General features: G+C 42.2%; 1 protein-coding gene and 1 long non-coding RNA gene across 5 annotated transcripts; one reads left to right on the plus strand and one right to left on the minus strand.

The window, feature by feature from the left end:
* Positions 1-66,022: 66,022 nt before the first annotated feature.
* NRP1 (neuropilin 1) lies at positions 66,023-202,739 on the plus strand. Of its 4 annotated transcripts, XM_004774286.3 has the most exons (18): positions 66,023-66,150; positions 66,513-67,042; positions 70,509-70,683; positions 122,345-122,526; positions 128,396-128,623; positions 134,636-134,791; positions 136,562-136,728; positions 161,766-161,921; positions 165,341-165,485; positions 172,459-172,790; positions 177,249-177,393; positions 180,618-180,722; positions 185,145-185,204; positions 190,396-190,533; positions 194,635-194,909; positions 195,404-195,500; positions 197,716-197,766; positions 199,840-202,739. In XM_004774286.3, the coding sequence occupies exons 2-18, from the start codon at positions 66,970-66,972 to the stop codon at positions 200,127-200,129; spliced, it is 2,775 nt and encodes a 924-aa protein (XP_004774343.2). In that variant the 5' UTR covers positions 66,023-66,150; positions 66,513-66,969; the 3' UTR covers positions 200,130-202,739. The 4 variants fall into 4 exon arrangements, with proteins under 4 accessions (XP_004774343.2, XP_004774340.1, XP_004774341.1 ...); XM_004774283.3 differs by lacking the exon at positions 66,023-66,150 and having other exon boundaries at positions 66,612-67,042; positions 194,638-194,909; XM_004774284.3 differs by lacking the exon at positions 66,023-66,150 and having other exon boundaries at positions 66,612-67,042; positions 180,618-180,701.
* On the minus strand, positions 182,456-184,264 carry LOC106003905. The gene is made up of 2 exons (XR_001176652.2): positions 184,163-184,264; positions 182,456-183,116 (listed from the first exon to the last, which is right to left on the minus strand). It is a non-coding gene; the product is annotated as an uncharacterized LOC106003905 (long non-coding RNA).
* Positions 202,740-288,358: the final 85,619 nt, after the last annotated feature.

Raw genomic sequence — 288,358 nt, forward strand, 5'->3', positions numbered from 1 at the left:
AGTTTTTCCCAAGAGAACCTTAATGCAATGGACAGAGAGAGTCAGAGATAGGTTTAAGGCTCAAATGCACCTGAGACTCCTCATCTGCCCAATGAGGATAAAATCATACCTTATATGGTTGTTATAAGGATTAGAGATCCTATCAGAATCTCTGGAATGTATGAGTCACTTGCCAAATGATAGGCATCATCATTTTTATTGTGCACCAAATCAATTTCTCCTATAGCTTCACCCAGTTGGGCAATCCATACTTTACCACTGTACGGGAAAAGTCTAATCCTTCCTCTTACATGGAAAACCTTTCCAATACTAAATATAGCAATGTCTCTTGTGAGACTTTATGTACCCCAGTGAAACCTTTTCAGATTCTTCAGCTTCAGCTCCATGTCCTGGTTTAAGTCTCCTTCATCATTTTCCAATCTCAAACTCCATTATACAATTAGTATAAAATAAGGCATGTGGTTAAGGATCCATATGAGAGGTTCACAGCCCCTTTGCTCGAGGAAGACAAGATACAAACCATTAGGTCTACCACCCAGCTGCTATAGGTCAGTGCAGAGGATGGACCTATAGGTGATAATGATAACCAGACGATAACCTCTGTCATTAAACTGACATTGGAGGGAATGTCTCTATGTTGCCCAGTGTCCAGAGCATAAGCTAGACTTGAGAAGAAAACCTGATGGTTTTATATATATATATCTTATATATATAAATATTTGTATATATTTATATATATTTTACATATATGTGTATATGTGTGCATATATGTATGTATGTATACATATATGTATATATATGTATACACACATTCACACACACACATAAAATAAATGTATAATAAATGTTGCATGTATATGTATGTATATATGAATACATATATAATAAATGTTGCATATATATGTATGTATATATATAAATAATCTCTAAAACACAGTGCAGTGGCCTCTATGATTTGACTTTCTTGGAATAGCAAGCAAATGGTCTCAACATGCAACAAATTGTTCCCCTAGTTCTGTCTTTCTCATCATGTCATTGGCTTGCATCAGTTGATTAAGACATAGATAGCTGTCTATCTTAGCTGTCTAAGAAAAGACATCAAGAACTGTCTTACTTGGCTCTTGCCTCCTGCTATAGCCTTCACCTCCCGCTGCCTAGAACACATCCCCTATATCCCCACCATAGGAAACTTCTGGCAGCTTGCAAAGTGTCACTTGCCCTCTCCTATGAGTCACCCTGCCTGGCACAATCCTCTCCCCCACCTCTATCTCACCTGCTATTCCACCTTTAAAATCCATCTCAGTCTTCACCTCATTCAGGACTTCCTTCTTTACCTATCCTACCCATCACCATCATGGGGATGAATCAGAGCTCCTCAGTACATGGGCAGTACTGTGTACTTGCTGCCACTATAACACCTATTTATATCTTATTATATTTGATGATCATGTGTCTCTCTCCCATGTGAGTTTTTGAACTTTTTGAAGGCCAGGATTTTCCATTTTTATATAGCATGTACTTAGCACAGAGCTAGACTATGGAAAGGGTTCAATGAATACATGCTGAATGCATAAGTTCTCCTGGGTTCTCTGGTACACCTTGGCTCTCTTTGATTTTCTGTCATTATGTCACCAACGGGGGTTGTCGTGCATCCATTCCACATGGTAGTCTAGATGCCAGATCTATCCTGGTGCAAATTCTCCAGGGAGCAAATGCTCAGAAAGACCCAGCAAGCCCATAACTTTAACAACTGGAAATGATTTATCCAGGAAAAACAACATGGAGCAATTCTTTGAGCTCTCTAAACCAGTTGGTATCTTGCAAGCTGGAATGTGGTTTCTGATTGATGTTGGGTGCTTGAATTACTTAACCCTGCCTCTCCTTTATTCAATTCATCATTTATAAAAAAGGCAAAATAATATAAATGATTATTTATTTATTGCTTTTATTCCCTTCTTTAAGCACTCTCTAGACTAGTCCATATTTCAGTGCATGTCAGCTCTCTTCAATCATTGTTTCTTGACACACGCTGATTTCAGAATTTGGTATTTATTGCAACCCATTTAATGTATTGCAATGTGGGGTATTTTTTTCTGATAGCACTTAGAATATGTGTTTATACTTCCATAGGAATTGTTACTAATTTTTCAGTGCATATTTATGTGTTAATTTTTGTCAAAAAGAAATGGAAAGGTCTTATACAATTCCTTTGGTCATATCCTATGCTGTGCAGAAAATCTGTACAAAAGGCTATCAGTGTCAGTTTGGATGGAGAAAATGGAGAAATCTTTTCTTGCCCTTTCTAGCACGTCTTTAGTAATTTGTATTCCCCTAAATTCGCCCATCACTGAGTCTTGATCTTCTTTGTGTTTAGCAAGTTGTATCAATGCTGATTCAGCAGTTATGACTTATTTAAGAAAGACAAAATTTATGTCTGTCTCTTGAACCCATTGGATAAAAAACCACAAATAGTAAATCTAGGACACATTTCACACAAGACCCCGGAGGAGGTGAAGAGTATCAGATGCTGAACGTCAGTCTCTTTTGAGTGAGAAAATTCTGTCAGTTTCTAATCAAACACAGGCAACTATAATGGTTCTTCTCTGCTCCCTACCTGCCAGGCACCTAAGTGCTTAGTCAACAGTTTCCTTTAGAGATGCACAAATAATAAGCTTTCGTTGGCCTAAAATCAGACTTTTTTTTTCCTGCCTAAGCATGAGCCCCTAAGTAATTAGTTGCTACTAGGCACTTGTGTATAACACAAGAGACTGGGAAAAGGCCAGTGGCTTTGAGAGAAAACTAGCAGGCAGGACAAGTCCTATTTGTTTGTACAATAAAATGGTTCATGCATAGTAAAAGTGAGCCATCTAAATGGAATGTGTGGAAGTTTACTGAGATTTTTGATTCTCTTCCATAGAAAAATCTCCTTAGTGAAACACAAGATAAATTTTGGACCACTTTCTGATTAGATGAATGCACAAGAGGCTGGGAGTAAAAACATGCTAGAATATAACAATCAAATTAGATAATGGGCAAAAGACATAAACAGACACTTCACTGAAGAGGATATACAGATGGCAAATAAGCACATGAAAAGATATTCTACATCAGTAGCCATTAGGGAAATGCAAATTAAAAAAACAATAAGATATCACTGCACACCTATTGGAATGGCTAAAATAAAAAATAACAAATGCTTGCAAGGATGTTGAGAAATTGGATCTTTCAGGCATTGCTAATGGGAATATAAAATGGTACAGGCACTCTAGAAAAGAGTATGGTTGCTTCTTATGAAACTAAATGCCTGCTTACTATAAGACCCAGAAATTATATTACTAGATGTCTAGAACAGAGAAATCAAAACTCACGTTTGCACGAAAACCTATACCTGAATGTTTGTGGCAGCTTTATTCCTAATAGCTAAAGCCTGGAAACAACCCAGAAGCCCTTCTATAGGTAACTAGTTAAATGAACTGTGGTCCACTGGTACTGTGGAATACTATCTCACAAGAAAAAGGAACTTCGAACTACTGATACATAGAACAATTTGGATGGATCTCAAGGGAATTATTCAAATTTAAAAGGTTATATATCAACAGATAAATGGATAAGGAAGATGTGGTCCATATATACAATGGAGTATTATGCCTCCATCAGAAAGGATGAACACCCAACTTTTGTTTCAGCATGGACGGGACTGGAGGAGATTATGCTGAGTGAAATAAGTCAAGCAGAGAGTCAATTATCATATGGTTTCACTTGTGGAGCATAAGGAATAACATGGAGGACATCGGGAGATGGAGAGGAGAAGTGAGTTGGGGGAAATTGAAGGGAGAGAAAAACCATGAGACACTGTGGACTCTGAGAAACAAACTGAGGGTTTTGGAAGGGAGGGTGGTGGGCGGTTGGGTGAGCCTGGTGGTGAATATTATTATGGAGGGAATGTATTGCGTAGAACACTGGGTATGGTGCATAAACAATGAATTTTGGAACTGAAAAAAATTAAATTAAATTTAAAAATAAAAAAATAAAAGTAAATTTTTAAAAAGGTTATATACTGTGTGCTTCTATTTATGTAACACTCTTGAAATAACCAAATTATAGAAATGAAGAACATATTGGTAGTTGCCAGGGGTCAGAAAGCCTTTATTACTCACCTCCTTCTTCCTTCCTCCCAGTACTTGATACTTCAAGGATTTTAAACTACTTGGGTTTTCTATTCCCCACCACAAGTACTTACACTTCCATACTTTTGTCCAACTCTTCCTTCTTCTTTGAGTAATCTATTCCAACCTCTTGTCTTCCAGGCAATTTTTGGGTCTCCTGCAAAGACCCAACTTAGATACCATCTTCTCTATCCTACCTCCCTTGAAACTCTCAGTAGAATTTATCACTTCTTTTTCTATCTTAAACATACTGTTCAATTTGTAATATCGGCTCATGGTTGTTGTTTTACATGTCTATTTCCCTTCATAGACTATGAACTCCTTGAAGACAAGTTTTATGTCCTTTCATCTTTATCTTCTTAGGATCACATACAGCATTTATTGAACAATAGGCACTTGATAAATGTTTGCTGAACTGAATTAGGGAAAAACTAGGGAACTCCAGCAGTCTGACTGAATTAACGGTGGCCATTTGGAGTCAGTAATGGGAATTATAGCCTTGATTAATTGCAGTGATGGCCGCAATTAATAGCTCCCAATTACAACGTGCCTTTGCAGTTTCTCCTTTCAGGAAGGGTAGTCTATTTCCTCACACCTTGATTCTGAGCTGGTCTTGTGATTTACTTTTGCAAACTGAACAGGACAGAAGCATCAGTATGCCAGTTCTGAGCCTGGGTCTTGAGAGACCGTAAGTGATGTTGCTCTCTCTTGGAACCCTGCCCAGCCACTATGTGAAAGAACAAAGCTGGCCTTCTGGAGAACAGAAGATCACATGAAGGAGACCCCAGTTGTCCTAACCAGGCCACACCAGACAAGTCTAAATTGAGCCAGCCTCTAAGACAGGCCAACAAACCCTATCCACGTGACCTGAAGCTGATGGATATATATAAGTGAGCCAGTTGAGATTAAGAGGACCATCCAAATAACCTGTAGATTCGTGAACAAAACTATGTAATTATTATTGCATGCCACTGATGTTTGCTTGTTTCTGATATAACATTAGTTTGGCAATAAATAACAATACGGAAATTAGTACCAGAACTGAAATGTTGATGTCACCAATATCTAGAGTGTGTAATGTTGATTCTGGAACCAATGAGTGAATGGAGGATGGGAAAGCAGTAAGCACACTGTTAGCAGAGCCTGGAGAGATGGTGTAAAAATTGTTTGCAAAGTTAGAAAAATGGTGATCTGTGTTATGAAGCAGCAAAACGACTTGTAAAAAGATCACCCCTGCAGGTTACATGAGGTGAAAGAAGCCAGTCACCAAAAAAGCCACATATTATATAACTCCACTTGCATAAATGCCCAGAATAAGCCAATAAATAGAAATAGAAATTAGATTAATTAATGTTTTCCAGGGGCTGAGGGAAGGGAGTAATAGGGAGTGAGTGCTGTTGAATGAAAGTTTCTTTTTGGTATGACAACAGTGTTCAACAATCGGATAGCAATGATGGTGGTATAACCACTGAACTGTAAAATTTAAAAGGATGAATTTTAGAGTATGGTAATTATTTCTTAGTAATGCTGTTATTGAAAAAGCTATCACCTGCAGCAGAATCAAATATACTTTATCAATTGATAGACTGATTAATCAGTAGATGAAGTAGCATATATAATACTTCATTTATATTTATATATCTCCATATAGACATATATATGATAACATCCCAATAAATGCTTGGCTTTGGCTAAGTGGATCCCCCAGGCAGAATGTTGATAGTGTTAACTGTTTGCCTCTAGGTGCATATGCTAAAGTACACAAGAAAGAGATGAGGTGAAGAAAGAACTGGACAATTTATAAGCAGGATGACTTGATGGATTGAAAAATAAAATAGTTATTTGTTTCTAATCTCTTCAGATAGCAAAATATTCTTAATGTAAAGTACTGCCTGAGGACACAGATCAAATCAAGGATATCACTGTGTGACCACTCATTAAAACCTCTAAAATAATTAAGGGACATATTATGAAAAATAACTCAATTGCCACTGAATCAAAGCACTTCTAAAATATTAATGGTATAATCTCAAAAACCAAATCCCAAAATAGCAGTCAGTAAATCTAGAGAGACTTATCAACAGAACAATCTTGGGTATTAGCTTTGTCCTCTGAAGTGAATAAAATAATCAGATTATGCCCAGTACATTTTTAAGAAAGCTATAGAGGCAAAAGTGATGCTCTTCTACACTAAATTGAGTCTAAATCTAGATGGAGATTGTCCAAAATGTTCAAAAGACTCTCAGCATCCTACCTTCTATAGGCAGAAGCAGGCTAAGGAAGCCATTCATCTGCCAACACAGGTATTTCTTCAGATGTAGCCAAGAATGGTGATGGTGAGAAAAACAACTCAGAGTCTAGGAGCAGGAGCTCAGAGGATGGAGTAAGAAACTAAAACAAATAAACAAACAAATAAAAAATCAATCAAAGAACCAGTCACAAGAATAAGAACCAAGGTCTAATCAGGAAACACTCCCTACCCCATAGTTGGGGGACCGGGCAGCACTTACCCACTGAGATTTCAGAATTGCTATGGGTCACTTACTGCTAGTGTCTTCCATCCTTTCTCTTTTTCAAAAGGAGTAATTACTGCAATTGCCTTGGCCCTCTGCCATCATTGTATGTTGGGTCTCTGGGCAAGTAACTTGTCTCTGCATTTCACAGACCTTCAGATCAAGAGGTGCCACATTCAAAGAGCCACCTGCAGAACTGATACAGAGTTTAACACCATGTTTGGATGACATTTTGTCAGTCTTAGAAGAGTGTGACTACATTTTGCCTATAGGAGGAATGTGAATTATTGAAACAAGAGGCAGACTGCTGTGAATTGATTACACAGATAGCCCCAACTAACAGCATCCCTGTATCCACACTCTGCAATATAACTTCTCTGCTGTTCCCATCCAGAAACAGAGGCTAGCTCCCTAACCCTGGGATCTGTTAAACTTTCTATTTGTTTTGACTAGAGAATATGGTGAGACCAATGTAATGCCAGTTCTGTGCCTAGGTCTTGTGACCTTTCACACTTAAACTTTTAGAATCTTGCTTCTACCATGAGAAAAAGCGCAACTGCCTCAGTTACTTCCTACCCAGCAACTATAGAAATTAACCAGCTTCCAGATGCATAAAGAAACATACCAACAACAACAACAATTAAAAAAAAAAAAAAGGCATGCCAAGATAAACCACACACTGAACCCAGTCTAAATCTCTAGCCCATAGAATTGCAAACTAGGGGTGCCTGGGTGGTTCAGTGGATTAAGCATCTGCCTTCAGCTCAGGTCATGATCTGAGGGTCCTAGGATCAAGCCCCACATCAGGCACTCTGCTCAGCGGGGAGCCTACCTCCCCCACTTCCCCCTGCCTCTCTGCCTACTTGTGATCTCTCTCTGTCAAATAAATAAAATCTTAAAAAAAAAAAAAAAAGAATTGCAAACTAAATTAGTGTTCGTGGTTTTAAGCTACCAAGCTTGGGGTGATTTGTTATATAGCAGTAACTTACTTACACAATAGCTAACATAAACTGTTAGCAGTTACTCAATGTTGGGCATTATTTTATGTACTTTGTAGGTATTAGTTCATTTATTCCTTATGAGAACTCTGAAGTAGGTGCTTTTATTATCTCTGTTTTATAGAGAATGAAACTGAATTAAAGAGAGGTAAAATAATTTGCCAAGGTTACCAGCCTAGAAGATAGTAGAACCTGGATTCACACTCAGAAAGTCTGGAGCTATAGTCCGAGCTTTTAAGCATTATACTGTATGATGACTCATTGAGCAAGCAACTTAGGATAAAGACCTTGATTTATTTACTTTTGCTTTCCCAATGCCTGACATCAAGTAAGGGCTCTATAAATAATGAATTTTTCATTTATATCAAAATGTATGAGTCCATTCTTAATTTCTACATGTTACTAAACATAAGGAGATTCTACCTGAAGAATAAAGTTCCCCTTTGTCTATATGCTATTCCTTGGAAGTTCTCCATGAGTATTATTTAGGCATCCACAGTGTTCAGTAAACATTAACTGAGTATATATGTTATGATAGGGAGTGGTGCTCTGGCTTTTATGCATTAGAGAGGACTCAATTCTCACAACTCTATGAAGTATTTTATTCTAATTTATAAATGTGTGCAGGTGTATTATTTTTAGGATACAAGTAAAGTTATAATAACAACGCCAAAATATCACTGATTTAAGCAATAAAGAAATTTATTTCTCTCTTGTTTAATAGTCCAAAACTAAACTGTCCAGGAAAGGTTGGAAACCCCACAAAGTCACAGATTCAGACATTTCTCTTGCTACATTATTCTCAACCCACAATTTTTTTAAAATTTTTTTATTTTTTATAAACATATAATATATTTGTATCCCCAGGGGTACAGGTCTGTGAATCACCAGGTTTTACACATTTCACAGCACTCACCATAGCACATACCCTCCCCAATGTCCATAACCCCACCCCTCTTCTCCCAACCCCCCTCCCCCCAGCAACCTTCAGTTTGTTTTGTGAGATTAAGAGTCATTTATGGTTTGTCTCCCTCCCAACAACCCACAATTTTTGCTATATGACCCAAGATAGGTGCATCAGTTCCAGCCATCACATCTGGATTCCCATTATCAAAGAGAAAAAGAAAGACAAATAAGAATGCATGCTCCTTCCTTTCAAGAAAATGACCCAGAACATAACCACATTTTTTTCCATGTTCTATAGGATAGAACTTTATTATTAATCTTCACATCTAATAATAGGGGAGGCTGAAAACTATAATGTTTAGCAGAGTAGCCATGTACCTAGTTTAAAATAAATGTGTGTCATGTGAGAATGAGAAAATAGGTATTATGGACAACTCACCACTGGTGTCACATCCACTGTGTCCCATCCAGGGCGCAGAGCTAGAGAGAGATGGAACTGGGATTCAAAAAATGCTGGCCAACCTCTGACGCCTGCGCTGGGTGTGCTGGGCTGCGACTCTGCCCTCCTCTCTCTTGCTTCCTTAGCGAGTCGTTTGTGCTTTTATTGGAGCGTTCGTACCGCCTGTGTTATGGTTGTTTCTGTGCCTGTTTGTCTCAACCATGAGACTTCAGGACTCCCTGAGGTTACAGAGCTATTTTAGTCCTCATTCTTGCTCCTAAGCCTTCGATATAATCCCAAGGATAATCGTGTGCCAGGCAGTGTGCCAGACCCTTTGCATTCATTCATTCCTCACACGAAGAATATGGGATTGAAATACTCATTTCAGAGGCCAAGGAACTGACACTTCAAGAGATTAGGTAACTAGAAAGTGTCCAAACGAGGCTTGGAATCTGCACGGCCTGCTTCCACAGCTCCTTTTACGCTATCCCTCCCAGGCCAAGCTCAGCCACAGAACATCATGATTTGCATACAGCCCTCCCATTCACGCAGTAAGCCAATTAAGGATACCTCTGAAACTATTCCCTGGGGAATTTTAAAGAATTATTTTTGTCCCTATTCTCCAAGATTTGCTGGGTTGACTCCTTTGGTTTTCTTCTGAGAATTTACTCCTTACCTAGCCTTATACTGGGGTTTCCTGTCTGCTGATCTTACTCCTTCCCAGGAGCTTCTTTCTCTCCTTCCTTTAAAGGCAGGTATCGCACAAGTACCTTCTCTGAGGTCTGCTTGCCCTTCCTCATCCTTTCCCTGGAAGATATCATCGGGAGCACTCTCTGGGAAGCTCTGCTTGGAAAGTTCCTGCTGAGTCTCCATCTCAGCGCCTCACTGTCTCCCCACTTCTCCCAGCTCACGCCCAACTGCCTATGGACACCTCCTCTTACTGTGGATGCTAGCCCCCCAAACTTGCCAGGTCCAAAATGAAACAGCCAACCTGTGTTCCTCCTCCCACCCTAACCCCAACCTAAGATCAAAGCATAAATAAACTGGCGCTTGCTTCTTTTTCTTCCTGTTATCAGGGTGTCATTCTTTTCCGCATTACCCAAGCTTTCAATGCCATAGTTGCCTCCGACTTATTTTTCTCCTTGTCCTGCCCCTCCCCCAACCGTATAAAAGTATGTTCTTTTCTTTCCCCTCACTTTTCTTGCTCTATCATTACCCCACCCCCGCCACTTGTGACCAGGTATTGACCTCTCACAGGCCTCCTTGCTGCCCCCATGTCAGGCCTCAAAGTGTGCAACCAGTGTGCGTTGGGACTTGGGGCCTCTCTCCCAATGGCCTTCTGTCTCCTCCCTGGGTCCAGCTGGCCTCCTCTCCCTGGCTTTTGCCCAGCGAACACAGCTACCCTATGCTCCCAGAAGGGGGCCGGCAAAGGCTCAGTGAAGGTCACAGCTAGACACATGTGCCTTGCAGGATCCCAGGACGGAGTGAGGCTGTGGCCCTCCCTGACTCAGGCTGGCAGAACCACCCACCATTGAATGGAAACTTGACAGAGGGGAGTTTCTCATCCATCCTGATCCAGGAGCCTCGCACATCTAGGTCCAATGCCCCAAGGTGTCCCATCTGCCGGGGATTGGGCCAGCAGGCTGTGGAAGGGAAGATGTGTGGTGTGACTTCCTCCCCACGAGCCAGGGCAAAGGTCACTGTTACAGAGACTGCTGGGACAACCCAGAGCTGCAAGATGGGCTCTTGCCAAGTTGCAGAATGGGGCCCCCAGGCACCATGGAGCACAAATGTCCCCTGAGAGTATCCTGTGCCCAAGGATATGCTGGGCCCCCGTTTATTGTCCCTAAAACAGCCCTTTCCTCTAGTACCTCCTTGCTTGCTGGACAACCTAGCAGACGGTCAATCTGCAAGTGCTTCAGCCCAGCGTGTAAATTGTTCCTTGCTCTGGGCACGTGAGCTTCGCCAGCATCATCTCTGCCTGTTCCTTTCCTCTTGCTTCCCTTTGCTGGGGCTGAGCTCCTGTGGGAAATGCCAGTCCACGCTTCAGTCCCACTGGAGTCTACCTAACCTAAATCCTGCTTGTTGTTCAGGGCTAGACAAATACCCTTTCCGTGAAGCTTCCACGATTCCCAAGGGATGAGCTCTGGCCTCTGAATTCCTGGGTCACTTCTGTACATCTGGCTATTTTATTGCCTTATGTTTTTATTTGTTACATATGTATTTCTTTTCATTCTAAGGGCATTTTTTTAAAGATTTTTATTTATTTATTTGACAGAGAGAGAAAACACAAGTAGGCAGAGAGGCAGGCAGAGAGAGGGGGGAAGCAGGCTCCCTGCTGAGCAGAGAGCCCAATGCGGGGCTGGATCCCAGGACACTGAGATCACGACCTGAGCCAAAGGCATAGGCTTAACCCACTGAGCCACCCAGGCGCCCCTCTAAGGGCATTTTAAACCCTTTGAGGGAAAGGCCTGGGTCTTAAAGATCTTTGACTACCATCAATCTCTAGCATTGTTCTTGCAGACAGGTGAGTAGCTATTGGTTGTTTGAACCCGGAGAAGGCGTGTGGCTCAGGCAGTCGCAGAGGGGCGAACGGTATCCGGGAAGTATTTACGCATAAGGGAGAGAAGGAGGGTGCAGGGAAGGGGGTGGAAGCCCCGGGAGGAGGCTTCTTGACGAGGGCTGGGGCTCTGGCAGGCAAGTGGAGCGTTTTAAGGAGTCCCATGTCCCCGTACCTAATGACCATGTCGGAGACGTTCTCGAATCCTCAGCACAATTTTTCGTTCCCACTCCAGTAGCCCTCAGGTGCTGTTTTCATACACTGATCTCCCTAATTGCATCTCACTGTTGGTCTGAAATGTGACTTGCAAATCGAGCCCACTGCCTCAGAGCCCGGGCCTGGCAAGCGCCTGTGACGGATTCACACGGAGCTGTGTGAGGACACCCTCCTCCCCCCACCTTGCACGTGCTTGCCCAAGTCCTGTCTCTCAGAAAGGGCCTGAGTGCCACCATTTTACAATAATATTTTGGGTAAAATATTCAGTTTCTTCTTTGTGATTCCAGTCAGATGGAGAAGATCTGAGCTCAGTGTGCAGGAAAGGGCACAGGCTCTGTAACTTTCCTTAAAACGGTTCTTGGCCAGAGCCCTTGTCTAATTTGTATGATGCATTGCTTGACAATGTTACGCAACACCATGCTGGCCTACGAGGCTAATTTATGGAAATTGCAAACATGCACGGATTGAGTTCTTTTTTATATCATAAAATGGTTTGACGTTTTGAATTTTTGTTGGCTTTTTAGTCGCCCAGGGATGAGTGAGCCCAGAAACTTCCTGACGCTCCCGTACATCAGAATCTTGCTAATCTTTTGGTGGTCTGTGAGTCCAAAGGCAGCAAAGCCTTTGAAAATGCCTCCTGCACTCTGTTCCACATTGCATTTCAAAGTTTCTTTTTGATGATTTTATTTTTGGAGGACCTTCAGAGACCTGTTTGTGAGTTGCCTGTTTTGTTCACCTTGCTTGATATTTCACTAACATCTCAATAGACAGTACTTTCAGCCAAAAGAACCCTGGACTCATACATCAAAGAAATCCTTAATGAAAGGACATTAAAATCAGCCTTCAGGGTCTGACTTAAATCACTGGAAACACATTTACACTGTAAAAAACTTAATTGAAAGGATTTTCTTTTTTTTTTTTTTTTTTTTTCAAAAATATATGTAGCCATCGGATCCTAAGTATAGTCCAAATCCAAGGTCATCTTTATAATAAAGCTAATAGCTACTGATTTGCCAAGCTTTGATGATAAATTCCATTTTTTTCTAGGTACAGTATAAACCACCGAGGATTTGTCTATTAGAAAATAAGGATGAAACACTGGTTTTGTCTCGATTTAATATGTAAGTAATTGCTACCTGAGATAGTGTTTAAATAGGTCCTAGCTATTTCTTTCATGCCAAGAAAGGTAACCTATTACCTGTTTTTATGTAAGTGAACAGGGTTTCTAAATAATAAAAATACATTTTTTGCCTCTTTAATCAATCCCTTCTTCCATCTTAGAGACCATAAAAAGAAAAGCAAAAATGTTTCTTAAAGTCTTATATTACTTTCTCATCTTCTCCTTAAAAACTTTAATCAATTTATTCCTGAAATCTTCCTTATAATTTAAGCATGGAATATCTTATTTTTTATTCATTCATTCATACCATAGACATTTTCCCTAAGAATTCTCATTTCTCCATTCCAATTTTGGCTTTGCAAGCAAGCCTGCTATTTATTTCTGGTACTGCTCAATGTCTCTCAATTTAATCCTCAAATAATTATATTCAAACACCCAAAGAGCACAAATGTAGCAGCCTAACTATTTAACTCAAATTCTAAATCACTAGTTATTCATGTTAATGGTTATAATGAGTTTTTAAAGCATATATTATCATTATTTAACATGCCAGGAAAGGAGTTCAGTGTTTCTTTTCCTCATGAAATTTCAAAAATCACTAGGATTAAAATCGCACCAGACACTTTTGGCTGACCTGTGGGTGTCACAGGGCTGTGGTCTTTGCATCCCATGACTTATTAACCTCTTTCTCATTCAGTGTTCTCTTAGGTAGAGAAGAAACAGCAGCAGAAGATCAAATAATCATGTCTTTTTCATTTTTTCCGTATTTTGTCCAAACATTCACACAGGTTTAATTGGGAAGGTATTAAACATGATGATCATTTTCTGAAAAGAGAATTTGTGACATCCTGGACATTCTCCATGCCTTTATGGACACACACACACACACACACACACACACATCCAGGCACTGTTACTGCTCCCTGGCCTCACACCCTTGTGAACTTGCCCCAACTGTCTATGCTGGGAAAACTGGGGACACTTCTGTCCTCGCTCCACAGCATGTCAGCTCAATCAGACAATGAAAGCCTGGAAGTTAGGACTTGGTATTTGGCTTTGTTCTTCTCCCTAGAAGAATGCAAATACCAGTGCAGTGACCAGGCTCTGTACCCTCCTCACCACTTCCTCCCACTTACCCTGCCTCATCGAGGTCACTGCCTAACCCAAGCCTGAACAGAGGAGAAGAGCCAGAAACTCTGGGGGGCCAGACTATAGTGGAGCAACAGTTGCAGAGGACTCAGTCATGATCCCACAAGAGTTTCACGTGCTAACACTGCTTTTGTTATTGGACTGGATTAGCGTCCTTGGACCCAGCTACAGTAGAAATGAGACTGGACCCAGAATTTAAAGGTACAGGCCAAGCTTTGCTGGGAACAACAGCTGCCACCAAAGAGAGACACAGTCACAACAAAGGTGTCAGGTTGGTTCCCTGAATATAGCCAGGGAAAGGTGTAAATTAGGGGCTGAGATGGGAAAGGGATAATGCGTAAGCCTGTAGGAGAGGGGAGTCCCAGGAAAGTGGGTGCGCAGGTGCAGTTGACAGAGCATGCTATGGGTGTGTTTTTAGCACTCAAATGAGAAGGAAGATCAGTGAAAGGTCAAGTTTGGTGACCACTCTGTTTTGGATCTGTTTGAACCAGTCTGGGCTGGCTCCTTGGTCCTGCTCCACTCTGGAAGGAAAGTGGTAAGAGCCAGCATGGGGTGCCCTGGTTGCATAGGGGCTGGTTGTCAAAGTCATTTCCTTTTTCTCTCCTGTTTCAGCCAGTGTTCCCATGCACTGTCCTCTAGGGCCAAACTTCTGATTTTCTTTAACCTCTCTTAAGCCTTCTTCTCCCTTCCATCTATCCCCATGCACTGTTTCTAGAATGTCTCTCATTTCTTTCCCAGAAGGGGGTCCAGGATGGACTACTGGAGTCCATTCTGTGGATTCACCCCAACTCATCATCCTCTCCTAGATTACTGGTCTGCTGGGTGATAACTATCCTATGATTCTGGAAAGAATCTCCTTGTTGGATACACCATCACTTCTCAGCTGTAAGCAACAGTTAGCAGGAGGCTGTTTGGTAAATGGCCTTTGTGAGGATCATCTAACTATGGTGCCTTGTGATGCTATCTGGCCACTTCTGAAACATATTATCTAAGCCAAACACGATAACTAAAATTTCTACTCATTAAGAATTAGCTGCCCCACCTGCCTCTCTCAACACCAGTGACTCAGTGGGAACTTCTTTCTATCAAGGTCAGAAGGTCTTAGAGATATTCTTTTGGCTGTTTCCAATGTCATTTCAAAAAACGTTCCTTCAGTGCTGTAATAGAGGGCAGATTTGGTATTCAACAGCACAAAGACTTCTCTTTCCTTCCTGCCAACTTGAGACATCCTTATAGCTGTAAAGGACAAGAATATTCAGTTACTGCCAAGACTGAATGAATCAGGCCCAAGAGCCATAGTGAAAATTATGTAGGCAATAGCTGGCCAAGAAAACCCAGTACAAAACAATGGTCATTTTAAGTGTAAATTTCATGGCCTTTATGTTACAAAAGAAACAAACAAATTAGTAGAGACCTTAGCCTCAAGGAAATTAGCCCAGAATTTAGAAAGTGTGACAAATAAATTTAAAGATTTTAACAAAAATTGGCATTTTTTTTTCTTAGCCAAAGCACAAGTCTTATATTTCATCAAGCTTCTCCTTAGATTATAAAGTACTCCATTATGAATGTCGTGGAAACATGATGAACTATTGTTTTTGGCCTGTTTGCAAGAAAGCAATAAAGTTGCCTTTTTCTTGGCTGTCATCTAGATTGTTGTCATTATCCATGACATTGCGTGAACCTGTATTATCTTTAATTTTGTTTTTGCAAACTAATAGTCATAAGAAAAATCTTCTTTTTTTCCCACTTAGTGAGTTAGTTTATTTTCAGTCCCTTTTCTGGTATGATCTGAGCTCCTAGGGAAAAGGAGTTGAGGAACTGTAGGAAACTGACAAGGGCAAGCAGGTAGAGATAGGACAAAGCCTTGGTAAATCTATAAAATTTTGGCTTAAATATCTTAAATACCATTGTTGTTCAAAACCTGCCCCAGTGTGATGGTGGTAAGGACAGACTTCCAAAATGGTGGCCAGCTGAGTGGGCTTTCCCCTTGCTGTGATGACGCAGCCCTGTAGGACGACGATGCTCAGGAAGCCTAACAATGGTGTCTGAAGGGTGTGTGAATGGAAGGTCCGGCATATGAAGAGAAGGGTTTGGGCCAAAGGGGCTAGATAGGTTCTCATTAAGACAGCCACATAAGTTCTGAAACCAACACCTTAGTGTCTTCATATTCACCGTCGAGTCCCAAGACTGGCCACTCTGGAGTCTCGTCTTGTCTTGTCTCATTGCCTGTGGTTTGGGGGATATTATCCACAGAACAAGTTGGGGGCTCATGATGGCAGCAGAAAGAGAAAATGATTATTAAAGACATTTCAAGGACCCCTTAATCCCTTGCAGGTTTAGAATATGCAAAAGGAAAGCAAAAGGAAAAAGCTTCATGTTTGTCAAACAAAAAAGCATCCTAATGGAGATGAAACATGGAAAGCTTCCCACTAAGATAAGGCAAAAAACAACCAGGGCTGGTAATGTTGCCCATCAAGGAAGGAGATGGGGGAGATGTGGGCAGATGCAGGTAGCATGTAGGGAGAGAGCTGGCCGATCCCGGACGTTCCAGGTGGAGGCGAGGAGGGCCTTTCCAGGCCCTGACTTCCCTCTGTCTGCTGGGATCCACTTTATTTTAAAAGCTCAGTTAGTTAAAACTTTAACTATAGTAAAACTGAGCACCTTCCAGGGGGAAAAGGTACATCTATAAACAAGACCCCTGGTTTTTCAAGGTCCTGGAGGATAACAGGGGAGTAGCATAAGAGCCTAGAAATTGAGACTAGTATGAATACTGTGAGGTGGGTCACTGAAACAGACCTTGGGGTGAAGGTGGAAAGATCCCAGAAATCATGAAACTGGCTCTAATCTTACCAATGAAGAAGGAAAAAGATTTGTTCGGGATCACACAGTTACCAGGAGAACCCGAGTCTTCTACTTCCTCTATTATGTAGCACTACCTATCCAGCACACACATTTCCGAGGAATAATGAGGCTAATGGAATTAGATAACTCATAACCCAATTTCTCGTTTCTCAGTGAGGTCAGGAAGGGAAATATGAAGTCAGGATGTGTGTGACAACAAGATAGGGCAGTTCAAAGAAGACCAAGAGTAGATGGGGGTTGTGCTGATATCTATCAGGGAGGTGACTCCTGTCCAGGCTCTGGGAAATTTGCAGAGGTGTGCAGAAAGGGCTGAGAATTACAGCAGGTGTGCAGGGAACAGCCACAAAAGTCAGCAAAGCAGGCCAGACCAACCTGTTCAGATATGGTGCTGAGAAATGAAATATTTACTCAACCCAGGTCAAAGGCTCTTTGTCTCCCAGCTTTATGCTGTTAGAAACACAAAAGACTGTCCCGGAGAGAGGCATGCTTTACAGGTCCTGATAAATGCTACTCACAGAAAATACTGGGTATAGGCTTCTAAGAATGAGGATTTAAAGAAGTGAGCAGTCTTCCCCAAATAACCAATTAAATGAGAATTAATTATTGAGAAGAGTGTATGTATATGTTTATCTGGGTCTCTGGAAATAAATAACAAAACTAATTAGAGCTACTTTTCATCCAAAAAAGAGGGGGGAAAAACGATATTTACTGGCAGTATACAAGCCACTTATGGAACCCAAGGTCAAGAAAGCTTCAGGCTTCCATGAGGGACTGGGAGTTGCCAGAATTCTCCATTTGCCCTGCCTGCTTTGCTCTGTGGATTGCTTCGTTCTTCCCTCTCTGCATTCTGACTGCCACTGCTGGTTATCCACACTGGGCAGGAGGCGGTCACTCCCAAAGCTTCCAAATCCACAGGTCACAGCCCAGTCACAAGCAGATTCTAATTGGCAGGACTGCAGGTCTAATGCCAGGTCCCTGGGAAAGAGAATATGTTCATTCCAGCTTGATTCTAGAGTCCATCCCTGGCCTAAATGACTAAATCCTGGAAAAGTGCTCCTGCAGAGTGAGATGGAGTTGGGGGCTGAACAGATGGTTTCCAGAAAAAGAAGTGGTGGTCGGGCTCTGAGACATCTACCATGTGCACATTTCTGGAATTTAAATCTGGGGACCTCCAAGAGCTTCCGGGCCAAACTAGCCATTTTGTAAATGAAGAATGTAAGGCTCCAAGAAGGGAAATGCTTGCCCAAATTTACAAGATGCATCTATTGCAAAGCCAGAATTAATCTGAAGTCCTCCTAGTCTCTCATTCATTCATTCAACTCATGTTGATCTACGGCTAGGCAGCCCACTACATGTCAGGCCCTCAGCCGACTGAAAATAAGGCTGTGTTGCACACCAGACAAGATCTTCTTATCCTCCCTGGAGTGTATAGACATGTGCAGACAATCACACAAATAAATAAAAATGTAACTCTAATCAGTGTTAAAAAACAAAACAAACAAACAAAAACCAGACAGTGCCAATTCTCATCTTGCTGTTAGATGTCACCAGCCAGGTCAAAAGAGCAGGTCCCCACATCAACACTCAGAAGAGGAGTTCCATCTAAAGTAAACTGTGACAGGTGTGACATCACCAAGATGGCAGCATAGAAGATCTCTGACTGGTCTTCCTCCTATGGATACACTGAGTATGTAGCTGCCCACAGATAAGTTGCCTCTGAGAGATGTCTAGAAGTTGAGTGACTCCTGCACATTGGATGACACAGAAAATACCATCAAAACAGGTTGTAAAGTCTGAGACCCACTCTTACAAAAAGTGTACCCAGGGCACAGTGACAAGCCGATGAGAGGGAAGCCCCAACTCTCACTTATCCTTGGGAACCAAGGAGTCTGGACCATACATATAGTATCTTAACTTTTAAGGCTGCCACTCAAGCTTCCCACCTGAGGAAGAGACTCCCAAATCACCTAGCATTCAGAGTCAGTGAGGCTGGCATTTACGAATCCCACAGCACTAGAACAAACAAAGAAGCAGTTGTTAAATGGACATGTGTGCTCTCCCCTTTGGCTATATCCCCAGCTCAGTGCAAAGGGAGCAGGCAAAAACACCCATCCATCAGTTTCTACCTGCAAGGGATGTGACCGCGTACTTTCCAAGCTGCTGCCTATGGGTCCAGCTTCTAATCAGCGTGTTTCTAGGTGCTGTCTGGGATCTTCCCCAGAGCCCAAAAGAGCTAGTAGGCACTTTCCTGCTTTCTCCCTCTGGCTCACTCCAACAATAAAACCGAGTCTCAACTTCCCAACATTTGTGGTGGCTGCCCAAAGGGACGGGCCATCAAATTACCTAGCTATGAGAGCCAACAGGGCTCAGCATTTACAGTACTGGATCTAAAAAGAACTAAATTTCAATGGATGTGCAAGTACTTCCTGCAGCTATCGCCCACCCTGGGCTTAGCCCAAATACCAAATGGAAATAAAGAAAACAATCCCATTCACAATAGCATCAGAAGTATTCCTAAAATACTTAGGAATAAATTTAACCAAGGAAATGAAAGATCGGTACACTGAAAACTATAAGACATTGTTGATAGAAATTGAGGAAGGCACAAAATAAAAAGATACTTTGTGCTCATAGGCTGGAAGAATTCACATTGTTAAAATATCCATACTACCCAAAGTGACCTACAGATTTCAATGTAATTCCTATCAAAATTCCAAGGGCACTTTTCACAGAAATAGAAAAAGTAACATTAAGATGCTTCTGGAACTACAAAAGACCCTGAATAGCCAAAGCAATCTTGAGAAAGAACAAAGCTGGAGGCATCACGCTTCCCGACTTCAAACTACACAAGGCTATTATAATCAAAACAAACTGTAGTATTGGCATAAAAACAGACACATAGGTCAGTGGAACAGAATAGAGAGCTCAGAAATCAACCCATTCATGTTAATCTCTTATTAATTTTTGACAGGGATGCCAAGAACACACAGTGGGGAAAGGACAGTCTCTTCCATAAATGGTGCTGGGAAAACTGGATGGTCACACGCAAAACCATGAAACTGGTCCCCTAGTTTTTTCTTATACCATAAATAAAAATTAACTCAAAGACTTGAATATAAGACCTGAAACTGTAAAACTTCTAGAAGAAAACATGGGTGGTAAGCTCCATGACATTGGTATTGGCAATGATTTTCTTTGGCTTTGCACTGAAAGCAAAGGCAATGAAAACAAAAATACTTCAACCTTACATCAAGATTTCTTTGGCTTTGCACTGAAAGCAAAGGCAATGAAAACAAAAATACTTCAACCTTACATCAAGATTAAAAGCTTCTACACAGGCATCTGCCTTCAGCTCAGGTCAGGATCCCAGGGTCCTGGGATAGAGACCCACATCAGGTTCCCTGCCCAGTGGGGAATCTGATTATCCTTCTCCCACTCCCCTGTTTGTGCTCTCTCTTTCTGCCAAATAAATAAATAAAGTCTTTAAAAAAATGTTTCTACACAACAAAAGAAACCATTGGCAAAATGAAAAGACAACCTATGGAATGTGAGAAAATATTTTCAAACCACATATCCAATAAGGGATTAATATCCAAAATATATTTGAAAAACAGATACAACTCAACAGCAAAATAAATAAATAAATAAAAATTTAAAAGTAGAAAAAAAAATTAAAAATGGACAAAGGACCGGAATAGATATTTTTCTGTTTTTCGAAAGAAGACACGTATGACCAACAGGTACATGAAAAGATGCTCAGTATCACTAATCATCAGGAAAATTTAAATCAAAACCACAATTTGATATCATCTCTCACCTGTTAGGATGCCTATTATCAATAAGACGAGAGATAATGGTGAGGATGTGGAGAAGAGGGAACCCTTGTCCACTGTTGGTGGGAACAGAGACTGGTACAGCCAATATGGAAAACGGTATGAAGCTTCCTCAATAAATTAAAAACTACCATATGATCCAGCGATCTCCCTTCTGGGTAAATAGCCAAAGGAAACAAAATCATTATCTTGAAAAGATATTTGGATTCCCATGTTCATTACAGCATTATTCACAATACCCAAGGTACAGAACCCACCTAAGTTCCTGTCAATGGGTGAATAAATCAATAAAATGTGATAGATGCAAATATATACATGATGAAATACTATTCAGCCTTAAAAAAGAAGGAAATCCTGCCTTCTGTGAGAATATGAATGGACCTAGAGATCATTATGCTAAGTGAAATAAGTCAGACAGAGAAAGACGAAAAATGCATGCTTCCCTTATAGATGGAATTTTTCTTTTTAAAAAAATAGCTTTACTCACACAAAAAGAGAGGGAGAGACACAGAGGGAGAGAGTAGAAAAGTGGTTGCCAGGAGTTGCGGAGTAGGAGAGATGGAGGGAGGTTGGTAAAGGAGTACAAGCTTTCAGTCATAAGATCAATAAAGTCTGAGGATCTAATACATAATGCGGTGACTATAGTTGATGTTACTGTACTGTGTGCCTGAAACTGGCTGGAGAAGTAGAACTACGGAGTTCTCTCACACGCACACATGGAAGGTAAATACGTGGGGTGACGGATGTGTTAATTAACTCAATGGTTGGCATCCTTTAACAATGGATACATGTATCAAATCACCACATTGTATACTTCATACCACAATTGTATTTATAATAAAATGAACTTGGCCACTTTATATCTTTGTCAGTCAATATATCACATGTAGATACATTATGCTATTATAAAATCTTGAGAAGGGCTTAAAAGCCCATCACTATGGTGCAGTCCTCCAACTGCGACCGTTTACCAGCAAACAGCATTGTATCAATAGACAATTATTTTGCTTCATTGGCATTGGCTGAACATTCGGAAGCAATGAAAATATTCTGTCAAGTCAAAATATAGTCCATTTCAAAGATTCTTATAGTACAAGTATCCTAGCTATTTCTTTTTAGATGCTGGTGACTCTTTAACTGAGACGTTGTCATCAAAAATGTAAAAAGCCTACAAAAAATTAAAATGACTTTGGTTTGGCTGAGGCCCTGAGCTGGAAGGGTGTATCACCACATGTCTTCACTTCTCTTGTATGTATGGGATTATACTTGGGCAATTTTTCTCTTCTTCTCTTCTTTTTGACTGGAACCAAGTCAGTTACAATGTAGCCAGCTGCCGTCCTTCTTAGGAAAGTACTGTTGATTTTTGTGTGTATTGTTCTCTCCTATTACAATGCAGCAGGTTCCTTCTCTAAACAAGTGGCGTTCCCCATCTTTCCTTCCATTCCGTGTGACACAAACCGAGTTGGAAAAAAATAACTCCAAAATAGCATCCTTCTATTTTTGCAGTTTTATATGATTATAACATGCTAGAAATGTCACTATAATTATAGCAACAAATTATTTCAACAATCCTCACAAGTGATGCTATTTATAGACAATTGGAGAAGTGTATGGAGGATGAATCCGTCCTGGAAGAAAACCTGCCGAGTGTGGTGGAGCGGGAGCCTCGGGCTGGGACCACCTGGCCCTGGGTGATCAGATGTGTCCTGTGGAAACAAGAGGTTCGTGCATCTTCATTCCAATGCAGAGCATAAGACATGGAATAAATAAAAGAGAATGTTCGACTGTTTCTAGCTTGGCATTCACTCAGCATTCCTTGTGTGTTAGGTACTGTTTAAAAAATCACAATCACTGCTTCACTCTTTCAAGACTTCGACCCGATCGTCCTATCAGAGAGACCTCGGGTTCCAAAGAGGTAAATGGCAAGAGAGAAACGTTTAGGTCAGGAGAAGGAATGAGATAGCCATGCGTCTCTGATCTCTGATCACTTACAGATTATGAAAGCTGGAAAGAAGACAAACGGTTTTTATGGGCCTTGCTTACTTCCTCCATGTCAGCTCAACCAGGGGAAAAGAGCTGGCTGGAAGTGCTTGTTTGTTACTGGGTTTTCCCTTTTTAGCCTTTAGCGTTTTTCCTTTTATGGCTTTTATATAGTTGTACTTAACAAAGCTGTAAATTCAGGGATGAGGTAAATTGTGAAAGCCATGGTGAAAATGGCTCTTGAACCTCTACTAGTACGATGCTTTTGCAGAAACTTCATTTTAGCTCAGGGATCCCGCTTCAGACGAGGTTTAGAGAGGAGGGGAAATCATTTCACCGAAAGCCATCCCTCCTTAAATCACAACTGGCTCCAAATTACCTGCGTTTTTCCATCTTGGTTTATGACGTTCTCTCCCCAGGTCACTGAGTAGAGTTGACAGCGCTGTCATTTGGACGGTGATAGGTGAGTAACTTCCCTTCCCTTCCCAAAAACCCAATCGTGCCTCTGCGGGACACCTCCCAGGGACGCCTCCCAGAGAAGCATGGGCACCAGCTGAAGTAGCTCATAATGGGAACCCTATGTTTGATTTTCTTTTTCTAGCAGACAAAAAAGATGTCCCTAATTTTCCTAATCTCATTATGAATGTCCACCTCTGTGCCATTAAATGTTCATCTGGACTATTTTAGACTCCATCAATGATCGCCTCTTTCCTGTCTGTGTTTCCCTAGTGTGCATTATTGCCTGAGTACGCAAAGGTAAATTTGCCATTAGTTGACTGTCATTGTGTGGTGGGAGCAGACATACAGAGTGACGCTTAATGCAGGGCACAAAGCTGAACTTCAATGACTATAGCATGGTGCCAAGAAAGTGATCTGGGGATACACCTTATGGGTAAATGACAAGTGCAGAAAGGTGCCTCCAAGGTGGAAGACAAAGATTTTGTGAATGAATTGCTAGTATAGCTTCTTTTGATCCATGTCAAGGGCCAACCTGGGTAGGAAAAGTAATAACAATAACAACAACAACAAAACCCGAAAGCAATAACATGTGTACGGCAGGGACCGCAGCCGCAGCTCCATTTGGGATGAATAAACATGTGTTAATCATTAGAGCTTGAAACCGATCCCAGAGTACGTTGCATTATAGCTACAGACGTGAAAAATGGATCTTTGCACAGACAATAACTACGCATGTTTAGATGGCGACAAAGCCATGCCTAATGACGCGGACCTCAGGAGGAGCTGGAGAGGACAAAGTGATGTCACAGGTCACGTTTAAGGAACAAGGAGATGAATTTTCTTCAGAAGCAGCAGGATGTTCCATGGCACGAAACCCACCGGCTTTGTAAGAGAGCTCCAGATGGATGCTGAGAATAAGATACTAAACACAGCAACACCATGCTCGTTGGACAGCTACCTGACAGCAATTGGAAGGAGCCTGCCGAAAAGGGTCCCTTCATTAAGCTAATAATACACCGACTTATGTGGTTAACTGAAGCCAAGGGCTGGGGATAATTTTACAAAAAGGAAAAAATTTAGCTGCCATGGTAACCTAGACAGCGACAGATCTTCTGGATGTGACAAGATTCCAGTCTGAATTACACAAAGTCACCATAAGCCCAGAAAGCAAAATGGATTTAATTAGTTGGTTAAGTCTGCAGCACAGGAAAAATGGCAACATTTGTCCTTTATTCTCTTTCCAAACTAACAGTGTTTCACTAGCATGAGAGTGTTCCTAGAAAAGGAGCATTTTTAGCTAAGCACGTGATGGCAAAATGATGCTTCGCATGGGAAATCCCCAAATTTAAATTCTCTCAAAACTCCAGATCCAAATTAGCCATGACTACTTGAAGGATGCCCAGAGAACAGGCTTCATTACATGTCATTTCTAAACACTGAACCTTTAAATGTCTCTCCCCATAGCCACAGATGCCAAGATTACCACTTCCTAATTTTAAGTTTATTAAGCTAACGATAGCACAAGAACCTTCTTCATCTTATTAATCAAAATATATTTGGTAAGTACATATGGCATTGTATTGAATATTAAATAAAGCAACTCTCAAGAGAGCAGATTCCCATAAACTAAGATTTACTATCAAAATATCAGCCATGTTCTCGTAACCAGATCTGGGGTGGGGAGGAGTATTAAAGGACACTGAAAACTTTTCTAAAACAGAAGAGCTTATGGGGCTGTTGCACATGTATTTTGCCTTCCTATAATCCTCATTTCCTTGCTGTCTTAGCTGTGTTTTATAGATATTAGCATTACATTATTATTATTATTATTATTATCAATAGTAATTACTATTATTACTATTACTATTACATCTGCTTTTTAAACTCTTCTTTGGTTGTCATAACCCCCATCCTTGAGTACACTCGGTCCCATTCACAGCTCTTCATAGAATCCCGTTCTCACCTGCTCTAATGTCAGCGTAGGGCCCTCACCTCCCCTTTCTCCAACTGACAATTCAATAGTTACATGTCTCCCAAAGCATCCTCACATATCTCAAGTGAATTCTTCTCCCCTTTTCCTTTATTTCCCTAGCCTTCTCAATGCTGCCATCACTCTTCCGAGGCTTCCAGTCGGAACTTCAGAATTGGTCGTCTTCATGTCTCATATCCCATTGGTCAACTAGTCCTATAGGTTCTTCCTTCAGAGTCCCCCTCAAACCTGCCCGCATATTTTACACTTGGCTATGTCAAAGGAACTACAGTTCTGTAGGCAGACCATGGTCACTCTGGTCTGCGTTCCTCGGAGTATGTGCTTTCCTCAAGTATCATTAGGTAATTAGCAACAGAAACTCAACATAGTTCTCAATAAAGGGATCTGATTGCAAAGCTTCAGAGAAATCTCATGGAACTTGATTGAGGTGGGAAGCCAAGACCAGCTGGCATGCCTGGAGCTGAGAATGGGAAAAGTGCCAGGAACCAAGGGGATGTTTCTCTTTCCTCAAGAGGTGCTTCATTCCCTCAGTTTGCTGGAAGGCCAACTCTGTTTATTCATCAACATGCAAATGACCCCCAGGCATCAAGACCTACCAGCTCTACTTTCTGTCACCGCTTGGCAACGTGCCTGGGTCTCTTAGTTCAAAGTTCAAGGAAAAGAATAGATTGGACCAACTTACCTGTTTAACCAAGACCACACATGTGCTTGGTTGCTGGACCATCAGTAGGCTTCCTTTGTGTCAGGTAGCATGCACCCCTTAAGCAATCAGCCCAACTCAAGAAATGGGAGCTGTAAATACCACTGCTGTTTTGAGAGACTGTGGGTGGAGGATGATCTTTAGAAAGGGCCATGGGACAGGCAATGAAACAATTCTTGTCAAAAATGCTGTTTCCTAGAATACTCTTTCCCCACCCATCCACTCAGAACACTCCTCCTACTCATTCTTTGAAACCTAGAAAGGGTCATTCTTTTGTCCCTCCATTTCACTCATTTTGTTTGGAACCCTAGCAGAAACAATCACACCAGCTCTGTGCTGTTGCTCTTTCTCGAGCTCATATCTGTTACTGCAGATAAATCACTAAACTGTAATTATTTTTTGCATGATTGGGTTCCCCACTGGACCAGACATCTCTTAAGGACAGTTTTGAATTTTATTCATCGCAATATTCCCAACATTGGGCACAGTGTCTGGTAGTAAGTACTCAACAAATGTTTTGTTGACTGAGTTTCTTTTAATATGCTAATTAATTAATTAATATTTATGAATGTGGTCTCCCAAGTCTGCCCCTCACTTTAGGGAATTAATTGTATGTAATTGAAAGGGCAGGAGTTGCAGTTAAGAGCAATGAATTAGAAGCATCTATAGAAATATGGACAAATCTTAAAAATCCTTAGTGAAAAACAGAAAGGAAAAGAAGACGTATAATACCATTTGCATAATTTAAAAATAAATGCACACAAAATGTAATAATATTTAAGAACACATACAAAAAAATATACAACAAACCCGCTGAAATTTTTGATTATGGAAAGAGAGTAATGGAAACAAGGCATAAGAATTTTTAAGAGGGAGAAAAAAAATTTTTTTTAAAGGGAGAAAAATAAATAAATAAAGTAAGAAAGGGGTCTTGCACAGATCGAAGATGGTAATGTGCCTTGATCTGAGGAGAATGATTGACTCAACCATCTGTTTTGACTTCAAAATAAAGAATAATAAGTGGAGTGAATTTAACATTATAGAAGTTTAGGTTCCTATCCTAGCTCACGTCTGTGGGTGCATTGATACTGAGAAAGTTAACTTACATCTCCTTTCACCTTAGTTTCCCTATTTATATAATTGGGATATTATTATCAACTTCATAGGGCTGCTTTAAAATTAAGTTAGAAAATGTATATAGAACACATGCCACAGAGTGACTCAAGAAATGTTCATATAAATGGATTCCTACACAGTCTACCTGCTTGCATTTGCCTTTGGGTTCCTCCAGTTCAAATTTAGCCACTACCATATCGATCTTTAGAAGACAAAGACATCAAAATATTTCTATTATTTCCTGCTTCCAAATTACTTATTTCCCAATTTATTGGAAACTGGGTGGTTAGTGGTAGCAAGGAAGTGTTGTTAGATATGATATCTTAAATCTTAACTGTGAGTGTGAGACAGCGGGGGAGGAAGTGACTGAGGGAGATAAGAGAGAGGACAAGGAAGGATTACCCCTGTACCACAGAGTCAGACCATGAAGTTGGCTACTAGAACACAAATCCCGCACCTGTAATAGGAGTGGAGTGTCACCCGGTGATCCACTAAGCAATGCTTAGTAACTCGAGGCCATTCTTACCAACTTCCTTTAATAAGCCTTGAGGTCCAGGTAAACTGATTTTGTTGTCATTATCTCTGTAGGAGCATTGACATTTCCTGGTCTGTGACTTTACTGAAGATATTCCACACTGGGAATGTCTTGTCTTTTGTCCCCCTGTTTCAATATTATCCATTCTTCAGGGACCAGCTAAAACCCAAGGTTCTGTACAAAACTTCCACAGAACACTTCAATTTTTGAATAAGCTCCTTTTCAAGATGGTCACACTTATTTGGCATTATATGCTACCTCCTCATAAATGTAAGTCCTCTGTTCAATCTGAATTATATTTATATTGGTTGTATAGACCTTTATTCATATGGTATCTTTGTACCTAAACAGATATGTCTATAATAAACTCTCAAAAATAGTGTTTTACAAATAAATCACTTCAATAGCTTAAAATTTCATTATTTTGCAGGTGGGTTACTTGAAGACTAAAATATCAACTTATTCAGAAAGTGTGTGAATAAAACTTTCTCCAAGAAAAATCTTCCAGGGAAACCCAATCAACAGCACACAAATACACACATTCCCACACAAAAGCATAGTTGCTGTGATTGACGTTGGGGAGCAGCTGAGATGCCCATATTTTTGTCCTTGCTCCATTCACCAGCTTCTTGGAAGTAGAGTTTGAAAGCCCCAGAATGGATCTAACACAGTCTCTCAGACACTTATTAGTTGCTGACTCCATAACTGCAGGAAAATGAACACCCTCTTCCTTCTTTCATAACACCTTTCCATTTGGCTGGCTTTCAGGATGGCACAAATTACTTAATAGGCCATTCAAAGCAGTAGGAGCTTCACTGCCTTCCCAAGGTTCTATGAAGATCAAGTGAAATAACATAGGTTGAAGTGTTTGCCAATAATAAATCTTAACTTAAAGGCGTAGTGGTATTAAACATATTTAGGTGGTGACTGTTCTTGTTTTTACTATTTTTATTACGAATTTGCAGCACTATTTTGAGATACTAGTTTCACTTAAAGATGAGAAAGTGGGGGCTTAAAGAGGTTAAGTAACCTCAAATAAGGCAAATTGCAAATAATAGAACCTTGATTCTAATCACAGGCTTTTCTTATCCAAAATCCATATTTTCACAACAGCATGCTGCTTCAAGCTGAATTTAAAAGGGCTGCCTGAAAGGAAAGATAGTTTTTGAAAAATATGTTTAAAAGGACACAACTTATAATGTCTTTCATGACAAAACTATAACTAATATCTCTGAAGAGTTAGAGTCAGTCTTGTTTGATCCTTAGAGCCACCTTGAGACATGGGACATGTTGGGGGTGATGGTGTAACAGCTTTCCATGGGCTTGGGCTGCAAAAAAAGATGTCAGAGGGAAAACAAACGCTGGGTGATAGAATTTACCAGGAGTCAGATAGGAGTATTTCTGTCAAGAGTGAAACTCTAGTCTCGGCTAGTTCCCTGGTTCCTTTTGGTCATCTCCTACTCTTGGTAATGGCTGGACACATTTCCATGCTCAGTTTCTAGGCACTCCCAAGCACATCCTCATAAACGTAATCTTGGCTTCCTGTAGATGCAACTAATACCTCACATAGATAAGACCTGCCCACATACCCATACATACCTAACTGCCTTGTAATGTCAAATGTATGTACTTGTTTTTCACTCTTGCCAACTCAAGATCTATCAAGCATGACAGGTGACACATTGATATTACTCAGATGAAGTGACTTGGTCAGGACCATGGGAATAAAGAGACAGATTCAGTGTCCAGACCCCAAATCCAGCTGTCTCTCTGTCACATAGGTTTTGGACAAAGCACTAAAAACTGGCATGCATATTACTACATTGCCGTCGGATGCCATTAGGGACCCATGGGCTATGGGAAATACAGTGTTTTCTTCCTTGGGAAACCACGTGATTCTCATACAATCAAACACCGAAAATGTTTTATTTCATGTCCTTGAAATCGACATGGATGGTGGTGGAAATGTGGCTTGTTTGGTTTTAAGAAATCTCTACATGAGGGATAAAAAGGAGCAAGTATTGGTGTATATCCATTTGTGTGACTTCAGTTTATTTTCTTTTGTAAATCCTTTTTAAAAAATAATTAGCTGGGCCCAATGAATGGGCCTTTCTTTTCTCCTTCCAACTCTGTTCTCCTTCCATAGCCCCCTCTGGGATCCCAAAGACATCCAATCAGAGAAGAGGGCCTGAGAGACATAGAGAGGGCCATGGTCTGGAGAAAGCCTGCAAAACTGCCCTTTCATAGGGCTCTAGGTATTTCAACAACTTTACTTCCAGAAAGTGCTGACGTGAACAATCAGACTCAGGACAGAGAGTCCAAAACCTCTACTTACAACCTGCACCCTACTATTTCCAGAGAATCTAACTCTTCCCTCTAAGATTTCATTTTTGGCCACAATAACTCAAAAAATGACATATTTTCAATACAATTCACAAAAGCTGGTTACATTTCATAAATTATTAGTAAAAACTAAATAACTGACCTTCAGTTCAACAAAATATAAACCTAATGCCATTAGATGACTTCTGTATAGAATTTTTAGACTCAACTATGTTGAGTCTAAAACCAATACAAAGGTCTTTCAATTCATCAAATTTTAAATTTTGCATTTCAATTTAGGATTAGAAACAGGAAATGAAGAAAGAAAGAAAATTATTACTGTTCGAAATCTCTAAAAATGTTTAACTTTTTTTTTTTTAAACTTGGATTTCATTTTATTCAGATAAGTGTGGGCACTGCACATAAAATTTTAGAATGCAGACAGAAGGCCTGTGAAGCATAAATTATAGGTGTTTTCCCAACTGGTTTGTATAAAAGATTTGCTAGATCATAAAAGTTTAATTCACTAAAACTCAATTCTTCTGAAAAAATAAACTAACTTGGTTTAAAGAATCACATTCATTCACTTTAAGGAATTTATATGGGGTGACTAGAATGTGCCAAGCATTGTGCTTAGTACCATGGGAGACACAGATACTTATTTCTGAGATTAAGAGGTGCACAATCTAGAAGTTCGGCTGGAGTTATTTGAAAAAGAGAAGGAGAGGAGCAGAAAGATTTATCTATAATACTGGAATGTTGGAAAATCTAGTTTTTGAAAACATGATATATTTTGAATTTCCTCTGCTGCAATTTGGTGGCATATGTCTTATTTATAAAACAAATGTTTGTCTATTTTTAAGCACTTGTGAAGACACAATAATCCATCCTCAAGAAGTTTACAATCTTGTAATCAATTTGATAATGAGGTGATTTTCAAGAAAAAGAGGAGAGCTCTCTGTTTCTCTCAAAGTAAGGGCGGAGAGCTCTGAATAGAGGAATTAGGGAAACAAAAGAACCGGGCAATATCTGGGTTGGATTTTGTCAAAGGGGGATGGTGTTCAAAAGACTAACAATTAACTTATGAGAGACGAGCTCAACATAGAAGAAAACTAGACTGGAGGGAGCTAATTTCAATTCCTGGGCCAAGAACTGACTATGGTTTGGACGGATGATCCAATCTGAAAGGAAGCTGTGAAAATGGCCTCTTTTTCTTCACAAAGCTAGTTATTTGATCCTCAGTGCCTACATGTTCTTATCAATAACGAACTGGTACCCATTTCTGGTTACAGTGTGTGATGACTCCTGTCCCCTGAAGAGAGGTTCAAAGATCCAAGACTGAAGCTCGGAAGTGAGAATTGCAGAATACACACTCATCTTGCTTCTCTACCTCAAGCAGAGTGCACAGGGCCAGTCCCCCTTCTCAGCATAAGACACAACTCTAAGCCACCGAAGGGACTACATCATGTCCACGGTAATAGCAACAACCAATTTAGGTCCTTAATGACTGTCAGCCGGCGCTTTCTTCCTGTGCAGAATATAGATGAAATAACAACCACATTGGAGATGAAGAGAGTAGGAAATTATAATCATAAACTTGGGAGCGCCTGGGTGGCTCAGTGGGTTAAGCTTCTGCCTTCAGCTCAGGTCATGATCTCAGGGTCCTGGGATCGAGCCCTGCATCTGGCTCTCTGCTCAGCAGGAAGCCTGCTTCCCTCTCTCTCTCTCTCTCTGCCTGCCTCTCTGCCTACTTGTGATCTCTGTCTGTCAAATAAATAAATAAAATCTTTTAAAAAATCATAAACTTGGACTTATAAGACTATACCCTAGTGTAACATTTAAATTTTAGTGTTAGAGATTGTCTGTCTACTCATGATATAAAAATAAGATCCAGTAAGACTTTCAAAAATCTGGGTCAAAAATTTGTTCCTGAATTGACAGATCTGAAATAGAATCTACGGCAATGTGCTTTCCTGAAAACTTACGGATCAATTAGAAAAGAATTCCAGAGAACCACAGAAACTTAAGGCACAGATATTACCTTAGGAAAAAATATTAGTAATTGATTATGAGATTCCCTTGGAAATTCTCTACTGAGAGTACCCATTCCATTCTGGAGGCTAAGCGTTACCAATCTTTCAATATTCCCCCAGCATCGTCCTTGACAACAATTGCCTGGGTCAGAACCTGTGTTACTCAACATTCCTTAAAGCGATTTGCAAATGGAATTCTCTGTTTGCCTCCAAGAGTTGGAACAGGGCAATTTTAACAACCACAAAATTTAATTTGATCTAGGAAACACATGAGGGAATTTAGCCGTTCCAAGCAGGGAAAAAAAAAAGATGATAAGAAAGGAAGCTTTTCTTTTCCTCAAAACTTGAACTTCTGGCATGATGTTGCTCATTCTTTCACTTCTCAAACCCCCCATTCTCTGTTATGAGTTTGTATCTTTTTCTTTAATACCACATCCTCCTTATTGAAGCTGAATGTGGAATTATTTAAAAGTCATGCTTTTTAAAAGAAATAAAATTTGTAGAATACATACCAAAAAAACCTACATTTTATAAATTATAAATCTGAGGCATAAGGAATTTAGTGATTTGTTTGAAGTCATACGGGGAACACATCAAAAAACCAGGAACCCAACTTCGAGTAAGATCATAGTCAGATAGACCTTGGCTCTGGAGACAGAATAATAATGAGATAATACTTGGAGATTAGCTCCAAACCTGGCGTAGAGTAAATACCTAATAAAAATCACTGTCATACGTTTCTGTCCTCAGAGATGTCGGGATGATAAATCCTACAGAGAAAATAAAACAAGGTGAGGGGTGGAGAGTGGGGAGTAAGGAGTTGCTAACTGCACGGAGGGGGATCCTGTATCGGTTCATGATAACCCTGCCTCCCGCCCCGGACATAGCCCTCTTTTATCCTGATTCTTGGCTTTAGCCCCATTTTCGCTTTATATCTCTTGCATCATCTACTTCTTTGAATACTAAATGTTGAATACCCACTAAGATCAAAAATACCAGCTCTGCACTCAATAAAGAGAGGTAAGTGACATGGATACAAAAACTACTCCAACAGACTGTGTAGAACTTAGCTTAACGCTTGTCAAATATAAAGGAATGATTTCAAGCCTTAAAAAGAAAATCCAAAATATTAAAAAAAAAACAAACCACTAAGTTTTGTTGAAGGCCCATTAGGCTCTGCTCATTTGTCTCAGGATAGTTGCAGAAAGCTGAGATCCATTCAAATAAGCAGTGGTCCTTAACACAACATTTTCAAAGAATCATCTCCTCCCCCAAACTCCTCTGCCAGTGTCTCATTGACCTACTCTCATTTTTTTAAGTATCCTTCAAATATAATCCCCCACACACTGAATTGAAAAAAGAGAGTCAGAGCATTAGAATTTCTATAGCAGCTGACATCTATTATTAAGCTAATTTTTACCTGTGGAATAAAACTGAACTGTTTTATGGGTATCTACCATCTTAAAACCTTTATTTTCTTTTTAAAATAACTGAATACATGCTTTGATAATCTCTCTCAGACCACTCTTCTATGAGGAGGGTAGATTCACAACAACTTTGGACTCTCAAGCAGGAGAGTACACTGAGGGACACAAATTTTAAGAGCAATTTTAATGCCATTCAGAAGTGATCTCATCAAACCTAAGATGGCAGCATGAAGTTGTGAGAAAATCTTTGCCCTGAGATTCTGGTAGGGTTGGGAAGGGACACAAACCAAGGTGCCAAGTGTGCTGAAATTTCCTATATTGTGTTTGAAAAGACACTCCTTCATTTTTCTAGGTCCCAATTTCCTCACCGATAAAATGATGGGGTTATGCCAGCTGCTTCTAAGTTCATTCAGCCTTGGGATTTTTGAGACTTTGGGATTTGGTTTCACTACCAAAATATCTTCCTTGTCTTGCTTTCTACCCCAGTCTGACCAATGCCATCTACCTCATAAATGGAAACACCACTCATTCACACCTGTTACCTAAAAGATGTCTTCCATGCCTTTCTCTCACAATCCAAATTCAACCCATGAGAAATGATTTCTGAACATATACTGAATGTGATCTTCCTCTCTGCTCTAATTGCATTCCAAGCCACCTCCCTTTCACTTCTCTCCAAAAGTATTTTCCTGTTCCTGCCATTTCCTGATGGTACACGGGAGAAGAAGGAGACACAAACAAGTCAGCCGCAAGAGAAAGGGAGCAGGGGACAGCAGTAGAAAAGACTGTTGCCCCGAACAACTCCTCAGTCCCGCCTTTATTAGATAGAAACAGTAACCAACAGAAGAGCCAAAGAAGGCCAAACATTAGCCATATGCCTTGTAGATAAACAAGAAGGCAGGCAAAATATGTCTGGTCAAGCACTATAAAGTTTATAGTTGAGGGCACCTGGATGGCTCAGTGGGTTAAAGCCTCTGCCTTTGGCTCAGGTCATGATCTCAGGGTCCTGGGATCGAGCCCCATATCGGGCTCTCTGCTCAGTGGGGAGCTTGCTTCTTCCTCTCTCTCTCTCTGCCTGCCTCTCTGCCTACTTGTGATCTCTGTCTGTCAAATAAATAAATAAAAATTTTTAAATAAGTTTATAGTTGAACTAGCACATTCAAAGGACTTATCTAACTAGCCACAGATGTTCTCAGGGTGGGGGGAAGTGGGGACAGAGATAACGGAAAAATGAAGCAGGAGGCGTTCTGCCCTGAGCAGGCCGGGCATCCCCCGCCGCTCACCTTCAAGGAGGTATATCATCGTCTCCCCCAGAGGCCTGTTGCCAGTATGTGTTTTTCTTAAGGTCATATCAAAACATGCTTGGTAACTAGTGAAATTTCCCATGGGTTATATTTTAAGTAATACATTGTTCTGAGGGACAGTTGCACGTTCCCACTTTTCCTCTGGTCAGGTTTGTTCTCTGCAGAGACGCCAGAGTGATCCTTTTAAAACGTAAGTGAAACCCCGTCCCTTCCCAGAAAAAAACCTCATCTACAGGCTTCCCTTCAATCTCAGAATAGCTTGGGAAATCCTTACCACGCTCTGCAAAGGCCTACATGGGTCAGTCCTGGCTATCCCACCAACTATGTCTATACTCTCCCTCTGCCTACTGGCCTCCAACCTCTCTGACCCCCTTGTTCTTCCCACTCATGGCCTTTGCACATGCATCTCCTCTGGCTAGAACCATCTCCCCCAAACCCTCAGGGCCCCCTTTCTATGGCACAGGTCTCTGTCTTATTGTCACCTCCTCAGAGAGATTTGTGCTGACCTCCACATCTGAAATAACTGCCCTATCGCTCTTTATGAATCCATTCCCCATTGCTTTGTTTTCCTTAGTACCCCTTATCACCCATGTGTAAAAATTTTTCCATAGTGGTCCATAGTAAATCATGGTTCCTGTGTCTCTGCCCATATGTAGCTCCCTCTGAGCCTGTGAGACATGAGCAATTATGCGGCACTTGATAAATGCTTGTCCTTTGGTGCCTGTTCCCATGGAACCCTAGAACCACCCAGGGACAAAAGACCACATGGACATAGGAGTCCGGCCAGCCCAGCTCTGCCAGCTGACCAGCTGACCTTCCAGTTCAAAGCAGGCATATGAGTGAGCCCAGGTGAGGCCAGAAGGAGAACCGAAACTCACCCACAGAATTGTGGGAAGTAATAAACTATTGTTTAAACCACCTAGTTTGGGGTGGCTTTTTATATACTGAAATATAATCGATAGAGTTCCAATGGCATATTATTTTTCCTTATAATCTTCCCATTGGACTGTGTAGTCCACATACATGTAGAGACTTGGTGACAGAGAAAGTGATGGCAAAGTGCCAGTGAGGTTAAGAAAGGTATTTGAGAAGGTAATGCCAGTCAGAATGAGTGCAGGGCAATCAGAAATGTCGTAACAACATTTCAGTTCATTCACACAGTCAGTGCCCGGGACCATTCTGTCTTCCTGCTGAATTAGAGTTCCCTTGAGCTGAAACCTTAGCTCACTGTATTATTGATTTCTAGAGATTTCCATCACTGAGCTTCTAGATCCATGAACAAAGAACAATGTACCTTTTAAGTAACAGTTATTTCCTTCAGGGTGTAACTATAGTTATAAACCTGCCATTCCTTCCACCACATACTTGCAGCCTCTGGCCCTGATGAGTAAAGAAAACCATGTTCATGGAAGGGCTGTCATGATGGTGGGGAATCTGGATTCAGAGGCCAGACACAACACCCTGTCCCCTGCACAGTGGCCTGGTAGAGCAAGACAGGGGGAACAACCAGAGAAAGAGGCACCGACGCTTTAAACAGAGCCTCAAGTTGAGCCTATAAGTGAGCTGAATCAGAGAGGATAGTAGACAGCAGATAGCACTTGCTTTCCATGGCCACTGCCTTTGGGTACAGCCTGGTGTCAGAAAAGCATATCTGTGAACTAGGGACTTGCTTGCTTGGGAGATGCTCTCAAGTCCTCCCACAGGCTGTGTGGCCTGGGGCAAGTTCTTTCAGCTCTCTGGCTTCCAGTTTTCTTATCTGCAAGATGAGGAAATTGTCCTAGATGAGAACTAAGGTCCTTTTATGCTTAGAATGCTTGAGCCCCAAATCAGCAATATTAGAAAGAAACCATTTACCTCCCACAAGAGATGAACAGTGAAGTCACTATTTTTAACAATCTTTAAGCACAAATAGTCCTATGAAGCAAGCAGTTCATATGAATCGGCTTCCTAGGTATTGCATTTGCATCCAAAGCAAACATCGTGAATTGACTCATCTGGCATGCAAACACTGACCCCCATTGCATGTCTCCATCTGTGCTAGCACCGGGGCCAGGCGAGAGGTGCAGAACACAGCCCCCCACTGTGGAAGGCTGCAGTCAGTTAATAAAGGATCTTGAGTCCCTAAGAGCTTTAAAGGAAGGGTTTACTGGTTTAGAGGATGCTCATTCTGGCGTCAGAGCTGCTGGAGGGGGAAAGAAGGAGATGGTGAGGAAGACAGTAAGAAGGCTGCTGCAGTAGTGTGAGTGAAAGGTGAAACATAAGGTCTTCATCTGTCTTGTAGGCAAACTGTTGTAATGAAGAGAGCCTAGCATCCCACAGCTCAACACAAGAGGCATTTTCCTGGGCAGTAGGTCAGCACCAGGGGCAGTTCCTCCACATGGGTTCTGCCATCTGCAGCTACCCCAGCTGAGCAATGCTCAGTGGGCAGAAGATGAAAGAGCATGGAAGCCCTCTTCCAGCAGGTTCTTAATGACCACACCTGGAAGGAACACATGCCATTTCTGTTCTGCGTCCATTGACATGGGCTCATGACACAGAAGACCCTGGGAAGAGCATGTAGTCTCTGACATGCCCAAGAAGAAAAAAGAGAATGGATTCTGGAGAACTGTGGGAAGCTTCTGCTTAAAGACACGAGCTGAAAAAGTAGCAAAGAGGGTAAGATGGAAGAAGGATGGAATTAGGAGACATTTCTGAGGTTTAATCGTAGAATGTAATAACACTGTGGTAGGAGACTAGGGAATGAAAAGGAGACATTTGGTGATGACCCTGAAATTTCTAGCTTGGAAAACTGAAATTAAAAATACTGCCAGCAAGACAGGATTTTTGGAGGACAACTTAGTGTTATCCATCAAAACTTCAAATGGAGCATACTTTTCACACACACGTTCTACTCTAGGAATTTATCCTACAGAAAAATTGACTCTCTATCTCCCTCACACACGCACATGCAAAGACATTTAATGCAGCATCGCTTGCATTAATCAAAAAAAAGAAAACTATTGAAATGTCCATCAAGAGAATACAATATAATGAATTATAGCCACATAACTGACAACCAGTAAAAATTGCAAGGGTAATCTATATGTATCGACAAGAAAAGATGTCTAAATTTTACTGTCATATTTAAGAAGTAAACTATATATATATATATATATATATATATATATATATATCAGGATAATATATACAACTTCATTTTAGAATAAAAATATATGTATGCATATTCATTGAAAAAAAAAAACTCTAAAAGAATATACCGAAAACCATTAAGTCACTACTTTGAGAGTTACATATTATTTAAGTGTACTTTTATAAAGTTTCTGCCTTCACTTGGATAATCAGGAAAATATATGATTAAGGGTTTATCTATCTATCTATCTATCTATCTATCTATTTTATTTCTTAGTCTGTAAGGCTGTGCCTGTTCAGATTTAGGGGAAAGGTCAGAATGTGAGCATATTCTGTGTGCATGTGTGGATATATGTGTTATTTTTGCTCTTCTTCCAAAACACTTTGTGACATCAGGAACTTTCCCATTTTAGAAAAGAGAAAAGAGCCTCAAAGAAGCTAATGTGCTGCCCCAAAATCACAGGCATCTCTCTGAAAGATCTTTCCTCAGGCTCCATGGGAAATATGAAAGCCTTCCTTTGCCACCCTTCTCTGCCCAAGCCCTCCACAGGCAGACATTAGTGGCCTGGTGGGACAGGAGGGTGGGTGGCGTGGGCAGGGAGAGAAAGGCAATGATCAAAATAGAGACAGCTGTGTCTTCTTTCTGAAGAACATGTGGAATGTCAGCTAAAACAACCCTCTATTTTCACTTTGCCTAGTTCTTATTTCCCTTTTCTTGCTCCTTCTCTCGGACTCTCCCATATTTTTTTCCCTGCTCTGCCTCTCAACAAAAGAAATAAGAAGATGATAAAGAAAGAGATGTAAAAGCCAACAAACCTTTCAGTGGTTTTCTCTATTTTGTAAATGTTGCCTTAGGATTTTTGTTTGGTTGGTTGGTTTTTGTTTTTGTTTCTAATCACAAGCCCTTGAGAGACACAGGTCATGCAATTTTGAAATTCTGTAGGGTGTCTCCTATAGGGACATAGTCATGCCCATAAAATTCTATTATTAATCTCTTGATCACCAGCACCATCTGAGAAATAAATGGCAGTTGTTGATTTTTTTAGTTATATATTGATTTAATTTTTTGATTTTCTCTCCTTTCTTCTCAATCCAGTCATCTTTCTCAAAGGCATTGAGTGAAATAAATAACAAGGGTGTACATTTTGTCTTATTGTCTTAATTTTGATGAATCATAAAAGGAACCATATGAAATATATAAAAGGCATTTTATATAAAATATAAAATATAAATATGCAAAAGATTTCACAAGGAATGAACCTAACACATGAAATACCATATATATTTGTAACAGCTCACAGAAGCCTATTATCTCCATGTAGTAAGACATTCTATAAGCTACATGAGAAATATGTTTCTTAGCTTTATAGTAACACCACACACCACACACACACACACACACACACACTGAGGGATAGGGAGACTGATTTGGCTTTAGCAAATATCACTAACAGCCATCCTTATTGCTTTACTTACAAAAATGAATTTAAGTATATATTTAAGCAAGAGGATGCTTTTACATGTAATGTAATAATAAGTTTGTTACAAAAATAATTATTAGAATGCAGATGGTGAGACATTGTTTCTAAATAAAGTTAGCAACTGTTACTGAAGATGCTTAATTAGGTTATTTTTTAAGTAAATGAAAATGATAGACTCAATGTGTGTAGAGTGAGTCTGTATCATGCAGGTTCTGGAACATGAGAATGTATGCTTGTTTCGGAGTTATTGCTGTGTATTCAAATGAGAAGAAAGAAGGTACAATATTTAAATTTGTAATGAAATTCCATGTAATACGCTTTTCAAAAAATATTATTGTGTGAATATCTTAAATGGCTATAATTTCTAGGAATCTTCTTTAGCTTTCTCTGCCCTCAAGAAAATCAAATAAATTACACTAGACCAAGCATTAATTGGTTGCCAAGATTCATTTTTGTAAAAATCATTTTGGAGTTATAGATGTTCATAAAAAGACTAATTGCAAAGTGGTTTAAATTATTGTTATTATGATTTAATTGTTCAAAACAATTTTCCCTTAGGAGTATTTTTTCCAAGTCATTTATTTCACTTTGCCAAATGACCTTTTAAGAAGTTCTATAATCAGCACACTTTGTCAAGCCAAAATAGGAAATATGCAGAAATACTCTCTAACTATTTGCTCTCTTTTCTTCTCTGTTTCTCTCTCTTTTTTTCTCTGGGAAAGCCATACTTCTTATTATTAAAGTAATTCGAAAAGGTAGCCACCTATAAAATTAAAAATAAAAGTTCCACCTTAATTCTGTTAGGCTCGTTTGGCTTTATATGAAAAATAAAAACAGTATTTTACAGCAGATTACAGAGCATTTAATATGGAAACCATTTCATATAGTTTAAACATGTTATATATAATGTTAATATATAATCTAAAATATAAAATGCAATACACTATATTGAATGTGAATAGATTTATCTAAATGTTTCTTTCATCAAATCTTAATAGTCAGTGGAATGTAGCATTTTGTATTTAAAGTCTTCCTTATTGGGGAATCTTTGAAAGGCCGAAAAGATTTTCCTTTCCACAGAGTACAATTTAGTAACATTCTCTCTCCGTGCACTGATTTGTACCCAAGCGTTTCAATATTCAAAATATGTACAGAAAAAGAAATTCGACTCAGTATATTTGCATCTGCCCACTGTGAAAAATTTATTTGTCATCTGAGTTCCCAAAGCAGAGGTGAGGATTGGAACCTGACAGTCTAGCTCGTGGCTCTTTCTCTCCATACATTGAACACAGGGTGCACAGGGTAAGTATGAAAATGCGGGCCACCTGAGAACTTCCAATCTTATGAAGAACCTGAGGAAAGTAATAAAGGTGGGAAACAGAATGGGGTTTACCTACAGATGATCAAACTCAACAATGTTTCACAGCTAAAAGCTGGGTGCATTTAAAATAGAATTTATTCTTGATAATAGTTTGAGAGTTCCATCTGTACAATATTAAAGAAGAAAAACAGATTTATCAGATTCTCTTTTAAATTGAGTCTTGATCTCTGGTCTTCATGTGGTATAAGAGAGTGGTGACCAGTGTCGTATAGGCACAAAAGGCATCTTCTACCAAAGAAATAGAAATAAATGAAGTAACTGCTCTTTAAAATTATGTGGCCATGGCAGGAATATGGAGAAGAAACAGAAGGTACAAATGTATGCGGATAAAAAGATTTTGTTATGGACTGAATTGTGCTTTTCCCCCGAGTTCATATGTTGATGTCTTACTTCCAATGTGACTACATTCGAATATAAGACATTTAGGGAATAATGATCAAAAAGTGTGATATGGGGGGGGTCCTATTCCAACGGTGATGATGTCCTCATAAGAACAGAAAGAGGGGTGCCTGGGTGGCTCAGTGGGTTAAAGCCTCTGCCCTTTGGCTCAGATCATGATCCAGGGTCCTGGGATGGAGCCCCACATTGGGCTCTCTGCTCCCCAGGGAGCCTGCTTTCTCCTCTCTCTCTCTGCCTCTCTGCCTAGTTGTGCTTTTTCTCTGTCAAATAAATAAAATATTAAAAAAAAAAAAAAAGAAAAAGAACAGAAAGAGACAGGGGACATTGCTCCCTCCACTCATGCAAAGAGGAATCCCACTCAAAGACATCATAAGAAAGTGGCCACGTGCAAGCCGGGAAAGGAAGTCTCATTGGAAACCAACCCTAACAGCTCCTTCGTCTTGGGCGTCCAGCCTTTTCTTGTTTAAGCTGCCCAGCCTGTGATGTTCTGTTATGGCAGCCCAGAAAGACTAATACATGTTTAAAATATGTTTCCATTCATTAGCTAATGGAAGGTGAATGAAAAGTAAGACAGAAGCAACAACAGATTGTGCAAGCCCCAGAGGAGACCAGAGAAGATGGAGCCCTGAACACACACAGATCACAGGGTGCAGAACACAGGTGGCTCTCATTGAATAAAGGTTCCAGAACCTTTTAAACAGAAGTTAGAGAATTTAATGAGCATTCTGACTTCGGGTAGGTACAGTATTTTCTAAAATGCTTCAAAGTTACACCCTTTCCCCTTTATCTCTGAAGAAGGGGCTCCTGTTCCCAACTAAACTTTCTGCTTATGCTTAGGATTTCAAAACTTCCCACACCCTGAAGACCTCTTAGACTTTCTTTTCATTACATTCCTCCCCAGACTTCTCTTTGAGTCTCTCCAACCAGCACCCAGACCCACATACCATGTGCCTGGTCTTGAATTTTCCAGCCTCTTGTGACTTTTTATAATGATCTATCAAATCATCTCCTTTAAAATTTCTTCATGGTATAAAATGAAGACATTTTAAGTAAAAATAAATTTTACTTTTTACATCAGTGTGTTATTAAAAATCATATTACAAAATACATTTAATATACTCTCCTATGATATTAATTCTATGTTTAAAAATTTTAGCTTTTTCCATTTGCTATATGACATATATTGTTTGATTTACTTTTTTACATAGTAAAAATAAAGGAATGGTTTAGTAACAAATCTAAAAATGACAGTGCATACAATTTGGAGACTGATATATATTAAAATGTAGATTAAAATTTAATTACATGTTATATCATCAGGATTTGACTACTTTAGTAGCTGATATTTAGAACCCTACATTTTGCAGTTTAAAAATCAACTGGTTCATTTATATAATTGTTAAGTTTTAATGATGATATGAAAGGAGTTTTCAGGCTGTTACTTACAAACACTTTCCAAATAACATATTTTTATTAGATGAAAAGCCAGTCTCATGATATCTTAATATATCGTATCTTATGATAACTACTATATTTTTATCTCCTTTTCTGGTTTTTTTAATGCATCTGAGACATCTTGATGAGCTTTAAAGAATTTTAATGTATGAATTGTGGATCTGGTGAAGATCACGTTGAGGCAAATTTGCAAAATATTATCATGTGTGTCAATAACTTCTAACTTCAACGTTCAACATTTACTTTATGCCTTAAACCAGAGGTCCCTTTGTCAGCCCCAGTATGAAATTGAAAAAATCAATTAAAACTGGTTGAATAATAAAATAAAACTGTGCTTATTCCAATCTCCACTGACCACCACACTTGGGGACCAGGTGTGTATAGGGACTCTGGCATCACGCGGCCATTGCTACCACGCTGATCCCATGGAACACCTTTGTGAATCTCTGGGTGTCTGCAGATTACAAGTCAGAACACATTGCTGTAGCCCTCTTTCTCTCAAACTTTGAAGTCCTCAAACTTGAATGAGCATCAGAATCAAATGAACAAATTGTTAAAGCACAGACTGCCAGGCCTTGGAAAATGCGACTTTCTGATTCAGTAAATCTGGGGGCATCCCAAAATTTGCCTTTCTTAACAAGGTCTCCGATGATGCTGATGCTGCCAGTTCCAGAGACCTGCTGGAAGAAGCACTGGCCCACCATTCCAGACTCTTCGTGTTTTCCATCTGCATTTCCAGCTCCAAGCCTGGCAATTTCCCCCCTGGAATGCCTCCTCCCACTCTTGTCACTCCCCAGTCCATCCTCTGAACTCTCCCCTGATGACAACTCAACTGTCCTTCAAGGCAAAATTCCTGCTGCTCCCTCAAGCCAGCTTTCTATTCTTCCCAGAGTTCCCCATGTTCTCCTCTGTGAGACAGCTAGTTGGATGCTTGCCCAGATGCACACATTGAGGACAAACTATGGGTCGGACTTCAAGGAAAATATCCAGAACACAAAGAGGTGTGAGCTGCAGATCTTCCTTTTGAGGAGACCCCATTTATGGATCTCACTCTCATTGGCTGTGTTGAAAACTCCTGGATCGTGAAAACTATGTCTTATTAATCTTGATGTCCCCTAAAGAGCTTCACGAACATTTAGGCATTTAATAAGGTCACTTCTAATTTTAATTGGCTTGTGAAAAATATTATTTATTTATTCAACAAATACATGTTGGATGTGCCATGATGAATGGGGCAGACCTAATCCCAGCCCTTATAATAATAAAGACAGTCATGATGATTTATTGAGTGCTTATTATCTGCAAGACACTATACTAAGTGCTTTATATTTATTAACTCATTTAAACCTCAAAACAAGTCTATATGATGGGTACTGTAATTACTTTAATTTTACATTGAGAAAGTCTAGGTAATATGTTCAAGGTCACACAGCTGGGAAGAAAAGGAACCAGGCTTTAGAGCCCAGGAAGTCTGACCCGAGAACTCATGCCATTTACCATGATATTACAGCTGAGGAAACCTATTTTAACAAGGGAGGTAGACAGTAATGATGAATGAATTAAATACAATCCTAATATAAACTATGAATAAGAAGTACAAGATGCTATAATAGCATATGATGGGGGGGAGGGGCAAACCCAGAGTGTGGGGTTGGTCAGGAAAGGCTTTCTTGAGAAAATAATTTCTAAGCTAAAACATAAAGCACAAACAGGAATGAAGAAAGCAAAAGGAGAGAGAGTCAAGTGGTGTTACACATCAAAGAAAGGCCATGTGCTTAGTTCGAAAGGAACTGAATGTTTATATATGAAAAGATGCTGCTGAAGAGAACACAGGGGGCAGATCATTCAGACACTTACATCCTGTTGAGGATTCTGAAATTCACCCTAGGAACAATGGGAAGCCACTGAAGTTGTCTATATAAGGCAGTTATATGATGAGACCGAAAGCAACAAATACAAATATGGATAATGGCTGGTAGGTTACTGCTATAGACCAGCCAAGAGAGGAAAATGGCTTATATTATGGTGTTGGCAGTGAAAAGAGTGAGAAAAGAATGGACTTTAGGAAGATAGAAGAGAGAAGGTAAAATTCATTGCATAAGTGAATTTGAGGGCTGAGGCAGAAGTGCTAACAAGGGCACTGATTTCTATCACACAGAGGGAGGTACAGGGAGTGACTGAAAGGTGACTTTTTAAAAAGAATTTGTTTATTCATTTGACAGATAGATATCACAAGTAGGCAGAGAGGCAGGCGGTGGGGGGGCGGGGGAGCAGGCTCCCTGCTGAACAGAGAGCCTGATGCGGGGCTCGATTCCAGGACCCTGAAATCATAACTGGAAGCGAAGGCAGAGGCTTTAACCCACTGAGCCACCCAGGTGCCCCTGAAAGGTGACTTTTAAACTGAAACCTGAATGATAAAGAATAATCAGAAATGTAGAGATCTAGGCAGGAGAATTGCAGGCAGAGTTGAAAGCAAGTTCTAAAGCCTGATGTGGGAATGAGTTTGATGTGTGTGAGGAAGAGAAAGATGGCAATATGGAAGGGGGGCCGTGGGACAGATACTGTGTGGAGGACAGTAAAAAAGGACCCTGGTCCTGGATCACCTCAGCCTTGAGAGCCAAGGCAGAAAGTTCAGAATTATTTGAAATGAAATGGGAGCCACGGAGGAGTTTTAGACAAGACAGAGACATAGACACACATGTTTAAAAATTGTTTTAACTTCTTTGAAGAGAATTGTTTATAGAGAAGCCAAAGTATACACAGGAGGACTTGCAAGAATCTCTGATAATAGATCTGGTGAGAGGTACTAGTGGCTTAAGCTAGGAAAATGGAGAGAGGACAAGGGGATCCAGATATATGTTAGATGTGATCGTGGCAGAAGTGGCTGATGGATTGTACTTAGCAGGTAAAAGAACATGGGTTTTAGATTTTGGCCTGAACAACCTAAAGATGGTGGTATTTGCTATTTACTAAAATGGGGTTTGCTGGGAAAGACCCACTCTGGTGGGGAAATATCAAGGGTTCTGTATCCGATATGTTGTTTAAGGTACCCAGAAGACTTTCCAGTGGAGTTACACTGACAAGTAGATATGTGGGGCCAGGACTCCAGACCAGAGCTACTAAGAGTACATTTGGAGTTTATCTAAAGCCATGGGATTGAATGGGATCACTGAGAGGGAAGGAATACAACACTTAGCTCTAAGTCACCTCAATTTGTCGATGTTGGGCAGACATCCAGGAGTAAGACATAACCCGGAAGGTCAAGAGAAAATCGGCAGACTGTGCTGTCACAGAAGCCAAGAAAAGGAGAGAAAGGTCCAACATGGGACCACTGAATGGTTAGGATGAGACTGGAGAAGTGCCATGCATATGACCACCTGTATGTCATTGTGACCTTGACCAGACTGATGCCAGTAGTATGGTGGCAGTGACAGCACCATGGAATCACAGTGTGGAGAAAAAGCATTGGGAACGATACCGGTTATTTCTGTCCTAAATTGTGTCATGACAAAACCCAAGGGTGCAGCATGGTAGCTGGAGGGGTTATGGAAAACAGTAGAGGATATTTGGGTGCCAGTGAGCAAGGGTCAGTGAATAAACTGATGATGTGACAGGGATTGGATAGAAAGACAGAGAGTGGGAGAAAGAATAACTGTAGGCCTAAGTTTTTGAGAAGGCCAACGGAGGTGACAGATGTAGAGGGGATGGTTTTAGACAGAAACATGGAGAGCTCATCAATTGAAACGAGAGAAGGGTACGGACAGTTAGGTTGGTACAGAGACAGAGAGCGGTTGGGTGGGTAGAAAAGATGGAGGGAAGATGAATTAATTTGTTTTCACTCTTTGCTTATATTTTTTCAGTGAAGCATGAGTTGAGGTCATCAGCGGAGAAGGAAGGGTAATTGAATATGGATACTTAAAGCAGATTAAAAGGTGTGACATCCTCATAGAAATGAGTGGGAAAAGAAACTATGAGAGGAAATGAAGCAAGGTGTACAACGATGTCCTGTACAGACTTTCTTATGAATTTAAGTGAGACCAGTAGGCACAGTCATGTGATTTTTTTACCCGCAAGATTCCTTATCTGCTTTGAACATGGACAGATGGCGGATTGGTTGAAACAAGGGTAGAGCTAGGCAGGGCAGGTGAAATGAAGGAGGAGAGAGGCAATGACATGAAGGGGTGGTTGTCATGACGGCTTGTGGAAATTAGGGTGGGTGAGGAGGGAAGGAAGACAGGCCACTGGATTTCAGATCGTGATAACATTTAAGAACCTCTGGTGGGAGGTACTAGAGCATGTGAGTTAGAAGGACAGGTTGTAGTGTCTCAAGTGCGTGAGGTTTAAAACCAAGATAGCTTTTCTGGCATTATAGCTCGTAATCACTTATTCAAAGCTCCTCTGGCCAGATGTATTCACTATTCATAATCTTCAAATTTCTCAAAATGTATGTGTATGTGTGTCATATCCCAATGGGATACAGGGACACCCTCCAATCAAACACATTAATATTTCTGTAGCAAAACCATAAATTTTCACACAAAGTAGGATAAAGACAGACTATTAATAGCCTGGGAACAAATCAGATCAGGACATCTTGCCAAGTGAGTTGTCAGATCTGGTCAGATTTGGCCGCCAAATGAGTAGCAAATAAATAAATGAATAATAAACAAACGAACGTGTCAGAGCTATTTGATTTGAGGATTTCAGATAAGGGATTATGAATATAACAGCTCTCTCTCTGTCCCCAAGGCACTTGATTTTTAAATTCTCTTGTTTTCTTTTTCTCCAAGGAACTTCATGTACTCTGTAAGACAGCCATAACACTCAAACAATAGGCATAATTTTAAATGTGCAACTTCTCTGAATGTCACACCTGTGTACCATGGCTCATCCAGAGAAATAAAGCCTTACACACAACCCATGAAAAACTTAACCTGCTATAAAAATATGTGAACAAAAGTAGACTTGCTTCCATTGGGGAGGGTGGGGTGGTAATTATCCCAGAGTGTTCCAGCTCTGGAGATGTTCTGGGGTCACCTCAACCCTCTGGTTTATATTCGTGAGGAGGATCCACCCAACAGCTGTGCTTCCATCATCTGTAGAGACACTGTCTTCCATCCCCTACCCCAAGTTAGTGAATTGTAATAAAAAACAGTTGAATGTGCTGGTAAATATACATTATGTTCCATTGTGTAACTGTGTAATTACTGTACTATATACATGCTGTACCAGAAAATGACTGAAAACTGAAGAATTAAACAAAGCTATGGCTAAGCTTGGGCCAAATCCAGCAGACAGATGAACAGGACAGTCCTGATATTTTGCCAAGGCCACGGCTATAGATAACTAGGATGATAGTGCTGGGCATGCAGTAAGTGAAAGAATTAGTTGAGTGCAAGTTCAGATTGAGAGGTTGATGAATGTGACAAGTCTGTCCAGAATGATCTCTTAGGATGGGTTGTTCATACAAACAAACAAAGAAAACCACATGAGATATGAACACTATTTTACCAATCAATAAAAAGTTATATAACCTTAAGTTTTAATAATCTATATATCAAGCAATGTTTCTATTCCAACATTTAACAATGTTTCTTTGTGTTGTTGAAAGTACCAACCTCCTTTTTTTCTTTTGTTGTTTACTGAGATAAATCTATTTTCTTTTAGGATAATCTTCCTAGCTCAAGGTTACTGACCTGCTAGAGTTTACAAGAGTGGTCCATTAAAAATTTCATTTTTCCAAAAGCTTAAGAAAACCATATATTTAATTATGATAAGGCTAAGAAGCTAATTAACCTTGCAAGTATATTCCAGAGAAAGAGGGAGTGAAAGCAGAAAGGTAGAAAGATGTACATGTCCAGGGAGTTCATTCCAGAAGGACAGAGTGCGTAGGATGAACTAACGAAAGCGGAGAGCAGAAATGAATGTCACCAGCCAGTTCTGATGCTCTTCAATGTTAGCCTCACAAATTGGAATTTAGTTAGTTTGTTTGCAAAAGTAATACAAAGGTTTTTGAATAAGACAATGGCATTATCATATTTATACAGCTTTTTCCATAGAATTCAGACCACTTCACATTCTTCTGAGTCATTAAATATGTCTGTGGCTTTAGGGTAACATCAAGTTAATTTGAGTCCTTGTCCTAGTTTTTAACTGACTTCCAAGACCTGGAATCTCTAAATTAAGTCTGCCAGTGACTCAAACTCTCTGAACTTCATTTTACTTCTCTGTAAGTGGGGATAATAATACTAATTTTATAAAGGCCCTGTGAGGATCAAATGAGAGAATATGTAAACCACATTGCGTTATATATGGTACAAAGCCAACGTTCATTATAAGTCAGTTCTCCTCCCAGGCCTTCCATGTCTTCTCATAATTAGAATGATAACATCAGAAAGAAAATATCCCCCATGTAAGCCTTTCCATTATTTCTTTATTCAATTTGAGAGACTTTTATATGACAACTTCCTGGACCCTAGGACACAAAGATGAATAAAATAAGACTCTTTCTCTCAAGAATTCCATAGCCTACTGAAAGAGGCAGAAACCACATCAATAAGCAGAACACCATGTAAGAAGAATTAACAAAATACAGGGGGCTTTGAGGGGAGGAGCTAATCCTAGCCAATGGATCTGAGATTTCACAGCAAAGCTAGGCTTTGTAGAATGAGGAGGTAGATGTGTGAGCAAATCACAGAGGCATAAAAGGGGAGTTCCTCAAGCAAGAAGGCCAAGAGGATGCACTAATTCTATATGACTCCAAAAAGAATATGAGACCAGGTAATTAAGGAATATATTTATCCTACTATACGTGTGAGTTTTATCCTGTACACAAGGAGAAACCACAAAAGGTGTTCAAATAGATTTGATATTTTAGACAGTAGTGCAATAGGATGGACTAGAACTCCAGAGCTGGAATGCCTCCAAAATCCAGAGAGACCTTCACATTTCCAGCATTGATGTCATGACAGAAATTATAACCAAGATGAAGGGTTTCAAGAAGAAAAGTAGGGGGAAGTGGGTTGAGGAGTGAGATGAAATTATTTCAGATCCCTTAGACGTGAACTGGCTATGGCCCAACAAGACAAAAATCTGAGTTTGAAGTTTAAGAAAAACTCACTATGTGTTCAAGGAATCACAGATTATAGGTGAGGGCTGAAGCCAAGCATGTGACCAGGTCCAACCATGAAAACTTAGAGTGTGAAGGAAAGAGGGCTAAGAGTAGAATGATGGGACTTACAGTGTAAACATCGTGTGGAAAAAAAAAAAAAAGATTGATATCATTAATAAAGAGGCACCTGGCTGGCTCAGTCTGTAGAGCATACAACTCTTAATCTTAGGGTCGGGAGTTCAAGCCCATGTTGGGTGTAGAGATCACTTAAAAAAATAACAAATAAAATGAAAATAAAATAAATAATACAAATGGAAAGGAACCAGGAAAAAGAATGTCTAGGAAGTGAACAGAGAAAACCAGTAAAGACCAACTACATTTTATGCAGAAAGAAGGTCAAACATATTTAGAGGCAGAATACATATATATGTCTTTTTCTTTTATTTATTTACATATATATATAATAAAATATAAAAATATATAAGTATATATAAATATAAATATATATATTATATATAAATATATATAAATATAAAAATAAATAAGTACATAAAATAAATGTATATCATATGCATGTATTACATTAAAAAATATTTTTATTAGCCATTTAAAAAACAAGGTGAGGGGCACCTGGGTGGCTCAGTGGGTTAAGCCTCTGCCTTCAGCTCAGGTCATGATCTCAGGGTCCTGGGATTGAGCCCTGCATTGGGTTCTCTGCTCAGCAGGGAACCTGCTTCCCCAGCTCTCACTGCCTGCCTCTCTGCCTACTTGTGATCTCTCTCTGTCAAATAAATAAATAAATAAAGTCTTTAAAAAATAAATAAAAAACAAAGTGAAATGCTTATCTGATTTTTTCCATTTCTTATGTAATGGCTCCAAATAGAAACATTTCCTGAGGAGAATATTAATTTTTCTCATTCTTAGATGATCTCGATGGCACCATTCAGTCTTCCGGTGTCCACTCTCTTTATCATACAATCAATCCCACATAGTGACACAAGATACATTTTCTGGAGACTACCAAACTGCTACTTTCTTATTCAAAGAACTTTGAGCTCCTCCTAATTGCTTACAGGATAAAGAATAAATCCCGAAGCCCCCTCTGCTTTCTAGACCTTCGATCATTTTTATTCGTTGTTTATCAAGCCAGAGACCTGAGGATCTGAGCTGGGCCCCGAAATGACTCTGTAACCTTTGGAAATATCTTGAACTCTCAGTTTACTCATCTGTAAAATGAAATAATTTTCAAGATTCTCAAGTTCCAAAATAATTCTTTGAAAGTAGGCATTAGCTTCTAACAGGGTACCTGGAGACCAGTAAAGAGGCAGTTGTGACCACTATCAGTCAGAGGCCCTTCCTGGAAGCAGTCCACAAGATGGCAAGTGCGGTAACAGGAAACTTCTGACCAAATTAGGAAGAAAAAGCATGAAACCCTGCTTCCCACCCCAAGTAATGAATATTCCATCTCCTAGTTAACAACTATCAATACGAGATAGAAACCCAACCCCCAGGCCATGCAGCTGTCTCTCTCCCTCCCTCTCCCTGTCACCCACTCTCATATCTCTAGAGTGTACTTTTTGCTTTCATAAACTTTCCTGCTTGTGTTGCTCATCTGCTGTGAGAGTCGCCTCTCCTTAAATTCTTTCTTGAGACAGCACCAAGAACCTTTGGTTCTGCCTTCAGGATAGGCTGGATCTAGGCCCCAGGTCCCGCGGACTCTGCAATTCACCCAGCAACAATTTGACCCTATGTGCTGCAGTATATGTTTAGCTAAAGAGATAGGAACAAAACAAAACAAAACCGTGTTACTGGGTGTGTGCACACATCCAATATTCCAGCAAGGAATGAAATTGAGTATCTTCTAAAGAAATGAATGTGCTGATACTAGGATTTTGCCAATGAACTTGGGTTTGGGAAAGAACACATATACAAAAGAGAATGACAGTAACAGGCATGAATCGATGCAAGCATATCACAAAACTGGAAACTAAAGGCCTTGGACAAACTTAAGCTTTCAAAGCCATTATCAGTAAAATGAATTTAGGGGTCCCTATTGCCTGACTTTGATCTTTGAAGACCTCTTGAGACTCATCTCATATTCCCCTCTCATGTACACTGTCCCATATATATATATATATATACATATATATATACATATATACATATATATATACATATATATATATATTCTTTTTTTTCTCCCTGAATTCTCTCTCTTTCCTTTGTGTCTGTTTTTCTTTTCCAGTGTTTTGCTTTCATCTTGCAGGATTTTCTCAAATGATTGGTGATCTGCAGTTGGCCCTTCAGACTTAAGATGAGGGAACAAAAACGCTGTTTCTGTATCTGCTTTTCTTACTGAGCAGTAAGGTCTTTGAAGGAAAGGATTATGCTTTGTTATTACCTTTTTTCCCCTAAAATGCTTTTGCAAAATTGGTATGCAGTATTTGAATGGCAATATTTAGAACACAAGAACTTACCATGCTTTTCTATTCACACCATATTTGGAGTAAGGGTAACATGAAAAACCAATAAAGAAGACTGAATCAGTTATGAAATTTCTTCTGTCATCAAAGTTGAATAAATCGAGAGGTTTCACTTGAAAAAGAGAAGGCAGAAGTAAATAAGGGAAATGGAATATGAAAGGAAAATATCTGAATGAGTGACTGTTGTACCAATACCATGTAGGCACTTGCCCTGTATCAGGCAATATCCTGAAAATTAAATGTATAACTCTTTCAATCCTATGATGTAGGTATTATTTTTTGCCCCATTTTACAGATGTGAGATCAAAAGGCAAAAATATTAAGTACTTTGCCCAAAGCCACACGGTTCATAATTGGCAAAGCTAAAATTTGTACCCTGGCTATTCCTAGAATAGTCATTTAATCTCTGGAGACCTAATTATCATACATTAAGGGCTTTAGAATTTAGAAGTGAGTGAAATTTATTAGAATTTAGAATTTCAATTAGAAATTCAATTCAATTAGAATTTCCCAGTGATGAACTAATAGAATCAAATGGCAGGGATGTCAAAAGGGCACATTTGCAGTGGTTGAGAAGTTAAGACTTCAAGATCCACTAACAATCCGAGAGTCTGATGGCAGTTATATGCACATATATGTAATTATCGTCTCCAAATACAATGTAAGATTTGGGGGGTATGGATAATTTCTTACCCTTTTCCATGTTCCATGTTCTTCTCTCCATATGTTCTCTATGCATAGTAAGCACAAATATTTGTTGTTTAATTTTGAAATACTTTCCACTGACTAGCCTTTTAGAACAGGGTCGATTATCTCTTCTCTGTGATGTTTAGCATGAAGGCAACAGAACAGATTGATGACTTCTAAAGCTCCCTTCCAGTGCTGTGATTTGGTAGGGGACAAAAATAGACAGGAAAAGGCACCAACATCCTTATGTCCTTCTGTGGCACAGTGGGAGAGTGCTATGCCAGGGTTTCTGATTTTAAAGTTGTTTTAAAAGAGAGAAAGGGAGAGATAAAATGGAGTTCTGAGCAAGTCTCAAAATGGCTTATTGATCATGTCATGCAGGTCTTCTAAACTCCATCCTGGATATATACAAGATAACAAATACACGTTGGGAAAAGGAGCTAACCTTTCTGATGGCCTCAAGGATGTGTCAAAGAGGAGAGCAAGCTATCTAAATATTTCTAGACTACAACATTCAAGACAAGACAAGAGAAGCAATCACAAAGATTTTACAAAACAATTGTCAGCAATAAGAATGTATCTGATAACCTTAGCAGGCTTGGGGGTAATATTTCTTAAATGTCTCTCTGGGTTGTTTAAATCCATTTGAAATCATCATTTTGCCTCCAAACAATGACAATTTGATATTACAAGAGCACGTTAGAGTGGTTTTAAAGCAAAAGTTCCTGGGGTCACCTTGAAACTCACACTGTACTTGAATACATTTTGTTATGTTTTTAAAGGCTAAATGAAAGTGCAAGAGATATTATTGAGACAAGAAAGGGAAAGTATAGGATAATAATAACCCTTTAAACCTGGTCTTGAAAATTTTAAAATAGTACATTATATATAACTATTTTCATCCAATAGCAAAAGCATAAAGATGTGATTTGAGCAAAGAGAACCAGATGTTCTTGTGTTGAGAGGAAAGTGGAAAAGCATACGTCAAACGTGTTTGAAAGCATCAAACGATCCTCTAATAGTGAGATATGGTTGCTTGTAAAGTTATAATTATACCCACCTCGATGAGAACAGCTCCTAACCTCCAAATAAGTTGTTTACAACTAAGAAACAATTTCTACTTACCTGTGCCATCCGCCCCACTCCCACTGCCCACCATTCCCCAAACCACAAAGCTGTCCCTGGCTTCACAGATGATAGCTGTTCCCTCGGACCCTCTTCTTCAAGGGGATGTCTCCATCTTTTAGGGCTCTTCCTTCCAGGAATATAATTATTATTAGGACCCCATCTAAGCCACTACTTTGGAACCCCACTATCTAGAAAATTCCCCCTCTCGATCCCAGGAGAGGAACCCAGCTGCCAAAACCTGGCTTTTGTGAGATTTCCCCTATTATTACACTATTGACTTAGTGTCCTTATCCTTCTTAAAAATAACCAGGTCTCTCTTAAAAATAACCAGGTTTAGGATCATAAGGGGCCTCACAGCTCAAGGCTACCAATAATAAAAGTTCAGCTGTGGGTGAGTTTAAAATGTCTTAGTGAACGGTCCTGTGGCCTATCTTTTATAACCTTGTCTCTGTAGGGAACTATGTACAACTCTAATCAACTAATTTTGAAACAGATATCTAGAGCATAACCCATTCCCAGGCTAGGGATCACCCATAATAATAATCACCCAAAATAAGCAGCAGGAGCTGAAATTACAGAATTGAAAATATTCCACCAGGGAAAAAAGAGGAACTAAGATATGGGGATGTATATTTAATAGTTGTAGCCTAAGAAAGAGAAAATAAATTGGAAAAAAAAAAAGAAAGGAAAAAAAAACGAATTAGAAGCCTTTTTAGGTGAAACTACTAGCTAATAATACTGTCATGGGAACCTTGATAAAATGCTTACATTGCAGTCTAACAGATCTCAGAATCCTCTGATGGTCTAGGAAATCAAGTTATTGAAAACAGTGTCTTTTGTATTTAGAATGTCTTCTTTGCTGTAGGCTAAAAAAAAATGTGTCAACACTAGATGTTAACAATAACTAAAAGGAAAAGAAAGCAAACAAACAAACACAAAAATCAGTCTCTTTCTTCTTCTTTTTAAATGGAAGCACCAGAGAAAACAAAAGCCTAACAAGGCCCTGGTACTAATCTAGTCGGAATTGAAAGGGACTTAATAAAGGTCACCATTGTGGGGAGTGCATGAACTCAACACCAAGAGGATTTGGAAGTCATTTGGCTTTGACTTAATACTGTAAAAGTGTTTGTGCTTAATTATGGAAGCCCTTGGGGGCTCTTCCTTTTCCCCTTCAAATGTGGGGAGTCATCAGTAATGGAAATTACCTGGTTGTGAGATTAAGGAAGACAATGTACTGTTCACCAACGAGGGGCCAACATGGTTCTGACAAATTACAGCCAAGACTCTCTTTTAGGGCAGCAGGATATCACTCTGGGGGATTTTTCCATCAGCCAAAGTACACCTACCTGGATCTTTGTAGATGTGACCTTCAATTAAGGCAACGATTTCCTCATTACCCATTTTCCACAGGCTTATTTTACAGAGAAGCTCCCAGGGAGCATGAAATAGGAAAACTCAGAGGGAACAAGAAAGGGGATTTTAAAATCAGGATAGTCATTTCAGCCTCAGGGGAAAAGAAGGAATGTTTTGGGAGCCTTTATAAAACTTTATTTTATTTATATTGTTTTCCAAGGACAACTTTTACTAAGGGATACATTTGTTAAAATCACAGCAAAGGTGTGCTCTGTCAGACGAATACAGCAGATGTACTAGGATCCCCTCATGGTTTGGACCAGGATGACACTGAGGAACATTTTTATGTGAGCAACAAAAGCTACCTCCTGGATTTAATAATATGGGAATATCTGTGAGAGCCAACCACAGTTTAGTCAGTATGAGCCCTTCTAATATCACTATGAAGAACCAAAAATTGCCCCAGAAAATGCTCCTCTGTCAAACGCATGGTACTGCAGAGGTAGACCTTTCAACCTCATGAGCAAGATGGTAATTAAGTTCAAGATGGTCTGAAAAATAATATACCCTTGATACAGAAGCTACAGGTAACATAAAAGGAAACCCACAAACCAAATGTGTTCTCATTTGTCTTCAGCTTGACTTAGAACGGGCAAGGCTCCATTATTGCTCTCCTGAAGGGAAGTGGGAACAAAGAGCAGAAACCCAGTGTGGCGCACATTCTGCTTCCACTGATAAGGGTATCCAGAAAGGCGGAGCATTTCTAGGAGCCCATGATCACAGAAATGGAAAGGCAAACAGCCATGCTTTAACCTGTACTTTCTCAATAAACTTTTGCTCAAATTTTTCATCTAGTTGACTCACAAGGATCCCTCATGAAGGAAGCACTCCTTTCCCTAGCTGAATAGGAATCCTGACTTGCTCTATACTTACAAGAAGTCAGGGAGAGAAGAGTTTTGGTGAGGGGTGTGTTGTGGTTTTGAAATGCCAATTGAATATTACCCCCACCTTAAAAGACCACCAGAGACGTGAGTCAAAGCTTTTGCTTTGTCCTCAGCCAGCCTCCTGCTCCTTCAGTTTCTTTATCTTGCTTTCTGTTATGGTTTTGGTCATTCCCTGCCATTCCTCCAATAGCACTATTTTATTTTATTTTAAATTTTATTTTATTCTTCCTGAGAGCTGACAGTATATACAGATAGACATAGGACGTGGTCTCCAAGTCCATTTCAGAGCTTCGTGGTCCATGTTAGAAACACAATTCAGAAAGAAAATACACTGAGAAAGTTTTAAGTATCAGATAAGCAAAGGAGCCATTTCATGCGAGCTACTCCATGAGATGTCCTGGGGCAGCACCCCTACATTCAAGGTCTCACAGAATGTTGGATGGTGACACGCCCACTCTAATTTTTAAAAACTAAAAATAAACAAAAAAACCCTGCTTCAAAAGAGCAGAATTATCCAATGTTGCAACAGATAGGCCCTGAAAGATTACTGAATCCAATGACTCTCTTTTACAGATGAAAACACTGGTCATCCAGCAGGACGAGGCGATGGGTTCAGAACGGTACATAGTTGTCGTAAAATGGTAGCCTGGACCATCTGGGTCTGGACTCTCAGCACAGTGCTCTGAAATTAAGTTGAGCTTTCTGTTAACCTGCTTTCCTAGGTGAGAGTCTCCACTGTTCCCATCTCTATTTAAGCACGTATTTCTTAAAAATTTGAAAGGGTCACATTTTATAAAAACAAAAAACAAACAAACAAACAAACAAAAAACAATCTGGCACTATAAATGTGTGTGGGCCTGCTCCAAATATATCTCAATATGGTCAAGTAATTCTTCTGTTCCATGAGGCTTAACACACCTCAAGCAAACATACCACACAAGATTGGCAGAAGAACATTCTGTTCCAAGTTCCTTTTATGATGTGATTGTTGCTTATTGCAAACTTCATACCGGAGTCTACCAATCATGTCACTCTAAAAACCTTTCATTTGTTGAAGAAAACAAGTTGTTTTATAAGTGATTCTTGGGCTCTATCTTCACAGTCATCTCTCCAAAGTAAATATGTCCCAATTTCCCCCTCCAAGGCAGCTTAACACTTTGGAACCCCGGTGGTGTATTCTGACACTAGTGTGCACAGATTCTTTGTTCATATCCTTATAAGGGTATCCTGGAATGTTCCTTGCCTCTTAAGCCCTCCCCACTTGGATGACATGGCCCCTGAAATCCCACCATTCTATGGGCTAAGTCTTGTGTTCTTGCAGTGATCTATTTCTCTAAAGGTCTTTGTGAAGGAGCAGGAAGAAGAGTCATAAAATTCAGGGAATTCACTGAAAAGAAGGTGGAGTTAAAAATGAACTCCTTCACCTACTTTATCATTTTATTGACACTAACCCCAAATGAAGCTTGAAATGAGAACTACGGACTCACGCTATCTGCCACAGATGGATATTTGGATAAAAATCTAAAAACAGGGGCACCTGGGTGGCTCAGTGAGTCAAAGCCTCTGCCTTGGGCTCAGGTCATGATCCCAGGATCCTGAGATGGAGCCCTGCATCGGGCTCTCTGCTCAGCGGGGAGCCTGCTTCCTCCTCTCTCTGCCTGTCTCTCTGCCTACTTGTGATCTCTGTCAAATAAATAAATAAAAACTTTTTTTAAAAAAATCTAAAAATAAAGGGAAAAAAACCAAACACAATACACTGCCATCAACCCAGATAAACGCGAAGAACTGAAAGTCGTATACACTCTCACTCAAAAACAATAAACAATAACAGAAAGAATTGTCTGCCCAACAGCGGATGCCTGTGGTTTCTAGTGACCTGGGACTCCTTCGGATTTCCTCACAGAAACCAGAGACCCTCTTTTTTTTCTCTTGGAGAATTCCGCCTGTCATGCGCCCTCACACTCTCATTCCCTACAGCCTTGGTGGGCGAGCGACACAGGCTGACAAGATGAACCCATCCCCCCTGAAAACTGACCACTCCGGGGATGGGCATAAATCCAAGTGGAGCCATCTGGATTTTATGGAAGAGAATTACATACCTTGGAAGAGAAACTACCCTATCTCTGAACACTTTCTCCTTCTGGAAAGAAGGGTTAAGCATGGAGCCGCCATTAGCCTTGACACTGCCTGGAGAGTGCCTGCTGGAGAATGAATCCAGCTCAGATGAAAACACAGATATCCTGATAACTGGCACCAAATGAACCTTTGGCCCAGCTATGCCTGTGCACCTTGATTTCCCAATTATGACCATTAAATAACCTGTTTGTGTAAGCTAATCTGGTTTGACAATTGACAGCCCTGATTACCCCTCATCGTGTATCCTGGAATTTATGAGATGTTTCCTTTTATACATGACAGAAAAGTTGTTATTGTCTATCTACATAATAAAAGATATTCACCTGACATGATTAGGACTAATATCAACTGTAGAGATATCAGAGTTGATCTGTCTCAGATAGGTTTCTGCATAAAAGCCCAAGGCAGACAATCTCAAACCAAGGTCCAAAGAATCTTAAAAATCAATGAGACAGGAGTTTTTTTGGCAGACAACATTAAATTTGAATATGTTGGAGTAAATCTGAGTACAAGTTAAATCTGAGTATGTTTAACTACATCCAGTCCTTGTCTCAACATAATTCCAAGGTCTGAGATATCACATTAAAAAATCCAGAAAACGAGCTATAATGGAGAAATACGCCTTTGCATACAAGACTAGAGACAATAGCACAGTATGAATTTAAGATGCCATTTGATTGTATAAAACACAACCTAAAGGATATTACTGTAAATTTTTAAAAGAATAAACCAATTGTGTTAAACTTATTTTATAGCTTTACTTCTATCTTCTTTAAAACACAAATATAAATTCAAAACATGAGTTTCCTACAGATTATTCCATCACAGAATTGCTGCATAATCTTGCCAAATTTGAACCTTCAATGTATCTTGGTTCTTTTACCTGGCATAACAGCAAGAAATGACACGTTTAGAGGCTAGTGAGACCCAGGTCCACTTTGAAACTCTGAATGCAAATTATAAGTAGAAAGTTCTGATGGACACTTTTTTTTTTTAACTTTACATTTCAAAACGCAAACCTATATATTTTGTCTACTCACCTAACAACTTTGCAGGCCTCAACTTTTAACACTTCGGTTATTTTCAATTTCTACAACTAAAAGTTAACACTAAAAAAAATTGAGAAGAGAAAATGCAGGAGGGTTTCTTACCAAATATTTTTCCTTCCTGTCTACATGCTATTCTGTCCCTGCTGAGATGTTTACAACAGTTGTGCAGGAGGAGAATGTGCCTGCAAAAGGTAATAGTCTGAAGACTTTTTAACAATACAAAAGTTCCAAAAAGGCCTGCCTAGTTTTGCATGACTTCCTCAGATCATGCAAACATTGGTGTGGCATGAGGACAAGGCCATCAAAGCAATGACTTTTGTAGCTGAAAATCAACCAGCAAGTATTAATTTATCACTTCTTACATAGGAGGCAAGGCACTTTGACAATCTGATGGTTTAGCATAATAAACTGAAGGAGAAAGGCTTTGTTGAAAATGATGTCCACTTACAAGTACTTACAAGTAAGTAGTCTACCCAATACACTGGACTGAACTTGATAGGTGGGAAATTGTAGAACAACTCAAGGCAGGCAAAACAATCCCATATGTATCTATCAAAAGTGTGTGCAATATTGTTGTTTCATCTTGACTTTACAAAATTGAAGAAACGTTTTAGTTTATTTAATATGGAATATCCAAACAAGCAAGTCTGGACGTGTCTGGGATAGGGGGAAAAGGAACATTTAAAATTCTTCTTGAGTCATCTCTAGAAGGATAAAGGACAAAGAAGAGATTGGGTGGGAGTGGATAACACTATTGCAAAGAGTTATGTGGAGGGACACTTTCCTGTACATTAATGGACACATTCATTAATTTGCTATAAATAATAGTTAGAAAATTCCTTTTTCTTCAGTCACTGTTGAGCACCTACATAAGCAAACTTTGTTCCATGAAATAATAGCCAGTTTTTCTGGGAAAATGTGTTCCTAGCCCAAACTTGCAGCCTACAAAATTATCAAAACAATAACAACAGCTTCTCTGGTCAGTCTGCTACTCATTTCAATTACATTCCTCTCCAGAGACTTTCAATATCTCTCCCTGTTCCTCTTATCACATGAGACAGGAGAAAATGGAAGACAGTAGGAAAAAACTTCTAGAAGGGCAAACTTCCTTGCAATTATCCTCATCAGCTCCTCTTTCCCTACACAGTTATCACAGAGGAGCTGTCCCTCTTCCAATCTAGGGTAAGTCTGCCCATCTGGTCTCTGTAGGGTATAATACCCCTTCCTGCCTTCTCAAGCAATTTATATCTTGATTATCTTTTCTGTGACATATGCTAAGTATCTTTCCCAGTACTATATTCTACCCATTAGCATTCAAGAATGTTCAAGGGTACCAATCTTTTTTTTTTTTTTTAATTTTATTTATTTATCAGAGAGAGAGGGGGGGAGAGAGCGAGCACAGGCAGACAGAATGGGAGGCAGAGGCAGAGGGAGAAGCAGGCTCCCGGCTGAGCTAGGAGCCCGATGTGGGACTCGATCCCAAGACGCTGGGATCATGACCTGAGCCGAAGGCAGCTGCTCAACCAACTGAGCCACCCAGGCGTCCCAAGGGTACCAATCTTAAAAGCAAACTAAGAAGACAAAGAACCAACCTCCCTCCACATCTCTTCCTTCCAGATCTATTGTCTGTCTCCCCCGGCTTCAGTAGAAACTTTCAGAGAGAATTATCTTTGCTCATTGTCCCTATTCCCTTACCTTCCCCTCACTCACTGGTCCACTCTACTCTGGCCTCTGGCCCTGTCCCTCTATCACTCAACTGAAAAGGCTCTTGCTACAGTCCCTCTCAGTAACCATCTGGCACTATACCCAATTGCATTTCAGTCCTTGTCCAACTAGGGCTCTCAACAGTATTTAACTCATTTGTCTAGCACTTCCTTTTAGAAATCTCCCTTCTACTTGACTTTTATGACAATATACTCTCCTGGTTTTCCTCCTACCTCTCCAGCTGCTCATTCTCAAGATCTTTTGTTGAGTCATCCTGACAACTCAGCCTTTAAATGTTCTTCATGGTTCTGTCTTGGTCTTCTTTTCCAATTCCCTTAGCAATTTCATCCATTTTTTCCACTCTGACTACTAAATTATTATAGTTGTATATTGTGATAGCATGGTATATTACTACATATCAGCAACCCCAAAATTTATATCTCCAATCCAAACCACTCCTCTGTATTCCTACCTCACTTGATTCTCTCAAAGATATGAAACACTAAATCTAGATCAGATCAGACTCATGATCTTCCTTCCACACTAGCCTTCTAGAGTCCCTTGTCTATTTAAAGGCTACTACCACCACCCAACAGGTTATGAAAGCCAGAACCTTAGGGGTTGTCCTTGGCCACACCCTCTCCTTCACAGGCACATCCATCTCACCATCTGCCCTATTGATTATCACTTATAAATACACCAGAAATACATCGTTCCCAACCTCCACTGCTACGATCCTTATTCATGTTCATATTTACATCTGCCATAGTCACTTCCTGTCTCTTCACTTCTTCCCTTGTTCTACTCATAACCCATTCTCCATGTAGCAGCTGAAGTCATCTGATCAGAATACAAAATAAAACTGAATTCTGTTAGGATACATTTGACAATTCATTTACTCTTTTTCAAGATTGCTATTTATTCATTTGCCAGAGAGAGAGAGATTGAGAGCACAAGTAGAGGTAGCAGCAGGCAGAGAGAGAAGGAGAAGCAGGCTCCCCACTGAGCAGGGACCTCAATGCTATATTCCATTCCAGAACCCTGGGATCATGACCTGAGCTGAAAGCAGCAGCTTACCCAACTGAGCCACCCAGGTGTCCCTAAATTTGACAATTCTTAACTGTGGGTTTGTGTTGTTTCATTGGTTGTTTTGCTGTTTTGGTCTTTGTGTTAAATTTTACAATTATTTTTTTACTCATTTTTTTCAAAATTCCTTAAAATTTTAGTTCTTTTCGTAAAACTATAATCAAATGTTAACAGAGAGCTACTTCTCTGTTTGATTACTCAAATTATACTTTATAGATCCTCCTATTTAAAACAGTCCTTTGGAAATATTGAACATGTTCTCTCTAATGATGTTTTTATTGGTCTGATGGGTGTTTCTATTGGTCATTATCATCTTAACTTTCCTAATTAAAAAGTAATTAAATGAAGGCAGAATAACCTAAGATGGTTCTTTCACACAAATAAAAATATGCATTTTTAAATTCTAGTCCTAACCTCTAACACCAAAAAATGTTTGGAATCCACTAATACTATGTAAATTTTGGCATTGTTTTCCTGCATCTTAATATTATTGTACATGCTTCAATACAAAAGCTCCATATGATAACTTTGTTCTAAAAGTTAGATGATAGTATTTTCTCCAATATTTGAAAAAATTTGTGAGGTTTATTTACATTAGAGAGAGGAGAGAGAATGTGGGGAGGAGAGAAAGTCTCAAACTGACTCAGGTTGAACAGGGAGCCCCAAGTGGGGCTCAATCTCCTAATCCTAAAATCAGGACTTTAGCCCAAACCAAGAGTGGGAGGCTTAACCGACTATGCCCCCCAGCTACCCAAGCAGATGTGTCATTTTTAATAGAAATTTAAAAAATAATAATAGGGGCTCCTGGCTGGCTAAAGAAGAGCATGTGACTCTTGATCTGGGGGTTGTGACACCAAGCCCCACACTGGGTCTAGAGATTACTAAGAATAAATAACCTTAAAAAAATAAAATAATAGTAAATTAATTTAAATTTTGATTTTTAATCTTTTCCCAGTTTCACTTCTCCCATTTTTCTTTTTCAAATGTAGGTTAGCTCCTACTAAAAATATGTTGTTTTATTGCTTTTCTGAAATATGTGGGTTTGATGCTTTAAAAAACTTGACTAGACTTGATATAGTTTTGAAATACCAACCTCAATCTCCATATTGCATCAACCTGAAATACTTTGAGGAAGTTAGTGGCTCAAATGGCCCTCTGGGAGCAATGGATCTCATCTCATTTCTGACAAATTGATGAGAGCTTGATAAAAAGAACCTAACATTTACCATCCAGTCTATTCTTAATGATGGGCAACGATTTCAGTCCATCTCTGAAGGTCTGAGCGCCTTATTCCTGCTGCAGCTCTGCATGGATGTCTATGGGACTGGGGCTTGCCCACCCAAGGCCAGGACTGGCATTCTGGAAGTGTGCTCCATGAATCTTCCCTTCAGTGGAACTGGGTCCTATCTAGTCTGGGGATTTGTGATGTCAGGAAGAGTGATGTGTTCGTAAGATCAAAATAAAATCAACCTAGGAACACTGCCAAATTCTTCCTCTGTCTATCACTTATTCTCATATAAAGGTCGGTCTGTCTCCCGTGCTGGAGAATTGCAGAAATCTAAGACTGACCCTTTTCAGCACTTAGCAGAATCGAAGGCAGAGGAAAGAGGTTGTTAGCAAGGACAATTTGCTCTGTACCAACCCACTAGCTGGCAATTATCAATCAGTGTGGTAGGGCTCCATTACCCAGTGCCCTGGAGAAACTAAAAAGCCTAGAAAAGCCTCAGATCAGGTAAGACCAGAAAAATCAGAGGCAGAACTTAAATTCGGTATTTCCCTCACAGTACATAGTGCAGGTTTTATTAGTTGGTTGGGGAAAGCCTGGCCAAAGTGCTCAGACGGTGAGCAAGAAGGCAGACGGGGGTTTCCTTCGTGTTGACAAACTGGAGGAGCCCTTCCCGGGAAGGGCGGAAAGGGAGCCAGAGGGACAGAGGTTGCGGAGTGGGGGGCAATCCCTCTCTGAGTGCCTGATCCGCTGGCTTTATTTGATAGCGTGGTGGGTCCAGGCTCGGAAATGCACACTCAGCAGGGAAAGGGGAAGGGAGATTGGCGGCAGTTTTATAAAAACAATACAGCTCAAGTCTCCCGCGTGTGCCCCCTCGCTCACCCCGCCCAGGCACAGTCGGGTCAAAAACGGCTCCCTGGAGTGAGTGCGGCCCCCTAGCTCCCAGTAGGAAGAAGGCGGGTATTTGTGACTCGAGGACGCCCTGACCGCTGCACACACCCCCATTCCCCTTTTCTGTCAACCCGCCAGTTCTAAGAGGCGCCTCTCTCTCTGAGCCTTGGACTGAGGTCGCTCGGGGTCATCCCAAATCCCAAATGTTGAGGCTCAGGCCCCCGCAGCTAGGGACTGGGTCGGGGGTGGGGGGTGCGCTGGAGGCAGAGAGGACGCGAGGAGGAGGCGACTTGCGCCAGTCGGAGCCCAGAGCTGGGGTTTCCCTCGCAGCGCTTGCTCCCCCGGGTCTGCGCTGGGCGCGGCTGGCGCCCGGGTCTTGCCTCCCGCCCGCCCGCCCGCCGCCGACGGGGCCAGGACTCTGGGCTGCCAGCGGCCCCGCCACCGTCCCTTCCGCTCGCCCCAACCATTTGATTGCCAGCCTCGAAGTACCACCTCCCCACCCAGCGCCTCCCGGCGTCCGAGAACCGAGACACGGGAAACTGGTGAGGGAAAAGAGGAGGCCGGGAGCAGGGCCCACTGGACGCCAGGGGGCTGGGTCTCCAGCTTGGAGACTGGGGCTCCCCGCGAGCGGGGAACCGGAGAGAGAGCGCGGCGAGCGCGGGCGCCGCGGGTGCACCTCCGCCCCGCGCCGGGCCCGCCCGAATCCCGCAGGGGCGCGCGTCATCGCGCCCAGCCGGGCCCGCGCGCCTCGGGCTGCCCTTCTCCCGTCCCGCCCCTAGTTCTTCCGCCAAAACCCTTGACCAGGGTCTCCTTGCCAACATTCTTAAATGTCTTTTGCCAGCTCTTTGCGCCAGGTAGGAATAGGCTCTGCTTTCAGGGTGTGCACATAAACGCCAATTCCCAGAAGGTGTAGCGACCTTTTCACCTTCCCCACGAACTCCTTGGGAGGGGGTCCACGGCCATTTACCCTCTGGAAGGCCAGACCGTTTCTGGCCGAAACCTGTTTGTTCCCTGAAATGTCTTTGCTATTCATATCCTCAGAGGCTCCTGCAGCAGTTCCCGGAAAGCCCGTGGGGGTGGAACTGGGGGGCATCCAGCCCACAGTGAGGACGCGCCGCCGTGGGAGGTGGGGGAAGACGGGAGCTAGAGGTCTGGCGTGACAATTGCCTGTGGCCTGAGGTGGGCATTGTGCGACCCCGGCCAAGAGCCCTCCTCCCCCGCCGCTGTTCTCCCTCCCCCGAGAGGCACCAAAACAGAGGCCACTGAACCCCTAATTGCCACCTCCCCCCCCCCACACACACACAACACCTGGGCTCCAGGGAGACGTGAGGCTGGGCGGGGTCGGGCGACGGCTGCCCCCTAGCTGGAAGGCGCATCACCTCCCACCCTCCCGCTTTCCCTCTGTCCCAAAGGAGAGGGCCCCAAATCTCGGTTAACAATGGAGCCGCCGGTGTGCGGCGGGCACCCGGGCACGACCGGCGCCCGCCAGCGCGCCGGGCTACGGGGCAGAGAGGCGGAGCGCAGCTGCAGCCCAGCCTCGCCCGATCGAGTGATCTGACTCTGCTTCACGCGGCAACGACGCTGTCGACCCTCCTGTGGTGCGCCCACCGCTCCAGCCCAGCTTTCCCGGGTCTCCCCCGTCCCGGCCCCGAGCGTCAGGGGTGCCCCGCTGCTCTCTGCCTCGGGTCTGGGACCCGCACTGCCGGAGTGACGCGGCTCGCCCCGCGCTCCTCGCCGCCGCGGGCCGGGGATTTGGAGTTGTGGGAAGCCCCAGCCGTCTCCCCGGCGCGCCGTCTCTGGGCTGGCGGCTGGATCCCGGAGATCCTCCGCGGAGCTGCGGGTCTCTCCCCCCTCCCGGGGTCCTGAGCGAGCACGCAGAGGTAGGCTAGCCCGACCCAGTCGCTGGCACCGACCTCGCAGCCTCCTCTCCAAACACACACCCACACCCACACGCCCTGGGGCGCAGACCCCCTACGCCTCCCTTCCCGCGGAGATCCTGCAGGGCCTTCGGGGGAGACGGACAGACAGACGGGAAAGCACACCGAGGCAAACTTGTTCCTCCCAGTCTCCTGTCAGGCAATTACTGGCGAGCCTGTGCCGGCAGAGGGGAGGGAGGAAGCGAGGGAAGGGCTCCAGAAGGGGAGGGGGAGGACGGAGGAGGTGGGGGAGGCGGGGGTGCAGTTGGTGAAACTCCTCTGTCTCTCGCTCATCTTTTCATTGCTTGCTCCTCTCCTTCGCGCAGACACCCCGGGCCTCCCCTGGGCGCCAGCTCCTCGGCTCCAACGGGTCCAGAAAGAAGCCGGATTTTTTTTTTTTTTTTTTTTCTTTCTGGAAATTGGCTTTGGTGTGTTTCCCTCCCTCCCTCCTCCCCCGGCTACCCCCCCTCCTTTTTTTTTTTTTTTTTTTTTTTTTGAGACATGGCCCGGGCAGTGGCTCCTGGAAGAGGAACAAGTGTGGGAAAAGAGAGAGGAAACCGGAGCTAAATGACAGGATGCAGGCGACTTGAGACACAAAAAGAGAAGCATTTCTCTCGGATCAAGGCATTGCCTCGCTGCTCTCTTTTCTCCAAGACGGACTGAGGATTTTACAGCTCTAGGCGGAGTTGAAGCTCTGCAGATTGTTTAGATTCCCCCTTTGCTCTATTTTCCGCCGCACGTTCTCGTTCTCCCGCGTCCGCCTGGGGATCCGGCGAAGGGAGAATGGAGAGGGGGCTGCCGCTCCTCTGCGCCGCGCTCGCCGTCGCCCTCGCCCTGGCCAGCGCTTTTCGCAACGGTAAGTGACAGGCGGAGGCGCGTGTGACAGCGCGGCGGCCGGGCTCCCGGGTTGCCGGCGACCGGCCGGGGTTCGCCTTCCCGCCCCAGCCGCGGGACTCACGCAGAGCCGCCGGGGTGAGCCCGCAGTAGCCACCTCCCGGGCGAATGAAACTTTTGTCCAGGAGGAGAAATAAAGAAATAAGATCAGTGGGCTTAGGGCGGGGAAGATTTCAAGTCCACCGCCTCCCTTCTGAACTTGGTTGTTTGGTTATGGGGGTTTTCCTAGCTCTGTTACACGGCAGAGCTGCCTACCTTCTATGATCAGCACACCAATTATCTTAATAATGTTTCCTCCCAAAGGCAATTAGATGAGACTCCCTTTCAAAAATTTGATGGCTGTTGAAAGTTAATGAACACTTTACCAGGAGAACTTCCTGGTTCTTTTGCAGCTCTTCGAAACCATTTCCTCTGGTGGGTGCCTGCAAGGGATAGCGGTTTTTGCTTTTTTTTTTTTTTTTTTGGTGGATAGAACTCCCTCCTCCGCCTTTGCAAATCGCCTCTAATGTGTCAGAAGTATGAATGAAAGTTACATAGTGTCAATGAAGGAATCTGATATATACACTATAAAACACCAGGATATCTAAAAATCCCTAATCTAGTTGCAGCTTCCACTTTGCTTTTAAAACCACTCACTGTTAAGTAAATGAAAGACTGCTGGGTTATAAACAGTATCCCCTAACCTAAATAATGTATTTTAAAATGTGATCATGTTGTAGGCATGTTTAACTTACACTTTAAAGTAGGCGAAGGCAAGGGTATGAAATTATCTTTACAGTAAGTCTTCAGCAATTATTATTAACTAATAATCAAATATTTACTTTTGTCTGGCTTAGATTTCAATCAAAGTAATTAGAAGAAAAGAACACCCACTACTAACTGTGGTATATTGTTTTAATAAGAGACCACAAGTGGAGGGGTTCCTACCAAGAGGAATTTAAATCACATCTTTATGATGGAAGTTAATCTCTCTAATATGCTTTTTGGAGGTTTTGTGATTGAAGCAATAGATTTCCCCCCAACAGCTACCAAGCGGTGTTCTAAAAGATATGCTCAGAGGCAACTCACGCACGTACAGACACACAAACACACACACACTGTGAATGTGGAGTTCAATTTATTAATGAACCTGAGTTGGTGGCATCTTTCTCTAATCTGGCAAAGGATGAAACAACATTCTCCTCCAACTGGAAGAGGTCAAGTGATTAGACTTTAGAAATTACAGGAACCCAACCTCTGCCCTCTACAAGTCCTGAGATTAAATCCGTAGTCTGGATGGTCACAGGAGGGATTTGAAACCTAATGCAAATAGCTTCCAGACTTTAGGTTGTGAACTGCATGTGTATGTATATGTATATGTACATGTACACACACACACACAAACACACACACACATATATATGAAATACATTTTTAAATTTTCTTAGCAGAAGTCTGGAGAATGTTGAGAACCTGAGCCTCCGTCTGTGAGCTTGTCTGGTTAAGGCCATGTTGGTATGATTGCAGTGACCAGAGCCAGTAAAAAATGCTTCTGTGACACAGCAGACCTCTTAAAGCCATGTCCACCTCCTTGGAGTACCAGTGTCTGCTAAATTAATTCATTAACCTTATTTAGGTCTAATGGTCCAGAGTCATTAGAAATTGCTCTTTCTTAATCAACTGTTAGAGAGATGTAACAGAGCCAGAGAGTCTAGCAGTCCACATTATCTTATTACACTGTCACTTTCTCAGAAGTCACAGATTAAAGAGCTCTGGTGTGGTACCAACTCCACCTAAATGTCTTCTGAAGTGGCTCGTGGAGTGACTAGAAGCAGTGCTGTTTTATTTCACTCCTCTAACGGATGCCAGACTCTGCCATGATGTTTGTACAGAGCTGGAGGAGACTTAATGAGACGGGGTCACTCTCCAAGTTTTCTGCACATTTAGAATAATGGAAGAGCCTCGGTAGAATCACGTAACAGAGGCCAATGTGATCATTAGTTGAGATTCCGAACTCCAGTTGCAACATTTCTTCTTGGCAAATCTTAAGCTTTTAAAAGCCAAGGCAAAGGAAACCAGCATAAGGGGACCCCCAGGTCTAAGAAACATGGTCAGAAACATCTAGCAATTGAGAAAAACAATATGATTTATACTGTCTTCTTTTTAATTTATGGCAAATGATTTCTGTAATGCATGTAGCTTTATGCATTTTTGATGGGCACTTCATCTTTCATTTCCATTTGACCTGGTTTTCCTGTAATAAAATTCTGTAGATTTATAAATTCATGCTGAGAGCAAAGAATGCCATTCTCTTTCCACAGGGAATCTATTAGATGCAATATTAAAATCTATATATACCATTACTGAAAATTTGTGATTGATAGGCTTATATATTTCACTGCTTTCATACCTATTCCTCTTACATAGTTTATGCACCAAATTTTTATTGCTTAAAATTAAGCATCAATAAATGTGGCAGCATTTCAGGCTGAGACTCTCCAGCATGAAATCCATCATAAAAAAGTGACAATGAGAATCTACACTGAACAATAAAGCAGCCCAGTGACTGGTTTATTTGGCTCTCAGTGAATCACTTCAGCATTTGGGTTTTTGGAAATGAAGGCTCAAAACCAGTCAGCTCACCTTTCCCAGAACGTGAGACCATGGCTTACCATATATGATACCCAGTCCTCAGTGTGGTGGGCTTTGGTCCCCCACCCCAACATTTAGGTAATTAGAATTAATGCTGTGTGGCTATTTTGCTTTCTGCCCAGTTGCTTTGATCTGGTCTCTAAGACTGAACAACTTTCCTTGGAGCAGTAGAGCGGAATTATTTCTGCTTCACCAAATACACTTTGTTCTCTGTTGATCTGGAGCTCCAGAGCACAGATAACTCAAAATCACTTAGATTTATGGGCAGATAAAACAACAACACAAAAGGTTTGGCTTTAAGCCAATCGAAGTCTTAGATGACAATCCCCACTGATCAATGACATAGACCAGGCTTATCATCAAAAAGCCACACAAGGGTTCGAATAGCTTCTTTTAGTCACCTTCTACTCAGAACTTGCTACTTAATGTGATTACACTTCTTGGGGGATAATTAAGTCTAGCAGAAGCTCCCTGGGGACCATGTTAACATCTATTGAGAGGATTTAATGTTTTTAACGCTAGAAGACCTTTTTCTTGGGAAAGAAACTTTGGTGGAGGGTGGTAGGGTGGAGTCCTGTCACCTGTCAGGTCTCAGTCTCCTTCCCCCCACCTCCAAGCTAACCTTTCTGGGATCAAAGAGTGTTCCTGGGCGGTGGGGTTGTATCAACGCCACCTGAACGACCCACAGGGAGTTCCCCTAAAAAGTTATGGAATAATAACCAGTAATTTATATATAAAGTTGGAGCACTGAAGTGGTTGTCAGGGAAAGATTTACCAAAATGTTGTTTTTATTACAGATAAGTGTGGCGATACGATAAAAATTGAAAGCCCCGGGTACCTTACGTCTCCTGGTTATCCTCATTCTTATCACCCAAGTGAAAAATGTGAATGGCTGATTCAGGCTCCCGACCCATACCAGAGAATTATGATCAACTTCAACCCTCACTTTGATTTGGAGGACAGAGACTGCAAGTAAGTGAGCAAGTATTTGAACAGGGCCCCACACCGCCATCTAGTGGTCATGGATGTCTAAGGGGGGGAAAGTCTGCACCTACAGTATGGAATATAAATGGATCCAGGAGGGATTCTAATCTAGGCCAGATCATATGTCAATGGTATGGAAATTAAATTATGTTAAGCGATTTCTGAGTTCCCCAAACTAGGAATATTATGTTGAAATGTATAATCCCTCATATTCTTTTTCCTGTTAACACTTTTGTTTTCGGAACTCTTTTGTTAAGAAGCGTGTCTATGTGCTTTTTTTTTTGCTTTTTTTCCCCCCCCTGAAAAGGGGAAGAACCAGAAACCCAAACTTTCGCTCAAGTTTTTATTAAATATTGCAGGTCACTAGCATATATATCATCAACAGATGGTGAGGTTGGCTATTTTTTAACAAATCTCTGACACATTTTGTGATTTAAGGACTGTGGCTTACTGAGTTCGACATGACAAAAGCAAATTGTCATTGAATAAAAATGAGGCAAAGAGTATAAGTGAGATGGGTTTTTTTTTAGTAGATTAATGATTGAAAGTCTTACGGAAAATTCAAAAAAATAGTTAATGCACAGTGAATACAATGGGACTCAAATATAAATTTGTATTTCATCCACCTGCTTTAGCCTTGTTAACTCCTTCTAGTGTTAAGTAATTAAGCTTCAACTTATGCCAGATTTCATTATTACGAAAACATTCTCACTATAGAGACAGCCTAAATTATTCTTCCTCACTTTATTGGAAAGAATTAGTTGTGCAGGTTTGGCTTTGCACAGTATGGAAAATGTATTTTAACTTTGTGGGCGAAAGCAGTCCACTCAGAGCCAGGTTTGCCCTTCTCTCTGGACACCCAGCTGACCTCCGGTCTCTGTCTTGTCTACCTTACCCCATTCTGCCAATCTGCACAGGGACTATTCCCCAGACACTTGAACCTGAATATCTACCTTTAATGAAGTTTAGATATAGAAGTAGTTTTAGCAAAGGAAAACAATCTTACTTAAATCTCAGTTCCAAAATGTTTCTCTGGAACTGATATGTTTTCTGAAGTTTTAAAATGGGTCAGTTTGATATAATTGTATACAGTGTAAATAGGTTACGAGTTCTATTGGATATGAACATTATTGTGCTGGGACATTCATTATTACAAGTGTTCTATTTGCAAATACATAGCCCTTTTAGGGAAGAACAGAATGATAAAAATGTTCCCACTTGTAAGAGGTCCTTAACTACCTGTTGAGTTAGTATGGTAAAACAAGTGTTTTGTGGGCAGGGAAATGAGATCATCTGGTTAATTCAACATTCTGGTGCTAGAGAATTAGCATACATTCATTGATCAATTTCCAGATAATCAGCATACACTACAGTGTAATAGAATTATGCCGATTCCAATTTAATCCTTGTTCTGTGCTTCAGGGCGTTATATTGACTTCTTAATCTTGTACAAAAGTTGCCATTAATAGTGTTGCAGCGACTGCTAGGAAACAGGGAATTTACTGCTGTTGTTGACGATATTCTGTACGGTGATTTTACAGTGTCAATAACCTAGACAACCTAGACATTTTTTCTTTCATTTTATTTTAGTTTGTTTTATTTTATTTTTTTGCTTTTTGACAATACTTTTTTTTTTTTGCTTTTTGACAACACTTAAACGGCTCTAAAAGATATTTGTAAGAAACTCAACATAAAACATACTCAAGTAATATAACATTATTCCAAAGATAAGGCGTCATTACAGTTTAGCAAACTCATGCCTGCTAAGTCCTGATCTGAGGGTGGTGACCACATCTGTGTATAAGATAATAGTTAATAAATTCAGAATAATCAGGAGTCACCAGCAGGGATGTGCTGATCAGTGTTGAAGGACTGGATCTTGGAAGGGTATGGGTCAGGTCCTCATTTGTAATATTTACCAATTTCTATAGTGTAAATATTCCCACCATGACCAGTTTCAAACTATCCATGTGATGTCACTGTACACAGACTTGTGTACTCATGTACTCCTAAAGAGACATGTGGATGGGTTCTTGTGAGCTGGTGCAAGCGGTTTCAGCACAATAACCGGGGAGGCCAGTACGAAGGGGAAGAAGTCGAGAGAGTTAATACATGTTAAGTGCTTATAACAATGCCTGGTACACAGTAAGTCTTCAATAACTATTTGTCATATCATGATGTGAGGTGGATTATGGAATTGGAATCTTGGTTTTCTTTCTTTCTTTCTTTCTTTCTCTCACTTTCTTTTTTTCTTTCACTTTGTGAGGCCTTCTTTTTCTCTTTAAATTTATTTATTTACTTTGAAATACAGAAGGAGCATGCACACATGAGTGGGGGCAGGGGAGGAGGGAGGGAGCAGAGGCAGAGGGAGAGAATCCCAGGCTGACTCCATGCTGAGCATGGAACCTGATGTGGGGCTCAAATCCAGGACCCTGAGATCAGAACCTGAGCTGAAATCAAGAATCAGATGATTAACCGGCTGAGCTACCCAGGGACCCCTCAGGTTTCCTTTTGAAAAATGACAAGAAAAACGATAATCATTGTTTATAGGAAGGGACAGTTTTAGTGATATCAGCATGATTTCAAGAAACTGACATGGGCAGGAAGATTGTTTCTGTCATTCTGCTGGTGAGGCTTTTTTAAGGTTACCCAGTGAAGTGGTTTCTTAACTGTATCAACTGAGGGTTTGTTTTCTCTGAAGGTGCCATCTCCTGGCCAGCCTCGAAAGGCTGATATATTTAGCCTGATGAAGTCAATGGAGATGATGGCATAGAAAATACCTTTCTGCCATGTTGCCACCTGATTGTTTTATCAATGAAAATTCCAAAAATGATAGAGGAAGAGCAACTGAAGACATTGCTGTCACCATCTTTCCAGGCTGGTCCACGTGACTCCTGGTCACTGTTGAAGGTTCCACTGGAGATTCTACAAATGGGGCACAATTCTTAAGGCTTTTCTGAAGGCTGCAAGAAGAATCCACAGCTTTAATTTGAAGTTAAAATTCCCTATAAAAATAGAAAATACCAATAATCCTTGGAAGAACAAATTTGTAGACTTCAAAATTTTACATTGAATGTACAAAAGCATGGCTTTGCTTTTGTTTTTAACAAAACAAAATTTTAGTGGGTTTGAGTTTGTTGGTTTTTTTTTTTTTAATTTATATTAGGCTACCTCCATAAAAGGAACTTGAGATAATACAAAATTAGGTATAACAAACCACATTCAACGAGCTAGCAAGCTTGTAGTTATCATTCCTGTTGAGATCAAGCTGATAGTTTTATTTAAAATATTTAATATCTCTTCTTGTTTCAGCTATATTATATGTCTAATAGCAATAAAAATTACTTGCTTTACCAATGTCAACAAGTTATTGGTAAGATAAAATGGGGTAGTGGATAGGAAAGCCTTTTGAAATGTTGAAAGCTTCCCTCAAAAGAAGTTATCATTGCTATTACGATATCTCAAACAACTTGGTGATGGTTAGAACATATCAAGCTGAATATATAGATCCAGTAATGGATCTATATATTCACATAAAATACACCCCCCAATTTCTCTCGAAAACGTCCAGTCTTTGTATAATCAACTTCCACCATGTGAAAGCTTAAGAAATTGATTCCTTAGTATATCTGTTTGTTGAGAAACATCCTTAAAAGCCAAGTAAACAAACAAACAAAATTTTTTTTTTTTTTTTTTTTTTTTTTGTAGAGTGTAGGGATGGATAAGTAATTAAATAGATGACTTCTGGGAAGAAAAATATCTTTATTTACATTTGTATTGTTTTATTTATAATTGAATTTAAAACTATTTCATAGTTTTAACAATGCAATAAAGGGTACACAGTTACAACTTTTCATGTGAAGAACATGACCATAACTACGAACCTAAACTTACAAAAAGTTTTTAGAGTGAATATCAAGGGGCATTATTTCCATAGGGAAAATGAATGTATCAGGTTGTGCCTGATAGTTTTAAAATGCAACAATCTCTGTTTCAGGTTCCATTATGAGTCAGGTTTCTAGATAAATAAGCATCAAAACCATAATATTATAACTCCCTGAATTCTTTTATTGAACAAAGTGTGGTATCGATCAATCGCTCAATCAAGCAAGCAGGAGAACATCTGTCTGCAGGATAATGTTGTGCCAAGATGTGTAGCAAAACGGTCCAGTCTGGTTTTATTGTTATGTTGATAAAAGGTGGCTAGAGAATGTTCTGAAGGAGAAGGTGTGGAAGGAATTCACCAGCACAGTCCTCCACGCTTGTGAAGTCAAAGCACAGTTACAAGCAGAAAAGAAAGAAAAACGCAACCTGCCAAGTGTTTTTCGAGAAAGCAATGTTCATTGGGCACTGTACATGGTTTCCTGCATTTACACTGAGCTAGTTAGATCTTACCCAACGATAGTTTCCTTTGGGGGTAACGCAGACATCTTGAATCTCATAAAACTTTATATCTGCATAATAAACAAGAATGTCATTGATACAGTAGTTAGAATTTATAGAACTTTTCCGGTTTCCCAGCAATGCAAACTATCAACATGATAATTTATAATGGGTTGTGACAAATACTGCTGAGCAAAGAGGTGTGTGATTACATTCAGATCAGATGTCCTCATCTGGGGAGCAATAAAAATTTCACAGACATTGGGTTAAAAACATTAAGAAAATGAATGTGGAGCTCCAGAAAGAGTCTAAAAAGGTGGTAGTGTTGGAGGGAAAAAGCTCAGTAGTGGTCTTCTTACTCACTGGTTCCTGACTTCAGTCCCTGATTTGTCAGTGCTGTTTTGTAGGATTTCGCCAAGACACAGGCTAACGTGGCACAGAGGCTTTTCTGCCTATAACTTCGGTGTGTATTCCCTTCTTAGTGGAACCAAAAATAAGTGGTTTTTTTTTTCTAATTCAATGCAGTCAAGGGAGATTTCACTTTTGTAACTTCGTATGAAGTTTAATTAGCCAGAAAATTTTAACTAAATAGAAATGTTATTCAAGTTTTGGAATTTTGTTGGAATAAATCACACATCGTTTCTTTAATGCTACTTTTAAAATTACCTAAGTTATTACAAACTTTGAAACACAGGTCATTTCATTTATTGCTGTAGACCATAAACTCACTGAATGAAATTAATCTTCCATTAGTTTCTCAGATTTGATAATTTTCACACATTTAATTATACAGTGGTCACTTTGTCATTTATTGGCAATTTGGGAAATACAAGTTCCATTTTTGGTTTCCCTGAGTACTATTTTTTGTTTTGATCCTTGCTTTTTTTACTTTGTTCAGCTGTGGGTTTTTTCATTAATTTTCATTTTTTTATGCATTAAAATATTTTTTATCTTGATTGGTGAATTTTTGACTTTTTGTACCTGAGGCAAGTGCCTTACTCTAGTCCCAGTCTTGTGTTTTAGACTATCACTTAGACCAAAACAAAGCCTTTGTTTTATGGAAAACAGTGAGTATTTTAAACCAAAATATTTTTTCCATTTTCTATATTAAATACAGAAGTATACATACTTTTATTAAAGTATGAAGTCTATGTAGAAAAATACAGTATAAAATTTGATAAAATTTTATAAGGTGAGCAGAACCACATAAGCAATCCAAAATAAACATTTCCAGCTTCCTAGGAAGAATTCCCCTTTTGTTCAACTAGCCTTTGGCTTCAAGGAAGACTACTGTCCCAACATGTGATTCGATTTTTATAAATGTCAAAATAAGACAAAACTAAACTCTTGTCTTAGAAATCTGCGGGCACTATCCTTCAGGTGTGGTAAAACTCTCTGGAATAGAGATAGAACAGTGCATACAGTTCACCTTCTGATAATAATAATAATAATAATAAAGTCATACTGAAGTGTATGCTAATGTTCTTCAGTGACTGCTGTAGAAATATCTCAAAGGTGGAAAGATACTTAGTGCAGCAGCTGAGCATTTGGGCTCAGTTGATTTGTAACAAATATTTGTTACATATACCACGGGTTTGTTAAAATACACACAAAGTTTATGAACTAGAGCTTCCTTTGATGCAAGGCAAATAGAGAAAAATCTTCTCTGGCTTTATTTTTCAGTTTTTCATTGTTGGTTTTCATCTCAAGTAACTTCCTAACATGGGCGGTGTGGGAGGCACCACCACCAAGCTCAGTTTAATTAAAAAACTTTTGAGTGGTTAAGAACGAACCCTTCTCAGAACAACTGCTGGACAGTATTGTTGCTACCGCCTGCAGCGTCCTTGGTTACTACTCAGGCAGATAATTATCTACTTTCCTCCTTTTGATATTTTTCCCTATTAACACTGATTTAATTTGAACAAAACCCCATGTGTTTAATAGAATTAATGTTCCTTTATTGTTTTTTACTATAAGCAATCACATTGTATCATAATGAATTTTGAGTACTACAAGGTTGTTGTGTGTTAGGCATTTCTGTAATTTGAAAGAAGCAACCTTTATGAGAAGCTAAAAGAGAAGGTTAGTTGAAATCTTATCAAATTGAATCAACATGTGCATGGCATTTTCAACCAGATTTCACTTGGGGAGCAGACACTTAAAAATTGATCCAAGTGAGACATATGCCTTCAGCCGGCATGCATATTCTCAGCTCCTTTTTTTTCCAGCATAAAACTTGATACTTGCATGCATGCTGACATACTCCGGCAGAAGCACACACACAAACACATATGTGCATGTGTGTGTGTGCTTGTAAAGGAGGCTACAAAATAAACTTAGCTAATTGCCGTTGTAGTATTCATCAAGGCTGATCATTAAGCCCAAAGAAGAACAAGAGACAAGATTAGTGTTCAGATCAGGTTCCAAATGCCTCCTAATTGGGTGTTTGTAATCAATCCTGATTGTAGGAGTCAGTGACTTGGCAGAACTTAGCACCTCAAAAAAAGATTTTTTCCTGCTATTCTGTGGTTGATGGAACTGTGTCTAGTATCTAGGTCAGTTAGGGATGGCGTGAGGTCGGGATAACTCTCAGATTGGCTGTGAAGCCTGCCAAACATATCATGCTGGCTTGTGGTTGAAATCACTTAGTCTTTGCAGTTAGCTCAGCAATTGAACTTCCTTCATTCAGAACTCTACGAAATTCTGCAGAAGAGCAGAGAGAAAAAATAATCTTGGCTTCTCTCTACTCTGTTGTCTTTTAACTTAGTTTTTCTCATGTTTGAGCCTAGGTCTATATTGTATGCATCTTATATCTTATACAGTCACCATGTTTTTTGCTCCTTTAATTTAAATAATTAAGAGAATGTTTGGGAAGGAATGGTCACAGCTGGTGCTTCCTGTCGGGTCCTCACTCTGTGTCCACCATGAAATAAGCACTATGCACACAATTTCATGCAAGCTTCCCGCCATCCCCATTTTACAAATGACCGATGGGGCTTGGGATGAAGTTCTTAGTCTATCTGGTATTCAAACAGCCATTTTCTTCTATGAAATACCTCACAAAACTCTGAATACAAACCAGCTCATTCTGAAGGAGGACTGAATTTTTAAACTTTCCATTGAGATTAGGTAAGAACTACTAAAAACTTTCAACCAACCGGTGATTTTTCCACTCAGTTAAAAACTTGCCTGAACCTGGGGATGAAATCCTGGCAGAAAATATCTAAATTCCGGTCCCTTTGGTTGATGGACTTTGACAGCACAGAGCACATACAAACACAATATTTACTTAAAGCCTGATAACCAGGCAGCCCAAGGGTTCGATTTATACAGTTGGTTCAAGGGACGCGTGAGTTCCCAGCTGCGGGCTCCACTTCCTCCCAGACCCGGAAATCTGAAGGCTGCCTTGTCTTGCAAGCATTGCTCATTTACTTCATCTCAGCAAATGTTGGGAGAGCTTTGCTCTCCCACAGCTCCTCTATTTGTGAAGTTTCAATACTTGTATTTGCCATGGTGACTCTGTAAGGGTTAAAAGGGAGAATGTTTGCTCAGGCACTGGATTGCTATGAGAAACAGAGGAGTGTTTTTTGAGAAGAAACAGATGCTCTAGAGTATTTTGTTTTTATCTGGTCAGATACTTGTATAATCAGCCGGCCAGGTTGGAGGTGATGGCTTGTTGCTTCTGTGAGGGACTGGCATGTCACGGAGAGATCAGCCAGTCCCAGACTGAAAGAGGATGCTAAGTGTCTCCTTATTCAAGTTCTGAAATTTCTTTAGAACAGCCAGAGGTGGCAAAGGCCAGTCCAATATTCCTGATTCCAACTTCTTGCCTGACTCTCCAACCAACAGATGCTACGAGCTGGAAAGCTATTGTGAGCAACAGAAGCAATCACTGAAATGGCAGTGAAAAAAAATGTGGTCAAAACCTTAGTCTTCCAGAGATAATTTTTTTTTTTTAATTAAAAGCACTAAATTCCCAAATGTAAAGGAAAAAAAAAAAGAACATTCTCTTGACTTGAAGAAAATAAATATATAATAATAAAGGACACAAAGCCCCCCAGGCTCCATAGTTTGACTTCTTCTCACTCGGGAGTTGGGGGGTGGGGGGAGTGTTGTTTTGGACGGAGCGACCCCTGAGGCCGCTGTTTGGCCTTTTCTCTCAGTTCAGACCAGCCCGTCTGTATTGAATAACTTGGGAAAGTGGGCATTTATTTGTAATGCAGTTGGTCCTAAAAAAAAAAAAAATGATGAAAATTTCAATTTCTAGATCAATCCACTCTTGGAAAAAATGGCAGCCCCTAAAAACGACAAATCTGTCTGAATTCGACAGCAATGCTGTATTACGCATGGAGCTCTTGGACCCGTCTGTCCAGGTCCCTCATTCTAACTGTACAGGTAAGGGTTCGTCTCCCTCCCTGGGTGGTGAACTCTTTGTAGGCAGACACCGTGTCTTCCTTACATCTCCACTGTCTACAGTCCCCATGATGCTTTGCACCTAGAAGGCACTAGCCTAACGGAACGCCACAGTGGAGAGTTTTATTGAAATCAAAGTCCTGAAAGAATAGAGAGAAAGCAAACAGTGTTGCCTCAAGTAGAGTCTACAGTTCACGAGAGGCAGTCTGGATGAAAGAACAGCAAAATTCAGTGAACGGAGAGCAAAAGGGGCAATTTTGATAACTACGGGTCAGTGGGCTGAGCGCCAGTCTTTCAAAAAGACACGATGGCAGCCCCTTCCTGGACACAGAGGTGGTAGCTTCATTTTTGCGTTCTCAAAATCTGTCCAGGTCCCTCCTCCTCTGTCCCCATCCACCCAGTCAGAGACATCAGAGCTGGGAGTTTGGCGCCTCGGTTTGCGGCTACACAGGCAAGGCCTGCAGATTGTCTGAGAGAGTGAGAGAGCAGGAGGGGTGGGCTCTCCCGTGGGCACAACCTGCTGCCCTTCCACTGTCTATGTTTGAAACACATTTTAGCGTTGCTTGTGCTGGAGCCAAAACATCCCACAATTCCCCTAGGAGCTTCTTCACTTCTACAAGGGATGGCCCATAATTTTATTTTTCATTGAAGGTTGTTGACCCTGGACAGAGAGAACAGTAGGGGCTTTAGCACTGATTGGATTTTTTATTTTTTTCTTTCTTTCTTTCTTTCTTTCTTTCTTTCTTTCTTTAAAGATTTTATTTATTGGAGAGCGAGAGAGCTCACACACACAGGAGTAGGAGGGATGGACAAAGGAAGAGGACGAAGCAGACTCCCCACTGAGCAGGGAGCCCGATGAGGGACTCGATCCCAGGACCCTGAGATCACGACCCAAGCCAAAGGCAGATATCTGCTTAACCAACGAGCCACCCAGGCACCCCGCCCCGCTTTTTTTAAGGAACAGGTTTTACATTTTCCTTATCCTTTATTCCACTGCCAATTTCTTTGTTCCTGAGTAACGGTTCGGTGATCTTGGTTTAGTCCTTTAAGACCCATCCTCATTTCCTTCTTTAGCTCTTCTAGCCTCATACCTCGTGCTTGTATTAGTTCATTAACTCGAGCTGGGGATTTCTGATTGTCAGGGGACAGTGTTAGCAGCTCTGTGAAAGTGTTCTGGTGAGGATCAGGGGTGTGTGGATCATAATTGCATGTCTACCCTCCCACCTGGGAGGCAGGATTCAAGGCGGGAGGACTGCCTCCCTGTCCACGAATGGCATGGCTAAGGCGCTGTGAATACCGTGGCTTTGACCGTGTGGACCGGCGCAGCTCAGGGAGGTGTAGCATCAGGCTCTGGTGGACCCCCACAACCCAGACAGAGCCTCAGGTCACCTGTTTTCTTCTCTTTCTGAAGACAAAATATGTTTTCCTTCCCCTACTATCTCAGTGACACAGTGCTGATGACATAATGAAGGTGGAAGTATCTTATGAACACAAGAGAAATAGGTTAAATAAAGCCTAGGTATTACTATAACAGGAAGTGCATCCGTGGGTTTTGTTCCTTAAAATAAGTTCAGACTGTAAACAATAACGTCTGCATCCTCAGGAGAAGGCACTTATAAATATTTCAAAAGCACTGCACATGTCCGCAACAGAGATAGTATCTCCTGCTCAGCGTGTACTCAGCAAACAAGAGTTCCTGAATGTTCTCATACTAAGTTGGCTGGATAAGTGGGTTATAATTGCCATCCTCTAAAACTCCTGATGGGTGGAGTTTCTGGAAAAATCCCACGGAAGATGCTATCCCAAGGTCCCAAACTTGATAATAGTATTAATTTTTTTTTTTAATCACAGTTTTCTCAAGTGTGCCTAAGGACTTAGAAATCTATTCAGCACACCCAGATGGTAAAGCAGTCCATACTTTATGGAAGGTGGGAGCCAGGACCATGGTGGCTGTTACAGTCGGGATGCCAGTCCTTTCTAATCCGTTAACTCTGCCACTAAATTCACGTGCAAGAAAGAGGAAATTAGGTGGATTTTGTATTATAAATCCATAGAGAGTTTATAGGAAAATACACATTTTTAGATTGATGGTCCTTCCCATTCTCGTTCCTGTCCCTCCACTTCTCATGTCCCCAGGTCCTTTAACTTTGCCATCTCCTTCCCCCATTTTTGGTTGGGACAGATTTCCCAATAGTGAGGAGGGTCTCAGTGCTAATGAGGAAAAGCCATTTTATCTAGCAGAAAGGGTTTGCTTTCCTTCTTATGGGACCATTATCAGCCTCCTCAGGTCAAACAGATTCTGTAGGACTCTCCTACTCATGAGTAAAAGAAGTCCTCCTGGGAAATCGTTACCCTTCAAACAAATATTTCATCTTCTGCCTTCCCTGGTACTGCCACGGGTACTGAAAGGAGTGTCTACACTCTACTGCTCTACCTTCTCACTTAAATTTTTTCAGCATCATTCCTGTCCCTTCCAGTTGACTGAAACTGCTTGCTTAACTGCTCCATTCCAATCACTCTTCTAATGCACAGGCCACTGGCTTTGCCATGACCCTGATTTTTTTCGCCCTTTGTATGACATTATATGCTATTGACTACTCTCTGTACATCGGAGCTTTCTTCTTCTCTGTATCGTGTCATACTGTACCATCGTGGATTCCTCCCTACCTCCCTTTTTGGACTTTCCCCTTCTCCTCTAACATTAAAAGACAGGCATTGGCAAAACCTTTGCCCTGAATGTCTTCTCCCTGAATAGCTTTATTGATCTCAGCCACTCACCTCTCCAAAATTTCTGTCCAGCCCTACATTGTCCAGCCCTAAACATTGGACTCAAACTTCCAAATCCATTCCAGACAGTGTTGACTGCCTGAGTGGTAGACCGTTGCCACAAATGAAAAAACCTGGTTTTGTACTACCCCTGCCTTTTCATTTTTTAATTGACTTCTTTCTTTCTTTCTTTCTTTCTTTCTTTAATTGACTTCCTTTCCTGTGTATCCAAACTTGACACTCTAGAATCTCTCCCAATTCCTATTTGTCCCCCAGGTGCAGTCAACTTAAGGCCTCAGCATTGAGTATCTACAATACCCTTCCTCCTTTCTTTTCTGTTCCATTTCCACTGCTACTGCTCAAATCCTAACACTTTTTAACCCACTCTCAGTGCTATTGCATTAGCGACACAAAGGGACTCTTCGCAGTTCTTCCTCTTTGCTTAGAAACCTTGAGCTTCCTGTTCCCCATCCTGCTTCTGCCTGTGTTTCTCAGTCTTCCACAACATAACTTCGTCCTGTGGTTATCTGCTCTATCTCCTGTGGCATCCCCATATATTCTTGCCAAAATATATTGTAGTTCTTTAGACTCACTCCTACTTTATCTCCCCATGCCTATTCATTGGGTGTTTTCTTCACATACCTTGTGTCCCTGTCAAAATATTGCATATCATCCTAGTTCTATCTGAAGTGCTCCTTTGTAAAGCCATTTCTGAGAACCAATGACCAATTAAATGTGGTCTCTCCCTCTGTGTCCTCCCGCACCCCAAGAACTGTGTTTCTACATCTTTCATGCTCTTTAAAATATTCTGTCCTGTCATAATGTCATAATCATTAATATTCTGCTACTCTTCACCCAACTAGCTCATAAGGTGCTCAAGAACAGAGCATGATACTGTTTTCCACCACTAGCAGAGCCTAGTGTAGTGTTTCATCTATAATAGGTGCTTAATTAACATTTCTGAATCGAATGGACCAACTGACGTCCAACTGAGTCTTCTCCAACGTGTTTATCTAGTACGGGAGAACCAAGTCAGCTTTTTAGGAAAAGCTCTGACTTAATCAGACTATTGAAATGCACACTTATGCTTCTCATTTACATAGTAAACCCTTCCTTTGCCTGGGCAGTGGAGTCAACCTCACATTTTTCCTCTAAAAATCTCTATTTTTTAAATCACCTAAGATTTCTACATGTGGATAGCTTTAGCTAAATCTCGACAAATATGCAAAGGTAATGCTTGACTGAAAGCTTTGCTTTCTGTCTCACACTCATCTCCCAATCTGTTTTGGAGTTAGAGACATCACATGCATTAACAGTAGAGACATATGTCCCGATTGTTGAGTGTTTTCCAACATCCCCGCAACTCCTGGGACTTCATGTCACTACTCTAGAAACTTTGTCCATTGTATGTTCATATCTGGGCGCATGGCCAAACCACCTTTATATAAATTTAGCGCAAATAATTTAGAGCCTTCCCGCATTCTAGCTGGCAACCCCAATACGTGCACGTTAACTTCACAGCAGGCTTGCTGGGGACGTTGTATAAAGTGAGGTTCTCTGGAACAGAAGTCAACACAGAATGGATCCTGAGCAGAAGGATGTAAATATGTTAGTCTGTATTACCAGATAAATACCAAAGCCCAAGTCTTGATGCAACTACATGAAGATACCACTCTGGGGAGGAGCTAGACTGAGCTAGCCCAGAGGTTGCTGAAATAGACAATAAGGGGTTTCAGCTGCTCCCCTCATTCACATCATCCCAATGTTTCCTGAGTGTTTCTGTGGGTTACAGTGAACTGGTGTCAACCCAAGAGGAAGAGATGAACAAATGGCATGGGCATGGCTACCCCTACAATAGTGAGTCATCCCGGCCACCACAGTTCATTTTTGTATTTCTTACCACCTTTCACTGAGTTCTCTGGGTTACCGCCAAATGCTTCTGTTCTCTGTCTAGTCTAGAAACCCATAGCACACCCCCATCCTTCCATCTCCAGGTCGTCCGCAACCAGAGAACAGAACAACTTAGATGATAAACTCTTGCATTTCCATGGAGGTCAAGGACGAGCTGGGGCAGAGGCAGAAGTGCTGCCTGACTGTGCCTTCATTTTATTCTCCTTTGTGCCAGTCCCATGGCGACCACCTTCATCGTTCCCTTGGGTGACTTGCTTAGCTAACAGTGTGGTCTTCATGTGTGATGCCGATAGGATCCCGTCACGATCCTGAATTCTAGAAGTGACTCAGCCTTTGTTTTGTAGAGCTGTGGGCTCCAGTATTTCATCTTTCTGAGCCTGCATTTCTTCATCTGGAAAATGAGAGAGAGAGGGTCTGTGCTTTCAGCCCTTTGACCTCTAATCTAACAGCATTCTGTGTGTGCAGGGGAATCCTGTTGCCATAAAAGCGTATTCCAAAGATGGTTTTTCTGATGATTTAGCTGGGCGCTTATCCCTGGTCCTTCCTTTGTTTTTGACAAGACACCCCCACATCTTTTCTCTTTGTCTCTCTTTAGCTCTGAGCTACTCCAGCTCAGTGCAGACCCTCCCTGCCTTTTGCAAAACAGCCCCTCCCCTTTCCTTACTCTTTCTTTTCTTCTGAGACACTTTTTTATGTCAGTTTTCTACCCCTAAATTTTATCAGACATTTTAGATTCTATCTCGGCAAGATTTATTCCAGAGAATTGCCCATTTCCCCACCTTGACCCTAGTCTTCTCCATTAACAGGGGATTATTTTAACTCATTGGTTATTTGGAAGAACTGGGAACGTGGTCCTCAGAAATGATCATTTCTTGTTCTGCTGTCACTGAATATGATATTTGCAGGCAGTGGAAATTCTGTGCAGGAATAAGCTGTTTATTCTTGAAACTAGATGGGCCACAGGCCAAGTTCAAGGCGTAATTTAACTGCAATTGATAACCTAAGTGTTAATCGAGACTCGGATTTGATCACTAACACAGAAATAGCTCTACCTTACCTTTCTGCTCAACGTAGCTTATTAAAATTAGATTGTAAAAAATAGAAATTGCATTGGAAAAAATACAGAGGAATGACAACAGCGATTTTGTTAATGAATCCCACCTCACTCTTTATGTCTCAAAGGCAGCTAAACTATGTAATAAGCTATGCATCTATTTGTAAAACAGTCTCGAATTAAGGAGCTTATTCAGATGCCATTGTAAAAATAATTTTCTGAAATTGTGGTCTATCAACAGGAGATAAGATGGCACTTTGTTGTCGCCTGCTGAGGCCCATTATGAATATTCTATTTCAGAGGCAAATCACACTGTAAATACAATGTTCAGATTCATTTATTTCCACAATAGCATTTTTGCAAAGGTGCAATTTCATAATTTGACTTAGCAGTGATAGCACATCATCATTTCAAAGCTCTTTATAACCACTGGTTAATTCACACATCCTTGGGAAATTGTTTATTTGTACCAGATCCATTTTAAAGTGAAATCACCACAACATACCAAGATAAATGAGCAGGGACAGAGATTGTGGTTAACTGTCCTTCTACCCGTTTCCTTTCCTTAGCACTTGTGACTAGGCACTTCTGAACATGCGTGTGTTCTCAATAAAAACCAAGGGCTCTATTAATGATTCTATTACGGGCAGGAAGCTTGGTTTAAAACAGTAAATCCAAGTCATTCAAGATGCAAATGCCAGCAGGACTTGAAATGTAAGAACTTATTAATTGTACTTTTCTCCTCTGTTGGGGTCCCCCGAGCCATATTTTTATTAAAGCAAATGATTAACGGTGGACGAAGAATAAAGTTATTTAGCTAATTCCCAGCATTAATTGGAAAAGCTCTACTATTTCTAAACATCTCAACACAAAAAAGAACTTCAACTGCCAACCTCCATTATTTTTGTCACCACATCTTTCCTAGGACCGTCCTTGAGATTTAAGCTCTTCATGTTTCTTATCTGTGTTGTTTTAGTGTTTGGTGTAGAGACTGATTATACAGGCCCTGAGATGGATGACGAACATGAGTTCACTGTTTAACACCCATCACAATGTATGCTTAAAAAATATACATGTAGTAATAAGTTCCGAACTTACAAACTTGTAAGGTGAGGTAAATTCAGGCACTTTCCAAAACATTGCTTATTTGGACACGAGAACTCTTCCCCTGAATGTTGCCTGCTACTTCAACTGTTGCCTGCTACTTCATTCATTCATTCATTCATTCAGCAAGTGTTTATTGATCACAGGGTATGTGCTGATTACTGTTCAGTGACAGAGCAGTGAACATAACAGACATGGTCCCCTGCCTTCATGGTACCTACAGAAAGACGGTGAAAAACAAAGGAGAGCTGTTGATCAGGAGCCGTCCTTGGTGTTCACCCTGTGCCCTTCCGGCTTGTTCCTCATTATCCTCATCAGCAGCTCCAAGATAAGCCCGGTCTCTCTGGGACCTGACTCTCACTCTAAACAAGATGTATATTAAAATATCTGTCTGAGGCAATTGTGGGTTGGCGTCACCTTTGCTCCTGGTGGCTGATGCTCTCTGCTTGTAACCTCTGCTGGGGTTCCTCTACGATTCAACTCTCAGCCACTACTCTTGCTTCCCAAATTCACTCAGTCTCCAGCCCTAAGTGCTTGACCCGTGCATGTCCACTCTCCACACCCGGCTAGCCAGGTCTCACTTCACACCTTGGTTCCTTTGCCTGTAGTTAAGGATCCCAGTCCGTCCTTTTTCACTCTCCAGGAAGCCCTGAGGGACAGGCTTCAGGAAGCAGTGGACATGGACAGAGGGAACATGTGGCTTCCAAAGCTTTGGGGCAAACAATACATGTTTGCCAGAGCTGGCTCAGCAGGGCTGCTGGGGAGATGGCCTCTGGGTGATTCATATATAGGAATCTCTCAGTGGGGACCGAGCATGGTCAGCTCTCCTGTTTTGGAGCTGGTTTACAGTCTCATTTTACCGGCTCTTCAAGTGACACAGACTAAGTAGAGGACAGAAGGAAACTATAGGAAATCTTTTCTTCCTCATATCCCTAGTATAAAAATAGTAATTCTTTAACAAAAATATTAATGACTAAATAAATGAGCAGAACACTTTATCTTACCATTCTATCTTCGCCTCTTTCCACAAAGGTCCCCCATCCACTTCCTGAATGTAGCTAGTGGAGATAGAAACAGAAAGGAAGAGATATCTTTAAGGAGACATGGACCGAACTTGACTGTGATTGGATTTGAGGGGAGACGGAGGCTAGACATTAGTGACTCTCAGTGTCCCTATCTTGAAAATAGTCAACAACAGTACCAGCAACATAAATAGTGAAAAAGCAAGACGGTAGGCCCCGCTGTGGACATTTTGAGATGCTTTTGAAATAAACACACAACATTCTATTGCTTTCAAAGTAAGCTGATCAAGTTCAATAGTGGTAAAATTGGTGACCACTTTGTATTAAAAGAAGTAGAAAAACTAGGATTAATTTACCAAGTCTGTTACGTAGCCCTGTGTAGGATGGTAAATGTGTTTAGTATGGATTAACAGTGACCTTTGGTAGTACATTTGAGAAAAATGCCTGGCAAGGAGGCACAGTGCAGTGCAGTGCCTCCCATGGGCTTGAAAAGACATGGTAGTGGGGCACCTGGGTGGCTCACCTGGGTTAAGCCGCTGCCTTTGGCTCAGGTCATGATCACAGGGTCCTGGAATCGAGTCCCGCATCGGGCTCTCTGCTCAGCAGGGAGTCTGCTTCCTCTCTCTGTCTGCCTTTCTGCCTACATGTGATCTTTGTCTGTCAAATAAATAAATAAAATCTTAAAAAAAAAAAAAAAAGACATGGTAGTAATCTCCATCTTTAATCCGTACACAGAAGGGCCTCTTCCGGAACCAGGCTAACCACAGAATGTTAGAGAAGAGTTTTATTTAGAACAGACATTTTTGTTATTAAATTAAAAGTCATGCAACTTATTTTTCTTGAGCACAGAATGATCAGAAATAAAGTCTTATTTAATTGTTATCTGATAGATTTGGATTAATCCCTTTGCTTTAAAAAAGTCTAATGTATGTATTCTATAGAATCAATTTTTAAAACTCAAGAGTTGTAGATACTGTAAAAATATATATTATCATTCTTATAGTTCTAAATAAAGATTTGCTCTGTGGTTTGGCAAACCCTATGTTCTGTTTTGCACAATAGGCCTTTTACGGAGACATGTACACCACACTGAGGTTGCCTATGTCTGATGGAATTGTGCCGCATATTTTTCCTCTGAATAAATATTTGAAAAAAAAAAAGACACAAGAAAATAAGTCACCCACAATCTTACCACTCAAAGATAACACTGTCTTGATTTTGTCTATCTTTTTTTAGTCTTTTCTCTTTGCATCTAGAAATATGCATATCTTTTAAAAATTGAGATGATTCTCTACAGTTTTTATTCTACCATTTTCTCTTAAAATTACATTTTAAGTATTATATTAGACCCTTAAATAGTTTTAAAACATGCCCTTTAGAGATCACATTAACTTCGCAAAATAATAATTTTTATCAAACTGCTTAGGACATTTATTTTCAATGATTTAAAATTATAAGTAATAACAATAATAGTGAAATGATTTCTCTATGCATATCTTTATGTACTTTGAGGATTTCTTTAGAAGATATTTCTGGAAATACGATTTTTGAACTGAACAATAAGGACAGTATTAAGACTCTTGATATAAATTACCAGCTTATGTAAGAGGGTAATTCTGGGGATAAGGGAAGTTAGTGACATTTACTTTAAAACTACATCTGCATTTCAAAGAAGTTGATATTTGTGTGACATAAATTGATATTTTAAATCAAGAATTGGCACACTTGCTGAAAAGGATCAGATAGTAAATATTTTAGGCTTTGCTGACCAGATGGTCTCAATCTTAATTCCTCAACTCCTCCATTATAGTGTGAAAGCCCTAGACAAGTAAATGAATGAGCATGGCTGTGTTTCAATAAAACTTTATTTATAAAAACAGGCAGTCAGACAGATGCGGTGTGCAAGTCATAGTTTTCCAATCCCTGTGTCTTAATTGAAAATTCTGCCATGCTGTGAAAACATCCAGATTTGTCACCAGCAAGATTTTGGAGCCAGTGTTCCCTTTGTAAAAATTTGAGCTTGTAGGATTGTGAATCTCAACTATAGTCTAGGGAAGGGAGTAAATTTGCTTTTGTTGCAAGGCAATTTGGAAACCAAGCAAGGAAGCTATAAATCAGCCTGTTGTTTTAACATATGTAGAGTATGGAGAAGTCTATACAGTTAGGCTTCTGTTTGCCTCTGTTAGGCAGCTGAGCTCTCTGCCCTGTATCTTTTCTCAGTGTGCTTTCTTGAGGAATTCACTCTAACTCCTACAAAAGTAGTTACATCTATGTATACAAGCTAATTTCACTCACTGTTGATTCAATCAAGGGCTCCGTCACTCATTAATACAATCATTACTGCACAATTCCTAGGAAAACAAAGCTGATGCTAGAAGAGAAAGAAAATCCTATGAGAAATAACTTTGTTCTCATGAAACCTACCAACAGGAGATATTTTTCCCAGATGTTAAGCACGCAGTTGCTTTTCTTTGGGTGACCCTTTATGGAGCAGCTAAAAGACTACCTTTAACAAAGGTGTAAAACAAAGGAAATAAACCAGCTGTAATCTAAATAATCCTATTGTGTCATAGATAATTAGCAATTATCTGTCAAGGAAATTAGTAAACTGGCCAAGGGGATAATATATGTTTTATCAGTCTACATGGCAAAATAGAGGATGAAGGAAATTGCTTTCAGGGACTATCGGATCTTACGTAGATGTGCGCGCGTGTGTGCACACACACATACCCTTCTGACCTCGAGAATGCAAAAGCAGCTGCTTTGGTAAACACCACATCTGAGTCCAGCAGTAGTTTTATGCTCATTGTTTCTGTCTCTTTTATTTATGCTAGAGAAACAATGCAAGCTAGATGCAAACAGCTCTCTGCCAATAATAGAAGTGTGTTTGCCGGCGAGCCCAAGCAAATAACAAAGAATCAGAAAAAAATGGATTTGACCTTAGCAAATTAATATAAACAATAACTTCCCTGCACACATGCACACACACTCGTACACACACACACAGACACACACACACACTCTCATACAAACACACACACACACCATATGACAGCTATAGTTACAATTTTGACTAGAAATACTTTCTTTTTTTTTTTTTTTTTTTTTTTACTAGAAGACCCTAAATTGTGTGCCCATCCTAAGCTTTTAGGCCTAGCACACAGTATTTAGGTAGATGTTATAAATACATATACTGCCTGCCAGTGAGCTAAGAAGGTAACCCCAGACTTACATTCTACCCCTTCTGTTTGATGGTTGAAGAAACTGGCGTTTTCACAGTGAAGGACTTGCCCAGGGAGTGGGGCTATGGTACAAACTTGTTCCTCCTGATTCCTGGAACAACGATCTCTTTACCCATATCCTCTCCCTCCTTAGCAATGTTGCTTTTCCTATTTGCTGTTTGGCCCAGGCAGCGTATAGTCATCATTTGCTGTTTGGGCATATGCGCCTCCTTTTTAGCTAGTCCTTCCAGGTCTCAGAACTTCCTCTGTGTCATCCTAAAGGGTAGAAACTCAAGCCCTAATACACCATAACAAACCTTCTAACTTTCATAAAATATGACTTTCTAGGAATGTATGTTCAATCTTGAGCTCGTTTAACTTGAAAAGTTTACACATTAAAAAAAATGATTGTAGTACATTATATATTTTGTACAAATGCAACTCAGTACCTTATCATAGTTGTTACATGACAGCAGATCTTCAGGCAGAGTTATCAGCGAGGCCTCCCTAAATCACTGATTTCGCTACCACTGGGAGCTGTGGATGGGTCACGGTAATGCCACAGAGAGCCCATTTGTAGCCTGGCAGAACCCACCATTATGATGTACATTTCTACAGAAAATCACTCTTCATTGACAAAGAATTGATTCAAGGGGTGCCTGGGTGGCTCAGTGGGTTAAAGCCTCTGCCTTCGGCTCAGGTCACGATCTCAGGGTCCTGGGATCGAGCCCCATATCGGGCTCTCTGCTTGGTGAGGAGCCTGCTTCCTCCTCTCTCTCTCTGCCTGCCTCTCTGCCTACTTGTGATCCCTGTCTGTAAGTAAATAAATAAAATCTCTAAGAAAAAAAGAAGAATTGATTCAATTCTTCATAATACTTTTAATCAATCTGGTTAGTTGGATGCTCTTGCTTTTGTTTTCTTTTTGTTTGTTTGTCTGGGTTTTTTGTTTGTTTGTTTGTTTGTTTGTTTTTTGGAGGGGGGCTTTCATTGTTTAGAATCAAAGTATATGCTTTTTTATTCCATTTCTACTCCAGTGAGGGACTGTCTCATGGAGTGGTGAGCTCCCTTTCCCCCAGAAGCTTTCAAGCTGTGGCTTGCTGCCATCTGTGAGGAGTGTCGTGCATTTCTGTAAAGATTCAGACCTAGACTGTAGTGGGTCCACCCATAAATGGAGAGGAGTAGATTGAGTGCCAACTCCACGGCCACTGGTTTAGGAGTCATTTTCATTTCATTCCCCAGAGCACATAATGAAATACACAGCTTATCTCAGAGCTAAGTCTGAATTGGATAATGGCATCACAACGGCTGCAAGGGGACAATCATCATCGTGTTCTAGAGTCCTGTGCCCCTGGGTACAGAGGAGTGAAGGAACTAGGGAGGCAGTATTGGTTAAAAATAAGCAAAATAAATAAATAAATAAAAGGCATCCCAGCCAGGAGGGATCTTGTAGAGCATGACAGACATAGCTGACAGAGGACCTCATAGAAGACAAAATGCTACCAAGTTTCTCTTATGGTGGCATTTGTTTTCTTCCCCATTCTTCTCTCAGCTTGCTCAGTTTTTCCCAGTGATGATTTAGTACTTCTGGGGGTAGAGGTTCGATTCAAATAAAGAAAAGTAAATCAGTGAAAGAAGAGGAAACGGAAGCCAAAAATAGAAAATATTGCGGTGAAAACATGTCTCGGGTCAACTCCTAAACTAATTATTATAATGGATTTCAGTTATTTTCAACTGTTGGGCCTTTGTTCATGTGTTGACCAAATTACCTTTCGTTATTTCCCAAGAACCACTAAGCATCACACAGAGAATACTTGTTCCATCATACGATTTGGCCTATTATATCTTTTTTTTTTTTAAGATTTTATTTATTTATTTGACAGGCAGAGATCTCAAGTAGTCAGAGAGGCAGGCAGAGAGAGAGAGGGGGAAGCAGGCTTCCTGCTGAGCAGAGAGCCCATTGTGGGGCTCAATCCCAGGACCCTGAAATCATGACCTGAGCTGAAGGCAGAGTCTTTAACCCACTGAGCCACCCAGGTGCCCCTGGTCTATTATATGTTGATGGAAAAACGGACCCTCAAAATTTGAAAAAAATCAGCATCTTCATTTCTTCTTTCTCATCACCATGCCAATGTTGTTTAATCATATTCAGTAACAACAACAACAAAAAAAACGGGAGTATGCATCATATGTCAGTCTCACAGTCAGTCCTGGGCGCAGAAAGACGAAGAATGTCTCGTTCACAGTCCTAGAAGGGGTTACCGCACATGGGGGACACGGGAACTGGTAAACGGATATTCTGTAGTCTCAGATGGCAAATGCTGTAACGGGTGTGGAAACGAGATGGTTTCCAAGTTGCTACCCAGTTTGGTTGTGTGGGCAAAGCTTCCCTTTTTTCTCCTGCCACTTCCGCCACATTTCACATGACCAACCCCTCATTTAGAGAGGAAACTGAATATCCCTCCCCAGGCCCACAAGGATTGGCCCTGTCACTTCATTACCCTATTATCATCAAAGAAAGCCCCAATCATCCCAATCATTGTCAACTGGAAATGAAAGGAGGCAGCATTTAAACGTGAAATTGTTACTGATCTGTAGTACTTGTGACGCCTGGAAGGGAGAGACAAAGAACTGTACCCTGGGACTCGTCCCTTGGGATTTACAAGTTGATCTTCTCTTTGGGAAGATGGGGTTTATCCCAGTAATGAGATAGCGAAGGAAACAAGGCCGTCTGTAAGTAAGTGCCAGCCGAGTGTTACATGGGAATGTGCGATAAGCATTCAAAGCGCCTGTTTTCCTTGTCAGGTAATTAAAAAGAAGAATGAGTTCTATAGATAAGACCAATACAAGAAGGAAGGTCTCCTAAAAATGTTTGTTTGTTTGGGTACACTTTGATCTATTTGCCCAATTTAGAAAGAAGATAACTGAGAGCGTTGATTGCTTTCTCTCTCCTTCACTCTTACATAATGAGGTTCTCACACAGGTGTGATTAACTAGAAAGGAATGCAAAATATCACCAGCGTGGAGGGACCCATTTTGCCTGAAACTGGTAGATTGTAATGAAATTGCAACTTTGGAAATGGGGGCTATGACTATAAAGTAATAAAGCTTCCTCGACAAATCAACAAATCTGGAATTTTTGCATGGAATGAGGTCTCCAACCTTTAAGTCATTGACTGTGCTCCCATGTCTCAAAAACACTTTTGAAGTGGACTCAACCAGGAGGGGGCTCCAAGTCTGGGCCCTGGCTCAGAGGAAACCTTTGCTTTTCTCCTGGCCCCACCTCCTCATTAACAGACGGAGCCCCTGCAACTTACCCTTCCTGTAATTTCAGCGGGGCCCTTGCCCTCCTGGCAAGACGCCGGCTCCTCCGCCATGGATGGTAGCAATGGGTCCTCCAAGAGAACGTCTGATCTGCAAAGTGTTAATGGCTAAAAACTAGGGGGAAGTCCTCACCCCAAAGCTATCTTTTGATCAAGGAGGGGCCCTCCGCCTCAGAGGAAATCTTTCCTGTTTACAGACTTTTGGGCCCTTTGAAAACCCTTGGCAGGTTATGGGCCAGGCTCCTTAGCTTTTACGCAAAGGGGCAAACAGGATGAGACCAGGATGGAAACTACATATCACAGGAACCCAGAAGGGCAGGAAGTAGCAACATAAGAGGGAACTCTTGATTAAAAGTATAATTGGAAGAGATTGTGTGAGGTAGGAAGGGGATAATGGCATTAAAATATGTCTGTAGATTCTGTGCGTGTTTGTAATAAAACAACCCCTAGCCCACCTTTACTTCGGTTGGTTTTCTTTGTCACGTTATTCTCCACTTTGGAGAAATCTGATTTTTCTCCCCCTTCATGCAGATTCTGTGCTAAGTTTGGGAGAAAAGACAACCAAACTGCATTCTTTTTATTATTATTAATTTCTGTGTGAAGTGGAATTTGGGAAAGACCTCATTATCCTGCATAGGGTTAATTATTCTAGAATAAATAACTGGGAGACTGAAAAGAAAAGACGGGTGTAAAGGAGGAGGTCGCTGTTCACTACATTCTGTGAATTTGCTACATTCGGTTCTCTAAGAATGACATAGATGTACGTGAGTTTAAAAAAAAAAAAAGGCTGAAAATGTAGACATTACTATGAAAATGTAGACATTACTATGAAAGGAACAATTCTTTTGGCTTCCAAAACTGTGTCTGTGGTGGTGGCAGTGGCGGTGGGGGTGGTGGCCATTGAAATTCCACGTATGAGTGGGGATGTCCACAAAACACCTCTCTAATTGTATGATCCCTTGGCAGGATCCAGGCAGCCTGCGCGTGACCACAAGCCACACCCACCCAGCTCTACAACCCACACTACAGGGTGAGCCACCATCATGTGTTTCCAGACAGAAGTTGGTAGTAACATGTTTTATAATTGTAGTCCTATGCCAACTAGAGAATAAATTGTCCTTACCAGATGGCTCCCTGGTGCAGAAAATGTGCTCGTACAGAATTCTGCATCAGCCTCCTTGACTTGCACCCAGCAGGTGATATTTATGGACTGTTTACAAGTTGCTCACATATGGCATTCTGAAGAGGTTTGTAACTTTTATATGCTGTCATCCAGTTTATTTATTTTATGAAAATCCCACTCCAAAGGTCAGCCTCCCTCTGTGTACCTCCCCAACTTTCAGGCTAGAGGAAAAATCCTGAATGGAATCTCGGGACAGAGTTGCTAAACAAGGGACGCCTGGGTGGCTCAGTTGGTTAAGCAGCTGCCTTCGGCTCAGGTCGTGATCCCAGCGTCCTGGGATCACGTCTCACGTCGGGCTCCTTGCTCAGCAGGGAGCCTGCTTCTCCCTCTGCCTCTGCCTGCCATTCTGTCTGCCTGTGCTCTCTCTCTCCCCCTCTCTCTCTCTGATAAATAAATAAAATCTTAAAAAAAAAAAAAAAAAAAAAGAGTTGCTAAACAAAGAGGCTTTCCGGCCCTCCCAGTGTTGTGCCCCCCACACACGTCCCTGATAGACTGCTCCTTCCCACTGCTGGCGGGACCCCGGCGAGAATGGGGACAGTGTCTTTTACTGATTCAAATAAGACAGCGTTTGTATTCTGTGATGTGGAAAGTTTTGCCCGCTTTGGGTTTGTTCAGCTCACGTGGAAGAGAGAATGGGGCAGCCACCCCGCAGAAAGGAGGGTGGTCAGTGGCGTGGGAGGGTGTGCAAGCCGCGGGCGCTCAGGCCGAGCTGCCTGTGGCGTCCTTCCGCCACACGCCCCTGCTTCAGTGGGCCCAGGCCGGCAGGTAGGAGCCCTTCTCAGATCTTCTCCTGGCCGCCGCCTGAAGTGGAGTCCCAGAGTTCCCACCAGAGGCAGTGACAGATCTGCACCTGAAAACAGGTCTTCCTGACACAGATGGGCATTGTTCTGGACAGAGCCATCTTGACATGATCACCCTCAGTCCGGGTGGCCACTCAACATGGGTAGAAGTTTTATTCTCTGTAGGTCAATGAAAATAGGAAGAAGGTATCTTCTTGTCCTCGTGAAAACAAATTTAAGGGAGTGACATTATTTGATCATTGGACAGATTTCAGTACTGAGATGGACATAGGGTGTCCCCATGGTAGAGGAAAGGCAAGCTGTGCAGGAGCCCTGGGACTGTGGAGATGGCAGCCATCTTGAAAGTCATGTCAAGTCCTTCACCTGCATTTGGTAGGAAGTAGGAGACAGCAGGAAATTTTTTAGATTGTGAGCTTTCTCAAGTGACTTTCCCAAGTCGCATAGGTCCTCTTTCCCTTTTCACGTAATTCTTTAGGTAATTAGAGAGCATTTAATAACACAGAGCACGGATGAGGAAAAGGAGGAAGTCAGGACTCTACAAGCCTATAGGGGCTATGGAGCCAACCAGGATCCCTTTGTGATGCTTAAACCAAACACACCCCTGGAAATCAGCTGCCTGCAGCCATTTTAAAAAAATACCTGAAATTAGGACCCGGAACGAAGAGACTGGGAATGGTGCTCCAGCAAGGATGGGAGACCGACCCTCCGGGTGAGCAACACCCAGGCCTCTGGCCCGCAGGCCTGTGTGCTGCACCCAGCCTGCGGGGCAGATGGACCCCTGCTTGGGCGAGCAAGTGGGGGGGAGGAAGCAGGGCTCTAGGGGCAGGCGCAAGGTGGAGGACTGAGCAGGTTCAGCTCAGCCTCTAGAAAGAGCTCAGCATGGATCAGCCAGGGTCAGCAGCTTTCTCTGTGACTTTGGGCAGGGTGACCTCCTTAAGTCTCATTTCTCTCAAGGACAAAGTGCACCTAAAAATAGTACCTCGTGGGGTTATTGCAGTATGCAGTGAGATGGTAGGGGGCAAGCCCCTAGAAAAGTTGCTGGCACGAGGAAACGCTGTGAACAAGAGCAATAATGGTGATAGGACCGCTTTGATTAGTGAGGAGAATGTGGAGTTGGCATTCTGGCACCATTCCAGCCTCAACCTGTAATACAAACAGCCCCAGTTCACGTGGTGTCTACTGTGTGCCTGACTGTAGGTGCCTATCTTTAATCCTCACAAGCGCACGGCAAGATAGTGTCATTCCCGTTTCACAAAAGAGACATGAAGAATAAAAAAAGGTAAAAGCTCTGGCTAAGAATACAGAACTTGAAGTGGCAGAAGAAGACTTTGAAGCCGGTCCTTCTGAGGCCAGCCCACCGTATGGTCTGCAATACCCGACCAGATACGGAATCATGGGGCCCCATGTTCCCTTCCGGCTGACCAGAGCGGATCTCAGAGCCCCGCCCCCGCTGCCTGCATGACCGGTCCTGATGAGCTTATATCCTGCCTGGGCAGTAACTGAAAAGCACTGGGATCTTGGCAATTCAGCATGACATAAGGTCAGGATGTGAAGTGGACCCTTCAAGTACGAGGTTGGAAATTCATCAGCTTTTTCCCAGGGTGAAGGACAAGTGTGGAGAATGGACAGAGGCTGTGTAGAAGGAGCACAGCCAGCTCCCTCCGATCCCCCAGACTCCCTCCAGCCCGGGCAGCATGCCCCAGTGAGGCAGAGTCTGCAGGAGGGCTGCCCGCATCTCTGGTGGCTCCGCCTGTAAGTGCCTGGTCAGCCAGGGCAGAAGTAAGTCTAATGTGACATTCACATGCTGCTCCCGGGACAAGGGCTGAAAATAGGATCTCTTGCAGTTCCCTTTCACCAACTGAAAAAATATTTCTAGGAGATCCCAAGATCTTGAAAACCTGCTTGGCTCTAGAAAAACAGATACACTTCAACGCCTGCCAAGAGTAATAGAACTGAATGTCCACTGTGAACTGAAGTCGATAAGTATATTATTAATAGGAAAATGTAGTACTCATTTTCAGAGAATAATGTAATTTCTGTGAGTTTTTTCTTAGAGAAGTGTCCAAGAGTCTAATTGTCTAGAGCCATGAAACCAAACTCCGCCGTCTGAGGAGACCAGTAGCTCACCGAGCAGGCAGCCCTCTGTTTCCCCCTCCCGCTGTCTGCCCTCAGGACTGTGCAGTTTAAGGCAGTTAACTCTACCTTGAAACCCAAAGTGTTTGAAGGAAAAGTAGGTTTTCTGGAACAAGGTATACTTTGACTACATAAGATGTAAGATTGGAAGTAAAAGCTGCAGAGGCCCCAGAAATATTTCAGGATCCATATTTCTATTCAAATGAAATCTAAAGAAACTGAGGAATTCATAGCAAATGGCTTCTAGGAACATCCTTGGAGAAAACTGTTCATTCACAGACTATAGATGAAATATTCATCCCTTAAAAGTGTGCGGCTTCTTATAATAAGACCCACAGCCTGTGGCTACAACTAAATTTGCCATCTGATGTATGGAATCACCACTAAGAGTAGTGTTCGGTATTGGATTTGTGTTTAAGGTTGTGTGGACTTCCAATCTGTAGTTTATAATCCATTTGTAGAATAAAGTTGCACTGAGTGAAAAAGTGTTCCTTGTTTAAACTGGATTATTAGGACTGAGATGCTAATCCTGTCTGGGCTCTGGTGGCCCCAGTAGACACCTCCCAGGGAACTGACTGACTTGTCCAAACCAAGCTTGGTGTGTAGCCTTGTTCCCAAATCGCCTGGTTCCCATCCGACCCCTCCAGCTCTAGAGTAAGAACAGACCCCTTGTGCCACCCCTGGAGTGGTCACTGCTCCAGATTAGCCTTCTCGGCTCTCCTGTCTGCATCCAGGCCAGCCCCCGACAGTCCAGAAACATCTTGTCCTTCTCATCAAAGAGCAAGCCGGTTTCCAGATGGCTCTGAGCTGGCTTGGGCATATGAAGCAGGATTAAGATGAAAAGCATCATTTTTCATAAGTCCACTTGAAGTAACTAAATGGGAAAAGGAGACTCTAGAGAGTTCCAGAACAATCAGACTAACTGGAGAGGTCAGTGGACCAGGGGGCAGCCTGCTTTCAAACAGACTTTCCTGTCTGGCTTTCAGTTCCTGTCCTCACTGAAAAGCCTGAGGATAAAGCTCAAAGGAAAGTATTTCCCAAACTTAGGAGTATGCTGATCACCCTTTCAAGAGGAGCATTCCCACCAACCTTTAGTGTTGAAAATTGTATTTTTGTTATATTTCTTATGACATATGTATGAACGAACAAAGTACCCATGCCTTATTTATGTTTAGCATTCCCAGAGAATAAATAAAAGAAGGCCAGTTTACACACTGATCCCAACATAACAACAAAATAAAAACATTCAGATAACAACATCAATTTGATGTGATGAATCATGTGAATTGGCAGAAACAAAATCCTTGTCATTATATAACATAATCATAGTATGCTGTGTTTGCAATTTTATGCTTTACTTAGTATTAACTTAGTTTCCTTGAGTTTCAGCATGATGGACAACCCTTTTAGCTATTATCATGGTCTTTGCTGGTTTTTCAAGATTTTTTATCATTTCATTTGTTGTAGCCACTGATGGTGGTTTCAAGTAATAATGTATTAACAATGCATTAATTTAAAGGTGTAGCTCAAAATATCACATCAGAAAACAAATACCCTTGTAATGAAAAGTTCTTTACTGCCTATTTATGTCTAGAGTTGCTACTTATGAACCACTGCTTATGAGTTTCCTAGTGAAACTGGGAATAGCCAATGGCCAGGGTGCCAGTGCTTTCAAGTTCAGTTTATGTCACTTTTGTGTTCCCAGGTGACGGATGACTCACCCATCCACACCACTTGTATCTATTTGAATGAATGGGAAGCTTCTTTCCCACAGAGAGCAATGCCTTCATGTGGTCCATCCTTGGTGCTCATTTAATCATAAACAAATACGCACATGGCCACCAAAAGACATGGTGGTGTGTCTTATTTGGTGGTTATCTAGGCCACTGAGAACATGTTTGCAGGGCAGTTTTTAAAAGATAATCATCAGGGTGCCTGGGTGGCTCAGTGGGTTGAGCGGCTGCCTTCAGCTCGGGTCATGATCCCAGAGTCCCAGGATCTGGTCCCACGTCAGGCTCCCAGCTCCATGGAGAGTCTGCTTCTCCCTCTGACCTTCTTCCCTCTCATGCTCTCTCTCATTCTCTCTCTCAAATAAATAAATTTTAAAAAAAGATAATCATCAGAAGGAAAACATAAATTTTTAAAATTCTTTTGTAATTGTTCAGCACTTGAAGAAGGAATGGCCTTAGGTCCAACTGCCCATATCTGACATAGTAGAGGTGGTTTCTGGGCAAGTCACAGGCTCTAGACCTTGATCAGAGCTATAATAAAACCAGAGCCAACATGACTATTTTTGAATCCTTGTGGGTTGTTAATGGAAAGGACTTCTGAGATCTTCTAGGGCAATCCCTTTAGGTCTCAGATGAGGAAACAAAGGCCCAGAACGAAGTCCTCAGAATGAGGACGAAGATGCATTAGCAGGAAGTCAGATGTCACGTTGTACTTTGTTACAATTCTCACATTCGAAGAGCTTACCCGAAGCATTTAAAAAATGTAGGAATCTCACCACTTCATTAAACGTCACGTATACATAAAAACCAGTAAATGATCAACATCTTCTATTGAAAGAAATGCACCGATTTTAACTTGAGGTCGCAAACCCCACTCTGATTGTATATACAGTTCCGCTTAGCTGAATTTGCTCACTATGGTATTGCTCAGTGCTAACATGAAGTAACGAATGTCTTTAATTGGTATTAATGACCTCTTGGTTTGCCTGAAGAAAGAACATTATCCACACTATGACTGGGATGGATAAAAGACTATACACATTGGGTATGAATGAGTGAAATTCATTCATTCGTATAGTAATGCAAAAATGGATAAATCCACAGCATGGTAATAGTGTCACATCCCTATTATACAAATCAGCTATGTTTTAAGGGATTTTGGTGGATTTTGAGTGCACGCATGTGTGGATGCGTGTGTTGAAGTTCACTGTTAACAGATGCCAAGCATTCTTCCTTCAAAGATAATAGATACGCTTTCTGTCTTCCCTTTTGCTGAGTGCTAAGTGAGTGTGTTTTAATAGAAGCCCTGGATGTAGGAGAGAGAATCCAAAGTCCAATTCTGTTGCTATCTGGGAGTCCTACGACTTGGAGTAGTCCACAGGGGCTCTGCTGCCTTATCTGCTACATTTAGGGGCAGAGAAGATGCCGTCCAAATTCCCTTCTGTGATTCTCATTCATGAGTTTTCTTTGTTTCTAACACAATGAAAAATATTGTGTGTGATTAAATACGCCATCACCGTTAGTCCACACAGGTTGTCAACCTCTAAGGAAGTACACTGTTTCTGTTTTCCTCTGTACTAGAAGCCAAGATACCTACTAAAGATGTTAGAATCAAAATTGGCTGGGCCAAAAACATTCCAGGGAAGGAAAAGCCTGGAAAAGTCCCTGTCCAGATTACTGTGTTAAAGCTTATATTTTACAAATGTCTCTTATCTTGTCTGAAAAGGAACAGAGAAGCTAAGTATTCTGGTATAAAAATAGAATGTGTTATTTAAATATATGTGCATGTGTATATTTAAATAAATCGGAAAAAAGAAGAAATGTTCTGAAACTGAAACGAAAGAGATCGGAACTGTCTTCAAAAATTTTCTTCAAAGTAGAGGTTACAGAATGCAGGAATAAGTTACTAGGGATGCTGTGGGATTTCCTTCTTCAATAGGTTTTTAAAGTAGGAGAGACATGGGGTGCCTGGGTGGCTCAGTCGGTTAAGCATCTGACCCTTGATTTCGGCTCGGGTCGTGACTCAGTGTCCTGAGGGTGAGCCCTGCATTGGGCTCTGCATTGGGCATGGAGCCTGCTGGAGATGATCTCCCTCTGCCCCTCCCCCGCTCTCTCTCTTTTTCTCTTTCTCTCTGTCTCAGTAATAAGTAAATAAGTCTTTAAAAAAAATAAATAAGGCAGGACAGACACAAATCCTCTCATCTGCCTGAACTGGATTAGGTTGTACAAATGAACTCAAGCCTTTTGATGTTCATTCCCTCTAAGATGTTCAGATGCCTTTCTCTGCCCATTGAGGTTCAGGGTCAAAGTCAGCAGAGTGGCACATGCATAAAAAACTTAATTTTCTTTCTACCTTTATTTATAATTAAATATTAACTGAGCTCATCAGAATGCTTAAGATATTTAGTTTTGGGGGATAGAGATTTTGTTTTATTTTAATTATGTTACGTTAGTCACCATACAGTACATCATTAGTTTTTGATGTCGTGTTCCATGTCACTTTGCTTAGTGTTCGAAAATATGCTGCAGATAAAAGAGAGCCCACAACTGAAGAATTCTGTTCTTCAAGAAAAATCGGGACAGAAATAAATTTATAGAGAAAGTTCACATTCTTGAACTGTACAAGTGGGAAACATATTTGGAAACTCTGTGGAAAAGTAGTAGATAGAGAATCAGAAGACCTGAGCCTTTAGACAGTAACACTAACTCTGTGATCTTTTTTCCACCTCTGTCTCAGTTTCCATATTTAAAAATAAGGAGATCAAACCAGACAATTTTGCAGGTCATTTCCACTTGAAAATAGATATATATAATCTTCTCTCCATTCCCCCTCTCTCTTGTTATACACACACACATATATGACCTATATTTATATATTATATTACATAAATTGTACATATATATTTATATAAATAAATAAATATAAGATTTATATTTACTTATTAATACATATAAATATATAAATAAATATATTTTATATTATTATATATTATATATAATATACACAAAATTTATATATGAATAAATAAAAGATTTATATTTATTTATTAATACATATAAATATATATTATATACAATTTATGTAATATAATATATAAATATATAGGTCATATATGTGTGTCTGTAGATACATATATAAAATTCTTCTAAATTTTGTCCCCATTTAATTGATTTCCTGCTTTCAGGAAACACTCTATGACCTGTGCTTTAAATGTTTATTATAGAGGAGTTTGCAAGCTCTCTTGGAGTTTTCTCCAGAATTCACGCCACCACTCTTTCGAAGATTCTGTTTGCATCTACTCTGCGCACCCCCACTAACGTCTTGCTGCACTCCATGTCTCCACAACACAGCTCTGTTCAGTGGCTAGCTGTGGTTGCTGTTGTCCGCAGTTGTCTGGAAAAGTCTTGTCTCCAAATTACAGTGGCTTTCTTTTTTCTTGCCCTGAAGCAATAGACGATGGAAGAAATATGTGTATGTTTCTGTTCTACAGAGTCAGAGCTGCCTCGAGCACAGAATTCTTTAACCCTCTAGTTTATTCCAAATGCAATGAATCACTAAGTAAATGAGAACCCTGGGCTGCATATCAGGGCAATTGTGTAAGTTAAATTAATTTTTAGAACCAGATTGCATTTGTTAAGCCGGGGCTCTTAATGTGTGCCGACAAAAATGTCGAATCAGCCTACCAAGGTGCCTGAGACGTATTGCCCAGATAATAGCTGAAAATTTGAACTTGGCAGTTTTATGGATTGGTTTGTATCTAAAAAGCAGGCAGCTTTTAAAAGCCCTGAATAAACATTGCTTTCTGTGGACACCTATGGCGTGACTATTTATAAAAGTACCCAATCTTTTTTCCCCTTCTAAAAGTGCTACTGGCAGAAGAGGGCTTGGTATTTAATCCGTAACCTGCAACGCACTGCATCCTACAGTGGCAAAGAACACACAGAGCCTGAAGAAAGAAATCAAGGAAACATTAAAAATGTCAGGCCACAAGACCATGTTTAAATTATTAGGTGAGATGCTGTCCCGCCTTTAACAATGGCCGTGCACACCTCGAGGCCCAACCTCCTCTCCACTTGCTCTGTTCCGATGGGCTCTTGCAATCTGTTCTGAAATTGAATTTCAGTTGGTTTCAATAGCATTTTGCAGTAAATAGGGGGACGCTGCTATCTTGTTTGTGAATCTTGATGTAATAATCAGAGGTAATTGAAGCATGCACAAGCCACAGAGACTTATGACATGTTTTTAAACAAGTATTGACTGATAGGAAACTAATTTAACAAACTGGAAATCGGACTCCTCTGAGAAGGCGTGCGCAGAGTTGCAACCGAATTGGCCTTTGGAGTTGCAACCGAATTGGCCTCTAAAAAAATGGCTTGTTCGGGTTTTCTTACCTTTCCTGAAGGAGTCTGGGTGCAAGTTACTGGCAGGCAAGGTTGTGACCCCACGGAGAGGGCTAATCATCTGACGACCGGACCGGGATTAATCCCTTGTCAGCCCTGTGGTTTGGAGTCACTGCTGTCGGTCATCCCCTAGTGCTATGGATCAGAAAGCCTCTTGGTGTCAGAGGCACACAAAATCAACTCCAAATGGCAACGTTTTGTGTCTACCAGCACAGCTCTGGAATCTTTTTATTTTGTAAATTAATTGTCCTTAGATAAGAATGCAATCTTTTGTATTTATGCTCAAGCTTACACAGTTGTATGCACTGATAAACATAGCCCACGGAAGCATTATATACATTCTCACTTGCAAAGTGCCCGCTGGACTTATATCCCATTTTAATGCTAGTTAGATATTTTAAAAAGAGAAATAAAAGAACAAAACCTGTAATTTACATCTCTAAGCCTTAGTACAGACAAAGATTATTAGAACAGGTCGTGCTATTCTCCTTAGGCTCTGGATTTAAAGTGTGTGAAAAGCATTTGAGGATCAGAATTTGAAATTCAAATGATGAAAAAAATAGTCTAAAATGTTGGCTTCCATAGATACCGACCTTAGGTACAAATGGTAGTGAATTTTTTTGCTCATGCACTAAAGAGAAGAGAATGGGTTGTGTGTAGTGCCCTTAGAAGATTGGTGATAAAGTCTCTGAAACCTTTTGCTGCTTGTCCCCTAATTGAAGAAAGTAGAGAAGACTGATAATGCAGGGAGGGAACATAATGGGAAGAAAATAATTAGCAGCTTCATTAGGCAAATTTTACCATTTGAGTGTGTTTCTAGCACACACTCATGTCAGTTGCATTGAGACTTTATGCCGAGCAAATGCCCTGAAGAGACCATGAATTACCACATACAATTTGAAATACATCTGTACCCCCCTTATCTGTAACACTGCCAGAGATCCCAGAAAAGTCGAGACCTAAACAGTTTACTTTTCTAAATAGAAATCTTGAAGACATGGACCTCATTAGAACTTATCATCCACCTGTGGAAACTGAAGCAGGACTGACAGTGACTAGGGATTTATAGACGTAATACTTATTATCGCTAATAAGAGTTAGGTACCCAAATCCCAGGACGATAGAGGCGACTATGCCCTTAAGTATTTGGTATGCTTTTCCGCAGAGGTGTTGTTGTCATGATGGCTATTTTAATACGGTTTCGTGTAATTGGAACAAAAGCAGAACCACCCAGTGTCTTGGCAATTTCCCCAAAGTGATTTATATCAGTTGCAGAAAAAATTTCTGAAGGGGTAAGGGTAAGATGTTTTCCTCCAGAACCACTTAGTAAACAAGGCAGAAGATTCAGTGTCACTGTTGTTAAACAGTGACTACCTGAGTTATGCGATGCTTGTTCTGGCTTCTCTTGTTTCTTTTTCTCCATAAGCATGAACTTTTTTCAGGGGAGTAGTTTTGTCTCTGATTCTCATGAAAGCCCAAGAAAATATTTAGACATATTTTCTACCTGCAAGAAGGATGATTGGGGTGCCTCGGTGGTTTAGTCAGTTAAGCATCAGACTCTTGATTTTGGCTCAGATCGTGATTTCAGGATGGTGAGTTCAAGCCCCGCATCGGGCTCCACACTCAGCACTGGAGATTCTCTCTCCCTCCGTCTGCCTCTCCCCCTGTTCCCGTGTGCTCTCTAAACAAACAAACAAATAAATAAATAAAATATTTAAGAAAAAAAGAAGGTAGGAGGAGGAGAAGGAGGAGGATGACCCCATCAGGGAAAAAATACTATGGCTTGGCAACACCAAAACAATAATTTCAGTGCAGCACTGGGAAAACATAATTAACTGGTCCATACTGGCTAGGTTAGGGCTCCAGAAAGTCAGGTGGGGGAAACACGTACAGGTGAGTGAGTATAAGAAAAGCCCCCCAGAAGAGATGAATGTTGAGTTGGGCTTTGAAAGAATGGAATTTGGTTCTGCAAAAATAAGAAGAGAGCAGCTTCTAAGAGACTTGATGCCAGAACAGTTCTGTGTAGTTATTCTTAGGTGAGGAGCATCAGGGCAGCTGTCTCTGATCTTTGGAAGAGCTGGTACCATCCCAGGGGTGGTGACTGGGGCAGAGGCTCAGAGCAGAGACCCAAAGGACTCGCAGGGGGAGCCTCCTTTGTTTGTGCCTTCAAATGAGAACCCCGCAGCTAATACCTGGACATGCATCTGACTGCAAATCGTCCGTTCTAGTTTCCTTTTTACGCTGCCATTTCTCTACTAGGATTCATGGTTTATCTATTTCCTTTCTTAAGGTCATTATCCAAATTTGTTTTATCTACATTTAAACACTGTTTTTCTTTCTTTTTTTTAAAAAAAGATTGTATTTATTTATTTGAGAGAGAGTGTCAGAAGGAATAGACTCCTCGCTGAGCAGGGAGCCTGATGTGGGGCTCTGGGATCATGACCTGAGCCGAAAGCAGATACCTAACTGACTAAGCCGCCCAGGTGCCCCTATACACTGTTTTTCAAGAGTCCAATTAGAATAAGAAGGAAATGTTCCACGGTGTTTGCAGCCCTAGGAAAACCCGGCTTAACGCTACCTTGAGCTCTGAAGCTTGAATGAGCAGAGCGTGTTTGAGAGGCAGTAGGGAACACATTTCTAAACAAATGTCATCGAATTATCTTCAACTGCTATGACTTTTATTTCTTTTACTTCCTCTCTGGCATCCATGCTATGGGTTCACTTCCGGGTCACTGACAGCGAGGTCCAAAACCAAGGATGAGGAGGCGACTCTGTCTGTCCCACCACTTATCCCTGTAACTATTCCAGGCACTTCTTTGTAACTCTAGGTGAACAGTTCAGGAGTTAGTGCAGCTAATTCATCAGTCAGTTCAGGAAAAAATGGCCTGTGACACCAGTGGCTTAACAAACTCGATGGGCTCTTCTAGTCGTGAGTCAACACAGTTCCAGTAAAGACACGCGCTCACGTCTCATAGGACACTACCTGTTCACTCTCTCCTTTCAAGCCTACATAGCAATGCCAAGTCTGAAAGCTCTCTCAGCTTTTCAGAAAAGAGAGCTACATAAATATAAACTATTATTTTTTCACCAAAATTATATACATGTACCACACATTACTTTCTTCCTTAATTGCAAAGAGTAATGGGAGTAAAAATCAAAACTTTTGCTAATGGTCTAAATTTGTACAGAACATTTCCACTGAACGGATCAATATTATTACTGTTCAAACATTTACACAGTCTGTGTTTAACATGCCTGTCACCCATTAAGGGGAAAGTATTTTTGAAGACATTGGATTTTTAAAGAAGAAAAATTAGAAAAACATCAAATTGAAGTTATTATTTTTAATGAGTCCCAAACTCAACATTATTTCTGCTTTGATAGTATTTGAACTGCTAACCTGTGTTTCTGGAGTGTATGTTCATCAGTGAATAATTAGGGAGGCATTCAGTAGTAAGTAACCGATATAAAGGCCATTTGACTTATAAATTTACAAAAGCCTATTTTAAGGTTGGAAAACATTATGAAGGCTATATGTGTGCTTAATTAGTGAAAATGGGTATTTATCCTATGTCTGGAAAGAAGAATTATTACAAACTGTCATTAACAAAAGTATCCTGAGGGGCGCCTGGGTGGCTCAGTGGATTAAGCCTCTGCATTTGGCTCAGGTCATGATCCTGTGGTCCTCGGATGGAGCCCCGCATCGGGCTCTCTGCTCAGCGGGGAGCCTGCTTCCCCCCCTCTCTCTGCCTGCCTCTCTGCCTACAAGTGATTTCTCTCTCTGTCAAATAAATAAATAAAATCTTTAAAAAAAAAAAAAAGAAAAGTATCCTGAATCAATGACATTTTTACCATACAGCCATAATATTATATTACACACACACACACACACACACACACACACACAAATGTTAAAGGGACTATCAGTTGGCATAAGATTACATAGTAGTATGAGGAGGGAGGGAGTAAGAGAAAAGTCAATATAGAAATTTAACAGTTGTAAAAATAGGAACATTCTCAGCCCAGAATTTAGAGTTCTTGGCTGGTGTGCCTAGTTTGTAAAAGAAAAATCAGCAGAATAAGTTAAATTCTTTCTCTGGCTTCTGAAAGCCAACCCTCAAAATGGATGTGGAAAATGTTTGTGTTAAATTGTGACCCAGGCATTTCCATGGCCCTCTGCCTCCTCCACGAAGAGACCCCGATCAGCCCTTCATCTGCCCTGCACCTCTCTCCAGCCCCTGGGTCCCTGTTCCAAATCCAGTTTGTCATCCCCATGGCAAGAACCTGTGTCAAGATTGCCAAGTCCCAAATCAGTAAGAAGGGCAGAGGCCGGAGAGTGTAGGAATGGAGGGAGAAGGAAGGCAGAGTGGGGTGTGGAACAGAAGTCTAGCCACCCACCCAGTCTTGTGTGACACAGACACTACCCCAAGCCCCTAACAGTTACAGAGCCTTTGAAATACATACACGCTTTTCAAAGGGCTCAGCAACCTCGTAATTGCTAAAAGAAGGTTGTCTGGACAACCTTTGAGCAATTAGAGAAGTGGTCTCCTTACTTATTTATGATTTCATTCATTTTTTAAAAAGTGTCAGTCTCATAGATCAGCGTTTTAATTTTTTCTCTTCTTATAGTACCAAATATGTTAGAAACTTAACTGCAGATACCTGAAGGTCTTTCCTGTGGAGGAGTAATGAAACGTAGTTTTAGGATAATGGATGGAAGCTACACTAAATACTGAGGAAACATTTACTGAGGGAACAGAGCCAAGGCCAAGTAATGAACACAAAGTAATCATCAGGGCGCCAAGGACAGAATGAGCTCCCTGTTCGGACTCACGCGCCTTCTCTTCCTACAGGTTTTGGAGCAAGGCTGAGCATTCCCCTAATGAGAATCTCAAATCAGAAGCAAACCCGATGAACACAGAGACCTTTCTCATCATCTCACAAATGAGATGTAGTGGTTTGCTTTTCATCAAAATACAGTAGAAGGTATTACTTCTTCTGTTAACAGGATCTGAAATATTCTTCCAGTCCTGTAAGTGTACTGGGATTTTGGCTCTCTCATCTGTGGACTGCAGTGTTGGCCTACTGTCCCTTAGATCTCTTCCCACCATAAAAGTTTGCCCGTTCTATTCATGGTGGTCCCCAATACACAAACTGCCTAGGGAAAACCAGGACATTCCCTAATTCCCTGCTCACAGAGAAGCAAACTGGAGTTCTCTAAGCCAAATACATCTGTCAGCCACGGCCAGCCTGTTTTACCAAGTATAGGCAGTCTTCAGGATCAACATTATAGTTGTTTAGTTAGACACAGTTGCTAAAACAGTTCCCCAAGCACTGAGTCAAGTTAAATTCCTAACATCTAAGGCAAGAAAGAAGGAATTAGGTTGCCAAACTTATCTCCGTCTTCTCAAATTTATGTCATCACTTACAAAATTGATTCCCTTCATGACTGCTGACCTGTGGCTCGTACAAAGTCAGTGACGTTTCAAAACAGGACATTGAAAATACTTTCTGATGAACATGGGTTCCATAGGTATTATGTAATAAGAGTCTTAGGATCAATGAGATAGGCATATGTTGGATTAAAGCAAGTTAAATCCAGGTTTCATAACTGTGGGACTTCTCAGAGCCTTTAATATACTGACGTAAATTGTAAAGATTCATGAAAGGAACATTATTACATGCAACATTCCCAAGCGATTTGGGGAAAAAAACCCTATTTGTTCCTTGAAGCATTTCATGAGATGAGTATTCTTGGGAACACATTTTTGGACCAATTACCTACTATTTCTGCTTCCTACTATCAAAAAAAAAAAAAAAAAAAAGAGGGGTGGGCACTTGGGTGACTCAGTTGGTAAAGCATCCAACTCTTGATTTCAGTTCCGGTCATGACCTCAGCGCTGTGAGATCGAGCCCCACATCAGGCTCTGCCCTGGGTGTGGAGGCTGTTTCAGATTCTCTCTCTCCCTCTCCCCTCCACCCCTCACTTATCATGCATGCCCTCTCCCTCTCTTTAAAAAAACAAACAAAGAAACAAAAAACCAAACAAAGACAAACACAACAGACTGCGATGTGGTGAAACTAATAATACAATCTATGCAACTTGCGATTACTAGAGACAAAAACAATCAGAATTGATGAAATATCTGAAATGGCTATCTTTAATGTAGTAGGACAATTTCAAGAACATACAATGTTTTAAATAAGTTTCCCCTGGAAGGATTCTCAAAGGGCCTATCTCATTGTCCATATGTAAGCAAGCATGTACTTGTCCCCAAATAATTCAAGAGCTAAAATGCTGAAAAACCACCTTGCTATCTCTCCCTGTGACTTGACACCATCAATTGTCTTAAGAAACTTTTATTTATAGATAAGTGCAGTAAACTTTAGCCCTCTACCTTAAAAGAAAACATTGATTTCAAAGAACTTGGGCTGTTTAAATGGAGGGAAATGTTAGATCATTTTATGTCTTCTGGTTTGTAAGGCAAAAAAAAAAAAATCACCTTTCTTTATGGAATAATTAGTCAAAGCAAGGAAGGTAAAGCACAACCTTCTCCTTCCCTGGCCTGCCTGTCTTGTTTTTACAGCTGAGTCTTTAGTGTCATCAAGAGGAAATTTTTTATGCCTTTGTCTAGCTTATGTTGTGCTAAAGAGAAGAGTGTATGTGGAAATCCTCCCTTTACGCTCCCTCTTATTTTTAGTGAACTTGACCATATTCCCTTTTCTTTTCTGCTAAGCTTGCCATAAAGATACCTGGGGGTCGGGGAGTTCTTTAGATGGTAGGTGAGAGATTGTCTGATCTCCCGGTTGAGTTAAATCATGCTCCAAGCACAGAGCCATTCCGGCGAGCTGACCCTCTTTGTGCTCATATGGTTAAACTTAGGCGGTGCTCCTCTTCTTAGGCTACTGGTAAGGTTTATGGCCACTGCTTTCTTTTCTTCTAAACACACAATCACTCCTTAAGGTCTGTATAAATCATGAGGCCGCCTAGCTCATTAAAATCCTTTCTTCCCTCCATGAGCTCCCTCCTAACTCAGAGACTGTTCAAGTCTTGCTCCTATACCAATTAATTACTGAGTCTGTCATGCAAGTCAATGGTAAGAAAAAAAAAAACATATAAACTAATGTTTAGGCCAGTAACCACTAAGTCTCTGAATATTGTGTTTTTTAACTGAGTTGCATGTTGTAATATAGAAAAAAAAGTCTTAGTTGACATTTGAAGTATTATTTTATGTCCACAGACCTCCTTCTCATTATATAAATTTTTCTCTGTATTATGACTTGACTTGGGGTTTCAGAATACATGCCTGTTAGGCATGTATTAGTAAATGCATGCAGAAAACATACATGTAGGCATGTTCTAGTAAAACTGGTAGCGGCCCAGGCATTTGCAGCTGATACCCCTGCTTTTTGAGTTAATAGAATTCTAAATAATGAGGAAAAATAGAACAAATACTATAAGCATGGGTGCCCTGGACTGTAAAGATGGCTTATTCCAAACAGTATGTTGCTTTCACTGAACATTAGGGACAAAGGAAAAGGCAGATCTCCCTGTGACATGATCTATTCTTCTCATGTGCATTTCTTTCTAGTATCATAAACGTATTAGGCTATACCTCAAAGAGTCATATTCCTTGGTTATGGGTAGCTCTGTAGTTTGTACCCTGAATAAACCTTAGGGTCTACTGAACAGAAAAGCTGAATTCCAACTTCGGTCAATGTCCCTTGCCCATCTTAAAATCCAACTCCAGGTGGCTTTCCCTCCTGGTGTCACTAAGAGGAAAAGAAATCTAATCTGTGTCACCAGACCCATTTTTCTTCAGCATTTTTTTCTTTTCACTTTTTCAGAAGACATGGGTAGTCATTTCAGGGTAAGTGACTTCTGCATCCCAGAATGAGTAATCTCACCTACCCGACACCAAAAAGGGTTTTTCCTAATTACTGCCCGCCCCACCCCCGAAAAAAAAGAAAGAAAAAGAAAAAAGAAAAAAACCTTTAAAAAATGAATATTTGCCATCTTTAGTTCCTGCAACTTTGATTTGCAAACTACCTAGATCCCCACCGAATAATTACTAATTAATCAGGAGGCTTTAAAAAAAATTTCTTAAAATTGGCACATTAGGTCATAGAGTTTAAAATAAGATTATCACTTTATTTATTTTTCCAAAGGATGAGAAAGGAAACTTGAGGATTCTGATGTTGTGACTCCGTCAGCCAGAGTCACTGACTTTCTAGAACGGGCAGCTGGACCCTGGGGGCCTCTATCGTACTTAATAATTAAGGGGGTTTTTTGAACAAATTCAGCACTGCATGTTAATAGCACCAATCCAATGGCAGATCATTAAATCAGTTGGGTACCTCAATAAAAACACTTAACAGATTTAGTGATTTTAAAAAAATGTATCATGGATGTATATATATCTATAGATCTATATCTATATCTATATCTATATATCTTTAATTCCATTATTGACAGCGGCTTTCATTGATTGATTCTTGGTGGTAGTACTGGGGCAGGACCTACTGTCATCCCAGATAGTACTTTGCAGAATAACAGGTCATATCCTGAAAGTTAACCATCTGACTGACAGTTCCCCCTGGGAGCTAACAGTAGCTACATTCTCTGCACTCCCTCAACAACAATCTGCTTTGAACTGGGTAGTGTACCTTTTGGAAGACAGAACTGTGCTCCCTTTACTTTCTATGTATTTGACTCTTTTCCTTCTCCTGCATTCCAGCCTCACTCAGGAACGGACATCAAGCCCTGCAAAGGCCATTATGTGCATTATGTCATCTAATCCTCCCTATCGTTCCATAGGTTAATTATCATGTTGTGCATTTTTTCAGGGAGCAACTGAGGCTCCCAGAGGTTGGTTAGTGACCTACCCAAGACGTTCAGCTGGTTAGGGACCGAGTGTGAGGCCTTGGATCACAGTCGTCCCACTTTGGCTAAATTGACTGCCTGATGGTCCAGCAGGTCCTTGCCTCACTGGCCCGTTTGACACTTGGGGGGAGGTTAAATATCATGACACTTTTTGATAGATCTGAGGTGCCCGAGTGGCTTCTGAGGTTCAGAGCCTCGACCAGAGCACAGTCCTTCCTGCCCCAGTTCTCTCCACTGGACCAGTTAGAAGAGGCTCAATTAACTTTAAAAAAATGTACACACACAAACACACACACACACACACACACACACACTGTGGACGGTTCAGAGGAGAGGAGCAGAGAAAATATCCTTGATAGGGAAAAAAAAAAAACTTAAAGAAGGATTTAAAATAAGTAAGAAGGAAGTAAATGTGTCCAAAAGCCCCCTCTGTCACTTCCTGATGGCTTGACTTGCTATATAAACCCATCTTGAGACAATCCATACAAGCAGTTCCTTCTTTTTCCCTGAGAACAGTGGAAAGTTGGCAAGAAGTAAAAATTTTCTATGAAATAGGGAGACGAACAAGTTGTAAATGATGTTAATATCTTCCAGATGGCACAGTTTTACTTGGGAACTGAATTTATTGTAATTAAAGGCATGTGAATTTTTCTATAAATACTGAACTTTGCAAGTTTGACACTGGAAGACTCTGTCACTTCTAGAACATAGTTGCTTTAAGGGAGGCGTTCCTTGTCTTCATTTAAAATGCATCATTGGATTTCATAATCTGAGTTAAATCATAGAAATATTTTCCCATGTGAAGGACTTTTTTTTAAATCTTCCATGCCAATAAATCTTAATTACGAAGTGAGATCCCTCAGAAATGAGAAATTTAAACTCTAAACATTTTCTATTAAAATTATATATTTTGACCATTATTTTACACCACATGTCTTGAATTCCTTTATATATTTATTTTTAAATTAAGCTATTATCACTTTTCTGTCTCCAGACATATGTGTTGGGTAATCTTGGAAGTTCTGTTTTTGCTTCAGTCAGGAGAGTCTGGCTCATTCCAGAACCTTGCTTTCCTTACACTACAAGCAAAGCTTACAGGCTCGGAGCTCCCAAACCAGCAGCCAACATGACATGAGTACATTAAAACTTCTTCCACGATGACTTCAGTTTCCTAATCCCACCCTTCGTCTTACCCTGGATCTACTAGTTTCTTCTCTATGGGGTGATGCAAATAGATGATCCCTCTTGGCTTTGGTTTCTACTGTGGCCTCCAAGCTGCAGGTGTCCTACCAGAGCTTGGACCGTGTTGTAGGCAGAATTCAAAGAAGGGCCCCCAGGCTCTTCAGCCCCTGGGACACTCACACCTCCTCCCAGTCAGTCATTAGTACAGGTGCTGCTACAAAGGGATTTTGCAGATTCAATCAAGTTACCAAAGCAGCTGACCTCAAGAAAGAGAGACTATTTTGGATGAGCCTGACCTAACCAGGTGAACCCCTAGAAGGGATTGAGCTCTTCCTGAAGAGCAGAGGCATGAGAAGAATTCACTGTGAGGCAGATTTCCTGCTGTTGGTTTCGAAGCTGGAGAGGGCCATATGACAACAAATGACGGTGGCCCATAGGATCCATCCCCAGCCAGCGAGAAAGTGGGGACCTGCCCTAACAGTGTGGGCTTTGACAAGGACACCAAGCTCAAGATAAGAAGGCAATCCTTCCAACACCTTGATTTTGGCCTTGGGGTACCCTGAGCCAGGAACCCCTGCCACGCCATGCCAGACTTCCACACCATGGACCTAACAAATGTGTGTTGTTTCAGCCCCACCACCGATGGTGATTTGTTATGCAGCAATAGGAAACGGTCTATTACCTGCTGGATATTTATTGTCTGTTTCTCTCCCATGCTGGTCTATGCTGGTCTTGACTGGCCGTGACCCATGGTGGCCATCGGGGTCAATTGTCATCCCTTTGCGCCACTCCAGGGAGAGCCATTTAAGATCTCTTTTAATTTTACTCCAGTAAAACTTTTTTTTCTTTAACATTTTCTTTCTTCACTTTCGTAATGCCTCATTTCCTAGGACTGTTAACTCTCATATATATTATTATGTTCCTATCTAGCCTATTAATCATCAGCTTTCTATAGCTGCAATAAAGTTATGGATATTCATTATTATGACCCTGAGGCATCACAAAAGCTTAAAGATGAAAATTTTAATGTGTGAGATTAGCTTTATGAGTTTTACTGTACTCTGATTACTGTGAGCAAGTTATCAACTACCTACATATAGAAACTCTTACTATACTGAATCAGCAGAGCCACCTTCTGGAAAAGATGCTAGGGAGACTGTATTGTGTTGGGATTTCCTGGAGAAGAGTTATCTGGAAGCCTGTGGACAAGTGCAAGATTAACACCGTTGTGGGCCTTTGAGGAGAACAATGACAAGACAAAAGCCAAAAATGTTTGCAGCAGTTTCTTTGTTCCAAGAGAGCTGAGGGCGTTGGCCTCCCATTTATCATCAGTGGAGCTGGTAGCAAGAGAGATGGTTTGGGCTTTGGTATATACAACAGCCACTGAGCAAAACTGCCTGTTTTCTTTTGCACCAAGTACTTCCCAGCTGTGCAGCACGGGCCCAGCCAGCCAGGGCATCTTCCCTGCACTCTGGAACTTGTGCTCTGTACTGAGGAACTCTGAGGTGGGGAAATGGCAATGCTGATAAAAACACTACTTTCCTATGAAGAATGGGGTCACCAACATGGCAGATAGCTACCCCAACTGAAAAACACCTCTTCATGCCCTAACAGTGTCAAGAACATATTACTTAAGCGCAAATAGGCATAAACACATGATAGGTATAGGTACAGTAAGAATATGGACTGAAAGTTAGGGATGCATCAGAAGGGTAACTAGACTTGGGATGTGTCAAAAGGATTGCCAGAATAGAAGCAGGGGAGACTGAATTTTAGAAAGGGCCGATACAAGTGAAAAGGAGCACTAGTTTGAAGACTGATGCCCTACAGTCCTGCTTATAGTAATACACAGGGTACATGCAGGAAGAAAAAAAATGTGTATATGTGAAAATATATATATATCTTTAGGAAAAGGTATTTAACATTATTTTCATGAGGGAAAAATTACTTTCTAACTTAGAAACAAACCTTAAAGGGGACTATGACAAAAATAATAAACAAAGCAGTATCTTGTCTATTGTACAAATTTTAAAATGTTGTCAGATTCAGAATGGCTTTCGTAGAAATTGGCACTGGGTAGAACTGGCCAGGTCACAGCCCAGCCCCTCTGTTCTCTGCAAACAAGGAGGGCTCTCTGGCCGGGTCCTCTCGCCACTCTGAGTTTGGAGTCTTGCCACCTCCTCCAGGACAGGGAGTGACCCACGTCAGCTCTGGCCTGGTGATCAGAGGGGCCTGCCCTTCCCACTCAGCTGTCCTGGGGAGCGTGGGTGGGCCTGCATCATTTAGGCTCTGCCCACGCCCCAGCCTCGCTGGAGCCATCTGTGCTCAGGCCCAGGGTGCTGGTACTGGGAAGAAACCCAGATTCTAGATACTCTTCGACACCCTTCCTGTGTTTCAGGCTGGGCTGGGCTTCTCATCACATGGTCCCTGAACAACCGGCTGAGCAGGGGGACCACGACCAGCACTAGGATAGCTAAGACAGCTCTAGAAGGAGGCCCATGCAATGGCCACCATCAATTCCACTGCAACTTTCAACTCATGTCACTCCCAGGTGGCCAAGGGCTCTCTTTGCTTCTGTCTCTGTCTCACTCTGTTCTCACATACACACATGCACATAGACCTCTGCACATACCCAGATGTCTGGATATATAGCTTCAGCATGATGGTAAGAAAAGTCAATGAAATATTGGTTGATGTGGCATGTTTCTAGCAACAATGACCAGTTGCAAAATGAATTAAGAGTTGTGAATGAATAATGCTAAATTAATAAGGTCATACCCATCCTCTCTACCGCCCAAAAAATATGTATGAAAGGGAGTAATAAGAGCAGAAAATGGAATCAAATTTGCCCAAAAGTGGGCAATGTCGAAAATTTTTTTTTAATTTTTAAAAAATTTTTTAAAAATTAAAAAAAAAGGATATAAATTATTCCATCTGTATGTCTCCCTTCCCAGTGCTTCCCCAAGGCCATGCTCCCACTGGGCAGGCATCTAGTAGGTGCCTTCCTGGGATCACCATATAGACTACGGTAGACAGTACATCTGACAGCACTTAGTAACATGGAAATTACTGTACAAATAGCAAGTGTTACTGTCAAGATTTCAGACAGTATAAGATCAAATCTCACTCATTTTAATTTTCTATTACAAAAAAAATAAAATTTTTAAAAAGCACCCCGAGACTTTCATTGATCCAGCTGTTAAAAAAAAAAGACAAAGACTTTGATTTACTTCTAAATAAAACATCATAAAAAAAATAGTATCTTCTGATCAAGAAATTAAAAATTATTAGCTAGGCAATAAGGTATTGATTTGCTACTTTATATATAGGTTATGAATGCTTTTCAAAGTAACTTCCGTTTGGTTATGAAGGAACATTGACCTGGGGTGCCTGAGTGGTTCAGTTGGTTAAGTATCTGACTCTTGATCTCAGCTCAGGCCTTGATCTCAGGGTTGTGAGTCCAAGTCCTACACTGGGATCCATAGTTAAATAATAAATAATAAAAATAAATAAATAAAAGAACACTGATCCATTGTAAAAGTTTTGAGAAATATAGAAACAACTAAGGGATGTCATCTCACTACCCAGAGATAATCACTTAATCACGGCCCGGCATACTTCCTTCCGGTTCTCCTTCTGCGAACTGAGACTATACTATAGATAAGGGTTGATGTTCAGATTTTTCACTTAATGATATCCTAACATTTTTCCTATGTTATAAAAAATAGTTTATCCAATAAGCTTTTTAATGACTGCATAATATTCCATGATATGATTGTATATAAATTCCTTCTTATTTCCTTCCTGCCTGACCCATGTTATTCTAAATAAATCTTCAGGCATTGGTTTTGCATAAATATTTGATATTATTCCAGGTTATTTCCTTTGCATGGATTTCTAAAAATTGCTTTTACTAAATAAGGGGCCATGAACCTTATAAGCCTCTTCATATATCTTGATTAGGACACTGCAAGCAAGCCAGAACGTAGGGGCAAATCTCATGTAAAATCGCTCAGAAACACAGATGCAGACTAATTGGCTCCTCCAAGCTCCGTCACTGTGTATTTTTATTTCCAAATCCTCTCTCTAATGCTCTGAGAGTAAAGCCTGTTCTCTTCTGGGGAATATGTAAGGTAATTCTTGGACAGCGGCGTGGTAATCGTTTACAGGTTGTTCAGTAGGGATAGCTATTAATTCCTGGTGCAAAATAAACCAAAGATCCAAAGAAACACATTTTTGCAGGTGAAAATTATGTTAGCCAACATCATTTCTCACTCCAGTTTATGATGTCAGGTATCAAATTTCTCCATTATTAATGTGCGGACGCACGTGGGGGTAGAGCCTCTTGGAAGGAGATGAAAAAGCCGCCAGCACCTATAAACCCATCTTCCTAATCATGGGAGCAGGTCCGGGAGCAGCGAGGGCTGGGTACAGTAGCTCCCCCACACAGACAACACCGTGCAGAGGATCAGCTTTCTCTCCATTAGTGGGCTCCACTGTGGAGAGTCGGGGGTCATTCCTACTCTCTGGAGAAACCCCGGCTTGAGTAAAAGGCGCTCTCCATCTGTTCAGCACCGCTTACCTGTAAAGCTTCTGCGGCCGTTCTCTAATGACTGAATGCATTCCTCATTTCTCATTACGTCTCCCCCTCCTTGGCTATTTTCCTAAAACTGTAATTCAAACTTTCCAAAAGAAAAAATAATCTCTGGCTAATCCTTTCAAGAATTCTTCGAAGAAAATCTTTATTCTTTTATCACTCTTAGGGGAAACCTAACTCGTGATTAGTATTAGGATCCAGAGTGTTTTCACCACACGCGTATACATAAGCAGGATGAGAGTTTGGGAGCAGAATGTCCTTTAGTGCCACGAGCTTGCATTCGGAAGCCAGGGACGCTCCTGAGAAGAGCCACCGGCACACTACACCCTAAAATGGGAGCCATGGGAAAGGGTCCTTTAATCGTAAAATAATTCGTTCCTAGTAAATACCGGCTGCTTTACCGTTATGAGCACAGAAAGGGAAAGCATTTAGGCAGGAGACTTAAGAAAAGAAATGGCAGGATGCCTAAAGAAGGAGGAGCGGTGGTTTGTGCTCTGAAATATTCCAAAAATCCACATGACATTTACATGCCTGTGATGATAAGTGGGCAGGATGAGGTTTGAGGAAGGGCTTTCCTGGGTGGGACCCATGTCTTCTCTGGCCCAGGCTCCGGCACAGAAGGGTGGTGCCCTGTGGACTCAGACAGGGCTCCTTGGAACCTGGAGGATTCACTTTCTGGAGCAGGGCTCCAAACCGACAGAGGCACCCACTAGCTGACCCCAGTGTCTCTAGCTTTGGTGCGTCCGATTCCCTAGACGCAACTCCCAGCTCTCCTTCCGGCAGCCATGACGTGTCGGTTCAGAATAAGAGGCACACACGTGCCCCTGTGGTCACCTGTGTAGGTCCCGGCATCATGACCGGGGATCGTGACATTCCAAGGAACGCAGTGTTTGCCACACTGGAGCAGTAACAGAGCAATGTGCAGCAGGCTGGGCGAGCGAAATTTGCAAACTCAGGATCCTGGGCCTCAGGCCAAGGCAGGCTGGGTGCGTTGCTGTGGTGACACATTTAGTCTCTAGGGAGGGATGCTGGCACACCGGCTGCATTCCTGGCACCACGTTTGCCGGCAAGAAACTTATGGAGAGGAACCGGTATCAACTCCAGAGGGAGATGCAAGCTGCTTTCTTAACTTCCTTGGCAGCACCAACCTTTGCAACTTGTGCACATAAACCCTCCTGAATATTTACATGAACTGCTATTTGTGACACTCTTTGGGGCCCTGTTGGATGGTGCTTTGAAGGGAAGTGCTAAAACGATAGCAGCATTCCAGTTTATAAATGTAACTATTGTATCCCTGAATAATTCAATCTCCTAAAATTGGCACTTAACGATGCAATGACTTATCTCTTGGAGGGGGATTCTAATCCCGCTCCTCCTTTTAAAAATAGCTTTTCCTGTTGCCAAGAGGAGAGCCTGGTATTTACTATTAGAAGCTATGTGAATTAAAATACCAGCTTCTTTCCCTGTAGCAACTCACTAGCCCTATATTGGCTGAGCTCTCTCCTACCTGGCAGAAAAGGCTCCTCCCAGAAGCACCTAAGTTCTTAGGAAAGCCTGACCCACCTCTCTTACTGGATCCTGGGAAGCAAAAAGCCCTTGGAGTTGGCCCCTTAGTATTCAGACCATGTCAAGATTCAAGTAAAAAGCCTAGACTGCATCGTCACCAGGCCTAACATAGCCCAACAGTTCAAATCACAGTTCAATTATAAGCGAGCATGGGGCAAAGCTTGCAGATCTGTCTAGTCAATGAAGCAGTAGAGATAAAAGGAATTACTACATAAATGCCAACATGGAGGCTTTAATGAATACAGAGATGGTGTTCTTTCCAGACTTTTCCAGACTGCCCCCCCCTGCCGTCAGCTGTAAAAGGCTCTCCAAGATTTTGAACCTAATGCTTTCTTCCTCCTCCTCCTCCACTTTTTCCTCTCCTCTTCCTGCTTCATCTTTTAACATGCAAAACATCTCCCAAAGTATTGGGAACCAAACAGTTCCTCTGTGTAGGTCCGTAGGTTTGCCAAGGGACAGTGATGCTAGCTGGCCAGTGATTACTACTGGAAACATCAGAGGCAGCAAAGGAAATGCAGTTAATACAATAATTCACATATGTTAATGCTTAGTTCCATCAATGTCAGCTTTCTTTTCTTCTTGATATACACAAAGCTGGCACACAATTTTAACTGATGAGGTAATGTCATTTTTAATTTAGAGAGCCTTAAGCTGTCCACTCGCACTAGTGATATCATCTTTGCCATTCTCTCAGGAGATTTTATGTAAACATAAGTAATGTGTCCTGGACAGTTTGAAAAGGGATTGTTAAAGATGACATTGGTCATCAGAAAGATTTCCCCCACTTTGATCTCTTTTAAATTGCCAGATATAGTTGATATTACTGCCATATTTTAGCCATTCCTGAAATTAATATATCCCAGGACTTTTGAACCAAGTTAAACACAGAAATAAAATGAAGGTTTGAAATGAATGGATTGTAATGTTTTCATGTCAGGGCTGGAAGAAAAATGGAAGACAGCTCAGGTTCTCTGGCTCCCAGGTGACTTGGTAAATAACAGGAGAGGGAAGGGAAAGACGCTGAGAAATGGGTAACACCAAGCAAACTAGAATCTCTCTCTCTATTTTCCAGAAGGATGCTAGTCTATTGGAGACAGCTCCCTTTTGGAAACAAACAAAAAAATATGTGTTAACTCAGTGCAGTGTTTAGAATAATATTTTATCACGACTTCCTTTACCATTTGTCTCTTCAGGGTATTGTTATTCAGCCTGAACGTGTTTTGTTTTGTTTTTTTCTTTAATCATATCACTTTGGTGACTCCAAGTGTGCCACATTTCCCTTCCAAAGAACAGTGTTCCTTTAAAGATTCAGGCTGGTGGGTGTAAACAAAGTAACTTTCCATGTTTAAATAAGAGTTTTTCTTCCGAGAGATGATGTTCTGCAATTCCAGATAGTCTTGGGGCAGATGATCTCTGTCTTAACCACTGTGGGTACAGAGAGAGGTTTTTTCCCCTAAGAAGTCTGGAGTTTGGTAGAATTGAGTTAAATCGTAAAGAATCTGTTTATTATTCTGTGGCCATATGTTTAGAGGGTCGCTCACAGAAATCAAAGAGAGCTCCAGCCAAGGAGACATTTTGAATTCATAAAAGAACTTCACAGTTTGAAAAGAATGAATGGCATTATATATTGACACCCCACCACCATAGACAAAGGAACACAATTTAATACTAGAGAATTGTGCTCGTGAGATTTTTCTTTTTCTTGTTAATTGGTTACTTTAAGTGACATTGTCTGCAAGTATAATGGACACCATTATTCTTAATAGTTCTGTGTTGCCAGATGATGTACACAGACATGATGTAGTCCATTTCAATTATTTCATTTTGCTGAATTTTTCTCCCTCCATGAAACACAGTGGTGCATGCAGATAGCACTGTTTTCTTGACAGACTGTGCTGCATAGGGCTGCCTTCTAAATCACTGAAATTTTGAGGGCATTTCTCGCTAACCTCTTGTTTTCTTCCGTACTTCTGTGCTAGGTATGACTACGTGGAAGTCATTGATGGAGAGAATGAAAATGGACGCTTGTGGGGGAAGTTCTGCGGAAAGATTGCCCCTTCTCCTGTAGTGTCTTCAGGGCCCTTTCTCTTTATCAAATTTGTCTCTGACTATGAGACACATGGCGCTGGATTTTCCATACGTTATGAAATTTTCAAGAGAGGTGAGTGACTTCCCGTAGAACAAGTATGACTCAACGGTAATTCATATTGTTTGATTCCATGAAAGACCAAACGAAAAAGACCAAACAAATAGAAGACGTAATGCTTTTATCTTTTTGTGATGTTCCCACTATAAAACTGTTGGAAAATACTTTACCCAAAGAAAAATTACCCGATGTATGGAGGAAGTTATGTTTAAGTATTTCAGGGTTCAAAATTGCATCATTCTAATATGCTGACCAGTGTTTATAAGACATATATTCTGTAAAACTCTTTTAAGAGCCTTTATTCTTAGCTTGCTTCTTCAAAAGTAAGTCTGATCTGCCCTCGAAGCTTGAGTTCCTTCATTAAAAATGTGTGAGTCCCTTTTGCCTTAAAGTCTTGTGCATCCTGTTCCCTTTGTTTTATTACAAAATTCACAACTGGTATTTCCCAGGAAAAGCAAAGTTGTCCACTATCCTTCGAGTTTCCTAAAACTATTGAAGGAAGAAGAGCTTTTCTATTAATGTCCGTTAAGAAGAGGAATAGTTGGGGAAAGAAGTTCTTGGAAGAAACTGAACAGCAAAGCTTTAAATGTTATTCCCCTTAGGAAATAAAGGTCCTTCTCCCTCCCCAATATAATCACTTAGTCAACTATTCCAATGGTATATATTGAGATAGATAGAACCTGACAATTCCTAGTCTCTCAGCCTTAAGAAATTGAACGCATATATCAGTCAATTGATAAACAATGTATCTTTATCTCGATGTCACTGTTTTCCAACAAGAGCTATTAGATTCCTTTAATGTGTTAAATTCAGCCTTCCCTTTTAAGTTGACAGTAATGTGGGGAGTGGGGACCAATCCAGGGCCAGAGGTTCAAGATCTGAGTATGTTGTCCTAGAATATAAGAGAAAACCTTTTTTAATAGGAAAAAAAAATGTAGCCATGCCAATTACAGATTCTCAGCAGTAACTGAGAATTAAAAAAAAAAAAAAAGTCATTAAGTTTCTGGGATCATTGGTACAACTTTTTAAAAATTTCAAAGAAATCTGGTACTGTCCCCATATAAGTTTGGAGAGAGGGAGATAACTTTTTTCAAAAATTTATATAAGCATATACTTAGAAAATCTATAGCATAAGTAATAGTCTATATACAACATCAGTATGTACAGCTGATTACGTATGTACTTATTTTCTTGTGTGGAAAGCTGCTGGACCTGTTCTCTAAATCATATTGTACATGTATGCATATCTACACACACATATTGTACTTGTATGCATATGTACATACACATGTATAAACACGTCTACATTTGCTTGCTTACCTGCCTATGGCACTATCAAAGAAAACATGGGGTCAGAAAAGAGTTGAGGAGTAGCCTTTGATTTGCATTGCTTCTCGAAGATCTGAAGATGGTTGAAAAAGAGAGCTCGGTAACTAAGTCATTAAGAATTCTTCTTCCTTCCAAATGAACTCAGTTCCCTACACCTTCATTCCCCGGAGGTACTGTCCTTTCCCTGCCCTGATCTCCAACACCACCCCTTGAGACTTGAAGCCTTAATTCTCTCTTCATTTCCCTACATTCAGGGTGGCTTCTAGTTCTTTTGAATTTGTATCCACAAGTCTCCAAAAGTCATGCTGCCTTTTTGCGTCCACAGCCACTAACAGCCCAATTTGGGTTCTCCCTATGTTTTCTTATCCTACAACTTCTCAAATGGTCATCAAGCCATTGTCCCTGAGGTGCCTTTGGCAGCTGTCCATCACCCATGGAGTCAAGCTTCAATATCCCATTGTGTCAAGCTCAAGGCTTGACATCAAGTGTTCCCGACCTTCTCCAGCCTCACCTTACACAGATCCACACTCGGCTTCCTGCCCAAGGACAGTGTGCTGGGTTAAGTCCAACAGACTAAATGCAAAGTTAATTCTGCCTTTGACTATCTTCGTGCATGTTCTGAGCCTCAGAATCCTCATCTGGTAAATGGATAATAGTGTCCAGGACTGACTTGTGGGGAAGATTGGTTGAAATGGAAACATGGGAAACATGGAGCCAGTGCCCGTCACCAAAAATGTCTTCAGTAAACACGAGCCGTGACGACACTCATGGATATGGCTTGTGCTATCAGATTGCAGAGCCCTTGCTCCTTAACCTCCACGGAAACCTGGCTCTAAACTTGTTCTTGTCGGGAAGCTTTTCCTAATTCTTCTACTTTTTTTTCCTATGTGTATACCCGACTTGTTCCCTACACATGCGTACAATACACACATACAATACACACATATGCATACCATACACACACACACACACACAGAGATGTGTTTTACTAACCATTATGTTTCTCCTTAATATTTTCAAATTTTTTCATGTGTGCATAGTTCATTTTCCAACCAGATTGGTACCACCTGAAAAATGCAAAGAAAATATCTTATCCCCTCCCACCTCACTGTACATACTGCATTCTTACAGGGGTTCTACAGGAAGTCATTAGCTAATACAGTACACTAATGCATACATATACAAGTTCATGGACATTTTTTTCCCTAAAAAGCCATTTAATGATATTATAGAATCCATGAATCTCTTTTAAAAAACTACCACTTCTTCCAGAGTACAGCAATTTCAGTTTTCCTCAAAACACATACATTATACTAATCATAGTTGAACCGATAAATGAGCCTTTCACCAGTTGACCTTGAGGTTTCCTGGCAATAGATTACAGTTCTAAGGAAAATTTAGGCCATTCCTGCATCCCTAATGTTGCATTTCTAGAAGACCACCTTTGCCTGACAGTCAGCAAAACCCATTCCCTCCTCTTCCCATGCCTTCTGGAGACACCCCGGACACCCTGATTTTCTCCCCAGGTTTCTCACTTTCCCCTCGTCCATGTCTTTTCCTAGATGCTGAAAGCTTAGGCCACCCCCCTAAAGTTATTCCCACTCACCAAAAAAATTTCTCCAGGGAACCCATGCTTCCCTATCTATCACTCTTCCCCTGTCCTTCCCTTGGCCTGAGTCATCCAGGCTCAACAGCTGGAAGAAGCTGGAGACATTTTCGGTGGGTTTCTATGTGGGGAAGGCACATTTATTGAAAGTGAGATTGGTCACTTCATATATTATGTGTTTTAGAGTCTGCATATTTAATAATAATTCCAAAGAGAGTATCTTAGCTATTATTATTATATATCCAATGTCATTAACAATGTGGCATGGCCTTCTTACAGCACAAGGTCCCCTAAGTCTTACGAATAACCTCGAAAGCACGGTGTTCAAGGGCTGCCCAGTCCAAGTGTGCACCTCTCACACCAGCACCTTGCTCACTCGTAGGCACATGGGGCTGCTCACCCTCCCTCCTGTTTAGTGCTTGTGTACACTCTGCAGGATTCCTTAACCCACACCACTGCCTTGATCCTCTTTGGGAAGTGCTTCCTCAACAGTGGCAAACCTACACAACAGTGAACAAGAAAAATGTTAACACAAATCTTGATGTTTACAGGAGGAAGCAGGAAATTATAGAATCTCTTTGAGTTTGAAGGGCTTTTTTTTTTTTCCCCAAATCCCAAAGCCTACCTCCCATTTGTTATACACAGAATCTGAGGACCAGGAATGTTAGGAGGCCACCTAAGGTTACACAGCAGGTTAGCAGTAGAGGTTGGACCAGAACTCAGATCTGGTGCTCAATCCAGTTCTCTTCCACTACCCCCATAGAATTTCTCCAATTTTTGTTGCATACCTGGGCTAGCTTCCGTGAAGGCGTTGAAATTTATTTGATTTTGAAAATATGCCCTTAGGGCGCCTGGGTGGCTCAGTTGGTTGAGGATCTGCCTTCGGCTCAGGTCATAATCCCAGGGTCCTGGGATCAAGACCCGAGTCAGGCTCCCTGCTCAGTGAGGAGCCTGCTTCACCCTCTCCCTCTACCCAATGCTCACCCTGCTTGTGCGCTCTCTCTCTGTCTCTCTGACAAATAAATAAATAAAGTCTTAAAAAAACAAGTATGCCCTTAATTCCTATCATTTTTTCCCTCTCATTAAATTTTGATCTCACCTAAGTAATTTTATCTTTTTAAGAAGGAGAAAATATTAGTACTGAATTAAAGCCTGCTGTCAGTTTGCCTTACAAGGGCCTAGCCAAAGCATTATTTTTGCCCCAGGCAGGAAGCTGGAGGGCTCCAGGGTCATTGTTCCTAAATAAAAGGGCTTCCAGTATCATAAATCTATTATTTCAAATTGCTGATTTGCATTAGCATAGTCACTGTCATTTGAGAAGCAAGCCACTCATTTAGAAACAATATAAACAGTACAGCACATTTCATAATCTTCTCACCTGTAACTGACATGGTAAAATGCCACATGTTAATAACTTTAACTAGAATCAGATAAATAAGTATCTGCAGCCATCATGGCGAAGAGTGAGCCACAACTGAGAAGACTTCCAGAGGCATTTTAAACCAGTCAGACCTCTACAGGCCGGGTTTATTGTGCACAGCTAGTAAGTTTTATTCTTCTGCATGTCTAGTGCCATAGACATCTAATATGTACATGGGGAGCAAGCAATTGATTTGTTTACTCAAAAGGCTGCCAGATGCACGGAGTTGGAGATTCAGAGTACCAACCCTAGACACTAAAAATAGAGATCTGCTATTTAAATTTAATCTGTATTGATGACTACACTGTTGCCTCTAGGACTTGGCTCTGTGGGAGAATATTTAGTTAAGAACATTCTCAACAAACCTCCTTATTTAGAGTTGAACCCATGCATGCCATCATGGGACGCCCATCAGTGAGACAATGGCCCAGGAGAAGAATGGTTGAACTTAACTTTACCCCAGGTTGGATCTTGAGGTTTGAAAGGGTCAAGTCATCTCTGATTCCAGGAGTGTCTTAAGATCTCTTTGGAAAATCATGCCAGTGGTGGCGGTGATAAGGGGCCAAGATGATGGGCTCACATTCTTGCAGATGGGCCATTTCCAATGGTGGTGAATACCATCCCATGTGGTCCCGGCTGCCGTGAATTGAAATTGCGGTCATCCGTAGGGTCAAAAGGTCAACTTGCAATACATGTGTGTATGAGCTTGACCAATGTAAATTACAAATTAGCATAATTTGTAAAGTATTGAGAACACTGACTAGTCATTGAAATTACACTCTAAAAATGTGTGCATTACACACCCACACAACTATATTAAAAAATAATTTTAGAATGACACTGTATCTGCTACTTTGGGGAAGGCAACGATGTCAACATTGATATCAAGTGACTTCTAGCAACACGGCCTGTAATCACAGTTTATCGTGCCCTCACTAACAGCCACACTTTACCGCCACACCTGTGTCAACACCACTCAGAATGAGTCACTCACCCTGGGTACATGTACGAATTACCTTTCACATTTAGTTTGTCAAAGAGGCATAGGTCACATCTGGCAGAGTTACTGAGTCACTGGTGTAGGAATCTGAAACCCAAACTCCCTCCACTGAATTCTCTCCCTCGCCTTTGTAAATGTTCTATTTCACCAATAAAGGGCTGTCAGCCTCAAGATTTAAAGATTTAAGCTTGAAGGGGCTATAATTATTTCTCTAGGGCTCTGTCGAGATTTCTGTAGCTTACTCATTCATTGTTCCCACATGATTTTATATTTGTCATTTTTTTCTCTGCAACAGCAGAAGTTTTTAAATTGCTTCACACAAATGGAAAACTAAGGGGAATGCAATAAATCTGAACTTGACTTTCCATACTTATCGCTCCTATGAAAAGGCTGAGTAATGAATGATTAGGACACTGATTGTAATGGTGAGCTTTTATTAGAAATATATGTTGCCTTTGTTCAGGTTATTTCTTGGTGAAGTCGTGTGAGTGGGATTTTTACTTTGCTCCTTCTTTTCTTTTACTCCCAGGTCCTGAGTGTTCCCAGAATTACACAGCATCTAGTGGAGTGATAAAGTCCCCCGGATTCCCTGAAAAATATCCCAACGGCCTTGAATGCACTTATATTATCTTTGCACCAAAGATGTCAGAGATTATCCTGGAATTTGAAAGCTTTGACCTGGAGCTCGACTCAAATCCTCCCGGGGGGATGTTCTGTCGCTATGACCGGCTAGAAATCTGGGATGGATTCCCTGATGGTAAGAAGGGCAGGAAGCATCCCAAAAAGGGAAGAACCTGGGGGAAGGGCCCTCGGATACTTTTACAAGTGTCATGATACATGCAACATTTTTAAAAAAAAATAGCTCAAAAAAAAAAAAAATAGCTCAAAAGGAAGAGGAAAAACAAACCAAATGGTCTCTTTATGCAAAGCAACAATGAAACATTTCAGTTCAAAAGACTGTAATTATCTTGTTCAGTTTCTTCATTTTATAGACAAGGAAACTGAGGATGAAAGATTATACATGGTCTTATGGACCTTTTTTTTTTTTTTTTTTTTTTTTGTGATAGAATTGGGACCAACACATGGTTTTCCTGACTAAAGTATTTTGCTCCTTTCATTGACCTGCCTACTGGTCATTAATTCATAGACCCTAAGAGAGCAATTAAGTCAAACCATTCACTTTACAAATGCGGAGATTAAGGACCAGCAAGGTTAAGTACTTGATACAATTTTAAGGATGAAATGTGCATCTATTATGCAGTTACCAAAAATTTAGAAACTTAGAAAAGGAATGAGAATGTTTGGACATTCCTAATCTGGGGGCAGAGGCGAGGCATTGCTAATTTAGAGAGATTCCTTGTCTGCTCTGAGGCAATTTTTATCTTTGGCAATTTGAATCACCTCAAAACATCCTCTATCTACACTGAACTTATCATCTAAATTTGTCCTACATTTAAAAAATATTGACTGAACACCTACCATGTACCAAGCCCTGGTCTGGCCACTTGCTAAATATAACAGTCAAAGATGGCTGCCCTCTCTAAACTTCAGTCCTGCCAGGGAGAATGAGACAATAAACCATGCACATTCTAGATGAATGACTTATGTGGTTAGAATGTCAAAAGGTGAGAAGTTCTATAAACAACAACAACAACAAAAAAAAAATGGAAAGAAAGAAAAAGAAGAGGAGAGCAAAAGCATGAAAAGAGCTAGGGTTAAGAAGAGGGATGTGTATGTTGAAATTTTAAGTAAGGTGGTCAGGGTCAGTCTTAATACAAAAATGACATTTTAGCAAAGATTTGAAGGAGGGGGTGGGTAGCCATGTGAATAGCTAAATGAAAGTTTTCCATGTCAATCCTTGTGAATTAGGAGGTGAATGGCAAAAATACACACCCAAATCCTGAACAGAGGGAGATAATATCAAATAATTTGTTGCAGCTGCATTGCTTGTCTTGTGTTTAGTCTGGTTTAATATTGAGATTTCTCTAGAGAACACACTCCACACAGATCAGAAAGGGCAGGCTGGAAGTTCTTACAAGTCATGCAGTTAGAGATATATAACCATCTATAAAATAAAGCCAGATATTATGATCAGGCAGGAGAAAGGAATATTTAAATAAATATTAAATTGTAAATGAAGGGCAAGTATCACATGAAACAGATTGCCTTTGCCTTTGAAATGACATTAAAATTATCAGTGTAATTCAATGTAGCTGTGTTCCTCAGCAGTAAACAGCAATGGAGATAAACTGGGTTTAGGGGAAGCTTATATTGTCATTGGGGTAAATGGGTGAGCTATCATTGGTTTAGTTTTTTCTTTGGTCTATTACTATATAAATAGGGTTATGATGATCTTATCGAAACTCCTTCATTAAGTAATGAGATTTGCCCAAACAGAGTGCTGATTGATTTCCAAGTAGTCAATCTGATAATTAGGAAAACAATATCATAATAGTATTGTAATAATAGTTGGAACATTTAATAATGGGTTTATTTGTTCACAACCCAAATTTGCAGCCTTCCTTTCCAGAACTTACATTTAAATTGACATCTGAAAAGGAGGTCCAATCAACCAACTATTTTAGAATACTTTCAGAAAGAAGCACATTGTTATTAGTGTCAAGGGTTTCTCAAAGTAGTAATTTTCTGGCTCTAGAAAATCACTGAGTTGAAGCGAGGAACAATTAACAATAAGAATTATCAGCCCTGTAATTCACTCATGTTTGAAACTATGGTGCACTTGACTTATTCCCAGAGAAAACTGGCCTTGGAATGTGAAAACTGTGTATATTTGTTAAAAGTTAACCGGCTTCGTCCAGCCTACTCTAGAGTAACAGCTCTCTCCTTTTTAGGCAAAATGGCAGACGGTCCCTCCTGGGCTCCTCGTCAGTGGCACTAGAGACATTTTTGTCATACTAGTTCAACACAGACAGTTCCTTGCCAGCAAAATTGCTTTTACTCTTTGATTCCCCTTCTAAAAACAACAACCAGGAGGTGCTGAAGGCTGTAAACCATCCCGTGATTTTAGGTTGCATTTTATCATACACAATGCATGAGAGGACTAAGTCATTGAAAGCTACCCATTGCTTTAGACTGACTTTGAAGAAAAGTGATTTACTCCAGAACTCAGAATCCGAGACACACATGGGGTGAATCACACATCCTCACGGACTGGTCTTGGAAGCTCCACGGACTCACAGGTAGAGACTCTGAAGTGACTGATGGAAGTTTGCATATGGTTTGTGAGCCGGGAGCTGAGTGTGCGCCCCTGGCGGGTGTCACAAGTGTTTATGCTGAATCATGGAGCCCAGCGTGATTGCTTAGCTCCCATGGCATGAACACACTTGAAGTCTGCTCTCGTCTAGGCTGGCCAAGGAACCAGAAATGCAGTTGTTACCCACATTCCAAAAGTTATCAACTAACTGTTTGAGGAATAGGTTGCATGAAAACTAGATTGAGCTCTGTTTGGTTTTTATTGACTTACTCTTAATATTAAAATTAACCTTCGGAGGTAGAAATAGAAAATAAAAATGATATAAGCATAAAATAGACACATTCCAAGATATAAATGACACAAAGGTGCAGATTTCCCCCCCACCGGGGAAGAGTTGCAAAGTCCCAATATCCTCCAATAAAAAGTTTACTATTGTAGAAGAGTACATGGTCTCTTTTATACCCTTCTACCTTTTTGAAAACATTCCCTTTTTTGTTTGGTTATTCGTAATGCCTCATTTTAAAATGAGGAGATTGGTGCCCTTTTTTCCCACATAGAAAGGAGGCAGAAAGCCAAGCTGTCTGATTCTAAGGTGGGTTATAATTCCTGGAAAGATGAATGGAAAAATACAGAGAACTGGGTACTGCCATTCAGGGTTGCTGGTGTATCTTTTAAACAACACAAACCCCGTATTGCCTTCACACTTGGAAAGATATGATCCCTGCGGACCTACTGTCCCCACAAGAGATTGCTTGGCACATGTTGCAGGCTTAAATTCTTCAATAATGCAATTTTTGAGTTCTACTGCTGTCTTTGTGACAGTTTCCATTCATCTCCTTGGCCTTTGGGTCTACGATAACGGAAGTAGGAAATCCAATAGCTGTGTCCATGTAAATACACAAATGAGCACACTTAAGAGATGGATAAGAATCCTGCGTGCACTCCTGCTCAGATCAATATTGCATTAGCTTGCTGTGCTAAGGTCTTGCTGTTGTTCAGGAAAATTCAATACTTCTTTGTCTTATGGTCGCAAAAGCCCTTTCACTCTCGTATCTCGAGGGCTCCTAAAGAGAGTTGCGCACTGCTGTCCGGGGGCAATGTTCTGAAGGACAGAAGGCAGATTTACCCAGCAAGTCTTCAACATTATAAACCAGTGAGTCATGGAGACTCTCTAAATTATGAGTCTGCATTAGACAAGTTCTCTTCTGTTTGCTCTTTCAAAGAGATTCCCCCTCCCCACCACTTCCCTGGAGGAATGGGGTAGTAGTGGAGGGCGAGAATCTGCAGCTTAAGGAGGGGGGCAAGTGCAGCTCTCCTTGTGCACTTGTATTCTTGGAGGGGTCAGTGGCTGTGGGGATCAGAGAATGGCTCCAAGGACTCAGGCTGCAAAAGTTTGCCCACAAATTAAAGAAACAGAAAGTTATGAAGCCACGATAATGGAATTTAAACGAGGAAAAAGAGTGAGATCGTATGAATGGACTCTAGGCTTCTCATTAAGATTGCACATCAGAAATGGGATTCCTTTTGTGGAAAGGGAAGACCCGAGTTCATGGCTCTAGCATGATGTTCTCGTGCATGTGTCATGGGCAACTTTTGCGTTCCAAAGGGAAGGAAAAAAAGTGTTGGATTCATTCAGGTTGAAGAAAATCTGGCAAACAACTAACACATGTAGATGCTGAGGCTCAGACTGAAACTGAAGAGAAACAAAACAGTTTCCTCTCCTGAGATGCTTTCTTCTGTCAACTGGGAAGTCTGATATGACAACATTTTCTTCCCATGATGCAGAGCCACTGCTCGTGACCACGTGGCACCTTGTAGAAAACCGGTATTGATGCCCCTAATGGGCTCTGTCTTTGTTTTCTTCATGACAAAGCAGTCTATACACACACACACACACACACACACACAGTGTTTGCTTGCTGGAGAGGGAGGGGTTACTGTAGGGAAAACTCTTTGAATTCAATCAAATCAATTACTGTGAAAGATATTCAACGTAACCAATTTGCACTAACTCCAACGTGGAAACACTTTGGTTGGGTTTTTGGTGTTTTGATTTTTATTTTGTTTTGTTTTTAAGTGGGTTGGCCAAGAGCTGGAAACCTGTTAGCCAAGGATCTGAGTACCCTAAAAAGCAGGGTGTTCAGACAAGCCAGCTGCCTACCAGGAGCTCAGAGGGTCCATGTGGCTCCAGGGAGATCAGCTCTTCTGAGGCGCACTTTTTCAATCACATTTGAAGCTTCTCCTAGTCCCCCATCAACTGCCTTCTGCATCCAAGTTACACACATGGGCCTTGGTACACTGTGTCCCTGCTGGAGGCCCAGCCCTCCAGAGAGGGGACCACTCACTGTGCTTCCTTGGACAAAGCAATAACTCTTAGTTGAAATGCAGAGAACCATGGATTTCTTGGAGGGGAAAATGGTCCACACCAGATTGTCCTTCTAAGCCCAAACCATCTGGTATGTTTTTACCATATGTGCAATTAAAAAAAAAAAAGCCTAGGAAAAGGGGATTTTTTTTTTCTTTTTTGCCTTACTGTTGATCTGGACAGGGAACTAGAAAGATTCTCTAAGCCCAGAGGGCTTGTGCACTGTTTGTAAGGTTAACTTACAATTACTAATTACCAAGGTTTATCTAACAGCTCTTCAGTAAAGGGGTGGCCGATCTAAGCCAAACAGCAGTGTGACTTATCAAAATTAATCAGTTCCCAATCTTTCACTGCCTTGGGTCCTTCCTCTTTCTCCCCAGCATGCATAGTCAAATGGCTGCATTGGGTCATCTTTTGGCCACTGGACACAAATGCAATGCAGTCACTTCTCCTGTGTTTGGCAAAGAAAAAATTGGAAGAAAAGTCAGATGCATTTTCTTTTCATTTGGTTTACAACTTATTGTTATGTATAAATTATTAGAATCCGTAGCTTCTATTTTTTTTAATTGTTACAGTTATTAGTTGGCCCGTAGATAGATCTCTGAGTAGGACGTGGTACATCGTCCTTCTTCCGAGTCTGTGATGCTCCTGGTATAAGGTATAAGGCTGCAGGACTAAAAGATGCAATGAGGAAGGACATCGGGACTATTCAGTGCTGGATCAGATTCCTGGTACTGGTCTAGTTCCATGCAGGACCAGTTCCCAGCATCTCCTCCTGCGGTGGGAGAAGTGAGTAAGGCAACTTCAGGAATCTTCATTGATCATAGCCTACCAGGCATCTCTGGGCAGTGTGTGCAGTTTGCTCCTGGAGGTGAATGTCAAGGTGCCTCTTGACAGCCCAAACCTCATTCTTTGCTGTTGAGCAAGCATTTCGATTCTGTTTCTGAAAACAGTCCTGCTCAATGGGGAATGTAGCTACATTTGTGACTGCCCTTCTGAGCACACTTTAAAATCCTCTCCACAAACCTGATCCAATATGTTCACTGCAAAACAATTAACCAGGGAAGACTTGCTTTGGGTAAGAAGACACTTCTGGGTTCTGCGGGGACCCATGCTTACAAAACGGTTATTCTTGCGTCTGCTGTGGAACAAAAGCTATTTTAATGTTCTCTGCATTTCTCCCTTTCTAGTTGGCCCACACATCGGGCGTTACTGTGGACAGAAGACCCCAGGTCGGATCCGTTCCTCATCAGGCATTCTCTCCATGGTTTTTTATACCGACAGCGCGATCGCAAAAGAAGGCTTCTCAGCAAACTACAGTGTCTTGCAGAGCAGTGTCTCAGAAGGTCAGTATTTATTCATCTTGCAAAGCACTGTGGGAAACACTCCATATTCTTCCTCCTCACACCCCTTGTGGCCACAGGAAACACTAAAGAAATATTTGGTGAATTGGAGTGCCTAGTATTTGTTTTTCTCTTTTAAATGGTTATGAACATCAATAGGAAGAACTATTTGGTGCGCCTTCTTAAGAAAATCGTGGATGAGAAGGCTGCTTCTAAGCCTCTGAAATCATGGGAGAAAGTAGGAAACGGCAAAACAGTGACCTGAAACAATGAACTAGAGCCAGACCTCTTGTCTGGTACCCTTGAATGTATATCGGGCTGAGAATCATACAGAGACCGGCATCGATCAGAAGTGATAGGAACACATCTGTGGTGGTTTATTGACAGGAAGTCTTACAAGATAGATACTGACACATGATGGTTTGGGTCATGAAGACCCAGAATGGAAGCCATTTTGTTTTTCTTTCTTATATGAATAGAAGTGGATATTCGGGTGAAACAAGCATGTTTCGACTTCTGTTCTAACTTTCCTCAAAAGAAAGAGAAGGTAGTATGTTTCACATCTTATTAAAATATGCAATTCAGCCAACTCAGATCTTCTTCAAAGCTTACGTGGGGTTCAGCTCTTTCAAGGGCCTAAGGAAAACATCAGAAAAAACAATGAATGTGTGATTCAACATGTCTAGCTGTCAGGTTGGAAAGTAACCTAGTGAAGAGGACAGAGGATGTTTGGAAACCTGTCCTACAGGCTAGTCTCTTTTTTACCAGGAAAATAAAAATGCCAATTAAATTACAAAATCATATTTGTACTTAATTCGATCAATTAACTTACGCATCTCTGTATCTATAAATATTTTTGTATTACAAATAACAAACCTAACCTTAAAAGCATGAAACTGGTGAAAGAAAACCTTTTAAGCCCTATAACTTGATCTGTTATGACAGAAAATTCAGAAAATGTGAAAGTTTGATTGAGATTTTCTTGATGGTTGAGAATCTTTCATCTCTAAAACTTTTTTTTCCACCTTATTACTTTAGATTCACATTTCCTAAGGTTGATTATTCATCTCCTTTTATCATATTTCATATCAATGTCATATTTCATTGTATCACTGAGTATATGAGGCCTAATGGAATACATGATTCATGACTCACAGTCCTCACTGTGAGCATTATTATTTTATGTTGTAAAGCGATGGTCCTCTTTGGGACCATATGATCCTGCAGTTTACTTCTGACGGATACTCCCACGTTTTAATGATATAAACTAGGGGCAGGAGGCATGAGAAAGAAGAGAGTCAAGGAGAGGTGACCCGGGTGTCAAATAAAAGGAATCTGAAAAACAGAGAGTTAAGATCTGCTGTCCATCTAATATGGATTATAACATAGACATAAAGTCTTTTTCATTTTATTAGATATTGAAAGAATTAGTAAAATTTTATTTAAATATAGCTTCTATATTAAACTTTGAACATAACTAAGAATTCCCATCATTTCCTAATAAATTTCTGAAGGTATTTCTGTCAAGCTAGATCCAGTGAGGAAAATAATCACTATGAGATCTTCATAGCCTTGCTTTTAAAAATTATTACCATTATTACAATTACTGTCACATACCAGTGCCGCATCCCAGTAAGTCCCTCACTGTCATCTTCTGTAAGATACTCTGTGAACATCAAAATGACTGTTTTCATCTGCCAAGTTATAAAAAGAAATATGCATCTCAGGTGCCTTTTGTTTTGATGACTTTCGGCCCTTTTTCTTCCCCTTCAGATTTCAAATGTATGGAAGCTCTGGGCATGGAATCGGGGGAGATTCATTCTGACCAAATCACAGCTTCTTCCCAGTATAGCACCAACTGGTCTGCGGAACGCTCCCGCCTCAACTACCCTGAGAACGGGTGGACTCCCGGGGAAGATTCCTACAAAGAGTGGATTCAGGTATGTGGCACGAGACTCAGCACACACGGGGCTGAACATTTAGGTCATCTAGAAAGGTTGTTGACCTAAAGCAGCACCATTCCAAACGCCTTCAAAAGGAAGAGTGTATGCACTCTGCAGAATCACCCCGTCACCACAATCGGGGAGAAGCAGGCCCGGTGGAGGTCCCCGAAGATGCATTTATTTTCGCAGATACTTACATACAAGTCTTCAGAGAATTTGAGCACAGATGTCTCACTTCGGTAACAACTAAAAGATCTGATTTTTCCCCACGACTACACATTCTCTATTCATACGCTTCCTCCGTCAACACATTTTTATTTCCTTGATGAAATACATTAGTTCTGGCCGACCTGCATGAAGTAATTGCATCTAAGTATAAGGCTTCTTATTTATTTGTTTGTTCTTAGTAGAAGAAGGAAGAAAGGGGTTGAGGCTTACTTTTCCTACAGGGACACATAATACATGCCCAAGGAAGCAGTCTTTGTGGATTCCGTATATACAGATATGTATGAAATGAACACATCTGTATCCTTATTAGGATGTTGCTTCTGCTGCGCTCCCTTTGCCCTAGCACTCCCTTCCCTGCCCTTGTCTTGCATTCCCCGGGACTTCCGCCCCTGCACCGCGTCTCCCCGGCCCCCCACTCATCCCTGGCACCACTCCTACTGCCTCAGCTTGTCCAGCCTTGATGTCTGGATACTCCCACCCACGGCCTGACGCTCATGTTCTTGACTTTTTCACCCACTGTCAAATGAAACATCCCTATCAGGCTGTGGGGGTTAAACTGTGGGCAAATTATACAGAGTTATTTGCTGAAGGATCCAGGCTTCCTTTTCAGAGAGTAGGCAAAGCTTGCCTTACCACTCATTGCTGGATATATAAAAATGACTAATTCCCAGAGAGAGTTTCTAAGCAAGAAAAAACCCCACGATGATTAATCCCCTACTTTCTACATCTATGGCTGCTTCAGTCTTTTGAACACAAATACCAGATTTTGTTTTACTTTGAAAAGGTCAATATTAGTTTAACATACACTTAAAGTGAAATGGCCTATTACAGGAGACTGAACTCCTGCTAACCTCTAAATGATAACTCCGAGAAACGTGTCGAGGGTGAGAAAAGATGAGACTTTCACCTGAGGTTTGCTGAATCCAGCTCTAGATTAAGTCAGAAATTAAATGAATTTGCCTATGTCAAAACAGCTCTTGGTAAGTTATTTTTCCACATCCCCAAACCAACAAACAGTTCCATATGATTGACAGACGTGCCTCTAGAGGAAAGCTTGCATTTTGCAATGGTAAGCATCTTTGCATGGTAACGTGGTCCTATTCTTGGTAATGTGGAGAGTGCCAGATAATTTAGGGACAGGGGTCTCGCGAGCGTTCTGAAATTGCAGCTGTAGCAATTCTTCTGTGCAGGGCAATTCTGTGTCAGGACAAACATCGAGACAAAATGGGCTCTCAAAAAGCATTTGTCAACAGGACAGGTTTCCCATCATGCTCAGGAATTAGGCAGAAGAAAATAATCTGAACGGCCCAACTCTTTCTACCAAAGCATAGAAAGCAGTGGTTAGGAGAAGCTAGGTAACCCAAACCCCCACAATGAAGTTTAGTTCAAGCTCAAGCTTCTTGCCTTCTTCATCTCCCGTCGGCTGGGGGTCTGCTCCACATCTCACCCCAGGACCCGGACAGAGAGAGTGGCGGTCATCTCAAAGGTTGCTTGTCACCAAGCAGAGGGAAAAACAGCACGGCCGTCGCGCTAGCTCTTAAGTTCCCCTCGAAGAACACTTCCACCACTTTCATTGCCAAAGCACGTCCCACGGCCACACTTAGCTGCTGAAGGGCAGCACTTTAGGGCATGCTGGAGGAAGCAGTGCTAGAAATTTGGTGAACAGTCTGAATGACAATTGTGCTATTCATAGAATAGTTGCCGTTTATTAAGTGTTTACTATGGGACCCGACTTCAGCTGAGTACTTGACATATTTGCTTTTAATCCTCCCAGCAATCCCTGGAAGGAGGTGCAATTATCCTCATTTTAAAAAATGAGGACACTGAGGTTCAGAGAGATTAGTAAATTCCCAAGGTCAGAGTGAATGACCAGACTTGGAAGCAGGGTCTGTCAGACTCCCAATGCCTGCTTCTTTAGGCTTCGGTCTGCTCTGTCTTTATCATTCGTATAAAAGGTGTGTCTTGTGACACGACTCCCTTTATGCTTTTCCTTGGGAGAAGACACACCGAGATGAGTTGGGTGCTTACTATTTCTAAACCTAGAATTCAATGCCTTTATGCCTCTCCATCCCTATGGAAGATGAATTCCAGAGAAGCTTAGCATCAGTGCACCTTGAGGTAAAATTATCTTTTGTTCCTTCTGGAGCTCAGCAGGCTCATTTCCATGCTTGTTGTGTCTGCGTACATGGTAGGGGATCTTATCATTCACCCATCACCTAATTATGAATAATTTCATATGTTTTCAGCTTTTCTGAAACTCCTTGGAAGGGGTTGGCTTGTTGTTTTCTCTGGGTAGATGTTTTAAATTAACCAACAAGTAAAGCATAATTGAGGCAGAGGGCGGGAAGCTCTTACCTCTACTCACAGGAACGTTAACGCACATACATTCCCATTGATATGCACATCAGTATGCCCAGGGTATTTGTTTCCTTTTTCCACTTTTTCACATTTTTGCATGAAATATACCCCCACAAAACATGTTGCTGTAGCAACAAGGACAAACACTTGCATGTGTTAAGTTAATAAGGCAGTACTGGAAGCTGACTTTCCTTCAAGACAGGAACAGTCTTTGGTTGCCATTGTTTTCTCTAGGAAATTACTGAGTGACATAAGAAAACAATGCGTCGTTAACCATGGGTATGAACGTCCACCTTTGGGGCTTCCTGTGAGATCTGTTGTCTGCCAGAAAGCTAAAAACAAGTCAAGAAGCAATTTAGTGGGAAGGGGCGTAAGGGAAGTCCCGGCTTGGAGCTTTATGGTCATATCCTGCTTGAAAGGCCACTTCATATCCTGAGCAGCTAAAACCTCTTAATTGTCCACGGCAGAGTTAATCACACTGTGAAATTTGCCCATGGTTTTCAGGGTATCCCATTCTGTCATGTTCTTCGAGCTGCTTATCTTATTGTTAATTTCATCTTTTTCTCCCTTTGGTTTCTGGTTAAACAATCAAGGATTCATAGTAGAGACCCAGGATATCAGTGGGGCTCTAACAAGTCTTCATTTTCGAACACCTCCTTTAGAGCCCAAGCCATTAACCTCCTTGAAGCCGAGTTTCCTTCCCTGTAAAAATAAAGGCTTCTCCATTCAAGCTCTAGCAGTTCATGATACTGTGAATCTCGGAGAAATGCAATCTCTGTTTTCTTCCCCTCCCTGCATACTAAGTGCATAGTGTACTGTCTGTCCAGGGAGCATGTTCTCATGGATCCTAAGTGTAGCCATTCACACACAAAACAGAATTTAATTCGTTAATTATTTCAATGTTTTATTAATGATAGTGTTCACCACACTGTAAACAGATTTATCCTTCTCGCTTTAATTAAAGCTCCTGGGAGCGCTTTCCTCAAAACAACTGTGACTTTTCCCTGATTAAAATGCCAGGAGACAAGGGGGGGGGGGAATGCAAGAGATATAATGCCTGGATGGGATATGAACTTTGTTGATCCAAAGACATAAAAATGGCGCTAGGGACTAATCGATTACCACACCCCCCTACACTGACTTTGGAAATAGAATTACTTGATAAACCAACTCAGGCTGGAACTGCACTCTTGTCCAAATTTGGGGGCATTGTCTTTTGAGAGAAAATTTTGGGTACTAGATTATTTATGCTCTCACTTATTCCAGAGAAGCAGAAAGCGAAAGCCATTGGCTCCTAAACCCTATCCTGTTCAGTTTGGTAAGACAGCGCTCATGGAGTAATCACACGGGAGAAGGAAGCCTCAGGAAGACACTTTGCAGCTCTAAGAATACATCAGCAAGCCCCCGGAGCACAAGTTGCCCTCTCTTTCCAATGCATTTCCTAGCACAGATGTTCATTCTGAGATATGAGGAGGAGGAATGTTCCAGAAGAGAGGAGGTAGTGCTCACTTCATAAGGAAGCTTGTTTCTGTGTTTTCCTTTTGCCTTGTGTGTATATCTCTTGGATAATATTCCACAGTTTCTAAAGGAAGGAACTCTTAAAGCAGGCATGAGCAGCAAAAGGCCTTAGTGTGGAAAGGAGATAGAACTGAGTCAGAACACGCCCATAACAGCTCACGCACATTCCGTCATGGTCACTCACTGGCAACCGCAGCATCAAAGACAGTAGGTGCCCTTGATCACGTTCAATATGAGAAACTGGTCAAATCCAGGAGGCCTTTAGGTGTCTTTGTGGATTTTAAAATTCATTGTACGACGTGTTCTAACAACAAAACATGCTTCTAAAGCACATTTCCTTTCCTAAAGCACCTTTTTGGACACATCCCATTTTCGTCTTCAAATGTACATTAAGTAGACCAAAGAGTCACATCCCCATCTTCATGTGAGAGAAGCGAGGCTCAGAGAAGTTCAATAATTCATGAGTCCCAACGTGGGGACAAGATGCGGCTTGTGGGAAAGCTCAGGCTTACACAGTGGAAGTGGACTTCCTTCCTCAGACTTGAGAACAGAGTCAGTGGGCACAGAGAGATCTGGAAGGCAGACAGCAGCTGAATCACCACTTGTGGTCAGGCCTGACACAGGGCCAGCGTGCAGCTGGCCTTTGTGTAGCTCTCTGGTCATTCGAATTCTGAGTCTTTTTACAAAACTTACGCTGCCTCAAATGAGGTAAGAGGGGCAATTCTCCCACTCCCCTTCTCCAGAGAAAAACTACAGAGCCTTTGAAGTTGTGGGGCCTTCAGGTTCCAGAGGAGACTGTCATTCAAGTAACCGGGTTCCTAGAACCCCCAGCCCCAGGAGCTTTCCTCTGTGCAAGGAGGCTCACTGTCCGAGACGCTCCCAATACCCCTCCAAGGCTGTGAGCTGTGTCTCCCAGTAACTTCCAGAGTGGCTCCGTCATCACTCAAAAATGGAATTAACAGTTACAGCTTACTGAGACCAGAGACAAAAATTAATTTAATGGCATGGGCTTTATTTCAGGAGCTAAGGAGGGGCCAGCTGGATGCCCTGTAAGTAACAAATGGAATAAAATAACTCATGAATTCTTGAAAATATTCCCCCTGACATGTGGAATTATTACACATTTTTAGCAAATCTTAGGTTGGAGAAGTGCTCATTCAATGAGAAGAATTCGTTATTTGGAACCCTAGTTTTTAATCTTTAAAGTTAGTTGTCTTCCAAAATTAAACTGGAGTCGTTTATCTTAAAGCTTTAGAATGTCATTTATTTTAACAAGTTCCATATATAATTTTCTTTCCTTTCAAACTTTCTGGAAACATCTTTTGTTCTCATAATAATGTGTTGGCTTTGGAACAGGTATCCCCAATGAAACAGTTTTTGATTTTTCATTCAACTGCGAGTTTTTAGCACGTTTATTATCTGTAACGTTGTATTCAAAATTGGTTCCATGTGCTAAATTGACTAATCCAGAACATATATTAAGCCAGGTTATCCTGATTGTAAACTTGCTGCTTATAAACCAGACACTTTAGAGGGTGTATTATCTCATTCAGATCATTAGTAAATTGCTGAAATTGCAATAAAATGATCCTTTATAAGTGTGTAACTCGAGAACCGGCAAAAATAGCTTACTGGGTTACCCAAATGTGGAAATGTAATGTTGGCAAATTTAGGGAAAATACAGCTGTTCAACTGAACGTTGATTCCCCAGGTGTGCTCTGTGTGTGTGTGTGTGTGTGTGTGTGTGTGTGTGTATTGCAACTAATATTAATATGCTATTTTAGCTAAAACATTGATCTGGAAGAGAGACAATTTGCTTTTTTAAAAATCCACCAGGTAAGCCTTTGGTTGTCTTACCGGATTCTGCAGTGACCTCTACTTCCTGCATAAAACGAATGCTTCACGTCCTATCCTTAGTGCATCGTAGGTCTGTTTTCGGTGACTAGGTTCCACCCAGGAAGTCCCTGTTCCAAAAATTCTCTCTCGAGGAACTTTTCCTAATGCTTTCTCTGGTACCTTGTTTTCTCGTGGTATAGAAAGTCATTTGAAGGAAATACATATAGGAAATGCATATAGGGATAGATGAAATTCAAAGTTTTTTGCTGCTTTAAAGGTGGGTATGATTTAGGGAATATAGATAAGCATATGACATAATTATGTAGATATTTTTAACTGATTGTTTTGTCATTTAGAAAATACCAGGACGATTTTAACCATTTCGATTAAGTCAACTACTTACTTCAGTTTTAAAAATCAGTCAGATGATTTTACTAATTAGTATTTCTTATCCACACACCTAAAAGAAAATGTATGACATTTAAAGAAACCTCTTCGATTTTTATGATGAAACATCGCTGGAAAGACAATATTGAAAGAACCACACCTGTTCAGCTAGAATTACACTTAAAATAGATTAATTTGCATACCATACACATTCCATTTTGCATACCATTTTGGTTCCTTATTATTTTATGCTAGTGTTTATTTGGAACCAAAATTCATAGTTATATTCTTGAGAAGAACTGTTTTCTTCCCAGGATAGCTCAACTTTAAGCATAAGACTAAAAGCAGAGGCAAACGTCATCTTGTCTGAATTCCTTATACTGCATAGGTCCAGAGGTTAAGCGATTGGCAAGACCACGGAGCAAGTTAATGATAGAACCTGGACTAGAATCCTAATAGCCTTGCTGTCACTGCTTTGTTGCAGCTCGGGTGTACTAATATGCAAAAATGGATTTGGTTCCCTCTTGAAGATGGTATCCTGATGACTATTTATATACCTGCTCAGTTACTGATTGGTAAATGATGTCTATCAACTTGAACAGTCACTGCAGAAACTTTAACTTAAACCAATGACTGGATTGTGTCTAGAGCAGGGTTCCTTGGCCTGGACAATACTGACATTTTAGAGTAGATATTCTTCAAGATAAGGCTATCTTGGGGGTTACAGGATTTTTAGCAGGATGCCTGACTCAATAGAAGTCAGTAACACACACACACACACACACACACACACACACCTCTCTCGATTTTGATGACCAAAAATATCTCCAGGCATTGTCAAATATCCTAAGGGAGGGGGAAAATCATCCTTGGTTGAAAGCCACTGATGTAGAAGACACCGTAAGTCCTAATCAAGTCATTTTTTAAATAATAAGGTTGATCACTATTTTGAAAGAAAAAGTAAACTGGTTGCTTGGCTGTTTTTTGTCACTTTTCAACGTCTTTTCATAGATATCATTTGAACAGAATCATAGTTCTTTTGTTTTCCAAAAATATTAATGCATCTGTTTACCTTATGCAGGAAAATAGCATCATAAACCTCCTTGCTTATTTATCTTGAGCTTCACTATTTTTAGCTTTTAAAAGTGAACTGTTTTTAGCTAAATATATACAGATGCGATTTTAAAATACCACAGCCTGGGCTTCCAAATGTACTGATAAGGATTGGATTAAAGAAAGGAAACACAAGGATAAAAATCACAAGTCATCATTAACAAGATTTAGGAAAAATAAGACTGAAATGAGTTCCTCCACACCTGGATGTCGTGGGTCACTGACCTCTGTGGACAAATTTTAATTTTTTTGCAGTATGTAAATCAAATGTGTGTGTGTGTGTGTGTGTGTGTGTGTGTTTTCACTTCCAAGGTAAAGGAGAGTAAGGAAGTGTGTTTGAAAAGCTTGTCTATTGCGTATTACCTTATCTTTTCATGGGAAAAATACTATTAAGTTTCCAGTTTTGTAACCTAAACAACAACACATTAAGAGCTATCAATTACCCACCAGTTTCATATCTGTGGACCAATAAGAAGGCAACGTTGATGGTTTCACATCTGTTTTGGGTGAAAGGCTGTTCCTGTCTGTGGTATTTAAAATTTAAAGAACTTCTGTTATTATACAATTCGGAATCCTCAGGGAGTAAAATGTTAATGAAATCCATAACATGCCCAGATTTTATGATAGCAGTTTTAAGAAATTCCTTTGGTGGGGTTTGTTGATTTCTGTCCCAGTGGTAATAATTGTACCTTTTACAGAGTGCATTAATGTTCACGTTTAGGAGCAATGCCTACGCTTAGGCAGTGTGTAATGTAACACACAAACTCCTAAGCTTTAAATAACTTTCATATCGTAATTTGAAAGCCCCAGAGCGAAAAATGCATGTTCTTCAGAACTGGCACAACCCACAGTTTAAAACTTGTCCGGCATGTTTGAAGCAACCTCCCGCAAAGGTGAAAAGGTACAGCCTGGAAATTCCAAAGCCGGGATGGGGATGGGTCTCCCATGCCCTCATGAAGTTCTCATTTAATGCACCATTTGAAAGCTCCACATCAAAATGGCAATTTTGATACACATCGAAATGACAATAAGGGATGTTGACCGGCAATAGGGACAGAAACCCATACTTTTTTCCTTTCTCCACTCCCACCACCCCCCCCAGCTTTCAAATATCATTCAATTCTATGTTCAGATAAAGAGGAAAGTAGATTAAATAAAAAATGCTCCCTACATCCCAACAGTAATAAAATGCATTATGCTTTTATATTTCCAGCTATTGAACAGATTAAGCAATTGAGATTAATCGCACATGTTACGACTCAGAATAATCATATACATACTTGGCAAGTGATGTGAAGGTTTGTTTTGGTTGTTTTTGTGGGGTTTTTGTTTTTTTGTTTTAGGTTTTTCTTTTTTAATTTTGTTAAGTTTTTATTTATTTTTTTAAATTTCTTTTTAGCGTCCCAGAATTCATTGTTTATGTACCGCACCCAGTGCTCCATGCGATACGTACCCTCCATAATACCCACCACCGGGCTCACCCAACCTCCCACCCCCTCGCCCCTCCGAAACCCTCAGATTGTTTTTCAGAGTCCATAGTCTCTCATGTTTCGTCTCCCCCTCCAATTTCTGTTTTGGGTGTTTGTTTGTTTGTTTGTTTGTTTTAACTCTCTGCCATAAGGGGTTACAAAGGCCATTTATGACCCTCTTCTATTTGCCTTTCTTCAGAAGGATGAAGTGTTAATTTTACCAAAGATTTATTTTCTTACAATTCTAATGCTTCAGATTTCTACTTACATTTTCTTGATTTTAGGTGAAAAATAGATAAGCCCCTTTATTCTTTCAGCAAGCCTGAGAAGGGCTATAGATAAAATTCTTCAGGTGATGGGTGATTGGACCAGACAGCTTCTGATGTCTTTTCAAGCATTTAAGATTCTGTGATTGTATTAAAACTAAATGTACTTTATCAGCTGGTGCCCTGGGCTTGCCTAAATGAGAGCATAAATATAGGAAGCATAACGGGAATTCATTTTAAATACTACTGATGATCGTGGGAGGCAGCACAAAGCAAAAATTTACTTTTGATTAAAAAGATTTACTCTCCTTAGATCAAGTAATTGTTTAGGATGGCCTCGCCATGAAGCTTCTCTGAGGATTTCACACAGAAAGTCCACTCGTGGGTCCTGTTTTCCTCAGTTCTTTGGTACCAGCTTGCAGGGGTGCAGAGACCACTGGGGGTATAAGATGAAGCCCAGAGAATTCTTTCGTGTCTCTTCAGTCTTTGAAGAGCTCTCGGTAAGGTGTAGGCTCACCGGCCATGACAGATTGTTCACACCTTCAAGTCCTGCCGATACCCAGTCTTTCTTTCCTTAAGGAGACTGAAGACCACATGCAATTCTAAGGCTGTGATAGGTCCTAGTAGCCCAAAAAAGTGAAAAAGAGAAGCAGCCCTGGGATCCTGGATGAAGCTGTAGGATGAAGGACATTATAACCGTCTTACGCCTCTCAGACTTAATGTATTTACTCTGGGCTAAAGCTGATGCTACTGGATCCATTTCCGAAGTGAGAAAGACCGGGACCCAGGTAGACACCCAACCTTATGGCCATAGGTACAAGAAATCAGACAGAGCCTTCCGTTTGAGAATCTGGAAATGAAACATAAAATTTGCAGTGGGAAGTACTCATGATAATAGAAAGATGCAAGAACATCATGAAACGTGAAATACTGAAGAAAATAGTTTTGATATTTTAGGAGGTACACCAAGCTCATGTGGAGAAGGGAAAATATTTTCTTAAGTTCTCAATCTTAAAAAATGAAGATAAAGCATGCAGGATTTTCCTAGCCTAATAATTTAAATCTTTTAAAAAACCCAGACTGCTCTCAGTCAGCAGCATTCTACCACACACATATCACACTATTTCTGTAGTTTGGATGTACGTTTCCAAATATTGCATTCATTTATAAGGATGTTGTTATTTATTCAGAAATCTCCAGTGCCAAGATGGCAGAAATTCATTTATTTAACAATTCGATTTCCATGTAAAGAAAAACCAGTCAATACATTTGTGCATTTAACATTATACTTCCTCTCCAACAACCACGAGGAAATAAATGAATCTCATTTATTGCGACAAATATGGAAGGCATCTTATATGATCTCCATCTACACATTCCTGTGTTCTCTGGGCAGTTAGACAAAAAGGAGAAGGAGGCAGGAATAGGTAATTTGAGGCTTCTATATCTCCTAAAATTCAACTGTGATTATCAACTTCTGTAATATAATAATCCAGCCCCCTTAGTCTAAGAACATGGCTGCTTTCAAGAAGAATTTACATGAGCATGTTTATCTACTTACCTTTCTTTAAAGTGTATAGGTTTATAATATCCTTCTGTGTCATATACAATTCATCTGAATTAAAATCTTTTGTCGAAAGTAATTCAAACAGATTACAAACCAGCTCATTCCATTTCTTTTTAAATACTGGCAATTTTATTAAACCATGCAAAGTGATGTGTTCTTATCCTTAACTTGCATCTAGAAGTGTAGTAACAGGATGTCTGGGTGGCTCAGTCAATTGGACATGGGCCTTTGGCTCGGGTCATGATCCCAGGGTCCTGGGATCGAGTCCTACACCGGGCTCCCTGCTCAGTGGGGTCTGCTTCTCTCTCTATGCTTCCTCCCTGCTCATAATCTCGATCTCTCTCTCTCTCTCTCTCTATCTCTCAAATAAATATATAAAATAAAATAAAATATTTAAAAAAATAAACAAAAGTATAGTAACAATGGGATAGGATTCTTACTGTCCTGAAAACCTGCAAGGTTAATATGAAGGGAATGCTTTCTTTGCATTTCCAATATGTGCCTCAGCTCCCTGTTTTTCTGTCAAGAGGCACTCTCCCACATACCACACACACACACACACACACACACACACACACACAAACAAAACAGTGTACCCATGTTCACCAAGAAAGCATTTCACCTCTTGTCACCTCCGAGGATGTGGCTGAAATAGGTGTACCCAACCACGTGTTAAGAATGGTTCCAGTGGATAAATGCAAGTCACAGCTTCCATTGTGTTAAGGACTTTAGGCGATGCTGGGGGACAAATAACACGATATGCTTAATGTAACATCTGTGCTCATTCTCCTGTGGTTTGAAAGTAGTCGCACAGATGCATTTTTCCCATTGTGTGACCCAGGCTGAAATGCATGAAATTAATATAGATAGATTTTTTTTTTCACACCACATTTGGAAAGCAAAGCAGCATATCTTCAGAGCATAGAATGATGCTGTGCTTTGTCCCTTTCTTCCAAGAGGACCCTGGAAATCCCTAATCATTACATAACATTTCCCCTTTCCTTGTTTTCATTTCCCACCTCCAACACAGAGCTGGTCAGTCCAAAACTGCAGAACAACAGTTGTGAATTGTAATTGCAAACAATTCTCTTAAAGAGTAAAAAAAAAAAAAAAAAAAAAAATTTAATGCACTATTTCAAGGCTTTTCCTACCCACCTTCTAAATGATCTTCAAAAAAATATCAGTATACACTTCCTGGCCGAATGGTCAGCTTGCAACAGGGAAAACACCGTTGACCAAAGAGTAAATCGTGAAGTTCATTTCATCCACTCTCAGGAATGACTGGCATCCCTTCGGAGACTGAGTGTTTACACGCATTCTCGGACAGCCAGCTGTACCTAGACAGCCTGTTCTTTGTCTCCGTTCTTGTCTCGGGGGCAGCATTCGTTATAACCTTAGGCGGATGACCGACTTTAATCTCAATAATCCCATCAGCTCCTCACAGGATTGTTAATGCCAAAGAGAGGAGTTTTCTTGGACACCTGCACTTGCAGATTCTCCATTGGCACATGAAATTCTCATTAACGTGACAGGCCCACCTAGATCCCTGAAGAAATACATGGAAAATCGGTGTAAAAGGACGCCGTCAGGGTTTACAGGCCAAGAGGCTATGATTTAGACCATCGCCCCCATCTGCAAGTCTTTAGTTTCCAGAAATTCATCCTTGTGTTTGTTTTGAAACCAAGCTTTTAGGAGGAGGGAGAAAAATTAAAGGCTTGACTTACTGGAAAACTAATAATAAACAAGTCATTTGCTCGTGTTAGAAGAGACAGATGCTGTTTGAGTACAAATGTGTGTTTATCCGGAGGCATTTAGGGATCTCCTCACTAGTGCAGATGAAACTTCATGAATAACATGGAACCACAGCTTCTGAAACAGAAGTATACTTTACCTGTGCAGGATGTTTAATGTTTTCTGGGTCTTTTAGATTTAAAGTCTCTTTGAACTGCTGATAGATTGGAAAGATGTATGTGTCCATAACCAAAGTCACTGCTCCTAGAAAAATTATCCCACCTCATCTGGGGGAGGACCCAGGTCCAGAATCTCTCCCACGAGGCTTGCTCATGAAGCAGCTTCTCAGAGACCCTAAGATAGAAATACAAAGATCACAAAAAGCCTGAAATCTGCATTCATTTCCTTAACCACACACAGCTATAATTGCAACATCTTTTTTTAAAGATTTTGTTTATTTGAGAGAGAGAGAGAATGAGAGTGAAAGAGAGAGCACGAGAGGGGTGAGGGTCAGAGGGAGAAGCAGACTCTCCACTGAGCAGGGAGCCAGATACAGGACTCGATTCCAGGACTCCGGGATCATGACCTGAGCCAGAGGCAGTCGCTTAACCAATTGAGCCACCCAGGTGTCCTATAATTGCAACATCTTATAAAGACCACACGTTAATTAGGTAAAACCATAGAGACCTATAATTAATGTAGTGAAATTTTGATGTCATTCCCTTTTAAAAAACATAGGAAGGGTATAAGAAAAGTCTAAGACACCAGATACATAAACATCCAATGTATAAACATCCTGTGTGCATCACGCTTACATCTAACTTAGCTCCAAAGCAAAAGGTTTGCATGAGGTTGGGAGCACGACTGATACTGTGAAAAAATTTTTCAAGTCCTGCTGTTCTCTGGTGTCCTGTTAAGTCTGGGGTGACTTCTGGGAGGAAGGACACATACGAAGCTACTGAGAGGTCATTTGAGAAATAAGTAAAAAGGAATCCTTCACACAGCATGAGCCGAGCCAGTGAAACTCATTACTCAGCCGACTTCAGTGTCACGTAGTGGACTTTTCGAAGGACTGGGAAGTATATGAGTAGTTGTACTATTTGCAGTTATAAACACCAAGATGGAAATAATCACCTTCCTAGCTTACGTGTACAAGTTAGTTGCTCAGACACTAACTTCGACTTTAACGACAGGCAGTTGGCTTTCGTTTGGAAGAAAGGAGTTTCAGGCCTTGCCGGCAAGGCTGGACTGACACGGCGTTGAATTTAAATTCCAACAGAATATTTGAGCATCTGCTAAGGATGAGACACTGTAGATAAGGGCCAGGTGCATTTGAAATGAAAGATTCTGTCCGTCCTTCAAAAGAGTTACAATGTGGGTACCACAGGCAAAACCACACACATGCACACACACAATTACCCAAGTGACTAAGAGAAAAAAAAAATATTAGGGTCACATTCTTATGGTTAATGTGTGTACAAATGCTTCATAATGATCCTCATAATAACTGTGGGTTGCCCACTAAATGGAGTGAGCCTTGGCATTTTTGTTGGCGAGAGGAGAAGACTAAGGCTTGGAGTAGTTAATTAACTCACGTAACGTTGTCCAGGTCACTTTTTAATGTCAAAGCCGCTGAAGTATTTCTGGGGCCTGTGCTTTATGCCCCCACATGCTGTCTGTACCCCCCCCCCCAGTTTTTTCCCTGTAGTCTAGAATGTATTGAGCATTTTTAATGCAGTCTACCCGCCCTGCATGGAGATTGATTGTCTACTTGACTTTTTCCCTCACTGGGTAAAGGGCAGGAATCTGGGAACCTTCCCTCTCTTTCACTTATTTGTGTGATAAATGAGTAATTGCTGGTCACCAGCGTCCCTCCCCAGAAACTCACCATTATACGCTTGTGGTCTGAATTCCTTGCCGACTCCTTAAATGTTTGAGTCGTAAACGGCAGGATTCCAACAGCAGTGTGAATCCCTGAAGTAAACCTAATAATTTTCTTGCCACTTGGCTGAGATGTTTTCTTTTACATGTAGAAAGGCAGATAGGGCAGGACCGGACCGCGGCGTGTGCCATTAGGGCCCCAGAGAAACGTCCCTGACTCATGCAGAGTGAGGCTGAGGTGTGTCCCCAGGAATGCCGGGAGTCCCAGAGGCAGGAAAAGTGTTCACTGCAACACATTTACCCCAGCAATGCCGTGCACACTCAAGGAAAGTAGGCTTTCCTTGTCTCTCTGTCACCAGCCAGGCCCTTCCTGGCCTGGACCTGTGGACCACATGAAGGCCAATGCAAAAGGTGATGTGTGCTGGGAGGAGGGGGCAGGTCAGACCCGAAATTTGCCCTCTAAAAGAAGCCCTGCCAGGAGATATTAGATAGAGGGAAAATACTCATCATATCAGATATTTCAAAACACAGGCATCTGGGTGGGATATTTTTCCAGCTGATTCTGCCTTGAGCTCATCAGTCTTGGCCCCTTCCCTGGCCAGAGTCTTACCTTATCTCACAAGATCTGGTATGAATGACTCGATTGACTCTCTTCCTTAAAGCCCATTTTTCTCTTTCTTCAGGGACTCTTTCTTCTTTGGGATCCCATAACGCCTCCTTGGTCAGCATGGTGGCACTTTGTCTTGTATTTGTATACTTGTATACTTTGTCTTATATTATCACTATTTCCACATAGGCCTACTTGCTTCCAGAACCTGGAAAACAATAAACATGTGTTGAGTTTAATGGACTAGATGTTTCTATCTGGATACGCAGCATCCTTTGGTTTAATTTCACACTTGGAGTTCAGGTACCCATGCCATGTGCAGCACGGTGATTGAGCTGTAAGACACATATGAGCATGCCCCCAGCTCCCTTCGTTAGCTGGTAGTTTGCCCCCAGATGTTTTAGTAAGAAGAACAATAACTGATGTTTCTCTCCATAGTATAGTCCTACTGAAATTATGCACAGAGATAATAAATTGTGCTAAGTTGTAAAATGGTTGTAATCCAGACCATCCGTTATCCATCCTTCCATACTGTACCCTTTTGGTTTGGGCAGAGACAGATATCAGGAGTCAGATATCTGTCTACACAATCGGCTCGATCTTACGGGATAGCTAGTGTTACATCCCTGCGGTCAGATGGATCAGTACCACTGGACCTGCCAGCTTGCTCGTGCAGACCTCCCGCGTGCAATCTACTAGGAGATCTACTAGCAATCTACTAGAAGACCTGAAGTGTTCTACTAGGAGAATACTTTCCGAGTTTTTGTAGGTCTTATACATAAGCAATAACAGGAGGAACCGAGAGTTATGGCAGGAGAGCACTACGCCGATGTAGTAGACACTGACTTCAAAAGTCTTTGCTGTGAACCCATCTAGCAAGAGCACAACTCTCCCATGAGGCTTGTCACTAAGAGACCTACACAGTGTTTATACATATTTGAACTGGTTACAATTATTTCTAACCTGTAGCATATTTCCTTTTCTCTCTTAAGAAATCCCAATTAAACAATTTTTACCGTAACATTTTTAAGTTGAATTCTTAATGGAGTTTCTAGAAATTGCATTTGGTCTGTTCTGAATACTTGTCCTCTTCCCACATCAAAGGATTAGGCTCAGGCTTTAAATTTAATGTAACTTACAAACATGCATTCAAAAAATGTTAATTGGGAGTACTAAGTCCCTGAGTCCTTTACTGCCCAACAAGAGTCCCTGAAAATCTTAGTTAGAAAAGGCATTTTTGTGTGTGTCGTCTTCGTGACTGAGCTGTTGAAGGTTTCAGAGGTACCCGTGTGCAAGGTGACATGATACTGAAGCAATGAACCTTCTTCATTTTAAAGAAGAAAGGAGTTTGCAGGCATGTATATATCTTAAAAAGATTAATATCTTTTCTTAAGATCTAGGCATGGGGATTTAACCAGCCTTTCTCTTCATCTCTACCGGAGGGTTTCAACTGGTCTTAGATGTTTATTTGTATCCCAGAGTCTAGAGAAACCCTAACACATTTCACTTTCTCCTTCTTTTTTATCAGAATAGAATGTGCCCTGATGTCCAGAATTTACAGGTTTCTCATGTAAGAAAGGAACTAAATGGAATATCTGTCTGATTTTTCTGTACACAATTATATCTGTCCAAGAAAATATGGAAGGAAAAAAACCTCGGGTTTCGCAGAGGGTATGTGAAGACTTTTTGCCCACTTTAAATATGTTTTATAAACTAAGTTGAGCATTTTTGGGGTGGGCGTCCCAGTTCCATGTACTTCTGTCAAACCAAAAGTCTTCAAAGCCTGATGCTGTCTCCATCACACTGTGGAAATGTAGACCAGCCGTGGTCCCTCTATTCTAGAACATTTGATCTTTATGGTTTCTATACTGGAGTGATTTGAGTAGCTGGATTCTGGAAATGTCTGTAGTTGAAATACGAAAGTATTAACCTGCTGCACGGAGTCCCTTTTGTTTCTTTGTTTGTCTGTGCCACTTGCCAATTTTAACAACTACAGCAGATTTTACTATTTAAACAGAACCAGATGGAATTCCAGTTCAAAGAACATATCAGAATTAAATATTTCTTTTTAATTAGTTGCTTCTGATTTATGCAAAAAAAAAAAATGAGATAGAAAGAATGTGCAATGAATTCAGACACAAAGGAACCCACGTAAACATTATCTGTCTTTATCAGCCAAAAAAGACCAAGGTCAGCCCTTATTTGGGGACTTAGTTTTTCTTGCCCCTTTCCTTGTTCTTGTGCTATAAGGACAGTGGAAAGTCTAGGAAACCAGGCTTTCCACCCCGCATTTGTGCTGTGACAGCCTTATCTAATGTTATTCTAAATGGCTGGCTCATAGCTTCCGAAAGAATTCATCTTTCGCTCACGTAGTGTTGTTTTTCTACCAGAGTTTTGTTACAACCAGTAGTTTGTTTCCACCCAAGGAAAGGCTTTCCTTTAATTTAGCAATGAAAAAGAGAGGGGGAGAGAGATTAATTCAGGCAATTAAGACCAGAAAAGAAAATTGGCAAGGCTCTTCCTGCATTACACTTTTCTCATACTTGGATATTTTTACTCTTTACCAACATTTTAAAAGCGTTTCCTCATTCATTATTGTTTGCTAACAATGATCCATCTCTACCATCTTGTTTTTCAACAGTGTAACTGAATCATTTGCAAAGGTTTGCTTTCTGGTAGTCAGTGTAAATGTTAAATCCATGGTCAAGGTCATCATAAAGGGTTTCAAATTCTCTGTAATTATATAAAATTGTATACAAAATTGTATTTTTTAAGAAGAAGAATCAGATTTTATTATTATTGAGGAAGCAATCTCTTTCTTTCGATAATCACCACATTTTGCAAGAGGAATGGGGCAACAGCCTGGGTGTAGTGTTTGTACATGGGCCATGGATCTGATCTGGGTGAGTCCCAGCTCAGTCACTGGTGAGTTATGTGACTCTGGGCAGGGTCCACACATCTCTTTGTTCCTCAGTTGCTTTGTCCATAAAACCTTCCATGTGTGACTGTTGTGAGAACTGAAAGAGGTAATGATTGTAAATTTAGCCCTTAGTAAAATGCCTGACACAGAGAGATTGCCCTATGATTTTTCTATTAATATAGTAACTTTAGCCATCAGTATTTTTTATGTGATACAGTAATAGTGAAAAAATACATAAAGAGATAGAGAACTATGTCACTGGTTATAAAGTGATTATATTCCAGTTGGTAACTATACAAAGTCCAAGAGGTTAAGGAACACAAGGATCAGATGCTTGAATTAAGCCCACAGATCCTAGAACAGCACTGATGTTCAAATGCTCAGGCCCTATCAAAAAACATGTGTGTTATCTAAGGAAATGAGACAATTGCTTAAAAATATTTTCTTTAGCTTAGAGTGTCTAGTGATGAATTAAACAGCTCTTTGAGTCATCAGAGATGCTCTAAAAAACAAAAATCCGACATGCAGCCCCCACTTCATAATATTTTTCCTGTTTTTAATCAGACTTCAGTCCTTTGTCCTGTATTTTTTCAGGCTCTTGTCTTGACCTGCTTTGGGAATGTTAAGAGCTGGTAAACGCTCCCTGCCCAATGCTGCTCAATGGGAAGTATTTTATTGAGCAAGACAGATTTTCATTTTAGAAATGAGGCTTTCCACATTATGACATTACCAATAGCTGGTTTGTATTATTACAGAAAGCCACGATATTCATTTCATGGCTCGGAGGCTGCATGCTGGTGTTTAACCAGCAGTTCGCAGAGGTTTGCTACATGATTAACTACACAATGCTGAAACGTGCGCTTTGTCCTCAAATGATTCCCAGTAGAAAGTGTGCCTCTCCTGGCTTCTCTTTATCTGGGGAATGTGTTTCCTGTCATTACTAAGACAATGCCATGGCCGTAAAGAGCATGTGGATTATACACATAGACATCTTCCAACAAAGAGCTAGTTGGGATCATGGTCAAGGTCCATGCCATGGAAGGGGCCCCCACCCCACAGGAGTGGCTAGGACCCCATCCCCGGCCCCCCAGAAGCAGGTGGGGACCTCTGTTTTCTTCTACGAGTGTGCCTCTCCCCAAACCCAAGATGAAAGTTGGGCTTTCCTCTTCTGTATCTGCAGTCTAGCGATATTGTCTCCTTGGGGGTGGAACACAGTGAAAGTGAGACGTGGGTAGGCATTCTAGCAACAGTGTTAGAATTTTATATTTGCATTGGAAACAGGATATAGTATTGGGTCACTTCTGCTGATGGGGCTACATAAGCTAACTTAGAGAGTGGCCGTGAGAGCTCAAAAGGAGTGTGCTAAACTTCTATAAAATAGTCTACATTCAACCAGATAAGTACCAGATGTTTATGTTCGTCACACACACAGAGTGAAACATTTGACAATTTTAGCAAGTGCATTGATGCACGGCTCCGTACATCCCCCGCCTCCCATTCTCACACCCCCTCACTATCACCCTTAATGTTAAACAGAAGTGCGTCAAACTCAGATGTGAAATCACATCCATCTTCCAATTAAAAATAAAGCAGCTGTGAAATAATGATATTCTTTCAAAATGAGAAGATAGTGATTGGAACAGAGCTGATTGGATTTAGGGAAAGCAGGTTACTTAATTATAGTTATTGTGTGTCTGAGTTTTTATGGAAAGAAAGGAAGTATTGTTCAGGACGATGAACCCTCCAAAACACAGAGGGGTGGCATTATGTAAAACCGTTCTGGGGTTGTAGCTTTGTCTTTCCAGCTGCCTGTCTTGGGTCGCCAATCTTGTCTATTATGATGTGAGGTTGGTGAGAGCTCATCATAATTCAAAAAGCTAACCCACCAAGAGGATGGCCAGTGGCTGATTTTGAATAGTCTTCATGAAAACTAATTATGTTGGCTTGAAAATGACCAGAGAATACTCTTAAAAGAGCAATACACTTCTTTAAAAAATAAATAAATAAATAAAAATGAAGAGCGATACACTTCTTGACAAATAAGGGCTACAGTGGTGAGGGAGACACAGTAAGTTGTTTAGGGTCCATTTATTTCTTTCATTCATGTCCTCCTGCTTCCCTCTGTACTTCCTGCTCCTTCTCACCAGAACATTCTTTGTTTCTTGTGCTATTTGCCAACTTCTACTGTGTATCCTCCAACACCTGTCTTAGACATCAGAGTCCACTGCAAAATGTCTGCAGTGCACCGACTCCCATGGGTCTGCATAAAACGTTGACTCCTTCCTCCGAGCAGTGCCCCATTCTGTCATCGTGTGTGTGTGTGTGTGTGTGTTTCTCACACCCATACTGCTCTTTTGTCCTCACCACTTACTATAGAACTTAGAGGAGAAGAGGTATGAAGTGTCCACTGAGTGAATGTCAATTAAGTTGAATAAAAATGTTCACGGGTAGTGGACCAATCAAACAGATTATGCAAAAGCCTGCCTGTGGAATATAATCCAAAGCCATTGGAAAATACTTTGGATATGAAAATCTAGCCATCCAACTAAACAAAAATCAAGTTCTCAAACCTAGAGGTAATACGACCTCATTTTGTTAATGAAAAAACATACATACAGCATCCACATGTGTTTTAAATGGAAAAGAATATTCTGGAACACTCTTATCGCTGACTATTTCCTAATGTTGGTCTTACAGAGATTTTATTTTCTTCTTTAATCTTTTCTGCCTCTTATACATTTTCACTAGCTATTACTTTTCTCTATCAAAAAACAGACACTGCCTAAGAAGTCACAACATTCTGGATGGAAGTAGAACAAAAACACAGCATGATAAGTTCAGCGGTAGAGATGCGAGCCATGCACCAAGCATCCCCAGGGGGAAGAAGGGACTTCGCGTTCTGCCTACCAGACCAGGAAGAAGGAAAAGTGATTTGTAGTCAGAAAAGAGGAAAAGGTTATTTTAGGCCAAGAGAACTTCATGTGGCAAGGCAGGGAAACAGAAGGGCTTATCTTGTGTGAGGAGTAACAAATACTTTAATGTGGCTGGAAGGTACAGTTGGAGAGCAGGTGGGACTCAGAAGGTCAACAGAGGCCAATGTCATGATTAGCAGAGCCAACTTCTCTGGTGAGAGGAGTGTAAATACCCAGGCTTTAGGCAGTAAGGCCTTCTGGGTCTCCGGACACGACTCGGGGAGTGTGAGCCGCAGGGCTTCTGAGGCTGATGGTGATGTATCTCTGCCAAAGCCGAACACCGTGAGGGCATTCCTCGAAGATACCTACGGAGAAAAGACTTGAAAGAACTTCGCTGGTGCTGCCGGGGGAGAGCTCCCACGGTGCTAGGGAGGCTGTGTCTTGTTAGAGTTCTGGGTACCATCCGGTTTTAATTGCAAAAGTTCAGGCCCCAGCCCTAATGATTTGGGAGGTTGTCATTCATCCTTGCTAAACCCAGTGGCAGTAATGTGAGGAAGAAAAATGAAATGAAATTTCAAGTATCCCAGTGTGGGATAAATAAGAGAATCTGCAGAGTTTTAAAGCACAGCAGGAAATTTTATGCAATTACAAGAGGAGGTTGCCAATGCATTTCATTGCTGTTGAGAAAGGAAAACATTGTTTTCTTTTTTTATAAGGGATTCATGCATATGTTTTGGGGCCTTTCTATCTGGGATGCTGGACATCTCCCATGTTGGATACCTGTTTAATTCCTGTCAGTTACTCCTTCCTTTAAAGTCCATTGTTTCTAATGCCTAGGATTTTTCTAGTTGACAACCAATTAACTACTTTCCTACCTGGTAACCAAATTTTACCCTAAAATCAAAATTTAAAAATTAGCAGAAGGGACAGCCCGGGGATGACGTTCTAGAGTTATTTCAAATCAGCCTGAGCTGAATATTCACTCTTGGGGATTTAATCATTTCTAAACTGAAGAGCCATTTGTAAGTTTGACAGGAAGAGTTTATTTAAATAGCTCTGCTTCATGCTCCCTTGGACGTCAAGATTTTAAGGGCCCTTCAGCTTGAAAGTAGATATGGCATTGGGCATGACTCAATGGATAGTCAGTAAAGCACTAAGTGTTCTGAGAGCCTTTGAAAACAGTTGAAATTGTGGAGTGCAACCAAGTCCAGAGTACCCATTAACTCTCAGACTGCAGCGTTAGGAAATCAAGAGAGTTTTTGCAGCAACTTAAAATCCCCTGATTATTTGTCTGAAATAGAGTTAGATTTAGGGTTCCCAAATAACATACAGAACATGCAGTTAAATTTGAGTTTCCAGTAAACGAATGACCAGCTCTTAGTATGTCCCAAGATTGCAGGGGACATACATGTGTGAAAAATAGGTGTTGTTCCTCTGAAATTCAAATTTAATGGAACAGACTTTATTTTTATTTGCCAAATCCAGGAAACGTGGACTGCCTCCCTTTTTTGAAATTTGTGTACAAATTCATACAAAGCCTTATGGCTCACATGTGAAAAAAATTCAAATTTCAGTTAATGAGTAGAGGCGCTTGGTAAAAATGTATGGGGTAAATATTTATTTGTTAAATTAAGATTAAAACACCTACTCTTATTATCCTAAACTCTTAATTTCTATTCAAGCCTTCCTCTTTTTTCCTCTTAAATCCGGCAAAAGCCCGAGCCTAAACTTTGTATCTTTAAAATCAAGTAAATGAAATGACAGTTTTACATTGAAGGGTGCTCCCTTCCTTTCCGGATGAAATCTCCTATTGTTGAATTGTGTAACTTCAAGTTGGCCTTTATGGGCTAGTGATATAGCTGTTTTTCCTGGATGTAACTTTTTGTTCAATTTTTGAAGTGAATTGGCAACATGTTGATTTAACTTCTCCAAGGGCCTTCAGGAAAAAGCAATTCATGAAAGACAATAGTCATTCTTCATGAGGCTGACTGTACATAAAATGGAAATTCTTTAGGTGTTCACGGCCTATAGGACCGGAGGGTTAATTGGAATTTTGTTTTCTGAAAATTGGGTTGTCAGGCAGTAAGTGGAAAACAGGCTTCCGAAGTGCTGGAGGTGGGTAGGGGGTATGTTTGGGGTTTTTTATTTTTGTTTTTTTTGCTTTTGTTACTGTTCTCTTTGGAAAAAGACATTCTCTTACCTCTTAATAATGAAAGTGCTGTTGAAACATCTTATTAATGTTGAGTAGTTGTAATGTGCAGTTACTTTCTGTGTCCTTTAAAAAGTATTTGCCGTATGCTTGGGTATCATTTCTTTAAAGTATCTGCATTATACACAAATAAAATAGGCAGAAGGTATAATAAATAGAGGGAAACAATTTTAAGCAAAAAAATCAAATTTATCCTTAAGAAGAAATTAAATATATTTTGAACGTATAGAAACTAGTAATGATTTTTGTTTTAAGATTATTCTTGGTTACTAATGATGGAAATAAGAAAATAATAAGAAAGAATAAAAACAAAACTATAGTTGACCCTTGAACAACCTGGGTTTGAGCTGTGAGGGTAAAAATAAGTGGGTTTTTTTTATAGTATGATACTGTAAGTGGCTGTCCTTATGATTGCCTTAATTACATTTTCTCTTCTGTAGCTCACTTTATTGTAAGAATATAGAATATAATATGTATATAAAATGTGTCTTGATCCATCATTTATGTTATCTGTGAGGTTTCTGGTCAACAGTAGACTATAAGTAGTTGAGTTTTGGGGGAGTCAGAAGTTATGCGCTGAGTTTCGACTACGGGGCAGGTTGGCACTCCTAACCCCCCACATATGTTCAAGGGTCAACTGTATTTTACTTTACTGGAAACATGGAATCATTGGAAGTCAGAGATGAAAGGGACCTTCTGGGTTATCTTGTCCAACTCCTTTATTTAGCAACTGAGGACTGGAACCCTAAAGACGAAGTGACTTGCCCAAGGCCTCACAGCTAGCCAGTGGCAGAACCAATCCAAGACTCCTGAGTGCCCGATGCTTAGATCTTTGTCCTGCCCACTCATGTCACAGGGTCACAGGAGCAACCCAAACCACCGCACACCTCTGGCAGGAAATCATGGACCTTGAGGCTTTGGTCACCCTCTGTCGTAACTGCTGCGATGCCCTCCAAGCAGCCCAACCTTCAGGGGTATGAGACAGGCTAGTGAGAGACAAAAACCAGGCTCTGGTGTTGAGGAACTTCTCCCTTGGAAACTTACAGTCAGAGCTCACAGCCCCAGACATTGTCACACGGAGGCATCAGTCCTTCCCACATGATGCCTTGGGATCCACCTGCCTCTGGAGCTGAACTGCAAGAAAGGCCGTGGGAAGACAGGGGGAAGGAGGAGATTTAAAAATGACAAGGGGCGCCTGGGTGGCTCAGTGGGTTAAAGCCTCTGCCTTTGGCTCAGGTCATGATCCCAGGGTCCTAGGATCGAGCCCCATGTCGGGCTCTCTGCTCAGTGGGGAGCCTGCTTCCTCCTCTCTCTTTCTGCCTGCCTCTCTGCCTACTTGTAATCTCTGCCTATCAAATAAATAAATAAAATCTTAAAAAAAAAAAAAGATGAAACAAAAATCCTTACTCTATCTTCCTTTTCTCCCCTCCATTCCAGATTATACATCTCTGGCCCATTTTCCAAACCACAACATTCACGGTGGTTTCAGAGTTGTATCGTATCTGTCTGCAATTGGTTTCTAAGAGGGCAGACACTTCCGAGTGTAATGGGAGCCCATTAGACCTGAGCTCTAGTCCAAGCCTCTCCAAAGCCCAATGTGCAAATTAATCTTGTCTTGATTTTCTAATTGTAAAATGACATATATTACTGTGTTCTTTGAAAAGTGTTTTTATTTTGTAAAAGATTGTATTTATGTATTTGAGAGAGAGAGAGAGAGAGCACAGCAAAGGCAGAGGGAGAAGCAGGCTCCCTGCTGAGCAAAGACCCTGACATGGGGCTGGGTCCCACGCCCTGGGATCATGACTTGAGCCAAAGACGAATGCTTAACTGAATGAGCCATCCAGGCACCCCATACCTGTGCCTTCCTTTAGAAGGAATGGAATGGGGAAGTTAGGGGTTGTTGATGCCAGGTGGAATTCGGGCTTATTGCTCTAAGGTGGATGAAAACTACACTGTGGAACCCACAGGAAAAGACGTTTCCGGTTATGGTGGTGCAGGGTCAAGGACTGACCACGCTTGTATTGTTTTGCAGGTAGACTTGGGTCTTCTGCGCTTTGTCACAGCTGTTGGGACACAGGGAGCCATTTCAAAGGAAACCAAGAAAAAATATTACGTCAAGACTTACAGAGTAGACATTAGTTCCAACGGGGAAGACTGGATCACCATAAAAGAAGGAAGCAAACCTGTCGTAAGTGGGACTGCCGTTCCCTTCCTGCCCCCACCACCAACGGAGTCTTTGAAATGGATGATCAATTTTTACTTGTTTGTTTGGGAGCTTTCTGTCTGGCCTGGTTTAGTTTGGGATTGATTTAAAATGAAAAGTGCAATTAGAGGTTTATATCTGACCAAGGGGGTCTCATGTTCCCAGATCCAGAAGCCAAGAGGAAATTATACAGATGTTTCCAAGAAAAGTCAATACCAGCCAAATTAAGTGTCAGACTCGAGAATCACTTTAAACCTCTCATGGGATATGGACTGTCCATGGGATAAGCGCTGTCCTCTTCCAGCCTTAGGTGCATTGTTTTGTTTGGTTTCGCAGTGTTTCTTCCGTCTCTTTCACAGACTCCTTTTTTTCTCTCAGTAATGAGCTGGTTTTAGAACACTCCTTTTCACCTATCCTCTGTGGCTCACAAACTAATTTACAAGTGTGTTTGGCTGCTTCTGTGAGAATGAATCAAAGTAAAGGCAGTTCGCAATGTTCTCTCAGATCACGCAAACACAAGACGCCACCTCCTCACCGCCCTTAACCAAAGAAGCCACACCAGCAGGCCTTGTCCTGGGTGCCCTGCCCTAACTCATTTGGAACTGACATATTCTTCTCAGACTGCCTGTTTATTTGAAGTTCCGCTTGCTCTGATTGACTAATCAAAAGATTTCTGAGAACTCTTACTCGCTGTCTCCCTCAAATTAAAAGCTTTCCCTGAAGCCAAGTAAAATGCATGGCATTGATAAGGATAGTAGCAAAGATCCAGGTAACTTGAAATTCTGAGTTTGGGAAGAGGCCAATTAATGTGTCTTTGTCTCTCTTTTGAGCATACGTGGCCTTGGTTTTTTCCTCCTGGGTCTGGAACTAAGAAAAGCCTCCTGAGTGTGAAGATAATTCCCTTTGATTAGCTGCGAAGCCCCAACTCTTATTGAGGACAGACAGGATGAAAGTAGATATATAGACAGCTGCCCTGTGGGAGGAAACTTCTATGGACAGCAAGTTCAAGGCCATTGTCTAGCCCTGGAGGACATGGAACCTCCGTCTGGGGACGAGAAACCCTCACAGCCAATGCTTTTGAAGATTTAGCAAGTAAATTTTGACCCTAAGTTTCATGACTTATTCCTGAAATATTTTTTGGAAGACATGCCTAGTTTCAAACAAACAAACAAACAAACAAAACTCTGATGCCAAGGACATACCAACAAACAAAAGAATCCAGAGAGAGTGAGGAGAATTGACCTCAGGCCTCCAGGCCATTTCTTTAAAACATGAGGGCTGTTTCTCTGACATGTCCTCGTCAGCTGTTGGCCATCAGTTGTCTACATGGCCCAGACACCATGACGGGGACGTGTCAGGGAGCACACACAAGGTCTGAGGGGGTGTCTGACAATGCACAGTGTGAGGCCCACAATCCAGAGCATCCTGGGATGCAGAAGGTCTTCCAAAGTGGGAGGCAGAGGGTTAAAGAAGGATTCAGCAAAGAAAAGGCTGTGGCGTCCTTCTGAGCACATTGATTGAAGTTGATGCAATCCAATCCTCCACCTGGAGTCTCCTTGTTGCTGCCCACTCTCCTTGCCCTGTTCTGGGGGGCCTCTCTGACGCTGGCCTCCACATCTTCCCCACCTTCTTCAGGGAGAGTTGGCCATAGCTCGTCAAGAGCAGCCTTCAACCAACGACAACTCCAGTCATCCTCTTTATGTTAAATGGAATGTCTGCGCTTACATGGTTTTCAGCCAACGTAAAGTTCCCTCAGTGTGAGCCAGAGTTCACCCCCACAGCCTACGCTGGAGCAGGCAGCCCTCTTAACTGACGGCCAGTCTCTCCCTGAAGAGGACTTGTTGACCCTTCAAGCATTACGGCTGGGGACTCTACTCCCTCCGGCAACTACCCATTAGTCTTTGTCACACAAAAATGCTCCCATACAGATTGTTTCCCAGAGAGATTTGCTGAAGTAGGACAGAAATCTAAAGGCCATCACAGGCCAGGATAAATTATGATATTAAACCATCTCTGGAGAGAGATCAGGCTAACAGCCAACTTTCTAAAGCATTTGACCACCTTCCGTCATGCAGGCCACTTAAGCTAAATGAAGCAAAAACACCATCCCGACTCTTAGAAGTCTTTTCTCCCAGGATTAAGAACAAGCCCTGGGAAACTGTGGTCCTCCTCTGAGAACTTACCTGGAAAGGGGGGGAGGAGTCCCCAGGCCTCTGAAGGGACCCAGTGACATCCAAGGGACACATCCTGACAGGAATGTGGCGTGGTTGTGTGATAAGCAGAACACTAGTAGCTTTTACTTTTCTGTGGGATCTCCCCAGAGCAGAGCTGAAGTAAATGCTAAAGAAGTGGAGGTTTTCAGCTCCTCCAGAGAGAGGTCTAGTGCCAGAGTGTCCCGGCAAGACAGAGAGTCTCTGCTCCTCAGAGATCTTGCTGGAGAAAGGGGCTGTGGCACCACGCCTGGGCAGCGTGGCCCGTGGGGAACTAGTTCATGACTGGCACTTACTACTACATTTGCAGTTACCTGCTTCATCCTTTCCCAGAATAAAATGACTCATGTTTAAAACTAGAGGCAGGGGTCCTGGAAAAGTTGATTTCCAGTTGTTTATCATTTATAATTCAGCTTTGATTTTGACCACTAAAACGTGATTTGAATAAAGATGGAAGTTATTACTTAACATTAGGGATAAGATTTTCCATCAAGAAATGGAGTTAAAAGGGGGGAAACTACTTGCCCAAGTGCTGTAGCTGGGAACATACCCTAGAATTTTCCAAAAGCTGGACCCTATACTGAACTCCAAAAGTACTCCTTCCAGGGTTTCCTGGGAAAGTAAAGTGGTGTGAGTTCCCGTGAAATGTCTAGAGTATTCTGTAGGTCTGTATGATAGAGTTAATAATCTCCAACTTTTTGGATGATAGCACGTAGCCTTTAACAAATGTTACCTTTGAGGGGTGCCTGGGTTGTTCAGTCGTTAAGGGTCTGCCTTCATGAAGCTCAGGACCCTGAGATCAAGCCCCACATCAGGATCCCTGCTCGGTGGGAAACCTGCTTCTCCCTCTCCCACTCCCCCAGCTTGTGTTCCCTGTCTCACTGTCTCTTTGTATGTCAAATAAATTTAAAAAATGTTTTTTAAAGTGTTACCTTTGAATAGTGCTTTTGGAGGTTCTAGGCTCTCAGAAAATTGAATAGATGATTAGGGCAACATTCTGTATCACACGTGATTTTTTTTCTGGTGGCTATCATTTGAAAAAATAACAGGACAAGTTTTTAATGCTGCCTCAACCTTGATAGCCAGTGCTGAAGTTGTAAATAATTTTATAGGCATCTGCGAAAACATATTTTTGTATTTGTCTTACATCTAAAGAGTCTGTTGTTAAAGGGGCTTTTTTCTTTTTCTGTCTAGATCTTTCAGGGAAACACCAACCCCACAGACGTTGTGTTTGGAGTTTTCCCTAAACCACTAATAACTCGATTTGTCCGAATCAGACCTGCGACTTGGGAAACTGGCATATCAATGAGGTTTGAAGTTTATGGCTGTAAGATCACAGGTAAGGTCCAGCTGGAAGGCTGCCTTGTTTTGACTTATGGGAACTTTTAAATATAGGCAAAGTTATCTCACACAAGTGGGGTCATGTCTATTTGGTGGTTAAGAGTATGTCCTCCAGATTTAGACAGATCTGACTTTACCCCTGACAGATGTGTTTGTGCCCCTCGCTGGCTTATTTGGGCAGGGAACCGACTGTCTTTCAAAGCCTTTGTTATCTCAACTAGGAAACAGTCACGACAGCAGACCCGTGCAGGGTTATTGGGATAATAGATTAGCATGTGGGTCTAAAGCACTCAGCACAGCCTGGTGTGTCGCAGGTGTTTGCCACTGGTCGGCAAGCTCCATGAAGACAAGCACTGAGCTTCTGTCCCGGACAGGTGCTTGGTAGATCTACAATTAAAAATTATTTCATGGCATGCTGCTCTCTGTCACTTTATCTTTCTATTTTTGAAGGCTACTGGAGGCTGTGTCAGCCAAGATCAAGGAGGGGTTTACCTCCTTTTCCTACTAACTCCTCTGACAACTCTGGGTCTCCGTATCTAGCCACCGTTTGTGGAACGCATATACTAATGTTAGAAATCGATCGGTCAAGGTCTCTAGTTTTTTTGTTTCTTCTGACATGAATAGAACTTTAAAAGTTTCTGTTAAACTGATGTAAGTAGAGGGATTCTACCCACTGGAGAGATGAAGAAGACTCAGTCTGGAGGCATTAAGTGACTGAAAAGGTAGGCCAAGCAGGGCAGAGCTGAGAATAAAAGAACCGTCAGGACTATTACTCTCCTTGTATTCCTGTGGCAATCACTGCACTTATGACTTGTCCACTGACCTTCCTGTGCGACCCTGCTGTATTCTGGAGTGAATAGCGGTCACACCAGAATTCCTTTCCATTGAAGTAAATACATTGCAAAGTGTCATTTAAAAAAAAAAAAAAAAGGCAATACAATGTAACCTTCAAAATAAGATTAAAAGTTAAACAGAATCAGTAACTGATTCATCAAAAAGTCATTAAAGGTGAATAACTTTTAAAAATCTCTGAACTATCTTTTAATATTGCGTTAGGGTATTTACTTTCTTCTTCCATGAATACCAACACTGTTGCTTCTATTTTTATCCTCTTTGCCATAGTTATGTCTAGAGAAGGAAAACAAATTTTTGAAGCTGGGGGGAATATCCACCTGGGAAGTTTTCAATGAAATTACAAGCCATTTGGAGAAAAGCACCAGGAGAAAAAACAAAGGGGAAAAAAACTATACTAGTTTATAGGAGAGTCCATTTTGGAAAGGAAAAACTAACATCTGATTTCTTATTTATTTCGTATTTATTTCCATCCCAGAGACAGACTTATTTGTTTTAAGATCGCAGACTTAGAAAGTTCAAAGCCTTGGAGGCAGGAATTAGTCAGAGAGGTCTGGAGAAAGAAGGAACATTGAAAAGTTAGATTTAATCTTGGCTTTATTTTTGATCAGCGGTTACGTGGGGAAAAGTTCTAGGTAACTTTCAGATCATTACAAATTTGAGAAACTACCCATAAATTCATAGGAACAAGGTCATTTGAGGTCAGGGTGGAAATTTCTGTCTCATTTCTAATCTTATCTCACTATACAAAAAAAAAAAAAAAAAAAAGGAAGAAGAAGTAACTTGGCAACTCCAAACGTATTAGTCCGAACTAAGACTCCCAAGGTTCTCCATTTCGTTAAATAAAACATTCACTTAAACTTGAACTGCTCTTTTCCATTTTCACAAGCATATCCATGAGAGTTCATTCTAGGCATGTAAGTCTTCACATGTGAAGAAGATGAATAACTTATTGGATTTTTGAAATAAAAATATCACATGACTTGATGTTACATGTTAAAGGACTAGTTAAATGACCTATTTAAACATTGGTATCTGCAACAGCGTATTCTTATTTTCACACATATTTTATTTTGCAATTATTTACGGAGCTGTTTGTTTCCCCCAAAAGATACTGTTTTAGGCTCAGAGTGCTAATCTCTTTATCATGACCCCTGACATATTTTAGATACTCCTGGCTAGTACAGTAGCTACAGTCTCTAAATAATGGATGGGTTTTGGAGAAGGCATCTTGTTATAATGACAGTCACGTGGACAGAAATTGTGCAGACATCTCCCCAGGCCTCACTCTGGACTGTCCACTTGAATGTGTGACCATGAGAGAGGACCATTTCCTCTCTCTGACCTCCATTTCCTGGTCAGTAAGACGGACTTTAATTCAGCTGTAAAGAAGATTAAACTGAAAGAATATAACACACTTGGCTTAGAGTAAGTGCTCACTAAATGGTACCCTGTAAATGAGAGAGGGCGTGGTGTTCCATGAACAGGGCCTAGAACAGGTCTCAGCAAGCAGAGTCTCTGAGGAGACAATGATATCCGTGTTTTCTTCTCGGTTGCCAGAAACAGACAGTTTCCATCTCTTAGAGGCCACTGTCCCCTCAGAGTGGAGACTGATGCGAGAGAAACAAGGCTTCAGCACCCTTGCTGGACCAGAAGACCCATAAAGCAGGGGCCACGCTTCCCTTATTTTCTATTGTGTCATGTATGCCTGGACCATAACAAGTGCTCAATGCATTTATTTTTTATTAATTAATTAACAATTAATTAATTAACTAATTAATTCCTGGATGACTTGCAGTTCTATCTACAAACAAATTACTGAATTTCAAAATATCACCCTCTCCTCTTGGCTTGTCAAATCCTAACCCAAACTGGACTAAAACAAACAAAAACTATTGAATTAAAAGTTACCTCATGAATACATCACTTGACTTCCAAAGTTTCTGGAGCCCTCAAGTTTTCACCTAACTTTTATATTCAGAAATTCTTTTTTTTTTTTTAAGATTTTATTTATTTATTTGACAGGCAGAGATCACAGGCAGGTGGAGAGGCAGGCAGAGAGAGAGAGGAAGAAGCAGGCTCCCCGCGAGAGCAGAGAGCCCGACACGGGGCTCGATGCGGGGCTCGATCCCAGGACCCTGGGATCATGACCAGAGCTGAAGGCAAAGGCCCTAACCCACTGAGCCACCCAGGTGCCGCCAGAAATTCTTTTTTAAAAATATAATAATCAAAAAAAATTTTCAGAGTATATAGTAGGTGTCACTCCAGAAAGATATAAAGAAAAGAATATTGGGGCAAACCATTCTGCTTTATAGGTGATTGACAAAGGAGCATTTTCATTACTTTGACAAAGAAACTTCATCGTTTGGGCATATATGGATATTGAGAAAAATAACCTTGGAGAGTTATGACTTGAAGTATCAGAACATACTGCAATTCTGTTAACTTGTGTTTATTAACCGGAAGTCTCTTAACTGGCATTTCTGCACATATCGGTGTATTCCTCTGTTAGCCAAAGTTTGCAAGGATGACCTCAGGCATCACAATACCCTGAGTCATCATGGGAAGATTAAACTATGTTCATTCAGTTTCACCCATCAAATGCACCAATCTCCTCCTCCTTGGAAACTGAGTATTGGTTTACCAGTATATCCCACTGTTCCTGTTAAAACTGAGTACAGAGATTTTACTATAAAATAATATCAATAAAAAGAACTACCTTAATTCCCCACCACAGAACTCACCTCTCCCTTCCATCTGGAATTGCTTGTAATCCCACACAACCCCCCATAGGGTTGCCAGGTAAAGTACAGAATGTTCAGTTAAATTTGATGTAGATAAGTGACGAGTCATTTTTTTAGTACAAGTATATCCCATGCAGTATTTGGGACAGACTTGCACTAAAAATCACTCACTATTTTAAATTCTAATTTGGTTTGCCATCCTGCTTCTTCTTTTGTTATTTTTGATTGTTTGTTTGCTAAATGTGGCAACGCAACTTCCAAAGGATTTGACATGTAGCCAGGCACATCTGAGCCAGCCAACTATGGAAGAATAGAGTAGATGTTAGCATCTCATTCAGACTTTGAATGGTTAATATAATTTTTCTCCTAATCATTGCTAAAAGTGAGTCAAATAATTTTTAGTCAAGGGCAAATCAAGGCATTTCTTCATTGTTCTTTTTGGGTAAGGCAGACTTACAGAAGGGATGTAACTAACTGTCCTGTGGATATGTTGGCTGAAGGAGGCTGGGCATCACATGGTTTGTGGGTGTGTAAAAAACACCCTAGCCAAGTCTGCATTAGAGAAAGCGCGTTAATCCGGTAAAGGTTGTGCTCTCCTTACAATATTCAGGTTAATTGTGTTTTTCTCTAGATGGTCACATCTGGTACTTATTACAAGCTAAACATTTTCTTTATAAAGGCTGATTTTGACTCAGTCAGGTGTGACCACAGCGCCCAAAAATGTGACTTCTATTTTTAGCACTATAGTTTTATAGACCCTCAGTAAAATACTTCTTATAATTTTTTTTTCATCCCCATTGAATTTGTTCTGGGTTTCCAGATCCCAGCTTGGAGCAAATACTGTGACTGAATTATAGGAAGGAGTGCTTAACAAAAAATGACAGCTGCCTTTATTGTGCTCATAAGTTGATTCATTCAACAAATATTTATTAAGTAAATACCATAGAGAAATCAGGCTTGAGGAGTCATAGAAAATTTTTAGATATGGTGTGATTCGTGTCTCCAAAGAACTTAAAATCTGGTGAGGCAAATAGTGGCACTCCAAGAGCAGAATATGGTCATCTGTATAGTAGAGATGCAGATCAAGGGCTAATAGGAAGTCTCAGAAAAGGAGAACCACACCTTGTTGGAAAGACGAGGAAAATTGTAGCACTTGAAAACGGTTCAAGATTTTTAGTGGTTTAGATAGTAAGAAGGGCAAGATTATGGGGACTTTCAAGTGGAGGGAAAGGAACAGAATGAGAGAAAGCTTCCCTCCTTCTCACCACGATAAGGAAGTGATTTATTTCACTTGCCTCTAGAAAAATGGGGTAAATGAGGAGGGGCTTTGCAAAACCATGATCTGGAAAGCCTGGCCAGCTTGGTTGATAGTACATGCATAATTCTTGGTTGAGCCGGGACTGAATGCTTGGATAAAGAAATGACATGACCTGAAATGTACAACTCATGTGGAAAGTATCTGAGTAATTCATTCTTAAGGGCAGCTAACATGGGCACACACAGTTTAATTGCATTAAATATATGCCTCTCAGTTAAGATGGTTATATTTTTAAGCTGAATTTTAATTATATTATGCAAAGTTGAGTATTTCAAAGAAAAATAGGTTATCGTTCTTATGGATGTCCTTGAAAGGAGAATGATTGATCAGTTTGTTATTAAGTCACCAATCAATTAATCAATGACTGATACTCTCCTTACGCTCAGAAGCGATTTGGGCTGCTGTAGAAGATACAGAAAGTTCTGATGCTGTTCCTTGCCTTTGAGGATTTTCTAATCTAGCTGTGGAGACAAGATGACCAGTCTTAAAAACAAGGAAAGAACAATTTAATGCAAAACCCTGTGCTACTTCTCGCACGGACCATCATATTTCTGAGGAGGGAGACTTCAGAACAAAGGCTAGAGTAGTTGGGGAAGTTTTCATGAAGAGTCTGAGGCTGGCTTCTAAGGTTTTAGTGGACCTTACTTCTGTCTGCAGGAGGACAAGGAGCAGCAGGAACATTTTGATCAAAGGCAATGATGATGATTAGAGAAAAAAATGGATTAACTGGAATATACTGTCAGTAAGAGGAAATAAAATTAGAAAACAGTGTGAAACCAAAATAAAGGTGTCAAAAGCTGGATAGAGACCTTTTATATGGTCTTATAAATAGTAGAAAGCCATAGAAATTTTCTAAAGCTCTTTTATTATTGTGGTAAATATGCATTACATAAAATTTACCATTTTAACCATTGTAAGTGTACAATTGAGGTGTGTTATGTACAATCACAGTCCTGTGCAGCCATCACCACCATCCAACTCCAGAGCTTTTCATTATCCCAAACTAAAACCCTGTACCCGTTAAATTCTACCTCCCTATTCTCGCCTCCTACCAGCCCCTGGCAAACACCACTCTACTTCCTCTCTTTATGTGTTTGGCTATTCTAGGTATCTCATATTTGTCCTTTTGTGTCTGGCTTATTTTACTTAGTGATGGAAGATTTTTGAGCCTAAGGATGATATTGCAGAAAAATGTTTAGGATAAATGAATCAGCAGTTATGGGTGGTATAAATTCACAGCTGGGGTCTGACAAGACAGCCAGACCATTTAGCACCTTGGCCTGGAGGGCACAGACCAGGATGATGCCGAAGGAAACAGGGACCACAAGCCTGGGTCAACGGACTTCTTTTTCTTTTTCTTTTTTTCTTTTCTTTCTTTCTTTCTTCTTTTTTTTTTTTTTTTTTAAAAAAAACAAAACCATGACAGATTTACATAGCAGAACAGGAATGCCAAAATGTAAGATAGGGGTAGACAAGATGACTAAGCAGGAACTAGCTGGTTGGCAGTTCCACTGGTCAAAACACAGAGTTTGGTAAAGAGATTCAGTATCAAGGGGAAAGGACCGTTTGGATTGGACACGGTACATTTGAGATAACAATGGATATTTGTGTGGAAAGCTCCTAATGCAGTTAGAACAAGTGGTGGTCAGGACAGCTTCCTGCTGTTGAAATTACTGATTTCACATCTTCCACCTGTCATAAACTGAACCTCTGTTGGGCAGCGCCTGTACTAGATCTGGGAATAAGTTCTGGGTACCAAAGATACTGGAACATCAATACTTTGACATTAAACTTGGAAGAACTCAGAAAGAGGGACGTGTATGTCCTTATGGAAGATTTTCTTAATTGGAACGTGTGTCTGGGAGGGGAGTTCTGCAAGTGTAGGAGAAAAGTTTGAGGGAGGGAAAGCTCTGGTTTAATATCAAATGATGCAGAGACTTACACATGTGTATGAATGGATACAGACAATGGGCCGATTCAATCTGTGGTATTCTCTTTCTAAGCACGGAGGCTTGTAGAAAACCATCTCATGTCATCTATTTCATTCCACCCTCTAGATTACCCTTGCTCCGGCATGTTGGGTATGGTGTCTGGACTTATCTCGGACTCCCAGATAACAGCATCAAACCAAGGGGAGAGAAATTGGATGCCTGAAAATATTCGTCTGGTAACCAGTCGCTCAGGCTGGGCGCTGCCACCCGCACCCCACCCATACATAAATGAGTGGCTCCAGGTGGATCTGGGGGAAGAGAAGATTGTGAGGGGCATCATCATTCAGGGGGGGAAGCACCGGGAGAACAAAGTGTTCATGAGGAAATTCAAGATCGGATACAGCAACAATGGCTCAGACTGGAAAATGATCATGGATGACAGCAAGCGCAAGGCTAAGGTGAGGTCCAGGGACTGGGGATGAAGTCCTTTCTCGAGTTGTTGACCTAGGTCAAGGACCTCCTGCATTTTCCTGAAGAAGTACGACTTCGTATTTCTTTTAAGCCGTGACATCAGTGGTGGTGTTTGATGGTGTCCATAAGACCCCCATTCTAGGGAACCCGGAAATGAGGTACTGAACATGGTTTCTGAGAGCAACACAGGATAGCATTGCTGATCACCGTTCCTCCCCTAGGGAACAGCAGAAAGCTCAACACTGAGGAGACACGGTGGCCCAGAGGTTGAGGGTCTGGGGGTTGACAGGGAAACCCAGTAGAAACTCAGAATCTCTCTGCAGATCCTAATCTGTTAGCACCCCCCCCCCATTCCTTTCCCCTTCTCTCACGCTTCCCTTATTTAAATGTTTTTGAGGTTTTTCGTTGTTGTTGTTTACTTTCTACTTGTGGTGAAAGACACATAACATAAAATTTCCCATGTTAACCTTTTCAGCTGTACAAGTCAGTGGTTTTAAGTACATTCATATTGTTTTGCAAACCATCTCCAGAATTTCGTCATCTTGCAAAACTGAAACTCTAGACCCACCGAGCAATAGCTCCCATTCCCTGATCCCCCATCTCCTGGAAGCCACCATTCCATTTTCTATCTCTATGAATTTGACTTCTCTAGGAGCCTCACATAACTGGGATCATACAATATTTGAATGTTTATGACTGTCTTATTTTCCTTAGCACAATGTCCTAGCATTGTGGCAGGATTCCTTTTTTCTTTTTTCTTTTTTTTTTTTTCAAGCTGAATGATATTCTTTTGTATGCATATACCACACTTTGTGTATCCGTTCATCCACCAATGGTCCCTATCATTGCTTCTCCCTTTTGGCTTTCGTGAATCGTGCTTCCATATGTTTTTAGTACATTGGAACCTTTTTAAATATGGTTGGTTCTTGACCCAGTGGAAAGGGAGATATTCCAACATTCCCCACAGATCTTCTTTAGTAATTATGTTTTAGTTGGACTGATGGTCAAACTTATTTGCATATCCTGAGCCCACAACACCAACCAGGAGAGGACACCCAAGAGTATGCTGGGGGGGACCCGAGAGCTGGTTTGAGGATGAACTAACAAGCCACAGCCTGTCCATTCTGTCTGCACTGTAGGAATGGTATGCAGCCATCAACACACCCAACACAATTGGCTTTCCATGCTTGCTTTGCCCAAGACCCACTCATTTTGTGAAAAGATCTGAGCCCATTGGCAGGAATGTTATCCTTGCTCCCACTCTAAGCAAGCGTGGGAATATGGCTTGATAAAAGTGACTCAGGCCAATGGTCTTGCGGACAGGAGACAAAAGCCCGCCAGCACCGCCAGCTCCCCTCTGTCCAGATGTGAGGCTCTGCAGAGACCTCTTGTCCCCCACGGCTGTGATCAGCACCAGTGTGGCAGGCCACCAACAGCCACGACGCTGTCAGAAATGTAAGAATTTCTCTCCCATCTCACCCCTGCTTCACTTGTGGTTTCCAAAATATTTCCAGTTTTTGTTTTTTTTTTTTAATCTACATGCAGCTACTCTCTTTCTTATGTTCATTTCATTTCCCCCCCTTTTATGTCTGGCTCTCTTGTTTTGGTAAAAGAAAAAAGTGAAAGAAACATCAGACACTGGCATTCCCCTAAGAGCCAATCTCTTCTGAGGAGTGGTGAGCCTTCCGACTCGATCACCAAGTGAGAGATTACCACACATCAGCAGGGCCAATGCTGTTGTGACAAGTTTGTTCTTCAACACAAGGGTTCCACGGGAGAAAGATAACCAAGTGCCTTATGCTTTGGATAAGATGCCCTGTCGCGTCTGCAATTAAGTCCAGAGCTAAAACTATCACTCTAGGGTAGTACTTTGCTTACAGAATTCCACCCTAAGCCAGGACACAGTTTTCAATTCCAACCAAAAAACTCCGTTCATGAGTACGTGAGATTTTTCTCCTCAAATATTATTTTATCCATCATTATCGTCTTCCTGTGATATTTAAAACCACAAAACCGTCTAAATTATTTACATAGAGTCCAGTCTGCGACTCCTAGTATGTCCCTCTCCCGACATAAAATCTTTTAAGATGCAAAAGGGCACGGGTAAAACCTTCAGGTTAGGAGCATACCTATTACTGAACTGTATGATGATATTTAACCCATTATATTTAACGTATGTAACAATAACGTATACAATGATATTTAGCATATTATATTTAAGCTTACAAATGAAGGTTACCTGCGTAGAATGCCAAGTATCTTTCATGTAATACTAGAGTGAGCACTGTTTTTATGAATGAAACAGGACTTTGAAGGATTGAAAAGACCTTACTTCTCACTTCCTATCTTCCGGTAGCCATAATGGACAAGGTATATCAGAGTCTCTGCATTAACTAGACTTCTCAGGAGAGGAGAGGGGATCTAAGGTCCCAGAGCTCTCTTCTTCCAGAACATGATTAGTAAAAGGACACAAAGATACTTCACAAACAGCCTCATGTTAACAAAGTTAGCCCAGTTCCATATGGCTCTTTACTGCTAATACTCTTCCCAGCTCATCCCCGTCAGCTTTTATAATGTTTTTATACATTGTGCTAATTCTTGACTCGAGTTAAAATGAGAAGAAGAGCCCGGATTCCATAACTCTAAGTGCTTTTCTCCTGTGATTGTTGGAGCTTTGTTAACATCAACAGAACAGGCATGTGTAGCAATGTTGTTTTCATCATAATTATACCTCGCTGATGACACTTAATTGTGCCTAACAATAACGTATGTCAGATTCTCAGTGACTGGAAGCCAGCTATGTTCCATCAAGAGTGCAGAACCCCAATTGTGAATTTACTATTATTTACGTGAAAATAATAGAAGGAAGCCTTAAGAGGGAGAAGCGGGGCTATGTTAACCATGTCCTTTTAGATTCCTGGAGGCTTTTCTGAACTGGAAAAGGGTGATTAATTTCCTTCTAGAACTCAGAGAACCTCTAGTCATGTCACAGCCCACATAGTTGTTCTCTCTTCTCTTACATGTGTGCCCCCTTTAGCCCTGATATTTCTCCTGCTGAATGATCCCATCTTTTGCTGGTTTGGAACATCTTGACCCAGCCATTGGGTATCGTCCCCGCTCCTGACTGACATGGCCTGGGGCTGGCCATCCACTCAATCTGATCTGCTAGGTTTGGTAGTCCAAACTGTAATACATTTAAGGAAACATAAGAAAACTAAATATATTGCCTTGGTCATAGACCTCAATTTCCTGAATTTAATGAGATTAGACTAGATCCTTTCTAAGGGCACCAGTCAAGACTACATAGGTTTGAACCCTGGTTCTGACACTTATTATACCTAGAGCCATGGGCACATTACTCAACTTCTCTGTGCCTTATCTGTAAGCTGGGTGTAATGATAGAACCTACCCGAGGATAAAATGAATTCTTCTATTTCAAGCACTTAGAACAACGCCTTGCACCTGTAAATATTGCGCAATGTTTGATGCATATAAGAGACACTCTCAATGATAAGGTGGTTTGATTTTCCTAATCCCCCTACCCCACCTCCCACCCTGGACGGGATTAAGAATGATGTTGAGAGAAGAGGACATAAGAAGTCTTATCTGTTTCTTGCAAAAGTTATTGTTCCAACTTCTTACGATTCCACTCAAGGATTTTGACCTTCCGGTCTGTGTAAAAAGGGGACTAAAATAATCAAGTTGCCGCACCGGCCATGGGCTGCCTGGCTGTGGAAGAATACGCCACAGCGTATTCAAGTTAGGAATGTACTTCATTTACTCTGCAGTTCAGCCCGCCCTCAGGACCTCACTCCATGCTCAGGACCCTTCTTACCTTCCTGAGATGAGAAGGTCTTTTATGTACAAATGCCTCCCTCCCACGGGTGGTACTGCTTCAGTAAATAGCAATTTCAGAGTGTTGGAATAACACCAGTTCCTGACTAAATTGTGTTTGCACGGCATTACGTTTAATATCTCCTACTTCAGGAGTTTAATCCCTTCTATGAGTCTTAGCAAAACTAGGGCCGGCTCCTTTAAGAGGATGTAACAGGCATCGTTGTTGGAAATGTGCTGTCTATTCTAGCTCTGAAAAATGGCAGCTTCTCTTCCTGAGTTATCTTCCTCCACCTCAAGGAAGTAGTGGAAGTGTCACTTCTCCCAGGCACATCAGCATGTCATTGAAAACGTGTCTCATTAAACCCTCAGCTTCTGGGATAGCATCCGTGTGTGCTCCAAAGCTTCTGAGAAATGATATCTGTCACTTCTTGGAGAAGCTTTAATTGTTGGGTTTTTTTTTCCCACTTCCTCATTTGTAAAAGAGGTGTCAGCCATTTATGAAGCGATGGGATGGAGTCTATTTCTCTGCCTTATTAAGAGTCCTGAAGGGGAGACTTTTCTGCCAAAAGGGAGGTTTTATCAGTAATGGCGTTTCTCATACTTCACAGTCTTTTGAAGGCAACAACAACTACGATACACCTGAGCTGCGGACTTTTCCACCTCTTTCCACACGATTCATCAGGATCTACCCTGAGAGAGCCACTCATGGAGGACTAGGGCTGCGGATGGAGCTGCTGGGCTGTGAACTAGAAGGTAATTACAATTCCCAGAGTCCCTTCTAGTTCCCCAATTCTTAAATCTCTTTCTTCATGCATTTATGCCCCTGAGGGTGCTGCTGCAAATGGCTAGTTTTCCCCCGGGTGATCCTGTCTCTGGGTCTGCCAGTCCGGGAGGCTCAACATTCCAGCACACCCCACGCAACAGTGCCTTGGTTGTCTTGCGAACAGTGTTTTGGTTGTTCGCAGAGCTCTCCTCAGGTTCTGTGGGTTGCCTCCTTTGACTTTTTTTAAAAATATTTATTGAGATGAAATTCGCATAATAGGAAATTGATCATTTTTAAGTGAACAACTCAGGGGCTTTTAATACATTCACAATTATTTATGCAACCAAGACATTGTTCTATCTAGTTCCAAGATACTCCCATCACTCCAAAGTAAACTCCCCCACCCATTAGGCAGTTTGCCCTCAATGCCTGGAAATCACCAGTTCTTTTGACTTTTTCAGTCTTGTTCAGCCATCTGTCTGATTCAAGTTTCTGTCTGCAGTGGTAACTACCATCACATCCTAGTGGGAAGGGACAGTTGACAGACTGAAATAGCAGCATTACCCTGAATGAATTTCTCAGACTGCTGCAGAGAAACAAAACTTTACATGAGATAATATGTCTGAATGGGCACTGAGATCCATTCAAGGATATTACTGCGTAAATTTATCATATGAAAGTCATACCAAGGACAAATTCATTTCACACACTGACCTTGGAACTGCATGCAGCTCTGCCCTTTTATCACATTATAAATAAGAGGAATGTTTGAAAAAAAATGATGCCATGTTTGTTTATTGTACTGTCGAATGCTTTTGTGCGTTAGAATTCCCATCTGCCTTAGATTTGAGCATCAATGAGTAACCAACTTTTCCATCCCCATAAAGGTCTTCCTTCAGGTTAGCTCTGAGGAGGGCTATTGTTGGTTCCCAGATGTTAATCAACTGAACATATGCTCATGGTTGTTTTGAAGAATGCTTTTTAATACCACCTTCTCGTGGTTTCAAAATTATTTGTGTTTTGAGCTACCCAAATATAATTACATTCTTGAGCACATTAAACATCATAAAACTTTGCTTATGCACTAGAGAATCTCAAGCTATAAATCACCATCCTAGTGAATAATTCATAGCTACTTTTGTATGTATTTATTTTAAAGTAGGCCATTATCTCCCATTCTTTATTGTGTAGTTGTTTCTATATCTGGAGCCATGTCCAGACCTCTGAACTATCCAGTCACTATCAACACAGGCTAAGAATGACTATGTGCCAGGACTTTGGCAAAGGTACTGAGAAAGAGAAGAGACAGGCAGATCAAGCCAATTGCAGACATGTTCATTCCATTGGCTAAGAAATGTGCTCCTCTGGAAAAGGGAGTCTGCCACTATGGTGCAAGTCATGAGCCTGGATTCTGGAAAGCAACACTGATTTAAGAGGTGGAATGAATTGTTGGTTGAAAAGACTGAGGCTGGTGGCAGTTTGCCAGTGTCCACTCTTTTAGTGAGGTAGAAATAGTTGGTGAAGAGATTTGCTGCAGATGTTTCCAAGCACTCACAAAAGTGAGGAAGTTGCTCGGAGCCATAGGAGAAGCCAACATCCGGGGAAAGTAACAAAGCTTTTTGACACAACTGGTGAAAGGGAGTGATTTGGTTTTTGTTTATTTGTTTGTTTTTAATTCCTTAAAATGATTAACATCCCTTAGTAAATAACTACTCCATGCCTTACGCTCCAGAAGATACCTAGAGGAACAGAGAAAGACAGGGGGTTACAACTCAGCCTTGCACACGTGCCCATCCTACTTCGGGCTAGCATTTATGAGAAATAATTAGAGAATCACAGAAGAGAAAATACATTCAAGTATTAAAGTTGGGATATTAAGATTATTCACTTTATACTTTTTCAGTTTAAACCATGTCCTACCCTGGGTCTCTTCCAATGAAGCACTCCTTCTCGATAAATACCGTAAGAAGGATGAATAGAGAGTTTTAAATACTTGAAAGCATCACGAGCATCTGGGCCTCCAGGAAGGGTTCTCTTGATTCAGTGATAGTGACAAGTGGAGTCCAGAATGTGTGCTTGGCATTGTACAAAGTCTACATTGTACACCTGGACGGAATGCACATTCTCCCTAGTTATTATTGGTGTGTGTCCTGGACAGTTAGGGAAGTTGAAACTAGCTACGTTTCTATATTTGTCATAACTCTGCTCAATAATTAAGCACAATTACAAAGAGTATCAGATTTTTATTGAGGAAGAAGCAGTTACCAATACAGTTCTACTGGCCGGGAAGCTCTCAGAGAACAGTACCCCCACACACACCCCCACACACCCGCTCCCAGTGTCTTGTCTGGTTCTCAGACATCAAGAGAGCTGTACCTTATCTCAAGTCTTGTAAAGTGAAATGTAATGCCGAAAACTGTAAAATATTAAACAGATTGCAAGAATGAGTAACAGGCAGAAAAATAATAGACCAAACTAAATTTAAAGAACTTCAAAAGCCGTCTTTGATTAATGTTGGCTACTTTTCAACTACAAGCTCAAAGATACAGGACTACCTGCCAGGGTTGGAATGCAATCCCCTAGGGAGTTCAGGGAAAATGACCCCAGGATATCTAAGATAACTCCTCTCAAACACCTGCTCCCGAGAGGGGGGTCCCAAGTTGTGAAGCTTACTTAAAGGGAAATGGATTAAATCTAATTTAAAAAAAATAAAGAACAATATTGTCCTAAAAGAGAATCTTGAGACTCCCTTTTGGGGAAAAATTATAATACCAACTTAGCAAACTTAGCAAATCCTAAGAATGTAAAAGAATTCATGACAAGCGAGTTCTCTAGCACGTTGAAAATGAAAGGAGAAACATTTGAAGCAGGATCTCTCTCGTCAAAGTTCTCAATTCCAGGGTCATGAATAAATAACCAGTGAGAGAATTCAAGCACTTTTCAGAAAAAGGATGTTTATGTAGATTACAATGTATAAAACGCTAGGGCTGCCAACTCTCCTCGGCAGATAGTGATCAAATACCAAAACAAAGCGGTCCCCAATGCATTCTGCTAAATCCAAGTATATTTAGTGCCTGAAAGAGAGGCAAGCCATGCCCCTGGCCTTCTTACCATGGATTAGAGTTTTCTGCAAAGGCGTTAGCGGATTCCCTAGCCAGAGCCCTGTAAGTACATTGCAGAGGTGTGAGATCATAATCCTTGGATCTCGTTTCAGCACCTACAGCTGGACCAACCACTCCCAATGGGAACCTGGTGGATGAATGTGATGACGACCAGGCCAACTGCCACAGCGGCACAGGTGATGACTTCCAGCTCACAGGTGCAGAAACCATCCTCATCCCATTGCTGTGCCATTTCAGTCATGTTGGTGTTGAGACCGGCTAGTTCATGTGTGTGTGTGTGTGTGTGTGTGTGTGTGTGTTCACGTAACTCCTCCCGGCCCTGACCATGGCCGGGGTCCGGGTGGTGGCAGAGCTTCAGCGCCATCTTCCTTCCCTCCTGCTGTCCTGCCATCACCACGCAAAACAATAATTTGAGCCGTGTCCAGAGTCAGAGGCTAGGATGTTCTTACTCGAATAAGAATTTCTCCACCATGGCTAAATGTGCACGACTCATCCTTATCTCCAAACCCCCACCCTCATAACACACGCATGACCCATACTAACCACACACTTTAGAACGTTTCTTTTCATTTTCTAACCAGGGTGAAATGTTGTGAGTGGAACCTTTACCCAACGAATTGATGAAATTGGGCTTCTATTTGAGATGCAGCTTTTAAGTGGGGATTTTGTAAATCCTGTTACATTAAAACCTACAAAGGCAGAATTAGTTCTTATTTCACATCAGGAACAACTAGCAAATGTATCAGGGATGGTGTGCGCCAAATACCTCACTAATTAATTTAGGGTATTACTCTGTAACATTCTAAAACCTTGAGAGCTCAAAAGTGACCTTCTCTTCTCCTTGGAATGGCAGAGGAAATATTAGACAAGGGGGGGGGAGGGGAATGGGATTGTACCAGTTGGAAATGTGCCAAGGCAGTAGGATTTTCACCCGATTGTGGCCAAAGGCACTGTGGGACCTTTACTGCCACCCGGGTCAAAATGCAGTTTCATCTAGCATCTGACTCTCATTTTACATTAAACATGAGCCCTTGGCTGCAGGTCTGTATTTTCACCCAGAAGGGACTCAGAGAGCCCACATAATTAATTTCCATGGGCGAAACTGAAAGCGTTCCCATCTAACTTCCTAAGAGTGCCATGTTATTGGCTAACACATTAATATGAAATCTGCAAGGAAACGTCCCACAGTACATTTCCAACTCCTTCAAAAGCTCTCCTCTGAAGGAACGAGAGAGCCCCACTCTCAGAGAGAATAAGGGGTCAGATCGAGCTCAGAAATGTTGTACCATGAACCGGGTTTCCATTTAAATCCCAGCTTCTAAGGCTGCCCCCCTCCAAATCTCCAGGATAATCGCTTACAGTCATAGGGCCAATAAATGTTACCATGGGCTTCTGAAAACAAATCCTGTATGTAAGTAGCCACAAGCCACAAAAACTAATTAATGCAGAAGCATTTTCTTTGTGAGATGTCAAGTTCAAGCTGAAACCCCTACAGCTGGTATTAAGAACAGAGTACCATTCTATGAACCAGGTCCTGGGGAACCTTCCCAGGATTGCTTGTAAACACCCTGCCACAGACCTCAGGGCTTTCGTGGACCCCATCACACATCCGTAGTGAAATTCCTCCTAAAAAGGAACGACTATACTCATCACAGTATACCCTTTCAATTGCCCTGTTGTGGAGAGGATTCTTTCTTTATAAACCCTAAAGTGGTCAGTTAATATTGATTAGAAACAAAGCCTCAGATTTACTCCTCGTTTCAGAACAACCAACCTTCTTATTTTTGCATCAGTTCATGACTGAATCAATTGAAACTAAGGCCTTTGAATGAAACAGGCAAGTATGTTAGCCTGGAGCAAATTATGTACGGCAATGAGTAACACACCACAGAAAATGGGTCGTTTATAGTGGAAACACTGACAGTCTTCTAAGAGTTACAAGTTTATAGTTTATCTACAGCATTTAAAATCATTTATTGGTTACACTGAAAAAAGTTCTATTTTTTTTTTTCATATTACCGTGGCAAAAAAGAAAAGCCATTTTCTCAAGTCAGCCCATTTGTCTCAGTATCTATAAATACATACATATATTAGGAACTTCCAGAGGTCTTGTTAATACCCGCTCCCTGCCCCCATCAAGAAGAGGTGATTTCAGTAGGAATCTCATGTTTCAACTTCATTTATTGCATTAACAGCCAACTTGGGTTTTGTATTTGTCTTTGTTTTTGTTTTTGTTTACTTATTTTGTTTTATGGAGCTATGGGTTCTTCTTCTCTGAGAAAGAGTGTGCTCATGTGTAGATGTTTTTGTGGGAAGCAGAAGCCTCCCAACATCCAGGGTGTGCTCTCGCATAGGAACAGCTCAGGTCTAGGCTCGGGCGCAGCTCTGCACCTTCCTTGCTCCTTCTGTCACAGCCTTTACCGGCAAAGCCTCAAACTGGGCACGTTGAGTTTAACAGAGCTGAGGTAAAAGCATCCTCACTTTAACCTTGTGCGGAGGGAAGATAGAAATTAGGATGAATGCTCTCTTGCTCAGTGATTGGTTCTTTCATGCAGACAGCATCACTTCAATCTCTCCTTCCTGGGGTAACGCTTTGAATATAGTGGGAAATAAGTATTTTAGCAATATGCTTGTTACTTACAAACAACAGTGAATTCCAGGTGAACTGTACCGAATGCATGGAAATGAGGAGAGATTGCGCTCTCCTGTACTTGCTTGCCAAGGTGAAAATTCACCCCTGAAGTTACTCATTTGCAAATGCCTTTGAAGTCATTAGATAATACAATTGGTTTCAAAGGCACCGGGAGGCCAAATTTCACATCGGATCTGTGTGTACTCAACAGCGGAATTTGGCTCCCAACCTATAGCAAAACTGATAATGCATATCAGTTTTAAAAAAGTGAATTTTCACCTTGAGTCTTTCTCCCCTAAGACCACTGGGAACAGAACGCTAATGTATTCTGGCCTTCCTCCAATTCTGCCATTATAGATTCACCTTCTTAACCCATAATATATAAAATTCCTTCTTCCTAGCGCCTGCCTCACTGAGGCCACGCACACCTGTGACCGCTCATCCAGCATATTTACGGGGAGACCCAGGGTAACCTGACTTGATACTGCAGTCGATTAGCTCCACACTCTTCTCACCATCCCAAGAGTATGATTTTACAGCTCTCTGATTCACGATCGGGATGATTTCTGATCTGTGGGAGCTGCGGGGCCTGGGCAGAATAGAAATGATCACAGAGCTTGACTGAGCAATACTACTGGAAGGTGTACGTTGACACCGGAGAACTGCCTCCAAAACTCTCCATGATGTGCATGAGCCCACCCCATGCCCTGCCCCCGAGTCTGCCCAAGGTCTCATCTCTTGGGGCAACAAATACATGCTCTCTGACTATACCAGACACTCTCAAGGAGAAATGGCTTTTCTCAAATACCTAAGCAATAAACAGCAAGCCAGTGTCTCCCACACGTAGTAGGTACTAACACTCATCTGAGGAGCTTTCAAAAATTCAAATTTCAAGGCTCTGGACATGCTGGTTCGGTGAGGTCTGAGGAGGATTAGTGGATTGGCAACTACAGCTTCAGCAGGCCCTCGGGTGATTCTTATGGTTGGCAAGTTCAAAAACACTACCTTAAAACAGAGGTTTAGGGGTGCCCAGGGGCTCAGTCGGTTAAGCGTCTGCCTTCGGCTCAGGTCATGATCCCGGGGTCCTGGGATCCAGCCCCACATCAGGCTCCATGCTTGGTGCGGAGCCTGCCTCTCCCTCTCCTCCTGCTTGTGCTGTATCTCTCTCTGTCAGATAAACAAAATCTTAAAACAAAACAGAAAAAAACACAGAGGTTTAATGAGGAGGAGCAGAAAACAGAAGCACCAAGATGCAGTACAAAAGAGGGGGAAGCTGAAATGTCACCTGGTTCCTTCACCCGGAATCCCAAAGTCAACCCCAGCTGATTGGAAGCTGATTCGGTTCAGGAGGTCATCCGCGCCACCTTCCAGGGCTCCGGGCCTGTGACGCAGTGTTTCTGCTCCTGCCTTCTCCCGCAGCTTCTCCAAATCACATGCTGGGCAGAATATTTGTCCTTGGGAAAAACAAACCACTTCAGCTGCTAAAGAAAGAAGGAACTCCTGCCACCCACGTGAAGCTTCAGTTTTCCAAACAGACTGTGGGGAACAGCCTGGCGCCGCCCCTGAAGGCGCGCATCTGAGACCTTGGGAAACTATTTGAAGCTCAGAGCCCCAGGTCGAGTTTAATTCCCAAGTCACTGAGGACGTGTGGAGGCTTTGGCTTTTCCACGGTTCCAACTGTGTAGCATGCTTAGCCGAGGGAGTCAGGGAATGCCCTTGGAACGAAGTCTCAGGCCCTCTGTACAGCCTGGACGCTTTTAGGAATACATGTGTTGAGTACAGAATCGTGGTTTATGCGCGCTTGATCTTGAGGTGGGTAAAATCTCAGTAAAATGGTTTCCACGGGTGGAATTAAAGGAAGGATTTTCTGGGGAGAAGGTTTGCCTTGAACAGATGTACCTGAGCATACAGCATCTCCTTACTGCATATTATGCACAATGCTTCCTCTTTCTGATTTTCGTATGTTACTTTTTTGTGTGTTTTTCAGGCGGTACCACTGTGCTGACCACAGAAAAGCCAACCGTCATAGACAGCACCATACAATCAGGTATCAAAAAAATAAAAAACACAAAAAATAGGGTAGATTTCACGTGTGTCTCTCCCCTTCCCCGGCCCCCAAGCCTCCTTCGCCGTGCTTCTCGGTTTCAATTTCTCTCAAAGTCCTAGAAGAGAGATGCCACGCAGCATCTGGTCTCCAAGCATGAGCCATAAATATTGCTTTCCTTCATCCACATGTATATGCAGCAGGGAATGAGGTTTCCTTCTCCATCAGTAATTGCCAAATGGTGACAATCCCAGCTCTCGACGGAGGGAACTGGGTAACATACTTTGTTTAACGCAGCACATCTAGGACATGGACTGTGTTTGCAAACTCCAGGAGAAGGAAATCTCACAGGCAGCAGCCTGACTATTTATTTTCATCACAATCCTGCAAAACCGAGACAGGCAAAGTTTGTCAGTTCTGCCTGCCACGGAGTTGGCAGTGTGACAACAGCGTTTCCAGTGGGCGTGCCACGAAATGGGGGTGCCGGAAACCACGGCTACGATGGTGTGCGGGAGAGCGGCGCCCCGGGGAGCACCCCCCCTTCCCTCCCTCCTTTTATTAATAGAACAGCCTAATGACTTCTCAGACCCGTGACTTGCTGTTTACGGGGGGGCCAGCGGCAGTTAAATGGTAATCTCCGCCCCCCTCCTTTTGTATTTTGTTAGGATTCTGTAAAATTCTTCCCCATGGACACACACGAAGGGAAATCGTCAGTGCAAGCAATCAGAGTTTTTAAATACTTTCAAGTTAATCATTAGAGTAAGGTGAACAGGTCAGTTTTCCAACTTCTCCCACTTCCTTTATCGCAGCGCACTGAGCCTTGGCCCCCACAGTCATTTATTAATGGGGCGTGTGGTGTATATCCATGTTTCCTCAACAGTATGACACTGCCCAGCGAGGCAGAAAGTAGAAAGGGCTGCTCTAATTAGTATGCTTCCTTAAAGGACGCTGCCACCATTGACCTATTAAACTGCAAAACAAACTTCTCTTCGCTTGAACTTAACCCCGAGTTTCCCTGCGGTGGCCTCAGGTTGACAGAATTCCTGTGACCCCACGCCTCACATACCCTCAGCGACCGAAAGGTGAAACAGAAGAGCGTGTGTTCCCCTAAATTCGGAAAACACTGTAGTCCAAAGGACATCTTTCCAAGGTAGAAGATAGGGCCTTCGAGTTTGCACCATGACCCTGCATGGACCCTCAGGAGTCCAGCCTCTCCTGTGCATCCTGCCTTCCCTGAGGGTCCTGGGCCTTCTCGGTGGTTTTCTGTAGAGTACACCAGCTGACTCTCTGGGACCCTCTGTGATAGGGAAGAGGGCTGGGGGGACATACTGAAGTTCTGGTAACCTGACAAACATGTTAACGGCCCTATTAGTTTTTTTCTCTTGCCAGAGTTAATTAAAAGCCCTCTGAAGTTGCAAGAGAACTTACCTCATCTCTTCTGTCTTCTTGCCTATCAAAAGAGCTAGGGATCATTGAAAAACTGAAAGTTGACAACAGCTCTGGAGACAATAGAAAGGTCTACACCAGATTCCAAAGTGGGGTAATTTCCCCCTGGATGTTGAAGGTCAGCAATGGCTTCTTGAACACATGCGGTTGGTGTATGAGTTCAAGGGCCAGCCATCCAGTGGGGTGTGCTGTGGTCAGAGCACAGATGGGCAAATCCTGAACCAGGAAGACCCATAGCCACCACCACCTGAACCAGCTCATGTCAGACCACAGGACTTACTGAGAGAGGGGGTCTGCTCTGGTTTTGAGTTCCACGGTCATCCCAGAGTCCTTTCTAAATCAACTCAGTTTCTTGTTTTTCCGTTGTCTGAGTCATGAATCTGTCTCCCAGTGTTTGCGGATAATGGACCTTCTTGGAGGGGTTCTGTTCATTGTCACCTTCTGGCTAAGCCCATGGTTAGAGCAGTTCATGAGGCCTTGCGTGTATACCAAGTCCAAGGCCAAGTCTGGCTTTGAGGTGTTCACCCAGTGGTGGGACCCACCGCTCTGATAATTTGATCCAACTGCTCTGCAGGTTTCAGATTCTTCAGGCATATTTACAAGCAGCCAGTTGGACCCCTAAACTTTCATCTAGTCTGACTTTGCTGAAGCCGTCACAGACTTGAGCTGAGTCTTAAGGTTTCATTTTTGAGGATTCCTATCAATATCATAAACTCGGTGGGCATAGAATACTCATATACTGTCTGGGTTGTGATCAGACCCATCAAAGCCTGTTAATGCTCTCCCAGACAATGATGAGAAACCCTGCATTTTCCAGCGGGCGCCCCCTGGTATATCTTCAAACACCCCTAGAGCAGCTGAGAGTCGATTCGTGACCCGGGATTGTAAGGGCTTGAGTACCTCCACTTATTGGACTGAAAGATCTGTCTGAGAGTAAGCTAGTTAACATCCTCAAAAGAAGTTCTGAATGCCAGATTCCAAAATTAAATCCTTGTGCATATATGGTGCTAATGATTCAAATGCGGGCAAAATAGGTTCCTCGAGTGCAGCTGTGCTCGGCGCACAGCGGCTATAAATTTGTTTTAAGTTCAGAATATTGTTTCCTGCTATTTTTAAGAGTCAAGAAGGGATTTAGCCAGATTATTCCCAATGAATTTAATGAGAATTGTGCAGTCACAGGGCCTGGGTAATATTCAGAAGACTGAAAAGTCACTAACCCTATATACTTACTTCATTCGTCCGTTTGCTTTTTTCTCTTTCTTTCTCCTCTTTGCTCTTCTGCTTCTCTCCTTCTTTCTTCTTTCTGTCTCTTTTTCTTTCTTTCTCCTCCCTGTAAATGTGTGATGTTTTATGTGTCTTGTAGCCTTTCTGGCCAGGCCTGAACTGTCAACATCTTCTCACTCCACACCCCTCCCCGACCATATGCATGGATTAAAAAAAAAAGAAGAAGAATATTTCTTCTAAATTAACAAGCTTGCCATAGATTATATGATCGGGACAAGAAGATGAAAGGGCAGTAAAATACAAAAGGTTAGAGCAGATCCCCTTGTTAAAGTCACAGAATCAGAGAAAACACAAGAAGGTCAATGTGGACAGTCGCTCAGGGCAGCTGCAGAAATGCTTGAACCCTCCTCTCAAACAAGGCTGTCCTATGTCCTAGTCATAGCAACACATCCAAACTCCTAGATTTTATGATATCACCAGAATATTTAGAGCCAAAATAATGCATGGTGTGGTTTCTATACTATATGATAAATTTAATGTATTTGCCAGAAATACAGCCAGAAATGTGTGTGCTGTAATGGCTCACTGCCCTCCTGCCTATGCTCGTCTTATAAACTACATTTAAGGAGGAAACCCAAAACCACATACATATTAACATTTTCCAATATTAACATTTCCTAACAGGAGATTATGCAACAGTACATTCCAGGTTCCTGGGTGTTGACATCCAAGGTCGCTCAACCATTCAGTCACTGTTCGATAGACTGTAGTTCATCTGCATAATTCAATCTTGCTGCGTAAAAGAGTGGTAAATTTTGGAGAGGTTTTCTCATGCTTTAAGAAGCCCTATTTCATGGTTATGATAGACGAGACATGAAATATATCTCTCCAGTGACACCATAGCTGTGAAATACAACCCTTCTGCACTCACAGAAAGTATGCCCCTTAGCACATCATGGGGCTGGCCCAGAGTGGCTTTCCCCAACTGGCTCTGCTCACCCTTTGGGAGGTCTTACTGTCCCTGTAAGGGAGAGCCCATTCTGCTCGGTTTTGACAATGCATAGGGTGCATTCCTTCCAAAATTCCACATTAGCATTTGCAAAAGGTTCCTTGGAAAGAAACATGTAAAGTAAATCATCCTTTATCTATTCAGTAAATCTTCCCACAAAAATCCCTCCCACCATTGTTAACCTGGGGGAGGGGACTGTGGCATCCAGGTTCCCAGAAGGCAGCAAGCAAGCCCTGTCGTGTTAAACACGGACAAAGTTAAAGAATAGATCAAAACAAGATCTGATCTGAGCCTGACCCTAATACACCATTTCAATACTATACTTCCCTTATTGTACATACGAATGGTTTTGAGACATGTTCAAGATCAACTGGCAAGATGCCCTAGGCACCTTTCTCTCCGTTTCAATGCTGCCATCTTGTGGACTACCTAAACTCAATGAGAAGCAGTGACCTCCCTTCATTAGGGAAAATAGTCCCTTTGTGTGTTTAATTTAATTTGGGGGGAGGAGTAGGACTGACCAAAGCATGAGAACTTTTATCTTTAGGATTATTTTAATTATTAGCTTCAGTTTACTGAAAACAGATTCCAAGCCACAATGATTTCATTTCTTTCATACTTAAAAAGTTAAGCTACGTCTAAAAAAAAAAAAAGAAAAGAAAAAGAAAAAGCGAGGGAGAGTAAAAAGTAAAGCTACAGAGCCTTAAAAAACACAACGATCAAATAACACCTTGTAGAACACACAAGACAAATAATTCCGGAGAATACATTCATACTTTCTTTTCAAACATTTTTTTTAACATTAAAAGAAATGTTTAAGGGGGCAGCTCTTTAAAAATGCTTGAGCTCTACGCGAACCTGCACAGAGGTTTTAATTTACATGTGAATTTTAAAATTCACTAAAAAGGCAGAAACTTACCCTTAAAATTAATTGACCTGATACAAAGCACAGGAGACTAAATAACCTAATGCTTCAGAGACTTGACATAAAGACCAGAAGCATTACCCAGTGTGGTGAGAATACAGATAGCCTCGAGAATGAGACGTCCAGCCAAGTCACATTTCTAGACTTTTGAGGTTCATGAGTCAACCGGTACTCAAGATACTTCTCATTGGTGGATATCGATGTGTATGATTCATCCTCAAGAACAGAATATCTTTCATATTAAATATCGTGGGCATAGGAAGAATGCTATACATGTAACATGTCTGCCTTGGAAAGTAACCTTCCCGGTTTTTTTGTAAAACTAATTTGACAGGCAGTCCATAATCTTTTTAAAGCTGGATTTAAAAAAAAAAAAAATCCGAAACGTGATTTTGCAAACATTTTGACATCACCATGGGTCTTTTGAGTTTCCTGGTAGTCCTGGGTTTTGTGGTTTTCCCAGAATTTTCAACCAGACGTTAAGTTATATAAATTGTGCCTTTCGTGAACAAATTAAGGGCCTTGCTGACCTCAATGATTAAATTTGTCTTTCTCTGCTTGTCTCTATTTTTCCTTTCCACCCACTGCAGAGTTTCCAACATATGGTTTTAACTGTGAATTTGGCTGGGGTTCTCACAAGACATTCTGTCACTGGGAACACGACAATCGCGTGCAGCTCAAGTGGAGTGTGTTGACCAGCAAAACCGGACCCATCCAGGATCACACAGGTAATGCAGAGTTCACTGCGGCCTCGGTTTCTCTGAAAGAGAGAGGGGACCCTGTGGGGGGTTTCTGGGCTCTGTGAGATGAGGGGTGTTAGAAAACACTCCCGAGCATTCACTCGTGCTTTCGTTTCCTGGAATTACCGAGATCTCCTTTCTTAGAAGAGATGGTCCTACTCCGGGTAACAGACAAGGTTGATTAAATCTGACAGCGGATGGCCTTTTGGAAAAATAGCACACTAGGCAAAGATGTGTGACTAAGTACCTGTTTTATACTCTTCCTGCACCATGTTCATGGAAATTCCGAATACATTCAAAAGCAAAGAAGACTTAGTTGACCTGAACCCTCTACGCATATGACCCAGCTTCAACGGGCACCGACCGAATCACAGGACTGTTATTTTATCTTGAGCACCCCTGGCTTTGGATTATTTTGAAGCAAATCCAGGCATATGTCATATCATTTGTTTTGCAGCTAAAGAAACAATATGTGAGGCTCGTGCCCCCTCTCTCTTGACCCTTGCAGTGGAAGTGGAACAAAGTGGAGCAGAATTCTTTTTCTTTTGAGGAAGACTGTAAATCTGGCCCGTTTTTTTTCAGAGCAGGTGGAAACCTCACCCTGCCCCACCGCATCTCCTATCTTACTTTCCTGCTAGGATTACTTAGCAGCAGAGGGATGGCCTGGGGTGCGGGGCAGTCACTAGGGGCTGACGGACACTCCAGTGAACTCTTTGTCTATCTTTCTTTCCCCTTAGTCATATTGTCATCCAGCTTGAGATGCTGCCTAAAGATTGGACGGTTGTCCTCACAACGCCCACACGTACCCAGGCTCCCACACGCTCACCACAAACACTCAACCATCGCCCTTCCCTCCGACTCAGTGAAACTTACAGGACTGTTGGCTCGAGAGGTGGCTTCCCAAACGATACCCCGGAGGGCCATTTGCTGATGCTGAGAAATCTCATTAAGCAAAATTCCCCCATGCTGGGGCTTTGGATGAGTGGGTCAGTGGGCCAGTGGATGGGCAGAGGGCACTTCATGCCTTTCCCATTTTGTCATTCACTTTTCTTTTCCCCCAGTGAATATAACCATTAAGTAGGTTGAATTGGCCTCCTTCCACCACAGCCACCTCTTTGCCTAATGAGAATGACAAGGAAATTGGATAAAATTGGACTCCTTCAATTCTGAGACACTTTCAATTGAATCTTAAGACAAGCAGTTTTAGAAAACTTAAAATACTTTGACTGTAAATGGCACTGTACATATAAATGGCATCAAATTAACCAAATGCAATTAGCCAAAATGAAGGCAGTAATGGTGGAAAAATTGATGCAAAGTGAAGCAAAATGGCTCAGTAGGATCTGACATTCAAAGGAGGTTAAAAGCTATGTTAGCCAGAGACAAAAGCTAAAAGGCTCACAGAAGTAAAGTGCTAATTGAGAAAATGAAGACAGAGTTCCTGACCCAGAACTGTGATAAAACCTCTGAAAGGAAGAATATCAACGCTTTATGAGTTGAAGTATCAGAAAAGGAGGGCTTGTCTTAGAGGAGCAGCTGAGAAGTGTGATTCCTTCAGAAGCATTTGTTTCTTTTGTTCTCCCAGACACCCAGATTTACTTGGCTGTGGTGCCAGGTCTGCTCTGATGAGAAAAAGCCTCCCACAGGCCCTGGAAACATGAGCATTTGCTGAGAGAGGGGGTTGAGCCCTACATCTGAAAGGCAGGGACTTGTTAACGTAAAGAAACTAGATAAAAAAGGGCCTCTTACATGCACACAGATGGACGTTAGACGGTGTTCCACATTTTGCAGATCAGACATGGAGCTTTCTTTAAATTAACGCGATCTAGGTAAAATATCCTGCTGTCCAATTTGGAATTTATTGGAAGGAATCCCACTTGGTTTTCTGCATTTGACTTTTAAGAGGGAAGCTATGCACCTCCTTCCAGAGGATTCCTGAAACCCAGCATCTTCTCTGGTTCATGGAACAAGTGTTCTTTGAGGAGCCCTATTACTTGGTACATGCTGAACTGGAGATGTGGAAATAAAGGGGGGGTGGGGGGCGGCAGCTCACAGTCTGGTTACAGGTGGGAAATGATTACCATGCAGGGGGTGGGGGTCCCAGGTAGAGGTGAGTGGCGATGGGAAAGAGAACATGGCAGCTCAGAGAAAGCAATTGTGTCCCAGAGAGTCTGGGCTAGGAATGGCGTGTGTGGACACGGAGGAGGGATGGCCCGGGGGGTATGCAGGACAGGCTCCTCTGTGAAGCGGTTAGCTATATGGGGCAGGGGACGGTGCAGCCTCGGGTGCCCTGTGAAAAAGTGTGCCTAGACTAAGGGTAGTGGAGACGCCAACAAACTTTGAGCCCAGGAGTGACATGAGCATGTTTTTCAAAGACCGCAGTGGTGTCATGGCGGAGGCCAGGAGAGAATTCCCAGGCAGTCTTCCTCCCTCCGTCCAAGACTGGTTTCCTCCTCCTTCCTACCACCTCTTCTCTGATGAGCCAAAATAAACGTCATGGGCTCCCTCGATGTGCCCCTCTATTTGCAGCATCTCCAACTTCGGGATTTTTCCCTAAGAATGGGGGACCGGGACCCTACTCGCCTCAGTGAGATGGCGCTGTCACATGGTTAAGGAACCACCACTTGGTAAAATAGTGGGAGAAAGCAAACCCCAAGAGCAGCTGGGTCCTCGTGGCCACGAGGCGGCGCTCTGTAAAGACCGTGTCAAACGTGCCATTGGAGCTGTGAATTTTATTTCCACCTCCTTTCATTATTCCACCCGTTGGTTTCCTTTCTTTCTTTCTTTTTTTTTTTTTAAGATATTATTTATTTATTTGACAGAGAGAGATCACAAGTAGGCAGAGAGGCAGGCAGAGAGAGAGGAGGAAGCAGACTTCGTGCTGAGCAGAGAGCCCCATGCGGGGCTTGATTTCAGAATGCTGGGATCATGACCTGGGCCTAAGGCATAGGCTCTAACCCACTGAGCCACCCAGGCGCCACCCCCCACCACCCCCCTTCCCCCGTGGGTTTTCTGAAGAGGGTTTTGGTGCAATCTCATGTACGCAGCCAGGGGAGGGAAGCAAGTTGCCTACTGACACCCCCACTTCCTCCCGGACACCGTGGACACAGGCAAGAAGATACAAGGACGAGCCTACATGTGCATGGGGAAAAAGGATCTCACAAACATGCAAACCCCTTGGGCAGCAAACAAAACATCCCGCTGCCCACTGAGGCCCGAGCATCACATTCACACTTACCTTGGGTGAGGCATTACAGTAGGCATTTCTATTTACAGAGCAAACAGTGAAACATGAGTTGTGTGTGTAGACCAGGTGGTGGCAGGAGGAAATGTTCCCACTGGGGGTAATTAAAAGCAAAGCCAAGAGTAAGTCCTTGCAACTCGGCAAGGATCTATGTCGCCAAAATGGCACATTCTAATAAGCCTTAAAAATGCAACCTTGCCTCTCCTTGAACCAGAAGCCCACATCAAACAAGAGTGAGACTTGTAGCTGAGAGTCAAACTCTCAGGAGCATGTAAGGAATTTATAAGCCATTAAAACATGCTAGGGAAAAAACACGTGAATTTGCGGGTGGGGGGGGGGAGGAAATCACTAGATGATTTGGAAAAACTGCAATGTTAGTACTATCAGGCAGTTATAGTAACCAAAGTATCATCACCCAGCTCACATGGTAAATAAGAAAAGATCTAAATTATCCCATGTCCTGTCTGTGTTCAGATGCGTGCTGCTCAAACTATTTAAAATTTTGCCTGAAAAATAGTTCCGCCCTCTGCTTTCAATGTGCTCGCGACGAGGCAAATGCCACAGGGGGTCCTTGCCCATGGCCGTGGGACGATGCCTTCCGAACCCAGACTGCCCGAATTGGTGTTGTTTCACAGTCCTGCCCCATCCGGCACCCACTCAGGGAGGCTTGGAGCACACTTAGGTGCCAAAGAGGTTCCTCCAAAACCGCACATCCTTCCCTTCCCACTGCATATTTGTGTTCTTGGTGCTCAACCTTGGAGAGAAGGTTGGAGTCATGAACTTGAAAGAAGAGATGAAGAAGTCGTTAACGTGGCCAGTCTCCCTAACCTGGTTTTTTGTCACAGCAGGTGATGGCAACTTCATCTACTCCCAGGCGGATGAAAACCAGAAGGGCAAAGTGGCTCGTCTGGTGAGCCCCGTGGTTTATTCCCAGAACTCCGCCCACTGCATGACCTTCTGGTATCACATGTCCGGTTCGCACGTGGGCACACTGCGGGTCAAGCTGCACTACCAGAAGCCAGAGGAGTACGATCAGTTGGTCTGGATGGCCATCGGACACCAAGGAGACCACTGGAAGGAAGGGCGGGTGCTTCTCCACAAGTCTCTGAAACTCTACCAGGTGTGTGGTCTTCCCCGGGTGGGAGGACAGCTCCTTCAGGGAGACAGGAGATGGGCATGATATTTTGGAAATTATATAAATGAGATGAGGGAATTATGCCAGTCATTATTTCAGGTGTTTCCCAAACCTGGGGTTTTGCTGCGGTGATTTTACTCTCGGTAGCATATTTCAGGCTCCAAGATTACAGGAATAGAACCAATTTGCTGTGAAAGAGGGGAGAGTACTACTTTATAATCTATTTCAGGGCTGTCACAATGACCATTCCTTTTCTTCGCTGCTCTCCCCAGTTTTAAATTTTGAATCACAAGAAGAGAGTGTTAGAAGTTTTATGCCATCACCAGGCAGTTAATGTAGATTGATGAGCAAATCGTGTGCTTAGGTAAAATCTCATGAATTTAATTTATGTGCCATAGATTGAACTGAACAAGCGTTTGTAAACACTGCTCCTTGGGACTGAACATTTCAATACTGTGAAAATGATCTCATTTTGTTAGGTGATTTTTGAAGGCGAAATCGGAAAAGGAAATCTTGGTGGGATTGCAGTGGATGACATTAGTATTAACAACCACATTTCCCAAGAGGACTGCGCAAGTGAGTATGAACTGCTGTACAAGCCAGTGACGTGCTTGCCCAGAGCGTGAACAGTTTCCAGGGAGGGTCTTTGTCTTGCTCGTTTAGACCTAGAATTTCAATGTGGACCTTAAGCACATTGTATGAAATGCATATTTTGGTGCAAAAGGGTATAAAATCAGGTCATCTTACCTTTGGCTACCCCACCCCCTAACCACCTCATTCATTTAGTGTCTGCTTGGTACTTGCAAAACCACATAAATGATGTAGAATCCAAAACCCATAGCTAAAAAGAATAACTAACCTCCCCCCCCAAAAAAAGAAGAAGAAGAAACACTCACAGCTTACAGGCTATATATACCTTGCCAAAACATTTTGATGAAAAGTGGAAAACTCAGACATCTGGATAATTCCAAATATCTGGGTGCATAAACAAAACAGCAGGTCTTTGAAATTTTTGAGCAATGCAAACTTAATTAAGATTACAATGTTAACGGATCATAGAAGCCATAATTCTCCTCTCTATTATAAATAAGTAGATGTTTCTGACTCTAAAAATAGTTGAAATGACTCAAAAGAATAAATGAAATTTTGAGACCTTGCCTATTACTCCAGAGCTTATGGCTTGTGTTGGCCTGGTATATGGGTGAAAGTTGATGTCGAAAGCCAATTCGTATTCCCTGGTTCTTGATGTATAATTATAAATAGCATCACTAATGGCAATGTAATAGCACAGTAATTAGTCTTAAGCTCCATTTGCTACACTTCAACTTTTACTATATATCATATAATAGGATGTTAATTATAACAAAATGGAATAAGCCTATTGGGCAAATTTAAGACAAAGGAGGTCTGTTGGCTGTAATAGGTTTTTGGTCATTTCAGCAATTTACGAAGCTTTTATTATACAATATATCTAATATTATGTAATCCTAAAGTGGCAATAATTTGATATGGTCGATTAAAGAAATTGGGGAAAAAGAGCAATGAATAAGGATCTGCTTCTTTGTACTATGCAAGGAAATCTACTTAGTGCCACACTACTTAGCTGGTCTTTGCAGGAAATAGTAAGACTTAAGATGTTGAGATTACACTATAGCTTGCCCACACCCAAGTCTACACTGTTGTTAAAATATGTATTTCATGTAGTTACACAGTGTGTGCGATGTCGCTGCTTTCCTATTCCAAAATGAAAATGAGGTTTTTGGAATGTGAGAGCAAACTCCACAAACGGAAACAAAAGAATAAAATTTGATTCCATTCAGCAAGTTTTAATGGACTGCATGCTTCACGCAAAGCAGCATCCAAGTGCTCCCGTGAATATATAGAGGGATAAGACAATTTGATGAGCCTGTTTCTTTTCATGGGACTGGTCCACACGGCCATAGTGGTTGCTGGACCACTTTCAGAAGGTCACAACTGAAACACCATCAAAATACTCTATATTGCTGCTCCGATAAAAAGATGCCTCAGATAATTATATAATGAGTCATCAAATATGTGTCCTTGAATATTTAGCTATGGATGCTATGAAACTTTCAACTCTTTATTAGTTATCCACACATTTATGGAACAAATATTTTTTGAAGACACTTTTCCTGTTCCGTTATAAATGTTGGGAATACAGCAGTGAATAAAGTCCTCAAAACTCCCTGCCCTCCCTCTCCTCAAAACCACATGGGCTATTGGGACTCTACTTCCAGAGATTTCATTTCTTTTCGTTTATTACTATAATTATTATTTTATTATTATTATTATTTGGGGAGGGGAGGTAAGACATAGAACACAGTCTCTTGCCTCAAAGAGCTCGTAATACAATTTGGAAAAACAAACTAGCCCTTGCCAAATTCGGGAACAAGTTCTCTAAAAAAGCACAAGATGGCAGCCATCAGCACAACGCCGCTACTGCTGCCTGTTTCCGTCAGCTTTCCCCCATACTCCAGATGCCAGAACAATTTCAGTCCACTCTTCTCTTCTCCTGAAACGACACACTCTGCTAGCAGCAGTGCTCGCTGGTTTCGATGTGACCCCAGTTTCCTCATCCTTTGACACCACTTCTCCATTGTTCTGCATTTATGTGGTGGGGTTGGATCACACTACAAACTCCCAAGGAAATCCAGCAGAAGCACTGGTCTGTGTGTGTGTGTGTGTGTGTGTGTAAGGGTTTATGTAGTCTGTGTGTATTGGATTTTGTTGGCAGTTCAAATATCTCTTTCAATTTTGTTTGACTTGTCAGAACCGGCTGACCTGGATAAAAGAAACCCAGAAAATAAAATTGATGAAACAGGTAAGTCTGTCTTGATTACTAATTAAAAAAATATTTACTCTGGCTTTCATTATATTATGAAGTAACTTTCTGGAGGTCTAGCACACTGGTAGATCAAAGCGGTTCAAATATAATAAACATCTCTGCCCATGGTGCCCTGTGTTGGACTCTTGTCACGGAGGGCTGTCTTCTAAGCTGTCCGGAGATCAAGGGGAACACGGAGGCCTGGTGGGGGACATGCTCGCCCTGGCCTTGTCCTGTCTGAGCTGGAGGAGGACCTAGAGGAAAACCACATGAAACACTCTCCCATTACATCTGTGGAAATAGGAAACCACTGAAGCACATGACCTACCCAAAGACCAACACTGATTTTTGTACAAGAACTTGAAACCATGCTAAATTCTCATCTGATCGATATCCTGATATGATCTTTGAGGACCAGACCCCAATTTTTGTGATAAGCTGTTGTGTTTGATCCATGTGGCCTCCTCCTTTCCATGGGAATTATACTTCATGATAATGAAGACAGTGATGATGATGGTGGTAGGGATTTACTGAGGAGCTAGTGTGTCCCAAGCACCTGAAGGTGTTGTTGTGTACACTCTCTGAGGCAGACTGCTCCCTCTTTCGCAGATAAGGGGGCTGAAACCAGGAACTTGCCTTCAGTAGCCCGGTTAATTGGGAGCTAGCTTCAGACTTTACACTGATTAATCTGAAAATGTGTGTTTTCCTGGATTACTTTGTGATCAAATACAAGACATTTGACCAGAGTTGGGCCCTACCTGATATTATTGTATTTCTAGAAGCTTCCACCCCTCCCAGCCAGCTTTTGTAGGTTGTTGGACCCTCGCCTCAGCCAGCATCACTCACAGCTGCTGTCAGCAGCTCCATGTCCTGCCCATCAGCCTCAGCACCTGTGGCCGGTAGAAATGTGGAGCCACCATAGTCAGTCTTGGACTTGATAGAGACAAATAAATGCGGCACTGTACTAAGTCGTTAATAACATTAACATGCGGCTCATTGAGCTTAGTTACGCAGCCCATACCAAGATGTAAGCTTTATTAGAGGTTGTTTCAAAACAATGTTTCAAGGGAGAGAATATTAATATGCCCCAAGGCTTGTTTTCCCCTGTTTAGGGACTTGCATCTCATATTTTTAGTTTTATTTGATTGGAATCTTTGTTGACCAGAACACCATTAAGTAAACACTATGCATGTTGTGCATTAACATTTCAGTCTCGTTTCTAGTACCACGTAATTAGGCTCAAAGCTCCCATGTTAATAATTTCTCATGTTCCACTCTCAAGAAAACACTTCCCCAGTGACTGAACTACAGAGCAGTGTGACTGTCTCCTGTGAAACCACCAGGGCTGAAAAGACGCTGATTATTAAATGTGTTCTATTCAGCACAACACAGACACGCTCTCTAGCTTTGAGCCATAGCCTGTGTTAAATGTCAGGGGCGAGCATCCGCTTTGTTCTGAAAGATCTGTCCTTCTTGAGTGAAACTGGTGGACCCGGGAGCTCAGAATCTGTCTGAATGGAAAATTTTACATGTGGGGGAGCAAACACCTGTGTACCCCATGTCCAGACACACTGGAAATGGCACGATACAGAGGGCAGTTTGGAAGGTCTCCCTGGGCCTGGTTTGGGGGGCAGGCACAGGCACAGGACAGGGTGAAACACACACCCCTACCCTCTCACCCCTCCAACCCCCCTCTAGCCGAATGTGTGACTGAGCCGATTGCAGAGCTTTAGTGACATGGCTTGCAAACACAGATTACAGTCTAGGGCACATGGTGGGCTGCGCAAAATCCGAATTCGATTAGAACCTCGCCCTCCTCTGTTTGTCCAGAATCTGTGGTCCCCAGGTGCCAGGCCCTGTATGGGAATCGCGGCACCTGCCACACCTCCATTCACAAGTCAAACATAGATGGTGTTTCCTGGCGAGGGGAAGCCACATTCCACTCTGGAGAGAGGACAGACCCACGTGGAGCCTATGATTGGCTTTTTCTGTCCTTTTTCGCTGTTCTCCTGCCCGCTTTCATCTGGTATGTCGGTGGTGCTCACGGGACCCATTCTGCTTTTCCCCTAGGGAGCACCCCCAGCTACAAGGGCCCAGGAGAAGGTGATGAGAACATCTCCAGGAAGCCGGGCAACGTGCTGAAGACCTTGGATCCCATCCTTATCACCATCATAGCCATGAGCGCCCTGGGGGTCCTCCTGGGCGCCGTGTGCGGGGTGGTGCTCTACTGCGCCTGTTGGCACAACGGCATGTCGGAGAGAAACTTGTCTGCCCTGGAGAACTATAACTTCGAACTTGTGGACGGCGTGAAGTTGAAAAAGGACAAACTGAACACACAGAGCACTTACTCGGAGGCATGAAGGCAGACAGAGGCAAGGACGCGTCGGAGGGCTGCCGCGGAAGGACAGACCTTGAACGTGCTGGGAGCCGTGGGTCTCTCGCCGCCCGGGCTGGGACGTGCGTCCGTGACGCTGAGCCAGGCTTTTCTCAGGAGCTTCGACGAGTACGGCCGACCGGCGGGAACAAGTTCGCTGTGTTCACAATCAGAATCATGTGCAGTCAGCTTTTTTCTGTTGGGTTCCTTCGAATCATCAAATGCTGGTGTTGAGACCAAGTATGAATGACTCAATAATCCATGTCCACTCTCCTCTCCCTCCCCTTCTCTCTCCTCTTCCTCTGATGGATTCTTTTCGGAAGCTGTGCAAAATCCAAGATGCGGGCACCAAGTGCATTCAGTGGGGCCCTGTCGACGGACATGCTACCTGCAGCCCAGTGCCCAGAATACCGTAGAAAAACCGCCCTTCGGTGGACTCCTGAAGCCGTCCCTGTGTATAATTGCCCACGTCGTGCATAGGCAGAGAAGGATTAGGCTGTTTTATGTGAACGTACTGTTAGCGCCTCCGCCTCCGTACCGGTATCGTGTGTCAGCTCTGTTTACAAAGCAATACCGTCAAATTTTCTTGATGTTTTCCAGTGTTGTACTAAACCTCGTGCTTGTGAACTCCATACAGGAAACTGTGCCATCACCAAACACGGCTGGCAACCGCAATGAAAACTCCTTGGCACTGGCTAGTCTGTCTTCTCAAGTGCCTTTTTGTTTGTACTGGTTCTCATTGTGTTACATTAACGACCCGCTCTGTTTCTCGCTGGTGAAAGCCCTACTCTTTAGTCAAACCCTGGTGGCCCACTGACTAAGAAGAAAGTATATTTTAGTGTGAGATGCTGCCCCCCTCCCCCTGGGATGGCAAGGGCTCCGAAGATTGGGCAATGTGGCTTAATTGCTCTGCTTTTTTCCGTAGTTCAATTTCATGTCTCTTGACCCTTTTGTATAAAGCTGCAATATTCTCTCTTATTGGTCTTTCATATGGAATGTATTTTCAAATGTAAACTCTTTCTCTCCCCTCTCTCTCTTTCTCTCTCTCTCTCTCTGTCTTTTTTCTCTCTTAGAATTTAAGCATTTGCCATTGTCCAGAAAAGAAACTTGCAGCTTTAACCTGCTGGTAATGGCAAACGATTTTGCTAGACTTTATGTTTAAAAATAAATAAATAAGGGAAATTCCTAACTTTGCCCTCCAAAGTCTAACTTTGGTTTTCTTGTTAACTGGTTAAAGTGACAGTATCTTTTTTCCTTAAGCCATTTGTCTGTCTGCTCCAATCAAAATGATCTGTGATAGAAGCGATTGCATTTAATAGAAAGAGTGATAAGCTGAGGGAAGAGTTAATACTAATTGGCTTTCAAGTGAGACCCAAAGGAAGGACTGAATACAATTCTCCAAATACCGAAAAATATGAAATTTTTACATCCAAATCTACAAAATGACCCGTGAGAACCTTCTTGTTTTACTATTGAATCAGACACGGGAAGTAGAAGAAAGAACAGTTAATTTAAGAAAGTGACTATAAATCCTGCTGCCTGGGGTGAAGTATTTTAAGATAAGACCGGGAAAGAAAATGAGCAGAGTCAAAACAATTCTTTAAAAACATCCATTTAGGAGCAACCCTGAAAAAACAGAGACTTGAATGAATGCATCTAGAAACTTCCAGTGGCTCACAAAGAAAAGGCCTGCCGTGGGGCTATTAAGACGGAAACCTCGAACAACAGCACAGAGAAGTAAATATCTTATCAGGCAGCATGCGAATTAATCCAAAGAAGCTGTGGTTGTTTTCAGAATGTTCCTATCAGTCAGGCCATGGTGTACAGAAGAATTTTTAGATTTTCCTTCCTTCCTACCTTGCTGCGGGGTCCCGTTCAGATACATTTGTGGGAGTCACATTTGCATCCTGGATGGGTCAGTCCATTCATCTTGGTTTAATTGGATTAAGGATGCCTTTTGTTTCCAGGAAAGTTATCGATCACTATGAAAAAAGAATAGATTTTTATCCCCAGAGGCATTCATTCAGTTGTTCCAATCGTTCGGGGATGAAAGCACTAAGTAAGACCTGTTTATTTTTTTTAAGGCAACAGACTTAAAGTTGTCCTTAGCCAAGGAAAAATGATACTGCGACTTTAAATTTTAAAGTATCTTGCACTGATAAATATATTTAAAAATTATATGTTTATAAAGTTATTAATTTGTAAAGGCAGTGTTACAAATTGTTCAGTTTATATCCTTTTAGATTGTTTCGTAATTTTTAAAGGTGTAAAATAACATATTTTTTTCTTTATTGAAATCTATAAGACTTTCTGTAGTAAAATGTTTTCATTTTACTGGTATATGATTGCTTCATGTTTTGTACCATCATAAAATTTTGTGCAAATTTTTTTTACAGAAATTTTTATTTTCTATGACAATATGACGCTTGTAAATTGTTGTTTCAAAATGAACAGCGAAGCCTTAACTTTAAATGACATTTGTATTCTCAGACACTGAGTAGCATAAAAACCACATAGAACCGAACTGTAATTTCAATCCCAACCTATGACTACTACATTCCAAAGAGACAGTTGAATTAAACATTTTCATAAAATATCCACACCTGATGGCTTTTATTCTATTAGCTTTGTTATTGTTAAAGAAAATGGTATTACTCCAGCATCGGATAGGTTTCAAGATTTTTTAAAGTTCTTTTTTGGAAAAGTATATCCTAATAAGAAGAGACGATTAAGAAGACATATCCTGAAAGTAGACAATCCACCCAAATCGGACACTGTCAAGATAAGGAAGAGAGAATTCAGCCTTCTACGTGGAAAGTTCTCAACCCCAAATCTTGTGTCACATGTTCTATTGCTATTCCACTTGGTAAAGCTTTTTTTTTTTTTTAATTTAAATGAAATTTACAAATATCTGTTGGTAAGTTTCGTTCTTGCAGAAAACAAGTCATACACTGACAGCGTTGATGTGCGTGCCTATGCTAACCATAGGCATAAAGCCAAGGTGAACATGGCATTGTAACTGGCTGTTTGATAATTCTTGAAAATTCTAATTCCAACTGGGACCAAAATAATAGTAGTGATAAAAACAACAACAACAGCGGCAACAATAACAACAAAGCAACAGATATGTTAAGCCAAAGTTGCTGAGTAGGGCCCTTTACAAAACTTGCTCTGACAAAATTGGCCTACACTATACTCTACTCTCCACAGACCAGTAATTCTTTCTTTACCTTTGCAGGGAAATTTGAAAGCATAGGAACTTCTAGAAAAGTGGGCGGCTCTGTACAGCTCTTTGCAGTGAATCGATATTTCTGATTCTCTCTGGACATTTTTGCCTTTTTAATCTTTCCAGATTTATCTGAGAATAGGATATTTTTCCTGTTGAGGGGACTTCCAGAATTCTCTGCTTAGAAGAGCTGGAGAGAGACAGAGCTAGGTAATATTTCACTGAAGTTAAATTCTGCCTACCTTCAAGGATATATCCAGAAAGCATGCTAACTTGCAAGGAGTCTATCAGAATTAATCTAGAGATGCCTTCTGAAAATTGCCCAGGGCCCCTGAGTAACATGATCTCCATTTCATCGTTTGAGAAGGCCTTAAACCCTACGTGCTTATCACCCCTGGTTAGCTGATAGGCTAGGTCCTTCCTTTTTTTACTGGGTTAAATGAGCTGCACTACTGTACAATATTTCCCAAAGTCAGGAATTAAATGTGTCATGAGGGTTGAAACATTTAACTTAAAGCATGAAAATTCTTTATTGTTCCATCTCCTGTCCTCCCTAATAACTTATTAATTGCCACTCGGGCTGAATTGCACTGGTTCTGTCTGCAAATCAAATGGATTTTGTAACATTCCATAATGCTTCTGCTTCCCAATGGTAATTAAAGCTGTTGTGTGACATTAAAAAGCAGTTCTGCTAAGAATTAGCTCTATTTCCGTAAACTATATCCACTAAGGGATCTTTACCAGCTTTTCAACTTCAGGGTTGAGAAAAGGAGTGAAGGGAGCCTCAAAGTAAGTAGAACTAAGACCAGACTAATAACATTTTTAAAACACTGTTTCAATACTTACCTGGTAGGGAAGATACCATGATCACAAAAAACTGCTGCAAAGAAACATTGCAAGATGGGGCAAATAAGAGCATCATATAATCACATGCATTCATCATGTTAGCGATACAGGTCCAGATCCTAACATCTTAGGGGGAAAGGTGTAAACTCCACTTCATGAGAATCTTCTCCAGCCATATCATTGTACTTCTTTGAGAGCATTCACTATTCTCACAGCAGCTCTGTGAGGAATCCAAAGTTTAGGGAAGTTTGAGTGATAAACTTAGTGTGGACCTGATTTCCTCTCCCCTTCGATTGCTTCTACCACCTCCCAGCCCTGCATTGTGTTGCAAGGAGGTCACGTAGGGCCTTGCTACTCAAAGTGGGGCCCAAGAATCAGCATCAATGGTGGCATCATCCAGACACCTCTTAGAACTAGGGTCTCGGCCATACCCCAGACATGCCAACTCATGTTAACAATAACCCCAGAGACCCATATTCCCTCATCCATTTGGGTTTGAGAACGGGAACATAGTCTGCAAGCGGTGATTTTGAGACCCTCAAAGATGGGGGAAATATCCCTGCGACTTTCACGGAGCACTTTTCAGAAGAGTCCAGGCATGATGCAGCCTGGAAAATAGACAGTAAAATTAATAAACAGGAAATCCCCCTCTGGGCACTTTGTGGCCACTCTGCCTGATGGCTTGGGAGGGATCTACACATGGGTTTTTCTGAAGGTGAAGAAATAGTGCTGACCAAGTATTTTGCTGGGAAAACATTTGAAAGTGCAACGGGCACAGCAAACACTGTAACTCATCAGAGTGTGGTCAGGGACAAAAAGGAAGGCCTGTTTGTGAAGAACCAAAGCCTCTTCTCCAGAAGAAGTTGTCGTATTTGTTGGACACACACAGTTTACGACTTTACAAAGTTGTTAAAATTCTGAATGGTCAAACTAGACTGAACCCTATTTAATCTTTCTTTGATGATTGCTGATCTTGCTCCTTAAGGTCCTTGTTACAGGTTATGACCTACACTTTGTTGTCAAACAGTGACTCTTGAAGAGGGTTTTCCTCTATAGAAAGGGTGTCTCTCATCTGTACAGCTGAATGGGATGGTGCCTATTATGATATAGGAATTCAAGAAATGTGTGATGTGTATAGCCGACACCCAAATGTATCACTGCCCTGTCCAGCATTCATGGAGTTGGGAAGTTTGTGATCCCACAGAGTGTTGCATTGGGAATGAACCTGCTGTCCTGTGAGGAGAACTGAGTCTCTCCCTGGTGCTACGTGAATGAGATGACTTGCCTGGATGGAAAGCGAGCCCTGGTCCCCTGTGATGCTCCTTTCAGTGATTTGGACATCTCCCCCACCCTGCCATTTCTGACATGCACTAATGCCACGCTCTTCTTCAAGGTCCCATCATCATCTCACAGAGATGTAATGCTGGCACAGCTAATGATCTTGATGTAATCCTGTCGGGAAATGGTGCCATTGTTAATTAGAGCTATCATTTCCCTAATCTTGTCCAACTTCTGAAAAATCATCAATGTTCATTAAATTGCTTCTTGGCTTTGAATATATGATATCTTTGAAGCAAATTCAACCATTAGCCTCAGATCTTGTAATTCTTCCATGATTCAAGCCCTCCAACTGAAAGGATCTTATTGTTAGAATCAAACACAATTTTTGTTGGGTCAACTTATAATCCTCTGTGTCACCTAAATTGCTATTAGTTGTAAAAAGAAATATTCTTTCTGGCATCCAAATAACAAACCAGCCCTTTGATTTAGTTTCACCTATTGATGAGGAAGTTTGGGTGGGGGGAGAGGTCCAGGAAGTGGCACCATCTTTTCCCCGGTCCCTAAGCGTACAGAGCTATGACATCGGATGTGTTTGCTTCAAGTAATGAGCAAGCACATGACTGCATCTACTTTGCATACATCTCTGAACTGCTTATCATCATAACCACTACAGGTTCCTGAATGTTCACTGTGTACCAAACTTTACTAGATGCTTCGAGTAACCATTAAACCAATGCTACTGTGATTGAAGGCTACACGACTGAGGTCCAGAGACACTGAGAAATATAATTAATGTCACACAACTAGTTAGTAAGTGACATTTCCAAGATTCAAACCCAGATCTAACATTCTAAATGCTTCTCTAAACCGCATCCTCAGCTGAAGGAAAGATCTTCTTGTTATCAATGTCAGTTGTCATAGGAATGTTCTGGAATGTAGAGAACTGGAATCTTACTTTACTATCAGGCCAGGTGTTAGCTTAGGCGAGACTATCCAGTGGGAGAAATCAGATTCCAAGTATTACTGGCTCAACACATAAAGGTATATGTTCTCTTTATACAAATGCTACTGTGAATCAGGTAACCCTGTGGGATACTTGTATTCCAAGCAGTGACTCAAGGAACTGGACTGTTTACCTCTTTCTGCTATACCAACCAGGAATGTGTAGCTTCTAGTCTCCATGCAGGAGAGGACTAGAAATTGTTCACTGTCCTTTACATGCCACAGTCTGGGATTGACACATGGCCCTAATTTTAAGGGCTCTGACAAAAGTGGGGGAGCACATGTGGACTCAAGAACAGGAGGGGTCTCTGCCAAAACTTGCAAGTGCAAAGCCACCCTCTAGAAGGGAGCTGAGATTAGTCATTAGTCACTCTGCCTGCCTCCTAGGGAAGTGAGGTCTCAGACTGCAAACTTCAGGGAGAGAAATAACTAAGGGTGAGCAGTCACATGAGATGAGATGTCCCCTATCGAAGACAAGACTCCTGAACGCTGGAGTAGGAGGGGGCATCCTGCATGTGGAGGCAGGTCGGGAGACAGGAAATGAGCAAACTAGGCTAAGGGCTGATGGAATTATTTCGAACCATCAGGTCCAGAGAATAGGGACTTAGGAAATAGTTTGTGAGAGGTCTCTGTGAGTTTGGAGAGCCAGCCTTATATTTCTCATGCTTTCTGTGTATTTCTACTTGATTTTCCTTTAATATTTAATCCTTCAGTCATTTTAGTACTATTTAGAAACTTTTAAAGTCCTATGCATCTCAGCTATCCAAATAGGAGACAGGGAAAGGTTTTTGTCCATATGCATCCAAAACATAAGAAAAGAAGGCAAACGATACCCAGAGTGCTCCCTGTCCTTCTCCATTGCAGTTCCCATGTCCACTCCCTATTAGATTTCTTTCCATGGAGTTTATCACCTCTTTGCATAGTATATACTTTATTTATGTCTGTAATTATCCATCCACACTAAGAATGCAGATTCCATGAGGGCAGTGATAAATATGTATTAAATAAAGGAGCCAGGTGAGCAGCGGATATAAGAGAATTTTGATAGAAATGAGACATGAAGAGACAAAGTTGCGGGGTGCTAACTGACCGGGAGATTCTTCTGGAGCACGAACTTGAAGGGTTGGTATACCACAATTTTTTCGTAAAAGGAATTTCTTTCACACGCTGTTTATTACAGATTTCCTCTATAACAGGATGGCATCTCCCCTGATATTTATCTCTTGCATAGAGACAAGCCATCCTCTTGCCTAAATTTCTCTTTTTCTTATTCCTACCCAATGGCAACATCATTGCCACATAAGATTCATCAAGTGAGAAATCACCCATGGTCTCATAGCTGCCCATCTCCTAGAAACCATGGAAGAAGAACTTCCTAGATATCCTGTTGAAGATGGCCTGTCAGTTTAGCTCCATGGATGCCAACACTAGAGATGAATTTTGGGAACACAACGGGGGCCACCCACAGGATCAATGAGGGAAGGAGACATCTTCCCAAGTGATATTGCTTGAGGATTACTGAAAGATCTCTGAATACCTAGCTTTGATCCTGCTTCTGATTCCAGAAGAGTGATGAAGCATAAGCTAGTATTTTCTCTTCTCCCAATATTTCAATTTATATATAAAAATGATACTTTCAAAATAAAACTGTGGTATAGCTAGAAAAACAAGTACACTCGCATAATGGAAAAGTTGAGGAAATCTAGGAAGATGGAAAACAAGCAAGACAGACTCTGGATCTTTTTTTAAAGTTTTATTTATTTACTTAAGATTTTATTTATTTATTTGACAGAGAGAGAGATCACAAGTAGGCAGAGAGGCAGGTAGAGAGAGAGGGAAGCAGGCTCCCTGCTGAGCAGAGAGCCCAATGCTGGACTCAATCCCAGGACCCTGAGATCACGACCTGAGCAGAAGGCAGCCGCTTAACCCACTGAGCCATGCAGGTGCCCCTACTCTGGATCTTTTGAGTTAAAATAGCGATTAGTTTTAACAGCCTCATGTAAGTGCGGTCGAGAACAGTAAGCAAAGTAAGTTTACATAGTAAGTTACAAAGCAAGTTTACATAGTAAAAGGGAAAATAGAGGAAAAGTGTAATTAAAAAACCCTGCATCACCAAGTTGCCCCTTTTGATGAGATTAAAAATAGAAAAACCAGCAAAAATAATCATGAAAAGCAAATAAAACTAGTAATGACTTAAACCTACTCCAATTAGCTTCAAAACCCGGAACCAAACAAACAAAACTCGAGAGCAGCCAGGCAACAGTAGGGGTGTGAACACAGCCCGGCTTCTCACCTGATTCTACCCCTGAGGGACCTGTCAAGGTGAGTGGAAGACATACCAAGGACTCTCTCTTAGAGCGCCTACTATTGAGTTAAACGGATGTGCTCATCTTTTCTCTTTTTTCAACTGAGAAGTGGGAACGACTTTGGAAACTATTTGCCAAAATAAAGGGAAAGCTGGTGGGCTGGGGAGAGGAGGGCACCGCGAAGCTCTATGAACCAGGGAAGCCCTCCGAAGCCCAAGAATACACCCATCCCGGGAATGCGCTACACTCCATCCTTAGCTGAAGAGAAAACTTGGTGAGGCAGAACCAGCTGCTTTTCCAGTTTCTTCCTTTAATAATGGAATTCCCAAATTTCCCTGCACTCAGGACTGCCCAGAAGAAAGACTACATTTCCCAGCCCCCCTTGCAGCTAAGTGTAGCCATGTGACCATGTTCCAGCCAATAATATGGAAGAAGTGTTGATGCCTTAGGTGAATGGCTTTAAAAGAGAGAAAGAAGGATCCTGCCCTTTCCTTCCTCTTTCTCCCTTTGCACTGGTTGGACGCGGGTGTGCTGTAAGAGCTGAGCGCCACTGCAATGTGTAGAAATCTGGACAGACGACTAGAAAAATTTGGAATCCCTGTCATTACGGAGCTGCTGCAGTCTCTGCACCACCAACCTGGACCGCTTACCTTTACGTAGTGAAGTAGGAGAAAGACACATTTCTATGTTATGCAAATCACTGCTGTTTTGGCCTTCCTACCTGTTTCAGTATCGCGCCTAACTCCGGATTTAGACACGTAATTTAGAACTTTTAACCAAATCCTAGAACTGAGCCCAGATATGACCAACAGACCAACCGCGATGACCTTGCTTCCTTTCTCATTTCATTTTCTTACTTTTTGTTTTTTAAGATTTGATTTATTTATTTAAGAGACAGAGAGAAAGCAGGCTCGATGCTGAGCAGGGAGCGCAATGCGGGGCTGGATCCCAGGAACTTGAGATCATGACCTGAGCCAAAAGCTGGCACTTAACTGATTGAGCCACCCAGGAGCCCTTCCTTTCTCATCTTCTCATGCTGTGGGTCAGATATTGTAGGAAGGGAGTCGAGAATTGCCCACTCTATATCAGAGCAAGGGAAAGGTTCAGGCCAAGCGGTCCGAGCATAAATAAGGTAAAAAGAAGCACACTGACACAAAGCCCACAAATAAGGGAAAACACAAGCCCACCATGGAAAAAACAAAAAAAAGAAAACAAGTAACATAATCTAGAAGAAAACAGGAATCAAAAACCAAAAGATATTTACTCACAATTACTAGGTCTTATGTAGAGAAGATGAACATAATAAACAAAAATATAAAATGACAGAAGTGGGGCTTTCAAACTTAAGAACACTGAGGAGCAAAATAGCATTATTTCAGGTTTAATAAATAACTTATGAAAAATCAAAATAGTATTGAAAATAGAATTACTGAATAGAAAGGCAAGGTTTGAGATAATTATGATAACTGCAGAGGAAAGAGAAAAATATATTAAAGCAATTCGATTAACACTACTATAAACAGAAAATAATAGGCAATTCAATATAAAGATACATTGTGTCCCTAAATGAGAGAATCCACCTAAGGAAAAGAAGATGTATTGAGAGATAATATAAGAAAATGACCTTTAAATAAAGAATATACTGAATCTGCTTATTGAAAAGAATACTGTGTTTCCTGAAAACGTGATACAGAGTTGCCACAGAACTAGATCGTAGTTAGGCTGTCAGACTACAAGAATACTAATGAATGCTTCAGATATCCAAGCAATAAAGGCAAATTACTAAGAAATAAGGGGGAAAGTCAGGTTGGCCTCAGTCTTCTTCAGAATAATATACAAGGCTCCATTTAAAACAATGGAGTGAAGCCTACGCAATGCCAAAGGGAAGAAAATGTAACACCCAGAAACTCTGCCAATTGAGAACCATCATTCAAAAGTAAACCATGAGAGACTGTGGACGCTGAGAAACTAACTGGAGGTTTTGGAAGCGGGCATGGTTGGGAGGGCCTGGTGGTGGGTATTATGGAGGGCACCTATTGCACGGAGCACTGGGTATGGTGCATAAACAATGAATCTTGGAACACTGAAAAAATTAAATTAAATTAAATTAAAAATAAAGCAAAGAGACATTCTTAAAAACAAACAAAAAATGAGAAGAGCACAGTACCTGTGAGCTGCTGTGGAAAGAACTACCAAACACTCACATTCATACAATCAGGGGTGTCTGAGGGTCTCAGTCAGTTACACGTCTGACTCTTGATTTCAGTCCAGATCATGATCTCAGGGTCATAAGTTCGAGCCCCATGTCAGGCTCCATGCTGGACATAGAGCCTGCTTAAGATTTTTCTCTCTCGGGGCGCCTGGGTGGCCCGGTGGGTTAAGCTTCTGCCTTCGGCCCAGGTAATGGTTTCGGGTCCTGGGATTGAGCCCTGCATCAGGATCTCTGTATAGCAGGGAGCCTGCTTCCCCCTCTCCCTCTGTCTGCATCTCTGCCTACTTGTGATCTCTCTCTCTCTGTGTCAAGTAAATAAATAAAATCTTAAAAAAAAAAAAAAAGATTTTTCTCTCTTTCCTTCCCCCTCTGCTCTTTCCCTACCTGCTTGAATGTACTCTCTCTCTCTTTCCCTAAAAAATAAAAAATAAAAACAAGTAGTATACTTATTAAAAAAAAAAAAACACAATTCATACAAGTCAAAGAGGAACTGAAAATAAGAAAGCCAAGAAGAGAGAGAAAATGGGAAAAGGTAAAAGCTATTGGTAATTCAAGTCACACCACAGAATGTAAATGTTATATATCTAAATAATGTAGAACTAATCATATGGCTAGAATACATGTATCAGGATGTAGGGAGAGTGAGTAGAGAGAGCGTGAGAGATTGCTGATACCCTCTTTTTTCAGAGCTAGGATTCAGAACATGTCGCATTAGATTACAACGCCTGTTCATTATTTCTCACGACCCGACTTCCTCAAACTCCTGTGTTAAACATAAACTCATCTTTTAGTCGCTAATAGTACTGGTAGTAAAGAATCATTTTTTGAAGTGCCACATTTCCTTCATTTCCCTTCCATTTTTTCCCCATTAATAATGTTAAACTGAATTTGAGTAAACTAAAATTTAATTTTCATTAAAATTGCATCTACAGTATAATCCCATTTATATAAAATAATTCTATCAATCCATTTTATCAATGTGTATTGTATCTTTACTCTTCTAAAGTTAGGAATACTAATGAGATAACAATCTTTTAACCTGTATTTTTCTGTAGTTAAAAAAGAAATTTACAGGGTAGTGTGCGTGGGTGGCTCATTCAGTTAAGTGTCTGCCTCCGGGCTCAGGTCATGATCTCAGGGTCCTGGGATCGAGCCCCACATCAGGCTCCCTGCTCCTCAAAGTATCTGTTTCTGCTTCTCTCTCTCCCTTTACCCCCTCCCACACCCCTGCTTTCCTCACTCTCTCTCTCTTTCTCTGTCTCAAATAAATAAATAGGAAGGAATCCATCAAAATCCTTGAGGAGAACACAGGCAGCAACCTCTTCGACCTCAGCCACAGCAACATCTTCCTAGGAACATCACCAAAGGCAAGGGAAGCAAAGGCAAAAATGAACTATTGGGATTTCATCAAAATCAAAAGCTTTTGCACAGCAAAGGAAACAGTTAACAAAGCCAAAGACAACTGACAGAATGGGAGAAGATATTTGCAGACGACATATCAGATAAAGAGCTAGCATCCAAAATCTATAAAGAACTTAGCAAACTCAACACCCAAAGAACAAATAATCCAATCAAGAAATGGGCAAAAGACATGAACAGACATTTCTTTAAAGAAGACATCCAGATGGCAACAGACACATGAAAAAGTGCTCCACATCAGTTGGCATCAGGGAAATACAAATCAAAACCACAATGAGATATCACCTCACACCAGTCAGAATGGCTAAAATTAACAAGTCAGGAAATGACAGATGCTGGCAAGGATGCGGAGAAAGGGGAACCCTCCTCCACTGTTGGTAGGAATGCAAGCTGGTGCAACCACTCTGGAAAACAGCATGGAGGTTCCTCAAAATGTTGAAAATAACACTACCCTATGGCCCAGCAATTGCAATACTGGGTATTTACCCTAAAGATACAAATGTAGTGATCTGAAGGGGCACATGCACCTGAATGTTTATAGCAGCAATGTCCACAATAGCCAAACTATGGAAAGAACCTAGATGTCCATCAACAGATGAATGGATCAAGAAGATGTGGTATATATACACAACGGAATACTATACAGCTATCAAAAGAAATGAAATCTTGCCATTTGCGATGACATGGATGGAACTAGAGGGTATTATGCTTAGCGAAATAAGTCAATCAGAGAAAGACAGCTATCATATGATCTCCCTGATATGAGGAAGTGGATATGCAACATGGGGGGTTAAGGGAGTAGGAGAAGAATAAATGAAACAAGATGGGATTGGGAGGGAGAGAAACCATAAGTGACTCTTAATCTCACAAAACAAACTGAGGGTTGCTGGGGGGGAGGTTTGGCAGGGGGTGGGGTTATGGACATTGAGGAGTGTATGTGCTATGGTGAGTGCTGTGAAGTGTGTAAACCTGGTGATTCACAGACCTGTACCCCTGGGGATAAAAATATATATGTTTATTAAAAAAAATAAAAATTAAAAAAAAAAAGAAATTTACAAGGCACTCCGGGTGGCTTAGTCAGTTAAACGTCTGACTCTGGATCTCAGCTCAGGTTTTCATCTCAGGATTGTGAGTTCGAGCCTCACATTGTGCTCCAAACAAACATACTGGTATCTGACCGATGAAAACACCCAGTTTGCCATGACAATTCATGACTCATACAATGTGCTTGTTTTACTATTTTTCCTTTTTCCCTCACTTCAAGCAGGCAACTATAATTCCTCATCTCCAGCATTTTTGCTAGATGACAAGAAGCTGACATCAACATTGCCAAAACATTAATGTAATAAAAATTAAAATTAAGAATCTTAGAGTGAGAGGGAAGAGGGGAAAGATTTTGGTCTCACAGCCTGAGGGTGAGAACAATGAAGAAATTTTCAAACAAAACTGAAATGAGTATTTACTACCTTGTAAATAAGAGATAAAGTGTATTGTGAAAATAACTAAAAGCATCACTCTAAATTTAAAGTCTCCATGTCAGTTCTTTTCTTAAGGAATTTGCATTACTAAGAGGATTATGTAGCATTTGGTTTATCTCATAATGCTAGTTTTACCCTCTATCACTGAAGGAAAGTGTGGCTCTTAGAAGATGAACCCTCAGGTCAAGAAGACCATCTGGAGAGGAGGGAAACCAGGAGCATGGCATGTTGTCCAAACTGGCAGAGGACACAGCTCTGTGGGGAACCTGGATACCTGGAGAAAGTGTCAAGAAGGGAAAGAAGATTCCAGAAAGGGGAAGGGAGCATCAAAGCCAAAAACCAGTTGTATTCTCATTTCTCAAACAGGTCCCAGGAGAAACATGAGATATTTGTTTGCTTGTTTTTCCAAACCAGTAGGTTGTCAGTCCACACTGGGATCACATAGCAAGTCAAAGTGTTGGACCAGCCTGGCAGTGAGTAGGAGCTCAGTGAGTTAAGAAGTAAATGGGAAACTTTATAAATAAGTTAATAAATGATTGGAAAATTCCATAACCCATAGAATGTAAGGCCCCATCGAGTGAAGTGGAGATGGTTGTATTTAGCTGGCCAATGACTTGACCAGTGTAAATCAGAAGACAGAAACAACTGTTCATAATAAAACATCTCAATGTTACCAGCCTCAAGAGCATCATTGCTTTAGAAACCATCCTGGAGGGGCCCTTGGGTGGCCCAGTTGGTTAAGCACCTGCCTTCCACTCAGGTCATGATCTCAGGGTCCTGGTATCAAACCCTGAGTTGGGCTCTCTTCTAAGCAGAGCCCCTCCCCCTCAGCTTGCTCTTTCTCAAATAAATAAATAAAATCTAGAAAGAAAGAAAGAAACCACTGTGGGAGTAAGTTAATTTCGATAGGAGATGCTATGACAGCACGTTAGAGTTAAATGGCCTGGTTCAGCCTTGTCTTTCTCTACCTGAAGGCTGAGACACATGGCCCCCACTCTCTACCAGCGTGCATTTGAGAACCCGAGGCTGACAGACCCTCCAAGCTCTCTGACAGGTCAAAAGAGGGCACCATGCCCATCAATCTCACTCCATCATCACACTGCATTGTCAAATTCTTGGCAGTTTGACCTTTGAAGGTCACCTTGAAAGTGGCATTCTTTGTTCCTTCACCTGACAGTCTTACCCCACCGAGTCACTCAAGTTGATAAGTCCTTGCTGTAAGGACCTGCATATCCCCTCTTTTTAGTTTCTGCAAGTCTATCACAGGTAAAGCACTTTGCAGGTAAGCACCTTTGAAAAGGAGCTTTTCAAAAGGAAATGTTATTATTAGGTCCAATTTTTCCCACCATGCTCAGAATTCCTTTTGAATTCCGTGAAAGCTCTCTGTGGAGTGCCCCAAGCAGTGCTGTGCCTGCTTACCTTGGGAACTGTTCCTGTCCTGGGGGGATGGGGCAGGGAGATGGAGTGAATGTTTACAAAACACACGTCCACAGAGAGACACTTGCAAGGGCGAGGTATTCTTATTATGAAATCATGAGGTAAAGAGCACCTCCTAACACAGACCAGTCCGTTTGTCGCACAGGGCGACAGCCACTTTAGGCTGTTACTCTGAGCTTGGCAAAGCACGTGTCAAATGCTACCATTAAGCCCCTCTGACCCATTCTTGTTAGTACGTTGGGCAGACACCATAAGTGAAAAAAGTTACAAACACAATGATCTATTATTTAAATCAACTAGAGTGCTATAGATCTTAAAGAAACTCTAAATGATTCCATGTTCAAATAAATAAAGGATTGTTAAATGAAGGAAAACAAAGCAAAATGCTAATGTTTACATAGTGACATCTTGCCTTTGTTCCGATCAATAATGTTCAAGGTAGCATTTAGTATAGAGAAGAGGACAATGGCTTTGTCTTTAGGAGACCTGAGCACTTATTATTTCCTCTTCCTAACTTCCCCGTCTCCCTCCCTCCCTCACTCCTTCCTTTTCCCCTCCCCCCATTCTGTCCCTTTCACTTCCTTCCGGCCCTCCTTCTTTTCTTCCTCCTTCCTTCCCTTCCTTTCTCCATCAATATTCATTAAACACCTACCTACACAAGGTGTTATGTGATATAAAAAGATATATAAGATCCAGCTTGTGCCCTCAAGCGATCTGTAGATTTGTATGGGAAATATGAGTGACAGGATGATAAAGACATCACATGGGTTTGACATTTACCAGTCTTAGATGAAAATGCCAATGTAGTTGTGCATGGACTGTGTAACTTCATTCATATTACTTACCTCAGCTGGCTGAACGTTACTGTGTACCTGGCACTATTTTAAGCATGTATTACTTAATCCCTACAACGGTTCTGTGAATTGGGGATCATTATAATCATTGCTGACCTCACTTACAAAGTCTGAAACTTGTGCACAAGGAGGTTCAGGAGTATGACAAAGTGGCCCCACATCAAATGCCTTGCTAACCTGCCCATGTCTCTCTTTACCAGAGACCCTTAGTCTCTCTTTTCCTGACCTTCCAGGCCCCAAACAAAAATCTCTTGCTATTTATTTCTTGGTGTCCAGAAATGTCGGTTTTCTTGTCTTGTCCTTGCCCAATTCCATGGTCTTGACTAAGGCAAGGCATGGTCTTGGGTCTCTGACTGATGTCCTCCATCCTCCACTGGCCACACTCCCTGTTGCTCTTCCTGGAATGAACCTGTTTTTAGCTGATTCTGGCTCTGCCTGGGCAGGATGCGCCCCCTCCCAGGGCTCCCTGGAAAAAATATAGGTGCTTTGGTGTCTCCCTGCCCATAACTGAAATCAGACTGCCACTCATCACAATCTGAATATAAATAACTTGATTAAAGGTGACTCACAGCCAGGTCACTCATTAATTTCCATCTGAAAATGTGCCATCCCCTAGAGTTTATTATAAAAGGATTGAACCTATACCACTGTCCTTCAACATCAAGAAAGAAATCAATATACGAATTAACCTTGAAATAATAAAAAATTTCAAAGACCCTAAAATTTTAAAGACTGTCTCTGGCAGTCACCTTCCGACTGTTTTAGGGACTTCTACTTTTGTTCTTTTGGTTTACTTTCCAAACTCATTTGCCAGTCTCATGTTGGTGCTAAAATCCCTTTTTAACAGAGAAAGCCCAAATGTGGTAACCACCTGAGCATCCAGATCCTTAGTGGCCAAGGTAGGAATGAAACACAGCTTCTTCTAGAGAAACCTGACCTCTGAAACTAGCCACCATTTGTCTTAACCTCCATTTGCACTAAACCCTGTCCCAAGGACAAACCTTGCCTGTTTCAGGACAGTTCCTGAAGGAACTGGTAGTGAGACACAGACTGGAGTGAGAACAATAAGTTTCAGAGGGAACAGGAGGAAAATTGGGGGGTCTTATCATATTAAATCATGGAGAGGTGATCATGTAAATTCCTGGAATCTTAGCAGTTCACAATTCATTAGCTCTTAGAGGAATAGTATCAAAATATGGCACAGTTCCAATGGGACTGAAACTTGTCAGGTCCTGTTGAGAACACTGATTTTTATTTACTAGGTGTCAAGGAGTCAGGACGCTGTTCTAACACAAACGAACAGGTACATTGGCAGAAGAGCTATTGTAAAGAACACTGGGGATAACTTTGCACATGGAGGGTGGGATCTCTAGATGCTGCCACAGGTCATTTTCACCTCCCTGGTGCAAAGATTCTCCAAAAAGAGGCTCGTGGCTGTCTCACTGTAAACATGAGGAAAAGGTGGACAAAACACCACTGTGTTGTAGAGGGAACAAAGTAACTGAAATTAGTGGGCTGATTAAAGAAGACAAACAGGAGCGAAAGTCTCCTCACCAAAAGTCTCCTCACAAGGAAGCTTGTGAGGAGAAACTTTTATAAAAAGGATGCTGTGGACTAATGTTTTTGAGAAACAGTACATCCAACAACATCCTTCTGGAAGAAACCATCACAGCTGCTTTGATATGCTAATGTACACTTTAATCTTTAATTCAGGATTTCCCACACTTATTTACCCATGGTAAAATTTTGTATGTGCAACATTTTGATAACATCCATGTTCTAAGGAATGGCTAGATAGTAATAAACTAAAAGATATATTTAGTTGCATGAACGAAAGACAGAAACATCGGGGCACGCATGGTTGGAAATGTTGTCTCAGAAGGAAGTGGTCCTTTAGATCCTTTGTTCTGGTTAGGCTGATAAAGGACTGAAAAACGCAAGAGAATTATTGATGAGGGGGCACAGATGTTTAGGAATTTTAGGCAAGAACTTACAGAATTTACAGCTCATTCCCTAGTCCCTTCTTTCAACAGACTGTTTATGCTAACGAGCCCGGCATTATCGCTCATCATCATCTCCTTGCTTAATCGCCCTTGATTGCCTCTGTTGTGCATTCCTAACCTCAGGTTGACAACGGCAGACAAGCCTTTCCTTTTCCCTGACTGTGACAATGTATCATAATTGAGCCATTTCTGCCTCTCTGGTCACCCTCAGCTCCTCCCCAGCGCATCGGCTGTACGTTAATCTGCTAGTTAAATATTGATGGCAAGCGGCTCCCTTAATATTTACTTTGTTGCTCCATTATTGCCACATACAGGCTGATTATTTGTTTCTGTCTTCCCAGCCTGTTTAATCAGAACTGAGTCAACTTTCCTCTGTTTAACCCTCTTGTCCAATCGGAGTCGGAGAGCGGCTGGAGCGGGTGCTGACGCCAGTTCTGAGACCAGCCTCTCCTCCTGGTGCAGGTGCCATCATAGCCAGCAGGGGTCAGGAGGGCATTTCTCTCAGGGGTCAGGGGGCTGGTGGGGAGAAAGGGAAACTCTGGAGGCAGCGTCGGAGTTGAACATCTCTCTTTGAGCCTTGTCTCCTAATGTAGCCTGAGAATCAGAGATGCCCTGGTAGCTTTGGAGAGAGAGATATATATACACATATATATGCATATATATGTATGTATTTGTGTGTGTGTGTGCGTGTGTGTCTGTATTTTTTTTTTTAATAGACTGTTGGCCCTGGAGATCCTGATAAAGTGGGAACAAGAACGGCCACGCCTACCAGGACCATGGAATGGTGGGACGTGTCCCTACCATGAATAATAAATAGAACTGCACCCAACCCTTGGTCTTTAAGGAGAGTCTGTTGGAGGCTGAACTGTCTCCATTAGCCTCATGTAGTCTTGTGGATGCATCATGTGCTAAGTGAAGAGGAAGCGTCTTTGAAAATACCCCTTCCTCGGCTCTAGAGCGCAGAAATGTACATATCTTCCTCAAGGACAAGCAGACAAATACTTCTGCTTTGTATTGCGGGGGAGCAGACATCTGGATGGCTTAGTTGGTTAAAGGGTCAACTCTTGCTTTCGGCTCAGGTGCTGAGCTCAGGGTCCTGGGATCAAACCCCAGGACCGGTTTGGCGCTCAGCAGGGAGTCTGCCTGAGTTTCTCGTTCTCTCTCTCTCTCTCACTCTCTTTCAAATAATAAATAAATAAATAAATCTTTAAAAAAAAGAAAAAAAAAAATGAATGCTGTGGCAGCCGTCTTCAAATCTTTTTTCTCTGATAGGAAGCTTCAACCCTGCCCCCAGCAAAGAGACCACTGTTGCCTTGTGTAGGTGTGTATTGGGGGGAGGGAGGGATGATTAAATTTGGGACGCATTTATCTTACTATCAAAAGAAAACAATTCAACAAGTGTGCTCTGGGTCATTTCTAAGCCCTGGGTCTTGTTGGTTTATAAGTGACTTGGAAAGTGTCTCTCTGCCTCTCCGCCCCATGGCAGAACAGAGGCAGGCAAAAAGTGAAGGCTCCAGAAAGCCACCATCTGATTTCCAACAAGGGTTGTGAGTAGAGTTTTCAAGTGACATAGGAATCATATCCCAGTGCAGGGGTTTGCCGATATGGCAAACTGTCCTTTGTGTTGATGGAGTAGAAGGATGCTGTGCTAACTTCTCCAGGTGATTCCTCCCCTCCTCTGCATCCTGGGGAATTTAAGTCTTCTGCGGCCGGAGTGACACCTGCAGTCACAGAAACTGGAACCTCAAAAGCTAACCCTTGAGTGGTTTCCTTGTTTTGTGCCTGACCCCTCCTTCAGGGGGTTTTCATAGTTCATTCTGAACTCCATATTCTATCCCATTGCCATGCTTTTTTGCAAATGATTGGAATCTCTCTCCTCACCTACTTCCTTTCCCATTTGATTGTCTTGGAACTTCCTACTCATTCTTGGAGCTGCAATTCAAATTTCCCATTTGGTAGAAGCCTTCCTAGTCCCCACGAGTGAGAGAGGGTCACCATCTAGGTCTCCGAAGCACCTTGCACAGACTCTGTTAATGGCTGCATCACGTTACCTTTAAAACTATGTGTTCAACTCCCTGTACTGGTCAGCCTTCATAACATACAGCTCGCTCCAGGTAGTGCAATAGGAGAAATTCGGTGCAATAAACGAGTTACAAAGGTGTTGAAAGAGTTGAGAAGCCATGGCAAGAAGAAGGAGATCATGCAGACTTTAGTGACTCTAGAAAGGGCCAGCCAGCTGCCAGGACTGGATTAACAGAGCCCAGAAGCCAGGGCTGGATCTGGTCCATGAGAGCTGGGCCCATTGCAACACCACTCAAAGCAGAGAGAGATGGGAGCAGTGATCTGTCCGCCTCCCTAATGCCCATCCTCCAATCCCCCAGTGCTCTCACAGCCTGAACTGTGGTCTAGTTGCCAGTTGGAGGCCTGGAAAAGGCAGCTCTCGGGAAAAGGTCTGAGGCAGGATCTGAGAGCCAAAAAACTGGTGACTGGCTTGCCTCAGTTTTCTCCCTCCGGAGACTGTAAGCTTCATTTCGGCATCTCCAGCATAAGAAAGACACTACATGAATCTGTTGGGTAAAGTCCTGAAAAAGCGAGATCTACTTTCGTTGTGTACTTGCCAAAGGGGCTTACACTTTTCCAGAAAAATAATATCAACCTTCTTGGCCTACCTTAAACCACTTTCTTTTTCTTTATCACATTGAAAAGTAGGTTTGTTTTTTTTTTTAAATGAGGTATTTCCATCTTTGTCTGTTGGCTTTTCACAGTTCCTCAATCCCAGAGTTCCAAGAGAATGATAAGTTGCCCCAGGTAACCTTGCTTGAAATTTGTATCACGTTCAGTCATCAGTTTCCTTGGGCCCTGCTCTGTCAGCCGGTCAGGCTGAAAAAGGAGTTGCTTTGCTGTCAGACACTTTTTAAGTCTTTTCATTACCAATCCACGAGGATGGCAGCAGACGGAGAGTCCTTTCCTCCACCAAATGGCTGCACTTGGAGCTGCCACGTTGTGGACCATTATCTATAATTACCTCATGGGTATTCCACAAAGATAATTTTCTTTGTAGGATAAAACAGGCAGATCTTGAGGAAGGTTTTGCAGATTAATCCCAGGGTGAAGCATGATGAGCTGGTGTTGATATCTAAGTGGAGGTGTTGCTTTTTTCCAGAACAAAGCCATTCGGCCTCTGCCACGCCATGAAGCCGCCGTCAGTGAAGCAGCCATGAGTGAAAGCGAGCCGGATGCCTCACTTCTCGGCTCTAGAGCTCGGGGTTCCTCGCTCTTTGCCAATTTTTACATGCAAATTCTCTACCCATGAGCTTCTATTTCAGTCATAACATTCTTCAGAACTTGCTTATATCCGTGAGGAGCCAGATGCCTCCCACAAATTCGGGGGAAGAAAAGAACATAGGCTACCCCATGGAGAAACAAATTCTAGAAAACTCAATGGAGGCTAAAAAGAAGTTCTTGCTTGAGGAATGTGGGTGAGGGGGTGGCAGTGGTGGGTGGTCATCCACTCGCCCAGGCTTCCTAAAGTGACTGTGTGTGGGTCTTCCCACCCCCTGTTCAGTGAAGCCACAGAGGTAGCTTGAAATGGATCCGAGGGGATGTACTGACACCACACACTCGCAAGCACAACACATCAGGGTTTCGTCCCTTTGCTTTCCTTTCAGAGATGTAGTTGTGGAATATTTACCAGTGCAGCACCCTGGGGCAAAGAATCCCATTTTTTGCCAGTGTCTGCCTTTTGAGAAAGCCCACCGGGAACACACCCGCAGGCAAGCAAATTGTTTTATGAGCTTCCTGCACCAAGAGTGGTGGGACACCAGGGGCGCTGTGGAGCAGCTTATTGAGATAGAGCAGGATCACTCAGCATCAGAGAAATACAGATCAAACCACCTCCCACGGGTCAGAATGGCTAAAATTAACAACACAGGAAACAGCAGATGTTGGCATGGATGAGGAGAAAGGGGAACCCTCTTACACTGTTGGTGGGAATGCAAGCTGGTGCAGCCACTCTGGAAAACAGAATGGAGGTTCCTCAGAAAGTTGAAATAGAGCTACCCTATGATCCAGCAATTGCACGACTAGGGATTTATCCAAAGTTTACAAACGTAGTGATCTGAAGGGGCACGTGCACTCGAATGTTTATAGCAGCAATGTCCACAATAGCCAAACTATGGAAAGAGCCCAATGTCTATCAACAGATGAATGGGTAAAGAAGATGTGGTATATATACACAATGGACTATTACTGAACCAGCCAAAAAGAATGAAATCTTACCATTCGCAATGACATGGATGGAACTAGATGGTGTTACGCTAAGCGAAATAAGTCAATCAGAGAAAGATAGTTATCGTGATTTCACTCAAATGTGGAATTTAAGAAACAAAATAGATGAACACAGAGGAAGGGCAGGAAAAATAAAATAAGACAAAAACAGAGAAGGGTGCAGACCATAAGAGAGTCTTAACTACAGGGAACAAGTTGAGGGTTGCTGTTGGGGATGTGGGTGGGGGGATGGGGTAACTGAGTGATGGGCATTAGGAGGGCACTTCATGGAATGAGCACTGGGTGTTCTATGCAATTGATGAACTACTGAAATCTACCTCGAAACTAATAATATGCTATATGTTAACTAAATTGAATTTAAATTTAAAAAAAAATTTTTTTTTAAGTGGGAGTTGGAAGGGGCCCATTGTGGGCTTTGGGCTCATGTAGAATGATTTTTAAGAGGGACTGGGGAAGGCGGGACAGGGCTGCATCAGGAGCTGCCACAAAGCAGACGCAAGACCCCAGCGGGGTGTGCAGCAGTCGTCCCGTTGTTCAGGAGGCAGAATGAAGCAGCCTGAGGAAGCCACTAGGAGAGAGGCTGCCCTTAGCTTAGGAAGCAGGGACAGTTCAGAAGGAGAGAGTTTATCCCATCATTTTACAGCTGTGGTATTGCCTTGGAGATACCCTGTCTGTGTGGCCTTGGCCACGTCTCATCGGAAAGTCTTTTCTTAGGTTCTACTAGGAACATCACAGTCTAATTAGCATCAGTCTAAAGAAGAGAACTCGGGGTTCTGTTTTCTTGGAAACCAACAAGTTAAGATAACTGTGGAATGTGGTGTCCACACCAGCTATTGCTGTGGAATCCAAGGCTGCGTCCCTGTGTCAAGGTGACCCACAGTCTCAGATCCTTGAGGCAAGAGTGGGTCCCTCATTCCCATGAAGCAAATCCAAAGCAAAGCTTCTCACAGCCTAGGATGTGAGAAAACACAGCTTCTCAGCATAATTTCATTGCTTTCAATGAATAAGAGCAGTTTCCCCTGGTTCACACCTTCTATCAACTTCTTCCTGCTCACCCATCATGAGTTCAGACTCACTGGTCTGGCCACCGGTTTCACAGGGAACATGGCTGCGTTTTTACCCAAAATGTAGGCAGAGTGAAAGTTTTTAAGAGCTCTGGGTCTTTAACACCTTTAGTTCCCAGTGCCTGGCACAAAGTAAATACCTAATAAACACTGGTGGAATTAAACACTCCGGCCTGAGGGGCGCTGGGAACAGAAATGGAACTGTGGGTACTTCTCAGACCACACTGTTCGGACACTCTGAATTGCCAATGTTCACAAGCTAAGCTGTTCACAATGGTTACTTCTTTTTTTTTTTTTTTTTAAGATTTTATTTATTTATTTGACAGACAGAGATCACAAGTAGGCAGAGAGGCAGGCACAGAGAGAGGAGGAAGCAGGCTCCCCGCTGAGCACTCTGTACATTTATACGTTGTTTGTTACCATCCCTGCCAAGTTCCTTTTTCTGTCGAGGGGGCCACTCCAATACCACACGGATAGGAAGGAAAGTGTGGTATTTGCAGCTGTGCCTGTAGGTGTGGTCCTTGCTACAAGTAAACACAGAGCCTGATTGTTTTCTAGAAATTGAGATCCATATGGCCACAAAAGATGAGAACCTTTCAGCTGGGTTCCCCTTAATGTTGTCCACCAACCACCTGCGCCGGGCTCACTGGAGAAACGTGCTCACAAAGCACCGAGTCCCGTTTTCAGCCCACATTGGCTAAATTGGAGCCGCCAGCTCTGGAAACTGGGGTCTGCGGTTTTCGCAAACTCCCCTGCGTGTTGTTTGTGCGCACTAGGGTTTGAGAACAGTTCATCCAGACGATGCTATTTTTTTTTCCTGTAAGGTTTGCTCATCTAATAAAGCGATGGGAATCTATTGATTCACTCACCCATTGAACCAACATTCACTAAGTGCCGGGAGCAGAGATAACTGCAGTGAAAAACACTCTCGGGGAGCTTCCAGGCTTCCAGAAAACTCATCGGTCAAGACTATGGGTCATGATGTGAAAGAGGTTTTTTTTTTTTCCTTTTTTTAGACCAAAAAGAAAAACAAAATGGTGCCATGTTTGCTGACCAATGATCGGAATTGCCAATGTTCACAAGCTAAGCTGTTCACAATGGTTACTTCTTTTTTTTTTTTTTTTAAGATTTTATTTATTTATTTGACAGACAGAGATCACAAGTAGGCAGAGAGGCAGGCACAGAGAGAGGAGGAAGCAGGCTCCCCGCTGAGCATAGAGCCTGATGAAGGGCTCGATCCCAGGACCCTGGGATCATGACCTGAGCCGAAGGCAGAGTTTAACCCACTGAGCCACCCAGGCGCCCCTCGCAGTGGTTACTTCTCAGAGGGTGGGGTTCCTTGGCAGTGTGAAGAGAAACGGACTTCATCGTACCACCCCCAGTTTGATGGCATTCTCCACTCTAGTTCCCTCTCCACATCCTGACTCCACTGACAGCTTGGTGTGGAGCCTGGCACCCAGGCCACTGGCTTATCTCTTCCCACTGCCAGCCATCTCAGTCTCTCCCAGGTTCTGTAGCACCAGCCATGGCGGTCACTGAGGTAGGAAACGGAGCTCCCATGCCTTGGCCCCATCTGTCCAGACTTCCTGCAAAATCTACTTCTCTCCTCACCTCCAGGTTCTCAGGATGCTCCCTGAAGTATGCGGGATCTCACTTGCTCAAAGGCTAGTAGGGGCATGTAGTGTCCCACATAGGGCAAACTTTGACTGATAATGGATAAGACAAGCAACAGCCATCAGAGAAAAATCTAGCTACCCCACCTCCAACGTGCACACCCATGGACTGCTCCAGGCAAGGTGGTTCCTGAAGTCTATTGGGAGATGCCTGTCCCTTCCTTTCCTTTTTTCATCATTGCTGCCCTAGGTACCAGCATATGAGCTCTGCCTCGGGCTCTGTTGTCCAAGGAAACCATGCTAAGACAGCATCTCCACTTAAAAATTAATTTCTTCCAATTTGTCTACTAAAATATTTAAAGTGTCTAACTGTGGCATTATACCCGAGTGTCCATCTCTGTCTTGATGGTGGGGAGCAGGTGGTGCCTGGCTCATATTTGTTTCTCCAGCCCAAGAATCCTGCCTTCAACATAGTAGGAAGTCAGGAAGAATGCGTTTGATTAAATAATGCAAAATCTCTGCCTTTGATCACAAGGCTTGTGATCAGAATTGTCAGGCACCTGGAGCCATCCTTGAAATGGGCTTGGTTCCCTCAAATAGTCAGGCCCCTGGACAGTGAGCTAGAGCAGCCATATGTGATCATACAATGACAAGAGTCAAAAATGGGTGGAAGTATGGCAAGGAAATAACAGGTTTTTGATGATAACTTCCCAGTTCCCAAAATGAACTGCTAAGGGCTCTGTGATTTTCCCGGGCTCTGACAGTCAAGTTGTGCACCACAGGCTCCTCCGAATCACTTTCACAGCAAGAGGAGTCAGATGAAGGCACAGGGAGCCTCATCCCATGGACAAGGCAATCTCTAGATTTTAATGTGCAATTACCTCCAACCTTATCTTCCCAAGAACTTTCTATTTCATAGATTTGCATACGTTGAGAACACTCTTTTTGGTTACTTATATTTTTGTCAAACATAGATTTTGCATACTACATGTTTTTTTAAAAAATCAGATTGTTTTAAAAGGCCATCTCCTACCCGTCCAGTCCCAGTGATCTACGTGCTGTCCCCAAAGCTAACTACAAGCAGCCCTCTTAAATGTGCCCCCAAGTATTTACGGTCATGTTTCTAAACAATAGATGGCTATTTCTGATTCTTGATTGTCCACTTTAGACATTAACTAAAAACATCTCACTATGGTATGTTAGACATTAACTATTAATATCTCACTATGGTATGTTAGAACTGTCCTCTCACTCCCCATTTCCCTGCTGCCTTCCCCTACCCTTTGGACCAGACTTCTCACAGTATGTCGCTGTATCAATAGTCAATTACATATGCTTTTATAATTATCATTCACCACTGAGACCATTAGCACATAGGTCAATACTCCTTTCCTACAAATTTTTGTCCTGGGGTTAATAATTATTCCCATTTAATTCATTTGCCTGATTTTCTTCGTGTCTATGCTTGTTTCTCTCCAGATACTCCAATAATTCTGTCCAAAGTTTATAAATTTTCCTCTGCCATACACTTACAAATACGTCCCCATCCCCAGTTCTCCACCCTGTTTGGACAATGCCTGGGGTCTTTCTGAGCTTGCCTAACCCTGCAGCTGTCACCCTTGGACTCCTCTACTTTGGGTCTTCTGTTTCTTAGATTATTTCCTGTCTAATAAATTTAAGGGTAGAATAAAGACATCTGCTGACAGGTAGGGACTCAAATTGTCCATTTCCCTAGGAAACTATTAGATGATGTGCTCTTGTCCAATCAGAGAGTAAACCAAGAAACAGGAAGTCGCAGACCCTAGTCACAGATGTTCAAAAACAGGAGAATGGCTAAAGGAAGCTGAGTCACTTCTCTGCTGGGATAAGACTTCTTTAACACTATCCCAAGGAGCAGATGACCACAATGTATCCATATTATCAAATCACCACCATGTACACTTGAAACATCTTAACAATTTTTGTATGTCAGTTATAACTCAATAAAACTGAAACTAACAAAACAACCAACCAAACAAACAAACAAACAAAAACACCAGAGGAATGAAAAAAGCTTTTTAAAAGTGATGGCAAAGATTCTTTCTTATTCTTATTGGCTCAGAGCAGAACCGTGGGAATAAATAATCTTACAAGAATTCAGTGTAGACATCAATGGGATTACCAGCATATTCTTACCAGTTGGCAGAGCAGAGCATTTGAGGTTGGAAATCACTTTCCCTGGGCACACTGAAGGCCTCAATCCCTCATCTCCTGGTTTATCATGTCACAGTGGAGAAGTCTGGTGCTGTTTCCATTCCCAACCCTTTGTATGTGCCCTGTTTCTGGAACTTTTCAGAATGATTTTATTACCCCAAGTTCCATGATGTTACATCTCGAGGAGGGCCCTTCTCTAGTCGTCCGAGTATCATTGTGAACTCTCCGTGGGCCCTTTCGAGCTAGATAGTCATGCCCTTTGGTTCTGGGAAATTGTCTTGAATTAATCTCTCTTGCAATTCTGTGCACTTCATTTGCCTTGTTTTCTGTTTCTGGAACTCTTGTCAGTCAGCTGTTTGACCTCCTGATTTAGTTGTAAATTCCTAGTTCTTCATTTCCTTACGTTCATTTGTCCTTTTATCCTTTCTTTTCTAGGGTGTTCCCTTCTCTTCTCTCCTAGTCTTCCTAATAAAATGTTGGAAGGAGACGTCTCTTAGTTTTAATTTCCATGATCTCTTTCCTCTTGTCTGATTATTCCCCTTTTTATCTTTTTTTAACATCAGGGACAAATACACCTAGCACATGGTGGAGAGCAGAGACAGGAGGTTAACTTTCTGGTGATTCTTACAAGGACACTCATCCCATCTATAAAGGTTCTGCACTCATAATCTCATCTAATCCTTATAATTAGCTCCCCAAAGGCCCTACCTCCTAATAACCATTGTTCAAGGTTCACGTTTCAACATAGAAATTTGGTTGGGGGGGATGGGGAGGCACAAACATTCACTCCATAAAAACATCTCATCTAACCAACTATGTTTTAAAGCAATAATTATGAGCCTCCCTGGGTGATGGGGGAAAATTAGCTCACCTCTCTATATTAACTCCTCCTAAAAGCTAGGTTTCAGTTCCCTACAGTTTTCTAAATCATCATGACCTCCATGGGCTATTCGTTTCCCAGGAATTTATTAGGATGCTTTGCCTACTGTTGTCTTCTACTGCCTTTGAGAGTTTATATCTTTCTTTTTATTATTATTCCTTTGCTGGCATATTGGGAGAGGAAAAAGATAAATGAGATCAATTTACCTTGTCTTACCAGAAGTCTCTACTACCTTCGTGAGTTCCTGAATGTCCTTTTCTTTGTGATTGCTGTAGCTCACCATTTCCCAAAGGACATTTGGAGGAATAGTAGTTACATGGGCTGTTAATAAAGAAAGGATCTCATGACCAGATAAGCATGGGAGACATTAGACCACAAACACCTTCCAGCAATGCTAATAACTTTCGAACAATTTGAATAGCATTCTTCAAGAAATGCCTCCGGAGCCAGCTTAAAATCCACATAAGAAAACCATTCTCATTGCATATGGCACCCTCTTTTGTGATCACATGCACACACCACACACAATTTATATTAGACTCAGCTTGCACAACTATCTTAGTTCTCAGTTTTGACTCTAAGCTATTTTAGATCTAAAATATTCAAAAGAATGTGCTTTAGTCTCTGCAGAAGAATTCCAAGCATGTTCTGAGTGATGACAAAGTTAGCTTAAGTCTTGAGCCACCAAAGATAAGTACTTTGAAAGGGACAGCACGCCATCAAATTCACAAGCCCTGCTTATGAATATTTTGTAAGTCTTTTGATTTTATGGTTACATGTTATACTCAAATGAGGCACATCCTGTTCCAGATCCTTAAGAAAACAAGGATTCATCTCCTTCAATGACCAATGAAGTCTTCTCTTCTGACAGACATCAAAATCAGCAAGGGTTTGGCCTCCGTTTTCTTTATTCTTTCTGTTAAGCGCCTCCTATGAAGTTGTCCCACCTTTGATGTGTCCTTTGTTAAATACCACTCATTCTCTGCCAGTTTAGAAAAACACGCTTTATTTCTCCTGCTACAGCTGAAAGGGAGAGGAAAAAAGGGTCTGGGATTTTTTTTTTCAAGAGTGGGTGGGGAGAAGCTTTTCCAAAGGCACCCAGTGATTTTCTCCATTCCCAATTTTGACATTTCTTTCATGGTTTGTCTCTTTTCTGAGGAAAAGACGCTTCCTGTATGCCAAAATGCCACTTGTAACAAATGCAGTCAGCGTCCCTGAAACACTCAGAGGGTAACTTCATGATCCACTGAAGTGTCTGGCTGACACACAGTGCAGCTCAGCTGCCAGGACCCTAAATGAATGCCGATTACAATTAAATGCAAATTAGCCGCAACAGTACATACATAATTTCTTCAGCTGCCTCCATATTCCAAGGCACAAATGCCATTCCAGACTGTTATAATTAATTACCCCCGGAGAAGTGTACAATAAGGATATCCCTATCATTTCATCTTTCATCATTGATTTACACGTCTGACATGGGGAGCATATCGTTTGCCAGTTAGGCAGTTTAATTAGGTTAATCGACGCAGCCACCAATACACTATGGAAGTCACTAGACTGGTCGCTACCCACCCACCTTGTTTCCCTGCAGGGCTGGTGTGGGACCGCCGCTGACGTCAAGCACCGATCCGGCAGTGGGCAGCCCTGCCCTTCACCAGCCTCATGCCCAGTGTCTCTCCAGGGCTCAGAACGGTGCCTGGTGTGTCTTAAGTGCTTATTAAATTCCTTCAATAAATGGATGATTGGATATTCTAGAGGCTTACTTTCCTCACTGCAATGCCTGACTTCCACGGGAAATCAGAGAAGCTCTATGAACAAAGGGGCCAGAGGATGTGAAGAAAGAATAAGCAGGTGAAGACAGAGCCTGTGACCAATTGTCCTGTCCTGCCACATTTCTGCAGCCACCAAGCCAAGCCTACGGTCTGCCTAGCCCGGGGGTTCTACTGGAATGTGTTAAAGGTGAAGAGTGTCAGAATGCCATCTGGGCACCACATGGTCGCACTTTCCCGTTAAGCAGAACCTCAAGTGCTCACAGCAGGGTGCTGCTTTCTCTGCCAACACCCTACAAAGTGTCTTTGCAGATGTCTCCATTTGACCAATGAAGCATTACAATGGGCCCATTCATGAAATGAAAAAGCCACTTATTACATATGGCAGAGGTTCCTAGCTATCCCCAGCATGTAGGCTTTCCTACCATCCTTGTCCCTTTCAAGTGGCTGCCCAAGGGCTATATTGTATAAGCTGGTCTTGCATCTAGATGGCTTCATTCAACTAGTGCTCACCAACAGAATTCTGGCAGCTCGTATTATCTAGTCCTCCACCCCAATACGTCCCGTTTCACACTGTCTTACAATGGGCTGTTGTCCTCCCGCATCAAGCAGTGGACTCTTGGTTCTCTCCCTTTCATCTGGGTGAGCTTGTAAAGTTTGTCAGGCCAAATCATAAAAGGACACAGCTTCTCCATCCTCTTGGGACACTCACACTTGGAACACAGTCATTGTGTTTTGTGGCCCCACACACCACAGCCTCACGGCCATGTGGAAGGTCCAAGCATGGATGTCCAGGCTGCAGCTGCAGGTGATGTAGCAACAGACACCAGCCCATAGGAGAAGGAGGTGAGCTGGCCAACAGACTGTGGCCCTCAGACTTCGAGCCACGCCAGGAGACACCAAATGGAACTGAAGTAAGATGTCCACACCAAGCCCTGCCCAAATCACAAATTCATGAGCAAAACAAATGTCATTGTTATAAGCCACTTAGCTTGGGGTCATTTGTTATGCAGCAGTAAAAGACCGGGACAGGATTGTGAGTGACAACGATGGGTGTCACTTCTATAACAAAGCATTGAAGAACTAGGGGTGTCTTTTCTGTAGGTACTCTTTCTCCAAGGCCCTAGTGCAGATGGACCACAAGAGGGAGTGACCCAAGTACCTCGATGGCTACTCTGTTTCAAGCTCTCCATCACTCAAGAACGCCTGCGTCAAACTATTTCAGAGATAGAAATAAATGTCTATTAAGACATTAAAACTCAAGAGTTTTTATTTTTATAGCACCTAGGATTATCCTACCTAATTCAATATATTTTTTCTAATCTCCCCCAAATCTTCTCCTCTGTCCAGTATCTTCCTCTCCTTTAGTCTCCCAGTTGTCTGCATAATACTAACTGTTGTCACTTGGGCTTCTGTTCAGTGATCCTCACACAAAGATGAACCTGTGTGATATCAGAAGGCAATACTTAAAAACTTCAACTCTCGTAGAGGACGTGTAGGTAGAGGGCAAAGGAAGGGTAAGAACTCATCCTTCCTAACCCTCCTCAACACCTCCAGGACGAGGGCAGCACTGGCCCAGGAGAAGAGGGAGGGGAACACTATGCTCTATAGAAGTGAGCCAGCACAGGTCAACGGACAGGCTCCCCAATACCCCTTGCAGAGGCAGGCTTCTAGACCGAGGACGAAACTGTCACATGTAGACCATTAGGAGTAGAACAGCCATGTTTCATAACCAGTTCAAAAGGAGCAGATAGACCTTTGGTTCCCATGTGCTTTGATGTCAGACAGGGGGCTAAGAAAATTCGAGGCCCTGCCCAGCATCTGCACCCCCAGTGTCTAGTCCCTCATTGACAGGTCTCAGGGACCTGGGTCTAACATTCATTCCCTCAGCTGCCCCTCAACAAGAATCTTCCTCCTTCCCCGGTTCTGAAGGACCACAGGCCACCAGACTCTCCCAAATCATGACAGTGCAATGTCCCCGAGCATCATCTCTGGCACTTGGGAACACAAGAGCAGAGAATGCGGGCTCATTTTTAAATATTAACAGGAGTTGGTGCTACAGGAGGTGACAATGAGCCTCAGTGGGTCTCTTTCAGGGTTTCTGAATTCTGAGAGATCCCCAAAGTTCTTGCCCTCTGCCTAACATTAAAATCACTCCCTAACCTGAAACACATTTGGAAAAACTGGAGAAATTCTACTGGGGAGCTCAGATTGTGTCCCTGACACTCAGGAGGGGAATCTTGGTGTGAACCATGCTGTTCCAGGAAGTGGCTTTTTGGATGTGCAGCATAAAATATGTTCAGCATAAAATATCGGTGCCTGACCTTATACCTGCCCCGTGCATCCTTCTAGCACCAGGGGACCTTCCCTACAACCACCCTCAACTTCCTTCCTGATGATACCACTCACCTCTATTACTTATAGCTGCCTAAAGCCTTCTCTGCTTAATTTTTATTTTTCTTTTCAACACTGAATGGCAGCTGCCCAGAGAGACTTGGGATCCAATCCAAGATGAAAAAGCTTCACCACTCAATGGAAAAGTACAATAAAAATACCCCTGGTTCATGTTTACTTTTCGAATTACTTCATCTATGAGTTCCAAACCCTCTCAACTCACCACTGCCTGGCATCTCGGGGTACCATCCCAAGCAAGGGTCCGTGGGCTTTGCTCTGCGTTGCCAGCCCAGAAACAGTATGAGACAAGATCACGTGCCATTTCCCCAGATGGCCTGTGGGAGAATTTTTTGGTTTTTATACTTCAACAGAGACCCCAGAGTGGGATTCAGCTTTTCACAGTTCATTCCTAAGTTGAACAAACCCTTTTTCTAGGGGGACCTCAAGAATGTTAGAGATTCCCTCATCTTTCCATGGTTCCAAGCATGGTCTAATCCCTTATCTCTCCATGAGCTGTTTGGCTCATGCTGTTTTGATTTCACCGGAACGGCTGAGCCTCTGAGATCCCTAGCTCTGGCCTCCTCTCTTCAATGGGTCCCTCTGGGCCTCTGGGCTTAATGTCTTCAATGGAGATCTTGTGGGATAATGTTTCCAGATTTGTTTTCCAGAGCCTCAGCCCCTGGGAGCAGACTTGCCTGGGTTTTGTCAGTCCCTGCCCAGCCCCCCCCCCATCAATCTCCCCTGGCCCCCCTTCTCCTCCATCAGCAGCTCCCTCCCCGTTGGCTCCATCCGTCACTGCTGACCTTGGAGGAGCGATAAGGCTTCAGTGGCTGTGCTCAGCCGGGGAGACACGGAGGGACCGAAAGCCAATTTCTAGTTTTCAGTCGCTTCCAGCTCCTAACAGATTTGAGGGTTTTAAAGGCTTTGTCAATCCAGGAAACCTCTTTCCACCCATCCCTGTCTTGGAAGCTCCTCGCAAAAACACCAGCCCCCGTTGATAAGACTCTGTCCTCTTAGGCCTGATCTGCTTCGTGCTGCCCAATGCTGCCAAGTGAACGGTGGCCTCACTGAACCCCCAGGACCAGCTCAAGCCTTACCCCATTTGAAGTGTTCTAGTTGGCTTGAAAATCGTGCGGGTACCAGGAGGGTGTGGGAGGGATCCTCCTAGGTAGCCCGCCCACTACTGCTGCCCCCTCCCTTCCTACAGACCTAGGTCCTGTCTGCACTCCCAGCTTTGCTGGGCAGGTAAGATCATCTGCCTGAAGCAAAGGAGCCAAGAACCTTGACAAGTCCAGACTCTCTAGCAAATCAGATGAAGAGGAATGTAAATCAAGATGGTGCTCATTATGCCTTAGACCCTGTGTCACTCAGGTCACAGGCTCCCAGCTGTGTGACTCTTTTCTGCCTTCACGTAACAATCAGGTTCCAAAACTAACCCTCCACACCCCGACCAGCACCCTTCATAAGCAGTAGCAGTTCAAGCCTGAGAGTCACAAAGGAAATGAAGGATGGACCACTCTGACCCTGTCTTTGCCTGATGCAGACGCCCACCCTGTGGGGACGGCTCCATCAAAGCCACCTTAGTCATCTGAGCCCTTGGTTTAGGAGCGCCTATAAAACGGGCTTGACCCAGCGGGTAAATACGGTCCCTGGTTTTCAGACACCACAGATCATTCTGATGTTCTCAGGGTTGGGACGTCCTGAACATGTGCCCAGAATGTGATGGCAGGAGGAAGGATAACAGCTCACCCATCTAGAGGGAAGGGGAGAGGAGTTCAGAGGACCGGAGGACTTAAGTCAAGAAGCCCTTCATTCAAGAATTCATTTACTGAGAGTTGATGACGTGCCAGCCATTCTCCTGAGCACAGGGACTATGCTGTGTATACTCTGGTACATGAGAAAGATGGTACAAAATCCTTGTTCTCATGGGCATGATGGACCTTGGTCTCCTTGAAGAAGGTCCATCTTGGGGGTAGGTGAGAGGGAAAGAGGGGATTCTACATTCAGGGTGAAATCGAGGAACCCAAGGCTTTAACACTTACAAAGTGGCAGAGGGAAGTCATAAATGCAGACCTCCCAACCCCACTACCCACGGCTACATAGAAGGATCGGTTAAGATGGGGGTCATGGGGCCCACACCGATGTTGGTATTTCATGTGGTTGGGAGTTTGGTCCTTCAGTTGTTTTTCCCTTCTGAACAGAACTTTCTGGGGACATAAGGGTTACAAATGCTCTTTCGCTCAGCACTTTTAGCATTGGCTTCCAGGCCTATTGGGCAGAGATATTCATCTACATAAATAATACAATTCCCTTAAGGAATTCAAAACATTTTAGAATCTGCAATCAAATTTGTAAAATAAAGCAAAGCAAAGCATAACAACCACAAAAAAAGTTATGTAACCCTTTTTTTGTTCTGCAAAGCTGTAATTAAGAACAAAAATTAGACAGATATACAAAGCAAGAGCATAGAGTTTATCAGTGTATTATTTTGCAGACAAAGTATAAAAGCAAACATGCGTATTCGGGGGGTTTCATATGTGTGATTCACACACAAAGACTGAAATTCCTGTTTTAACAGAATTACCTCCCTCCCCTGGGAAGTAAACCATGGAGTACATGGGTACTTTCCAGCCATCACTTTCTTTCAATTCTAAACTGGTTACAGGAAAGGACACACTTTGTTATGGAAACAGAGCACCGGCTAGGTTTTAAGAGGGAAGCTGAGATATGTGCCTACCTACCCATGGTTACTTCCGCTTGAAGAGAAAGAAAACAAACCCCAAAGTCTTGAAGTGATAACCAACGGTTAGTTTTACTTCACAGGTGATAACGTGTCCTTTCATAAGCAGAAGATGCAAAAACAGGGCTGTGTGTTACTTCATTTTCGGTGGAGAGGCAGGTCCGCAGACTTGCCTTCTCTGACAGCGACTCCCATCTCTCGGCCCGGCCACCACTCAGCTCCTATGGATTTACTCCACCTCATTGGCACTTCCCGTGGGCACAACCTAGACCTTGCCATCGTCGGCATCACTTTCTGTGCCCCCACCTCCCTGTCTCCTCAGTTCTTCCTCTTCCCCCCCCAGTGTTCCTGCTCTGCACCTTCACAGAAGCCCCTGTCTCTAGGCTCCTTTTTTCCCCCAATCACCCCCCCTCTGCCATCCCTACCCAGTAGAGCTGTTCTTCATCTATGGCTTGCCCCTCTCCCTTCTCGCTCTACTGCTCTCCATCTTTAGAATTCCCTCTCCTTCTTTCACCTCTCCACCAAGCTGGACTCAATTCAATGAGGGCAAGGTGTACCATCTCAGGGATGAGAACAGAGATTTTTTTTTTTTAATCTGTTTTTTTCACTGTCATAGTCCCAACACCCAGAAAGGTGGCTGGCCCATGATCAGCTCTCAATAGATAGTGAATGAATGAATGAATGAATGAATAAATGAACAAATGAACAACTTCACTGTTTAACTCCCCTGGTCCTCTGCACCATTCTCTCTTTCCCTTTGGATGGGTCACCTGTCTTCTCCTTCATTTTCCCATTATATTCTGTGTTCACTTCCAGGATTTCTCAACCCTGAGCAAAGTTTGGTGCATAGCAAATGCTTGCCCTGGGTAGCTGTGTAAATGTCATGATCCTAATGTCTGCGGGTCTTCTCCTTATCCTCAGTGGCCCACTAGTCTGACAATCAATCCCAAAGCCCTCTTCAAAGCTTCTCCTGGACAGGAGAACCTCAAATTATAGGGGAACTAACATTCTGACCATAAATCCTAGAGCCTCTATTGCAATATGGTAACATGTGTGTGGGGTCCCAAATAATCCTAGAAAATAAAAGTCTTATTCTTTTGATGTGTACAATTTTCCAAAGGGAGAGAGTATATTTCAGAGGGAAGAGCATTGGGTTTGCAGACCTGGGACTAGGATTTGTGATGTAGGGTGATTCACTTTGCTTATCTCAGTTGTCCTCAACTGCAAAAGAGGATATTAGCCCTCTCCAAGATTTTTGTTAGAATTACATATAAATGTAAAAATTCCATGTCAACACTGACCCCCAAAAAGGGACAAATCAGAACATAGGTAAGGATCCCTGAATAGTTTCTAATTAAGCTCTGTTTCCCTTTCTTCTCTTGTCACCTTCCTACCCATCAGCCACGCACCCAACCCCTTGATCATTTCAATGCATCTTCCAACAGAAAGGATGTATAAGAAGCATCAATTCTTAGTTTTAAATCCCAATAAATTACTTAGTGGAAGATAAATGAAGCTATGTCTGTTTGGGTTGAAATGAGTTTTATGAGCAAGCGGCAGACTGCTTGGTTAGCCATGCCCGCCCCACAGTTTCCGTGGAGAGAGGCTGCACTCAGAGCATACACCTGTCTCCTGTCATGTTGTATCTGAGTCAGCTCTTCATTCTACAGTGGCAGGCTTTCTCTCCAAAACACTCCCACTTTGCTACTACATGACCCCCTCTCATGCAGCAGGAGTTTGCCACGCACTCATCAACCCGGGTCTGTGCTCATAATTGCATCTTTTCCGTGGTTGGCACATCTACCCTGATAGCTTTGATTAGTTTCAGTCTCTCTTAACGGTTAACAGTTGCATCTGCCAAGGGAGGCTAGACTTGAGTTTCGACTAAACCAATTAGCAATAAGACGCCCCCCACTCCCCCTGCCTCTCTGCTCCTGCATCAATGCCCTGAATTGACAGTATGAGCATCTCCACAGTGGCTGCACCAAGTTCTAAGCCAGGACTTTCGAATTCCTTGCCTGGCCTCCGTCACCTCTGGACACCACCTTTGAGAGCCCTGGCCAGTCTGGGCTGAGCCTCGCTGTCTCTGCCATGAGCTACCTTTTCTGTAAGGTGCTGTTCTGATGGTTTCTGTGGTTCATAGAATGGGTTGAATGTTGGCCTCTACCTAGCTTCACCCAGTAGAACAAAGTGGCATGATTGTCTTAAATGAGATTTCAGTTATAGAATAGTTTTTAAGCCCCGAAGCCGCTTGAAAAGGGAAAAGCCACCAGTTTTAGGTCAGCACCAGCGGGCTGCCCTGGTGAGAGGTGAGCCACAGCCTGTGTGTAAGCTGGCAAAGAAGCTAAAAGTGAAAGTGGGAGCTTTGCCACCTCTGGTCCCATCGAGCCGGCTGAGCCTTAGAGCTGAGCTCCAAACAGAATCTAGAGATGACTGGTTATCTCCTGTTTGTTGATGATCTTGACTGGAAAGTATTACTGAGTGTTGAATGGGCACAAGTCTACCTTGAAATGACTAAGCTTGCACCAACAGAATGAGTCACAGGCACTGCCACCTTCCAGGCACAGGCCCCAGGCCTGGGTTTTTATTACCTCGTTGAGGGTTTGAGCTTCGTCCACTTGGAACTCAAGGGCTGCCTCTCCCTTCTGCTTTTATTATAAAGGAGGTGACAAAGTGGAACGCAGCACGGGGTCGTTGACAATTTTTAACCTCTGGGAAAAGTGAGATTTCTGCATCTTGCTCATCATTTCTGTTAAAGATTTGGCAAGTCTACGGGAGCCTTCGCCCCTTGCCACAGCCAGAACTGAGTCCTTCTGTCTGATAGTTGGAGAATTTATTCCTTTCCTTATTTGGTCACTAGATCCCGACTCTGAAACCTCAGATTTACCTGCAATGACCCGCGTGTCATCTTCCTCCACCCTTTGTATTTTATTTCCAAGGGGACAAGACAGCAGTGGTGTGGTGCGTTTTTTATTTAATTAGCTAAAAGGGTCTGTGTCTACCTCCACTGCCCATAAATTAATGTCCGTTGTAAATGCCATGTAGAGAAACCTTCAAGGTTAGGATTAGCATGTCAAGAGCTGGAGCTCGATCTTCATCATCAGGCCCTGTCCTGGCCAAAGGAAACAAGTGACTGATAGACCAAGGGCAAGGATCTGTGAATGATGTAACATCACAGAAGTGGAGCCAAGTAGAAAAAATATTGTCCCCAGCAAAGAAGGGTTGCGGCTGGACTGAAGGTTCCAACGGCTCTGCTAGTGGTAAATTCAGGGTGCCGTGGGCACCAGGGAGGTACATCCACCCAGCCACCCACCCAATGCTGGAGGTGTCCCCTGCGTCAAGCCCTGAGGTTCAGTAGGAATTGGCCATGTGAAGGAGTGAGCTTACTATGCAGAGGAATCAGCAAAGCTGAACGCTCAGAGGAGCAAGGAGGTGCAAACTGTCCCTATGAGAAGGTTAACATGTTAAACTGGAAGCTCCCAAGCTCCTCGATTTCTGGTCCAATGCAGCACGCACGCATGTGATCTAGTTCATGGGTGTGGGCAGTTGTAGACCCCCCTTACCCCATGTGACCTTCAACCCCCACTCCCAGTGGGGACACAGCAAGATGAACTGCAGGTAAGCGTGGTGCAGGACTCGAAAATGGGTCAGCTGCTAGTTTTCTCCGAATCACATAAACACAAAGGGAACTGCATTAGCGCACACCGTCAAAATGCTATGCAATTCATGAGATTAAAAAGACAGTGATCATTTTTGTCCCATGAAGCAGAAACTATAGCTTACAAATGCTAAAAGAGATGACTGGTAGGATTCCCTGTTGCTACATTAGTAAAAGCATCAAGATTCAGGTAGCCAACCAGTAAATAATTAATAGCGCCTATTATGTGAAAAAGCATTTAGGAGACGCAAAGATGCGGTAATGGCCCACATCCTCAAAGAATTTGTAATTTTAAAGACATTCGTGAATACAAATAGGTATAAATAAAGGTAATATTTCCTAAGTGTCCAGAGCCAACTATCCCCGAAACCCCAGGGAGGGAGAGATTACTTCTGATTGGGGTGATGGGAAATCATAAGGGGCTTCACAGGCCTAGGGCTGCCTGGACTGACTGGTTTTTTGAATCAGACTAAACCTTTGAGCAAGAGTAGGATTTCATTCTAAATGCCACATGGGGTCTTTCTGCCATCATGAAGTAATAAGATTACAGTCAAGTCTCAAGGGCACACACTAGGTCAAATCGTAGGAAACTGCCATTATTTTAGAGGCAGAAATGGTTGAAAATCCACAAATCTCATGAAATTCAACACAATAATCCTATCTGGACTGAGGTCTCGGTTCAAAGAACCCCTAACAGGTGCGATCATTCCCACAGCCTACTGAAGAGGCATGGCCCAAGGGAGCAACTTTCCCAGGAGCCCACTCCTTCCACTGGAACAAATTCACATGGTTGGAAATCTCTGGACAGTTTGGAAAATTCACTGCGTCATCCCCCAGATTCCCAGTCTCGTGGGCAGTGAAGGAAAATCAATTTGGGTAGGTCACATTCTTGATGATGAACGTTCCTGACAGGCCTTGTCTCTGAAATTCTCACTAAAACAAACTTTCTTAAGCCTCAGCAGCATCTGGAAAATCCATGCCATGCTAACGTCTTGCTCAGTCTTGGGTGGAGGAGATTAATCACAAGCCTACCACCACCACCGTTCAACCCTGCTTTGCTAGAACTTGCCCGGTGTGGAAAAAACTCCATTTGAACCCAGACCTGTTATTCCACAGGAGAGTCCTATAAAGGCTGAGGGCTGAGTCAGGCTTTTTGAAGCATGCTTTGTGGAGCTGACCAATTACAGATGCTGTCAACTGATAAGGACCTAATCATTCCCTGAACCAGAGGTCATGAACTGAGAGCTTATTTTTAAAACTGTAATATTAGAGAACTATTTCAATATCCATGCAGAATTGAAGAAAAAGCTTTAAAAAAAATAATAATTTAAATGGTTACATTTCAGCCTTGCCCAGGATTGTGGATTCAACTGCAGCTTGTGGATGGGATTACTATTTGCAACATATTTAAATTCACCCCACAAATGGCCTTGTTTCTTTTTTTTTTAAAGGTACAGTCTCATTCTAGAACTAGAAAGAAAAAGGCTTTGGAGATCCAAAGATCTCCCAAACGTTTTCAGACATTACTTCATGGGCCCCCACAGCACCTTTTATAGCTCCTGTTTGGCTCCTTCGGATGCTGAGCTGAAGTGGGGAGCTGGGCCAAGGTCACACCCACCTGCACTGCAGGGCTGTGCCTGGCGGAGGATGGCACGTGGGCTGGGCCAACCAGAGAAAACGCTGCCTCAGCAGCTCAGGGAGATCAGAAACTGCTTGCCTTCTGTCCCCGTGGCACCAAACGTGGGCAGGAGAGAAAGAGAAAAATACTGTTACAGCTGGCTTCAGTGGTGGAATGAGTTGGTGACTTGGAGCCTGGAAGCTCGTCGGAGCCCCTCTGACGCTGCTGCTCACCGCCCCCCCCCTCCACCTCCGCGCGCTGGCTGATGGGGACAGTCTGGCGAAGCCTCAAGGCCGCTGGTCCTCACTTCTGCAAGCTCAGTCCTCACTTCACGTCCCTAAGCTGTCGTCCCACGTCCTGCGTCTGCGGAGGAGGGAAGTGAGGCCCAAGATCTCTTGGTTTAAAAAAAAAAAAAAAAAACTGGGCAGAGAAGACAATTTAGGCAGAGGGAGACCAAGAGAGAAATGGGGGAAGACAGGAGAAAAGGGACAGGAGGAGGAAATGAAGCCTTGGAAGCGTAGGATGCTCATGTGTCCCTGATGGTGTCTGCGACCTGTCAGCCGCCCTGGCCCTGTGCGAGCCTGCAAACTGCCTCACCGATGTACTGTGGGACCGTGCGGCGTGGGGAGGGCCTCCAGGCGGACAAGAGAAGCACGAACCCGGCCCCTGGCCCTGTGGGACAGGAGAGACCCCGGAGCTGAGCTCCAGCCCTGTCCCAGGCACTGCGCACAGAGCTTCATTCAACACCGTGGATGCCGGTTTTCCTAGGGAGTGAGCTGCTCCGGCTCTGGACCAGTCCTGTGGAGGCCCCGCCCTGCTCCGGAGGCCCCGCCCTGCTCCGGTGGCCCCGCCCTGCTCCGGTGGCCCCGCCCTTGCGCGTCTGCACACCTGCCATAGGCGAGGACCGTGCACCTGCGCGTCTGTTCCTGGCTCCTGGGCGCTGGACCGCAGGGGGAAGGCAGCGAGCGGAAAGAGCAAAGGAGATGCTCTTGCCTCCTTTCTTGCTATGATCCCACACAAAAATCTTCCATGAGGAAAGGAAAGGAAAAGAAAAGGGAAAGGGAAAGAAAAAAAGAAAGGAGAGGGGAGCGGAAGGGAGGGGAGGGGGAGGGAGGGGAGGAGAAAGGCCCCCAAGAGGGCGCTAGCATTATCTTCTCCCACACTCGAACCCTTAATGTCTGCTATTTCCTGGGACCACGCATGTGTGTGTTTCAGGGAAGAGGACACCTTGTTTGGTTTTCGAGGGCTGGATGGCGAAGGCGCTCTGGACTGATGGAACCTGAAGGGAAGGGCAGCGCTGTCCTAAGCCTTGCACGTGCTGACTGAGGAGGCCGAGGCAGCACCTACACAGGTTCCAGTGTGATGGCGGGGACCTGCCAGGCAGATGGGGGAGGCCCTGGGCACCTGACCCTCCGGAAAGCAGCCTAGCCCCTGGCTGTCCCTCTGGAGTCACCCCTGGGGTTCCGGACAGCACTTCTCCCACATCTGAGAAGAACATGGGGTCAGAAACACATGAATGGAAAAGAGAAAGTCCTTGTGCCTCTGACCCAAGGTCATGTGTGTCGGTGGTCTCTTGCAGGGGCCGGTAGCATGGTTGAGAGTGACCCTGAAAAGAAATGTTTTAACATGCTTTGCTTGCTAATCATTCTTCCTTGTGACTTCCAAACTGGGTTACACTCTCCCTGAGGTCAAGAGTCTTCCAAATGATGGTTCTCCTTTCTGGAGCTTCAGAGGGCAGTCAGAGAGGCCGGTGTCCCTTGGGGTGAACGGGAACACAGTGGAGATCCAGCATTGGCTAGAACTTTGAGGGTAGGAGACAGAGTGAGAAAGCTTCACATCCCAGTCGTTGGCAGGCTGGAAGTGTGAGCTGGTCTTCTGTTCTTCTTACGGCCTAGGGCAGGACTGACACACAGAATGTGACCCACATAGACCTGTGGATAGTTTTGGGAATAAGGGTGAGCAGTATGGCCATGTTTCTGCGGGTGTGTCTTATGCCGGAGGAAACCCCAGAATGGCGGGCTCTAGCCTACTCTTTCTTTTAGCAAAGGACCTCTTGACCTGACCATAAATTCTGAACTGACTTCCTAAGAATATGTCTGGTCTCAAAAAGAGAAAAGGGCACTGCCTGAGGAAGTCCTGCCACATGCCATGATCTGCTTTCAGAGAAATGAGCAGGAAGTAAAGGCGAGGACATGGTTTGTGGAAATAGGTCAAAAAAAGGCAATGCCTTGGAAAATCACCTTCCATTTGCCTTTGGAGACTATTAAACATGAAAGGAAATTCCCAAAAGAAGAGGGGAGGTATCTGACTCAGTCAGTTTCTACAAATAGCCTAGATACTCAGCGTTCTGGAATGATTCAAGGCGTCCTGGCCCTGGCTGAGCGCGAGGGAAGGATGAGGCCCCTCCTCCAGGTCCTCCGCCCACAGGATGATACACTAAAGCTCTGATTTTGTTGCCCCAGCCGAACTCACAAGACACATCCTCTGTCTGAGCACTATTATTCATATTATATAAGGTCAGCTAGCCTTCAAACAGGGATTCAAATTCTATGGATCCACTTTGACAGAGATTTTTTTTTCTTTTTTGAAATATTTTTATTTATTTATTTGACAGAGAGATCACAAGTAGACAGAGAGAAAGAGAGAGAGGAGGAAGCATGCTCCCCGCTGAGCAGAGAGCCCGATGCAGGGCTCGATCCCAGGACCCTGAGATCATGACCTGAGTCGAAGGCAGAGGCTTTAACCCACTGAGTCACCCAGGCGCCACGATAGAGATTTTTAAAATAAATATGTCATAGTTTTGTAAATGTATTTTCTCCTCCTTAGGATATTAATAACATCTTCTTGTCTCTCTCTTACTTTATCGTAAGAACAAAGTATAGCACACATATAACATACAAAGTATGTGTTAACTGACCGTTTATCAGCAAGCCTTCCGTCAGCAGTAGGCTATCTGAAGTTAAGTCTGGGCAGGGAGGAGTCAAAAGTTACTGGTGGATTTTTGACTGCATGGGGCGGGGGTAGGGGTTGGCCCTCCAGCCCGTGTGTTTGTTAAGGATCAACTGTAACTTAATAAGCATCCCCGGAATCTTCCTGGGGCTTTGAAAATAATACCCCACCCATCCGTGCTGGCCAGGAGCATGGAAGGAAGATGGATCTGCAAACCGGCCTACCTCGTGGCCCTCGGTATTTATGCCTAAACCCCCCTCTCCAGTCCTGGGTGTTCTAGCTCTACTTCTGTGCTTCTGATCTTGGCTCTTCGTTTCCCTCTGTTCTCTAAGCTCTGATGACTGGGCAGTGCACCTATTAATCTTGAATGGAATGAAGTCTCCGCCACTCCCATTTGAAAAAGAAATAGCTTTGCCTTTTCCATTTGATTCAACAGTATAAAATATTTATGATTCCTCTGGCACCTCCAAGTCCCCTTTCTCCCATCGATTCTCTCAGTCAGCACTAAGTGCTCACTTTGAGGAAAGTACTTCCCGTCCATCAGGGACAAGCCCAGGATGACAACATGCCATGAGCCCAGCTGCTGCAAGTCCACAGGGTCCCCAGCAAAGCTCCTGCTGCTTCCACTGGGGGCTTCCGTGGGTTTCCAAGCCCCCACCCTGGGGCGCTGGGGGCCTACTTTTCCTTATTTTCTTCCACCTGGGTGTTTCTGCTACACACGAATGTAAGTGCCATCCCTGAGGGTCCCGTGACTTCAGGGGCTAAGTCAAGATGCCTGGGAGTGACTTTCAGATTGCAGAGGACACGTACGTCCACGTACCCTGGGTGAGCCAGGGTGGGTGGTTATGTCTTTTTTATTATTTTTTTTAAGATTTTATTTATTTATTTGACACAGAGAGAGAGAACACAAGCAGGGGGAGGGGGAGGGAGAGAGGCAGCCTCCCCACTGAGCCAGGATCCCAATGTGGGACTCAATCTCAGGACCCTGGGATCATGACTTCAGTCAAAGACAGATGCTTAACGATTGAGCCACTCAAGTGCCCGTGGTTCTGTCTCCCAGAGGGGAAAGCACCCATATCAGTGTTCTTGGAACTGGCAAGAGGTTTGCCTCTTGCATCTCAGGAGTCACTCTTGCTCTCCCCTTGCTGGTCCCTTTACAGGACTCCTGACTTCACTGTACCAGTAATTCCTCCAAACCTGCTCACTGCCCTAGGTACGGAAAACAGTGCAGGAGGTGGTGTGAGACACTGATCTCAAATGACCCAAAGAAAGATAGAAAGCTTCTGAAGTCCCTAAACCTTTCCATATTTCATTTCCTAGGGGTTCTAACAGAAGTCACCACCCTGAATGATGAGAAGGGTTACATGTACTAAACGTAAATAAACAGCTTAGAACTTCCTGGCTAAGTGTTCAGTAAGTATGAGCTACTGGTGCGGCAGTTTTTGTCACTTTCATTTGACAAACCATCATCTGCCCCAGCCACTGATGACAAGGATGTGTCTCCAGCAGATGTCAGGGAAACACAGTGGGCTAAAAGCCAGGGAATGAGAGAACCTAACATGGGCGTGCCTGGAAGTCCCTCGACACTTCCTGCCTCCAGCCCAGAGCCCTCGGGCTCTGGAGCAGATGGAGCGTGTTGGGCTGTGGGGCAACTGGGCTAACCACACACCCATGCCTGGTATCATTCTCTATACATAGAGTGTGTCCGATAAACCCCAAATGTGTGGACCTATGTCCAGCATCCCCCCACTTCCTATTTTTTTGCATCTTCTTAGGTCCTGAGTATTCTCAGGAAATATGGTATTCTCCCTAAGGAAGAATACCATACTCTTTCTTCCTCCTGCCCCCACCATCAGAACACACCTGTCGGGTATCCCAGATGCCCAGACTCCCAGGTTTGCCAATGGCACAACCCTACACGGTAGCTGCCAAGTGTAAACAAGGGTTTTGGGGTAAGACAGACTTGGGTTCAAATCCTGACTCTGATAACGTCCCCACAGTGCCTAGAGCAAGCTATTTAACCTCCAGAAGACTTGGTTTCCTTATCTAGGAAATGAATAATAATAGTGATGGAACCTCAAAGTTGTCACTCCTAGAGTAGGGATTTCATGAGATGGCAAGAAAAGAGATCAGCCAAGTATCTGGCACATTCTACATGCCCATTAAATGCTGATTATTGTGGCAACTAGTGCTTGAGTTAACACACTTACCTGGAGGACGTTCACATTTTCCTGAATTTTCTAGAGGTGATGATGCCACAAAACCAATCAGTGGTGGACATTTCGTCCAGGCCAGAGGGAGAGATTTTTGGAGAGGTGATTTTCTGGGCAGACATCCCTTCACTGGTGGCAATAGAGGGCTAACTGCTTTGCGCCCGCCCAAGAAAAGCAAAGCAAAGCAAACCGAGCTGCTGGGCTGGAAGGTGAACTGAGCTCACGCAGTCCTTCCTGTGCCAACGAGGAAGGATAGGAAGAAAGAATGAATAGAAAACTGATTCTGAGTCAAGTGTGGTCAACCTGGCAGTGGGGTCAGTTTCAGGCATGAAGTTATTTTAAGTGGTGCCTGGCAGCAGGAGGCTGGTTTGAGGTTGCTTAACTGTACTTCAAGAAATTCAAAGGCTGGAGAATACAAAAGAAATGACGAGAAGCCACTGGGGCTAATGTAGTGTATCCCCCTGAATGCTTGTACACGGGCTGCTGCTCGAATGTCTCTTGAACTGAAATGGTGCCCTCCACCCCACTAGCCTGTCCCAGGTGACCCTGAGGGAGGCCTTAGCTGTGGGCCTCCCTGATGTGAAACTTCTGGGCCCTCCTGGAAAGGGCTGAGCATACACAGTTGCTTAATGCGGACTCATTCACCCAACCAGTGTCAGCATGTTACTGCTTTAGAATGGATTACGCTCGGCCGCGTTGGCACTTTCTCCATCTGTTTACATTTAGAATGGGACTCATTGCCAAAGATTAGGAATCCCGGAGCCCACAACCCAGAAAGCGCAAGCCAAAGGGTAGAAATAAAAACAAATTGAAAAACGACTTGTAGCTTAGTTGAATTCAGAAGGACTGGGAATTTTTTTCCCTAGAGCATTCAGTGCTAGAGAACGGGACTTCATGGCAGAAAGTTCAGGTGCGTTCTCAGGGTCCCTCCCCACATCTGTGTCCTTGACTCAGGGCTGTCTTTTCCGTCATGACCCGACCCTGAACTCCTCAAGGCAGGCAGGGACATGCCAAGTTCTTTCTCATTTTCCCAACCTAGAGCCTAGAATCTGTGTGTAAGAAATGCTGGTTAGTTGAATAAATAAGTGAATGACAGTCAGTTCTTTGTGTTGGTTTTCAAACGTGGCTACAAATTCTTTGACACTCTTCCCTTGAAAAGTAACCTCTGGGGGCGCCTGGGTGGCTCAGTGGGTTAAGCCACTGCCTTCGGCTCAGGTCATGATCTCAGGGTCCTGGGATCGAGTCCCACATCGGGCTCTCTGCTTAGTGGGGAGCCTGCTTTCTCCTCTCTCTCTCTCTGCCTGCCTCTCTGCCTACTTGTGATCTCTCTCTGTCAAATAAATAAATAAAATAAAATAAAAAAAAAAAAAAAAAAAGAAAAGTAACCTCTGTCTTCCCTCCCCTTGAACCCAGATTGGATTCTGAGTACTCTCCCTATCCGAGCTGAGCAGAAGTGACATTTATGATGCCACAGCTAAGTGATAAAGGCTGTGTGGCTTTTGAACTTGTCCTTGGAGCCTCGAGTCACATGTAAGATGTTCTACCACCCTGAGCCGCCATGTCGGGACATCCCGTGCAGTAATGACATGGAGAGGTCTCGATGCTACCTAAGCAGAGATGCCCAGCATGACCTCAGGCATTTGACATGTGAGCAAAGAAACCTACAGACAAGTGCAGCCCAACTGTGTAAGTTACTCCAGCTTTTTAATCCTTCCAACTGAGTCCTCAGTCACTGTGGAGCAGACCCAAGCCATTCTCACTGTGCTGGTTTGAATCACAGACCCAGAAAGTCCATGAGCACTGTAAAATGGTGCTGGGTTGGGTTACACCACGAAGCTTCAGGGCACAACAATAGGTTAATGTTATACTTTCTTTGAGACTCAAGGCAAAAGAGATTGTGCTATTCTGGCCTCTTCTAGTTGGTAAAAATTGCCACGGTCAGGAAGTTGATCTTAAAAAACTTCAATTTTGTCTTTAGTTGAAGCTCCTAACTTCTGTATTTGACCTCTGCAGAGATGGGTAACAGCCGGTTCCCACTTTCATTTTATCACAGGCCTTCACATGCTTGAGAATACTGAGTAAGTAGATTTTCAGTTTTCCTTCTTTGGGTCAAACACCCTGAAATCTTTGCAGATCCTTTTATCTTTCTTCATTTTACCTTGTATTTGTCATCCTCTAAAAACAGGTGTCAGCAGCTTACAGACAGATGGAGAACATCATCATGAAATGAGAGCCGTTGAACAAAATAACAATCCTTTTGGCATCTAAGGCACTTTATAATATGTAAATCATTTTTACCTGTATTATCCCCAGATGCCCATAACTACCCAGTGACATGAATGAGCTGGCTATTTCTTCCCACTTACTAAAGTTAAGCTCCTGGGACACCTGGAGGGCTCAGTCCATTAAGGGTCTGCCTTCAGCTCAGGTTATGATCCCAGAGTCCTGGGATCGAGCCCACATCAGGCTCCCTGCTCAGTGGGGGGTCTCCTTCTTCCTCTCCCTCTGCCCCTCCCCCTGCTTGTGTGCCCTCTCTCTCTCTCTCTCAAATAAATAAATAAATAAATAAAATCTTTATAAAAATAAATACCGTTAAGCTCCTTTCTCAGAACCACATTTGTTAATAGCTGAGCTGAGATGAGAAAACACACCTCCTTGAGTTGCAAGTCTAGCCGTGCAGGACAGAAAAGAAATTAAAAAGAAGAAAATCAGCTGATGTATTTGAATAGTGATTATTTTCTCTTCAATTTTTCCTGATTACGATTTCGTCCTTTCAATAAAGAAAATCAGGACATTTTTAAAAAAGAAACATAGGTTTTTATGAAGTGTTTGGACAGTATTGAAATATTTTGAAGTATGTAATTTTAAACATAAATAACTCAAATTGTGGGCACAACAGAAACTACTTAGTGAATTATGTTCTTATTGCTGTCATTGACTTTAATTTCTCTAGTTCTGGAGAAAATGGCAGGAAATTTGCTGTGGTCAGAATTAGAAATAACAATACATTGAACTTCACAGGGTTGGCATATATATATATATATATATATATATATATATATATATATATCTGTACTTAAAAGCCAAATGCAAATGTGTTCTATTGCATGAACAATGTAAGTGTTAGAATGTAAAGAAGCACCAGGATTTTTTTTTTTTTTTAAGATTTTATTCATTTGACAGAGAGAGAGAGAGGGAGGAGCAGCAGGCAGAGGGAGAAGCAGGCTCTCCACAGAGCAAGGAGCCCAATGTGGGACTCAGTTTCAGGACCCTGGGATCATGACCTGAGCTGAACGCAGATGCTTAACCGACTGAGCCACCCAGTCTTTCCAAGAAGCACTGGATTTTATGGCTACCACAGAACATTTTCACCAACAAGTTCGTGAATGGAAGTCCCTACCAGTAGAGCACAGAAAGACCTAATGGCCTATGCTCTGTAAGGTAGGCATGGGTTCACACTTACTCTCAGTGTCAGACCTTCCATAAGCATGATAAGGCAAACAGCTAGGTAGGATGTGTATTTCCGTGCCCTGAGTAGAGCCAAAGGAGCAGAGAATTGATGATCCAGAGGACAGAGTGATGGAGGCTGGGCATAAGGAGAATAAGACTCACCAGTATTCCTACTGGTGCACTGTCAGGATCATATCTGTCAATGGCTGAGCTGAGACTAGAAAACAGAAAGAAGTGACACCTGCCTGTGGCTGTTCCATCACAACAGCAAGACTCACACTTGTCTCCACCATGTTCCGCAAAGAATGGCCCATGGACCCTAGAATCCCAATCTCTGCTGGAGTATTGAAAGAGAGTCCAGAGTCTGTATTTTTAACAAATATTCCAGGCAATTCTGAGGTACACTAAAACAAGCGTGCTCATCATGTCATCTTCTCAATCAGTCATCAGGTAGCAAAGAGTAATGCAAGACTCAGAGAGGTTCTAGGGCTCAGTTGGTTAAGCATCTGACTCTTGGCTTCTGCTCAGGTCATGATCTCAGGGTCCAGAGGTCAAGCCCTGTGACAGGTTCACTCTCCATGCAGAGTCTACCCAAGATTCTCCTTCTCCCTACCCCTCTCCCCGCCTCTCTGTCTCCCCCCACCCCCCCCCCACCAGTGGCTGCACCCACGCACACTCTCTCTTTCTCTCTAAAATAAATAAATAAAATCTTAAAAAAAAAAGTCTCTGGTTCTATTGAGCAGTGACTGGAGGAGCCAATCTTGAACCCTTCAGAGTTTAGAAGCAGACTCTATACCGCCCATCAGCACAAGTGGCAAGTCTCGACACTTCTCTGCGGTTCGGTGTCCTTGTGCACACGGTGAGAAGTTGGACCGCGTTAGCTTTAAGAGTTCTTTCGTGGATGACATTTGAGGCTGACTTGAAATGAAAACAGTGGCCTCATCCAAGGCACCTGATACAAGGGGCCATCTTGGATTGGAGAAACTTGTACAAACGTTGGGCCCCACGTTTTTCCAGCGGTCTCTGAATCCCTAGGATGGATTTAAAACAAGAATAAGTATGTGGCGCATTTATATCAAGATCCAGCTCTAATTGGCACTGCGTCCACCAGATCTTGCAGAGATGATTGCCCCTGGCAACCCAGCTGCAGCGGAAAGGATGTGGGCACAAACCCTTCAGACTTGGGTGTGTCCCTTTAGACCAGGCCAGGACCATCAAAGCACTGAGCTCCCCTCCACCCTTTCCGATTGCCCCAAGACTGGCACAGGGCTTACTAAGAGCGAAAGTAACACTTGCCTATCTGGGGACCAACAGTCTTATGTAGGTGGTTGAATAAGGTGCCAGACAGAGCCAGCAGAGAGGTGAATTTTTCATAGCCTCAAACCAGATACTTCTGCTACCTGATCCACCAGTCATGCAGGCCTGACCCTTGTGCTCTACCAGGCCCCACTGCGACAAGGCCGCAAGTGCACACTTACCATTGGGATTTGCCTGTAAATTCTTGTCACTTTAATTCACCATTGCAGAATATTTAATGGCCCCCACTTAAGCCATAAAGTCTTGCTTCGCTTAATGGGGTTTTAGGGAAAGATCGGCAATGGGAGGAAGTCTGCATTGTCCTGGGGCTGTCAGTGGGTCCCACGTATCAATTTATCAGTGCCATTTTGCAAGAAACAGTCTCTAAAGATGACACTCCATACATAACAGGGAGGGCTTGTCTCACTCAGCTGCCAGCACATTACATAATAGAACGTGTCACCAGTCCTCAGACAAAGCAGTAAGGCTGTGTGTGTAGGTGACACCAAAGCCAATATGCGATTAGCCAAAAAATGATTCCATGCCTTCAGAATGCGGGATGCAAAATGAGATTGTGTAGGGGTAGAGAGGTCAATGGCGGCGGAGTGTAAGAGAAAGATCTGACAGCTCCCTAGCCCTGGGCAATCTGTTCTCAGTTAGCTAATAGTGGGGAGGAAACATGGACGGATGAAGCACTAATACTCCCCAGCGCTTGAATCAGTTTCACTATTTGGCCCGATTTTATGTGTGTATTTCCCGTCCCTCCCTGACTCCTTCTTTGGGCTGCAGAATAGGCCTAATGAGGCGGTTTGGTCATCATTTAAGCAACTTTAAAGGAGATAAACAGCAGTTAGGGGCTGGTGGGGAGAGAACCCATCTGTGAAGTCCCAGTGAACTGCCACGCCAGACGACCAGCCCTAATTAATCAAGAGTAAATGAAGGCTGTTGATGGGTTTTTTTTTTTTTTTTAAGATTTTATTTATTTATTTGACAGACAGAGATCACAAGTAGGCAGAGAGGCAGGCAGAGAGAGAGGGGGATCTGTGCGGGGCTCTATCCCTGGACTCTGGGATCATGACCAGAGCTGAAGGCAGAGGCTTTACCCCACTGAGCCACCCAGGCTCCCCTGTCGATGGTTTTCATTCAAAGGCAGCATGGTGCCGTTTTGAGAACTCCCCAGCATAGATGGCAAAAACCCTGAGTATTCTCTCTAGCCACGTCCGGGTCTGTACTGAATGACTCAAGCCATCCAGGTCACCTCCCAGGATCTGTCTTCTGCCACGTGAGCCTGAGGGATGCTGGGGAAGAACGCCTGACAATTACGAGGAAGCCCCTTGCAACATGAACGTGGTGATGAAGCAGTAATGAGCTTGGACGGAAGTCCGATTTTCGTGGGGCAGTTGCTTTGATTGCTGCTGTTTGTTATTGAACGGGTGCGGGAGTGAGGAGGAAGGCTGGAGGGTGAGCACTTTGGTGGTCGCGTTTGGCAGCCCGAGTGTGGTTTTTGCAGATATGCAACACTGCCCTCTGTCGGTAGCCAGAATATTGATACTCCCCTGAATCCGAGCAGCCCATCTTCCTCCACCCGGCCTCTGGGTACCTCACAGCAGAGGCCCAGAGAGCTGGTGTGCAAGGGCCTGTGACCGGCCCACGCAGTGAAGGGCTTTAGCTTCACAGAGTGTGGTGCGTGTCCATTAGAAAGCTGCTGAGTGGAAATCTTATTCCCTGGGATTTTAAACAGCCACATTTTCTGGTATTTGACATCAATGGGACATTGAGCAAATGGAATGCCAGATGGAGCTCCTGGCTCGATTTTCTGTTAGACACTTGAGAGTCGGAAACCTCCGGATGTTTGCATTCGATAGGCTTGCTCACTGCAGGCCTGGCACGGCTCAGTGGATGAGGGCAGAGCTAGGACGCACGAGAGGGTCAGAGGCAGCTCTGCGGACAGCGCTACACAGGAAAGCATCCTTGCTAATTCACTTTAACGCTCAGACACTCGCTTCTCTACCGCTATCGGACTTTGTGGAAACCACAGGCAACGAGGCAGGTAATAACTGACTACTGCTTTCATAAGCCTCGGGAGGAAGGGAGGGCTGACCTTGGTGGCACCATTCTACAGATCCGAAAACTGGGCCCAGAATGGTGAGGGACGGGACCACAGTTCTACACCTGACACGAGGCCACCTACATACAGGAGAACAGTGAAATCTCAGGTCTTCTCTAGCAGCGAAGCAGCCCCTCACCACTTTTGATATGACCCTACGGACATATAGAAATCATTTTGATGTTTAGTGTTACTGATTCCCATCCACGTGAATCACAGCCTGAGGTTATAGGCCCTTGAAATTGCTTTATTAGTCATTCTTATTATGAAGGCTTGGAGAAAGTCTCAGTGGTGATACTCTGAGAGTCTTTGATACGTTCAGAATTGTCCTGTAATTATGTGAAGTTGGTTGACAGTGATCAAGTCCATGAAATAATGACTTGTCTGAGAAAGAACATTTGGATGTTTTCTTCTCATTCAGTTGCCAGGGTCTTTGGTGTTCAGGCAAAGTAGATGTCCCATGGTTTTCTTAAACTGGCCTGCTATAGAATGGCTGTTGTTCTTTGTCATGTGCAGAGATCACAGAAAATTCTAGAGCTCTGATGTATCCCTGAGAATTTTTTTACTCATTGTACAGTAGCCAGAAAGTGTTTAGGACTCAACCTGTTAAATAGGCGTGGCCCCATCTTTCGGAAGTTTGCATGCTGCTATTTTTACAGATGTTCTCCTCAGTTCCCACCTAAACGCAGGTCAGGGGAGTTACTGGGAAACGAAACTGTATTTCCTCTGTTTCCCTCCTGCCTGCATGGTTGACTTGCACTGTAAGCCCACAGATATGCTCTACCGGTCGACACATGAGTTGTTTATCACCTCAACCAGGAGACACAACGATCACCTGGTTTTGCTGGCTATAGGTAATGGTTGCATCATCAGTATATGGGGTGATGGTCTGTAGATGGGACACATCTTACCTTTGCCTTGAATTGCCCACAGGGGCCTGCTTCTTTCAGGAAAGGCTGCACCCAGCTCTGGTGGCTCCTACAGAGGCAGCTGCAACACACGTCACAATGTCAGTTGATTCCCCACACACCAGACAAACAGGCTGCTCTGCTCTTGCTCCAAAACAAGAAACCTTATCCCATATGGGATAAGGTCTGCCCTTGTCTCAACAACAAGAAGACCAATGAAGGGGGCCGCCTGGGCAGCTCAGTCAGTTAAGTGTCTGCCTTCCTCTCAGGTCATGGGATCGAGCCCCATGTTAGGCTCCCTGTTCAGCAGGAAGCCTGCTTCTCCTTCTCCCCCTGCTGTGCTCTCTCTCTCTCTCAAATAAATAAAATCTTTTAAAACAAAATATGAAGAACACTGCTACTTTTCCAGGTAAAATTAATAATAATAATAATAGCCAAACAAAAACTTTCCACACATATTTACCAAGATTCCCTCGGCTCACCTACATTGACCATTAGCAGTTTCAGCAAATCTGAACTTTGGAAAAATTTTAGCGAGCGTCTGTTTCAATCTTCCCATTAACACAGAAAGGCACTCCCTTTCTGAATATATCCACTGACCAAGAGTCCTCCCTTAAAAAGGTTGTGCACTCTGTTTCTGCAGAGCTCCAACAGAGGATAATCAAAAGGAAAGTCCTTTCTCTCACTGGACCTTAAAAGTGATCCTTTGGGATATATTCAGAAGGAAAAGGAGAATGAACTACACGACTCGAGAAGGGGCCATTTCTGTGCAATGACAACACAAGAGACTAAAGTTGATACAAGTGGTCAATCTTTATTTGATTGTGGAGGTAGAAGTCTTACAGAAGCAGCCCTGGCAAAGCCCTATACTGACCCTTTTATGTGCTCGGTGATCATCTGGTTGGAGCTGTGGAATGTGGCATTTCTGTCGGTCCAACACAAGCCCCGAAGAACACAGAGCATACACCCAAATTAAGTGAACTGCTAGTGAATTGGTCCTGGAAGTCTACAAACACCAACCACAGGACTGTAATGAAAGAAAGTGATGACAGACACGCTATAACATACAGCCAGCCAATTTCTGAACGCCATATTTTGGCTGACTAGTCTGAGACATGGGAAGAATTATGTTGCTCAATTTACAACTTATTAAAGAGGGAGAGAAGCCGTCAATACAGATGGCCCGTTCTATATCAAAGAAGACAAGGGGAGGTGATCTTACAGAGCTTCTATTGAGCAAACTGCCAAGCAGTCCTTAACTCACTTTTTTCCATACCTCATCATTAGAAAAGAATGAATTTTCAAAAGGCGAAAAACCTGCAGGATTCTTAGGAAGCCCTGGCTTAGCTCCCCTGTCCGCAGAAGCCTGGGTGTGCTGGTAGGATCAGCTCCGTTTCTTAGGCAGAGCAGTAATTGCTTTTTCACATGGTACAAGTTCCTTGCCAGCAGTGGCCAGCAACATGCAAAATGGAATGAATGCCTTTGGGGTGGGGGGCAGTGAATTGGAAGTTTACGATAGTGTTTCATGCTAGTAGATGAGATCTGCTCCCACATCTAACATAAAAACTACTTTCCGTTTACCCGAAGAAACATATGGTACCTTATGGACGGTCTATGAACACTTTTAGCCAGTAAGCCTCAAAAGAGGCTCCAGAAGTGTGGGGTATATGAAAAAAAAAAGAAGAGCCATCCTGGCCCAAAAGGACTTTGAATTTGTTTTATTACTCCATAAATGAAATTGTGTTCACTGTTGCTTTCAGTCAATGGTGTGGAAGAGCCAGAAGACTCATATAGGCATGAGTTAAGCGTGTGAGCCTGATTTCAGAATCTCACAGAGGCCTAATTTGTCTGGAAAACCAGCTTAAACGCTCTCCAAAATTCATTCAGTCTTCATATTCTGTAATTTAGTCTTCTTGGATGAATAACTTCACCACTTAGCAATGGGAAACACAAGACATCAGAAAACTCTCACATGCCTTTGGTCCATTGGTGGGCTTCTCAATAATATATTCCAGAAAAGGAATAGGATGTTAGTCACCTCGCTTCTGTGTGGGCACAAATTCATCATCATCCCACCACTGAGTCATTTCTGCTCTCAGAGAGATTCTGAAACACCTTCTGCTTTTATCCATTTGTAAGTGGTGATCCAACTACTTACACAACCAGATCTCGTTTATAAAAGTTAATTAGATAACATCTTACCTTTTTTATTCCATGAAAGTAAGTGTTCTAAAAATGTAACTACTATTTATTTTTTTAAACAACAACATGTAAGCAAACTATTGTGCTCCCCTTTATAAGTTAAACCTTCAAAAAGAATATTTTGAGTGCACTGTGGACTCATGAATCGGTTACCACTTTTATTTACAACGATGATCTTTCTGATTTTTTCCCCCCAGAATTTACAAGCTGTTTATCAGAATAAGTCACCAGCTTGGGCCATATTTCCTTTTCTTTGCAAAAGGATTTCACATGGTGAGTTGGAATTTCCTTAATTTAAAATGCTTGAAAAATCTGGAATGGTCTGACTGGTTCATTTCTGGAGCGAGGGTATCCAACCAAGAGCCAGAACTTGACATTATGCCCATAAGGGCTCTTCGACATGGTAGTAATTTGTATTTTGTACATGAATCGTTAATGCCAAGCAGTTGTTCAGCACATGGAGAACCAAATTTCGTAGGATTCACAAGATAACAACTCCCAAGGCGGGAACACCCAGATCTACTTCAGTACTAGATAATGGACCCGTCACATCTCCAGAACAGCTGTGTAAACAGTGGATAACCATTGGGCTGTAACTGTCATTAACAAAAAAGTGCAAACAGTTCCCTGGACATTTGCAAGACTCAGTAGTAATTACTTGGTTTCTTTCCTTCTGTTTGATTTGACACATCAGTCTATGTGGGGACCTATTTATATCACATTTTAATATTTCAGGATAATAAGCTGTGTCTCCTAGTAATATCACCAGAACTAGATGAGAAGTGATAATTTTTTTTTTTTTAAATCTGAAGTTAACTCTACCGTAACGTTTCTTCACCTTCAAAAATCCAGCCACAATTTAGACCAGCAAATAGATTTGGGCCTTTTGTACATATCACCTTCTGTGGGGAAACGTGCAGTTCATTTCCCACAGGTACACCAAATTGAGAAATACTTTAAGCCAGCATTATTTTTAGGAGTTAGTCAAAAAAATCTCATGGAGACCCTGAGTGAACTGATCTATCTCTGGAGATGAAATATAATTCTGCGAATCCCAGCATGGGGGCCCCCCCGGAGGGGGAGGGGGTGGCTTCCCAGCTGGGCACACCCCCTTCGGGAGAGGGCCCCATGGGGCAGTGGGCCAATCCAAAAACTGAGATGGCAGGACCCAGAAGGACAAGTGAAAGAAAGAAATTTCCCGTGGTGGGTCTGGCAAAGGGAAGTGACTGACTCTGAGTCTTCAATTTTGTAGAGGACCTTGATACTCTGGCAACAGTGGGGATGGGCTCCACCACCCTGAGGATGTGTCTGGAGGAGGTGGCCACAGAGAGCAGCGCCCAGGGCTTGCATTGGATCTGGGGACATGCTGCCTGATGGGCAGGGCTGGTCAGCACCAGAACGAGATACCAGGGAAGGCCGGAGGCTCCATTGTTGGCAGGCTTAGAAATGAGATGCATTCCTCTCTGTGGGAATCGAAGCCACAGGGAGAGAAATGAACCACCTCGAGAGAGCCCTTTGGAGCCGCAGAATCCACACCACTGCCATGGGAGGAAAGTAGCGGACATTAAAACAAAACAAAACAAAACAAAAACACGGAGCGAGCTCTCAATTGACTCTATTTGTACCTTTCTTTTTTCTGTCAAAACAAGAACTTTTTTTTTCCTGTGCTGAGAGGATGTGTATCCTGAGGAAATTATTATTTTCTATTTGCTCTCGATAAAAACAGTGCTAACCACCTCTAGGGTTTTAGCAGAAGCCCTGGCAGGGATGATGGAAGGCTTTGTCAGAGGCTGCCACAGCTTGGATTGGGAGTCCTCCAAGAAGCGTTTCGTGAAGGCAGGCGTGAGGCGCGGGGCCACTCTGGGCCAGTGTGCACAGCCCCTTAGGATGTGTATCTGTGTGGTTCTAGAAAAGGAAAGGGAAGGAAAGAGGAGGGGAAGGGAGGGGAATGGGGGAGGGGGAGGGAAGGAAAGAAAAGGGGATGGGCAGGGAGGGGAGGGAAGAGAGAGAAGAGAAAAGAGAAAAGGAATTTTGAGTTTTCACCTGGCAGGTACTGGAGGGATTAGGTCACTGCTGGTCCACAGAGCTCTGAGGTCCGAGCAAATGCAAAAGAAGACTTTTCAGGCTACACTTGCTCTCAGCGGGGGTGCTTCTAAGAAAACGGCACGTGTTTCTTATAAGCTTCCAGATAAGAATTGTGTAGAGTTGTATTCCATCAAAACATGTGGTTTTCACACGTACTGCTGTACACATCACAGGCTTCGGGCACTTAGAAGAACATCTCGGGAGAAAGACCAAGAAAGAAATTTGAACCCTCCAACAGACTTTTCTTTCCATTAAGATTAATCTTTGCCCCGATGTGATCTGCCCCACTCTTGCTGCTCCCATGCCTTAGACCAGTTGTGCTAACCTTTGTTAAATAAAAATGGAGACTCGCCTGCACACCGTGCTCCAGCCATTCCAGTAAGGAAGGACGGGAATTCATTTTGTCTCTTTTAAAATGTAAAGTTATTAGTAACTTCAAGATTGTTTCTACAGCCTTTTTGAGGGAAGCTGAAGCAAGTGCCCTTAGGGAGTGATTATCTAGTCTCTCTTGGTTGTTGTTTAGGGTACGATATGTAGTTTTCCCCTGGCAGCTGGAAAATTATGTTGTGGCAGGAAGGACCTCGTTCTGCCTGTCTTGAAAGGCTTTTCCCAAGGGATCTCAAGCTGAGGCTGTGTTGATAAAATATACATAGAGAAGAGATCTTCCTTTCTTCCTTTTTCCTTTCTTTCTTTCTTTCTGTATTTCTTTTAACTTTCTGGTTATACATCTTTGGAAGGAAACTGAAGACAGAAATAAAATGGAGAAGAAAATTAAACACCTAATTTGACTTAGACAGCCTCTGCCCATGCAGTGAATGAACTAAATCACGGCAATTTTCACGAAACCATTTCAACTGCAAATGGAAATTGGCCTATTTGTAGATTGGGGCATCTGTCAGCAAACAAACCAGTTAAGCTTCTTCAAAAGTAGATATGCACATACATCTGAAACCTGTAGCTGGCAGCGGGTTGATGAAACCCCCAGGAAACTAAGTTGTCCTGCTTTCGTATGCCTTCCGGACTCTCAGAAGCTGTTTCAGAAGCTCTTTCATTCCTCCCTACTACTGAACTTCACTGTTAGACTTGTTGTGTTTACTGGCAACCACAAACCACTTCAAGGTCCCATCCCTAAGTCACTTACATCGCAGGTGGTTTTGAAGAGTCGTTCTAATTACTCTCCATGAAGGAGGACAGCACCCAGTTAACCATAACTAGAGCCTTCTGTGAACAGACCAGGCTTTGGAAATGAACACAACAAAACAAGTTCTTGGCACTCTTTGGAGAAATGAATTCCCCTGGCTTAAGCTGTTCCTGTTCCAACCTCGGAGACCCTGGATTAAGTCAGCTGCGTAGGCATTGTACTCTTGCACCTCTGTGCTTGAACTTTACCTACTATGTCTGAACTGTATGACTTTAAACAAATTGTCTACCTTCTGCAGTTTCCTCATGTGCAAAATGAGTAGGACCTTCCTTACAAGGTCACTGTGAAGATCAATTGAGATGATATACTTGAGGCACATGGTGCAAAGTAGGCACGTAGTACTCTTGTTGTTGTCCTTTGGTCCACTGGTAAGGACAGGTCCCAACCCTAAACCTATACAAAGACTCCTAGAAGAAAATTGGAAAAAAGATTCACAAGAATACAAAGGGAAGATAGATCCGAACAGTAACACACTAGACAGCACAGAAACCCAGTTAGTCCATCTTTCCATCTATCTTCTTGTCCTCTTTCTCTTTCCTCCTGGATCATGTGCATGGGCTCCCAGATACAGAAGCCAGTTTAAATTCTGAAACTTGCAACTCTATTAAAACGATTCAACTGATCTGTTCTCTTTTTCCAGAAGAGTTCAGAGTTACTTTGACCACAGGCTCTCCTAACCAGTTCTCACATTACTGCCTTTCCCATTCTCTTAAAAAAAAAAAAAAAAAAAAAAAATGACCTTCTGGCCTGTTCCAACTGGAAGGCTATTGAAACTTCCTGGGCCAGGGTCGCCTGGGGTCAGGTACATTTATAGTCATTCCCTCCTCTGAAGCTCCCTGGGAATTTTACAAACCTCCCTGATCCATGGTAATGAGCCTTCCTTCCCATTTCCAAAAAACTGTGGAATTTGAGCTTTACCCATTATCCCGCAAGGCTGCATTACCCTCCCTGCACTCTTCCTTCCAACTTCATCCATTTATCATGCACCATTTGATAATCTGAGAATTCGCTACGTCCTTCATCTCTACAAAATACTCACTGTTGATTAAATCTGCTCATTAAAACCAAGTCCTTTTTCAGGAAGGGCTCTATTAACAATTTATTGATCAGTTTCCAAACTAGTTAATGTATTTATTGAACACATACTTCATAGCAGACATGGTTCTAAGCGTATCACCTCCGTTTCTCTTCCCAACACTCCTACGCAACAAGTGCTCTTGAGGCAGATAAGGAAAACATACCTAGAGTGTCCTAAATGTAGGATACCGAACAAACTCCACCACCTGGTATCAGAGTCCGAGCTTGCTCTACTTTTTGCAGTTATTAACCCAAGCTGCTCCTTATGCTGCTGAGTAAGCTTCGCATTGGTATTTCAGAGAAACTAAAGTCAACCATGAATAACACTGACACAAAACCAAAGAAGATCCTGGGACTGTTAGAAAAAAGACTATCTTTCTGCTTGAGCCAAATCACCGTAATGTCTGTTTCCAAAATCCACTAGGTCTTCCATAAAGTTGAATGGGTCATATAGGAATTTAAAAACATTATTAGGAGCAAATCTCCAAACTCACTTCCTTTTTCTGTGGCAGTTGTTTAATTACGGTGCACAGATTTCATCTTGAGCTACAACAGACAGGTTCCTACTTGGGGGAAAACTAGCATGGAAACCATATAGGAAATGTTAAGTTTCTATGGAGTACAAGAAGCAGTGTCAAAACCATCCCCTAAATTCTTAGTATTCACATACCTTTTCTGGTTCTTGCTGGCTGTTCCAGCCACAGGAACCTCCTAGCAAGGTACTGGTGTAGGTGCCTAGAATCTTGCAATGATACCCAGCACAATCAAAGCATCAAGGACATTTCTAATGTGCCTAATGTCACCTATGCCAGAAGACATTCCTTGATCTTCATAAGTAATGGATGTTTTATTTTAAACAAAATGCTCATTTGCAATGTTGAACTTGAGTTTAAAACAGTGCCAGCTATCAGTTTGCCTCCAGCTAATTAGAAATCCACTCTCAAATGTCCTCAATATCTTCAAATACCACATTAGTAGGACCAAGTCTGAGGTCTGCCCTGTATGTGCAGTTTAAGAGTATGCTACTTTTCCCATCTGATTCTACAATTAATGGACATTCATTGTAGGGAATTTGTAAAGTAACAAACAAACCAGCCATAAATTCCATCATCCATATTGTACACGTGTTAGTGAAAATGAGCCCAGTATTTTTCATATATGTCTTGAACTACATAGCCCAAGTTATTTAGTAACAATCTGCTATTGACAAATAAGAGTATGCTGTGACTATTTTCCCATGTTATTAAATAGTCTTCTACTTTGTCATTTCCACAGCTGACCTATAACCTACCACAAGGGCATCCATAACTTTATCCCACAAGCTCATGAATAGTGGATGTATTGCCGTACTATAAGTTATCTAAAACTTAGTGGCTTAAAGCAGCAAGTATTTATTGTCTTACCATTTCTGTGGGTCAGAAATCTGGGCACAGCTTTCCTGGCTTCTCTGACTTGGGTCTGTCTGTCACAAGGCACAGTCCAGGTCTTAGATGGGGCTATTGTCATCTCAAGGCTCAAACAGGGGATCATATGCTCCAGGCTTACTCATATGACTATTGGCAGATTTCAAGTCCTCACTAACTTTTGTCTGACAACACTGATTCCTTGCCACGTGGGCCCTTCCAAAAGCTGTATCACAATGTATTAACTGGCTTCCAGAGCAAAGGTTCCAAGAGAAAGAATGTGAAAGAGGACACCCAAAATGGATGCCACGGTCTTTTTGTACCCTAATCAAGGAAGTGCTATTCCATCACTTTCACCATACTCTATATGTCAGAAGTTAGTTACTATATCTAGCCCACACTCAAGTGGGCAGAATCACAAAAAGGTATGAATTCTTAAGACAAGAATGACTTAGAACCATCTTAGGATGGTTCTTAGAATTTAGAACCTTCTCAGAATGACTATCACAGTAGACACTTAGAAATACATGCATATACACAGTTCAAATATTAATAGAGAAATATTTTTTAAATATCTTGGAAGAAATGACCAGTTGAAATTTTCAAGACTCGATGTTCTAAACAATGAGTAAAAGCAAGCAAAGATTGTCTTGGCAGATTTTTCAGAAAGATCACCTTTGAAATAGGTGATTTGTGAACATTTTCTCAGGGAGATGTTGGATTTAAAGAGCCAAGTTCTACATTAATTCACTTCATCTTCTTCCTAAACAAAGCATTCATCACCCTAGTCCCCAGCTCATCTTCATCAGGCTGTCACAGTGATGGCAGAAAAGTTAAAGGCCTCATCCTAGCATTTAGCTTATCCACAGCCCAAACACTGGCTACTTTCCAATCTCTTCACTGCACAGACTCTCTGGTCCACCCACAGTCTTTAAAAAGTGCCTTTGAATTCCCTTCTTTTCCACCTCTCTGAATCCTATCCATCCTTCTAAGTTCAGCCAAATTAAGACAAACCTCCTTCCTTTCTTCCTCTCTGTGACAGTCCCTACCACTGTCCTGGCAATCACTTGAGTCTCTGCTATGGTTAGAAGGTTCCAAAATTGAAAAGAATGGAGAGTAAGACTCAGGACAGGGAATGGAACAGCATAAAGAGAAACCATAACCTCTACACCAACAATTGTCACAAATGCAGCAATGGTAACAGGCCCAGGGACAATGTGAAGATACCTTGAGCTACTGAAAACCTTGAGAGGTCCTCATATCAAAAATTAGGAAAAGTTGAATACGACTCAAGAATTAGGAAAACAAAAATCCAAGAACACGATATTCAGAGCTAAAGCCAAGATGTCGACTTGGAGTGAAAGGTGATCAATGAGGGACAGCTAACCCCAGCCATGATGACAAAGAACTGCTGATTACAAAAGAAGACGTTCTTTTGAATGTCTTTTGAACATTACATATGTAACCAGTCATGCATTGCAATATAGTCCAGCCACGATATTTGGCTGTTGCCACACACTTACTTTTGTAAATTGCTAAGTGAGAAATCACCATTGAATCCAAAACAGGGAGTGTGGCCCATGAGTCCAGATGCAGAGACGTGGGTTTGCATAACCGGTCCCAGGGTCCCCCAACCTCCTTTCCTCCAGCAGTGTGATTCCATCAGTATTGAGGAGTAACAGGCTGTACTACATGATTAGAAGGAAGTGAACAAGGCAGCTTCTCGGTCTATCACTGAGCAACCACTCAAGTGCTGATTTGGTGCAAAAATGGGAGCTCGGAAACAGACCGACTGCTCTTCAGTCCCTGGACACGCAAGAACACGGGCCTTAGTCTGCGGACTGCAGAATTACTAGAGATGGCCCCTGCATCTCAGTGGCCTTTTCCCTAAAGGCCTTTTAGAAACTGCAACAGCTATAGGGAAAGTTTTCCATCCTGCGTGTATCTCTACCCACTTTCTCTGTTTATAGCAATTGATGGGGGGAGGGCGTGAGAAAAGCAAAGATGAAGAGACTCTAGTCCTTGTCCTCCCAGTGCCTGAAATCCAGCAGGTGAAAAGAAGCACGTTCACCTTAAAAAAGAAGTGGCATATGCTGCACAGTATGATGAACTACCGAATGAGGAGGCGATCAATCAATGGCGGGCCAGGCTGTTGATCTGCACGCTGGCCTGCCAGCTCCAGCTCAGTGCACAGCGACACGAGTCAGGATGCCGGGAGCCTGTGGGTAAAAATGATTCAAGGCACTTAGATGTATATAATCAACCCAGAAAAGCAGCTACATCCGGGAGGGGAAGGGGGCAACACAGGAGGGGGAGCCCCCCCATTCCTTTCCGTCTCCCGCCTCGACTTCCCCTCCTGCCGCCCTTTGTGAAGAAGGATCCTTGCCTCTCCTCCCATCCCCCACCTCATTATAGGGAAGAGGTGTATTTGGGTTCTTTTTCACTTTTTCTCAGCACATTTCAGTTCTGCTTTTCTGCTTGTTCTATCCCAAGCTCATTAAACATGATTTAAAATATTTTACCTTACTTCTTTATTCATGTCGTTCTTTAAAGTTTCCCTTCCCCAGTTGTGTTTTATTATCACCTCTGCATTCTAATCATGTTCCCAGCTGCAAATACCCTCACACAACCTTGTCTTAGCAATAGATTACTTTTTCTTTTATCTTCTAATTGGAATTTACCTGCAAAACCTTCCAAGACTCCTTCCCCATTTTATCACCAGCCTTCCCTATGATTCACACCCTCTCATGTCCAAACTCCTTCCCTTCAGGAAGCCAGACATTAGCATTTTCACTAGGTTTCTCTCTCTTCAGTTACTCATTTCTTAGAAAGAGCTGCATAAGAAATTCACCATAAAACGCTCAGTTTACGTTGTAATGAAAACCAGCTAATTTCTAAAGAATGAGCAAAGAGTTCACCTCGATTCTACCATTTAACAGCCAACTACAAAGAAGAGTTCAAGGCAGAAAGAATGGAGGAAAAGAAATTATACTTGATTATAATGGCGCCCTATGTGGTTTTTTCCCCTAAGAAACTAAAAATAGAAAACCCATTCCATAATATGCTAGTGAGCAGTGTCCAGATGGCAAGGAACAATTGACTATTTAACTCTGCACAAAAAGAAGTGAAGTGTGAGCATGTCAGCCCATGACTCGAGGAAAGGCCACATATGTCTGTCCCCAGCTAAAGGCCATCCAAGAAACAAGGAAGAACTTGTCTCTGTCGGGACCAGACAAGTGCCTTCCAGGAGCAGTGATTGCCAAGACAGGCTATAGGGGCAACAAAGAGGGAGTTGATCCTTCTCAGTTATTTTTTTCAAATTTTCCCACCCATGAGAAAATGGGCCAAGGATTTATCCTGAAGAGGCAACTGCTCCATTTAGAATTAATATTCTAGGAAGGGTTGCAGTGGGAGGGACAAATGTATGCAGTAAATCCTGAGAAATTTGTGAACATGGGGAATGGATGGACCATTGGAATGGATGGATGGGAATGCTAACTACATTTGCAGTTAAACTTACCCAGAAATGAAATACAGTCTCACCATTTGAGATTTCATAATCTATAATCAGGATGCCTGTAAATTTGACACAAAACAATCAGCAGCTTGATATTCTTTAACCATTATAAACAATTTCCTTTTAATAATTATGTGAACTCAGAAGGAAAATAGAGCATTGAAAGGTATATAAGTCATGGGAAGAAATTCATATATATTCGTGGTAAACAGCTCACTCACTTTGAATGCTGATGTCGTCCATCTCGGAAAGTCCTGGAAAGTCTCCTGAACTCTATGTAGAGTCTCCATATCTAAGAGCAGCACTTACATTTTATATAATCCCTCTCACCTAGCCTCTGTCAATGGCATGGAATTAGCATAAGGTGTCAGTCTTCCAGAAATCTGTAGTCAGCTGTTTAGACTCTCTTTCTTGACCATTAGAGCCATAGGGAAGGCCTTTATACATAGTGGCTGTTTTACAAATAAGTATGAATGACTAGATTCTCGACCAATATCATAAACTGGTCAATATTTTGTTCTGTCCCTAGGTAGCTGTATTTCGCTTGAATGTGCTGAGGGTTCTGATGAATGCAATTATTCCGTTGACGTCTATGATTCTGTGAGCTAAAAATACATCATATGGGGGCACCTGGGTGGCTCAGTGGGTTAAGCCTCTGCCTTTAGCTCCGGTCATGATCCCAGTGTCCTGGGATAGAGCCCTGCATCAGACTCTCTGCTCAGCAGGGAGCCTGCTTCCCCCTCTCTCTCTGCCTGCCTCTCTGCCTACTTGTGGTCTCTCTCTGTGTCAAATAAATAAATAAAATCTTAAAAAAAAAATAAATCATATGGTTGGACAGTAAGGAATCAAACACAGAATCAGAAGAATGACTATCACAAGGACTGACAGAAAGTCCAGTCTAAGAAGCAGAGCTGGTGTACTAAAGGCAATGAGCAATGAGCAATGTCTAGACAGGCAGTTGGCAATGAGATCCATGACAAAGAAGGGGGTGTCCTGAGATTCAAAAAACTCAGGGTGACAATTCCTATGTCTGAGAGCCATGAAAATAAAAAGCAAGCTATAGATTAGAAGAAAATCATTTGCAAAACACATCCAATGTAAGTCTTATATCTGAGCTATAGAAAAACTCCTATAATTCAATAATAAGTCAAACAACCCAATTTGAACAAGTAAAACAAAGATATACAGATGGCATTTAGATACATGAAGAGATACTCATTAGTCATCAGGGAAATGCAAATTAAAACCACAAGGAGACACTGCTGGGTACCAGTGGGTACTCAAATGGCTAAAATTAAAGACTGACCTACAAAGCATTGGCAAATCTGTGAAGAAACGGAAACTGTCACATATTTCTGGTAGGAACGTAAAATGGTAAAATCACTTTGGAAAACAGTTTAAGCAGTTTCTTACATAGTTAAACATACACCTACCCAAGCATATAACCTGGCCGTTCGCCTCCTGGGTTGAGAACTATCATCATATCATCACACAAAGACTTGCAGACCAATGTTTAGAGTAGCTTTCTTTATGATAGCCCAAACCAGAAAGGTCAAGTGTCCACCGATAGCTCAATGAATAAACAATTGGAGTCCATTCCTGATGTGGTAAACTCTACTGCAGTGAGAAGGAACAGATTACTGATATATGTCCTGATTAGAGGATAATACTGTATGATTCATTTATATAAAGTTCTAGAAACTACAGACTTACCCGTCATGATATAAAGCAGATCCGTGGTTGCTTGAAGGTGGGGGAGGGGTGAGAGGAGGCAAAGGGAGAAGGTGTTGAAGGCGCAGGACACTGTCAGGGGCAACGACAATGTTCCTGATCTTGGCTGTGCTGATGGAGTCACGAGTTATACATGTGTCAAAACTCATCAGATCCACACTCTATACATATGCGTTATTTGGGCTTCAATTGTACATCAAAATGGCATTAAAAAAAAAAGAAACGCCCATGTCTTCAGATGCTCTATTACTACATAAGAACTGTGATTTTAGTTCAGTTCAAAATTTTCAGTGTATACCCACAAGAAACGTGAAATCATAAAGGAGACACCAAATAGTCACATTAACCTACTACAGCACAAATAACAGGAACACATCTGAACATGTATATTTAGAGGAGGAATTAGACAAAAGGAGGATTCTGATGGAGCAGGAGACAAAAAAAAAAAAATTGGTTGACAACAGTCCGGGAAAATGTCTTATAATATGAAAACCTGAGTTAAAACTTTAGTTTCCACAGGTGGTAGCCTGTGGGACCGCAATCAATTTCAACACTTGTGAGCACAAAAATAATATTAAAAATATCCACAACATAGGTGGTAGGGAGGATCAAATGAGAAAAAATATGTGGAAGTTTGTATAAAACTATAAAGCACATGATAATCAACTGCCGTATTCTGATTATAATAAGTAGCACGTGCCAGACACATCCGGAGAGCTTTTTACTCAGGTGCTCTTGCCAACAGCCCTGGGAAGCGAGAACGGCGACTGTCCCCGTGGTACAGATGATTGTCCAGGGCTTTAGAGACTTGGGGCGATTGGCTCATGGGCACAAATGTCACACATTGTGCGGCTGTGATTTTCCCCAGGTCTCCTAGATTGCACAGCCCTTCATCGTGAGTGTTGTATGATCATGCCTTCTCCTGTGATTTATGCAAGAACAGAATCCAAGTACGTAATAGATGCATCCATGCCCGGGGGTGGGGGCGGCCTTCTCGAGCTCTGTGGAATGTGATGTTGGCTAGAACGTATGAAGTGCTTCACTGTAAAGTACACGTGGTATAAGGTGGAATTTTGAATGCCCACTGTATCCATATGCGTAGGTAGAAACCATCCCCACTAACAGAATAGAGAATGATGCCATTCTTCTTTTGAAAGGAAGGAAGGAATAAAGAAGCAATATGCGTGCATGCTTGTTCCTAAATCCATAGCAGCTATTTTCATTATCAAAAGGAATAGGCCCAGATTAAAGAGTGGCTTCCCAGGGAGCACAGCTGGATGGACTAGCAAAGAAAGGCACAGGAAGCAAGGTTTTCTTCTCCCACACCTGGCTTTGTTTATTGTTTATCAGGAAACTCATTAGGCTTTTCTGAATCATTCGCCCATTTATTTCCCTGCCCATTCTTCTATTATTTCTGCTTTTTAAAAACCCCTTTCAATTCTCCTCTTCTGCTTCCTACTGTTCTTAACACTGGCCACTCATTGATGGGTTAATTAAATGTGTCTGATACCTTGCAATAGCCAATGAAATTGTTTTATAAAAATAAAATGGAGAAATGAGAATGAATAGTAGCTTAAAATGATATCCAGCCAACTGTCAATTTCCCCATTACACTGACAGAAACAGAGAACACAATCACAAAAAGAGACTCCAACGAAATCATTAAAAATACTACCGTAATCTTCTCTCCAATCAGCTCTTTAAGTAATAATACTTATTCTCTTAGACTACCACTGAATGAGTTTCAAAATGTGCAAACAAATCATAAAGGGTAAAGAGGGAAGTTGAGCAAAAGGAGAGATAAGAAACTATATGCTCTACTATGCTACATTATGTATAATATGTAATTAATTATTTGTTGTTTATTAAGATGATTACATTTTATACATCATATATTAATCTGTAGCATATATATCATGCTATAGAATAAATTGAGTTATGTATCAAACGTGTGCATAATATTTGTTTATATAATTTAGTCTGAAGAGCAAAAGCTCATCATAAATATCCTTACTGAATTTCATTGATTTGTTTTTAAAATCGTGTATCCACATATACATGCTCCAATGTGCCTCCCTAGTGTAACAGAAAAAAATTCCTATTATCATAAAGGAATTGGGCTGTGTATATATTTCAATCCAGATCTTTACTCTATCCTCCAAAATATTATTCATTGTTTTGCATAATTTTCTAGAGGAAAAATTTTAAATGCAAGAATTTGATCTCAAGACAGCCTGCTTGCTACTTCCCTAACTCTACCCTACTGCACATGAGCCGTGTATCTTACGGAGCTGCCTCTCTTGGATAAACAATCAGAATGCCCCCCAAAGTACACAAAAGAGGGATACTCAGGTACATCTCCATAGGGTAAAGGAAGCTAAAATCTTGACTAATTATCTTAAAAAGTCAAATTTTGTTTGCACTTGCTTGAGAATTTTACCTTCATGGGTGTTGAGTTTTTGACTTGAGTTAGATTTAAGTTTCTGTGTATTTTGGGGTATCCTGCATTAAGAAGAGCACTTTGTATATCTGGGGATTCCCCAGTTAGGTGTTGGTGGGAAACAAGACCAGCTCCCACTACTTCTCCACCTCCTAGCCACATGGTACAAGCATGTGGCCTGGGCTCAGCCAGTTGAATTTTAAAACTGAAGCCAATGATCAGAATGGAAAAGGGAAGCAGCAGCTTCGGTAGGTGCAGAGCCCACAGGCCCAATTCTGGTGGGGCTTCAGGGCGGTGCCACTGGGCAGAATGGCCATGGGGGGCAGAGACAGAGGGAGCCTACCTGGCTTGCGCTGGGCGTGGCCTTGGCTGTGGTTGCAACTACCCAGCTTCCCTTGGTGCCTGTCATTTAGTTCTTAAGTCTTTCCAGTGATTTTAAGAAGTCCCCGACATCATCAAACCAATTCCACTCTGACGTCAGTCAAGAAGAATTTGTCCTCTAATGTAAAGCCAAGAGCCCTGAAAGTATAGTGTAGAGACATCTTTTTCTTAAATGTGTATTTTGTCCCAATGTGACAATTTGTTTCCATAGTAACATGTATTCTATGTAAAGCAAATCATAACTCAGAGGTAGGGGCACTATCTGAACTAATAAAAATACTAAATTATGTGGGTTTTCTTTTTCCTAAATGCTTAGTATTCCTCTTAAATGCATGAAATGATTGGAATGAGCTTTATTCTAGTTCCTAGAGGAAAGTGACGCGAACAAATACATAAAAATGAGCTCTGCTCAACATATACATTACCTGTTAACAAAGAACCACTCCTAGGATTTTTAGAGTATATTGTAAGTTTGGTATCTTGGGAAATGACAAATGTCTCACAGCCTGTGTCTTATTTGTTTTGGTTTTTCGTTTTTCTGTTCTTTTTTTTTTTTTTTTTGGAAGTGATACTAATTCAGTAAACAAAACCTCAGAGGCTACGAATTTTCTTTAAGAGAATCAGTGTGAGAGGAATCAAGACAGTCTTCCCTTCGAAACTGTTTTTCAGGGTCAAGGCTTTATTCCTTCACACAGGAGAGCTTGTTGAAAATGCAAATATTCCTGGATAATTGATATCTCGCTGAAAGAGTAGAGAATTTGATTACTGTCCATTAAGAAAGAGGAGGTGGGAAAGAAGAGAGTTCTGTTTGAAAGAAGAGTGCTAGAAATATACAAGACAGAGTGCCACTAGGGTCCCTGAGGGGACACTGAGTCTCAGAGAGAATCGTATCTACTCCCTGGACTGGCCAAGAACTATGTAGTTGAGATTTGGCTTGTTTTTGTTCATTGTAAGTATTATTCTTGCTGTTACGTTTCCCCTCATGAATCCCTCCTTCAGATCATTCGTCACTGCTAGGACTCTTCTTGAAATTTGCCACAATCTGTCCATATTGCCCCAGCCCTTAACAAAACTCTCCATTTGTTGCTTTGTTCCCCCCTTAACTCATCTATAAGTTTTGTAAGAGGTCATGGAAACATGAATATTAATGTCTGTTAAGCACAGAAGTGCAGCAGGTATCCAGAGGCTGTAAACATCACAAGCCAGTGAGCCTAATTCGCCCAGAGGCCCAGATGATGGTCATGGTCATCATGGTGTCACAGTTGGGAAGGAGCCGGGGAGGGTGCCTGACTAGAAACCTGAGGCCCGCCTGGCCAAGGTTTCTCGGGATGAGACTTTCTAACCTTCCACCCATTTCAGAGGGTGGAAGCAAAGGTACAGAAGATTATTTTAATACCTCCCTGAGAAAATATAGTAAGGGATAGAGCAACAGCAGACCTAAGTTTGAATTTCAGATATTCTCCAACTAAATGACCTTAGTCAAGATCTGAACCTTTACATATCTGTCTGTCAAATGGGATAATATCAGCATCATGGAGGTTTGCAAAGATTAAATAATATATGTAAGATGCCTGGAACATTTATGGCATAAAATAAATCTTAGCTTTTTAACCCTTTCCTTTTCTTCCAATGGGAAGTGTTCATTTTGAGAATGAATATTGTACTTATTAAAAGATAGATAAATTAAAATATTAACATAATGTATCTGAAAATGTCCCATAAGCCCTAAAGAGTAACATTAAACATAAAGCATTTTGAAAGCTAAAGCACTACATAAAACAGGGAACTTTTATTATTAATTATTATATAAATTCGCTAAATTAATTCTGTCTTAATTTGCTCATCTTAACAGAGCACAGTATGCCCAAAGAAGCTATTACTTATCATCTATATTTGTTGAAAGGAGTCATGGACTAGATATTCAAAGAAAGTAGATAATCAAAAAGTCAATTCTAAGGTCAGCTGCCCTTTGAAATGCATTTTATGTCACTTCAGGACAAGATCCTCGAAGGTAGAAACACCCATAAGTCATTTTCATATACCCAAATCCTTGCTCATTGTAGATGTCCTATGAAGAGCTTTCGAGCTGAATCTTCTAAGTAAAAATTCCAAAGTGTTTATCACATGTGTGTGTGTGACATGGGAGAAGACACACAGGAGATGAAGAATTTATCTCATGCATTTGAAGCTAAGCACCAGAATAAAGTACCTCACATTCTGAGGAGACCTGGGCTCACTGGATAAAGAGCCCCAAAGCCGCAGCATTTGGGTCTGAACTGGCCATGTGTGTGTCTCACACAGAACCCTATCCCTCACTGGCCTGCACCTGGCCCTCCTTCTCAGCATGTAATTTTGTCTCCTGATTCCCCAAGTATTAACATGGCCTCAGAGTCCACACAACAAGTGTACCACCTCCCGTGATAAGCATCCACCTTCTTCTTCTTGCCCGTTACAAAGACATGCTTCCTCTACCACAAGTGAATCTCCATCTTGCCCACCCATTCCCAGTCGTGGCTTCTTCTCCGGGGGGAGGGCCCTCTGTACTGACTAGTCCCTCTCCCGCGTCTGCACCTCACACTAGACTGTCTTCTGTCAGGATTGGAAACCCTGCAGATGCTCCCATCTTAAGGAGCAAACAACAAACAAAATCTCTTGTTATCATTCATTCTATTTCTAACCCCCTTCCACAGAAGACCTGAGGGCTCACCAATACTGGTTGTGTGTCAGCCTCCTCCCCTCCCACGTACTCCACGGTCACGTCCACAACTCCCCAGGGTTCCATCAATGACCTCCTGATTGCTAAATGCAACTGATATGTATTCCTCTTTATCTTAAGCCCTCTGTGATGTTTGTCCGTGTTGACCATCCTTTCTTTTTAAAGCGCAATATTCCCTTTAGCTAGACCATCTTCTCTTCATTTGTTTCCTACCTCTGCTACTTCTCGAATTTCCTCCTAACCCCATTTCAGTCATATCTGAAGGTTCGTCTTCTCCTGCCCATCCGTTCCACATCAGCTCTCCTCAGCTTACCCTGCCTCAGGCTCCTCTCTACCCACTAAATCACACCGAGAAGCAGGAAGGTCTGTCTCAGGCAGTGGTGCATCCACAGAACCTTGAACTTCTTGTTTAGGGAAGTCCCTGAGGGAAATAGGACTATGAGTGCTCACGAGCAAAGGGGAGACAATCAATTCAGCCCTGACCGAGGCATCTAAGACAGCTGGCACTCTGGGAGTCAGTTACTAAATGAGGCCACCAGGAAGAATTACAACCTGGAGCGCTGAAGGGTAGAAGGGCCTTGGCCCAGCTTGGACAATAATGGGACCGTGGACCCAGAAGGTCCAGGGCAGCCTGGTCAGGGATCTGTGCCACCAGGACATCATTGCAAAATGAACCAGCATCACTAGTCCTCCTGCAGAGGATAAGCTTTGGAAGGCAACTGTGTGACAGTGGGAATCAAAAGCAATCTGCTCAAGGCTCCCGGAGATTTTTCACAACTCAGGCTCAGGGGAGAAAAGCTCAAGAGGAAGATATTAGGCTTCCTACGGAAACAGTATGTGGGGATTTTAGTCATTCATTGAAAAACACAAAGGAGAGGAGACCATATGCAGACTCTAGGTGGGTGCACAGTTCATGGCGGGCACCCAGGCTGGGTTCCCTGATGTTACATTTATTTCTTAACGGTATTTTCTCTGTACCTAGAAGCCTCAGCAGGAGGGGAAGCAGATAGAATATGTGTTCTCAGAGACAGTCCTGAAAATGAGTAGCAAATTTATTTTTTGCTTGCATTTCTCATGGAAGTATTCTGACAAATATGTGCTACCCCAAGAGCCCTAGAAGCAGCCAACATTTTGACATGTTCGGTAAATAATGAGCGAACTCCTTACAGAAAGTCTTGTCGTGTGATAGCTTGAGACATGATACTTGCAATGACTGGATGGAAGCTACTTGCCGAAGACTGGAGGTATTCAATCCTGCTTCTGTGGAACTCCTCGCATGTGTTTTACTCCTGAGCCTTGCTTGGATTGGAGCAGAACGTAAGGCCGTATGGTTCCTTCAAGAACATGATGGAGGGGCGCCTGGGTGGCTTAGTGGGTTAAACCTCTGCCTTCGGCTCAGGTCATGATCTCAGGGTCCTGGGATCGAGCCCCGTATCGGGCTCTCTGCTCAGGGGGAAGCCTGCTTCCCCCTGCTCTCTGCTTGCCTCTCTGCTTACTTGTGATCTCTGTCTGTCAAATAAATAAATAAAATCTTAAAAAAAAAAAAAAAGAACATGATGGAGCTTGGAGTTGTGGCATCAGGCAGTGATATATTCCTCAGGGGCAAAATTCCCTCCGGGGCACGTGTGCTACAAAAAGCCTTCCAATCTTACCTAAGAAGCAACCCTTGGTTCTCTCACCATCCTCAGAACTTCAACAAAATTGGCAACTCTTGCCTTTCCTGTCCATACCCTTCCTGTTTTTTTTTTTTTTTCCCCAAACTGTTCCTTTTCAACTAAGTAATTCTGGCCTCTGGCTGTGGAGGAATTGCAGCTCCTCACCACCAAAGCCTGGGTCCAGGCTTAGCCTGACACTCAGGTCCCCACCACCACCCTAACTACACTAAATGCCATCCGCTTTGGTTAGTCTTCTCTAGGAAGTAATATCTTACTGTGTTGACTGGTTAATGTGTATTACCCTGAAGTATTTTTATTTTTTAAAACAACTTTCATAAACATGTTTATTTTAAGCTTTGAGATATGGATCAGTGACCTGAAGATGGGAGCTAACTAGGTAAAGAAAGGGGGATCTATTTGGAAGCTGGAGAAACCCGGGGAGTCTTCAGGAGGCATGGAAGTACTACAAAGATGGCTGCCTCTCTCTCCCACTGCTAAACCACCAAGGTAATCAAAATTATATTCGCTCATAAATCAAGGTTTTCATAATAAGGTTTCATTAGAATTTGTTGAACAATGAACTCAGCCAGCCCTCTACATTGTGGATTATTCACAAGGATAATATGCCCCATCTTAATTTATTGTCTTCACACCACCTACCCCCCCAACACACACACATATACATATGCATACTGAAATAAAAGTAAACACCTATTCCCACCCTCCCCTAACTTCTCCCCACCACCCTCTGAAAAAAGACAGGGGATAGAGAGAAATCACCTAAGATGAGAGAAATATCCCTCAGAGTAAATATGTACTTTGAAATACAAAATATTTACCAGAGAAATATTATTTTTAACTAAAAGAGGCTGTTATCTTTAATTGAGTGGCTTATGTTTTGGCCATCAGCAAGAAAGGAGGCTCCAGAGCAGAAGAGATTAATTATAAGAACTATGAAGATTTTTTCCCCTTCTGTTACATATTTATGCTCCAACATTTTTTCAGAAAGGATTTAAAGAAAAACATAAAATACCAGGCTGCAGAAATTAGCAGAAGGAAGGACAGAAGAGAGAAAACAGAGAGTGATGTAAATGGAAGCAGGGACGGTGACAGGTGCATTCCGTAAGGAACTCTTCCCTTACAAGCATTGGACTGCAAGGTAGATGTTACAGTGTCTTGGACATTAATGCCAAAATGTTAATTGGAGCTTGGAGTTAATGCCAAAAGGGTGATTCACAGTGTCCATGACATTAAAAACAAACCACTGCTTAGGGGAAGTACAACTTTCTCCCCAGGAAGTAGGAGGGGTCCTTCTAAGTAGGACAACATTCTTGTCGCAGATTCATAATAAGTTACACAAGGCTACATTTTACAATAGCCTACTTCTGCTGGTGGGTACGGCATGACACCAAGACATTCTCTGGAAGAAGCAATTCTTTAGGGGGACATTACAGTGTAATATGAGCCTTTGGGTTCCAACTACTCTCTCCCTTGATCCAGAGTGTAAATTTTTAAATTTCTTAGAGTAGTAATGGGCTTAGCTTACTTTGTTCCAATTTATGAGTTGCTTATAAATATTGGGCAATATTAAGTACTCCCTGGCAATTACGTAGTTATCAGCATATACCCCTCTTCCATTACAGACAAGCTAGGAGTTTCATTGACAACTTTCTGTAAATACACAGAAAATGGAACAGCGTGGTCCCAAAGTTCTAATAAAATAGAATGAACACACACAGTTCACAAACTAGGTAAAACTACACACGGTCACCTCAGGCCAACTAGTCACATCAAAAGAATGTTTCATTCTGAATAGGACTGCTTTTTGGTGTGACTTCCAAAATAAATTCCTTGGGAATATGACCCAAGGAACAAATTGAGATTACTTTTTGTGGGGGGAGTTTATTTATGGACTAGATAAAAAATAGCTAACACCCATCAAATGGAATAGCTTTAAATTTTAAGAGTTATTCTTATAATATCCAACTAGAAGTTCAGTTGCTGTGGGAATTGCCACCATTCCCTTTCTCCAACCAAGAGGGCTGTGCTTCTCTGTCTCCTTGCAAGTTAGGCGTGGCCGGGCGACTTGAGATGTGAGTAAGAACAATGGCCAGTCTTGAGTGGAGAATTTAAGAACCAGTCTATGATTCTCCACTATCACTTTTCCCCCTTGGAAATCACTGTAATGCAGAGATGGAGTTTTCTTCAGGCAGAATTTCTGCATGAGGTCCACAGCCAATCTCCTCAAGCTATCACACCAACATCAAGTGCATATTCTCTCTCTCTCTCTCACACACACACACACACATACACACACACACAACCCATCTCTTTCCAGGCAGTCTTGTGTGTGCTGAATTCTCAGCCTGGAAGGCCTTTTCCTAACCTATCCCTTCAACATCCCCATAGATCACTCCTTCCCAGAAGACCCAAGTCAGAGCTCCTCTTCCAAAAGGCATTCCCAAACCACCGTCCCATTCTGGAACAGCATTAGAAACACAATTTTTACACTTCAGAGCATCTTGCACTCAGTTCAAATTGTTGCTTGTCACATCGAAAAGATCTGTCCTCTCTCTCGGTTTTGAGCTCCCTGACACAGAGGCTAACCTATCCAGAATCTTTGTATTCTCAGGTGCCAACTCAATACCTCACACATCGGACGTGCTCAGTAAATGTTGGATGAATATGACTAACCTAGTGAACAAGTGAATGAAAATGACTATGTGTGGAGGCAAAGGAGAGAAGTCCTCTCTGCCAAGGCCATGCTAAGAACTCTGAGGATCCTACTTCTACTAGTTACCAGATGGCATATGTTGAGCGCTCTGTGAATATTTAAGGAGTGAATAACAGATTAAGGCCTTTTTATTTTTCCTTCTTCCGTCCATGTTTACCATCCATTTCAGAGAAGAAACTTTTCTGTGAGAAATTCATTATTTAGGCTCTCCAAGTTCTGTGGAACAATGCTAATGAATTCTAGTGACAGAATTCTGGAGTTTGTTCAGTGTGGTGACCTTGGGCAAACCAATTAACCTTTCTCTTTCTTCGTCTGTTAGATAAGAAAACAGGTCTTCATATCGCTCAGTCTTTCAGTGTCTCCCTATCCTGAAAAACAACGTGAGACAAAATTTTCAATTATAGACACAGAATAGTTGGTCAAGTATTCTTTTGAAATTGAGCCAGAGAACAAAATCCTGGAATAAATATCTGAAGTAGAGATAATGTGTATATTGTGCCTCCGGCCTCCTGATAAAAATTATGTTGGTCATTCTCATAAAACAACTGGTACACTAGCATTCTTCCCCGTGCTTGTGAAGGTCAAGGTTCAGGGTGTGAATGGTGTCTCTCCCGTTATATTAACGTGTTCAAACACTGCACTGGCATTTCAGGCTGGTTTATGAAGGAACAGAGAAAGGTCAGGATTTCAGTTCTTTATCTTCATTATTGCACTGTTTATACGACAAACAACCATGGGCTCCCTTCTCTATTCAGGTTGCTTAGTGACAAAAACATCACCTTCTCCCCTTCCAATAAAATATATTAAAAAGGGAAGGAAAAAAAAACCAAAACACAAAGCTAGGTCAAACTTTTCCAAAGTCTCAGGAAATGAGAAACCACAAACAAAACAAAACAATTTAAGATCTTTCTAAGGGTAATATGAACTCCGCTTTTTCTGACAGAGCTCTTGTGGAAGGGGGTGGGGGCTGCGGCATGTTGCACATTTTTGGCTCTTCTTTGGAAAAACACATTTTCCTTTTCTTCCCAGTAGCTGTGCAAACACGCTCTAGTCACTGAAGCCTGCTTGCCTGTCCCCCTAGAGTCACCCTGGGGAAGATGAGTAAAGGACAATAAATGTTGAACTTTCTCTGAAGATGAAATTCTGCATTCTAAATTAGCCAAGTAGAGAACTCCAGCCAGAAGGACTACCACAGGGTCACAAATATTTGGGACCAGGAATTGCGGTCAGGAAACAAATGCTAACACAGGCCCTCTCTGGAAGAATGAGCTCATTGTCACACTGGGGTGCTCTCTGAGAGAGCAACATGGAAACTTCCCTGGCACCGTCCTTCCCCAGCTAGATGTTAAGAAAACTAATAATGCTACCTGGCATGGAGGGAGAACATGATGTTTATTCACAATGACAAAGGACTCAGCCCGTGGTCCACAATCTTTCTAAATCACTATTTTATAGATGAGCTAACAGTGACCCTAACCGGGCCCAGAGTCTGACACAGCAGGGCTGGAGTCTTACCCGCGGGCCTGTCCTCCTGGCCATGTGTGCATTTAGGAGGCTAATCAGATCCTACAGCTGAAAAGCCAGAAGCTACTGGTTGAGCCTTCACCTACCCCTTCCGACGGTGGTTTGGCTATGTGAAGAAGTCAATTACCAGATGTCTTTCTAGAAAGAGTGTTCGTGTCGGGAGGCTAAGATTCAGAAAAGGGTGAAGAGTGAAGAAGGACCGGAGCAGTAAGATCAGTGAGGACGGGCTTCATCGTTGGGCAAAGACACTTACTGGCTTTTTAACTCCACAAAGCAAGGTCTGCAGCCAGAGGTGGATGGTGCCCTAAGATTCCCCAGGAATTTCCCAGGGAAAATAGACTGCACGGACCTGGTCAATCACAAATACAGGTGAATCAGAGTGTAGACGACTTGGCTTTCACTAGGGCCCAGGAGTGAAGGAGGAAGGGTAACTGCCTGTTTAGTTCAAAACCAAACCGGTCTCAGCATCATGTAGACCTTGTTTAGACCCCAATCAGAATCCACTTCAGCGCTGCCTTTGATTCTTTTAGCTAGAATTCCCCCAAGTTGCCTCCGGCAAATAACCTCCACTCATCCAGTCTGTCCTATGTGCATAGCAAAGAGCATTCGATGTTGAACTGACAAACAGCAGAGCATCTTAAAAACCCACACAATGTGTACATCCACAACCGCTGCATTGGGGCTGATGGTCCATTACATAGAATTCTACTTAAGTTTCCATGTTGAAGCCTTGGGGATATTTATCAGCAAATATTTCTCTATTCCGAATCTTTCAGGCATATCAGAATTTCCTGATTTTGCAAGAAAAGGATTTGTTACGCTCCTCGATTCATCTGATCATTAGATAAACCCTCTCTCTTCTTTCTATCTTACTCCAAAGTGGCCCCAATCCCCACTTTCACCCTGATCTGTTTTTAAGGCAGAGACTATTAACCTAAGAGAGTCACATTTGAAATGCATCTGTAATGGATGAAAGAAGCATTCAGAAGTATAAATTTTCTAAATAAAAGTGTCAGGCTCCTAGTAAAAGAAGATGGATTTATTTTTCTTTTGTATCTCTGCAGCATAATTTGTGTCCACCATTACAAGACTTGTGCAGAATACCGAGATTCAGGGTTTTCTCCTAGCAGAAAACATTAGCCTAATTCCTCCACTTAAAATGATTTAACTTCCCGGCAGATGTCCTAAGCAGGCTCAGGGTATGTTTAGAGGCTCTCAGCAAATTAGCTATAGTCATGTCCTGGGATGAGAAGACCCTTTGAATGCCTACAGCAGATTATTTAAGAGAAGAAGAGGAGCAGAACAGCCCTAGAGTAATAATTGTGAAAACCCTCTCCAAGCATCTGGAATGCAGCAAACTCTTGATAGAAAGAGGGGCTTTATTATTTCACAGTTGCAGATATGCTAAAGGTCACACCGTGTCTCTAAAAACAAGGGCATGCAATGAAGGCTGGATAAAATGGGCTTTGACCACGAGGTGTATGCTAATGCTATCCGCCAGACTTTGTTCAAGAGAGATTCTGCTACTTCTTCCAATTCAGTCCTGGGCCCTGATGCGCCGGGCCTTCACAGGCCAGAAGCAATGTGTATTCTCCCGTGTTAGATTCTAAGTTGCCAATGGGTGACTCTACTATGTAATCAACAAACTATTGCAGGAAGCCAAGCCTACCTATAAATTAGTTTAGTGCTATAATCAAATAAAACTTACAGTGGCACTCTAGGGTACATATTTCATTATTGCCTATCACAGTAATTAAGAATAAAATTGGTGAGTTTATGCAAATGAATTTGATTAGTATTACTTTTACGCAATTGTAACAGTAAGAATTAGGTTTGGCTGTCTGTGACAGAGAATCCCATATAACAAAGGTATAAAAAATAATTGACATATATTTCTCCTGCACATAAGAGGATTCTGGCTGGAAAATAGAGTCCCCCACCCCCACTCAGAAACCACACTGAAGGTTCCTGCAGGCGTGAGGTAGTGGCTGCAAAGCCTGTGGAATCAATCATCATCCTTTAGAGAAGACTTCGAACCCAGGGTGGGACCCACTGTTGGGTGACCAACTGTTCTTGGTGTGTTGGGACTGTCCTCTTTTATCACTGAAAAACCCCCTTCCTGGGAGCCCTCAGCCTGGAGTGTTTGTCCAGGACTAGCCAGTGTCTTTCTGCAGGGCACGGACGAAGAAGAATCCGGCAGGGTGCCTTCATGGGAGTTGCATGAGCCCTTTGGGGAAGGCACCCTTGATCTGGCCTGGGCTGGGCCAGGGGAATAGCTTTTTTGAACCCGGCCAGGCTCTGCCTCTTGTCCTGCCCTCCCCTGTCCCCTTTTCCCTATTCACAAACACTTGGTGCACCCTGTTCCTAATGAACTTGGGGCACCAGGAATGGCATAGGCCACGTGTGAAGCACAAGTTAATCTTCCTCTTCCTTCCATGGGAATTTAGGTCATCATTAATGAAGAGAAAAAGGCCATATGGACTCCTTTTGAAAAAATAGAAAGCAAACCCCCAAATCCTCAACTACTATGGTATTTGAAGAATATTTTGGGCAAGTACGAAAGGATTTAGAAAGATTTTCACAATGTACTACTATTATTTACTTAATATAGTGACAGAAAAAAGCTGGGAAAATATGAACCGAAATATTAGTGGTTACTACCTCTGTGCAGCAGGTGTCGGGGAGATGCAGCTGTGAGAGAAAGGAGGAGACACCCCGCCACGCCGTCGCCGCCTCGCACCCACAGCTCGTGTGAGGGCAGAGCCGGAGGACTTGGCCGTGGATGGGAAGCCGTGAGTAAGGAAGATCCTTGGCAGCCCAGGCGGGTGGAGGACAGTGGTGTGGTTAAGAAAAACAAGGAAGTAAGAAGGAGGCGGAATAAGGGCAGGAGAGGGGTGACCTGACCTTGAGACATGGGGAGCTGTAGGAGGCAGTAGGGGACACAGCACTCCAGCTCAGAGGAGAGAGACAGCTGCCAACGCCGCTTTGGAAGTCATCCAGACAGAAGGAGGCGTGCATGTCAACAGCTGGAAAACAGAATCAAGAGAAGCAAGTCAAAGGCAGAGGACTGAGAACCATCTCCACCTGAGGGGGGAGCGGGAGGAGGAAACGAGGCAACATGATGGACAGGGGCATGTTGAAGCCAAAGAAGCTGGGGAAGCCAGGGTCCAGTAAATCAGAAAATCAGAGAAAGACAAAGAGAGGAGGGGAGGGAAGGTTCCAAGTGTGTCTCTGGCTGGCCTCTTGTTCTCTAGCATGGCTAAGGTTACCGCTGATGTTCTCAGGGCTTCTCTCCTGTACTGGGGATCTTTTACCTACCATAAAGACAAGCCCAGAACGTTCCATTACTCTTCCTCTCTTCTCCAACCTCACAGAGGGAAGAAAGCAGAGTGTGGGGAAGGGGAGCTGGTGGATCAAAGCAGGAAGGAGGAAAACTAAGTCAGCTGTTCCTCTCCACCCTGCCAGTAACTGGCACAGCAGCTGGGAAAGAGGGGGCAGCTGTGACCTTGAGCCAGGTTGAAAGTTTTGGCTATTACTCTGGGCTAGATGTATAATTACTGATTAGAAGACCTTTTATTACCTGAGGGTGACCATAAAAGTCATGCTCATCCAGACCATGCGAGAGACTAATTAGTCCCACTGAACAAAGGAGCTGTAGGAGCACAAATAAAATCGCTGAACGATCACACCCCAGAGTCACACTGAGTCAACATAATGGCGACAAAGGGATACGATACTGGGACCACTGCCTTTCCCAGGAGTTGTGGGATGTTGTACATGTCTTGTTCTTTTGTCTGGGAGCTGCAGCTAAAATCCCAAGTTGAAAATAATAGTATAAGAGCTGACCCCAACTGACAACCAGACGTTTCTCCAGGGTTCTGTGATCTAGCCGCTATCACCCTACCACCGGTCTCCAGTCGGCTGGTGCACAGACAGACAAAACCCACCAGCTGGCGCTGGGAATCGTTGACTTAGATGGAGAGCACTGGAGTCTTCTCTTCCTCTTCCCTGCTCGTAGGAGAAGGAGCAGCATATATGTTTCTATTGCTTTGTAACAAATCACCAATAACTTCATGGCTCAAAACAACAAAAGCTCATTAGCTGACAGTCTGTAGGTCAGAAGCCCAGGCCCAGAGTGGCTGGGTTCTCCATTCGAGGTGTGGGCAAGCGGTGATCTCACCTGATGCCCTAGACTCAACTCCAAGGTCACCCTGTTGTGGCAGATCTTGGTTCCTCGCAGCTGTAGGACTGAGGTCATGGTTTCCCTGCTGTCTGTCAGCTGAGGGCTGCTCCTAGGGGCCATTGCACTCTTTCACCATGTGTTCCCCTCTGAGTTCAAAGTCAGAAACAGAGCTCTCACGTCTGGTCCCTCTCCTCCAAGTTTCTCTTCAGGAAGAGCCCAGTCTCTCTTGAGCACTGTCCTGATTAGGTCAGGCCCACCCCAACAGCTTCCTTTTCTCAAAGTCCTCCATGCTTTATGACATGACCTCATCATAGAAGTAAAACCCATCATCATCATCACAATAATGCTGGGCAGGGATCTTGGTGCTTTCTTACACTATTGCCCAGCACAGATACTCGCTCCAAAAGTCCGAGTGCTCCAGAAGTCTCATTCGTGAAGATGAAGAACAAAGGTAAGAAAAGTTACTAGGGACCTTCCTCAATTGGATGTGTAGGTCTACCTTCAATGCCTTTCCAAGAGAGACAGTGGGAGGGCCAGACCAGCGGCAATGGCGAGGTTGGCATCCCACCATTTGCCTCACGAGAATGTGTGAGCTACGCGTGAATGTCGCAGAACTCTGTCAGTTGTGAGCGGACTTCCCACTCCAGCAGCCTGGAGGCTGGCCTGCCGTGGAGGTGCTGGATGGCCTAGGAGCTGAGGGGAACATCAAGCCAGCGGGCACAGGTTCCATGTCAGGAACCTGTGTGTGGGGAGGCAGCACGTCACCCTCCAACACAAGCACTGGCACCCCTACCAGATTTGGCCCTCTGGTGCCTCTGATAGGGACCGTCAACAACCAGGAGCACACTCCAGGAGTCGCAGCTGCGTTAAAGCTTTTACTCTTTTTCTCTTATCAAACCTCCTGCTCCCTACAAAGGCTAGAAGCAGAAGTGAAAAGCAACAAAAAAGCCAAATGCCGCCCTCCTCTCTACAAGGTCCTGGGTGCCCAGACAGCTCTCAGGGAAGTGAGTAAATGGGGCCGAAAGCTGACAATATATTGTGTTTTCATCTGGACCTGACTATGCTTTTTGAATGCCTGACAATAACAGACAAGCCATGGGATCTGCCCTGAAAAGAAGGAAAGGGAGATTCGACAAAGAAATAATGGGAGGTTGTATTTGGAAAAATAATAAAACCACCTCATGTGTGCTCCTCACCAAATTTATACCATTTAATAAATCAGTTCCACATACGAACACAGTGAGCTTTTAGCTTTCAGGGGTAGACACACGCAGTTCCAGCTACCGGCAAGAGTGAGAAGAAATTCAGAGCGGCTTTCTGACCACCACCTAGTCATGGACGGTAATAAACTGGGAGCCTCATGAGTGTGTGCTAGAGTGTGTACATGTGTGTATGCATGAATGTTAGAGTGTTCACATATGGGTGTTTGTGTGTGTGCGTGTGAGGAGTTTGTGGTGAGTACGAGAGAATGCACAGGGGTGAGTGTGTGCATGTGTGAGAGAGAGTGTTCACACATGAGTGTGCGTATGAGGAGTATGTGGTTTGTGAGTGTGAGGGATGAACATAGGTGAGTGAGTGCATGTGAGCATTCACAAGTCAATGTGTTTGCCTATGTGAGCGTGAGGAGTGTGTGTGCTTTGTGAGGGAAGAAACATGGGTGAGTGTGTGCATGTTTGTATATTCACACATGAGCTTGAGTTGTGTGGATGAAAATGAGGGAAGGCAATTGGATGAGTGTGTGCATGTATGCATGTGTGAGTGTGTTCACACCTGAGTGTGTGTGTGAGGAGTGTGTTGTATGGTTGTGTGTGAGGGAATGCACTTGGATGCATGTGTGCATGTGTGTTCAGAAATAAGTGTGTTTGAATGAGTGTGAGGAACGTGGTATGGTGTGTGTGAGGGAACGCACGCGGGTGCATGTGCGTGCGTGCGCGCGTGCATGCGCACACACTGCACCACAGTGAACTTCACCTGTTTGGCATGAGGGCACAAAAAGGTGGGTGGGTCAAGGCCAAGAGGAAAGAAATGGAATAAGGTGAAGCCACGTACTCCGAGCTCTAACTGACAAAACAAAAACAAGAGGTTAAAAAAAGGGAGGTGAGTAACACAAAAAGTTTACTGCAATTTGGATTCTCCTTTAGGAGCTGGGATCTTGGTTTAGGGAGAAGACCAGCATGGGGAACTGTTAGGGAGCTTTCCAGAGTCTCACTTTATTTCCTCCCGAGCCATTTTTCTCTCTGTTAGCTTAGTACTTTTCCACAGCTGCTGTGAAGCGTTACTGTCCCTGCGCTGAGCCTAGTTCTCCCCGCCCGGCTGGGGTCGGAGGAGACGGATGGGAAGAGACAGCACCGGGGTCCTGCCCGCGAGCCTGCGGGAGCTTCCGGACTGGGCCGCAGTGCTCGGCCCAAGGAGGCACAGACACGCAGCCACCTCCATTCACGGGCTTCCCTGTGTCTCTCCCTTTCTTACAAATAGCCCCTCTTTCTCCTTGACTTCTGAAGAACTCTCTCCCTTGCCTATTTCCCTAGTTCTTTAAGGAATAAGAAAAAAAAAAAAAAAAAAAAAAAAGCAAAGCCTAAAAACCAAAAGTATTCATTTTAGGCACAACTCACACGAGTAGTTGGGCAACGGCTTTTGATTCTTTCTGTAGAGAGCGTGACTTCTATTTCCATCATCTTCTGTCTCCCTGAGAGCACCTTACAATGATTGCTTATTCTGTCTTTCCAACTGGACGACTTAAACACCCTTCCTGAGAGGCAGCGGGTTCCAGAACATCGTACACTTATTGGGTTCATGAGACTTGTGACCAGCGGCAGCACCAACCTTTGCAGAGACGCGAAGGCCCTCCCCTTCCAGTCTGCTGATGTGTGGAGGAAGCACTTTCTCTGGGCCTGTCCCTTCATCCAGGAATAGGAGCCACCAACAAGTCACAGACTTAGAACAGGAAGGACCCTTCAACACCATATGTGCCAATCCTTTCATTTTACACAAGGAAAGGAGTTAGGTTACTTATTGACTAGTCCCCCACAGGAGAGCTACAGTCAGCTCTTAGCAAGCCTGATCTCCCGTCTAAAGCTGTCGCCCCTGCTCTCTGCACCTCGTAGATGTTAGTCTTCTGGATGCTGAAATAGAGCACAGAGGGCACCTGGGTGGTTCAGTCCGTTAAGTGTCTGCCTTCAGCTCAGGTCATGATCCCAGCGTCCTGGGATCAAGCCCAGGGGGGGCCTCCCTGCTCAGTGGGGAAGTGGCTTCTCCCTTGTCCCACTCCCCGCCTTGGGTTCTCTCACTCTGCTCTCTCTCTCTCTCAAATAAATAAAATAAATAAAGAAGGAATGGAGGAAAGAAGGAAGGGGAAAAAAGAGAGAAAGAAAGAAAGGGTTAAGAAGATGGAAGGAAGAAATACCGCACATTTCCCTAAATGCTAGCCCTGTGAAATTTCCTTTTTTTTTATATTTTCATTTTTTATGTTTATTCTGGTTGTCTGAAAACCTTTTTTTTAATCATCACCGAGTTTTTATGTTTACACAAAGCAGCCAAGTAAGAAATTAACACTTCCCATCAAATAGAGTGGGGTGAACTTCTAGCTTTATGTCAACCTCTCCTAAAGCCCTGCTAGACCCAGAGCCTCTTCTGCTCAACAACACAACTTTTTTTTTTAATTTCTCTGTAAGTCACTTTATTTATTACTTTTTCTTCCTTCATTTTCCTGTTCCTTTTCTTCTTAAATCTTTTTTTTAAATTTTTTCAATTTATTTATTTTCAGAAAAACAGTATTCATTATTTTTTCACCACACCCAGTGCTGCATGCAATCCTTGCCCTCTATAATACCCACCACCTGGTACCCCAACCTTCCACCCCCCTGCCACTTCAAACCCCTCAAATTGTTTTTCAGAGTCCATAGTCTCTCATGATTCACCTCCCCTTCCAATTTACCCCAACTCCCTTCTCCTCTCTAATTCCCCTTGTCCTCCATGATATTTGTTATGCTCCACAAATAAGTGAAACCATATGATAATTGACTCTCTCTGCTTGACTTATTTCACTCAGCATAATCTCTTCCAGTCCCGTCCATGTTGCTACAAAAGTTGGGTATTCATCCTTTCTGATGGAGGCATAATACTCCATAGTGTATATGGACCACATCTTCCTTATCCATTCGTCCGTTGAAGGGCATCTTGGTTTTTTCCACAGTTTGGTGACCATCGCCATTGCTGCTATACACATTGGGGTACAGATGGCCTTTCTTTTCACGACATCTGTATCCTTGGGGTAAATACCCAGGAGTGCAATTGCAGGGTCATAGGGAAGCTCTATTTTTAATTTCTTGAGGAATCTCCACACTGTTCTCCAAAGAGGCTGCACCAATTTGCATCCCCACCAACAGTGTAAGAGGGTTCCCCTTTCTCCACATCCTCTCCAACACATGTTGTTTCCTGTTTTGTTAATTTTGGCCATTCTAACTGGTGTAAGGTGATATTTCAATGTGGTTTTAATTTGAATCTCCCTGAGGGCTAGTGATGATGAACCTAAAAGACTCCACCCCCAAACTACTAGAACTCATACAGGAATTCAGCAATGTGGCAGGATACAAAGTCAATGTGTAGAAATCAGTGGCTTTCTTATACACTAATAATGAAAATACAGCAAGGGAAATTAGAGAATCGATTCCATTTACTATAGCACCAAGAACCATAAGATACCTGGGAATAAACCTAACCAAAGAGGTAAAGGATCTGTACTTGAGGAACTACAGAACACTCATGAAAGAAATTGAAGAAGACACAAAAAGATGGAAGACCATTCCATGCTCTTGGATCGGAAGAATAAACATTGTTAAAATGTCTATACTGCCTAGAGCAATATATACTTTTAATGCCATTCCAATCAAAATTCCACCAGTATTCTTCAAATAGCTGGAGCAAAAAATCCAAAAATTTGTATGGAATCAGAAGAGACCCCGAATCACTAAGGAAATGTTGAAAAACAAAAATAAAGCTGGGGGCATCCCGTTACCTGATTTCAAGCTTTATTACAAAGCTGTGATCACCAAGACAGCATGGTACTGGCATAAAAACAGACACATAGACCAGTGGAACAGAGTAGAGAGCCCAGATATGGACCCTCAACTCTATGGTCAATTAATCTTCGACAAAACAGGAAAAAATATACAGTGGAAAAAAGACAGTCTCTTCAATAAATGGTGCTGGGAAAACTGAGTAGCTATATGTAGAAGAATGAAACTCGACCATTCTCTTACACCGTACACAAAGATAAACTCAAAATGGATAAAAGACCTCAACGTGAGACAGGAATCCATCAGAATCCTAGAGGAGAACATAGGCAGTAAACTCTTCGATATCAGCCACAGCAACTTCTTTCAAGATATGTCTCCAAAGGCAAAGGAAACAAAAGCGAAAATAAACTTTTGGGACTTCATCAAAATCAAAAGCTTCTGCACAGCAAAGAGTCAAAAAAACAAAGGCAACCCATGGAATGGGAGAAGATATTTGCAAATGACAGTACAGACAAAAGGTTGATATCCAAGATCTATAATGAACTCCTCAAACTCAACACATACGAAACAGGCAAACATATCAAAAAATGGGCAGAAGATATGAACAGACACTTCTCCAATCAAGACATACAAATGGCTATCAGACACATGAAAAAATGTTCATCCTCATTAGCCCTCAGGGAGATTCAAATTAAAACCACATTGAAATTTCCTTTTTCTTAAGCAAAATGATTCCTAGATTTTCTTTATTGAGCAGATAATTACAGCTATGATTTCTTAGACTCCAGCTGGGTGCCGAGGACTGTGCGGTTTGCATGCATTAACACAGTGAGAGAGCTATTGTTTTCTTCAAAGCTATGAAAGTTAGGGGATTATGAACAGCATAGAAAAAAGATTAGAACACTGATAAGACAAATGCACAACAAAGACCGTCTTGCCCCTTAATATAACCATGGAAACTAGCCTGGTCAATATTTGCAGTTCACGGAAGAAATCAAGGGCTTAAAGAAATAGCCTCCACCACAGAATTAGGTGGTGGGCAAATGAATTTGGTGTACGTGTAGAAATGCATGGGTTGGATGTGTGTGTGTGTGTTATGGAAAGTTAAGTTAGAATGAAGTTAGGGGCTCTGACAGGAGATGGAA

This window comes from Mustela putorius, unplaced genomic scaffold (genome assembly GCF_011764305.1).
Source record: "Mustela putorius furo isolate JIRA1106 unplaced genomic scaffold, ASM1176430v1.1 tig00003913_pilon_pilon_pilon, whole genome shotgun sequence".
Classification (NCBI taxonomy): domain Eukaryota; kingdom Metazoa; phylum Chordata; class Mammalia; order Carnivora; family Mustelidae; genus Mustela; species Mustela putorius.

Coding starts and splice junctions, on each gene's coding strand:
- NRP1 (XM_004774286.3), top strand. CDS start 66,970: ATGGAGAGGGGGCTGCCGCTCCTCTGCGCCGCGCTCGCCGTCGCCCTC. Junction 194,910..195,403: donor AGTCTCTGAAACTCTACCAG/GTGTGTGGTCTT, acceptor TCATTTTGTTAG/GTGATTTTTGAAGGCGAAAT. Junction 197,767..199,839: donor AAATAAAATTGATGAAACAG/GTAAGTCTGTCT, acceptor CTTTTCCCCTAG/GGAGCACCCCCAGCTACAAG.